This window comes from Somniosus microcephalus, chromosome 4 (genome assembly GCF_052327205.1).
Source record: "Somniosus microcephalus isolate GS21.2 chromosome 4, FLI_Smic_1.0, whole genome shotgun sequence".
Taxonomy (NCBI): Eukaryota; Metazoa; Chordata; class Chondrichthyes; order Squaliformes; family Somniosidae; genus Somniosus; species Somniosus microcephalus.
The window spans coordinates 225225315-225513672 of NC_140990.1; the positions used below are offsets into that span (position 1 = coordinate 225225315).

The following is a 288358-nucleotide window of genomic DNA, read 5'->3' on the forward strand; positions in this document are numbered from 1 at the left end:
GACACTGTAGTATAGTGATAGGAAGGAGTACAGGTCAGAACTAGCTATTATGTAGTCTGACCTGAAACATTTGAGATAATTGTGTGTAAAAAGCAAGGCAGCTCTGGTACCGTCAAGGTCATTTTATTGGGACAAATGCTAAGGTTTTACAGTTGACGCAGTCCTTGTGTAGATAAAACTGCCGTTAGACATGTTATTGCTACAAGGCTCCTGATTACTGATACCAGCAGTAAAAAACAGATTTTTTTTCAAGCAAAATGTTATTTCATAGTTACTAAGCTGTTATGAACAAACAATTAAAAAAATCTATTTGTTTGTCTCGAGGGTGTAAAAGTAATAATAGTGCAGTGGTTAGCCTTTGGGTTCTAAACTCTGTTTTCAAAAGCTGAACCAAAATAGTAATCTCAACAGTTTCTGCTAGTTGTGAATGATTGTTTGTGACATGAGCTTTGTCAGAACATCTCTGATGTCCACTTTTAGTACTTGCCCTCGGTGAATGAAATTTGTAGCCTTTAAACAGTGTAACAGGTTTTTATAAATGGCCCGAATTTCCCATTAGGAATAATGTGAGGCAATCAGTGTTCACCGTTATTATGGAGTAAATCAGAAAGCAGCTTCTGGCGCCCGCACATGCGCAGTTAAACATGGAAATATAAGAACATAAAATAAAAATTAGGAACAGGAGTAGGCCGTATGGCCCCTCGAGCCAGCTGCACCATTCAATAAGATCATGGCTGATCTTCTACCTCAACCCCATTTTCCCGCCTGATCTCCATAACCCTTGATTCCCCTATTGTCCAAAAATCTATCTATCTCAGCCTTGAATATCAACCATTCAGAATCCACAGCCCGGGAAATTGCTGTCCAATTTGCCCTGCTCCTCCACAAGCTTAGTTACACCGAGAGATTCAGCATTAAAATACACAAAGGGTGTGAAGTTGCGGTACTTGCCGACTAGTTCCCCACTAAACACGGCAGAAAAAGTTAGGGCGTGATCAGAAATATATTCTCTCAAAAAATTTTTTTGTGTGTGGTACCTGCGTGGCCGCGATATCTTCGAGGGAACAGCGTGTGAGGGGCCTGTGCGGTACCTTCCCAATTGCTCCACGGCCGCGCACGTGCACAGCTTAGCGGGAACATTGGTGATATGTCTTAATTACTGCCAAACAACCTCTTTGGCACTGAAAATTTAATTTTACAAGTGTGGAGTCTCATTCCTTCAGATTTTAATTCTTGTTGGAGATTTTTTTTTGAATTTACTTTTTCTTTCTGTCTCTTATCTCTCGCTCGTAATCCCATCTTTCTTTCCTTCTCTTTATTTTGCTTTCTGTACATGATTTTACATTGAATCAAATATTCTAATTTATACTTCCTTGTTTAGACTTTGCGTGTCTCAGTGAGAATTCTTCACTCTGATTGGTTGAAGCGACATGCTGATGTTTGCCCTGTTCACAGGTCCCAGATCACCTGTAGATGGCGCCGCACTGAAATTGATTTCTAATTACCGTAAGGTGCTGCGCAAAAGCCCACGTAAAGTTTGTGGGCAGCTGTAAGCACCGTTCCTTCACCGCTGACAGCAAAATCTGGGCCATTATCCATTAGTTCTATTAATATCATGCTAATCTTGTTCTGGACCGGTGGACTATTTTATGTGTGCAGATAGCACCCTCTGGTGGTGGTTATGTGTTAGCAGTGTGTTTGTATGAAACAGAGGTCATTTGACCTTTGTTCCTTTCTTCCTGTGTGAGGTCATTTGATCTTTGTTCCTTTCTTCCTGTGAGAGGTCATTTGACCTTCGTACCTTTCTTCCTGTGTAACCCAGGAAGTAGAATTCCAGGAAGAACCTGGCAGTAATGGAGGATTCCATAAGGGTTTCACAATCCAATGTAATCTGATTTCATATGTTAGGCCAAGCGCAATATCTGTGAGTATCTTTGTTTGTTAGCATAATAGCAACGTTGTCAGAGTAGTATTTTGACAATAATATGTTTATAAAAGGTTAATATTTGATAGTTACAGAAGTTAGTCCAAATGTTAGTTAGTTATACAATTAGTCTATTCTACTGTTGTAAATATGTTTATATCTTATGTAATATCGAATGTATAGTACTCAGTTTATGTACAAAACATACTTTATCTTTGTTTACAGTTTCACAAATTTGTTCAAGTAAAGCTTCAAAACAGCAAACGGCTTCACGAAGAATTATTTTTGAATAAGTGTTTAACTTGCTGGATAACTAGATAGGAGCACGTCTAGCGCGGCCAGTACAAATCTAATGTGTATTAAGTGACAAGATTATCTTGGGTATAGCTGGGCTAGACATTATGCATTGCTTAGTACAAGAATATGATGCTTTGAGGCAGCACGGTGGCATAGTGGTTAGCACTGTTGCCTCACAGCGCCAGGGACCCGGGTTCGAATCCGGCCTCGGGCGACTGTCTGTGTGGAGTTTACACATTCTCCCCGTGTTTGCGTGGGTTTCCTCCGGGTGCTCCGGTTTCCTCCCACAGTCCAAAGATGTGCGAGTTAGGTTGATTGGCTATGATAAATTGACCCTTAGTGTTAGGGGGATTAAATACATGGGGTTACGGGGATAGGGTGGGATATGTGTTGGTGTAGGGGTTACGGGGATCGGGTGGGATATGTGTCGGTGCAGGCTCGATGGGCCGAAATGGCCTCTATCTGCACTGTGGGGTTTCTGTGATTCTGTGAATAAGCCAAACTCTTTCCAGCATTTCTTTGCTGAAACCCTAAAGCGGGAATTGAAAATTGGCACTGGTTTTGCTAAGCTGTACAAACACTTGCTGGAAATCGCACTTCACATATATTTATAGAAAGCTGTAATGTCAGCAGACACCAACTATAATGCTTTCCCCTTTCATCCCCATCCTCCCAGGACTATTTCCTTGTTGCGTCAATGAAGTTGTGGAAACACAAATGACCGCTTGTGATCTAACAACGGTGACAACAACTTCCACTTTTATTTTATTGTTTTTAATGCTTTTTAAACAAAAAAAATGTCCCAGTTTCACAAATGGAAATAGAAATGGAACCAAAAGCTGAGCCATGGAGGGAGAGATTAGGAGGGGTGCCTGAAAGCTTGGTTAAAAAGATGGGTTTTGAGAAGGTTTTTAAGGAGGAGACAGAAGTAGAGACATGACCGGGTTTGTGAAGGGAGTTCCAAAGAGGGGGGCCAAGATGAATTGAGACTCAATGATGGGATGAAGGGAAGGGGGATACACAAAAGGACAAAGTCAGAGGACCAAAATTTGCATGGCGAGGGGGTGGGGAAAGAATATAAGGATGAGGTTGCAGGGATAGGGTGAGGCATGGTCATGGAGGAATTTAAAGATGAGGAGTTTAAATTGATTATGTTTGGGAAGAGGGAGCCAGACGCACTGGCCTGTATTTTCCGATCCCTACGGGTGTGTATGATCTGCACACCCGTAGGGACATCGGAAATGCCGGGTTTCAGGCATGCCAAGCACATGCGCTGAAAACCGGCAATTCCGATCTGTCAAGAATGCTCTTGACAGAGTTCCACTTTCTGGAGAATCTCTGCCCGCAGAAAACCCTTAGAAATCTTATACCTGGTAAAAGCAGGCGTACGGCCTGTTTTTTTTTATCAGCATAAGAGTTGAAAAAAGTAAAAAAAAATAAAAAAATTCACTCGTTTATAATTTTAAAATACTTTAAAAAAGGTAAGTTTATTTTTAGCCCCGTAAAAAACTTTAATTATTTTTTACGAAAAATTAAATTTTTGTTTAAAATATTTAATTTATTGTAATTTTAACTCATTTAAAAAATGTGATGGTTTAAAAAAAAAAAAAATTTAATGTTTTACTGTGGCTTTTGGGGTGATCTCCTTCATATATTTTCAGGTCTGTCAAAAGTATGAAGGGAGATTCCCTTCTATTGGCTGGCCTAGCCCGGCCCACGTGATCCCAGGGACGCTTGCGAACCGCCTGAGCCCCTGGGATACGTGGGCCCTGCACATTTCGACTTTGGAGAGGCCCAGGAGCGGAAGTGTCCGGCCCTCGGGTAAGTTCGTAGATATTTTTCCGACAGGAGGCATCCGCACGCAGGAAGCCTCCTATCGGAAATTATGGGCCAATATGTTGAATAATGCTTCCTGTCCTACCATCTACGGCAATGTTATGAAAAGATCTGATATGCAGGAATTTCTGTTTAACACAGGCAGGTACATAGTATCTTATGGCCACAGCTGAACCTTTACATAGCATAGATGTACCTAATCTGACACACTATGCCTTCTGCATCTAGTTTGTGGTGTTATACAATTTTATTTTTGCTGTGATTCTTGCAAGTGAAAGATACATGTGTGCAAATGAACTGGAAGTGAAGCTTGCACTTACCATTGTAAGAAGTCACACAACACCAGGTTATAGTCCAACAGCTTTATTTGAAATCACAAGCTTTCGGAGCGCTGCTCCTTCTTCAGGTTGGCAGCCAATTAAAGATTGGTTTCGATGGGCCAACTTCATTGCTCTGACTTCTTATGACCCCTTTTATACTGCGGGTAGCAATTTAACACCAGAACTGCTTTAGACCAGTGAAGCGCAACATTGAGCTATCCTGCCAGATGTGCACTATTCTACCCTGAGGCAGAGTGATCCTCTGTGCATGTATCTGTGCATGCATGGTGCATAGTTACATTTAGGATTGTGCAGAATATGGATGGCGAGAGCTCTTCACTAACATTAATGATGTGAAAATGGTCCTAAAGTTTTTTTAAAAAAAAGATGGCTTGGCATCATTTGCATGAAGCCTGCATTGTTTCACACTGCTCCAATTTGCATCAACAAATCAATGTTATAGGGTAGCTTCTGTGTTGAATCCTGTAGTGTGTTCTATAAATACTTAAAAAAAAAAAGAATGTTACCTTTTCAGTGACCAGTGATTTCTAAATTGTCCATGTTCGTGCACTCTTCTGCAGTTTCTCTTTTTATGCCAATTTGGACTGCAGACGTATTGAACTTGACAGCAGAAACAATTAGAGTCCAGACTACATTTTCAATTGAATTTAAAAACAGCTTCAGGAAAATTGCAGTGGGCTCTCTTGTTCATGTTGCACTTTGCCATTCATATTAAGGTGTCAGCTGCTGTTGGCTTTAATCTCTCTGATTCGAACCACCATGGTGTTTGCTTGTTACAAACTGATCTCCTTCCCTCTCCTAGCGTAAAGGTCACTGTGATCAATCACTGTACTGGAATGGATGGTTTACTTTCCTTCTGGCACAAGTAGTATTACTGTGTAAGCTCCAAAGGAATATTTCTGCAATGTCTAGTTTACAGATATCCTGTCTGAGGCACTACTTCCTTCAATTGCTACACGGTACCAAATATAATCTGTTGCCTAAATCCACAGGAACACTATTAAACCATAATCTATGATCAAACAATGCAACTTTTCAAAAGCAGTGACTAGTAACAAAACTTTCAAATTCATGTGAACTCACGATCTAAACATGTGTATTGGAAAAGAAGGAGGACATTTAGGAGTGCGCACCAGAGTAATGTTGCTGCCATTTTCTTGTGGTTTATCTGGAAAATCTGTCTGTGGTGCCTTTTGGCCATTGCTGTTGAGTTGTACTCAACAGTGGACTGTGTCTATATTATGGAGACCACACTTCAGGTGATTTATGGATACTGTAATAGGTTGAGATTCTACAAAATTGCACAACGTCTTTGCTCTTTTTTTTAGAAACATCAGGCTCTCCTGGCTTTTACATCTAAATTGTTGCTATAATGGTGGAATCTATGATCAGTAATTTCAAAATTTTCAGATGACACAAAACTTGGAAGTATAGTGAACAGTGAGGAGGATAGGGATAGACTTCAAGAAGACATAGACAGGCTGATGGAATTGGTGGACACGTGGCAGATGAAATTTAGCACAGAAAAGTGCGAAGTGATACATTTTGGTAGGAAGAACAAGGAGAGGCAATATAAACTAAAGGGTACAATCCTAAAGCGGGTGCATGAAGAGAGGCCTGGGGGTATATGTGCACAAATCATTGAAGGTGGCAGGGAAGGTTGAGAAAGTGGTTAAAAAAGCATATGGGATCCTGGGCTTCATAAATAGAGGCATAGAGTACAAAAGCAAGAAAGTTATGATGAACTTTTGTAAAACACTGGTTCGGCCTCAACTGGAGTATTGTGTCCAATTCTGGGCACTGCGCTTTAGGAAGGATGTGAAGGCCTTCGAGAGGGTGCAGAAAAGATTTACAAGAATGGTTTCAGGGATGAGGGACTTCAGTTTTGTGGATAGACTGGAGAAGCTGGAGTTGTTCTCCTTAGAGCAGAGAAGGTTGAGAGGAGATTTGATAGAGGTGCTCAAAATCATGAGCGGTCTAGACAGACTAGTGAGAAACTGTTCCCATTGGCAGAAGGGTCGAGAACCAGAGGGCACAGATTTAAGGTGATTGGCAGAAGAACCAAAAGCGACATGAGGAAAATCTTTTTTATGCAGCGAGTGGTTATGATCTGGAATGCACTGCCTGAGAGGGTGGTGGAGGCAGATTCAATCATGGATTTCAAAAGGGAATTGAATAAGTACCTGAGGGAAAAAAAATTGCAGGACCACAGGGAAAGGGCGGGCAAATGTTCTTGCAGAGAGCTGGCATGGGCTCAACGAGCTGAATGGCCTCTTTCTGTGCTGTAACCATTCTATGATTCTATGATCAGTTGACATTTTGTTGTAGTTCCATTCTTTGCTTCCTGAATCTTCATTTATGAATGTTTATTTTTCAAAGTAATGAAAGGATGCCTGAAAGTATTTGTGCTTAGTGACTTAGTGGGCAAATATATTGCCTGGGAAGGTAATGAGCCCTATGGACCAGGTTCAATTCCTAGTTTGCACTGTGTTAGGGTAGTGGAGGCACCCCAGTAGGCTGCAAAACATCTTAACTGGAGTGTGGAAGAATTGAGGAGATCATTATCCTATGACCCGTGCTGGAGTGTGTGCACTCACACATATACCTGTGTGTATATGAGCATTGAGGGCAGGATCGGGCTGAGCTTTCATGTTGGCTCTCTTCCTTTTCCCTCCCTCCCACCCTCCCTCATTTTTTCCTACGTTCATTCTCCTTCCTCCATGATAAGCCAATGGGTGAATGACCTGCAATCATGATCTAGGCTTACATACGAAAAGTAATCCTTTGGGTGAGCTGGTGGAGATCTCCTGACGTTCATGGAACAACCACCCGGCAGACTTGTATATTCACAGGAGAAAACTGGGGAGGCAAGGTGTTCCTGTGTTAATTTAAAGAAAGAAAGAACTTGCATTTAAATAGCGCCTTTCGAGACCTCCGTATTATGTCCGTGTATAATTGAGACACGGACTGCAGGAGTTGGTTATAACAGGTCTTTACTGAATGGAGGCAACCTGGAACTACTATGCAAATGTTACTACACAGGCTTATATACAGGGGTGGTCACTACTGGTACTGCAGTATACAGGGGCTGCAGAATATAGTTCCTTCTGCAAAGTACATACACTACAATTCCTCCCCTTTTAGCTAAACAGTACATAACATTCGATTAACAATGAAATAACATATTTACAATTACAGTTGCTAGATACATTAGTTGAAGTTAAGCAATTATAAGTTCAGTCTTTGAGGAGGCTTCCTGATTCTGTCTGGATAACGCCTCTTTGGGGTATCAGGTTCTTCTGGCAAAGTTGATTCGGGATCAACGTCGTTGTTTGGTTCGTCTGCTTCCAATATCACCGATTCTGAGGTAGATGCAATTGGTACTCACCGATTCTGAGGTAGATGCAATTGGTACTTCGGTTTCATCACCAGGTGTATCAGATCGTGGTGTGGAGTTGACGTTTCCCAGTGACTCTAGAATCTGGTCAGCATGGCGTCTTACAATACTCTCTCCAACGTCCACGGTATACATTAGAGGTCCTTGCCGTGTACAGATTGTTCCTGGCTGCCATTTCTCTGTGCGGTGGTCCCGGGCCAAAACTGGTTGACCTATCTTAAAACTCCTGGTCGGCCTTTCATTCATATTCTGAAACTGCCTGTTCTCCACATCTCTTCTGACGTTTGGCTTAACCAAATCCAAGCGGCATCGTAGCCTTCGATTGAAGAACATCATGGCTGGAGTTTGGTTGGTAACCGCATGTGTCGCATTCCGGTAGGCAAACAAGAAGTTATCCACCTTGTGCTGTAGGGGTATATCTTCATTACACATTGCCTTGATAGCCTTCTTGAATGTTTGAACGAACCTCTCGGCCAATCCATTAGTGGCTGGATGATATGGGGCGGATGTGTAATGCTTAACACCATTGTTCTTTAAGAACCTCCGGAACTCTTCAGACACAAACTGTGGTCCATTGTCGGAGCAAATCTGTTCAGGCAGCCCATTCCTGGCGAATATGGTTCGTAAGGCGGTGATAGTTTTTTCTGTGGTGGTTGAGGACATTTTTATTACCTCTGGCCACTTTGAATGTGCATCCACCGCAATTAAAAACATCGAGTCCATAAATGGACCAGCAAAATCAATGTGCACCTTTTGCCATGGAGATGAGGGCCACTCCCATGGATGTAGAGGGGCTTGTGGTGGGGCGTTTTGGACCTTCTGGCATCCTGTACAGCTCTTGGTCATCTCTTCGATTTCTCTATCGATTCCCGGCCACCACACAAACGCTCTGGCTAAGTTCTTCATTTTTACCCCACCCAGATGACCCTCATGAAGCTCATTCAGCACTCTATCCGTCAATTTAGGTGGAATTACTACTCTGGATCCACACATCAAGGTCCCCCTGCACACTGACAGCTGTTCTCTTCTCGGCGAGAATGCTGGCAGCAGTGGTTCGCCATGTGCTGGCCATCCCTTCACCGTTAAATCATAGACCCAGGAGAGTGTCGGGTCATTTCGTGTTTCCTTTTCTATGTTTGCATTCGTCACAGGGAGACATTCGACTATGGTCGAGTGGAATATCTCCACTGCAAGTTCTTCTTCCACCGTCGGCAACGGTAGGCGCGACAATCCATCAGCATTCCCATGCTGTTTAGTTCCTTTGTACTCGATGTCATATTGGTGTGCCCCTAGGAAAAGGGACCACCTCTGTAGCCGTTGTGCTGTCATTATCGGTACGCCCTTTTGAGGGTTGAAAATGGAGACAAGAGGTTGATGATCAGTAAGTAGAGTAAATTTCTGACCGTGCAGGTAGTGATTGAACTTCTTCACCCCCCCACACCAGGCTGAGGGCCTCTCTGTCAATCTGGGCGTAGTTACGCTCGGCTGAAGTTAACGAGCGTGACGCAAAAGCTATCGGCCTCTCTGAACCATCAAGGAATTTATGTGACAGTACCGCCCAATGCCGTAGGGAGACGCATACTTCTCTTGAAGTGATTAGGTCCTTACTCTTCTGAAAGGCCCGCTTACATTCATCGCTCCATTTCCATGCTACACCCGTTTGTAGTAGGGCATTCAGTGGGTGCAGAATTGTGGACAAATTCGGCAAAAACTTATGGTAGTAATTCACCAATCCGAGGAATGACCTCAGTTGCGACACATTTTCAGGCGCTGGAGCCTTAACTACCGCTTCAATTTTGTCAGGGGACTTAGGTAACCCCTCTTCATCAATCACATGGCCACAATACGATATCTGTTTCTTAAAAAACTCGCACTTGGGGCAATTGGCCCGTAGCCCATGTTCACGTAGTCTAGTGAGCAACTGCTCTAGGTTGGCAAGGTGTTCGCTGTCATCTTCACCTGTCACTAGGATGTCGTCCAAGTAACACTTGTAGTGTGTGTACCTTTAAGAGGAACTATGTTTTTGAAGCCCCTGTATACTGTCGTACCAGTAGTGACCACTCGGGTATATAAGCCAGTGTAGCGTCTTGTGTTTTTTAGTTCACCTCCAGACTTTGTTCAGTAAACACTTGTTAAATCAACTCCTGCATTCCGTGTCTCCATTAACACACGGATCTAACAGTGGCGACGAGTTAGAAACGAACTTACCTGCAATTCGGCAGCACCTCAAGGGGACCGATTCCTCAGACGAAGGTCGAAGCCAGAAGCAAGAAAAAAAAAAATAACTCGAAGAAACTCGAAAACGAGGGCCAGGCTTGGTCTCCAGTCTGTGGTTTCCCCAGCTAAACGGGCTGGTGGCAGGTAGTGCACTGATCCTTCCTGGGCTGCGGCGGGCTACAGCTCGATCGGGTGGCTCTGCAACGGGGCCGGGCAGCGAGTCGGGAAGCAGAAGCAAAGAGAGAGAGAGGGTGGAGCACTCGGGGCGCGGCCGGTGTTCGGACCGAGCAGAGGGAGGGGAAAGTCCCAGAGGGTCCGCTCCATGACAGGAACGGTTCTTCAATTACGGAGAGAATATTGAAGCGATATATAAAAACAATAGAAATACCGCGAAAAGCTGCAGGTCGCAACGGGAACCGCGGAGAACAGCGTTGGCAGCAGCGGGAAAGCGCGGGAGGCGCCATCTTAACTCGGCGGGGAAGAAAGAAAAGCGCGGAAGCGCCATTTTAGATTTTCAAGATGCCGAAGACTGGCAATATTACTGCTTTCAATAGTGATATAGAAGATTGGACCACATATGTGGAAAGAGTGGAGGTATATTGCAAAGCGAATGAGGTAGCGGATGATAAGGCATCGGTACTTCTAAATCTGATGGGCGCAAGGACAAACGGGCTGTTACGAAACCTGAGCACTCCAGCCAAACCGATGGACAAGAATTTTAATGAGATTGTTGATACCTTACAGGAGCACTTAAACCCAACACCGCTGCTGATAGCGGAACGATTCAAATTCTTCAGGAGGAATCAGCACAAGAATGAAAATAACGCTGATTACCTCACCGAATTACGAAAGCTGTCAAAGCACTGCCAATTCGGGGCAGGACTGGCAGATTCTCTACGAGACAAATTCGTCTGCGGTCTCCTAAGCGAAGGAACACAGAAAAGAGTACTTTCTGAGAGAGATTTGACACTGGACAAGGCTTTCAGTGTGGCTGTATCATATGAAGCAGCAGCAAGAGGAGCTGCAGAGATACAGCAAAAGCCACAGGACTTCGGCACCCATGAAATGACACGGGGTTTCGAGAGATGTTATCGCTGCGGCAGATCCACCCATGACCAGAAGGACTGCTGGTTCAAGGACAAAGCATGCAGGCAATGCGGAAAGATGGGACACATTGCACGTGTATGCAGATCTGGAAAGAAATCCGCTGACAGTAAAAAGGTCAATAAGGAAAAGTACAGAAAGGTACAAATGATGACGGACAGTAGCTCCGAAGACCAGAAGAGCGATAGCGACTCCGGAAACAAGAGACTAAGCTGTCTCAAATTACATAATGTAATTGCCAAAGAAGATTACCAGACCATTTGGGTTACCCTCACGATAGCGGGGTCCCCAGTCAAAATGGAGCTAGATACAGGATCAGCTCTGACCGTCATGAGTCGACGGGATTACGAGCGGCTATTTCCGCATATACCCTTGAAAGACACATCCATTATCTTGAAGACATATACGGGGCAGAAAGTATACCCCAGAGGGAAAATAAGGGTGCCTGTTGTATACAACGGCCAGGAAATACAGAAGTTGTATTTATACGTTCTGCAAGATGGTGGTCCACCGTTGTTGGGACGTGAATGGATCAGAAAGATAAGTTTAGACTGGCACTCCATTCAGGCACTGACGGTGACCAGTAAGAAAAAAAATGATGATGACGTCATACCTGGACGATTAAAAGAAATCTTGGCTAACGCCAAAGAAATGTTTCAACAGGAACTAGGAACCCTGAAAGGCACCACTGCCTCAATAAAAGTGGAAGATGCGGCAATTCCCAAGTTTTTTAAGGCAAGGCCGGTGCCATACGCAATTCGTCCAGCCGTCGAGGCAGAGCTGGAGAATTTGGAAAAAGCAGGCATGGTATCCAAGGTAGATTGGAGCGAGTGGGCAACACCCATCGTCCCGGTCATGAAGAAAACGTTGAATAATGATAAATATGAAGAACAGAGAAAAGTTCGCATCTGCGGGGACTTCAAGGTGACTGTAAACCTGGTTCTTCACACGGTACAGTATCCTCTTCCGAGGATAGAAGATATTTTCGCCTCACTATCCGGAGGGAAACGTTTCACCAAAATTGACTTAGCACAGGCATATCTACAGATGGAGGTTGAGGAGGCCTCCAAAAAGTATCTCGCGATAAACACACACAAAGGCCTGTACCAGTACAATCGACTGGTTTTCGGAGTGGCATCAGCTCCGGCTATCTGGCAAAGAGCTATGGAGCAAGTCCTGCAAGGGATTCCGGGGACTCAATGCTACCTAGACGACATCCTTGCAACAGGAGAAAACGACAATGAGCACCTTGCCAACTTGGAGCAGGTGCTCACGAGGCTGAGAGAATGGGGCCTACGAGCAAATCGCCCCAAGTGCAAATTTTTCCAGAAACAAATATCATATTGTGGCCATGTCATAGCGAAGAAGGGTTGCATAAGTCACCTGAAAAAATTGAAGCGGTCGTAAAGGCCCAGCGCCTGAAAATGTCTCACAATTAAGGTCGTTCCTGGGATTAGTAAATTACTATCATAAATTTTTACCAAACTTGTCGACGGTTCTGCACCTGTTTAACGCACTGCTACAAACTGGAGTAGTTTGGAAATGGAGCGAAGACTGTAAACGTGCCTTCCATAAATGCAAAGGCTTGATCACGTCCAGGGAAGTGTTGGCTCATTACAACCCATCACTGCCAATCAGACTGGCGTGCGATGCATCCCCTTACGGCGTGGGAGCGGTATTATCGCATAGATTCCCTGATGGCTCGGAGCGGCCGATAGCTTTTGCGTCACGCTCATTAAACTCAGATCGACAGGGAGGCACTTAGCCTGGCGTGGGGGGTGAAGAAATTCAACCATTACCTACACGGACAAAAATTTACCTTGTTGACTGACCATCAACCCCTCATCTCCATATTCAACCCTAAAAAGGGCGTTCCCATTATGACAGCGCAAAGGCTACAGAGGTGGTCCCTTTTCCTAGGAGCACACCAATATGACATAGAGTACAAAGGAACAAAATAGCATGGGAATGCTGACGGGTTATCGCGCCTACTGTTGCCAACGGTGGAAGAGGCGCCTACATTGGACCCAGTGGATATATTCCAGTCGACCATAGTGGAATGTCTACCGGTGACAAATTCTACCATTGAAAAGGAAACGCGAAATGACCCGACTCTCTCACGAGTCTACGATTTAACGGTGAAGGGATGGCCAGCACATGGCGAACCACTGTTGCCAGCATTCTCGCAAAGAAGAGAACAGCTGTCAGTGTGCCGAGGAACCTTGATGTGTGGATCCAGAGTGGTGATTCCACCCAAACTCAAGGATAAAGTGCTAAAGGAGCTTCACGAGGGGCATCTGGGTGGAGTGAAAATGAAGAACTTAGCCAGAGCGTTTGCGTGGTGGCCAGGTATTGATGGAGACATTGAAGAAATGACCAAGAGCTGTCGAGGATGCCAGAAGGTCCAAAATGCCCCACCACAAGCCCCTCTACATCCATGGGAGTGGCCCTCATCGCCATGGCAAAGGGTACATATCGACTTTGCTGGTCCATTTATGGACTCAATGTTCTTAATCGCGGTGGATGCACACTCCAAGTGGCCGGAGGTAATAAAGATGTCCTCCGCCACCACGGAAAAAACCATCACAGTATTAAGGACCATATTCACCAGGAATGGGCTGCCTGAACAGATCTGTTCTGATAATGGACCGCAATTTGTATCCGAAGAATTCAGGAAGTTCTTAAAAAACAATGGGGTTAAGCACTACATGTCCGCCCCATACCATCCCGCCACCAATGGATTGGCTGAAAGGTTTGTCCAGACCTTCAAGAATGCCATAAAGGCCATGGGTAATGAAGACATAAATCTACAACATAAGGTAGATAACTTCTTGTTTGCGTACAGGAATGCAACACATGTGGTTACAAACCAAACCCCCGCCATGATGTTTTTCAATAGAAGACTAAGATGCCGGCTGGATTTGGTCAAGCCAAACGTCAGAAGGGACGTAGAGAACCGGCAATTTCAAAGCATGAATGAAAGGCCAAATAGAACCTTCCAGATAGGTCAACCAGTTTTGGCCCGGGACTACCGTACCGAGAAATGGCAGCCTGGAACTATTTGCACACGACTAGGACCGCTGATGTATACCGTGGACATTGGAGAAAGCATAATAAGGCGCCATGCTGACCAGATCATAGAGTCATCCGAAAAAGGACAACCTACACAACAACTCTATACGCCTAGTGATGAAGCAGAGATACCCATAGTATCTACCTCCGATCCGGTGATACTGGAACCAGATGAACCCGACACTGGCATTGAAGCCGAATCGACCTTGCCAAAAGAACCTACTACACCACCGAGGCGTTATCCGGACCGAGTCAGGAAGCCTCCAGAGAGACTGAATTTGTAATTGATTAACTTCAGCAAATGTGTATATTATTGTTCTTGTAAAAATGTTATTTAATGATTACTTAAAATGTTATGCACTATTTATCTAAAAGTGGAGGAATTGTAGTGTATGTACCTTTAAGAGGAACTATGTTTTTGAAGCCCCTGTATACTGTAGTACCAGTAGTGACCACTCGGGTATATAAGCCAGTGTAGCGTCTTGTGTTTTTTAGTTCACCTCCAGACTTTGTTCAGTAAACACTTGTTAAATCAACTCCTGCATTCCGTGTCTCCATTAACACACGGATCTAACAACACTGAGTCCCCGGAATTCCTTGCAGGACTTGTTCCATCGCTCTTTGCCGTATCGCCGGAGCTGATGCTACTCCAAATACCAGTCGATTATACTGGTAAAGACCTTTGTGAGTGTTTATCGTGAGATACTTCCTAGAGGATTCTTCAACCTCCATCTGCAAATACGCTTGTGCTAGGTCAATTTTTGTAAAACGCTTCCCTCCAGATAGTGAGGCGAAGATATCTTCTTTCCTTGGAAGAGGATATTGTACTGTGTGAAGGACTGGGTTCACCTTCACCTTGAAGTCCCCACAGATGCGAACCTTCCTTGGCTCCTCAGACTTATTGTTTAACGTTTTCTTCATGACGGGAACGATGGGTGTCGCCCACTCGCTCCAGTCTACCTTAAATAATACGCCTTCATTCTCCAGCTCTGCCTCGACGGCTGGGCGAATTGCATATGGTACCGGTCTTGCTTTGAAAAACTTGGGAATTGCATTCTCTTCTATTTTTATCGAGGCGGTTACGCCTTTAAGAGTGCCCAGTTCTTGTTGAAATACCTCTTTGGCGTTAGCTAAGATTGTTGACAATCGTCCAGGAGTGACGTTGTCATCCTTTTTACCAGCCACCGTCAGTGCCTGAATGGAGTGCCAGTCTAAACTTATCTTTCTGATCCATTCACGTCCCAATAACGGTGGTCCACCATCTTGCAGTATGTACAGATACAATTTCTGTCTTTCCTCGCCGTTGTATTCGACAGGCACCCTTATTCTTCCTCTGGGGTATACTTTTTGCCCCGTATACGTCTTCAAGACAATGGATGTCTCTTTCAAGGGTATGTGTGAGAATAGCCGCTCGTAGTCTCGTCGATTCATGACGGTTAGAGCTGATCCTGTATTCAATTCCATTTTGACTTGGGACCCTGCTATCATGAGGGTGACCCAAATGGTTCAGTGATCCTCTTTTGCGATTACGTTGTGAAGTTTGAGACAGCTTAGTCTCTTGTTCCCGGATTCACTATCGCTCATCTGGTCTTCGGAACTACTGTCCGTCATCTTTTGTATTTTCCTGTACGGTTCCTTAGTAGCCTTTTTGTCGTCGTCGGTCTTCTTCCCAGACCTGCAAACTCGTGCAATGTGTCCCATCTTTCCGCATTGCCTGCATATTTTGTCCTTGGACCAGCAGTCCTTCTGGTCATGGGTTGTTCTGCCGCAGCAATAACATTTTGCAAATCCCCGTGTCATTTCGTGGGTGCTGTATTCCTGTGGCTTTTGCTGTATTTCCACAGCTCCACTTGCTGCTGCTTCGTACGATACTGCCACGCTGAAAGCCTTGTCTAGCGTCAGCTCTTTCTCTGAGAGTAACCTCTTCTGGGTTCCTTCACTCAGGAGTCCACAGACAAATTTGTCCCGTAAGGTATCTGCCAGTCCTGCTCCGAACTGGCAGTGCTTTGATAGCTTGCGTAGTTCCGTAAGGTAATCAGCATTGCTCTCATCTTTATGCTGATTTCTCCTGTGGAATTTAAATCTTTCTACTATCCGCAGCGGTGTAGGATTTAGGTGTTCCTGTAGGATAGCAACAATTTTGTTAAAACTCTTCGCCTTCGGTTTGGCTGGTGTAATCAGGTCCCGCAATAGGCCGTACGTTCTTGCGCCCATTAAGTTTAGCAGTACCGATGCCTTTTTCTCATCGGCTACTTCGTTTGCCTCGCAATATACCTCGACTCTTTCCACATACGTGGTCCAGTCTTCTATTGCATTATCGAAGGCAGTGATATTGCCAGTCTTCGGCATCTTGGAAATCTAAGATGGCGCCTCCCGCGCTTTGCCTTCTTCCCCGATTTAACAAAATGGCGCCTCCTGCGCTTTGCCTTCTTCCCCGCTGGATTAAGATGGCGCCTCCCCCCGCGCTTTCTGTCTTCTCCGCTGATGCTAGCGCTGTTGCTGGTGTTTTATGCCTTGATGGCGACGCCCTATGGTCTTCGCGCACTTCCCCCCGCGCTGCTGCTAACGCCGCTCTCCGCGGTTCCCGTGGCAGCTGCAGCTCCTCGCGGCTTTCTGTGCGTTTAATTTTTATTATTTCCCCGTCGTCGGAACAACCCTGCGGGACTCTTGCCTCCCCCTTCTCGGGTCTGTACGCTGCCCGGCTTCGTAGCACCGGCCGCGCCCTGTGTGCTCCACCCTCTCTCTCTCTCCTCTTCCCGACAATGCTGCTCGGCCCCGTTGCAAAGCCACCCGCTCGAGCTCTAGACCGCCGCAGCCCAGGAAGGATCAGTGTACTACCTGCCACCGGCCCGATTAGCTGAAGCACCATCAACAGGATAACCAACCCCCGCTCTCGACAGCCTCTCCTGCAAATCTTCAACTCCGCTGACTCAGAGGCGGATGTCCACGGTCGACGCCCGTTTCTTTTGTTTCTTTCTTCCTTCTGGCCTCGATCTCTGATAACTTCGCTTCAGGGATGGATCCCCATGAGGTGGTGCAGACTGTAGGTAAGTTCGTATTTGCTCGTCGCCAGTATTATGTCCGTGTATAATTGAGACACGGACTGCAGGAGTTGGTTATAACAGGTCTTTACTGAATGGAGGCAACCTGGAACTACTATGCAAATGTTACTACACAGGCTTATATACAGGGGTGGTCACTACTGGTACTGCAGTATACAGGGGCTGCAGAATATAGTTCCTTCTGCAAGTACATACACTACACTCAGGATGTCCCAAAGTGCTTTACCGCCAATGCAGTACTTTTGAAGTGTAGTCATTGTTGTAACAGGAAACGCGGTAGCCAATTTGCACACAGCAAGATCCCACAAATGACCAGATAATCTGTTAGTGATGTTGATTGAAGGATAAATATTGGCCAGGACACCGGGGATATCTCCTCTGCTCCTCTTCGAAATAGTGCCATGGGATCTTTTACGTCCACTTAAGGGCGCAGGCAGGGCCTCAGTTTAACATCTCATCTGAAAGATGGCACCTCCAACAGTGCAGCACTCCCTTGGTATGTTCCAAATATTTTTTTTGTTAAGCAGTGTGTTCAAGGTTCCCATCAGGTAAAGCCCTACAAAACCGAAGTAAGCTGATCCTACTTTAAAGGTAGCCAATAACCAGATTATATCCACAGCAGAAATAATGTCAACTGTTTTTGTGTAGTTATGTCACCTATTTTATTGAGTCAGATCAGTTTCTCCTATACCCAGTGGCTCAGTTGGCAGCACTCTCCCATCTGAGTCAGAAGGTTGTGGGTTCAAGTCCCACTCCAGAGACTTGAGCACAAAAATCTGAGCTGACACGCCAGTGCAGTACTGAGGGAGCGCTGCCCTGTCGGAGGTGCCGTCTTTCAGATGAGACGTTAAACCAAGGCCTGTCTGCGCTCTCTGGTGGACGTGAAAGATCCCATGGCATTATTTCGAAGAAGAGCAGGGGAGTTATCTCCGGTGTCCTGGCCAATATTTATCCCTCAATCAACATAACAAAAACAGATTATCTGGTCATTATCACATTGCTGTTTCTGGGAATATGCTGAGGGCAAATTGGCTGCCGCGTTTCCTACATTACAATATAGTGACTACACTGCAAAATTACTTAATTAGCTGTAAAGCGCTTTGGGACGTCCAGTGGTCGTGAAAGGCACTATATAAATGTAAGTCCTTTCTTTCTTTATACCAAATGTGGTTGTCAACAGTCTGCAGTAGAAGACACTTGGGCGGCATACAGGCAAGTAGGACCACCCACTGGGAACTGGCTTTTTTTTCTCTCCCCCTCTCTTGATGATTTCTGATAGACCGACCACTGGTTTAGTGGGATAGTGGAATCCCTTCTGTCTGGTAAGGTGATACAATCGGCTGATGTTTCTATCGGCTGTGAGATTGCTCTGTTTGTGTGCCTGTAGGACAGCTGAGTCTCGCAGCTGAACGTTTTGTTTGATGCTTCCCCGACTCGACAATCTCCTCAGCAGACCAGTAATTCAGCCAGTTGTGAGACTCAGCTGCTCTACCAGCACCCAGTCTCACCGCTGACAGAAATGCTGCTGGACTGGAAAGATCGCAGATGGAACCGTCTGATGTTATTTCAGTTCGTCAGGATGATCGGTTAAGCAAGGCATCCTGACTAACTGTTACTGAATTTAAAAATAAATCATCATAAATCTCTCCGGATTGAAGAAATAAAACTTATGACAGAACCTGATGAGACAGCACTAGTAAAGAAATTCATCCCTGTCTTAAAAACAGGAGAAAACATTAAAGGCAAGTTGAATTTAAACTGGTCACTGTATCGTGATGCAAATGTTTCAGTGTGTCACTGAGGGAGTGCGGCATTGTTAGATGCTGGCTGGAATTTTCTTTACCTGGGTGCGTCCGGTGTGGGCGGTGGCCATGTCGGGTCGTGACCCCGCTGCTGGCTGCATCCTACTGTTGAAAATGAACTTACCTTAATGGGGCCTATTAAGCCCGCCCAGCGAAATACCCGGCTCAATGAGATGGAGCGGGTCTGGTGATGTCATTCATGACGCGTTTTCAGCCAGTATCTTTAAAGGGACCATGGCCACATTACATTTGAAGTTTTATCTAACATAGTGCTGTCAGTCTTCTACAGCATTGGAGTGCTGCAAACACTGGCAATGACTGCGGAGAGGCAGAGGGCTGCACCGAGATTCTCCGATGACTCCCTCCATATGCTTATGGAGGGAGTTTGAGCACGCAGGGAAGTCCTCTTCCCTTCCAATGGGCGAAAGAGACCTCCGCAAGAGGCCAAGACAGCCTGGTTGCAGATTGCAGAGGAGGTCACAAACAGGGATGTGGTCAGGAGGACCTGGGTGCAGTGCCGCAAACATTTCAATGATCCCATTAGATCATGAAACGTTAGTACAAAGCCATACTGAACCTCATCCTGCTGTGCCTCGCATCACATCCCCATCACTCTGCCTTCGCTACCCTACTCCTGCACATCCTTACTCACACCAGCATACCTTGCACCATCCCTCTCTCTCTCTACATTATCACATCCCCATCTCACTAGCCGCCCCTCACACTCACCCTCATCCTGGTGCAATCATACCAACTAACAACACACAAAGGTAGCCGCTTGGGTGATTTATCCAATGTTTATGCAAAGTTTCTGTTAATGTGCTGTGAAACATAAAAATCTTTATTTTCAACACTTTCCGGTCTTGGACAGATTTGTGTGCACCTCTGAAAGTGGCTTAGTGAGTTGCAGTGAATGTTGAGACATAACGGTACCCCCCACAATGGTGGTGAGTGTGAAAGGAATGGCTTGGACATTGTAGGGATGCTTTATGGTGTTGGTGCGGGGTGGTGCCAACCTGGCGCATCATGTGGCAGCCATATCGGTGTACAGCATAAAGTTAACTAAACCTGGCCATGATGAGGTCATCTCTGGCCTCCTGGATAGCAGTGTGCTCGGGTGCTGATGCCCTGTGTCTTGTGCAGCATCAGGTGATTGAGGAGACGGTTGTTGTTGGTGCTGCTGGTGTTGGGGCTCATTATGGTCCAATTCTGAGTGAAGGGATAATTACTAGTCCTAGCCCCTTTAGGGCTACCCCAGTCAGGCGTATTCCCCAGACGATCACTTTCAGCTAAAGTTTGAGGTAGCCGAATCCTAAAGACGCTTAATTGGGTCTAAAGGTCCAGACTATCTCTCCCTAAAGGAAAGGAACAACCTGACGATGTTACCGTCCTCCAGATAGCAGTTGACGTAAGAAAACTACAAGGCACTTGGTCTGAATATTAAACAAGGCTTTAATCAACTGTTTCACAACATGGCGGTCTAGTTGTCCTTCACTAGTTCCTGTTTACAAAATGTCCTGAGCAAGCTGGGCCCGTGCCCGAGTGTTTATACTCTCCCTGGACAGCGCCACCAGCAGGCCGCCCAGTATTATTTCATAAGTCATTTCTACATGAATGGCAAGATTCATGTCATTCTTCCCGCCTGAAAGATTGGAAGTCCGGTGGCTTCTTTCTACCGAATTAGCCGGACTAAGAATAGGCGCAGTCGTATGGATCTCCGTCAGTGGCTGGAAGGCACGTCTCCTCGGACCGTGTTTTGGTCCCTGGGTTGCTTAGTTCATACCAGCGGGCTGGCAGAGTCCGTGTCGTCTTGATCGACCTGAGGGGGACTGGAAAGATCGTGGCTCCAGGTGCGTTTGGATCTCTGTTGGTAGCCGGAGGGCACATCTCCTCGGACCGTGTTTTGGTCCCTGGGTCGCTTAGTTCGTACCGGCAGGCTGGCAGAGTCCGTGTCGTCTTGATCGACCTGAGGGGGACTGGGGAGATCGTGGCTCTGGGTGCGGGCCCCCACAGGCGCAGAGCTGGCTTCACCCTGCCCAGTAGTCGGTGACTGACCGGCGTCCTGGCTTCGGGTGGCCATCCCACGGGGAGCGCTCTGTTCCCCGGGTTGATCTGGTGGAATAGCTGGCAGATCCCTTGACGTGCCGGGTAGGGCGTCATCCTCAGAGGAGCGCAGGGTATCGGCGTCATTAATACGGATCCCACCATCGATTGGGTCCGTGGGACCGGTTGGTCAGGAACCCTGATCCCGAAGTGGCACTGCGGATTCCCGGCCATCAGGGTACCGCACGTATGCGTACGTGGGATTGACATCCATCAGTTCCACTTCGTCGACAAGGGGATCACTCTTAGAGGATCGGACGAATCTTCGGAGCAGCACGGGGCCAGGAGTTGCCAACCATGATGGTAGGGACGTCCCATGAGTGGAGCGGCGCTGGAACCCGAAGAATCGTTCGTGAGGAGTAGCGTTAGTGGATGTAGAAAGAAGAGACCTGATGGAATGTAATGTGTCAGGGAGCATAGTTTCCCACTGCTGGTCTGATAGGTTGTGTGACCTCAGTGCAAGACGAACAGCATACCAAATGATAGCGTTGTATCTCTCAACCTGTCCGTTTCCAATAGGATGATACGGTGTCGTTCTACTTGTGGCGATTCCCCTTTGGGAAAGATAACTTTTGAGTTTGCTTGACATGAAGGAGGGACCCCGATCAGAGTGGATGAAATTGGCCGTACCGCAAAGGGAAAAGACCTGATCGAGGCATTTGATCACTGTGGAAGTAAGCATATTGGGACAGGGAAAGCAAAGGGAAAGTGTGAATATTCATCCACCATAGTAAGCAAGTAGGTGTTTCGCATTGAGGAAGGCAGCGGCCCTTTAAAGTCAATGATGAGTCGCTGTGTAGCGTGCATGAGCGAGCCATCCTTCGTACAGAAGAATTGCGGTTTTAATTCCGCGCAAATTCTACAAGTGGAGCACGTTCTTCTCACGTCTTCCGTAGAAAATGGGAGATTTTTAGATTGCTCAAAGTGTAACATGCAGGTAATGCCAGGATGGCATAATTCAGTATGAAGATCCGCAAGAGTCGAAGTTGACATGGAAGAGCAGAATGCACGCGTGAGGGTATCCGGGGCCACATTCTATTTGTCGGGTCGATAATGTATGGTGTAGCCAAAGGCGGCCAATTCCATCCTCCAGAGCTGTATTTTGTTATTCTTGATCTTAGTGCGTTTCCGGTTATCCAGCATAAAGGCCACGGAGCGCTGATCGGTTATAAGCGTGAAATGGCAACGAGCAAGAAAATGACTCCATTTACGTACTGCTTCGATGATAGCCGTAGCCTCCTTCTCGACAGGAGGATAATGGAACTCGCTACCCTGCAAAGTTCTGGACAGAAATGCAACGGGTCGACCACCTTGATTCAAGGTAGCCGAGATCGCCACCTCCGATGCATCGCACTCGACCACGAAAGGGAGATTTTCATTAGTGAAGTGAAGCGTGGCTTTTTCCAGTTGTTGCTTGAGGAGGTCGAAAGCTGAAATAGCCGTTGCCTCCAACGGAAATGACTTCGCGTGAAGCAGGGGCTGGATCTTGTCGGAAAAGTGGGGTATCCACTTCGCATAATAGGCGAACATGCCGAGTGCCCGACGAAGAGAGCCGAGATTCGTAGGAGGAGGGAGCTCCTGAAGCGGGCGAAGTCGCTCCGGATCCGGTTTGATGACACCATTGCCCACCCAGTAGCCAAGGATGTTGACTGATGGTACTGATTTCACAGATTTGGACTCATTTAAGGTTAAGTTGCGACGACTGAGAACGTCAAGAAATTTCTGGAGGTTGGCATCATGCTCCTTCTGGTCATGACCAGCAATGGTGATATTATCCAGATATGGAAAAGTGTCCGTTAAGTTCTCCTGTTTGACTAGGCTATCCATTGCCTATTGGAAGACGGCCACCCCATTGGTGACCCCAAATGGAAGGCGACAAAACTGGTAAAGCCGACCATTGGCCTCAAAGACTGTATACTTTTTGTCAGAGTCCTTTAACAGTACTTGATGGTATGCGCTCTTTAAGTTAAAAGTTGAAAATACCTTGTAGTTGGCAAGGTTATTGACCATGTCATCAGTGTGTGGTAGTGGGTAGGCATCCAGGTCAGTATACTGGTCAATAGTTTGCGAGTGATCGATGCAAAGACATTTCTTGTGTTGCTTCAGAGTATTTTTAACAACGACGACTTGAGCCCGCCAGGAATATGAACAATGATACCGTCAGCTAGAAGACGAGAGATCTCTGCCTCGATAAAGGATCGATCATCTTGGCTGAAACGTCATGATTTAGTGACTATGGGCTTACATCGGGGGGAAAGATTGGCAAACAAGGAGGGCTCGTCGAGCGAAGCTGCCGAAAGCGCACAAAAAGGTACTTTGGAAATAGTAAGCTCCGGCTTTTACCCTCCAAACTCGAAAGTGAGTTTTTTGTGTTGTTTCTGGAAATCCTGTCCCAGGAGCACATCACTGCACAGGTTTTTGAGCATCCTGAGCCAGGTGGAGAAATAAGTGCGGCCATTGAGGATAAGGTTGACAAGACAAAAGCCGGAAGAGTTGGTGGACAGTGTCGTCAGAGACATTGCAATTTCCCTGTCCGAGGGGTAAATACACAGTTTTAACTTACTGACAGCCTGCTCACTGATGATGCTGTCAGAGCTGCATGAGTCGATAAGTGCACTCAAAATGTGTCCAGTTACTGAAACCTTCGTGGCTGCATGGGACAGGCTTTGGGGAAAAACAGCTGTGATGGGAGGAGGAGCAGTTTTACCCTTGACAGCTGTAACCTTTGTAGTGGCTCTTGGGGGAGGAGCAGTTTTATAGATAGCAGCTGCAAAACTAACAGGGGCTCTTAACTGGTATACCTTAGAAAAGTGACCTTTCTTACTGCAATGATTGCAGGTTGTGTTACGAGCAGGACAACATTTCCTATAGTGGAATGCACCTCTACAGAAGAAACACTTCCTTCCAGATTGCCAAGATGCCGCTAGGGCAGGGTCGTCATCAGTGAGGGCTTCTAGGGTAGGGTCGTCGTTAGCTAGGATAGAGTCATCATCAGTGAGGGCTTCCGCCCGAGGCCCATTGGACAAGTCACCAAAAGTGATAGCAGCAGTCCGTGCACGCTGTAAAAGATAGGCATCTGCATTTTTTTTGCTAAGTCCAGAGAACATGCCTGGTCATAGGCAGCTTGTAACTTGAGGGTTTTATTCTCCAACAGACACTGGCGTATGAAGGGAGACACAATCACGGATTAACTCCTCCTGGTACTGCTCAGCTGAGACAACTTTGAGATTACAATCCTTGCTGAGCCTGCGAAGCTTTTGAAGGAATTAGTCAAGTGATACCCCGGGTTGTCGAGTTGTGGCCAGTAGATGCCGAGCAAAAATTTTGTTTGGGGCCTTAACATAGTATTTGGATAGCGGAGTCATAGTCTACACAGTCTTCGATATAGTCAAACACATGAAGGGATACATAATTGGCAAGTATCTCTACCTTATCAGGAACATTCTCACCACACACCCTGAGGAAGTTGCTGAAGGTACTATACCAGTGTGTCCATACCTTAGCAGTTGTAGGTGAATTTGGGTCCAGGTCAAGACGGGCAGGTCGGTGTAGTTTCTCCATGATGTATTGATTACTACCTCTGGTTCCCTTCTACCATTTAAGTCGTAGCCGTTTGTTCCCAAAACCACTCGGAGCGTGGAGCAGCAAGCAGTTGATTACATTGATGTAAGAAAACTACTAGGCACTTGGTCTGAATATTAAACAAGGCTTCAATCAACTGTTTCACAACATGCAGGTCTAGTTGTCCTTCACTAGTTCCTGTTTATAAAATGTCCTGAGCAAGCTGGGCCCATGCCCGAGTATTTATACTCTCCCTGGACAGCGCCACCAGCAGGCCACCCAGTATTAATTCATAAGTCATTTCTACATGAATGGCAAGATTCATGTCAGCACTTTTAATAAGTTTAGCTAGACTGTAACGTTCCGGATATCATGAGGATCCGGAAAACTCCCCCAGAATTCTGCAACTCCTCACCAAAGAGTGTACAGAGATTGAGTTCGCGAGTTTGATACAGAAGTATTATGTGAGACAATTCTAAAAATATATAGATTTATTAAAGAACCGACATGTAATTACAGTAGTTGTTTCAATTGTAACATTAACAGTTCCAAAAAGAGAGCTTTTACAATCTTATTATCAAAGATCCTTATTCTCAAATCTTAACTTTGCTACAGTTTTATAGTTCTTAGTCTTATTCAGAATATCCACCAAAATCAAATACAGTACAGTACCTTGATCCCCGAGATACAAAGAGTTGTAGACTTACTGAGCCGCCTCTGAAGCCTGAGAATCGCTTTGCCCCTTTACAGCGAATCTATTATCCCATTAAAAGTTCAATATTTATATCCTTTTTCAGTGGTATTTCCTTTGAAGTTTTCTGCTGATGCAAGCTAATTATCTCTAGTCATTTTTCTGCTGACCCCTGCTATTCTTGCAGTCACCTCAGCTGGTTGCAATGCAGAAATATGTCTCTACCCCAAGTCTCCCAAGCCCACCATAAAAAATGGTGTAACAGCAGGTCCATCTATTTGATGTCATTTTTACCAAGGCCTTCTGTTTGTGTTTTTTTACGAAGTGTAAATTAGAACACCTCAACCAGGGTGATCTATGCAATTCTTAGTCACCTCAGCTGGTTGTAACACAGAATCCTGTCTCTCCTCCCCTCTAGCTGTTCCAAGTTCAACACAAAAATGGTTTGACAGCAGGTGCCTCCTTTTACTTGATGTCATTTTTACGAAGGTATATGTTTCTTAATTTTATGTGCCTGTTTACGAAGTGTAACTTAGAACACCTTAACAGGGTGTACCATTGTCTGCTCCCAAAGATTCAGACCATCGGGAGCCCTTAACCTTCTGTTTCAATAAGGGTATTGATTCAGTGTCAACAACTTGTCTTATCTTAATAGCCTGAATGCTGTTAGCAATACAGCTTCTCCATTGTTGGGTTTCTAGATTTCCAAACCCAGTTTGTCATGTTTTAATAAGGCCAGAATTCTTTCATAGAATGGTATATTTTTCTGAATAGATTTTATGGCTTATTCCTTCACATGAGGACCAAGGTAAGACAGTATAAATGGCACCCATGTTGATGGAATAGATGGTAGGTGAAGTACAGATGACAGAAGCATTCTGTCAATGGTGAGAGAGATCTTCCAATGAGGTGACACTGGGTGGAGACTTTGCTGGAAACACTTGCAGCCTGCAGAATCTGTGCTGGAAATGGACTGAGCAACAGCTTCTACCTGAGGAAAGTGATCATCTCTCGGGTGGGAGCTTTTACTGTACATTTGATGTTGTCAAGTAATCAGCTGGAGCAATGACCACTGAACTCCCGCCTCAGATTGACAGACGTGGTTCCTGAGCTGCATGAATCCTGTGGCCATGCAGGAAAATTTAAAAAGTAAGTGGGGAAAAAAAGGCTCTTAAGTGCCTGTAAACTACATGATAATCATCTCAATTGGGTCCCCCCGCCTCTGCCGGCCGGGTCGCTCCACGATGACAGACGCTCCTGGGGGAAAGGCGTGTGGAAGCGAGGTGACAGCGGGTTGCCGACCTGCTGTCAAAAATTTCAACTGTTCAGGTGGGCGTAAAAGATCGAATGGCACCATTTGAAGAAGAGCAGGGAGTTCTTCCTGAGGGATGAATATTGGTCGGGACACGATCAGCACCATCAAAATCAGATTAACTGGTCGTTCATTCTTTCATTTGCTGTTTGTGGAACCTTGATGTGTGCAAATTGGCTGCTGTCTTTACCCAGATAACAATAGTGATTCCACTTCAAAAGTATTTCACTGTTAGTAAAGTGCTTTGGCATGTTCTGAGGATATAAGGTGCTTATTTAGCCACTTTTGGCTGCTGTGAAAATGGGGCATTAGTGTTGGTCTTTGTGTCCCTGGACAAAGAAGTAGAAGGATGCAACAAGGTTCACAGGATTGCCAGGATACTTATGGACGAGGAGGACATTTGGCCCATCTTAGTTTGTCATTCCAGAAAGACTCTAGAGACTCCACGCCTCCACCCCCCCCCCCCCACTTCTGCATCTAATTGTTTCTTCAATGATTCTAGGGACTCTCTGTGGCAGTCCATGGTCAAATATCCCTAGCTGTTCAGGTTCCAAAGCAGAATTGATCACTTGGTCAATCTACTGGAGAGCTGCTGGATTGCCCTCCTTGTCTTCTTTGAAGTGCATCAAAGCAGCAGTTGCTGCCTTTAGGAGGGGAGAGTTAAAGGGGACAAAAAACTGATAATGTATTGACTGCAGACTAAAATGTTTTGATGTAGTAGAGTAACATTCTTGATACCGAGGCCACAATTTGGTATTGCATTGTACTTATTGTTGCCATTAATTACTTTTTGCACTTTCTTTTCAGGGTGTTGGCTTGTCAGTGCATGGGAACTTCCGGGTGGCAACAGAGAAAACGCTATTTGCTATGCCAGAGACAGGAATAGGTAAAACTGGGAATCTGTTCACAATGTTTAATATGTCAGAGTTTTCTGTGTGCTCATGAAACTGTTTCACTAAAATACGTTTTGAAAATTCCAGAAGTACTTACATTAGTAACTTACAGTTCTTTCAGGTGTATTCTTCTGTAAATGTGTTGTATTTATTCATCCAGGATGGATCTGTTCTGTAAAATACGAGTCAATCTCATGTGGTTTTGTTCGTGGGTACTGTGAGGAAGACTGTGACAAATTGGCAGAAGGGACATTGCTGTATCAAATCTCCAAATACACAGGCATTTAACGTGAGATTCAGCGTGCTGGCTAAAAGGTACCCTGACCCAGGGTGGAACCCTTCTCCTGGATCTCAGATGGACAACATCACGTGTTTCTTCTGTGATTCCTCGTGACAGTATCCCTGTGAACCATGGTCACAATGTTTTGGGCCAAGTTATCTATATCTAACCCTCAAATAGGCTCAGTATCCAGGTTCTACCGACACTCAACAGATCCCTTGTACAATATACTAGCTGTAGACTTGGTTGTACGTTCACAAATCTTTGAAGGTGGCAGGACAAGTTGAGAAGGCTGATAAAAAAGCACACAGGATCCTTAGCTTTGAGGTTAGGATCAGATCAGCCATGATCTTATTGAATGGTGGAGCAGGCTTGAGGGGCCGATTGGCCTACTCCTACTCCTATTTCTTATATGTTTATAAATAGAGACATAGGCCCCGATACTTACGGGGAGGGTGTGGGGGAGCGCGGTAGTGCGGGGGGGATCCTGGAGAGGCGGGGGTCCTGCCGAAGTTAATGCAGGAACACATTCTAATTTTCTTCTTCTGTTTCCCGCCCGGCAGCTGGCAAGATTGACAGATGGCCAGCTGCCGGGCAGGAAAACCAGCAGCAGGAGGCCGTAACCGGGGACCCGGAGGGCCAGCCATGGCGAGGGAGGGAGGGATTGGGGCTTGGTGTGGGGTTTGGGGAAAGTCCGGCAATGTTGAGGGAAAAATCGGGGGGGGGGGGGCGGAGGCGGAGGAGGGGTGGGGGAGTTGTCCGATTGAAGCAGCGAGAAGAGGCTACGATTGGCAGAAGGAAGGCCAAAGGCTTCTTTGAGGGGCTGGGGGTAGCACCCCTGCTCCTCCTGGCCCCCAAGGACTGCTCTAAAAAGCACTAACCTCTTGGAGCTGGCTGCTCTCGTCTCCATTTTGCTGCCTGGTTTCCCGAGCCCTGGGAAATCCGACCGGCAGCTGTTAATTTTAAATCAGGTTCCCAATTGCACTGTGGGAGCCTGATTTAAATGTGATAATGAAGTGTCCCGCCACTCCATAAAGGGACACACACACGCCACGCAACCCGCCGCCATAAAAATGGCGGCAAGGGCCTATGCGGCGGATTGGGAACACCTTCCCTGATTTTTATGTTTTAACCCCATCATATCGAGGCCATAGAGTACAAAATCAAGGAAGTTATGCTTAGGCCCCAACTGGAGTATTGTGTCCAATTCTGGGCACTGCACTTTAGTAAGGATGTCAGGGCGTTAGAGAGGATCCAGAGGACAATTACTAGAATGGTATCAGGGATGTGGGACATCAATTTCGTGGAGAGACTAGAGAAGCTGGGACTCCTTTCCACAGTGGAGTGGGAGGTAGCTGTGAGAGTCAGTGAACTTATACTGGTCTATCCCTAGAAGTGGAGGAACCCAAACTGTGCATCGGTGAGCAGATTATTGCCGAGTAAATGCCACTTGATAGCATTGTTGACTGCTCCCTTCATCACATTGCTGATGATTGAGAGTAGATTGATGGGGCGGTAATTGGCCGGGTTGTATTTGTCCTGCTTTTTGTGGACAGGACATACTTGGGCAATTTTCTATTGTCAGGTAGATGCCAGTGTTGTACTGGAAGAGCTTAGCTATGCACGGCTGTTTTTGAGCACAGGTCTTCAGCACTACAGCCGTGTTACTGTCGGGCCCATAGCCTTTGCTGTGTCCAGTGCACTCAGCCGTTGATGTCAAGTGGAGTGACTCAAATTGGCTTACTTTCCCTAAACGTCATTAGTGAACCAGTTGGGTTTTTATGGCAACCAACAGCTTCATGGTCACTTTTATGGTACCAGCTTTTTATTTTTACTGGTCCAGTAACATAATCACTGCACTACCATACTCTTGTATGCAATTGGATGCAGTGTACATGGACTTTAGGAAAGCTTTTGACAAGGTACCACACAGGAGACTACTAGAGAAGATTAAGGGGTTTGGAATTAGAGGGAGGATAACAAACTAGATTATAAATTGGTTAATTTAAAACAAAAATTCTGAACGGGTGATGTCTGCCTTTTGGGGAAACCTCATGTTCAAAAAATGTTGCTGATATTAAAATGTCCAAGGAATTGGATATCTGTAAGAGAGCAGTGACTTTGCCTGATTCATATTCTCCATATTGAGAGAGACAAAAGCATTGTGAAATTAATGTAATAAAGGTGGGACATGAAAATAGTACTGAAGTTTGAGTGTTAACTGACTTAACAGCATTTTGAAATCTTTGAGCATTAGTAGAAATTCTAGATTGAATCCCAACGCAACCCCTCTCCTCTGTAAAAGACGAAAACCATGAATGATAATTTGTGGTTTAAGGCACATTTTGTGGTTTCATATTTTGCTTTGAAGTTCATAGCATTTAATATCTGAGCACATTCCATTCTAGTTAACATTTTTTCATTAAAAACTGTGCCCATTGAAGGATGCCAAAATGACTGGAAGTTAAAATACAATAGATTTAATAGAAATCCAAATTCTATCTCTCCTACATTAACAACAAAGAACAGTTCCACAAGCTCCACAACTAAATGCTTATGTCTTACATTTTTTCTAATTGTGGTGAATGGAGATGGGAAATAAGCAGCTTATGGTCCATTATACAATGTTTCTGCTTTTATGGGCTCTAGCATTAACAAAAGCTTATTTGATGTTGTTGCATGACTCACACTTTAACCAAGATTGTTAGTTGCTTCTTGGTGCCGGTCCTTCTATTACAGTTCTCAGTGGTGATGTAGATCCGAGAACATTGGCTGTCCTGGCTTTGAACTCTCTGAAAAGTCTTCCTCAAAAAATGAGATCAAAAGTTCAGGTCAGGTTTAGCATACACAGTGTAATGGATTTGTTTGATAACATTGTCTCTTTTAATGCAGCTTAGCTCTGTGTAGCATACCGATACACAACTGAAACCCGATAAAGACATAACTGGTTTGGCAGGAACTTTGGTGCTTCAATTAGAAAGATACTTGTAACTTGGGAATCAGTCATTTTGCATCTGAATATCAAATGTTACAAAATACACTGGCGATAAATATCAGCGGTCTGTCCCAGGCATGTGCAATTCAGTGTCCTAAGTACATTGAGGCATGTGGGATGGCCGGTGAATCCATCAGACTCCCTAATAATTTCAATGAGGGGGCCAGGCGCTGAAAATAACGCAAAATTGTCTTCTGGAGCTCACTGGGGAGCCTTAGGAGAGGAATTTGTCAGAGATTTTCTGAAATTGGTCAAGCTTTTTTCTCTCTCGGTTTTTAGCTTCCATTAAGAGACCCTTAATACAGCTGTTTCTGCCTGAAATAAACAGAGCACTTAAGATGCTATAACCGGCAACTTTGAAATTGACGTCAATGCAAATGGATAATCATTATTGCTTTTAGGGCAATATCAGTGACTGCCTGTTTTAGACATGGATGTTTTAAGTGGTGTGGACTGTTCTGTACTTTTAAATGAGGAGTCTTATGTCTAGATCAAAAGGCCCAGATTATGAAATAACATGTGGAGTCATGCAGTTCTTTGGAATTTTAGTCTCAAACACCATAGGGGTAGGTTTTCTGTCGTTTAATAACTGAGACCAGTGTTCTAGTTGGGACTTCTATGAGCCAGTTGATACTGATGACACAATTTGGGTGAAGTCAAACATAATCTAAAATTGTACCGAGTTAAATAGCTTTACTGCTCCACGAGACTGTTGAATTCAACCACGTGGAATATATTTGGGCTTCTTTTCCGCTTTTAATAGAGGAGTCTATAATGCCAAGTGGCACTACCTTGTTTAATGGTACTGTTCCACCCCATTATAAGACGCTCCAGTACATGGGGAGCCAATCTATATCACAGTGCAGGTTGGCTTCTGTTAAAATCCATGCTCTTGTCTGTCTACATTTAGGCAATATTATTTTAGACTCCATCCAGAGAGGAACTCTTAAATTCTGCAGTTTAAAATACATCAGTTCGAGCACCTGCATTAAGGAGCACACACTGTGAAACCATTAGATTGTCTGAGCACTCTCTCATTTTAGAAATTATTAAAAAGTCACTTTAACAGAATTCCAATCTGCCCCATGTCACTGCAGGAGATTGTTCTTTTCAAAATGAAAGGTATTGAAATTCCCACTGGCAGCTACAGTGTCTGCATATCTTATAAATGGCAGGATTAATAATAACTATTATAAGCCAATGCTTGGCTGTAGCCAGGGAGGGTATAATGTATTTGTAATATATACTATTTCTTAATAACTATCACATTTTCAGTAATTTGTGTCAGTTAGTTCAAAGTGTGGATTTCCTCATGTCAACAAATGGAATGCACTCCCCATCAGTTACGGTAGGACTGTGTGGTTTTAGTTCTCTACAAATATTTGAAGATGTCCTTTCTAGGTATCTTTTTCATACATTAGAATAGGTGTCCGTATGCAACAGTGAAGATCTCTAATATAATATACAAACAGAAAATGCTGGAAATACTCAGCAGGTCAGGCAGTATCTGTGGAGAGAGAGAAACAAAGTTAACGTTTCAAGTCGATGACCTTTTATCAGAACATACAATGACAATCTCTGTCTATTAACTTATCAATTAAAATATAATTTTTTAATACTCATTTGCTACCCTCTGCATAAGTTAGGAGAAGTCAAAAATCCACCCAGGGAGGGGGAGGGGATCGAGAGTAGGGAAAGAGAGAACTGAACTAAAAGTCTGAAATTAAATTTCAATTTGTAAAACATTATCATCTTCATCTTTACTTGTTTTGAAAAAGCTTTAGAAGTGATGTATATTTCTTCATTTGTGTTTTATTGCAGCATTCTGTTTGTCCTTGTATTTAGTTGGATTTCCTTTTTATTTTGCTGTGGATAACTGCAATGATGGTGGACACAGCAAAATCTTGTTAGAACATAAACATTTTAATATCCGAGAATGGATTCCTGATGTAATTGAGAAAAGAATCTGAAAGCAATGCAACTTTTTTTAAAAACTGCTAGGCAATAAAGAATAATAGGAAAGTGGAGCCAAAACATTCCTTACCTTGAATGTATGGCACGTTTCCCAGGAGCAGAGTCCTGATGTGTACCTGAAAGTGGGCTAAATGCATTGACAAACAAACTAAGATTAACATTATTACAAACTTGCCCTTTATGGCATGGAGGAATATTGAAATGTAGATTGCATTTTGTAATGCTTGTGTACTTAACAGTAGCTGAGTGCAAACTATTGGCACCAGAGAGAGAAAGCACTGGGGGAGGGGGCACTGTCAGGGCAACGAATGGGCACTTATCTCCGGGATCTTCTGTACGTGACACAGCCACGCTGAATGCTACCATTTTGATTGTTACTTGCTAAATCTTTCCTCATCTTGCTAAGCAAACTTACAAAACCAGCTGGTGCGGATCTTTGAGCTTCAGGCATGTTTGTTGGCAAAGACAACTGTATAGAGATTGGTGCGCGATGAAATGGAGGATACAAAGATTGGCAATAATATCAGTAATCTACGAGCTCAGCACTGGTGTGGGAAATGTTCCAGTACTTTTTATTACAGATTTAAAACATGGTATTCATGTGCTAGCAATGAGGGTCTAAAACATTTTTGATATTAACAGACATTATAGTGTTGAGGGTTTGCAGCATACTGTGCAAGTCTGGTCTTCCAGCTCCGTGTGCATTCTGGCATTTCACCAATTACAGAAGTTACAAGACAAAAAAATTCAATTTTTTTAAACGAACCAAAAGCTGTGTAAAATTAAATACTGTGTTTTTAATGGCGCTACGCTGAGAACAGGCCGCTTAATTTGCAATATTTCCAATTCTGAAACTCACTACAACACTGAATAAAAAAATATGTAGTGAAAGCGAAAATCAAACAAAACAAAACATTTGCTTAGACGATGTATCTTAATTTGATTTTGAGCACCTAGTATATGTGGGACCACCTTTTTTTTCCAAAGGAAATCTTTTAAATGGTTATCTATTTAAAACTGCATATTTTTACACAATTTAAATTAAAATATATATATATATATATATATTCGAAACTATTTTCATGGTTAAATAGAGAAGCGTTGTTGGTCTGATCTATTTGTTACATTCCAAATTGAGTTGGTGCTTTTCATTTCCCCCCAAATGAATGTATTTATGCTAAAATGCAGCCAATGTCACCATAATAATTTGTTTCATTTCCGGTAATGAGGTGAATCACTTCTATGTAGTAGGGAGTGCGAGGTTCTGGAACTCTCCATTCCACTGACTCTGGCACCTCTGCAATCCCCCCTCCCCCCACCGTTGGCAGCCGTGCCGTCAGCAGGTAATCCTCACGCTCTAGAATTTCCTCCCTAAATCCCTGTGGCTCATCACCTCTTATAGAGTTATACAGCACAGAATGAGGCCCTTCGGCCCATTGTGTCCATGCCGGCCATCAAGCCCTGTCTATTCTCATCCCATTTTCCAGCACTTGGTCCGTAGACTTGTATGCTATGGCGTTTCAAGTGCTCATCTAAATGCTTCTTGAATGTTGTGAGGGTTCCTGCCTCTACCACCCTTTCAGGCAATGAGTTCCAGATTCCAACCACCCTCTGGGTGAATAAGTTTTTCCTCAAATCCCCTCTAAACCTCCTGCCCCTTATCTTGAAACTATGCCCCCTCTACTAAGGGGAAAAGTTCCTTTCTATCTACCCTTTCTATGCCCCTCATAATTTTGTACACCTCAATCAGATCCCCCCTCAGCCTTCGCTGCTCTAAGGAAAACAACCCCAGCCTGTCCAGTCTCTCTTCATAGTTGAAGCGCTCCAGCCCAGGTAACATCCTGGTGAATCTCCTCTGCACCCTCTCCAATGCAATCACATCCCGCCTATAGTGTGGCAACCAGAACTGCACACAGTATTCCAGCTGTGGCCTAACTAGCGTTTTGTACAGCTCCATCATAACCTCCCTGCTCTTATATTCTACGTCTCGGCTAATGACGGCAAGTATCCCATTTGCCTTTTTAACCACCTTATCTACCTGTCCTGCTACCTTCAGGGATCTATGTACATGCACACCAAGGTCGCTCTGATCCTTTGTCCTTCCTAGGGTCCTACCATTCATTGTGTATTCCCTTGCCTTGTTAGTCCTCCCAAAATGCATCACCTCACACTTTTCAGGGTTAAATTCCATTTGCCACTGTTCTGCCCATCTAACCATCCCGTCTATATCATCCTGTAGCCTGAGGCTTCCCTCCTCGCTATTTACCACTCCACCAATTTTCATGTCATCTGTGAACTTACTGATCATACCTCCTACATTCATATCTAAATCATTAATGTACACTACAAACAGCAAAGGGCCCAGCACCGATCCCTGTGGTACACCACTGGACACAGATTTCCAGTCACAAAAACAGCCTTTGACCATCACCCTCTGCCTCCTGCCACTAAGACAATTTTGGATCCAATGTGCCAAATTGCCCTGGACCCCATGGGCTCTTACCTTCTTGACCAGTCTCCCATGTGGGACTTTGTCAAAAGCCTTACTGAAGTCCATGTAGACTACATCAACTGCACTACCCTCATCCACACACCTAGTCACCCCCTCTTAAAATTCAATCAAATTGGTCAGACATGATCTCCCCCTGACAAAGCCATGCTGACTATCACTGATTAATCCCTGCCTCTCCAAGTGGAGACTAATTCTGTCCCTCAGAATCTTTTCCAATAATTTCCCTAATGTTAGGCTCACTGGCCTGTAATTCCCTGGTTTATCCCTACTACCCTTCTTGAATAATGGTACTATGTTAGCTGTCCTCCAGTCCTCTGGCACCTCCCCTGTGGCCAGAGAGGTTCGGAAAATTTGTGTCAGAGCCCTTGCAATCTCCTCCCTTGCCTCACACAGCAGCCTGGGATACGTCCCGTCAGGGCCTGGGGATTTATCCACTTTTACGCCCGCTAAAACTGCTAGTACCTCCTCCCTCTCAATACTAATTTGCTCAAGTATATCACAATCCCCCTGCCTGATTTCTATGCCTACATCGTCCTTCTCCATAGTGAACACAGATGCAAAATATTCATTTAAAACTTCACCTACATCTTCCGGCTCTGCACACATTGCCACTTTGGTCCCTAATAGGCCCTACTCTTTCCCTGGTTATCCTCTTGCCCTTAATATACTTATAAAACACCTTGGGATTTTCCTTTATTTTGCCCGCCAGTGTTTTTTCATGCCCCCTCTTCGCTCTCCTAATTTCTTTTTTTAAGTACTCCCCTGCACTTTCTATACTCCTCTAGGGCTTCCACTGTTTTTGGTCCTTTGTATCTGCCAAAAGCCTCCCTTTTTTCCCTAATCCATTCTTGTATATCCCTTGACATCCAGGGTTCCCTGGGTTTGTTGGTTCCACCCTTGACCTTTACAGGAACATGTTGGCGTTGTACTCTCTCTATTTCCTTTCTGAAAGACTCCCAATGCTCTGATGTGGATTTTCCTACAAGTAGCTGATCCCAGTCCACTTTGGCCAGATCCTGCCTTATCATAATAAAATCGGCCTTCCCCCAACTTAGAACCTTTATTTCCGGTCCATCTTTGTCCTTTTCCATGACTACCTTAAATCTCACTGAATTATGGTCACTGTCACCAAAATGCTCTCCTACTGACACTTCTACCACTTGCCCGGCTACATTCCATAGAATTAGGTCTAGTACCGCCCCCTCTCTTGTAGGACTTTCTACATGCTCGCTCAAAAAGCTCTCCTGGATGCACTTTAAGAATTCCACACCCTCTAAGCCTTTCACACTCTGACTATCCCAGTTAATATTGGGGAAGTTGAAATCCCCTACTACTATTACCCTATTATTTCTACACTTCTCTGAAATTTGCCTACATATCTGTTCCTCTATCTCCCCCTGACTGTATGGGGGCCTATAGTACACTCCCAGCAAAGTGCTTGCCCCCTTTTCGTTTTTAAGTTCTATCCATATGGCCTCATTAGAGGAACCTGCTAAGATATCATCCCTCCTTATAGCAGTAAGTGACTCCTTGATTAATATTGCGACACCCCCTCCTCTTTTACACCCCCCTCTGTCTCGCCTGAAGATTCTATACCCCGGAATATTGAGCTGCCAGTCCTGCCCCTCCCTCAACCATGTCTCTGTGATAGCAACAATATCATACTCCCATGTGTTCATCAACACCTTCAATTCATCTGCCTTACTCGCAAGACTCCTTGCATTAAAATAAATGCCATTCAGCCTTGCCATATTCCCTTGTGCCATTACATATTTGCTCTGCCTTCCAGGCTGACTTGTTTTTTTCCTCTATATTTGGCTGTGCATCACCCCCTACTATAGCTCCACTCCGTATCCCATCCCCCTGCCAAGTTAGTTTAAACTCCCCCCCCCCCCGCCCCCCGCCCCCCACACCCGCAACAGTACTAGCAAACCTCCCCGCAAGGGTGTTGGTCCTGTTCCGGTTCAGGTGCAACCCGTCCGACTTGTACAGGTCCCACCTTCCCCAGAAGCAGACCCAGTGAGCCAGGAAACTAAAGCCCTCCCTCCTGCACCAACTCTTTAGCCACGCATTCATCTGCTCTATCCTCCTATTCCTATACTCACCAGCACATGGCACTGGGAGTAATCCAGATATTACAACCTTTGAGATCCTGCTTTTTAATCTGCTACCTAGCTCCCTAAATTCTTGTTGCAGGACCTCATCCCTCTTTCTACCTTTCTGTTCCTTTTTAAGTGCTTCCTTCAAACCCACCTCTTTGACCAAGCTTTTGGTCACCCATCCTAATATCTTTTTTGGCTCGGTGCCTTCTGTAAAGTATTTTGGAAGGCTTTTCTATGTTAGAGGCTACTTATAAGTGCAGGATTGTTGTTGTCGTCATCTATGTCTATATTTTTCTCCGGTTCAGCATCTCACCATAGGTGAGCGCTCACCTCCATGACATGCCTTGACCTGCCCAATAGGTCATTTTAGTGATCTTAGCGATTGAACAGAAAGTCCTTGTCACTGTAGTTTGGTTTATCTTCCTTGACTTCGGAAGGCAGTAGAATAAACTCTTCACTCTTCCGTAACTTCGGCTAAAAACTACCAGTTAAATTAAACAGTAAATGTACAAATTAACAGAACTAATAATACACAGTAGAGACAGGCTTAACAATCTCTCTTTGTAGGATAGAAAATCTGCAGTCACTGTAAACTGGACTGGACACTGAATGCCTATTTTTTGTTGACCATCCACGGCATCTCTCGAGCCTATCTATTACTTCATTTTGAATCAAACGGGTGGAGAAATACTTTTCAGAAATTGGCTGGGGTGAATAATATTTAAATTTGTGTCGATTAAACATCAAAGGAGCTGCAAATGAAACCTATATGCACGCAATATAACCCACAAGATGCTTACATTTAAATTGAATGGTTTGGGCTTTCCCTCAGATCCCTGGCCAGATACAATATCTATATCCTGGTTGTTCTTGATTTGATTGTGTGTCAAAACAAGGTAGGCCATTTTCTGTGAGCGTATCTAGTGTTTGACCCTATATATACACCACAAAAAGAAAGAAGCCAATACCATGATACATCATTGGCTAAAATTGTCACCAAGTGGTTGAACCTGTTCTCTTAGGTCATTTTCTCCCTTTCTGCATTTAATTTTTTCATCATTATTTTAATTGTGCCAGCGAGGGATTAAGTGGATTTAGTCACATCAGTCATGATACCTTCATTCTGCGGCAATCCGCTGTGCCAGCTGCATTTCAGCCACCACAGAAAACCAATGGGTGGCTACTGGGCGACGAGGGCTATCCGCTGATGACATGGCTCATGATTCCGATGCGCAAACCACGCACACGTGGACGGCCTGTATGCAATGGAAGCCATGCTGCAATACAAAATGTGACAGACTAAACCATTGGCTTGCTGAAACATGCTTCCGCTGCCTGGACCTCTCTGGAGGAGCTCTGCAGTACTTGGTAGAGCGGGTGTCAAGATTCATGGTGGTCTGTTGCATGCTGCACAACCTCACCATCATGAGGGCACAGCCCTTGCCATCAGCTATACGGCAAGCAGCTGAGGAGGAGGAAGGGAGGAGGCAACCTAGACAACCCCTATCTGGCCAGGCTGTCTGGAGAACTCATCCAAGTGCGATACCAAGAACCGCAACCCCAATTCCACAGTCCCACACCTAGCCTTCCCTCTGTCACTGACCATCACAGCGCCCACTTGGCCACAATGCAAAAATAAAAGCCTCCACAAAATAAACATTCCAAACTAAATTTATAAATCAAATCATGCCATATTGCATACAAACATTAAACTAATCAGCGTTGTGCATTCCCTTAGTGCCTGTCTCCCGTGTGCCTTTGCTTGTCCACATGCTCCTACGCAGTGCTACCCCAGTGTCTGCAGCATGGCTTGTGGAAGGCTGATGACTTTCAGTGGAGGAGACTGCAGATGGCCTGGCAGGATGACCTCAAGCAGCTCTGGGCCTAGAAAGCTCCGCTGCGGACTGCACCATTTCCGCATAGGTGGCAGCAGTCTGGGCTGGCTTGCTGGCTGACGGACAACAGCAAGGGCGCTGGTGGAGTGGCAGTGGTGGGAAGATGAATGCTGCCACTCCCCCGTGGTGGCACCTCCGCAATCCTAGTAATCTGTTGGAGGACAGATTGCTGAACTGTTGTGACACCCTGCAAGCACCTTTGAACACTGTAATCCACAACCATGATGGCAGCAGTCTGAGCTGGCATGGCAGCATGTTAACCTTGCATGACAGCAGTCTAAGCTTCCACTGCAGCACTTGGACGTTGGGTGCTTGCTGCTTGTGCTGCAGTGGAAGCTGAGCCATCAGCCATCAAATGCTGCATCATGGTTGGCCCCACAAGTGTGCTACTGGAGTTGGCCACCACTTCCTTGCTGGAAAGGATGGGCGCCAAGCTCTGCACAAAACCCTGTGCCAAGTTGGTGCCGGACTCCTTCATGCTTCTTGACATTGCACGCAGGCTTCCCAATGCACCAAGCATTTTGTTGTGTACACCCATGTAGCCTGGCCCATCGAAATCCTCTTCTGAGTCCTCTGCAGCATAACTTGTGTGCAACCTCACCCTCCGGCAAGCTGGCACCTGTGCTATCCTTGCCCCCTGCCCTGGCTGCAGGCCACTCATGCCCAGTGTCTCATCACCTGCAGATTCCGCCTCTGTGGTAGCCTCTAAATTACACAGAGTGTCAGTATCTGAGCTGGTGGTTGCGAGTGTGAAATCAAGTGACATTGTGTCTTCATCATCACTCTCTTCTTGCTCTTCCACCACTGCCTGGCCAGATTACAGTTCCTGGGTATCTGAAAGGAGAACGGCACAAGGGTAAGGGTGTGGAGGGGGTTAGGGGAAGTAAAAGGTGCATGCTTACACCATCTGTAGCTTGTAAATCAGAAGAGATTGTGGGATGAAGAGGAAGTGACATGTGAGAAGGAGGATTAGGTGTGTGGATACCGTCATCTTAGATGGTTTCAGCCCCGCCGTTGGCCACAGCCTCAGCAATGGCCGTTCCAATAATGGCCAGCACCGTCTCCTCCATAGGGTTAGGAGATGCAGGCGTGCCTGTCCCCCGCCAGTTAGCACCTGATGCCTCCGATTGTGCGCCACCTTGTTCTGCAAGAGAGAGGGAAGTGTGTCAGTGAGTGTGATGCAATCTGTTTGGGTGATGTGCCTGTCATAGTTGAATAGCTGGCAGTGTGTTCAAGCTGTGAGATGTGGGTGTGAGGCTTGCAGCAGTGCTAAGTGCGTGAGGGTGAGGTGAAGCTATGAATGTGAGATATGAGTCCTGATTGATAGAGATCGTTAGTAGGTGAGTGATGGGGGTGTGGAGTAGGTGAGTGATGGGGGTGTGGTGCATTGAGCTGTGTGTGAGGCTAGTGGTGCAGTTGGTGGGATATGGCATTTGAAGATACATTCATTGACCTTGACCATTCGTGTGAGGTCATTGAACTTCTTGCGGCCCTGCATCCAGGTCCTGAGGGCTTGACTCCCGATATTGACCTCCACAGGTATCTGCTCCAACTGCCTTCTGAGCATGTCTGGAGAGCCTCCTGCCCCCCTGCAGATACAGGACCTCTTTCCTCCTTTCCATCTTCTCCACCAAGGCCTCCAGTGCAGCGTTTGAAAACCTTGGAGCACACTCTCTCAATGTTGTGCCAGTCCTCACTGTTTCCCAGGACAGATTCACTTGCTGAACAACTGCCAGCACCTGGTCCAGGCTAGCTTTAAGCAGTGCAGGCTAGCTTTAACTGGTGTTAGCAAGTTACAATTTTGGGCCCACTGCTGATGTGTGCAGCCAATAAACAGCGCGGTCAGCGCTGGCTGCACGCTGCAATCATTCAAATAAGCAGGCAGCTGGCATGCTGCCTGCATTGCACTGAATGGGCACGGGTTCATCGCGATCCCCGCACCCATTTTCGGGGGCTGTCGAATTTAGCCCCCATAGTGTCTTTAATGTAGAAAAGCATTCCAATGCACTTCACAAAGGTGTAATAAAAAAAGAATGTTGAGCCAAAGAAGGAAATATCCGGAGGATGACCAAAAGCTTTGTCAAAGAGGTGGGTTTTAAGGAGGGTCTTAAAGTAGGAGGGAGAGGCAGAGGGAATTTCAGAGCTCGGAACTTAGACAGCTGAAGGCACAGTCACCAATAGTGGGGCGAAGGGAGTGGGGGGGGATGCACGAGGCCACAGTCAGAGGAACAGAGTGTTCAGGGAGGGGGGGGTTGTAAGACTGGAGGAGCTCACCGAGATAGGGAGGGGCGAGGCCATGAAGGAATTTAAACACATGGATTAAAAAAATTATATTTGCGGCATTAGGGGACTGGGAACCAATGTAAGTCAGTGAGGACAGGTGATGGGTGAGTGGGGCTTGGTGCAGGATAGGATACAGGCAGCAGAGTTTTGGATGAACTGAAGTTTTCAGAGGGTGGAATTTAGGAGGCTAACTAGGAGAGCATTGCCGTAGTCAGGTTTGGAGGTGACAAAGACATGGATGAGAGTTTCAGTGGCAAATGGGCTGAAGTAGAGGCTGAGGAGTGGAAATAGGCTGTCTCTGAAGGAGTATATGAGGTCAGACTCTCAGCTTGGACCGACTAGGATGCTGAGGTTGCTAACAGCCTGGGTCAGTCTGAGATGGTGGCCGAGGAGGGAGATGGAATTGATGGCAAGAGTAGGAGGATAAAGATGATGGTTTCAGCCTTTTGAATGTTTAGCTGGAGGAAATTGTGGCTGATGCAAGACTGGATGTCAGGCGAGCATTGACAACACGGGGATTGGAAGGGGTCAAAAGAGCTAGTGGAGAAGTAGAGGTAAATTTCATCAGCGTACATGTGGAAGCTAACCCCATGTATGTGGATGATATCGCCAAGCATGTAGATAAGCAAGAGGAGGGGACCAAGGATCCTTGTGGGTTTGTGGAGGTAGAGGTACGGGAACAGGAAGAGAAACCATTGCTAGGGATGCTCTGGCTGCTATCGGTTAGGTATGAGTGGAACCAAGTGAGGGTAGTCTCACTGAGCTGGACAATGGAGGAGAGGAATTGGAGGAGGATGGTGTGGTCAGCTGTTTCAAAGGCTGCATAGGGGACGAGGAAGGATAAATCACCACGGTCACAGTCACAGACAATATCATTTGTGACTTCGCTTAAGGCCATTTTGATACTGTGGCTGGGGTGGAAACCTGATTAGAACATTTCAAAAGGGAAGGATGGGCACGGATTTGGGAGCTGACAACACATTCAACGACTTTAGAGAGGAAAGGGTTGTTAGAGATAGTGGTAGTTCACAAGAACGGGGTTCAAGGGCGAGTTTTTTCAGAAGGATATTAATGATGGTGGCTTTGAAAGAAAATAGGAGAGTACCTGAGGAGAGGGAATCATTTACAATGTTAGGTAACTTGGAGGCCAAGAAGGCAAGTTGGATGGTCAGTAATTTAGTGGGAATACGGTCAAGGGAGCAGGAGGTGGGTCTCATGGATGAGATGAGCTTGGAGTTGACATGGAGTAATGGGAGAGAAGCTAGAGAGACACATGGGATCAGGGCTAAGGTAAGGGGGAGCCTGAGGAGAGATTTTGGCTTAGTGGAGCCAAGGGGAGGTAGGGGGGAAGCAGAAGAGGCAGCTGAATGGATGGGCTCAATCAAAAAAAGTAAACAAAGCTTCGGAACTGGATGACAAAGATCAGAATTTGAAAAATGGAATCCCCAAATCCTTTTAAGGTTAAAAAACTGTACATTTTTAACTGTTATGCAGTTATATAAACATCAAAACTTTCAAAGTAACTCTGGAATTGTCTTTAATTATATGATTGCCAGGTTGGCTACAAGTTCAACTAAAATGTGCTTGTACACAGGTCTGTTTCCAGATGTAGGAGGAGGTTTTTTCTTGCCAAGACTGGAAGGGAAACTTGGCTTGTACCTTGCCTTAACAGGATTTAGAATTAAAGGAAGAGATGTGCAACAAGCTGGAATTGCTACTCATTTTGTGAAGTCTGAGAAGGTATTTTTGTTTCTTTGCTACATCTACAGACTAATGCTCACAACCATAGCTGTCTACAGTTAAATAAGATTATAGCATATGTGACTGCCTGATTTGCTTTCTGAAACCAAGTGGTAATTGCTGTTCAAACATCACATTTGGCAATTCACACACACTGCTTAAGGAAAACTAAGCTAGAAATGACTGGACGTCTGCAGCAAGTCCTGTGTTAAAGAGGAACTCACGCAATGCCCTAAATTTAACGAAAATAAAACACCTACAACTTTTGTTTCAAAATATGTGGTTTAGTCATCTTCAGTTTTTTATTTGTAAACTTTGAAGCAAGTTCCTGGGATTTTAAAATTGGGGGTGGGGCATTATTGCTGGTCCTTGACTGCAGAGCAATGGATCATGGGATCTGTGATTTTCTTGGCAGAAAAATAGTTTGTGCATCCAGCTAACAGAGCACATAAATGTAGTACTTTTATCTGACATGTGACTCTGACAAATGTTTTACAAATGCTAACTGAGCAACAGCCTAAAACACCCTGGAAAAGAATATGTAAAAAATCTGGGGTCATTCTTTCAGAATTAATGAAATGAAAGACTTGCAGGACATCAGGACATCCCAAAGCACTATACAGCCAATGAAGTACTTTTTTGAAGTGCAGTCACTGTTGTAATTTAGGAAATGAAGCAGCCAATCTGCACACAGCAAGATCCCTCCAACAGCAATGTGATAATGACCAGATAATCTGAATTCAGGTGTTGATTGAGGGATAAATATTGGCCAGGACACCAGGGATAACTCCCCTGTTCTTCTTCAAAATAGTGCCATAGGATCTTTTATATCCACCTGAGAGGACAGACGGGGGCCTCAGTTTAACATCTCATCCGAAAGACGGCACCTCCGACAGTGCAGCGCTCCCTCAGCACTGCACGGAGTGTCAGCCTAGATTTTTGTGCTCAAGTCTCTGGAGTGGGATTTGAACTCACAACCTTGTGACTCAGACGAGAGTGCGACCAACTGACACCTAATTGACAGATGCAAAGAATGAATGCAACTTCCTGCTGGAACTTTGCATCAGCGTGCTCCCGTGTTGAACCTAAGGGCCACTATGTAGTTTCTTAAATACTGTAATTGGTTTCTACTTGGAACCAACTTGTTAGAAGCAGCGCCAAGCAGAAATCATAACTCAAGTCAATAAGACCTACTCTCATGCGCCTTTTAAATAACCAGTTACAGAACAGCATTAGTAAACATCAAGAAGCTGGCTGCTTATCCACTCTATTAATTGGGGAATGGTATGTGATGGGAAGAGACTGGAAAATGGGGAATAAAAATTCAAATTCAAATACAACTTTTGAAGTTGTAGGTAGGGAATTCTCCAAATTAGTAATAACTGTGATTGTTATAACATTATTTCAATATGTAGAGTGTTTCACTAGCCTATCCTGCTGCTATTGACTGCACATGGCAATGTACAGTACATTTTCACTTTAGGACACTGCAGGAGCTACTGAATAGCCTAATGTGAAATTTGAACTGTCAAACTGTTTTTTAATGCTGTGTTAGGAATACAAATGTTTGCCAAGTCACAATCAATGTTTGATCATCAGATTTGTCAAAATCTATCTCGTGGGAGTTTTTAAATCAGGAATGCATGGAGGGAAAAAAAGCTTCTGGATATATTTTGCACAGGCATAGCAAAGATTTGTACTCCATTTATAGAATGGAACACTTTTTCCTGGATGGGTAAATCCCGATTCTGCATGTTATTCTGGCAGATAATGGTCAATGTCTGAACAAGTTTATTAAGAGACAAGTTTATTGTTCAGCAACCAGCTGGATTTGGTCTAGCATATTTTGAACTTGTGTAGTTTTAATTCTTTCCTGCAAGTAGGTGAAAAATTATCTTTAATACAGCTGTTTCCTTACACAAATCAATAGGAGGCTGGAACTGATCAAATTTACTGTTAATTTATTTTTCATGCTTCAGAACCATAAAATGACACTTTGGCTAAAGAAGATAATGCTGTGTGTATATGTAAGACAATTTGAACTGTGTTTTGAAGTTTGAAATAAAATTAGTTATAAAAGCTTTTGGTCATTCACAACTTGAGCTATTACCTGAATTAGATTTCTTCACCTGTTTCATAATTTATTGGTATTCAATCTCTTTTTTAGATCCCGGCTCTGGAGAAAGATTTGGTGTCTTTAAAGTCTCCTTCAAAAGATGATGTTGCAGATGTGATAAATTCATATCACTTCAAGGTACGGTGATCTATAAATATGGAACAACTTGACACCTGACTGCGCGCTACTCTCCTTTTCATCTCCTGTTTCTCTCCCAGTGGGTCTTTTTGGGACACTCATATTTTCTGTGGCCAAGATGGCAGGGTACCTATCCTGCTCTCGGTTGTTAGCAGTGGCACTCTTAGTCGAATGCCATTAGGCATCTGACAGTGCCCTGCATGGCTGAGTTTGGGAACTCTGGAGTGGGGGATTGAACTTATTGCTCCAACACTGTTATGTTCTGTGTTTGTGCCTCAACACCAGGAGCTTGAATTTGGAAAATAATGCCGTATAATTTTATTTAGAACTACAGGGTTATGCACTGATGTGTTCTGATCTCTATAATCCTCCCGCAGGCTTTGCAGTTACTGAGAGGACTGAATAATATAAATTATATTTTTAATCAAAGACTTAGGCCGTGATTTTATCATCGGTGTCGGGAGAGCTGGTTTTCAGGTTCCAGTCCAGATCCTGGCTGCAACCGCTCTGTCAAAGGGAATTTTCCTTGAATTAGCCTTGTAAAGCCTGCCCTGCGGGCTTACAGGCCAATTAACAGGAAACCGGACTGATGACATCATTTGGTGATGTGTCATCAGCCAGTTTCCTTAAAGGGACTACAGCCACATTGAGTTTGACAGTTGTTCTGTCAGTGTTTGACAGCATTGAGGTGCTGCAAACACTGACAAGCACTGCACAAAGGTGAACGCTTGCACCCAGGCTCTCAAATTACTCCCTCCATATGCTTGTGGAGGTAGTCACAGCATGCAGGGAGGTTCTCTTCCCTTACTAGGGCGGAAGAGACTTCCCCAGGACACCAATGCAGCCTGGTTGCACATTGCACAGGAGAGCAAAAGCAGGGATGTCGTCAGGGGTCCCTGGCTGCAGTGGCACCAACCTTTCAATGATCTCAGTGGATCACGAAATGTTACTGCAAAGCCACACTCAAACTCACCCTGCTGTGCCACTCAACACATTCCCATCACTCTGCCTTCCATACCCTTCTCCGGCACATCCTTACTCACCAACTTACCGTGCACCTCCACCCAACCCTCTCTATCTACTTTATCACATCCCCATCTTACTGGACACCACTCACACTCACCCTCATCCTACTGCAAGCATACTGTGGTAAACCACTGTTATTGTTGCTCACCGTTGTTGTTGTTGTTGCACACTGCTGTACCTATGCATGCCTCAGCATGTCTCTGCTGGCTCCGCCCCTGGCTCCACCCACAGGCCCAGGTATAAAGGTGACCGCTCTGCAGCCCCCTGCCTTCTTGGAACCCAGTCAACCACGAGAGGCATGCTCTGTTCTTTGCTAATAAAAGCCTTTAGTTACTCTCCTAACTCTCCGTCTTTTATGAGTAATTGATAGCGCATCAATTTTATTAGCAAAAACAAAATGTCGACAACAAACGCTGAGCAGCAGGCTGCTGCACCAAACGCTGAGCAGCAGGAGCTGCTGCGAGCCCTCAGACCAACATGCCTGGACCTAGACCCCCAAGAAGCGGGTTCGGCTACCAAATTCGTGCATTGGCTGCGTTGCTTCGAGGCCTACCTGCAAGCCTCAACTGTGACCCTGGACGAAAACAAGTTGGAAATCCTGACCTCAAAGGTGAGCCACCAAGTTTATACAATAATCCAGGACGCGACGACCTACGCGGCGGCTATCGATCTGCTAAAAGGGCAATACGCACGCCCGGTAAATATGATCTATGCCAGGCACCTCTTAAGATCCCGCAGACAGCAGCCCGGGGAATCAGTGGAGGCCTTCCTACGGGCACTATGGATACTCGGCCGAGGCTGCGATTGCAAAGAAGTATCAGCCGCAGCACACACGGAGGGACTGATCCGAGATGCTTTCGTTGCAGGTCTAAGGTCCGACTACTCCCGGCAGAGACTGTTGGAAAAGGGAGAAATGGACTTGAGAAAGGCAGTGTCCCTCGCGCTCTCGCTCGACGCGGCCCACAGGAATATGGACGCCTTCTCCCCTAACCGCTCCGCAACATGGACGCCACAACCTTGGGTCATGGGACCGCCACCTTCAACTGCTGCTGCGATACCGCCACCTTCAACTGCTGCTGCGATGTCCAAGGCACAGAAATGTTATTTTTGTGGCCAGGCAAAACAACCCAGAGCACGCTGCCCGGCGAGAAACGCTACCTGCTCCGGCTGCGGGAAGAAAGAACACTATGTCAGCGCCTGCAAAGGTAAAACCGCTAACACCAGCAGCGCCGCGTGCGAACCGTGGGGGCAGCCATCTTGTCCGCCATCTTGGGCTCCTCCAGCCACGTGGGGATCGGGATCATGGGCGCCGCCATTTTGTCCGCCATCTTGGACGTCTCCAACTTCAACCACGGGGGACCCGGACTCAACCACCGCCTCATCCGACGACCACATCGACTCGCTCGACCATACGCTGGCCTCCGTGACGCTGGACCAATCTCTCCCTCATCAACTGTCCAGGTCCATGATGGACATTACGGTAAACGGCCGCGCCACTACCTGCCTTTTTGACAGCGGGAGCACGGAGAGCTTTATCCACCCCGACACGGTGCGCAGTTACTCTCTCCCGGTCCTGCCGACGCGCCATCGGATCTCTTTGGCTTCCAAAGCCCAGTCAGCGGACGTCGGTGGCTACTCTGTAGTGACCCTTTCAGTAAGGGGCACAGAATACAAGAATTTTAAACTCCTGGTCCTGCCCCATCTCTGCGCTGCCGTTCTACTGGGGTTGGATTTTCAGTGCCACCTTAAAAGTGTCACATTAGCGTACGACGGACCCCTCCCCCCACTCACAGTCTGCAGCCAGCAGCTTTTAAATTGCCCGCCGCGCACCATTTGCAGCCTCTCCACCCTTAAAGTCCCCCCCCCCCCCCTTGTTCGCTAACCTCACCCGCGACTGTAAGCCCATCGCTACCAAAAGCAGGCGTTACAGTGCCGGGGATAGGAGCTTCATTAAATCCGAGGTAGCGAGACTCCTGAAGGAAGGGATTATTGAAAGTAGCACCAGCCCATGGCGAGCACAAGTGGTGGTAGTGAAGACTGGCGAAAAACAGCGCCTAGTTATTGACTACAGCCAGACGATCAATCGCTACACCCAGCTAGATGCATACCCACTCCCCCGCATATCTGACATGGTCAATCAGATAGCACAATACCGGGTGTTCTCGACGATTGATCTGAAGTCGGCATACCACCAGCTCCCCATCAGGGCTGAGGACCGCCAGTACACAGCTTTTGAAGCTGACGGTCGTCTCTACCACTTCCTCAGAGTTCCCTTCGGCGTCACCAACGGGGTTTCAGTCTTCCAACGGGAGATGGACCGGATGGTTGACCAGAACGCGCTCCAGGCCACTTTCCCCTATCTAGACAACGTCACCATCTGCGGCCACGACCAGCAGGACCATGATGTTAATCTAGAGAAATTCCTCCGTACGGCCCAGCGGCTGAACCTAACATACAACAAGTATGTTCCGTACCAAGCGCCTTGCCATTCTTGGCTGTGTAGTGGAGAACGGAGTCATCGGCCCCGACCCCGACAGGATGCGCCCCCTTATGGAGCTCCCCCTCCCCCACTGCCAAAAAGCACTGAAGAGATGCCTTGGGTTTTTCTCGTACTATGCTCAGTGGGTGCCCAACTATGCGGACAAAGCCAGACCCCTCATCAAGTCCACCTCCTTCCCCCTGACAGCAGAGGCCTGTGCAGCCTTCACTCTCATAAAAAGAGATATTGCGAGGGCCACGATGCACGCAGTGGATGAGTCCATCACTTTCCAAGTGGAGAGCGACGCATCCGACTTTGCCCTAGCTGCAACCCTTAACCAGGCGGGGAGACCCGTGGCCTTTTTCTCAAGGACCCTCCAGGGCCCCGAGATTCGACACTCCTCTGTCGAAAAGGAGGCCCAGGCCATTGTGGAAGCTGTGCGACATTGGAGGCATTACCTGGCCGGAAAACGATTTACCCTGCTCACTGACCAGCGTTCAGTAGCTTTTATGTTTAATAATAAGCAGAGGGGCAAAATCAAGAATGACAAGATCTTGAGGTGGAGAATCGAACTCTCCACCTACAATTACGATATCTTGTACCGGCCCGGGAAACTCAATGAGCCCCCAGATGCCCTATCACGTGGTACATGCGCCAACGCGCAGGTTGATAGACTGAAGACCCTCCACAATGACCTCTGCCACCCGGGGGTCACCAGGTTTTTTCACTTCATCAAATCCCGTAACCTGCCCTACTCCATCGAGGAGGTCAGGACCATGACCAGGAACTGCCAAATCTGTGCCGAGTGCAAACCGCATTTTTATAGGCCAGACAGAGCAAGCCTGATCAAAGCCACGCGCCCCTTTGAACGGCTGAGCGTCGATTTTAAAGGGCCCCTCCCCTCCTCTGACCGCAATGTGTACTTCCTCAACATAATTGACGAGTACTCCCGTTTCCCGTTTGCCATCCCTTGCGCAGACATGACCAGTACCACGGTCATTAAATGTCTGAATGACCTCTTCGCCTTGTTCGGTTTCCCTAGCTATATTCATAGCGACAGGGGCTCATCCTTTATGAGCGATGAACTTCGTCAGTACCTGCTCGCGAGAAGTATTGTTACAAGCAGGACCACCAGCTACAACCCCCGGGGGAATGGCCAGGTGGAAAGGGAGAATGCGACGGTCTAGAAGGCAGCCCTTTTAAACTTGAAATCTAAGGGCCTTCCGACCTCTCGCTGGCAGGAGGTCCTCCCTGCGGCGCTCCATTCCATTCGGTCACTGCTCTGTACAGCCACCAATGCCACCCCTCATGAGAGAATGTTCTCCTTCCCCAGGAAGTCCACATCGGGGATCTCGTTACCGACATGGCTGACTTCTCCAGGACCCGTCCTACTGCGGAAGCACGTGAGGTCCCATAAGACGGACCCCCTGGTCGAGAGGGTGAGCCTCCTCCATGCCAACCCTCAGTATGCTTACGTGGTGTACCCGGACGGGTGGGAGGACACAGTCTCCATACGAGACCTCGCACCTTCGGGTGCTCCCGAAACACCTCCCTCGCCACCCACCACTACCCACGCCTACCCCCAGTACGCTTACGTAGCGTACCCGGACGGGCGGGAGGACACAGCCTCCACACGAGATCTCGCACCTTTGGGTGCCCCTGAAACACTACCATTGCAATCCACCACTACCCACAACCCAACCCCTGTAGACGGCATGCCGCAGCCCCAGGACCCGTCATTGACCACCCAACCACTCAATGAGGCGCCTGATTCAACGTTGGATGCTGCACCATCACCGCCGCCACCACGACGATCAGGACGGCATACAAGGCCACCTGATAGACTTACTTACACGAACCTTTTTAGTACACTTCACCCCGCCGGACTCAATTTTAAACAAGGGGTGAATGTGGTAAACCACTGTTATTGTTGCTCACCGTTGTTGTTGTTGCACACTGTTGTACCTATGCATGTCTCTGCTGGCTCCGCCCCTGGCTCCACCCACAGGCCCAGGTATAAAGGTGACCGCTCTGCAGCCCCCTGCCTTCTTGGAACCCAGTCAACCACGAGAGGCATGCTCTGTTCTTTGCTAATAAAAGCCTTTAGTTACTCTCCTAACTCTCCGTCTTTTATGAGTAATTGATAGCGCATCACATACCAACTAACAACATACAAGGGTAGGCACTTGAAAGGTTCATGTCAATGTCCATGTGATGTTTCTGGTAATGTGTTGTCATACAGTGAAATCTCTTTCCAAAAGTGCCCCTTATTGGACAGATCTGAGCGCACCTTGAGAAGTGTCTTACTGAGTTCCAGTGATTGTTCAGACATAACTCGCTACCACCACCCCCCCTCCCAGATCCTAACCACTCGCTGAGTAAAAAAGATTTTCCTCATGTCACCTTTGGTTCTTCTGCTGATCACTTTAAATCTGTGTCCTCTGGTTCTCGACCCTTCTGCCAATGGGAACAGTTTCTCTCTATCTACTCTGTCCAGACCCCTCTTACTGAGTTCCAGTGAATGTTCAGACATAACTCCCCCCCACCTCTGCTATAGTGATGAGTGTGCATGGAATGGCTTGGACATTAAAGGGATGCTTCACGGTGCTGGTGTGGGATGGAGTCAACCTGGCGCATTATGTGGCATCCAGGGTTAACAGCATCAAGTGATGTAAATCTGGCCATGGTGATGCCATCGTCGGCCTCCCGGGCAGCAATGTTGTCGGGCTGATGCCCTGTGTCCAGTGCAGCATCAGGTGATGGCGGAGAAGGTTGGTGATGTTGTTGGTGTGACTGGTGAGGTTGGGGCTGATCGTGGAAGGATTCAGAGGACCAAGGTATGATTTTTCGAAAGGCACCGATGTTGCTGGAATAGATAGCAGCTGCAGGTGAGAAGACAGAAGCGACCTGTCAGTGGTGAGAGAGGTTGTTCCAATGAGGTGGCATACAGTTGGCTCTAAACACTGTCATCTTATCAGAAACATCAGAACAGACTCCAATCACGCCAGGGTGAGCTGGTGTGTTCCCCGAGCAGCGGGTAACCTGTGGGGGAGAACGTAAAATGGGAAGGTAGGCTCAAAATACCATTAAATTGGCTTTTAACAAGCCATTTAATGATAGAAATTGTCTCCCCCGCTGCTTGGTGTCTGGTCAGTTCTCCGCTGACAGACCCACATGGAGGCGGGTTTCCTACTCTCTGTCAATCTTTGCTATTTTGACAGCGGACCTGTCTCCAAACCCGCCCTCTGAGCGCCGGCAAAATCACGGCCTTAGTGTTGCTGTAGCTTATGAATGTGCCCCTTTTAATTCTGAATACCAATGCACTGTTACCACACCCTGAACTTCAAATATTTTCTAACATTTATATCATGCTGACCTAATTGCATGATGCTTTACCAGTTTTTGTTTAAATATTGATTTGTAGATTTTCATATTTACATTTTCTCACAAGTAGAATATTTCTGTGGTTGGTAGCATAGCAATCTCCTAAAGGTCATATCTTCAAAAACCCATTATTTGTTTATATACTGCAAAAAAAAAACTTTTGAACTGGAACTTGAAGGTGGCAGGGCATGTTGAGAAAGCAGTTAAAAAGATTACAGGATCCTGGGCTTCATGAATAGAGGTATAGAGTACAAAAGCAAGGAAGTTATGATGAACCTTTATAAAACACTGGTTCAGTCTCAATTGGAGTATTGTGTCCAATTCTGGGCACCGCACTTTAGGAAGGATGTGAAGGCCTTAGAGAGGGTGCAGAAAAGATTTATGAGAATGATTCTAGGGATGAGGGACTTCGGTTAGTGGATAGACTGGAGAAGCTGGGGTTGTTCTTAGAGCAGAGAAGATTGAGGGAAGATTTGATAGAGGTGTTCAAAATCATGACGGGTCAGGACAGAGTAGATAGAGAGAAACTGTTCCCATTGGCAGAAGGGTCAAGAACCAGAGGGGACAGATTTAAGGTGATTGGCAGAACAACTAAAGGTGACATGAGGAAAAACTTTTTTACTCAGCGAGTGGTTAGGATCTGGGGTGGGGGTGCGGGCGAGTTATGACTGAAGAATCACTGGATCTCAGTAAGACAAGGTATGCTCAGATCTGTCCAATTAGGGGCACTTTTGGAAAAAGAGATTTCACTGTACGACAACACATTATCAGAAACGTCACATGGACATTGGCTAAACCTCTCAAGTGCCCACCCTTGTGTGTTGTTAGTTGGTATGCTTGCAGTACGATGAGGGTGAGGGTGAGGGGTGGCTAGTCAGATGGGGAAGTGATAAAGTAGATAGAGAGGGTTGGGTGAAGGTGCAAGGTAAGTTGGTGTCCTGGGGAGGTCTCTTCCACCCTTGGAAGGGAAGAGAACCTCCCTGCGTGCTGTGACTCCCTCCATAAGCATATGGAGTGAGGCATTGGAGAGCTTGGGTACAAGAGTTCACCTTTGTGCAGTTATTGTCAGTGTTTGCAGCACCTCAATGCTGTCAAACACTGACAGAACAACTGGTCAAACTCCATGTGGACGTGGTCCCTTTAAGGAAACCGGCTGATGATGCGTCATCAAATGACATCATCAGACCCGCTTCCTGTTAATTGGCCAGGAAGCCCGCAGGGCGGGCTTAAGAAGGTCAAATCAAGGGAAAATCACATCTACAGAGCGGCTGCAGCTGGGAGCAGGACCGGAGCCAGGAAACCAGCTCTCCCGCCCCCATTAAATTCGCGGCCACTGTTTCCAAACAGTTCTCTTTATAGTACAAGTCGTCATTTGTGTAATCATTGCAAGATTGCCAGAGCTTAATTAAAGCAATCTACTCCTGATAATTCAATGGTCATTTATTGCCCTAAAAAATTTCAAATTATCCAATGACTTTGAATTAAGAGTAGACTGCAGTGGATTGCCAGGGAGCAGCAGCTCTCTGCACCTTAATATGTTAATTGATAGAATGAGGGCTGAATTCAAATAGTGATCACTCCTTCAGAGTGTACAGATTTCTGAGTCAAACGTGTCTCTGTTATCAATCTGAAATGCCTGACATCTGTTGTGGATCATGATGAAAGTGTATGCATTCCCAGCTCGTCACAGGATATGTACAGCGAGCATTGTATCCTTGTGTCAGAGGAACTGGAGAAATGTTGGCTCGAGTTAAAGGAATAATTATTGTGAGGTCAATTTGTCTTGCCAAATGACTGTGACAACCTGGCAGCAATCTCCTCTCCACTGAAATGTTGTGATCTTTGCTCTGATGACAAAGTGAGTCATAAAATGGCAATTGCATTATGTTACAAATAAAAGTCCAGAAAATATGATCTTTGGAACAAATAACTAATTGAAGATTCCTATACCAGAGAATAATGGAAAGTGATGGTTTCCACATTTTGTGGGAATGTGTTTCATTATACTCTCATGGTTCAACCTTTCCTAGTACTACTTCATTGAGGATATGATTCGAAGACTGTTTCACCTCAGAGATTTTTTTCCCCCTCTAATAAAATAGGAACAATAAACTTTACAACATTGGGCTGAACTTTCCAGAGTGGTAGCAGGTGCGATCGGTGGCAGGTCGGGTGGGAAAGTGTTTTTTTGACAGCGGGTCGGGAACCCACTGTCAACTTGCTCCCACGCGCCTTTCCCACAGGCGCATCTGTCAGCGTGGACCTGACCCGACCTGCAGCGACGGGGACCCAATTGAAATCATGATGAGATACTTTACAGGCACTTAAGAGCCTTTTTCCCCCCTGCTTTTTAAATTTCCCTGCATGGCCACGAGATTCACACAGCTCGGGAACCACATCTGTTAACCTGAGGCAGGAGTTCCGTGACCATTGCTCCAGCTGATTACTTGACAGCATGGAAAACAAACCAAAATAAGTTTTGAAAAAGGGTTTCAACCCGAAACGTCAACTCTAATTTCTCTCCACGGATGTTGCCTGGCCTGCTAAGTTTTTCCAGCATTTTCTGTTGTTATTTCAAAATAAAACCATGTTGATTACATCAGCTAACAGATTGATGGAGATTCTGAGGTACATGTTAATTTTTCACTGGCCATTCTTGGTTGTTGCCTTCCCACTGAACAGTAATTGCAGTGAATTGAGCTTCAGTATAAAAAATGACATATATCATTTAAATAAATGTTTGTGTTGTTTCTGGTCAGGTTTTTCTCACAGTATACTGTGATTGTCCAGTTACACATATTAAATCAAGTCATCAACCGTAACAATTTCATTCTCATCACTCATTCCACTGGTTCAATTTGCTTTCAGTCCCTGACTATGACTAGTTTAATGTTTCAGTCTGAGACTTTAGGGTGAATTTCTGCGGAGGTTCTCTCACTTGTCCATTGTTAACTTCAATGGAAGAGCTGCAGAAATCCCAGAAACACATTGTAAACACCACTTACTGTTTGTCAGGGATTCCGCAGCTGATTCACTGAACTTGTATAAGATTGTAAATCTACCCCTGTACAATTGCATTTAAAATCTGCTTAATTTTATGTATTACCTGTACACACACACCTTTTATTTGTACCAGTTACTGATACAAAAGTCTATGGATTTGTGACTAAAGCATCAATAGCTTCACAATTATTGTACTTTTTTAATTATGTTCTTGATTGTATTTGTAGATGGAGTCATATTACTTAATTTTATTTAAATATTTCTTTGTCACTCATATATAACTTATTATATGATTGTACAGTAAAGATTCAACACCCACTATGTTAGATTGAATTTAAATTTTATGTGGCCAGGGTCCCTTTAAGGATCCTGGCTTAAAACGCCACCAGACCCGCTCCCTCTAATTGGGCTGGGTAACACGCTGGGCAGGCTTAATAGGCCCCCGTTAGGGTAAGTTCATTTTGTACAGCGGGATAGAGCCAGCAGCGGGGTCACGACCCGCCACTGACACCGGCTGCACCGCACCCACCAAGGCAAGGAAAATTCTGGCCATAGTTGGTGTAGACCTGGAAAACTGAAAAAAGCAGAGATATTTATTTTCCCTTTTTCTTCTAACAGTGCAAATCTGATGATCAGTTTGTCTTGGCAGAGCACATGGACAAGATTAATAGGTACTGTGCTATTTGGGATGCTCTACTTGTATTTGTACGTAACTGAGTGTCACAGCTACTGTTTATTACTAGCATCACTCTAACTCTTCAAAGATCTTGTTAACTATAAATTCAATTTCTACATGTTTGACATTTAGTGCAAGAACTATGTAGCCAAAATAGGTATTTTACATATATATTATAATCAGTAAATCCAATGCTCTATACAAGCACTGTGGTTTTTCTGATAAATGTTAACACTCAGTGACAAATAGACATTAATTAATTATTGATTTACGTACCTACGTGCAAGGAGTTTTTAAATTAAATTATCATCTTAGTTTGCCTCTCGTCTCCATTCCGCCTTTTCCTTGGGGGTAGGGGAGAAGAGAAACAAACTAACTGTTTATACCATTCAAGTGCAGATAAGTGTAAGAATTTTCATAGTAACAATGGCCCAGAAATTTGGGTCGGGGGCTTCCAGTGGGTGCAAGCCCCCGATCTGCACTTACCTAGCGCGCCGGCCGTTGAGCTGTGGGCCCCCGTGGATTTCCGATCCAGGGCCTGGTCCAGCTGCCGGCGCGCAGTGCTTGCGTATCCCAGGGGCGCAGTTAGTTCGAAGCGTCCCCTGGGATCACGTGGGCCACGGGGAGCCAATCGGAGCAGGGAATGCTCCATTCGTAAGTTTGACAGGAAGTGCTGTCAAACTTAGAAATACTACGGGCCCTTCTTACAAAACATCACTAAATCTTCAAATACATTTTTTTTTAAATCACTTTTTAAATAAACTATAAATTAAATGAAATAACTATTTTAAACAATAATTTAAATTTTTGAAAAAAAGAATTTTATTTTCTAACAGGGCTAAAAATAAACTTACCTTGCTTTAAAGTATTTAAAAATAATAAACCTATGGAAAAAATGTTTTAATTTTAATTAATTCACCACTTACCTTGTAAAAAGCAGGCCTTGCGCCTGCTTTTTACATTTCCAAATTCCCGGGGAAACCTGTATATAAAAAAAAACGAAGTTCGATGCGCATGCGCAGCCTCTCCTGCGCACGCCTTCGAACTCTGAACCCCTTCATTCAGGGGAACGGAAGTGCCGGTTTCCCGCGCATGTGCAGTGCATGCAGGAAACCGGCACTTCCATTGGGCCTACGGGTGAGTACCCCGTGCGTACTCACCCGTGGAGACCCGAATTTCTGGGTTTCTTCTGTTGGTATGGAAGCAGAGCACCACAAAACAGAATTTAGTGAGTTGGTTCACTGCAAACGTTTGTGAATTATTTATTTACCACACAAAACACTGTCGCACCTCTGGCAGGTCTGCTTAATGGTGTAATGTAGACTTTTCCATGCCTGATATCGGTGCTGCTTGGAGACTTTCTAATGAAAGATGCCCTTTTGTATGGCAGGGCTGCTCATGGCAGTTTTCTCCCTTCCCCTGCACGATAAAGCTTTCCAGTGCACTCAAAGCTCCATGTAGTGGCCTGATTTGAGAGCTAGGATGACAGATGAATTAGAGCATCAATGCAACAAAGCCATCTTGATAACCCGGTTATGATAAAGGCACTACAAATTGTTACAGTAAGAAATCCAGACCAGAAAGTCCTCGGTTCAGTTCCTGGTCTCTGCTGAATTAGCTGATTTCAGCTGGAGCAGCCATGGAGGCATTACATTTGGCTTTGTTGAGTCTGTGTGTCCCAGTTATGCTTATTATAAATCACTGGACACAGACAACAAGAATAACTTTAACAGGTCTTTACTATTCGGAGGTCAGGGCTGAACTGCCCAGCAAATCACTACACAACGTTTATATACCGGTGTGGTCACCACCGGTATTACAGTATACAGCAGCCAAGAGAAAGCAGTACATCTCTTAAGGTAGTTCTCTTAAGGTGGAACAGGTTACATACACCACAATCCTCCCTTTTTAGCTTAACAGTGTATATCCCCATTTAACATAACATAATAACATATATATACAACTTCATGCAAAACAATTCAAAGATTCAGTCTCTGAGGAGGCCTCCTGATCCGAGTTGGATAACGCCTTTCAGGGGTCTCTGATTCTCGTTGCTGGGGTGACTCATCTAGTTGATCTCTTATGGATTGGACATCATCATCAGGTACATTCACTTCTGAGGTAGATGCTTCAGGTTCACTAACTTCTTCCACGGTTGTCTCTGCCGTAACCATGGGTTCGACCCTTGTTCTCGATTCTACCAGTTGGTCAGCATGACGTCGTATTACATTTTCACCAATATCTACCGTGTACATCAGGGGTCCTTGTCTGGCCCGAATTGTTCCAGATTGCCATTTCTCATTTTTATAGTCCTGGGCTAACACTGGTTGTCCTATTTCGAAACTCCGAGTGGTCTTGTTATTTATATGCTGGAACTGTTTGTTTTCGACTTCCCTCCGCACATTTGGTTTTAACAAGTCCAACCTGGACCGCAACCTCCTGTTATAGAACATCATGGCAGGACTTTGGTTTGTCACTGCCTGAGTGGCGTTTCGATATGCCAGTAGGAAATTGTCCACCTTGTGTTGTAGTGGAATCTGATCTTCGCTCATGGCCTTTATTGCTTTTTTGAACGTTTGTACAAATCTCTCGACCAACCCGTTTGTAGCCGGATGATATGGGGCAGAGGTATAATGTTTCACCCCATTCTTCTTCATGAATTTCTGGAATTCTTCTGACACGAACTGCGGTCCGTTGTCTGAACATATTTGTTCTGGCAATCCATTTCTTGCAAATATCGTTCTTAGCACCGCGACCGTCTTTTCCGAGGTAGTGGTAGTCATCTTAATCACTTCTGGCCATTTAGAATGTGCGTCCACCGCAATTAAAAACATGGAGTCCATGAATGGACCAGCAAAGTCAATATGTACACGTTGCCATGGGGTTGAAGGCCATTCCCATGGATGCAGCGGTGCAATCGGAGGTGCATTTTGAACTTTTTGGCACCCTGAGCAGCTTTTCGTCATATCCTCTATCTGTTGGTCGATACCCGGCCACCACACATAAACCCTAGCAAGGCTTTTCATCTTGACTCCCCCCAGATGACCTTCATGCAGTTCCTTTAGAACTCTCTCTCTTAACTTAGGAGGAATAATCACCCTTGTTCCATACATCAATGTTCCTTGACAGACGGACAGCTGTTCTCGTCTTGCTGAGAATGCCGGTAACAGTGGATCACCATGTGCTGGCCATCCCTTCACTGTCAATTCGTAGACCCGGGACAGTGTCGGGTCGTTCCTGGTTTCTCTTTCAATACTTGCATTGGTGACTGGTAAACATTCGATGATGGTCGAGTGAAATAACTCAACAGGGTCAACCGTCGGTGCCTCCTCTGCTGTAGGTAGTGGCAGGCGCGACAGCCCATCAGCATTACCATGCTGCTTTGTACCTTTGAATTCAATCTGATATTGATGTGCCCCTAGGAAAAGGGACCATCTCTGGAGCCTCTGTGCTGTCATCACCGAAACACCCTTCTTAGGGTTAAAAATGGATACCAACGGCTGGTGGTCTGTCAGTAGCGTAAACTTTTGGCCCTGCAGGTAATGATTAAACTTCTTTACTCCCCACACAAGGCTGAGAGCCTCCCTATCTATCTGAGCATAGTTGCGCTCAGCGGAGGTCAATGATCTGGATGCGAACGCGACTGGCCTCTCCAAGCCATTTGGCAACTTGTGTGAGAGTACTGCCCCAATACCATATGGAGAAGCATCACAAGCCAAACGAATAGGCAGCGTTCGGTTGAAGTGAGCCAACACTTCCTCTGAGGTGATCAATGCCTTGCTTTTGCGAAAGGCCCTCTTACAGTCCTTGCTCCACTCCATGGTACTCCCTTCTGCAAAAGAGCGTTCAGCGGGTGCAGCACCGTGGATAAATTTGGCAGAAACTTATGGTAATAGTTAATCAACCCTAGGAACGACCTCAACTGGGATACATTATCCGGAGCGGGAGCCTTCACAACAGCTTCGATCTTGTCAGGAGACTTATGAAGCCCCTCCTGGTCAATGACATGACCACAGTACGAGATCCGCTTCTGAAAGAACTCACATTTCTGGCGATTAACTCGAAGTCCATATTCTTTCAATCTGGTGAGCACCAGTTCCAAATTTGCAAGGTGTTCCTCATCATCATCTCCTGTAATCAGAATATCGTCCAGGTAACATTGTGTGCCTGGAATTCCCTGTAATACCTGCTCCATGGCCCTCTGCCAAATTGCTGGAGCCGATGCCACTCCAAAAACCAGTCTATTATACCGATACAAGCCTCTATGCGTGTTGATCGTGAGATACTGGCGTGACTCTTCCTCAACTTCCATCTGTAAGTACGCCTGCGCCAGGTCTATCTTGGTGAAGTGTTTCCCGCCAGACAACGAAGCGAAGATATCCTCAATCCGCGGAAGCGGATATTGCACCGTGTGAAGCACCGGATTAACAGTGATCTTGAAATCTCCACAGATGCGAACCTTCCCCGGTTCCCCCGGCTTGTTGCTCGATGAACGCTTCATGACGGGAACAATGGGCGTGGCCCACTCACTCCAGTCCACCTTAGACAGTACTCCTGAACGTTCTAGCCCTTCCAGCTCAGCTTCCACAGCAGGTCGTATCGCATAAGGTACCGGTCTGGCTTTGAAAAATTTCGGGTTTGCATGTTCTTCAACCTTGATGTTTGCCGTAATTCCTCTCAGTGTTCCCAGTCCCTGTTGGAACACCTCTTTAGCATCGTCAAATATTCTGGACAATTGTTTAGGTTTGACATCTTTTTTACCGGAATCTACCGTTAGTGCTTTTAAGGAATGCCAGTCCATATTTATTCTCCTGATCCACTCCCGTCCCAGTAGTGGTGGACCTCCCTCAGGTAGCACATATAAGTCCATTCCTCGGCTTTCTTTGCCCTTGTGGACCACCTTTACCTTTATCTTTCCGATGGGGTATACTCTTTGCCTCGTGTATGTTTTCAATACAATCTCCGTATCCCGTAGGGGAATATGTGGGAATAACCTTTTGTAGTCTTGCTTATTCATGACCGTCAATGCCGATCCAGTGTCCAATTCCATCTTCACTTGGACTCCTGCTATCTGAAGTGTGACCCAGATAGTTTGGAGGTCTGCTTCATTACCCACATTGTGTACTCTTAGACAACCCAGTTCCTTACTGCTGGAGTCTGAATCTGACTTCTGTTCATCCGAACTGTTCTCTGTCACCTTGTGTACCTTTCTGCACTTTTCCTGTGGTGACTTTTTGTTGCTGGTCTTCTTTCCTGACCGGCATACTTTAGCTATGTGACCAAGCCTGCCACATTTTCTGCATTCCTGATTTTTGAACCAGCACTGGTTCTGATCGTGCGTTGTCTTTCCACAACGATAACACTTTACTGCACCCAAGGCCATTTGATTGGTGCTGAGTCCCGATGACCTTAGCTGCATTTCCGCAGTGCCTCTCGCTGCGGCTTCGTGCGATGCTGCAATAGTGACAGCTTTATCAAGCGTAAGATCATTCTCCTCTAGCAGTCACTTTTGTGTTCCTTCTTTTAACAATCCACACACAAATTTATCTCTCAGCGCATCTGCTAGTCCTGTTCCAAACTGACAGTACTTTGATAGCTTACGCAGCTCAATTAAGAATTCAGCATTGCTTTCTTCTTTCAGCTGCGTTCTTCTGTAAAATTTAAATCATTCCGCTATCAGCAGCGGCGTGGGGTTTAAATGATTTTTCAGGACAGTAACAATATTCGCAAAAGTCTGATCCGCCGGTTTATCTGGTGATACAAGGTGCTTCAATAGCCCGTACGTCTTCGCACCCATTGAGTTTAATAAGGTTAGTGCTTTCTTATCATCTGGTACCTCATTTGCTTTACAATAAACTTCCATGCGTTCTACATATGTGGCCCAATCTTCGACATCGCTATCAAAAGCATTGATGTTACCATGTTTAGGCATCCTTGCAAGTTTCTTTAAATTTTCTTTTTCCCAAAATGGCGGCTTCCCGCGCTTGTCTTCTTCCCCCGCCTACTAAAATGGCGGCTTCCCGCGCTTGGCAGTTTTTCCCGCGCTCGTCTTCTTCCCCCGCCGACTACAATGGCGGCTTCCCGCGTTTGCCTTCTTCCCCCGCTGGCTGCAATGGCGATTGCCGTGCTGCTGCCGTTCTCGCCTCCCCAGCGGTTCTCAATTCCCCGACGCTGCTTTTTGCTCCCCCGCGGTTCCCGTGGGCATTCACGCTTCCCCTGCTGTTGCGCCTCTTAGCCCCGCTTGCAGGCCGGTCCTTTACACCGGCTGCGGTTGAGTTCTCCGCGGTTCTCGTGGCCTTAACGCTGCCCCAGTCGCTGCGCCTCTCGGCCCCGATTGCAGCCCGGCCCTTTTCACCGGCCGCGGTCGAGTTCTCCGCCCTTTTTCCTCCGTTTTCCCTCCCCTACTCCACAGCCAACGCGGCCGACTTTCTGCTCATGTCGCTGATCGGCTTACCCACCACCGTGGTAGAAGGGATGATCACTGCCTGTCGCTGATGGAGGGCTTCGTGGTCAGAATTTTTTCTTTTTAACCCGGGTTCTCGATGCCTCCCGTGCGATGTGGTGCTCAGCAGGATGATGAGGGCGGATGCCTCTTCTCGACGCCCGTTCTGAGGACGAAGCTGCCTTGGATGTAAAACTGCCGCAGGGTAAGATCGGACTCGTCGCCACTGTTGAGTCTGTGTGTCCCAGTTATGCTTATTATAAATCACTGGACACAGACAACAAGAATAACTTTAACAGGTCTTTACTATTCGGAGGTCAGGGCTGAACTGCCCAGCAAATCACTACACAACGTTTATATACCGGTGTGGTCACCACCGGTATTACAGTATACAGCAGCCAAGAGAAAGTAGTACATCTCTTAAGGTAGTTCTCTTAAGGTGGAACAGGTTACATACACCACAGGCTTCATTGGTTTTTCCCTCCCTAGCTATGAGCAATCAAGGTTCCCTAAGGAGAGGGGGAGTCCTTTTTTTCAAAGCGAAAGTATCCAACTGTTGCAGCTGCTCGCACTTCCATTCAAAATACTTTAAAGCCATTTTTGATTGCAAAAGTGTCTGGTTAACTTTTTTTAGTTTAGGCAATGCTGAACTAAGTTTTTTAAAAAGGAAATCTGCCCAATTAAAACCATAGTGAAGACAATTGCAATGACCCACAGCATGTTAGTTTTACATAAAAACTTTAGCAAACATGGATCAATCTCCAAACAGCAGGTGGCATTTTGATTTGTAAATCTTTGTGGGGAGACAGGATTTGCACACGTTGGCCCGTAATTTCTGATAGGAGGCTTCCTGCGTGCAGATGCCACCTATCGGAAAAAAATCTACGCACTTACCTGAGGGCTCCCGAGGTCCGGACACTTCCGATGCTGGGCCTCTCCACAGTCGAAATGCGCAGAGCCCACGTATCCGGGGGGCGCAGGTGGTTCGCAAGCATCCCTAGGATCACGTGGGCCGGGCCAGCCAATAGGAGAAGAGAATCTCCCTTCATACTTTTGACAGATAGACCTGTCAAATATATGAATGGAGATCACCCCAAAAACACAGTAAAACATTAAATACATTTTTAAAAAACCATCACGTTTTTTAAATGAGTTAAAATTACAATAAATTAAATATTTTAAACAAAAATTAAATTTTTTGAAAAAAATAATTAAAGTTTTTTACAGGGCTAAAAATAAACATACCTTTTTTAAAAGTAGTTTTAAATTATAAATGAGTGAAAAAACATTTTTTTTTTTTAACTTTTATTCAACTCTTATGCTGGTTTACCAGGCGTAAGATTTCTAAGGGTTTTCTGCGGGCGGAGGTTCTCCAGAAAGTGGAACGCACCGCCCGCAGAGGCCCTTCTCCGGGGCAGGCGTCCGATCTATCAAGTGCATTCTTGACAGATCGGAAATGCCACTTTTCAGCGCATGCGCTTCGCATGCCTGAAACCGGCATTTCCGATGTCCCTACGGGTGTGTACACAGCCCGTACACACCCGTAGGCATCGGAAAAGACGGGCCATTATTTTATTTCATGGTAGAGGATGGCTACAATGTAAGTAAGTAAACATTTTGTTTTTAAAGTATTTTTAAATTGCTTACTGCAATTTGATGCATAAAATGTTGAATTTGTATTCAAAAAGTTTTATTTTCCTTCTGCTATCATAAGCTGCTTATCTGGAAGATTTACTTCCAATGCTATTTGAACGCCAGTGGGTTTTTTTTGTTTTACATTAACTATTCATGCAAACTGTTTTTGAAGTATTCCCTGATTTAGTATAGAAATATTCTGTCATACTCATTCAGATTCACAGCTAACACATTTTAATTAGTCACATAGAAATAGGGCTGGATAGCTTCCCAAGATTATCTGCAGTATGCTGAACAATAGCCTAGGTATCATCATAGCTCAGTGTTGTACTCCCTCCCCACCAACCTAGGGACAGTGATGCCAATATTTGTGCTTAATAGCCACTGAAATAGCTCAGGAGGCGACATGAGGGAAAATAAATTATGTAGCGCGTTGTTATGATCTGGAATGCACTGTCTGAAAGGGTGGTGGAAGCAGATTCAATTGTATTGTATTTTACAGATCATCAGTCTATTTCAAAACTACTTTCTATGTACTTCTGTTTTACAGGCTGTTCAAATGCAACAGTGTAGAAGAAATACTAGAAAATCTGAAACAAGATGGTAGTCCATTTGCACTTAAACACTTGGAGGTACAGTACTTTAGATAAGTAACAGAAATTGAACGATGTTACACTGTTAGCAAAGCCAGTGATTCATACAGATCCTTCTGTAATTTAACACTAACACTGAGCCATAATGCAATCAGTTCGAAAGGCTGCTGGTACAGTGGACAAACTTCTGAAGGTAATCATTCGTCACTGGTTAGGAACTGTAGCACAGCAAAAATGTAACTATAGCATTCAATAATTGCTTCATTGTGTATCGTGAAATGAAACTATTAAAGGAATTACCGACCTACTACTAGATAGCTCAGTATTAATTCTTCTCTTTCCACCCAACCTAACCTAACTTATGCTGAAGTAGGTTTCCAACCCGCCATCATCTTCCAAGTGACCATTCATTTATGTATGATCCCAGACAGTGTGAGTTCAGTTATCAGGTGGCATCATAGCTGAGCCAGATCCTGTCAGCAGTGGGAACCTTGTGTATTGTTTTCTCTCTGTGCCTCCCTCCCCACCAACCTAGGGACAGTGATGCCAATATTTGTGCTTAATAGCCACTGAAATAGCACAGGAGGCGACATGAGGGAAAATAAATTATGTAGCGAGTTGTTAATTCTGGAAGGCACTGTCTGACAGGGTGGTGGAAGCAGATTCAATAATAACTTTCAAAAGGGAATTGGATAAATACTTGAAAGGCGTGATTTGCTGGGCTATGGGGACCGAGCAGGGGAATGGAACTAATTGGATCGCTCTTTCAAAAAGCCAGCACAGACATGATGGACCGAATAGCCGCCTGTGCTATATCATTCTGTGATTCTAGAAACAGGCCATTCGGCCCAACTGGTCTATGCCGGCGTTTATGCTTCACTCGAGCCTCCACCCACCCCTCTTCATCTAACCCTATCAGCATATCATTCTGTTCCTTTCTTACTTACTTATCTTGCTTCCCCTTAAATGCATCTATGCTAATCACCTTAACTACTCCTTGTGGTAGCGAGTTCCACATTCTAACCACTCTTTTTGTTAAGAGTAGTATAGTATGATTGAACCTTGTTTGGGGGATGATACAGAGATTTAATTTAATAGTTAAATTGAAGTTTTGACTTTTTTTTCTTTTTCTGTCAGTTCCTCTTTCTCTTCTCATCAGTCCCTCGACTTCCTCAAAGGCATTGGGTCCATGCTGGAATATGATTCCTCAGGCAGCAAATCAAAAGAAAATTACAGTTGAGGAAGACCATTCAGCCCATCCTAGATCATCCATCCAGAACAATCTGATAGTCCCAGTATCATAGCTAAACTGGAATAAATTGGCAAGGGCAGCAGCTAACTCTGGTGTGCAAGTCTTCAGCACCACAGCCGGGATATTGTCAGGGCAAAGTATCATGGGCACTCAGCTGCTTCTTAATGTCCAATGTAGTCTTGGCACTTTTGGCTGAAGATATTTTACAAATACCTCAGCCTTGTCTCTTGCGCTCGTTTGCTGAACTCTGCCATAGTTGAGGATGGGGAATTTTATGGAGCCTTATCCTCCTCCTATTAGTTACCTGATTGTCCACCACTATTCTCAACTGGATAGGACTGCAGAGCTTTGTTGTGGAACTGCTTAACTCCATCTATAGCCTGCTGCATTTTTGTGTGTAGCATGCAGGTAGCCCTGTGATGTATTTTACCCATCTTAACACAGTCCCAGTCTGGTGACTGAGGCTTGGAGTTTCCACTCGATTGGGCTATTTTTTTCTGTGCAATTCCCCGATATTGGCATAACTGGTGCAAAAGATTGCGGAATTTTAAGCACAAATTGCGTTCAGCGCAACTCGAGTTTCTGGGATCTTTTGCGCTAGTTTTTAAAACATTGCGCTAGAAGCAGGCCCCGCCCACAAAACTGTCACGCCCCCAGGGTGAATTAATCACCATTGGGAGTTTCCACTAATTGCGCTTGTTTGCAGGCCTTCAGGGAGGCTCCAAAATTAAGCTGGAACCTTTTGCGCAAGAACACTAATAGTAACGGTTTGAAAGGTTTTGAATGATTTTTTTAAATTTAATTAGGAACTCTCTACTGTACCCCAATCTAACTAGAATATAGTTTTGTATAGTTTTGAAAAGTAATTTTCAGTAATTTAAAATCAGGTTACTCAACAGGTGGTAGATTGACACTGTGATTTAAAATGCTTATTTTTTGTGATAAACCCATTTTCAGCTGTATTAATCAAACTTTACCAACCTACCACTTAAATATATCAAGGAATATTTTTTAAAGCAAAATTTTTTTAAATTACTTTTTAAGTTGGTTGCGTTGGTTCATGGCAGATTTTCTGTTCGGCGAAATGCAAGTGAGTTTGAGCAGAAACTCGGGGAAATGAAACACTTTTCAAAACGGCCGCAATTTTGGGCTCATTTTGTGCCAAAATCGCCAGTTGTGCCCAAAGCGGAAACACTACCCGTGTCTTTTAGGACTCGGCTACCTTGGTTATTGCTGGTATTACCGAACCACTCTGTGCCCTTGCGTGTCTCAGTGTTCCTCCAAGTGGTGTTCAAAATGGAGAAGTACTGATTCAACAACAACTTGCATTCATATAGCACCTTTTACGTAGTAAAACATCCCATCTCATCATTTGAGGGGGAGTGGTAAGAGATTTCATGGGCTTCAGAGTCAATTTAAGGATTCCCAGGGCCAAGCCGACTTGACTGTACACCACTGTTGGACAATTCTCCCAACTTAGACACCAGTCCCCAGTCAATCAATCATGTGGCTGCGAGTGTGCAGAGAATATTTCCCAATGTAACTTTAAAACCAGAGCTGATTTTTGTCCACAAACATTGACCAGTGGACACTACCTGGGAAATAGTGAGTGAAGTCCAGCCTATGTGGTGCTTTGCCAGGTGAGGCACAGAAAGTAGGCAGAGAAAACAACATAGATAAAGTTAGTCAAATGAACAAGTAAGTGTGCCTGGTCAGGATCAAGCTTATCCCCTTCAGGTTTGCATGAGGGAAAGAAATGATTTCAGATGGCTGTCAAGTCATTAATAATTTATGACTTGGTGATTTACTACACTAATTCTGGTTATATGGTTAAGTGTTCTATTATTGATTCTGGGATCTTCAAAAAGATTCTTAAGTGAAGAATGGAGTTAGTAAGGAATATTCCTTTTTAGTCCTTTTGGGTTTATGCTTTCAATTTCATTCATCAGTTGCTTAAACATAATAGTACAGCATTAGGACCATCTCTATATTTCTTCTCATGATTGCCTGTGCCTTTAAGTTTAGTAATGATTTGTAAATTATTTTTGGTGCATTCTATATTGGCGTACAGCTCAAAGAAATTGACTTTCCTCGTGCCACAACTCCGCCTCATCAGAGACCTTCCATAAGGAATGAGGTGACTGAGGTGGTTAGTTTTTACCAGTGACTATTTTCCATATAATTGAAGTGTGTCATCACAAAGATGATAGTTATACCAACGTACTGTTGTCATGAAGAAGTCAACTTGCAGTGTTGTGACTAATGAAGTTCCCAAGTACGTTACAACCAATTGATTACTTTTGAAGTGCAGTCACTGTTGTTATATAGGCAGACATGGCAGATAACTTGTGCACAGTAAGGTTTCACAGATAGCAAACAAATTAATTACCAGATAATCTGTTTCTGGTGGTGTTGATTAAAGGCAGAATGTTAACCACGTTGCTTTTCTTTGACTAGTGCCATGGGATATTTTATGTCTACCCGAGTAGGAAGATGAGGCTTTGGTTTAACATCCCATCTAAAAGACAGCACTTATGATCAGTGTAGTACTGAGGCCGTGCTGTATGATATGTCAGCCTAGGTTGCGTACTGAAGTTCGTAGTAAGACTTGAACCTTCTGACTCAGAAGTGAGAGTGCTACAATATGAGCCAAGCTGACACTAATAGATATTGTAAAAATGGTAACCTATTCCTTGAACTGATTTTTTTTTTTGTCTTTAGTATAAAATTTGGTAGCAAACAATACAGAATAAATTTTGAATGTAAAAATAAACTTACTCCTATGTTACTTGACTGTGTCGCTTTACCATGTACAGCTTGAAGTCACGAACAGAAGGGCAGGGGATAATGTTGGTTCTGTAAGCCAATGCATTACAATATTTTAGTTTCAAGGAAGTTTGCCAGCAAATTTGATGAGGCCATCGGGGAAGTAAGTGAATCTGACTCTGAGACGGCTGATTTAAAGTCCTGGGTTAATGATCAATATACATTTGTGTTACCCATTAGTGGCTGAAGCAAACCTTCATTTGCTGCTAGTCTGATTTTACTGCACAGCTCCAGCACCTATGTCTATATCTATGCTCTGGACTGCTCCACTGTAAATGAACTCCTTTTCAAAGGAGATAGTCTTGGGACCAGTTCCAAAGCAGCACAATTTCTTAACTGCCTGATCTGCTGCCAAAATAACCTGCTTATTTGATGATCCAATTGCATAGTCAGAGGCAATGGGATGGCTGAGCATTGTGGTGCACAATGTCTCCATTAACAGGATCTTCTAATGGATTTCTGTATGTCAACTCAACAAAAGATTGATAATATAATGGCATCAACATTAATGATGTACTTAAAGCTTTATACAGTGGTCAGTGGCATTACTAACTCTATGCAGTAAATGAGGTGCTACTAGTACATAATCCTGTATGTCTGTGACCAAACTCTGCCTCTATAAAATCATCATCTTCCCGACCCCATATAGGTTTGTGCAATTTTTAAAATATTTGTGAGAGAAATACCTGTTGGCTTGGAGTCCAGTATTCCTCAATTATCAAATTATTCTAGCCAGCATGCTGTACTGATTATCGTACTAGACTAGCAACCCAGAGTTCATTAATTCAAATGACTATCATGCCAAGTTGTGACACTAAATTCAATAAATCTGATTATTTGTAGGCTAGCACCAGAAAAATAACCATGAAAGATGCTGGATTATTGTAAAAATCCAACTGGTTCACTAATGCTGTTCAGGGAAGAGAACCTGCCACTCGTACCCAGTCTGGGCTACGTGTGATTCTAGTCCGCACAAGCCACTCCGTTGTGCAGACTCTCACTTGGCTCACCACCCAGTCGGGGCAACTAGGGATAGGCAATAAATGTGATCTTGTCAGTGTTTCCCAGAACAAATGTCAGTGTTTCTGAGAACAATTTTTGAAAAAAAAAATCTCTTCCCAGCAGTTCCCACATATCTATGCTAGCTGGATGTGGCGACTTTTCTGAACTGGACACTGTGTCATTGCTCAAACATGTAGAGTTACAGATAGCAATTGTATATACTCATAGGCAAACTGCCATCTGTATTTTCTCCAGTCACTAGCATCCCCCTACAGAAAGTCTACTGTAGAACCAGGGTGAAGTCCAAATTCAGAAACCAGATTGGCAATTCAGTCTCCCTAAGAATTTAACCTCTACTGGTGATGATAATTCAGTTTCCCCTCACTAAGAAACATAGCAACTTCTCTAAACCAGTGACCCTAATGCTGTCCTCAGCACCCATGCATTACAAAGATAGAAAAAGACTGTGGAAGTAATTCTTTGAAGTGTTTTGAATTTTAACTTGAATACTGACGGACAAAATTTTCTTGCAAACAAAAAGCCCCACTCTGTTCAACTCCAAAACAAAAAAGTTGTTTCCTAATTAAGGTACTATTACCTGCTTAAACAATCTTCAGCAAGGCATAGTTAGGGAATGCGCTGTAGTTCAGTCCTGTCGCAGGCTTGATCCTTGATCTATGGTTAATCAGACAAGGTGGAGGTGGGTGTTATAATTGACCTCAGCAACCCTGGAATAAAATCAGGTAGGGTCCCCCTCATTTTCTATCTAGTGAACCCTACTGGACAGAACGGGACTCAACAGTGATGTTCTCCAGTAGGCTGCTGGCACTCACTTACTAGGCTTGTACATGGCATGTATCACAATGGCTAGTTAGGATGGGTGTGGTTCCACTTGTAGCTTGTAGCTATCCAGTATCTTGCATTTCCAGGATAGGGAAGGAACTCAGAAACTAAACAACCTGTTCATCGGAAGTATAGTATAAAAAGATCTTGTGCTAAACTGTATTTATCATAACAATCTTGCCTGAAGTAATTTTCTCCAAAAAAGAAAACTGCATATTCAATGGTTTAATTATATTTAAACAGATACCCAATAGTTTCATGCATTTATGCTTTTCTGTATAGACACTGAAGAAAATGTCTCCCACGTCCATGAAGATTACTTTTCAACAGCTTGAAGAGGGAGCCACAAAGAACCTGTCAGAAGTTTTAGTTATGGAGTACAGACTTAGCCAAGCTTGTATGGTAAGATAATGTCAGAGATGCAGGTCCTGTTGTTAAAGGACAATTAAGCAACAACTTTGTTAATGTTTTATTGTATGACACAGTAAGAAAGAAAGACTTACATTTATATAGTGCCTTTCACGACCACCGGACGTCTCAAAGTGCTTTTGGAGTGTAGTCACTGGGAAATGCGGCAGCAAGCTCCCACAAACAGCAATGTGAGCAGATGAGGCCTCGGTTTAACGTCTCATCCAAAAGATGGCACCTCCCAACAGTGCCGCATTCCCTCAGCACTGCACTGGAGTGTCAGCCTAGATTTATGTGCTCAGGTCCCTGAAGTGGGACTTGAGCCCATAACCTTCTGACTTAGAGGCGAGTGTGCTACCCACTGAGCAACAGCTGACACTAGCTGCTACATACTGATTAAATGTAATTATTAAATGGTGGAGGGAGAATCTACTTAATTGCAATTGGGTCTGACAAGCTTATAGTTCATATTCAGTTTTCATAATAACTGGAAAACAAGACATCTTTATAAGAGTCAAAGTAACTTAATAAAATAGGCACATAGCCAAGGATATAATTGTGTTCTTTATACAGTATGATACATGTTACTTTGCAGGCAATTCATCCAGGTACTTGAGGTAATAATATAAATAATAGACTTGCGGGTTAAATTATACTATATTAGAATGTGACACTGGTGCACTTAACACCATGATTGTTTTGTTACATTGACATTAACTGTTTCCACCGACATTTATCAGCACAGAAACTTTGGAATGCTGCTCTGTGTAAATGTAAAATGAGTTGGAGAAAGATAGGCCTAGAAATTCAGTAAGGCCCCGCCAGGTCTTTAGCGCCCGAAATTTAGCGCTCGCCCGGATTCCCGTAGCGCCTGCCTGAAATTCAGTTGCGGCGCCCCAAGACGGAGGCGGGCGCTATTGCAGGGTTTGGTCGCCTCGCTTGGGGCGATGAAAGTCAATTGCAGGCGTCCAGCTGCCGCTGCGGCACCCGATGCGGTGCGGCAGGCTGGGGTACTGCAGGCCTCCTCCTTCTCTTAAGGAGGAGCTGCCTGCAGCCGTGAGATCGCCGCTGGATTCCCCCGGCAAATGAGCCCGGCACCACGGAGAAGTGCCGGGCTCGCGGGAGTCAGACACCAATGCCGCGGGGGGGTGGTGCAGGAGTCCGGGGAGGGAGATGCGGCCAGGCGGCCGACCGCCCGTCCACCTTTATGCGCCGGCCTCTCGGAGCTGCAAGGCACCGTTTTTCAAACGCTGTTTGCGGCCGCAACTGAATTTGGCGGTCGGCACGGAATCGCATTGGAGCCGGGGCGCTGCGCACACCGATGACGTCATCGGTGCCGGCGCAGCGCTACCGGCTAACGCCGATGTTAGGGACCAACTGAATTTCGGGCGCTAAAAAACTTCCGGCACAAACCACTCTTTAGCCAATAAGTGGGCGCAAACGCGACTGAATTTCTAGGCCATAAAGTTTTAATATTATACCAAGAAAAGTTTGTACCGTATTATTCAAAAGTTTATTTTGCCACTCATACTTTGCAATTTATCCGTTTCAGAGAGGCCATGATTTCTATGAAGGTGTGCGAGCAGGTAAGCCATCGTCCGTGAATCCTGTTCACTGCACTGCAGCTTTAAAAGTAGAAGGTAACTCTGTGGCTAAGCCGAATCTCCCTTGTGGCTAAGTGGACAAGTGGACTGCTTGGTATTTACTGGGTTAAATAAATCAGAAAGGTCCCAGGTTCAATCCCTGCTCTCTAGTGATTTAGCTGACCTCAGCTGCCAGCATTAGGGCACTACAATTGCCCTCTACCTCGCTGGGTTAGGAAGGGGGAAACAAATCAACCAGCACTCCCATTCCTGATAGCTATTCAAATAGCCCTTTTGAGAAGTAGATATCAAGTGAGAATTGGATCAACTTTGGCTATGATACCAGCCATGCGCAAATAGCCTGACAACATTTACAGACAAAATGGCCACTTGGGACAAATATGTCAGTCGTTGGCACATGTAGAACCTAAAAGATCATTGAGGAGAGAACAGAACAGAGAGGAGAATCTTTCTGCGTTTAGATTTTAAAAGGCTTTACATTATTTTAAAAAAAAATCTGTATATGCAACCATTTCAGATAGCACCAACTGGATGCCCTCAAGTGATCGGTTAAGAAAAGGTTCTGCAGAATATCCACCTGGACTCATTATTGCTGATATTTTCATTCTCCTTGGAGACTGACCATATCCTGGTTTGGTTTTTGCCCGTCTTCCCCTTCTGCAATTTCTGCCAAGTATTTGTCCATTAGAGTTTGTGTAACACCAATGTAACTGATCAGACAGAACAAAATGTGACACTAGTAACAGATATGAATTTTTTTAATTTTGAAGTTCATGAATGATAGAAGTATTGCTGATGAGTTCATGATCTAGTCATTTATAATATTTACTGGCAACAATTACTCTTTTGTACAAAAGCAAAATACTGCGGATTCTGGAAATCTGAAATAAAAACAGAAAATGCTGGAAATACTCAGCAGGTCAGACAGCATCTGTGGAGAAAGAAACAGAGTTAACGTTTTGGGTCGATGACTTTTATACCTATTCTCAAATCAAGTATATACTTTGAGTCCCTTGAATTTCTGGTCCTTTTGAGGTTCAGTAATTAAAACTGTTTGGAAGAATTTAATACATTAAAAATGAAACTCTGCTGAGCATTACACTAAAAAACAATTGACAATTTACTTTATTCACATCTGGTGAGTCATGTTCCAAAGTTAATCCTACTAGTATTCCCGAGAGTTATTTTCTCATTGTGCTACAGTTGTCCCTATAACCTTCACTCTCTCATAGACATATATTTGTACAGCTGTAGTTATCAACATTACATATCAACTTTGCAAATTTATTTCACATATCTACTGGAGAGAGTGGAATTCTGCACTAATAGTATTACAATGCAGACCAAGACAGATTGGATGCAGGATGCTATCATTCAGGGAGATTTTTTTTAGTAATACAGTGAAGGGTTGGGAGTGATTACAAGAAAATCTGATCAAAGGGTTTGGATGACATAACAAATCACATGAGTAATGTCTAAGTAATTATTTGTTTTCTAAACCGTGACATTAAGTTATTTTTCTGTAATCAATTCCTCCTAACTTTTATATTCTTTCATAAACATATTGAGCTGGATTTTGCTGGAAGAATAACGGCGTGTTAACGATTCACGTCGTTACTAATGTACAAATCGGACAGCAAGTTCAGGAGATTAAAAGATATGCGGTGAGTTGCAAGTCTCCAGAATTTGCTGGTCAATTTGTACCGCGCCGCCATTTTCTTCACATATGGGGCATCTCGCCCTTAGCCTCCCCATTAATTCGCCACAGAAAGTTAAGTCTGGTAGTTAACAGCGTAAGTCCCCTTTTAATGACATGATAATTGTTAATGCAATGCCAATCAACTTCTCTGTCCCAGAAATTGAAGTATTTAAACTATGGAGTCTCATTCCTTCAGGTAGTGAATTATTGTTGGAGATTTTTTAAATGTCAAATTTTCAATTTTTTTTTTTAACTTTTCCTCTCCATAGTTTAAATAGTTCAATTTCTGTCTCTTTTCTCTCTTTCTCTTAATCCAATCTCTCTTTCCCTCTCTATTTCTCTTTCTGTATCTGATTTGACTCTAATGCACTCTCCTTCTCAGTTGTTCCTCTGTTTCTTTCTCAATCCTTAACTCGCGTTGGTTAAGGAGATACACTGTTACTCCAGAAGTTCATTAAGGTCCCAGATGCCCCGTTGTCCTCACCATGCCATTATCAGCTCGCGCATCCAGCAAGTTACAGCGCTAAAACATTTTGAGCTGAAGGATGCAGAAAAAGGTCTAACTAACTGGACATGCCGCGAGATGCCCCATTCCAGCAAGGTTTGGCCCATTAGTGTTTCATAGTAGCACTGTTATTTTGAACAATAAAGATCTGCCTTGCAGCCTGTGTGCATTTATTTTTTGCTGCAGCATGTGTTGTGGCCATCTTCGACCAGGGCACTCTCCACATAAGGAACTGTTAACAAAAATGAGAGCGAATGGAATTGGAGGCAGCCTATTGGCTTGGATAGGGAATTGGTTAAGAGGTAGGAGACAGAGAGTAGGGATAATGGGTATGCACTAAAATTGGCAGAATGTGACTGTAATGGGGGCACAGCTTTTCACTTTATTTATAAATGACTTAGACGAAGGAATAGAGTGCTGTATATCCAAGTTTGCTGATGACACTAAGTTAGGTGGCACAGTAAATAGTGTGGAAAGGAGCAGAATGTTTCTAAGGGACATCAATAGATTAAGTGAGTGGGCAAAACTGTGGCAGATGGAGTTCAATGTGGGGAAAGTGTGAGGTCATCCACTTTGGGCCTAAGAAAATAGATCAAAGTTTTTTCTAAACAGCAAGAAGCTAGGAACTGTAGAGGAACAGAGAGATTTAGGAATCCAAGTACAGAAATCACTAAAAACTAGTGGACAGGTACAAAAAATAATTTAATAGCTTAATGGAATGTTGACCTTTATCTCAAGGAGGCTGGATTACAAACGGTGGAAGTTATGCTATAGTTATATAAAGCTATAGTTGGACCACATCTGGAGTAACTGCATTCAGTTCTGGGCACCACAACGCAGGAAGGATATATTGGCCTTGGAGGGAGTACAACGCAGATTCACCAGAATGATATCCGGCCTGAAAGGGTTAAATTATGAGGACAGTTTGCATAGATTAGGCTTGTATTCCCTTGAATATAGAAAATGATGGGATGATCTAATTAAGATGTTTAAGATGATTAAAGGATCGAGAGAAACTGTTTCCTCTGGTTGGGGTCCAGAACATGGGGCATAACCTTAAAATTAGAGCTAGGCTGTTCAGGGGTGATGTCAGAAAGCACTTCTTCACACAAAGGGTAGTGGAAATCTGGAACTCTGTTGAGGTTAGGTCAATTGAAAATTTCTAAACTGAGCTTGATAGATTTTTGTTAGGCATGGGTATTAAGGATTATGGAACCAAGGCAGGTAAATGGAGTCGAGCTACAGACCAGCCATGATCTAATTGAATGGTGGATGGCCTACTCATATTCTATGCTCCTATGTTTCGTTGATGTGTCAACATCAAGGCCTGCTCAGAAGCCAGCATTTGCATTGCTTCCTGGACTTCTTATGCAAAGTTTCAGTACCTTCGCAAATCACACTGCACAAAGAAAGTGCATAAATTCACAGGATTTGTTGCAGGATATTGTGCTGTACAAAAACACAGGCTTACGCAATGACTTCTCACTGAAGGATTGAATCTGATGGTATCTCTGCAAGATTACCAGAATCTAATCAACAGTGGATTACTGGGAAAGAACATTGCTTTATACATTTTTCACTCAAATTGTAACTCTTAACTAGGAGCTTTCAATCAAACTATTTTAGAGCTAGTAGCATTGATAGATCTAGAGACTGAGTCTCTGGTGGCCATATATCAGGGAAACAGAGCAATGGTATTGCTGAGCAATTCTCTGTTCTTTTCTTCTCTTCATATTTTAGTGCAGAATGGCTACAGATTCATGTTGAATGCAAATGTGATGTTCTGTTATAAATGAGCTTAATTTATACTAAAGAAGTTCTGGAAAGTGCAGCAGATTACATTGCTATTTTACAAGTGAGAGGAAAGTTGTACCTTTAAGGAGAAATATTTGTGATAAATTAGCATACTTGAGACTGACCTGAAATAGCAATTAATAAATGAACAGAAACCAACACTAAATAAATTTAATATATAATTCTGTAAATGTAAAGGAAAGTAATCAGTAGCTTCATTGCTGTGTTGAACTTGTTCTGGTTCAGTTGGGACAGGGAAAGATGAGTGAAAATAAGCAACGTAAATTGCCAATATCAGACTTCTGATCAAGAAATACGAGAAAGGAATACTCCAGAAATCACAGTACTTTATCAGTATCAGTACAACCTTTCAGTGTAAAAGTCACCTTCTGTTTGCATCATATTCAACCACTGAAACTGTACAATTCTGGTGAGAACAGAAAAAGGGGTAGCCAGTGCATTGAGATGTTAACAGTATATGTTATACAGGTAGACTATCCTTTATCCGAACTTCCGAAAACCTCTAAAAAACCGAAAGTTTTTTCGTTCAGCGTAAGTCGTGCGCACGACATGACCAGAGTGGCGCACGACTTACGCTGAGCAGGGCAGAGGGTCACAGAGTTCCCTCCTGGGTAGGAGCTTGCAGGCCGAGCCGGGCAGTGTGAAGGAGGTACCGGGAGAGTGAACCCAACAATACAGCGGCCCGTCCGATAGCTGCAGCGGCCCGTCCGATATTCTTTTCTCCACCCGAACCGAACCGCGGCCCGTCCGATATTCTTTTCTCCCCCCCCACCCCCCACCCGACCCGACCCGTCCGATATTCTTTTCTCCCGACGCGGCCCGTCCGATATTCTTTTCTCCCCCCTGACCCTGACCCCACCCCCCCCCCCGGACCCCGACCCCCCCCCCCCCCCCCGACCTGAACCGCAGCCCGTCCGATATTCTTTTCTCCGCCCCCCCCCCCCCCCAACCCCCGACCTGATTTGCGGGCCAGCTTAGTAGGAGTCAGCCGATATCCGGCTTTCCAGAGAAGCAGGAAGGGGAATGAGACACGGAACAGTCGCAAGAGGTAGCCTGAACTTTTAAAATTTATATTAAATACAAATTTCCCAGTCTTATAATAATACCTTCTGAAATCCGAAAACCGAAACTCAGCTGGTCCCAAGGCTTTCGGATAAGGGATAGTGTACCTGTATTGTAAATATTGTGCTACAGATATATATCAGAGCAAGTACTAATGTAATCAAAATTATATGGCAGAGGTGCAGAACTAAATAACCACTGAGATGCTTGGACAGTGCCAATGGGTAGAGTTTTCTCCCAGCACTCAACTGTTGGCGAGAGTTACCAGATGGTCACTTCACTTTATAATCAAGATAGTGTTAATGAATTGGCTGATCATAATGTAAAGACAACTAAATGAGCAGTATGGCTTCAGCTAACTGGAGGTGGCACTACATTAAAGTGTAATGAAGGTTGCACTTTTATATCTCTGCTCCTAATCTTGTGCACTGTATATGTATTATTGTTTTAAAAGTATTTGTAGTTCTGATTTCAAAATAACCAGTACTGTTTTAATATTTTATGGGAATAATATGTTTTTTGTCCTAACAGTTCTGATTGACAAGGATCAAAGCCCAAAGTGGAAGCCAGCAACCCTAGAAGAAGTGACGGCGGAGTACCTGAATAGTTGCTTTAAGTCACTCGGAAGCGAAGAACTCAAGTTGTAATGGATGAATGGTTTCAGAATTTAAAAAGAAAATTATGAATGTGTTTCAAGTGTGTTTGCTTTTCTCTTCAAGCAATTAACATGCTTATCCACATATGATGTATTTGACAAGTGAAACTTTTGTTGTACAAGTATAATAAATATACCAGAACACTGTAATTGTGTTTTTTGGGTGGGTCAGCTACCAATTTTAAACAACTTGGGGGTGAAATTGGGTGCCTTTGCGCCTCCCGTTCGTGCCCCCGGGGGGGGGGGGGGGCACTAACAGGGCGCAAATGGCTTTGCGACTGGGTGCAGCGCTGACATTGACTCCCGCTATATTTCGCAGGAGTATTGCGGCAGCGCTATGGTGCTGCACCCCGATCTCCTTCGCCCAGAGATTATGACGTCATCGCTGTGCACATCGCCCTGGTAGTGCCCCGGACCCGAAATTGACTTCCGCCCCCCTGCAGCAGCGCCAGGCGAAAACACCGACAGCTGCAGGAGGCGTGCATTGGGTGGCCGGCCACTTCGGGAGCGATGATTAAAGGCGAGGTGGCCGAGGTAAGTTTAAGAAAAAAACTTGTTCCGCTTTTTTTCCCGTGGGTTCCTGCCCGCAGCTGACTTGGTGGTCCAGGTAGATAATTTTGCTATTGCAGAGCCTGCAGCAATGGCCCTTCCCTTTAAGGGAGGGAAGGAGCCTTTGAACGTGGCAGCGCTGCGAGGCTCAGTGCGCAGTGCTGCCGAAGTCTCCACCCCGCCTGCTGCCGATTATGCTCCAAGAAGGAAGTGCAGCACTTGATTTAACGCTCCACTTCCTTCTTGGAGCGCAAAACCGAATTTTTTTAAAGTTTAGAAACATTAGCGCCTGGCGCTAATTTTCCAAACTTTTAAAATTTAGCGCCCCAAACGGGGCTATAATGAATTTCTCCTCCCTTGCGTTTATATAGTGCCTTTAATGTAGGAAACACCCCAAAGCACTTCACAGGTAAAAAGAAAATGGCTGCCGAGGCAAAGAAATAGCTATCAGGAGGAATGACCAAAAGCTTGGTCAGAGAGGTGGGTTTTAATGAGGGTCTTGGTGTAGGAGAGGGATTTAGGGAGGTGAATTCCAGAGCATTGGGCCTCATGTGGCTGAAAGGACAGGTGGGGTGAAGAAACTGGGGGCGGGGCCAGAGGAACAAAGGGTTTGGGAGGGGCAAGGTTGCAGCACTGGAGGAGGTAACAGAAATGTGGAGGGCAAGATAATGGCATGATTTAAACAAGGCTTTTGGGGACCTGGAGCCAGTGTAAGTTAGCAAGGGGAGGGTTAATGGGTAAGTGGGGCTTGATGCAGGATAGGATACAGGTGGCAGAGGTTTGGATGAGCTGAAATTTACAGAGGAGGGGAGGCCAGCCTGGAGATCATTGAAATAGGTCTTTTTTTTACAAAATAGATTGAGTAGAAAATCTCCCAGATTGAGTTGTATTTCATGTTGCTTAAACCAATTTATAATTTTCAGTTTTAAAGAAACAGATAAAGAATTGATTTTTTTAAACTGCTCAGCAACTGCATATTCTCTCGAAAGGAAATGGAGGTAATTCAGTGAAGAATCAATCCAAGAAGGGGGATTACTAAGTAACATTGAGACTATTCGTTAACCCCTTGAAATTATGAATTTGTATCTGTTGTCATGAGGTGTGAAACCATGCCATCATCAATCAGATTTACTGATGTGAATGGAAAATGGCATATTTCCTTTTGTGGATGATCAGATGAAGTGGCATCATCTACCAAGGAGAAGGTGAAACTCAACAAACAAAAGTGGGTTCTGATCTGGATGAGCCCAGTGTCAAGCACAGCACAGCTAGGGAAAGAGTAACAAGTCTGAGTGGCTTTTCATCTAAATCTTAATGGTGCCAGCATCCAGGCAGTGGGTATGCCAATGCAGAGATGCTATAAGTTATGATCTGCTGTCTGCCATGCTTTTTGAACTAATGAAATGGATTGACCAGATCTTTATGGAGACCGAAACATAGAAGATAGGAGCAGGAGTAGGCCATTCGGCCCCTGGAGCCTGCTCCGCCATTCAATGCGATCGTGGCTGATCATCCAAGCTCAGTACCCAGTCCCTGCTTTCTCCCCATATCCTTTGATCCCTTTAGCCTTAAGAAATATATCCAGCTCCTTCTTGAATATATTTAATGAATTGGCCTCTACTGTCTTCTGTGGTACAGAATTCCACAGGTTCACCACTCTCTGGGTGAAGAAATTCCTCCTCATTTCTGTCCTAAAAGGCCTACCCCTTATCCTTAGACTGTGACCCCTGGTTCTGGATTCCCCGACCATCGGGAACATCCTGCATCTAGTCTGTCCAGTCCTGTTAGAATTTTATAAGTTTCAATGAGATCCCCTCTCATTCTTCTAAACTCCAGCGAGTACAAGCCCAATCGACCCAATCTCTCCTCATACGTCATTCCTGCCATCCCAGGTATCAGCCTGGTGAATCTTTGCTGAACTCCTTCCATGGCAAGAATATCCTTCCTCAGATAAGGTGACCAAAACTGCACACAATACTCAAGATGTGGTCTCACCAAGGCCCTGTACAACTGCAGCAAGACATCCTTGTTCCTGTACTCAAACCCTCTCACTATGAAGGCCAACATACTATTTGCCTTTTTAACCGCCTGCTGCACCTGCATGCTTACCTTCAGCGACTGGTGCACAAGGACACCCAGGTCTCATTGCAATTCCCCTTCTCCCAATCTATTGCCATTCAGATAATAATCTGCCTTCCTGTTTTTGACACCAAAGTGGATAACCTCACATTTATCCACGTTATATTGCATCTGCTATGCTTCTGCCCAATCACCCAACCTGTCCAAATCATCCTGTAGTTTCTCGGCATCCTCCTCACAGCACACACGCCCACCCAGCTTTGTGTCGTCTGCAAATTTGGAGATATTACATCTAGTTCCCTTGTCTAGATCATTAATATATATTGTGACTAGCTGGGGTCCAAGGACCAATCCCTGCGGTACCCCACTAGTCACTGCCTGCCACTTGGAAAAAGACCCGTTTATTCCAACTCTTTGCTTTCTATCTGCCAGCCAGTTCTCTGTCCAAGTCAATACTTTGCCCCCAATCCCATGTGCCTTAACTTTACACGCTAATCTCTTATGTGGGACCTTATCGAAAGCCTTCTGAAAGTCCAAATACACCACATCCACTGGTTCTCCCTTATCTATTCTACCAGTTACATCCTCAAAAAATTCCAGTAGTCAAGCACGATTTACCTTTTGTAAATCCATGTTGACTTTGTCCGATCCTGTCAATGTTTTCCAAGTGCTCTGCTATTACATCTTTTATAATGGACTCTAGCATTTTCCCCACTACCGATGTCATTACCGGTCTGTAATTCCCCGTTTTCTCTCTACCACCTTTTTTGAATAGTGGGGTAACATTAGCTACCCGTCAATCCATGGGTACTGTTCCAGATTCCATCGAATGTTGGAAGATGATCAGCAATGCATCTACTATTTCTAGACAGGCTTCTAGACTGGTATTAGTCCACTGAAGACCTTATAATGGTCACCCTTGCCAGGTACCCAGTGCCAGATTGACTATGAAAAGATGTGGTTTATCATATCTTTTGTGGATGTGAGGCTCTGTGAGCATCAGGCAGGGACACAGCAGAGGTCCATGTGAAGAGAGCAGTGATGAGATATATCACTGGGAATTTATGAGTCATTGATAACACCTTCACAAACACAAGAAATTCTTACTGGAACTAGGGTGCAGTCAGTATAATGTTAGCTAAGAATTGACTGGAAACAAAACAAATATATCACCATGCTATGAAGGGAGAAACCTTGTACAGATCAAACATTATGAGAAAGTATCCACAATGGCAATGATAAGATGTACTGAGAGCATAAGTGTGTGTTTAAATTCTTAAGTACCCAACCCCATTTTCATTCCTTCCTTGTCTTGTGCTGAATTTGATTTTTCTCCTTTTACTCACCTCAAATTATAATTTATAGTATACTAGCTGGGGGGGGGGGGAACCCCGCGTTGCCAGGGCTGTTTTGGGTCGGGCGGTTTAAATCGAGTCCCAGGCTTTCGGGCCTGTCTCTGTGTCCCTCTGTGAATCTGCTGCCGGGCAACATTTTAAATCGAGTCCCAGGCTTTCGGGCCTGTCTCTGTGTCCCTCTGTGAGTCTGCTGCCGGGCAACATTTCTACCTTTTAATACCTTCAAAGATGAAAGTGAAAGTACTTATAAAACGTTTTTGGTAAATCTTATGTTATTTTTAAAAGAGATACTAACTTTTTCGAAGCTGGATTAGCAGATTTTGAGCTGGAAGTAGTTGAAGCAATGGCTGCCAGATCCCTGAGATGAAAACGATTAGTCCCACCCACACACACACCGATTGGCCAACCATCAGGTGACTGAACTGTAGGATTGGTCAATCATGACGGCACAGGATTGGTCGACCTTGACGTCAGTCAATCAATGCTAATTAGCAGATAATGAGTTTAATTTTGAAGGTTTTTTGTATAACGCGCAAACAATTTTTGTCCGACCAAAAGGTAAATATGCTTACGACCGTCCTGGAATGGTAAGCTTTCTTTGGATGTAATGCACGCGTAGGTACGCTCTATAACTTTCGAGTGTATAGTTGGACAGACACACCAAAGGACAGACAGATAGACAGACAGACAGATCTATCCTTTTATATATATAGATAGATTTAGCTATTTTCCTAGCGTTCTGTTGGATATGATTTCCAGCTGTTGAAGGAGGATAGTACAGAGGAGGGGGAAAGTATCTTCAGTACACAAGAACATAGACAGAAAAAAGGCCACAGTCCATCCAGTTCGCCTTCTCCCATCCTGCTAGTCGCATGATATGATGATAATGTAGTTGTTGACTCCGCATGATAAAAAAAATTGTGTATTTGAAATAAAAAATCTCCTACCTAAAGGATATATGCTAATTTACAACATTGATTTTTCCCTGCTGTGTTCTCAGCTGGTGTCAGCTGTTTTTTTCTGGCTGGAGTGCTATCTAGTCAGCATTCCGGCTGCTGTGGTGCCAATTTCCAGGTTTCCCCAATTGAGCACTTCCTGGCCTGTAAAAGAGACTCTAAAACATGGAGAAGGGTAGAGTCAGATTCTTCAGGATGGAGAAGATTGCCTTGTTCAGGTGTAAGGTGAATGAATCCTTTTCACTTATGATTCTTTAAAGACAAGGTTAAAATAAGTTATATTTAAATGTATATATAAATATACATACATCAAACCATTCTCTTTAAATTTGACATACATTGGGGAGAAAAAGTTTATATATAGATATTTAGACATGGGCAAAGTCAGCCAACCATAGTAATTCTCTACTGAGGATGGTTTACAACAAAAGTAGTACATTATAATATCACACAGACTAACCAACACTGACATCTCTCCAGAATATCCATCCTCAGCAGACAGTTCATTCTGATTGAGACTGGGGTGAGTTTTTGTCAACCTATTTTTAAACTCTGTTAGCCTACAATTGTAAACTTGCTCAAACTAAGCTTATCCTAGAAAAGTGTTTTTCTTTAAAGGAGATCCTGAATCAGTTTTTTTGGTTGAAATGGGGCCATGCAACTTTAATTGAAAACCTAAATCGAATTCACTGAGTATTCTGCTGATGTCGACCCCTGTATATGAATAATATCCTGAGACCAAGTCCGGTTGATACAGGAGATTCTTCATGCATCGTAAATCAAATCACAGGCTTGCAGTTTTTTTTTAATGAATGACGTTGTCAAATGCATTTCCAAAAAATAATGGTGAAAATCCCAGTTTACCATATATAAAAAAAGCAGAATTTGACTTATTCAGGCACTGTAAACCATTCCCCCTGCGCAGGAGTGTTGAATTCCCCCAATTTTTAACTCTCTTTGTTTATTACTTTGGCTATTCAGTGGAATGTGATGTTTGTAATACATAGGAATGCTGTGATCTCTACAGTAAATGAAAGTAAACTCAGTAATGATAGTTATAGGTGTCTATAACTATTAATATTTTCTGGATTTGTAGGAAATCATAACTTCCTGCTGGATAATGACAATAACTGGAATTTACAAGTTACTTAAATGACAAATAAATGAAACCATAAAATACACCCTATATATTTTAATAACTTTTGAAATGAGTTGTTTGGTTAAAGTTGCTATAATGCAAAACCAAAACAAAAATACTACTAAATAAGTTACATGGCTAAAATAAAGCAACCAAACCTTCAACCTAGGAACCAAATTCCACTTTTGAAACATAGCTTAAATAGAATTGAGGTTTTAAAAGTAAGAAAAAAACAAGATTTGCCATTTACCACTTCTTCATTTTAAAAGTAAAGAATATCTAAACATAGAATGTTGAAACAAAATCAAATTGTTTTTTTGTGTAACACTTTGTTCCATCAACTAATACGTAAAATTAGAAATGAATCATTTCACGGAAAGCATTTACAAAAAGCACAAACAACAAAACTGTAACAAACTATCCTAACACAGACATTATTTCTAAGAATCCACGATCAGAGTAAAGGGAGTTGAAACATGAATAAACAGGAAGGTTGGAGATATGGAATATTTTCATATGGAGTTTTCAATAAAACAAAGTATTGACTATTGTATGTGCAGAATTTTCTTAGCAAATATGGACGTTTTTGATACAGATCTAATGCATGATATGTGGCCAGAGTAAAATGTTTCTATCCTCTTAAACTATGAAATTAAGCAACACATTTTAATTTATCTTTCTATTTAAAACATGATCTAATTTGTGCTTCTGGAACAAAGCTAACCTTCAAACTATCTTTCCAGCTTTGCATTTAATGCATGAGTACTTTGAAAATGACATTTTTTTACAAAGTAATTTTTCTGTTGGAAATAGTTATCAGTTTGTATATTGTAATGTAAAAACAATTTAGGCACTGTTATGTTACTCATAGAATGTCACTAGATCCTGAATGGGTACATAGCAATATCTCTTTAGGGTTTGGTCTATACCCAAGGCTAAGATGTACACTTGATTAGAGCAGGATCTGTAACCTAGACTTAGCTGTTGCTTTCTGCAATTATTTATATTTTGTATTGTGTAAAGTTTGATTTTTTTTTAAGTTTGGAGTCATAACCCTTTGAAGGAGTGTAAATAACATTTCATTGTAATTGGCTATTTCAAAATTTCAATTTTAATACATCTCTTTAAATGTTATACAAGCTAATTAAAAATTCAGTTGCTGTTAAAAATGTTGCATTCGTAATTATAAAAAATACAGTAAAAATAATTGTGCACAAATCTGCCGCCTCATTAAAATAGATCATTACATAGCCAACTAATTTGCTACACTCACGATACGAACTGAATTGTTTGGAGATTATTTCAAATAATGCATTCATTTTGGGTTTTACATTTCAATTGACATTAACATTACCAAAAATAGGTGAAGCTGAATGTTCAAGTGTGAAGAGGGCAGGCCCCCCCAAAAAATTGGGGTGAAGTCCACTTTCTGGCTTTGACTAAAATTGTTTTTGGACAATCTAAAAGTAATACTAAAGGAGAAAATAGAAACACATCTAGGAACAAAAAATGTAATAATAAATAGTCAGCATGGATTTCAAAAGGGAAAGTCTTGCTTGACCAAACTAATTGAATTTTTTGAAGAGGTAACAGTGAGAGTAGACAAGGGTAATGCAATAGATGTAATTTATCTAGATTTTCAAAAGGCCTTCGATAATGTACCACATAATAAACTAATGAATAAAGTCAGGGAATGCGGAGTCAGGGGACGAGTAGCAGATAGCTAGCTGGCTTCAAGACAGAAAGCAGAGAGTAGGGGTAAAGGGTAGCTATTCAGAGTGGCAGAAGGTGGGAAGTGGTGTTTCACAAGGATCAGGGCTGGGACCAATGTTGTTCACAATTTATATTAACGATTTAGATCTTGGAATCAAAAACACAATTTCTAAATTTGTGGATGGCACCAAATTGTGGGGGGGACAGCCAGTACTGAGGAGGACTGCAACAAATTACAAGAAGACATTAATAAACTTGCAGAATGGGCATATAATTGGCAAATGAAATTCAACACAGATAAATGTAAGGTATTACATTTTGGTAAGAAAAATAAGAAGGTCACATATTACTTGGAAAATAAGAATCTTAATGAGGTAGAAGAACAAAGGGATCTAGGAGTACAAATCACTAAAAGTAGCGACACAGGTTAACAAGGCCATAAAAAAGCAAACCAAGCCCTAGGATTTATTTCTAGAGGGATAGAATTGAAAAGTAGAGAAGTTATGCTAAACCTGTATCGAACCTTGGTTAGACCACACTTAAGAGTACTGTGTGCAGTTCTGGTCGCCATATTATAAAAAGGATATAGAGGCACTGGAAAGGGTGCAGAGAAGATTTACAAGGATGATACCAGAAATGCAAGGGTATACATATCAGGAAAAGATGAACAGGCTGGATCTCTCTTCTCTTGAAAAAAGGCTGAGGGGTGACCTAATAGAGGTCTTTAAAATGTTAAGGTTTTGATAGAGTAGATATGGAGAGAGTATTTCCACTTGTGGGGAAGAGCAAAACTAGAGGCCATCAATATAAGATAGTCACCAAAAAATCAAATGAAGAATTCAGAAGAAACTTCTTTACCCAGAGAGTGGTGAGAATGTGGAACTCGCTACCACAGGGAGTGGTTGAAGCAAATAGTATAGATGCATTTAAGGGACAGTTAGATAAACATATGAGGGAGAAGGGAATAGAGAGTTATGCTGATAGAGTTAGATGAGGAAAGACGGGAGGAGACTCAAGTGGAGCATAAACACCGGCATGGACTGTTTGGGCCGAATGGCCTGTTTCTGTGCTGTATATCCTATGTAATTTGTTGATCGTGAAATTATAGTGTGAACATGGATTTAAAGTGTGAAAATTGATTTTTATGAGCATCAAGTCAGTGTTCCCAATTAGTTAGACAATAGACATGGTATTTTTTTTGGTAAATAGCACTGTAGCTGTCCAGAACAAAATGATTTGGTTCTTAAAAAAAGTGTTGTAGCATATATGTAAAAAACCTTAATCTTTCACATACCCATATCCTGTATGACATAATCCATGCAACTGAGAAATCATAACTATCTATGCCATAAGAGATTCTATGTCCAAAACCAAAGTGGCTGCTCCTTTATACAAGAAAAAGTGCATTTATATAACATCTTTCATGACCTCGGTACATCCCAAAGCACTTTACAGCCAATGAAATACTTTTGCAGTGTAGTCACTTGTAGGAAATGTGGCAGCCAATTTACATACAGCAAAGTCCCACATACAGCAATGTGATAATGACCAGAGAATCTGTCTTTTAGTGATATTGGTTGAGGTATAAATATTGGCCCACATGCATTTATTACCATCGTCCATTCCTTTCCTCCTACTTTTTGTATTTGCTCTTCGCTAGAGAGAATGCTTTTCTTTGCAATTCTGCATCTGCTTTTACTCATTAGGTTCAAGAATTTGATTTTGTTGAGTTCTGGTTCCATTTTATTGAACAGTTTGATTTATGCCAACTCTTGCATTCAAAATTTGAATTTCAGGAAATGTCTTTCCTGTAAGTGGCTATGAATGCTGCCTCTGAATTGTGTCATTACATCACTTCACTTAATGTGATTAAATAAAGATAAGTCAGATCCAAGAAAGGGAATTACATTTTTTTGATCAGACTATCAGAGCCAAGATAGCCAATACTGAAGTTTCAAAGCCCAAGTTACTGCTGCACAATTCCATATGGGGACATTCAAATGCTGGCTGAGCAATCAAGACCGAGGCATGTACAATTGGAAGATGAGTTTAACCCATAGTGCTCTTACACACTTGTGAATAGATAGTTGGTTCAGGGAGTGTCATTGTCAGAAATCTGGAACTGTTTGCCTACTTGCCCTCTTTGTCAGGGAATGGGTTATGTTGCAAAACAAAGAGGCCCAAAAATGGGAAGATTGAACCAAGAATCTGCAGAATTGTGCACTGGACCAAATCATTATTCTGCACCTCAAGTCTCTTCTATCATTTATGGGATCCCTAGAAACCTTAAATACGAATACAGAAGAGTTCCAAGTTTTACCAATGGACCACATGCTAATTATTTGTGACTGCTCATCCAAGATCCTGCCAAGCGATAACAAACGCCAGAGTCTTCACAACCCAAACCCTAAACACACACCTACTGATTCTCCCTTACGGATTGAAATGACAGATGACATAGGAGGGAAAGAATGCCACATCTATGGAATGAGACTCCTGACATCCCTGGAGATAATGCAAGCAATCCAGAGGGAGGCAAGACAGCCAATTCCATTGCTGTGGATTTGGGAGTATGAGGTATGAGATCAAGGAATAACGTTGTTACAGCTATGAGCTTATTGGCAATATGCTAGACTTGTATTTCAAAGCTGTTAACTTGTCAGCTAACCAAGGAATCCAACCTTAAATAGCCTTGCTGATTTTGTCAACCGTGGACATTTGAGTATCATTTTATTTTGTATTAGTAGAGCTCATCAGATGCTGGGTTATTGTGATGCACTTAAATTGCTTCTGGGCCCATAGGATTTCTAATTTTGTTAGTTAATATCATATACTCAAGTACCTTCTGTCCATCACTGTGATCTGCCCTAGGGCAGGTCCTAACTCAAGTCTCAAACACAAGTTTCTTGAGCCATGCATTATGGAACAGGAGCCGAGGTGGTTTCCCATTGCCTTCTGCATGGTTTTTCTCTTTGGAGTACCTTCTCCTAGGTGGGATGCAATCAAAGTCAAAGAGCCCCACCTACCCTTTATAATGGGGGAGTGGGTACCCACACACATCGGACACAAGTGCCCCAGCTGGACGGCAACCCAATATTCAGAGCTGGCACTGCGGGTCTGTCTGGAGTGGGGCTCAAACTCAACCCTTCTTACTCCGAGGCAGAAATACTGCTACTGAACCATTGGTCACTCCGTCTGGACGAATATACCCCACTGGATGTCAACCTAGTATTTCAAGACCATATTCCTGTCTCCACTCGCCGGGATTGTCTGGAATGGGGATCGAACCATTCCCTCAGCCTAAGCAGATCTCCTTTGAAAAAATGTAATACCAAGATGGCTATACGGAGTGCACTTCCACAACTGGAGTTTCCAAGCCTCTCAATACTATTTCTCTGATGAGGCTCTAAACTAAGGTCCCGTCTGTCTGTTTAGGTGAATAAAAACATCACAAAGAAGAACAGGGCAACTGTCATGGCCAACATTAATCCCTCAACCAACACCACCAAAACAAATTAACTGGGTATTTATCATCATTTGTGGGATTTCGCTGTGCAAAAAATGGCCGCTGCGTTTGCCCACAAAACAACAGTAACTACACTTCAAAAATAATTCATTGGCTGTGAAGCACTTCAGGATGGCCTGAGGATGTGAATGGTACAATATAAATCAAAGTTATTTCTTTTTCTGGCTAATGTATGAACTGCAAATGCCTTACCTGAAAAATGCATACTGGAAATAGATAGTAGGGTCCAACTTTGTTGGTCTGTTTCAGTGAAAAAAAAACCCAGAATGGTCCTACAAGAGGAAAACACTTGCGTACAATGAGCAACGTTACTTTGGTTTTGGCTATAAAAAAAAAATCTGAGATCAGTGTATGGCTTTTCTTCCCAGGATATGTGGGGGATAAACATCAAAGAGTGAGAACTGAACGGAACTGTAATTTTCTACTGATACTCAAAAACAAAATGCTCTGAGAAGTGATTAAACCATGTGCTACTGTGTTGTGGCAACGTGCAGTTTGTATTGCAGTGTTTTGTCACCTTCATGCACTGAATTAATGAAAGAATTATATGGTTATGGTAAGCTTGACTTTAGTTGTATTCTAAGACTTTACACAGAGGTTTTGGCCATATAATCTGATTTGTTCCAGCTAGCCTTTTGTATAAAGAATTACAGTCCTCCCCTTCTCTCCAATGTAAAAAGCATGAGGCTTGGAACACTTGGCAGAGGATTTTGTCCTCGAATAAGTTAATTATTTATTTGAAGTGAGTTTCCTTTCAGTTTTATAGAATGACCATGTTCCTGGTGTAGAAACTGGATTCCTCCTCGAAATGGATATATTAAAATATCAATTCCCTTTTAACAATAGAGTATGTATCAGTTTGGCATGGAGCTTTGGATCTAATATTTCTGTCAATTTTGTCCACCCCCCTGTCATTGCATGGGCACATCCCTCCAATTTCACAGAATTGCATATACATTCTTATTCTAATCAACATCTTTACGGGGGAACACATTCACGAAAAATGTTTTGTAATTTCCTTGTTTGTAAACATGCCCCATCCATACAAATCGCCTTGAAATGTATCATTGCGTGATGTCATGTGATGAAAACGAGGCACCCTGTCCTTCAGAATAATTGCTAAACACTCCCATGAAACTTAGGCCAATTTAAACTTTTGAATATCTGACTTGTCTGACTTAAGCTAATCTACGACCTCTGGAATTGTTTTTACACAAATCTTAAAAATCTGCCCAGCTCCTAGAATAAACACATATATGCAGTATACCCAGGATTGAGTGTGTGTGTGGTTTTTAGGGAGGGGGGAATGTCCTGATACACTTGGCAAAAAGCCAATCTAAATTGTACAACGGAATATTCCGCACTAAAAATGATTTTCGTGTATTATTTATTTGAGTTGGGTTCCTAATTACTTTTAAAGTACGTACTTCGGCCACGATTTAACAGATCGAGGGCAGAGAGGAGAGGGGACGACAAGTCCTGCACAGACCACCATTAGAATCGTAGCGTCGGATGCAGGATTTCCTTGTTTCCCTACCCCACCCGTACACACACACACGCTGGTGGGAGCTGCCAGCGCTGGAGATTCAGGGCGCATCACTTTCAATGTAGGGAATGTCACTGTATCGACTCTCGATTTCTACCCACTGTTTCACTGCTGTGTTGACTATGTCCTCGGAGAGGCGCTGCGCGTAATCCAGCAGCGCCGCGTTCACCAGCAGCGCGTCCTCCCGTATCTCCACTGAAGTGGGCTCGACCATCACGTTCTCAGCCCCATCACACTGCTTCCTGTCCTTTTGCTCTGCGGTGTTGGCATTCTGCACCGCGTACTTGTGTTTTGACTTAAAACAGCCCATAGTGCAATCAACATAAAAGGAAATGTTGAAAATATCCCAGTTTGTCTTTACTTCAATACCTCAGTCTTCAGCGCTCGCTCTCCTCCGTGTCTCTCCAGTCGAAAAGCTGCCTGTCCTGTTTACAGCAATGCAGATCATTCGCGTAGCATCGCAGATTTTTGAAAATTCTGATCTACCATATGCTTTTATCTTTGAGAAATCCCCCTAGTTAATTGTCATGATGACCAGTCAATGGGCAATTTCATCTGTGAAAAAACACGCGAATAAATATATTATACCGTAAATTTTAAAAAAAATAGTCTATATGAAAAACAATTGAAATGCGATTTACACAGCAATCCATGAACTATTACAATCTCTACAGTGGCCAGAATCTATTCAGACACGTACAAAGGTAGGCTAGCTTAGCCCATCCTTATGACATTTCCACAGACCCGCGCCTGTTTAAAGACGAGAATGGCAATTCAATCAATATTGTCTCGGTGTGAATAGTATTACTTTGTAACAGCGATGCACTTATTTTCACTAGTGACAACAAAGCACATGCATTCGAAATAAACAACTGGGGCAGAAGAAATGTTCACAAAATTCACAAACACTGTTAATGTTGTCATATATCAAAGTGAACAGTCATCACTCACCCTGAAAGCTGGGAACGAACGATTTATGACGGGCATCCCTAATTGCAAAGATTATTGCAGCACATTAATCTTCATGGGCGCTTTAAGTATCCTATTTTCCTTACACTGCTCATGATTTATGTTGTGAATGTAGCGTTTTCCCCGCTGTCAGAGGCGGCGGTTCTTTCCCGTGTCAGACGTGTCGATATTTTGCTCAGACAAATCTTCAAACTCCCAGTCGCGACAGCAGCTCACAAATCCGAACGCTGCACGACCGCCGGTCTTTTGAAAACACATCCCAAACCGTTCATTCTTTGCCTTCCAACATTTCTACGCGCCGATTTGCAGCCCTGAGTTGGGTATTGCTGAAGATCAGCGATAGAAAGGAAACTGCTGCTGTTTCTTGGGTTGTGTCGTTTGTGTCCACTGGTTTTCGGTTGATGTTTGGGAGCATTTCCTATTCGGAAAAATAAACAAAATATTCGCAGTCTCTAATGCCAGGAAACATTTCCACACTGATTTAAATGCTGCTTTACGTTGCTTCGTTTACCTGCAAAATGTTACAATCATTTTTTTGAAATAAATATAGGTACTCTTTAAAAAAATGTTAGTGGTTGCAGCTACAGAGCGCCACCTCCTGGCCGCATCGTACAACAGGCAAATAACCCACCAGTTATTTTTTATTCATTCACAGATGCAGTAATGCCGAGCCCACCGTCTCATAAATCATGAGACAAACTCTTAAAAACCATGAGATTTGGTAAGAAATAATGAGTTGCTATTTTTTTTGGTTTATAACCCTTATTAGTAGCTTTATTTAATCTCTAACAGGTCACAGCTCTTTACAAAAACGATATAACTGCATCTGAAAATGTTTTACAAAAAACTTTATAAAAATCCTACCTGTTATCACCACCCTTCACCTGGTGCTCAACACAACCACCACATAATGCAGTCCCTACAGCTGCCAACCAAAAATAAGTTTTTGGGGGAAAAAATATCAAAAACACCTTCCCATGGAGACAGAAGATGCGAGCACTACCCAGTGAACATTGATGTGACTGGTGATGTGAATGGTGATATCCCTGCTCTTCCTGGACTGGGATTAGGCTCGATGGCTCCTGTTGGGAACACTGTCACCGCTTCTGGTGTAACCCTTCACGGCACAGCTGCTGAGTGTTTCAGGTTTTTGCCGGGCTGTCTGCACGGATCCCAGTGCGAGAAACACTGGATTATTTTCTCTCTTTTCTCACCGACCTCTCCCACACACCTTTACACCCAGCCGCATCAATCTCTTCCGTTTGTGTCTCCATCACTCTCTCTCCCCCTCCAGCAGTCTTGATCTCATTCCCCCTCCCCGTGTCTCATCCTCACTCTCTCTACCCGCATCTCTCCCTATCTCTTGCATTCCTCTCTCTCTACCCCATCCCTCTCCCCCAAACTTCTCTCTGTACCCCATCTCTCTCCCCCATTCCTCTCTCTGTACCCCATCTCTCTACCCCATTCCTCTCTCTGTACCCCATCTCTCTCCCTCTTTCCTCTCTCTGTACCCCATCTCTCTCTCCCATTCCTCTCTCTGTACCCCATCTCTCTCCCCCATTTCTCTCTCTGTACCCCATCTCTCTCCCCCATTCCTCTCTCTGTACCCATCCCTCTCCCCATTCCTCTCTCTGTACCCCATCTCTCTCCTTCATTCCTCTCTCTGTACCCCATCTCTCTCCTCCATTCCTCTCTCTGTACCCCATCTCTCTCCCCATTCCTCTCTCTGTACCCCATCTCTCTCCCCATTCCTCTCTCTGTACCCCATCTCTCTCCCCATTCCTCTCTCTGTACCCCATCTCTCTCCCCATTCCTCTCTCTGTACCCCATCACTCTCCCCCATTCCTCTCTCTGTACCCCATCTCTCTCTCCCATTCCTCTCTCTGTACCCCATCTCTCTCTCCCATTCCTCTCTCTGTACCCCATCTCTCCCCCATTCCTCTCTCTGTACCCCAACTCTCCCCCATTCCTCTCTCTGTACCCCATCTCTCTCCCATTCCTCTGTCTGTACCCCATCTCTCTCCCCCATTCCTCTCTCTGTACCCCATCTCTCTCCCATTCCTCTCTCTGTACCCCATCTCTCTCCCCCATTCCTCTCTCTGTACCCCATCTCTCTCCCATTCCTCTCTCTGTACCCCATCTCTCTCCCATTCCTCTCTCTGTACCCCATCTCTCCCCCATTCCTCTCTCTGTACCCCATCTCTCTCTCCCATTCCTCTCTCTGTACCCCATCTCTCTCCTCCATTCCTCTCTCTGTACCCCATCTCTCTCCCCATTCCTCTCTCTGTACCCCATCTCTCTCTCCCATTCCTCTCTCTGTACCCCATCTCTCTCCCCCATTCCTCTCTCTGTACCCCATCTCTCTCCCATTCCTCTCTCTGTACCCCATCTCTCTCCCCCATTCCTCTCTCTGTACCCCATCTCTCTCCCATTCCTCTCTCTGTACCCCATCTCTCTCCCATTCCTCTCTCTGTACCCCATCTCTCCCCCATTCCTCTCTCTGTACCCCATCTCTCTCTCCCATTCCTCTCTCTGTACCCCATGTCTCTCCCCCATTCCTCTCTCTGTACCCCATCTCTCTCCCATTCCTCTCTCTGTACCCCATCTCTCTCCCCCATTCCTCTCTCTGTACCCCATCTTTCTCCCATTCCTCTCTCTGTACCCCATCTCTCTCTCCCATTCCTCTCTCTGTACCCCATCTCTCTCTCCCATTCCTCTCTCTGTACCCCATCTCTCTCCCCCATTCCTCTCTCTGTACCCCATCTCTCTCCCATTCCTCTCTCTGTACCCCATCTCTCTCCCCCATTCCTCTCTCTGTACCCCATCTCTCTCCCATTCCTCTCTCTGTACCCCATCTCTCCCCCATTCCTCTCTCTGTACCCCATCTCTCTCTCCCATTCCTCTCTCTGTACCCCATCTCTCTCCCCCATTCCTCTCTCTGTACCCCATCTCTCTCCCATTCCTCTCTCTGTACCCCATCTCTCTGCCCCATTCCTCTCTCTGTACTCCATCTCTCTCCCATTCCTCTCTCTGTACCCCATCTCTCTCTCCCATTCCTCTCTCTGTACCCCATCTCTCTCTCCCATTCATCTCTCTGTACCCCATCTCTCTCCCCCATTCCTCTCTCTGTACCCCATCTCTCTCTCCCATTCGTCTCTCTGTACCCCATCTCTCCCCATTCGTCTCTCTGTACCCCACCTCTCTCTCCCATTCCTCTCTCTGTACCCCATCTCTCTCCCCCATTCCTCTCTCTGTACCCCATCTCTCTCCCCCATTCCTCTCTCTGTATCCCATCGCTCTCCCCCATTCCTCTCTCTTTACCCCATCCCTCTCTCCCATTCCTCTCTCTGTACCCCATCTCTCTCCCCATTCCTCTCTCTGTACCCCATCTCTCTCTCACATTCCTCTCTCTGTACCCCATTTCTCTCCCCATTCCTCTCTCTGTACCCCATCTCTCTCCCCCATTCCTCTCTCTGTACCCCATCTCTCTCCCCCATTCCTCTCTCTGTACCCCATCTCTCTCTCCCATTCCTCTCTCTGTACCCCATCTCTCTCCCCCATTCCTCTCTCTGTACTCCATCTCTCTCCCCCATTCCTCTCTCTGTACCCCATCTCTCTCCCCCATTCCTCTCTCTGTATCCCATCTGTCTCCCATTCATCTCTCTGTACCCCATCTCTCTCCCCCCCATTCCTCTCTCTGTACCCCATCTCTCTCCCCCATTCATCTCTCTGTACCCCATCTCTCTCCCCCATTCCTCTCTCTGTACCCCATCTCGCTCTCCCATTCCTCTCTCTGTACCCCATCTCTCTCAATTCAATTCAATTCAATTCAAATCGCTTTATTGGCATGACAAGTTACATCTTATGTTGCCAAAGCATCAGAAAACATTCATGTTTGTTCATAAAAATATAGATCTATCCATACAGTGTATAAACAGATATATCCCTGAGTGTACAAATGTACTTTCATATAATTTATATATACTCTTATCTTATCTTTAGTGGTTGTCCCTCTGTTTATGGCAAGCTGTAACATAGTGTGCTGCTAGTGTTACGCAATTTCTCTCTTCCCCTAGTAGGTATGGGAGTTTTTGGTCGTCATTCAAATTTCAGAACTCCGGGCATATTTTTGTAAATTTTGGGTAGAAATTCTCCCTTATGCCCTGATATTTTCCACAAGCTGTGATGAAGTGCATCTCTGTCTCCACCGTTCCCTGACTGCAGTGAGAGCATATCCTGTCCTCTCTTGGTAGCCGGGTCTGCCTGTGTCTACCTTTTTCGATCGCCAGGCTATGTTCACTAAGTCTGTACATTGTCAAGATTTTTCTCAGTTTGCTGTCCTTTACCATGGTCAGGTAATCAGCTATGTTGTATTGTCTGTTTAGGACCAAGTAGCAATTGAGTTTGCTTTGGGTTTTTGTTGTTTCTGCCCAATATGTCAGATATTTTTCCTTTTGCTTAGCGACGATTGTGTTGGGTCGAATTCTTTGTGTTACGCTGTCACTGTCCTGGGGCTGGTTATTGTTAGTAGTGTTAGTAGTTACTTCACTGAGTCCCAGGACTAGTTGACTGAGGGTATTCTTCTTTATGGTCATCTCTTGGCATTTCAGGGCGTTGTAGTGATAGCATTGGGGGTTGCTCATTTCTAGGTGTTTCCAAAATTTGGTGGCTCTTTTTTGGATAGTGATTATTAATGGATATTGGCCTAGTTCTGCCCTGCATGCATTGTTTACTGTTTTCCTTTGAGTCCGGAGGATACTTTTACAGAATTCTGCATGTTGGATCTCAATTGGGTGTTTGTCCCATTTTGCAAATTCTTGTTGTGTTAGCGGTCCCCACACGTCACTGCCATAGAGTGCAATTGGTTCAATTACTGATTTGAAAATTTTGAGCCAAATGCTAATTGGGATTTCTATTTGGATTGATTTTCTAATGGCATAGGAAGCCCTTCTTGCTTTCTCTTTCAGTTCATTCACAGCCAGTTTGAAGTTTCCCGTAGAACTGACTTTTAAGCCCAAGTATGTGTAGTTAGTGGTTTGTTCAATTTTGGTTGTTCCGATTGTGAAATTTATTTTGGGTCCCTGATGTCTGGATCTTTGCAGGAACACAAGGACTTTGGTTTTTTGGGATACCCCATCTCTCTCTCCCATTCCTCTCTCTGTACCCCATCGCTCTCTCCCATTCCTCTCTCTGTACCCCATCTCTCTCTTCCATTCCTCTCTCTCTACCCCATCTCTCTCTCCCATTCCTCTCTCTGTACCCCATCTCTCTCCCCCATTCCTCCCTCTGTACCCCATCTCTCTCCCCCATTCCTCCCTCTTTATCCCATCTCACTCCCCCATTCCTCTCTCTGTACCCCATCTCTCCCCCATTCCTCTCTCTGTACCCCATCTCTCTCCCATTCCTCTCTCTGTACCCCATCTCTCTCCCCCATTCCCCTCTCTGTACCCCATCTCTCTCCCATTCCTCTCTCTGTACCCCATCTCTCTCCCACATTCCTCTCTCCGTCCCCATCTCTCTCCCCCATTCCTCTCTCTGTACCCCATCTCACTCCCCCATTCCTCTCTCTGTACCCCATCTCTCTCTCCCATTCCTCACTCTGTACCCATCTCTCTCCCCAATCCTCTCTCTGTACCCCATCTCTCTCCCCCATTCCTCCCTCTTTACCCCATCTCACTCCCCCATTCCTCTCTCTGTACCCCATCTCTCGCCCATTCCTCTCTCTGTACCCCATCTCTCTCCCATTCCTCTCTCTGTACCCCATCTCTCACCCCCATTCCTCTCTCCGTCCCCATCTCTCTCCCCCATTCCTCTCTCTGTACCGCATCTCACTCCCCCATTCCTCTCTCTGTACCTCATCTCTCTCCCCCAGTCCTCTCTCTGTACCCCATCTCTCTCCCCATTCCTCTCTCTGTACCCCATCTCTCTCCCCCATTCCTCTCTCTCTACCCCATCTCTCTCTCCCCATTCCTCTCTCTGTACCCCATCTCTCTCTCCCATTCCTCTCTCTGTACCCCATCTCTCTCCCATTCCTCTCTCTGTACCCCATCTCTCTCTCCCATTCCTCTCTCTGTACCCCATCTCTCTCTCCCATTCCTCTCTCTGTACCCCATCTCTCTCCCCCATTCCTCTCTCTGTACCCCATCTCTCTCCCCCATTCCTCTCTCTGTACCCCATCTCTCTCTCCCATTCCTCTCTCTGTACCCCATCTCTCTCCCCATTCCTCTCTGTACCCCATCTCTCTCCCCCATTCCTCTCTCTGTACCCCATCTCTCTCCTCCATTCCTCTCTCTGTACCCCATCTCTGTCTCCCATTCCTCTCTCTGTACCCCATCTCTCTCTCCCATTCCTCTCTCTGTACCCCATCTCTCTCCCCCATTCCTCTCTCTGTACCCCATCTCTCTCTCCCATTCCTCTCTCTGTACCCCATCTCTCTCCCCCATTCCTCTCTCTGTACCCCATCTCTCTCCCCATTCCTCTCTCTGTACTCCATCTCTCTCCCCCATTCCTCTCTCTGTACACCATCTCTCTCTCCCATTCCTCTCTCTGTACCCCCATCTCTCTCCCCCATTCCTCTCTCTGTACCCCATCTCTCTCCCCATTCCTCTCTCTGTACCCCATCTCTCTCCCCATTCCTCTCTTTGTACCCCATCTCTCTCCCCATTCCTCTCTCTGTACCCCATCTCTCTCCTCCATTCCTCTCTGTACCCCATCTCTCTCCCCATTCCTCTCTCTGTACCCCATCTCTCTCCCCATTCCTCTCTCTCTACCCCATCTCTCTCCCCCATTCCTCTCTCTGTACCCCACCTCTCTCTCCCATTCCTCTCTCTGTACCCAATCTCTCTCCCCCATTCCTCTCTCTGTACCCCATCTCTCTCCCCCATTCCTCTCTCTGTAACCCATCTCTCTCTCCCATTCCTCTCTCTATACCCCATCTCTCTCTCCCATTCCTCTCTCTCTCCCATTCCTCTCTCTGTACCCCATCTCTCTCTCCCATTCCTCTCTCTGTACCCCATCTCTCTCTCCCATTTCTCTCTCTGTACCCCATTTCTCTCTCCCATTCCTCCCCCTGTACCCCATCTCTCTCCCATTCCTCTCTCTGTACCCCATCTCTCTCCCCCATTCCGCTCTCTGTACCCCATCTCTCTCTGTCCCCATCTCTCTCCCCCATTCCTCTCTCTGTACCCCATCTCTCTCCCCCATCCCTCTCTCTGTACCCCATCTCTCTCTCCCATTCCTCTCTCTGTACCCCATCTCTCTCCCCGATTCCTCTCTCTGTACCCCATCTCTCTCTCAAATTCCTCTCTCTGTACCCCATCTCTCTCCCCCATTCCTCTCTCTGTACTCCATCTCTCTCCCCCATTCCTCTCTCTGTACCCCATCTCTCTCTCCCATTCCTCTCTCTGTACCCCATCTCTCTCAATTCAATTCAATTTAATTCAAATCGCTTTATTGGCATGACAAGTTACATCTTATGTTGCCAAAGCATCGGAAAACATTCATGTTTGTTGACAAAAATACAGATCTATCCATACAGTGTATAAACAGATATATCCCTGAGTGTACAAATATACTTTCATATAATTTATATATACTCTTATCTTATCTTTAGTGGTTGTCCCTCTGTTTATGGCAAGCTGTAACATAGTGTGCCGTTAGTGTTACGCAATTTCTCTCTTCCCCTAGTAGGTATGGGAGTTTTTGGTCGTCATTCAAATTTCAGAATTCCGGGCATATTTTTGTAAATTTTGGGTAGAAATTCTCCCTTATGACCTGATATTTTCTACAAGCTGTGAGGAAGTACATCTCTGTCTCCACCTTTCCCTGACTGCAGTGAGAGCATATCCTGTCCTCTCTTGGTAGCCGGGTCTGCCTGTGTCTACCTTTTTCGATCGCCAGGCTATGTTCACTAAGTCTGTACATTGTCAAGATATTTCTCAGTTTGCTGTCCTTTACCATGGTCAGGTAATCAGCTATGTTGTATTGTCTGTTTAGGGCCAAGTAGCAATTGATTTTGCTTTGGGTTTTTGTTGTTTCTGCCCAATATGTCAGATATTTTTCCTTTTGCTTAGCGACGATTGTGTTGGGTCGAATTCTTTGTGTTACGCTGTCACTGTCCTGGAGCTGGTTATTGTTAGTAGTGTTAGTAGTTACTTCACTGAGTCCCAGGACTAGTTGACTGAGGGTATTCTTCTTTATGGTCATCTCTTGGCATTTCAGGGCGTCGTAGTGATAGCATTGGGGGTTGCTCATTTCTAGGTGTTTCCAAAATTTGGTGGCTCTTTTTTGGATAGTGAGTATTAATGGATATTGGCCTAGTTCTGCCTGCATGCATTGTTTACGGTTTTCCATTGAGTCCGGAGGATACTTTTACAGAATTCTGCATGTAGGATCTCAATTGGGTGTATGTCCCATTTTGCAAATTCTTGTTGTGTTAGCGGTCCCCACACCTCACTGCCATAGAGTGCAATTGGTTCAATTACTGATTTGAAAATTTTGAGCCAAATGCTAATTGGGATTTCTATTTGGATTGATTTTTTAATGGCATAGAAAGCCCTTCTTGCTTTCTCTTTCAGTTCATTCACAGCCAGTTTGAAGTTTCCCGTAGAACTGATTTTTAAGCCCAAGTATGTGTAGTTAGTGGTTTGTTCAATTTTGGTTGTTCCTATTGTGAAATTTATTTTGGGTCCCTGATGTCTGGATCTTTGCTGGAACACAAGGACTTTGGTTTTTTGGGAAACCCCATCTCTCTCTCCCATTCCTCACTCTGTACCCCATCGCTCTCTCCCATTCCTCTCTCTGTACCCCATCTCTCTTTCCCATTCCTCTCTCTGTACCCCATCTCTCTCCCATTCCTCTCTCTGTACCCCCTCTCTCTCTCCCATTCCTCTCTCTCTACCCCATCTCTCTCTCCCATTCCTCTCTCTGTACCCCATCTCTCTCCCCATTCCTCCCTCTGTACCCCATCTCTCTCCCCCATTCCTCTCTCTTTACCCCATCTCACTCCCCCATTCCTCTCTCTGTACCCCATCTCTCTCTCCCATTCCTCTCTCTGTACCCCATCTCTCTCTCCCATTCCTCTCTCTGTACCCCATCTCTCCCCCATTCCTCTCTCTCTACCCCATCTCTCTCCCATTCCTCTCTCTGTACCCCATCTCTCTCCCCCATTCCTCTCTCTGTACCCCATCCCTCTCCCTATTCCTCTCTCTGTACCCCATCTCTCTCCCCCATTCCTATCTCTGTACCCCATCTCTCTCTCCCATTCCTCTCTCTGTAACCCATCTCTCTCCCCCAGTCCTCTCTCTGTACCCCATCTCTCTCCCCCATTCCTCTCTCTGTACCCCATCTCTCTCCCCCATTCCTCTCTCTCTACCCCATCTCTCTCTCCCAATTCCTCTCTCTCTACCCCATCTCCCTCTCCCATTCCTCTTGCTGTACCCCATCTCTCTCCCATTCCTCTCTCTGTACCCCATCTCTCTCTCCCATTCCTCTCTCTGTACCCCATCTCTCTCTCCCATTTCTCTCTCTGTACCCCATCTCTCTCCCCCATTCCTCTCTCTGTACCCCATTCCTCTCTCTGTACCCCATCTCTCTCCCCCATTCCTCTCTCTGTACCCCATCTCTCTCCCCCATTCCTCTCTCTGTACCCCATCTCTCTCCCCCATTCCTCTCTCTGTACCCCATCTCTCTCCGCCATTCCTCTCTCTGTACCCCATCTCTGTCTCCCATTCCTCTCTCTGTACCCCATCTCTCTCTCCCATTCCTCTCTCTGTACCCCATCTCTCTCCCCCATTCCTCTCTCTGTACCCCATCTCTCTCTCCCATTCCTCTCTCTGTACCCCATCTCTCTCTCCCATTCCTCTCTCTGTACCCCATCTCTCTCTCCCATTCCTCTCTCTGTACCCCATCTCTCTCCCCATTCCTCTCTCTGCACCCCATCTCTCTCTCCCATTCCTCTCTCTGCACCCCATCTCTCTCTCCCATTCCTCTCTCTGTACCCCATCTCTCTCCCCCATTCCTCTCTCTGTACCCCATCTCTCTCCCCCATTCCTCTCTCTGTACCCCATCTCTCACTCCCATTCCTCTCTCTGTACCCCATCTCTCTCCCCCATTCCTCTCTCTGTACCCCATCTCTCTCCCCCATTCCTCTCTCTGTACGCCATCTCTCTCTCCATTCCTCTCTCTGTACCCCATCTCTCTCTCCCATTCCTCTCTCTGTACCCCATCTCTCTCCCCCATTCCTCTCTCTGTACCCCATCTCTCTCTCCCATTCCTCTCTCTGTACCCCATCTCTCTCTCCCATTCCTCTCTCTGTACCCCATCTCTCTCCCCCATTCCTCTCTCTGTACCCCATGTCTCTCTCACATTCCTCTCTCTCTACCCCATCTCTCTCCCCCATTCCTCTCGCTGTACTCCATCTCTCTCCCGCATGCCTCTCTCTGTACCCCATCTCTCTGTCCCATTCCTCTCTCTGTACCCCATCTCTCTCAATTCAATTCAATTCAATTCAAATCGCTTTATTGGCATGACAAGTTACATCTTATGTTGCCAAAGCATCGGAAAACATTCATGTTTGTTGACAAAAATACAGATGTATCCATACAGTGTATAAACAGATATATCCCTGAGTGTACAAATATACTTTCATATAATTTATATATACTCTTATCTTATCTTTAGTGGTTGTCCCTCTGTTTATGGCAAGCTGTAACATAGTGTGCCGCTAGTGTTACGCAATTTCTCTCTTCCCCTAGTAGGTATGGGAGTTTTTGGTCGTCATTCAAATTTGTGAATTCCGGGCATATTTTTGTAAATTTTGGGTAGAAATTCTCCCTTATGCCCTGATATTTTCTACAAGCTGTGAGGAAGTGCATCTCTGCCTCCACCATTCCCTGACTGCAGTGAGAGCATATCCTGTCCTCTCTTGGTAGCCGGGTCTGCCTGTGTCTACCTTTTTCGATCGCCAGGCTATGTTCACTAAGTCTATACATTGTCAAGATATTTCTCAGTTTGCTGTCCTTTACCATGGTCAGGTAATCAGCTATGTTGTATTGTCTGTTTAGGGCCAAGTAGCAATTGAGTTTGCTTTGGGTTTTTGTTGTTTCTGCCCAATATGTCAGATATTTTTCCTTTTGCTTAGCCACGATTGTGTTGGGTCGAATTCTTTCTGTTACGCTGTCACTGTCCTGGGGCTGGTTATTGTTAGTAGTGTAGTAGTTACTTCACTGAGTCCCAGGACTAGTTGACTGAGGGTATTCTTCTTTATGGTCATCTCTTGGCATTTCAGGGCGTCGTAGTGATAGCATTGGGGGTTGCTCATTTCTAGGTGTTTCCAAAATTTGGTGGCTCTTTTTTGGATAGTGATTATTAATGGATATTGGCCTAGTTCTGCCCTGCATGCATTGTTTACTGTTTTCCTTTGAGTCCGGAGGATACTTTTACAGAATTCTGCATGTAGGATCTCAATTGGGTGTTTGTCCCATTTTGCAAATTCTTGTTGTGTTAGCGGTCCCCACACCTCACTGCCACAGAGTGCAATTGGTTCAATTACTGATTTGAAAATTTTCAGCCAAATGCGAATTGGGATTTCTATTTGGATTGATTTTTTAATGGCATAGAAAGCCCTTCTTGCTTTCTCTTTCAGTCCATTCACAGCCAGTTTGAAGTTTCCCATAAAACTGATTTTTAAGCCCAAGTATGTGTAGTTAGTGGTTTGTTCAATTTTGGTTGTTCCTATTGTGAAATTTATTTTGGGTCCCTGATGTCTGGATCTTTGCTGGAACACAAGGACTTTGGTTTTTTGGGATACCCCATCTCTCTCTCCCATTCCTCTCTCTGTACCCCTTTGCTCTCTCCATTCCTCTCTCTGTACCCCATCTCTCTCTCCCATTCCTCTCTCTGTACCCCATCTCTCTCCCATTTCCTCTCTCTGTACCCCATCTCTGTCTCCCATTCCTCTCTCTCTACCCCATCTCTCTCTCCCATTCCTCTCTCTGTACACCATCTCTCTCCCCCATTCCTCCCTCTGTACCCCATCTCTCCCCCCATTCCTCCCTCTTTACCCCATCTCACTCCCCCATTCCTCTCTCTGTACCCCATCTCTCCCCCATTCCTCTCTCTGTACCCCATCTCTCTCCCATTCCTCTCTCTGTACCCCATCTCTCTCCCCCATTCCTCTCTCTGTACCCCATCTCTCTCCCATTCCTCTCTCTGTACCCCATCTCTCTCCCCCATTCCTCTCTCCGTCCCCATCTCTCTCCCCCATTCCTCTCTCTGTACCCCATCTCACTCCCCCATTCCTCTCTCTGTACCCCATCTCTCTCTCCCATTCCTCTCTCTGTACCCATCTCTCTCCCCCATTACTCCCTCTGTACCCCATCTCTCTCCCCCATTCCTCCCTGTTTCCCCCATCTCACTCCCCCATTCCTCTCTCTGTACCCCATCTCTCCCCCATTCCTCTCTATGTACCCCATCTCTCTCCCCCATTCCTCCCTGTTTACCCCATCTCACTCCCCCATTCCTCTCTCTGTACCCCATCTCTCCCCCATTACTCCCTCTGTACCCCATCTCTCTCCCCCATTCCTCCCTGTTTACCCCATCTCACTCCCCCATTCCTCTCTCTGTACCCCATCTCTCCCCCATTCCTCTCTCTGTACCCCATCTCTCTCCCCAATTCATCTCACTGAACCCCATCTCTCTCGCCCATTCCTCTCTCTGTACCCCATCGCTCTCTCCCATTCCTCTCTCTGTACCCCATCTGTCTCCCCCATTCCTCTCTCTGTACCCCATCTCTCTCCCCCATTCCTCTCTCTGTACCCCATCTCTCTCCCATTCCTTTCTCTGTACCCCATCTCTCTCCCCCATTCCTCTCTCTGTACCCCATCTCTCTCCCCATTCCTCTCTCTGTACCCCATCTCTCTCCTCCATTCCTCTCTCTGTACCTCATCTCTGTCTCCCATTCCTCTCTCTGTACCCCATCTCTCTCTCCCATTCCTCTCTCTGTACCCCATCTCTCTCCCGCATTCCTCTCTCTGTACGCCATCTCTCTCTCCCATTCCTCTCTCTGTACCCCATCTCTCTCCCCCATTCCTCTCTCTGTACCCCATCTCTCTCCTCCATTCCTCTCTCTGTACCCCATCTCTCTCACCATTCCTCTCTCTGTACTCCATCTCTCTCCCCCATTCCTCTCTCTGTACACCATCTCTCTCTCCCATTCCTCTCTCTGTACCCCATCTCTCTCCCCCATTCCTCTCTCTGTACCCCATCTCTCTCCCCATTCCTCTCTCTGTACCCCATCTCTCTCCCCATTCCTCTCTCTGTACCCCATCTCTCTCCCCATTCCTCTCTCTGTACCCCATCTCTCTCCCCATTCCTCTCTCTGTACCCCATCTCTCTCCTCCATTCCTCTCTCTGTACCCCATCTCTCTCCCCCATTCCTCTCTCTGTACCCCATCTCTCTCCCCATTCCTCTCTCTGTAACCCATCTCTCTCTCCCATTCCTCTCTCTGTACCCCATCTCTCTCCCGCATTCCTCTCTCTGTACGCCATCTCTCTCTCCCATTCCTCTCTCTGTACCCCATCTCTCTCCCCCATTCCTCTCTCTGTACCCCATCTCTCTCCTCCATTCCTCTCTCTGTACCCCATCTCTCTCCCCATTCCTCTCTCTGTACTCCATCTCTCTCCCCCATTCCTCTCTCTGTACACCATCTCTCTCTCCCATTCCTCTCTCTGTACCCCATCTCTCTCCCCCATTCCTCTCTCTGTACCCCATCTCTCTCCCCATTCCTCTCTCTGTACCCCATCTCTCTCCCCATTCCTCTCTCTGTACCCCATCTCTCTCCCCATTCCTCTCTCTGTACCCCATCTCTCTCCCCATTCCTCTCTCTGTACCCCATCTCTCTCCTCCATTCCTCTCTCTGTACCCCATCTCTCTCCCCCATTCCTCTCTCTGTACCCCATCTCTCTCCCCCATTCCTCTCTCTGTAACCCATCTCTCTCTCCCATTCCTCTCTCTGTACCCCATCTCTCTCTCCCAGTCCTCTCTCTCTCCCATTCCTCTCTCTGTACCCCATCTCTCTCTCCCATTCCTCTCTCTGTACCCATCTCGATCTCCCATTCCTCTCTCTGTACCCCATCTCTCTCCCCCATTCCTCTCTCTGTACCCCATCTCTCTCTCCCAATACTCTCTCTGTACCCCATCTCTCTCCCCCATTCCTCTCTCTGTACCCCATCTCTCTCCCGCATTACTCTCTCTGTACCCCATCTCTCTCTCCCATTCCTCTCTCTGTACCCCATCTCTCTCCCCGATTCCTCTCTCTGTACCCCATCTCACTCTCACATTCCTCTCTCTGTACCCCATCTCTCTCCCCCGTTCCTCTCTCTGTACTCCATCTCTCACCCCCATTCCTCTCTCTGTACCCCATCTCTCTCTCGCATTCCTCTCTCTGTACCCCCTCTCTCTCAATTCAATTCAATTCAATTCAAATCGCTTTATTGGCATGACAAGTTACATCTTATGTTGCCAAAGCATCGGAAAACATTCATGTTTGTTGACAAAAATACAGATCTATCCACACAGTTTATAAACAGATATATCCCTGAGTGTACAAATATACTTTCATATAATTTATATATACTCTTATCTTATCCTTAGTGGTTGTCCCTCTGTTTATGGCAAGCTGTAACATAGTGTGCCGTTAGTGTTACACAATTTCTCTCTTCCCCTAGTAGGTATGGGAGTTTTTGGTTGTCATTCAAATTTCAGAATTCCGGGCATATTTTTGTAAATTTTGGGTAGAAATTCTCCCTTATGCCCTGATATTTTCTACAAGCTGTGAAGAAGTGCATCTCTGTCTCCACCATTCCCTGACTGCAGTGAGAGCATATCCTGTCCTCTCTTGGTAGCCGGGTCTGCCTGTGTCTACCTTTTTCGATCGCCAGGCTATGTTCACTAAGTCTGTACATTGTCAAGATATTTCTCAGTTTGCTGTCCTTTACTATGGTCAGGTAATCAGCTATGTTGTATTGTCTGTTTAGGGCCAAGTAGCAACTGATTTTGCTTTGGGTTTTTGTTGTTTCTGCCCAATATGTCAGATATTTTTCCTTTTGCTTAGCGACGATTGTGTTGGGTCGAATTCTTTGTGTTACGCTGTCACTGTCCTGGAGCTGGTTATTGTTCGTAGTGTTAGTAGTTACTTCACTGAGTCCCAGGACTAGTTGACTGAGGGTATTCTTCTTTATGGTCATCTCTTGGCATTTCAGGGCGTCGTAGTGATAGCATTGGGGGTTGCTCATTTCTAGGTGTTTCCAAAATTTGGTGGCTCTTTTTTGGATAGTGAGTATTAATGGATATTGGCCTAGTTCTGCCCTGCATGCATTGTTTACGGTTTTCCATTGAGTCCGGAGGATACTTTTACAGAATTCTGCATGTAGGATCTCAATTGGGTGTTTGTCCCATTTTGCAAATTCTTGTTGTGTTAGCGGTCCCCACACCTCACTGCCATAGAGTGCAATTGGTTCAATTACTGATTAGAAAATTTTGAGCCAAATGCTAATTGGGATTTCTATTTGGATTGATTTTTTAATGGCATAGAAAGCCCTTCTTGCTTTCTCTTTCAGTTCATTCACAGCCAGTTTGAAGTTTCCCGTAGAACTGATTTTTAAGCCCAAGTATGTGTAGTTAGTGGTTTGTTCAATTTTGGTTGTTCCTATTGTGAAATTTATTTTGGGTCCCTGATGTCTGGATCTTTGCTGGAACACAAGGACTTTGGTTTTTTGGGAAACCCCATCTCTCTCTCCCATTCCGCTCTCTGTACCCCATCGCTCTCTCCCATTCCTCTCTCTGTACCCCATCTCTCTCTCCCATTCCTCTCTCTGGACCCCATCTCTCTCCCATTCCTCTCTCTGTACCCCAACTCTCTCTCCCATTCCTCTCTCTCTACCCCATCTCTCTCTCCCATTCCTCTCTCTGTACACCATCTCTCTCGCCCATTCCTCCCTCTGTACCCCATCTCTCTCCCCCATTCCTCCCTCTTTACCCCATCTCACTCCCCCATTCCTCTCTCTGTACCCCATCTCTCCCCCATTCCTCTCTCTGTACCCCATCTCTCTCGCATTCCTCTCTCTGTACCCCATCTCTCTCCCCATTCCTCTCTCTGTACCCCATCTCTCTCCCATTCCTCTCTCTCTACCCCATCTCTCTCCCCCATTCCTCTCTCCATCCCCATCTCTCTCCCCCATTCCTCTCTCTGTACCCCATCTCACTCCCCCATTCCTCTCTCTGTACCCCATCTCTCTCTCCCATTCCTCCCTCTTCACTCCATCTCACTCCCCCATTCCTCTCTCTGTACCCCATCTCTCCCCCATTCCTCTCTCTGTACCCCATCTCTCTCCCATTCCTCTCTCTGTACCCCATCTCTCTCTCCCATTCCTCTCTCTGTACCCATCTCTCTCCCCCATTACTCCCTCTGTACCCCATCTCTCTCCGCCATTCCTCCCTCTTCACCCCATCTCACTCCCCCATTCCTCTCTCTGTACCCCATCTCTCCCCCATTCCTCTCTCTGTACCCCATCTCTCTCCCATTCCTCTCTCTGTACCCGATCTCTCTCCCATTCCTCTCTCTGTACCCCATCTCTCTCCCCCAATCCTCTCTCCGTCCCCATCTCTCTCCCCCATTCCTCTCTCTGTACCCCCTCTCACTCCCCCATTCCTCTCTCTCTACCCCATCTCTCTCCCCCAGTCCTCTCTCTGTACCCCATCTCTCTCCCCCATTCCTCTCTCTGTACCCCATCTCTATCCCCCATTCCTCTCTCTCTACCCCATCTCTCTCTCCCCATTCCTCTCTCTGTACCCCAACTCTCTCCCATTCGTCTCTCTGTACCCCATCTCTCTCTCCCATTCCTCTCTCTGTACCCCATCTCTCTCTCCCATTCCTCTCTCTGTACCCCATCTCTCTCTCCCATTCCTCTCTCTGTACCACATCTCTCTCCCGCATTCCTCTCTCTGTACCCCATCTCTCTCCCCCATTCCTCTCTCTGTACCCCATCTCTCTCCCCCATTCCTCTCTCTGTACCCCATCTCTCTCCCCCATTCCTCTCTCTGTACCCCATCTCTCTCCTCGATTCCACTCTCTGTACCCCATCTCTGTCTCCCATTCCTCTCTCTGTACCCCATCTCTCTCTCCCATTCCTCTCTCTGTACCCCATCTCTCTCCCCCATTCCTCTCTCTGTACCCCATCTCTCTCTCCCATTCCTCTCTCTGTACCCCATCTCTCTCTCCCATTCCTCTCTCTGTACTCATCTCTCTCCCCCATTCTTCTCTCTGTACCCCATCTCTCTCCCCCATTCCTCTCTCTGTACCCCATCTCTCTCCCCCATTCCTCTCTCTGTACCCCATCTCTCTCCCCCATTCCTCTCTCTGTACCCCATCTCTGTCGTCCATTCATCTCTCTGTACCCCATCTCTCTCTCCCTTTCCTCTCTCTGTACGCCAACTCTCTCTCCCATTCCTCTCTCCGTACCCCATCTCTCTCCCCCATTCCACTCTCTGTACCCCATCTCGCCCTCCCATTCCTCTCTCTGTACCGCATCTCTCCCCCCATTCCTCTCTCTGTACCCCATCTCTCTGCTCCATTCCTCTCTCTGTACCCCATCTCTCAATCCCATTCCTCTCTCTGTACCCCATCTCTCTCCCCCATTCCTCTCTCTGTACCCCATCTCTCTCCTCCATTCCTCTCTCTGTACCCCATCTCTCTCTCCCATTCCTCTCTCTGTACCCCATCTCTCTCCCATTCCTCTCTGTACCCCATCTCTCTCTCCCATTCCTCTCTCTGTACCCCATCTCTCTCTCCCATTCCTCTCTGTACCCCATCTCTCTCTCCCATTCCTCTCTCTGTACCCCATCTCTCTCCCCCATTTTCCTCTCTGTACCCCATCTCTCTCCTCCATTCCTCTCTCTGTACCCCATGTCTCTCCCCCATTCCTCTCTCTCTACCCCATCTCTCTCCTCCATTCCTCTCTCTGTACCCCATCTCTCTCCCCCATTCCTCTCTCTGTACCCCATCTCTCTCCCCCATTCCTCTCTCTGTAACCCATCTCTCTCTCGCCTTCCTCTCTCTGTACCCCATCTCTCTCTCGCATTCCTCTCTCTGTACCCCATCTCTCTCCCCCATTCCTCTCTGTACCTCATCTCTCTCCCCCATTCCTCTCTCTGTCCCCCATCTCTCTCTCCCATTCCTCTCTCTGTACCCCATCTCTCTCCCCATTCCTCTCTCTGTACCCCATCTCTCTCTCCCATTCCTCTCTCTGTACCCCATCTCTCTCCCCCATTCCTCGCGCTGTACCCCATCTCTCTCTCCCATTCCTCTCTCTGTACCCATCTCTCTCCCCCCCATTCCTCTCTCTGTACCCCATCTCTCTCCTCCATTCCTCGCGCTGTACCCCATCTCTCTCTCCCATTCCTCTTTCTGTACCCATCTCTCTCCCCCCCATTCCTCTCTCTGTACCCCACCTCTCTCCTCCATTCCTCTCTCTGTACCCCATCTCTCTCTCCCATTACTCTCTCTGTACCGCAACTCTCTCTCCCATTCCTCTCTCTGTACCCCATCTCTCTCCCCCATTCCTCTCTCTGTACCCCATCTCTCTCCCCCAATCCTCTGTCTGTACCGCATCTCTCTCCCCATTCCTCTCTCAGTACCCCATCTCTCTCCCCCATTCCTCTCTCTTTACCCCATCTCTCTCCCCCATTCCTCTCTCTTTGCCGCATCTCTCTCTCCCATTCCTCTCTCTGTACCCCATCTCTCTCCCCCATTCCTCTCTCTGTACCCCAACTCTCTCGCCCATTCCTCTCTCTGTCCCCATCTCTCTCCCCCATTCCTCTCTCTGTACCCCATCTCTCTCCCCCATTACTCTCTCTGTACCCCATCTCTCTCTCCCTTTCCTCTCTCTGTACCCCATCTCTCTCCCCGATTCCTCTCTCTGTACCCCATCTCACTCTCACATTCCTCTCTCTGTACCCCATCTCTCTCCCCCGTTCCTCTCTCTGTACTCCATCTCTCTCCCCCATTCCTCTCTCTGTACCCCATCTCTCTCTCCCATTCCTCTCTCTGTACCCCCTCTCTCTCAATTCAATTCAATTCAATTCAAATCGCTTTATTGCCCTGACAAGTTACATCTTATGTTGCCAAAGCATCGGAAAACATTCATGTTTGTTGACAAAAATACAGATCTATCCACACAGTTTATAAACAGATATATCCCTGAGTGTACAAATATACTTTCATATAATTTATATATACTCTTATCTTATCCTTAGTGGTTGTCCCTCTGTTTATGGCAAGCTGTAACATAGTGTGCCGTTAGTGTTACACAATTTCTCTCTTCCCCTCGTAGGTATGGGAGTTTTTGGTTGTCATTCAAATTTCAGAATTCTGGGCATATTTTTGTAAATTTTGGGTAGAAATTCTCCCTTATGCCCTGATATTTTCTACAAGCTGTGAAGAAGTGCATCTCTGTCTCCACCATTCCCTGACTGCAGTGAGAGCATATCCTGTCCTCTCTTGGTAGCCGGGTCTGCCTGTGTCTACCTTTTTCGATCGCCAGGCTATGTTCACTAAGTCTGTACATTGTCAAGATATTTCTCAGTTTGCTGTCCTTTACTATGGTCAGGTAATCAGCTATGTTGTATTGTCTGTTTAGGGCCAAGTAGCAACTGATTTTGCTTTGGGTTTTTGTTGTTTCTGCCCAATATGTCAGATATTTTTCCTTTTGCTTAGCGACGATTGTGTTGGGTCGAATTCTTTGTGTTACGCTGTCACTGTCCTGGAGCTGGTTATTGTTAGTAGTGTTAGTAGTTACTTCACTGAGTCCCAGGACTAGTTGACTGAGGGTATTCTTCTTTATGGTCATCTCTTGGCATTTCAGGGCGTCGCAGTGATGGCATTGGGGGTTGCTCATTTCTAGGTGTTTCCAAAATTTGGTGGCTCTTTTTTGGATAGTGAGTATTAATGGATATTGGCCTAGTTCTGCCCTGCATGCATTGTTTACGGTTTTCCATTGAGTCCGGAGGATACTTTTACAGAATTCTGCATGTAGGATCTCAATTGGGTGTTTGTCCCATTTTGCAAATTCTTGTTGTGTTAGCGGTCCCCACACCTCACTGCCATAGAGTGCAATTGGTTCAATTACTGATTAGAAAATTTTGAGCCAAATGCTAATTGGGATTTCTATTTGGATTGATTTTTTAATGGCATAGAAAGCCCTTCTTGCTTTCTCTTTCAGTTCATTCACAGCCAGTTTGAAGTTTCCCGTAGAACTGATTTTTAAGCCCAAGTATGTGTAGTTAGTGGTTTGTTCAATTTTGGTTGTTCCTATTGTGAAATTTATTTTGGGTCCCTGATGTCTGGATCTTTGCTGGAACACAAGGACTTCGGTTTTTTGGGAAACCCCATCTCTCTCTCGCATTCCTCTCTCTGTACCCCATCGCTCTCTCCCATTCCTCTCTCTGTACCCCATCTCTCTCTCCCATTCCTCTCTCTGGACCCCATCTCTCTCCCATTCCTCTCTCTGTACCCCAACTCTCTCTCCCATTCCTCTCTCTCTACCCCATCTCTCTCTCCCATTCCTCTCTCTGTACACCATCTCTCTCGCCCATTCCTCCCTCTGTACCCCATCTCTCTCCCCCATTCCTCCCTCTTTACCCCATCTCACTCCCCCATTCCTCTCTCTGTACCCCATCTCTCCCCCATTCCTCTCTCTGTACCCCATCTCACTCGCATTCCTCTCTCTGTACCCCATCTCTCTCCCCATTCCTCTCTCTGTACCCCATCTCTCTCCCATTCCTCTCTCTCTACCCCATCTCTCTCCCCCATTCCTCTCTCCGTCCCCATCTCTCTCCCCCATTCCTCTCTCTGTACCCCATCTCACTCCGCCATTCCTCTCTCTGTACCCCATCTCTCTCTCCCATTCCTCTCTCTGTACCCATCTCTCTCCCCCATTACTCCCTTTGTACCCCATCTCTCTCCCCCATTCCTCCCTCTTCACTCCATCTCACTCCCCCATTCCTCTCTCTGTACCCCATCTCTCCCCCATTCCTCTCTCTGTACCCCATCTCTCTCCCATTCCTCTCTCTGTACCCCATCTCTCTCTCCCATTCCTCTCTCTGTACCCATCTCTCTCCCCCATTACTCCCTCTGTACCCCATCTCTCTCCGCCATTCCTCCCTCTTCACCCCATCTCACTCCCCCATTCCTCTCTCTGTACCCCATCTCTCCCCCATTCCTCTCTCTGTACCCCATCTCTCTCCCATTCCTCTCTCTGTACCCCATCTCTCTCCCATTCCTCTCTCTGTACCCCATCTCTCCCCCCCAATCCTCTCTCCGTCCCCATCTCTCTCCCCCATTCCTCTCTCTCTACCCCATCTCTCTCCCCCAGTCCTCTCTCTGTACCCCATCTCTCTCCCCCATTCCTCTCTCTGCACCCCATCTCTATCCCCCATTCCTCTCTCTCTACCCCATCTCTCTCTCCCCATTCCTCTCTCTGTACCCCATCTCTCTATCCCATTCCTCTCTCTGTACCCCAACTCTCTCCCATTCGTCTCTCTGTACCCCATCTCTCTCTCCCATTCCTCTCTCTGTACCCCATCTCTCTCTCCCATTCCTCTCTCTGTACCCCATCTCTCTCTCCCATTCCTCTCTCTGCACCCCATCTCTCTCCCGCATTCCTCTCTCTGTACCCCATCTCTCTCCCCCATTCCTCTCTCTGTACCCCATCTCTCTCCCCCATTCCTCTCTCTGTACCCCATCTCTCTCCCCGATTCCTCTCTCTGTACCCCATCTATCTCCTCGATTCCACTCTCTGTACCCCATCTCTGTCTCCCATTCCTCTCTCTGTACCCCATCTCTCTCTCCCATTCCTCTCTCTGTACCCCATCTCTCTCCCCCATTCCTCTCTCTGTACCCCATCTCTCTCTCCCATTCCTCTCTCTGTACCCCATCTCTCTCTCCCATTCCTCTCTCTGTACTCATCTCTCTCCCCCATTCTTCTCTCTGTACCCCATCTCTCTCCCCCATTCCTCTCTCTGTACCCCATCTCTCTCCCCCATTCCTCTCTCTGTACCCCATCTCTCTCCCCCATTCCTCTCTCTGTACCCCATCTCTGTCGTCCATTCATCTCTCTGTACCCCATCTCTCTCTCCCTTTCCTCTCTCTGTACGCCAACTCTCTCTCCCATTCCTCTTTCCGTACCCCATCTCTCTCCCCCATTCCACTCTCTGTACCCCATCTCTCCCTCCCATTCCTCTCTCTGTACCGCATCTCTCCCCCCATTCCTCTCTCTGTATCCCATCTCTCTGCTCCATTCCTCTCTCTGTACCCCATCTCTCAATCCCATTCCTCTCTCTGTACCCCATCTCTCTCCCCCATTCCTCTCTCTGTACCCCATCTCTCTCCTCCATTCCTCTCTCTCTACCCCATCTCTCTCTCCCATTCCCCTCTCTGTACCCCATCTCTCTCCCATTCCTCTCTGTACCCCATCTCTCTCTCCCATTCCTCTCTCTGTACCCCATCTCTCTCTCCCATTCCTCTCTGTACCCCATCTCTCTCTCCCATTCCTCTCTCTGTACCCCATCTCTCTCCCCCATTTTCCTCTCTGTACCCCATCTCTCTCCTCCATTCCTCTCTCTGTACCCCATGTCTCTCCCCCATTCCTCTCTCTCTACCCCATCTCTCTCCTCCATTCCTCTCTCTGTACCCCATCTCTCTCCCCCATTCCTCTCTCTGTACCCCATCTCTCTCCCCCATTCCTCTCTCTGTAACCCATCTCTCTCTCGCCTTCCTCTCTCTGTACCCCATCTCTCTCCCGCATTCCTCTCTCTGTACCCCATCTCTCTCCCCCATTCCTCTCTGTACCTCATCTCTCTCCCCCATTCCTCTCTCTGTACCCCATCTCTCTCTCCCATTCCTATCTCTGTACCCCATCTCTCTCCCCATTCCTCTCTCTGTACCCCATCTCTCTCTCCCATTCCTCTCTCTGTACCCCATCTCTCTCCCCCATTCCTCGCGCTGTACCCCATCTCTCTCTCCCATTCCTCTCTCTGTACCCATCTCTCTCCCCCCCATTCCTCTCTCTGTACCCCATCTCTCTCCTCCATTCCTCGCGCTGTACCCCATCTCTCTCTCCCATTTCTCTCTCTGTACCCATCTCTCTCCCCCCCATTCCTCTCTCTGTACCCCATCTCTCTCCTCCATTCCTCTCTCTGTACCCCATCTCTCTCTCCCATTACTCTCTCTGTACCGCAACTCTCTCTCCCATTCCTCTCTCTGTACCGCATCTCTCTCCCCATTCCTCTCTCAGTACCCCATCTCTCTCCCCCATTCCTCTCTCTTTACCCCATCTCTCTCACCCATTCCTCTCTCTTTGCCGCATCTCTCTCTCCCATTCCTCTCTCTGTACCCCATCTCTCCCCCCATTCCTCTCTCTGTACCCCAACTCCCTCCCCCATTCCTCTCTCTGTCCCCCATCTCTCTCCCCCATTCCTCTCTCTGTAACCCATCTCTCTTCCCCATTCCTCTCACTGTACCCCATCTCTCTCCCCATTCCTCTCTCTGTACCCCATCTCTCTCCCCGATTCCTCTCTCTGTACCCCATCTCTCTCCACCATTCCTCTCTCTCTATCCCATTTGTCTCCCATTCCTCTCTCTGAACCCCATCTCCCTCCCCCATTCCTCTCTCTGTACCCCATCTCTCTCCCCCATTCCTCTCTCTGTACCCCATCTCTCTCCCCCATTCCTCTCTCTGTACCTCATCTCTCTCTCCCATTCCTCTCTCTGTACACCATCTCTCTCTCCCATTCCTCTCTCTGTACCCCATCACTCTCTCCCATTCCTCTCCCTGTACCCCATCTCTCTCCCCCATTCCTCTCTCTGTACCCCATCTCTCTCTCCCATTCCTCTCTCTGTACCCCATCTCTCTCTCCCATTCCTCTCTCTGTACCCATCTCTCTCCCCCATTCCTCTCTCTGTACCCCATCTCTCTCCCCCATTCCTCTCTCTGTACCCCATCTCTCTCCCCCATTCCTCTCTCTGTACCCCATCTCTCTCTCCCATACCTCTCTCTGTACCCCATCTCTCTCCCCCATTCCTCTCTCTGTACCCCATCTCTCTCCCCCATTCCTCTCTCTGTACCCCATCTCTCTCCCCCATTCCTCTCTCTGTACCCCATCTCACTCCTCCATTCCTCTTTCTGTACCCCATCTCTCTCTCCCATTACTCTCTCTGTACCCCAACTCTCTCTCCCATTCCTCTCTCTGTACCCCATCTCTCTCCCCCATTCCTCTCTCTGTACCCCATCTCTCTCCCCCATTCCTCTGTCTGTACCCCATCTCGCTCCCCATTCCTCTCTGTACTCCATCTCTCTCCCCCATTCCTCTCTGTACCCCATCTCTCTCGCCCATTCCTCTCTCTATACCCCAACTCTCTCCCCCAGTCATCTCTCTGTATCCCATCTCTCTCCCCCATTCCTCTCTCTGTACCCCATCTCTCTCTCCCATTCCTCTCTCTGTACGCCAACTCTCTCTCCCATTCCTCTCTCTGTACCCCATCTCTCTCCCCCATTCCACTCTCTGTACCCCATCTCTCTCTCCCATTCCTCTCTCTGTACCGCATCTCTCTCCCCATTCCTCTCTCTGTACCCCATCTCTCTGCTCCATTCCTCTCTCTGTACCCCATCTCTCAATCCCATTCCTCTCTCTGTACCCCATCTCTCTCCCCCATTCCTCTCTCTGTACCCCATCTCTCTCCTCCATTCCTCTCTCTGTACCCCATCTCTCTCTCCCATTCCTCTCTCTGTACCCCATCTCTCTCCCATTCCTCTCTGTACCCCATCTCTCTCTCCCATTCCTCTCTCTGTACCCCTTCTCTCTCTCCCATTCCTCTCTGTACCCCATCTCTCTCTCCCATTCCTCTCTCTGTACCCCATCTCTCTCCCCCATTTTACTCTCTGTACCCCATCTCTCTCCTCCATTCCTCTCTCTGTACCCCATGTCTCTCCCCCATCCCTCTCTCTCTACCCCATCTCTCTCCTCCATTCCTCTCTCTGTACCCCATCTCTCTCTCGCATTCCTCTCTCTGTACCCCATCTCTCTCCCCCATTCCTCTCTGTACCTCATCTCTCTCCCCCATTCCTCTCTCTGGACCCCATCTCTCTCTCCCATTCCTCTCTCTGTACCCCATCTCTCTCCCCATTCCTCTCTCTGTACCCCATCTCTCTCTCCCATTCCTGTCTCTGGACCCCATCTCTCTCCCCATTCCTCGCGCTGTACCCCATCTCTCTCTCCCATTCCTCTCTCTGTACCCATCTCTCTCCCCCCATTCCTCTCTCTGTACCCCATCTCTCTCCTCCATTCCTCTCTCTGTACCCCATCTCTCTCTCCCATTACTCTCTCTGTACCGCAACTCTCTATCCCATTCCTCTCTCTGTACCCCATCTCTCTCCCCCATTCCTCTCTCTGTACCCCATCTCTCTCCCCCAATCCTTTGTTTGTACTGCATCTCTCTCCCCATTCCTCTCTCAGTACCCCATCTCTCTCCCCCATTCCTCTCTCTTTACCCCATCTCTCTCCCCCATTCCTCTCTCTTTGCCCCATCTCTCTCTCCCATTCCTCTCTCTGTACCCCATCTCTCGCCCCATTCCTCTCTCTGTACCCCAACTCTCTCCCCCATTCCTCTCTCTGTCCCCCATCTCTCTCTCCCATTCCTCTCTCTGTACCCCATCTCCCTCCCCCATTCCTCTCTCTGTACCCCATCTCACCCCCATTCCTCTCTCTGTACCCCATCTCTCTCCCCATTCCTCTTTCTGTGCCCCATCTCTCTCTCCCATTCCTCTCTCTGCACCCCATCTCTCTCCTCCATTCCTCTCTCTGTACCCCATCTCTCACTCCCATTCCTCTCTCTGTACCCCATCTCTCTCTCCCATTCCTCTCTCTGTCCCCCAACTCTCTCCCCCATTCCTCTCTCTGTCCCCCATCTCTCTCTCCCATTCCTCTCGCTGTACCCCATCTCTCGCCCCCATTCCTCTCTCTGTACCCCATCTCTCCCCCATTCCTCTCTCTGTACCCCATCTCTCTCCCCCAATCCTCTCTCTGTACCTCATCTCTCTCCCCCATTCCTCTCTCTGTACCCCATCTCTCTCCCCATTCCTCTCTCTGCCCCCCATCTCTCTCCCCCATTCCTATCTCTGCACCCCATCTCTCTCCCATTCCTCTCTCTGTACCCCATCTCTCTCCCCTATTCCTCTCATCATCCCCCATCTCTCTCCCCCATTCCTCTCTCCATCCCCATCTCTCTCTCCCATTCCTCTCTCTCTACCCCATCTCTCTCCCCCATTCCTCTCTCCACCCCCATCTCTCTCCCCCATTCCTCTCTCCGTCCCCCATCACTCTCTCCCATTCCTCTCTTTGTACCCCATCTCTCTCCCCATTCCTCTCTCCACCCCATCTCTCTCCCCCATTCCTCTCTCTGTACCACACATCTCTCCCCCATTCCTCTCTCTGTACCCCATCTCTCTCCCCATTCCACTCTCCGTCCCCATCTCTCTCTCCCATTCCTCTCTCTGTACCCCATCTCTCTCCCATTCCTCTCTCTGTACCCCATCTCTCTCTCCCATTCCTCTCTCTGTACCCCATCTCTCTCCCCCATTCCTCTCTCTGTACCCCATCTCTCTCACCCATTCCTCTCTCTGCACCCCATCTCGCTCTCCCATTCCTCTCTCTGTACCCCATCTCTCTCCCATTCCTCTCTCTGTACCCCATCTCTCTCCCCCATTCCTCTCTCTGTACCCCATCTCTCTCTCCCATTCCTCTCTCTGTACCCCATCTCTCTCTCCCATTCCTCTCTCTGTACCCCATCTCTCTCTCCCATTCCTCTCTCTGTAGCCCATCTCTCTCTCCCATTCCTCTCTCTGTACCCCATCTCTCTCCCCATTCCTCTCTCTGTACCCCATCTCTCTCACATTCCTCTCTCTGTACCCCATCTCTCTCCCCTTTCCTCTCTCTGCACCCCATCTCTCTCCCCCATTCCTCTCTCTGTACCCCATCTCTCTCCCCATTCCTCTCTCTGTACCCCATCTCTCTCCCTCATTCCTCTCTCTGTACCCCATCTCTCCCTCCCATTCCTCTCTCTGTACCCCATCTCTCTCTCCCATTCCTCTCTCTGTACCCCATCTCTCTCCCCATTCCTCTCTCTGTACCCCATCTCTCTCTCCCATTCCTCTCTCTGTACCCCATCTCTCTCCCCCATTCCTCGCGCTGTACCCCATCTCTCTCTCCCATTCCTCTCTCTGTACCCCATCTCTCTATCCCATTCCTCTCTCTGTACCCCAACTCTCTCCCATTCGTCTCTCTGTACCCCATCTCTCTCTCCCATTCCTCTCTCTGTACCCCATCTCTCTCTCCCATTCCTCTCTCTGTACCCATCTCTCTCCCCCCCATTCCTCTCTCTGTACCCCATCTCTCTCCCGCATTCCTCTCTCTGTACCCCATCTCTCTCCCCCATTCCTCTCTCTGTACCCCATCTCTCTCCCCCATTCCTCTCTCTGTACCCCATCTCTCTCTCCCATTCCTCTCTCTGTACGCCAACTCTCTCTCCCATTCCTCTCTCTGTACCCCATCTCTCTCCCCCATTCCACTCTCTGTACCCCATCTCTCTCTCCCATTCCTCTCTCTGTACTGCATCTCTCTCCCCATTCCTCTCTCTGTACCCCATCTCTCTGCTCCATTCCTCTCTCTGTACCCCATCTCTCAATCCCATTCCTCTCTCTGTACCCCATCTCTCTCCCCCATTCCTCTCTCTGTACCCCATCTCTCTCCTCCATTCCTCTCTCTGTACCCCATCTCTCTCTCCCATTCCTCTCTCTGTACCCCATCTCTCTCCCATTCCTCTCTGTACCCCATCTCTCTCTCCCATTCCTCTCTCTGTACCCCATCTCTCTCCCCCATTCCTCTCTGTACCCCATCTCTCTCTCCCATTCCTCTCTCTGTACCCCATCTCTCTCCCCCATTTTACTCTCTGTACCCCATCTCTCTCCTCCATTCCTCTCTCTGTACCCCATGTCTCTCCCCCATCCCTCTCTCTCTACCCCATCTCTCTCCTCCATTCCTCTCTCTGTACCCCATCTCTCTCTCGCATTCCTCTCTCTGTACCCCATCTCTCTCCCCCATTCCTCTCTGTACCTCATCTCTCTCCCCCATTCCTCTCTCTGTACCCCATCTCTCTCTCCCATTCCTCGCGCTGTACCCCATCTCTCTCTCCCATTCCTCTCTCTGTACCCAACTCTCTCCCCCCCATTCCTCTCTCTGTACCCCATCTCTCTCCTCCATTCCTCTCTCTGTACCCCATCTCTCTCTCCCATTACTCTCTCTGTACCGCAACTCTCTATCCCATTCCTCTCTCTGTACCCCATCTCTCTCCCCCATTCCTCTCTCTGTACCCCATCTCTCTCCCCCAATCCTTTGTTTGTACTGCATCTCTCTCCCCATTCCTCTCTCAGTACCCCATCTCTCTCCCCCATTCCTCTCTCTTTACCCCATCTCTCTCCCCCATTCCTCTCTCTTTGCCCCATCTCTCTCTCCCATTCCTCTCTCTGTACCCCATCTCTCGCCCCATTCCTCTCTCTGTACCCCAACTCTCTCCCCCATTCCTCTCTCTGTCCCCCATCTCTCTCTCCCATTCCTCTCTCTGTACCCCATCTCCCTCCCCCATTCCTCTCTCTGTACCCCATCTCACCCCCATTCCTCTCTCTGTACCCCATCTCTCTCCCCATTCCTCTTTCTGTGCCCCATCTCTCTCTCCCATTCCTCTCTCTGCACCCCATCTCTCTCCTCCATTCCTCTCTCTGTACCCCATCTCTCACTCCCATTCCTCTCTCTGTACCCCATCTCTCTCTCCCATTCCTCTCTCTGTCCCCCAACTCTCTCCCCCATTCCTCTCTCTGTCCCCCATCTCTCTCTCCCATTCCTCTCGCTGTACCCCATCTCTCGCCCCCATTCCTCTCTCTGTACCCCATCTCTCCCCCATTCCTCTCTCTGTACCCCATCTCTCTCCCCCAATCCTCTCTCTGTACCTCATCTCTCTCCCCCATTCCTCTCTCTGTACCCCATCTCTCTCCCCATTCCTCTCTCTGCCCCCCATCTCTCTCCCCCATTCCTATCTCTGCACCCCATCTCTCTCCCATTCCTCTCTCTCTACCCCATCTCTCTCCCCCATTCCTCTCTCCATCCCCATCTCTCTCTCCCATTCCTCTCTCTCTACCCCATCTCTCTCCCCCATTCCTCTCTCCACCCCCATCTCTCTCCCCCATTCCTCTCTCCGTCCCCCATCACTCTCTCCCATTCCTCTCTTTGTACCCCATCTCTCTCCCCATTCCTGTCTCCACCCCCATCTCTCTCCCCCATTCCTCTCTCTGTACCACACATCTCTCCCCCATTCCTCTCTCTGTACCCCATCTCTCTCCCCATTCCACTCTCCGTCCCCATCTCTCTCTCCCATTCCTCTCTCTGTACCCCATCTCTCTCCCATTCCTCTCTCTGTAACCCATCTCTCTCTCCCATTCCTCTCTCTGTACCCCATCTCTCTCCCCCATTCCTCTCTCTGTACCCCATCTCTCTCACCCATTCCTCTCTCTGCACCCCATCTCGCTCTCCCATTCCTCTCTCTGTACCCCATCTCTCTCCCATTCCTCTCTCTGTACCCCATCTCTCTCCCCCATTCCTCTCTCTGTACCCCATCTCTCTCTCCCATTCCTCTCTCTGTACCCCATCTCTCTCTCCCATTCCTCTCTCTGTACCCCATCTCTCTCTCCCATTCCTCTCTCTGTAGCCCATCTCTCTCTCCCATTCCTCTCTCTGTACCCCATCTCTCTCCCCATTCCTCTCTCTGTACCCCATCTCTCTCTGTACCCCATCTCTCTCCCCTTTCCTCTCTCTGCACCCCATCTCTCTCCCCCATTCCTCTCTCTGTACCCCATCTCTCTCCCCATTCCTCTCTCTGTACCCCATCTCTCTCCCTCATTCCTCTCTCTGTACCCCATCTCTCCCTCCCATTCCTCTCTCTGTACCCCATCTCTCTCTCCCATTCCTCTCTCTGTACCCCATCTCTCTCCCCATTCCTCTCTCTGTACCCCATCTCTCTCTCCCATTCCTCTCTCTGTACCCCATCTCTCTCCCCCATTCCTCGCGCTGTACCCCATCTCTCTCTCCCATTCCTCTCTCTGTACCCCATCTCTCTATCCCATTCCTCTCTCTGTACCCCAACTCTCTCCCATTCGTCTCTCTGTACCCCATCTCTCTCTCCCATTCCTCTCTCTGTACCCCATCTCTCTCTCCCATTCCTCTCTCTGTACTCATCTCTCTCCCCCCCATTCCTCTCTCTGTACCCCATCTCTCTCCCGCATTCCTCTCTCTGTACCCCATCTCTCTCCCCCATTCCTCTCTCTGTACCCCATCTCTCTCCCCCATTCCTCTCTCTGTACCCCAATCTCTCTCCCCCATTCCTCTCTCTGTACCCCATCTCTCTCCTCGATTCCACTCTCTGTACCCCATCTCTGTCTCCCATTCCTCTCTCTGTACCCCATCTCTCTCTCCCATTCCTCTCTCTGTACCTCATCTCTCTCCCCCATTCCTCTCTCTGTACCCCATCTCTCTCTCCCATTCCTCTCTCTGTACCCCATCTCTCTCTCCCATTCCTCTCTCTGTACTCATCTCTCTCCCCCATTCTTCTCTCTGTACCCCATCTCTCTCCCCCATTCCTCTCTCTGTACCCCATCTCTCTCCCCCATTCCTCTCTCTGTACCCCATCTCTCTCCCCCATTCCTCTCTCTGTACCCCATCTCTGTCGTCCATTCATCTCTCTGTACCCCATCTCTCTCTCCCTTTCCTCTCTCTGTACGCCAACTCTCTCTCCCATTCCTCTCTCCGTACCCCATCTCTCTCCCCCATTCCACTCTCTGTACCCCATCTCTCCCTCCCATTCCTCTCTCTGTACCGCATCTCTCCCCCATTACTCTCTCTGTACCCCATCTCTCTGCTCCATTCCTCTCTCTGTACCCCATCTCTCAATCCCATTCCTCTCTCTGTACCCCATCTCTCTCCCCCATTCCTCTCTCTGTACCCCATCTCTCTCCTCCATTCCTCTCTCTCTACCCCATCTCTCTCTCCCATTCCTCTCTCTGTACCCCATCTCTCTCCCATTCCTCTCTGTACCCCATCTCTCTCTCCCATTCCTCTCTCTGTACCCCATCTCTCTCTCCCATTCCTCTCTGTACCCCATCTCTCTCTCCCATTCCTCTCTCTGTACCCCATCTCTCTCCCCCATTTTCCTCTCTGTACCCCATCTCTCTCCTCCATTCCTCTCTCTGTACCCCATGTCTCTCCCCCATTCCTCTCTCTCTACCCCATCTCTCTCCTCCATTCCTCTCTCTGTACCCCATCTCTCTCCCCCATTCCTCTCTCTGTACCCCATCTCTCTCCCCATTCCTCTCTCTGTAACCCATCTCTCTCTCGCCTTCCTCTCTCTGTACCCCATCTCTCTCTCGCATTCCTCTCTCTGTACCCCATCTCTCTCCCCCATTCCTCTCTGTACCTCATCTCTCTCTCCCATTCCTCTCTCTGTACCCCATCTCTCTCCCCATTCCTCTCTCTGTACCGCATCTCTCTCTCCCATTCCTCTCTCTGTACCCCATCTCTCTCCCCCATTCCTCGCGCTGTACCCCATCTCTCTCTCCCATTCCTCTCTCTGTACCCATCTCTCTCGCCCCCATTCCTCTCTCTGTACCCCATCTCTCTCCTCCATTCCTCGCGCTGTACCCCATATCTCTCTCCCATTCCTCTCTCTGTACCCATCTCTCGCCCCCCCATTCCTCTCTCTGTACCCCATCTCTCTCCTCCATTCCTCTCTCTGTACCCCATCTCTCTCTCCCATTACTCTCTCTGTACCGCAACTCTCTCTCCCATTCCTCTCTCTGTACCCCATCTCTCTCCCCCATTCCTCTCTCTGTACCCCATCTCTCTCCCCCAATCCTCTGTCTGTACCGCATCTCTCTCCCCATTCCTCTCTCAGTACCCCATCTCTCTCCCCCATTCCTCTCTCTTTACCCCATCTCTCTCCCCCATTCCTCTCTCTTTGCCGCATCTCTCTCTCCCATTCCTCTCTCTGTACCCCATCTCTCTCCCCCATTCCTCTCTCTGTACCCCAACTCTCTCCCCCATTCCTCTCTCTGTCCCCCATCTCTCTCCCCCATTCCTCTCACTGTACCCCATCTCTCTCCCCATTCCTCTCTCTGTACCCCATCTCTCTCCCCGATTCCTCTCTCTGTACCCCATCTCTCTCCACCATTCCTCTCTCTCTATCCCATCTGTCTCCCATTCCTCTCTCTGTACCCCATCTCTCTCCCCCATTCCTCTCTCTGTACCCCATCTCTCTCCCCCATTTTCCTCTCTGTACCCCATCTCTCTCCTCCATTCCTCTCTCTGTACCCCATGTCTCTCCCCCATTCCTCTCTCTCTACCCCATCTCTCTCCTCCATTCCTCTCTCTGTACCCCATCTCTCTCCCCCATTCCTCTCTCTGTACCCCATCTCTCTCCCCCATTCCTCTCTCTGTAACCCATCTCTCTCTCGCCTTCCTCTCTCTGTACCCCATCTCTCTCTCGCATTCCTCTCTCTGTACCCCATCTCTCTCCCCCATTCCTCTCTGTACCTCATCTCTCTCTCCCATTCCTCTCTCTGTACCCCATCTCTCTCCCCATTCCTCTCTCTGTACCGCATCTCTCTCTCCCATTCCTCTCTCTGTACCCCATCTCTCTCCCCCATTCCTCGCGCTGTACCCCATCTCTCTCTCCCATTCCTCTCTCTGTACCCATCTCTCTCGCCCCCATTCCTCTCTCTGTACCCCATCTCTCTCCTCCATTCCTCGCGCTGTACCCCATATCTCTCTCCCATTCCTCTCTCTGTACCCATCTCTCGCCCCCCCATTCCTCTCTCTGTACCCCATCTCTCTCCTCCATTCCTCTCTCTGTACCCCATCTCTCTCTCCCATTACTCTCTCTGTACCGCAACTCTCTCTCCCATTCCTCTCTCTGTACCCCATCTCTCTCCCCCATTCCTCTCTCTGTACCCCATCTCTCTCCCCCAATCCTCTGTCTGTACCGCATCTCTCTCCCCATTCCTCTCTCAGTACCACATCTCTCTCCCCCATTCCTCTCTCTTTCCCCCATCTCTCTCCCCCATTCCTCTCTCTTTGCCGCATCTCTCTCTCCCATTCCTCTCTCTGTACCCCATCTCTCTCCCCCATTCCTCTCTCTGTACCCCAACTCTCTCCCCCATTCCTCTCTCTGTCCCCCATCTCTCTCCCCCATTCCTCTCACTGTACCCCATCTCTCTCCCCATTCCTCTCTCTGTACCCCATCTCTCTCCCCGATTCCTCTCTCTGTACCCCATCTCTCTCCACCATTCCTCTCTCTCTATCCCATCTGTCTCCCATTCCTCTCTCTGTACCCCATCTCTCTCCCCCATTCCTCTCTCTGTACCCCATCTCTCTCCCCCATTCCTCTCTCTGTACCCCAGCTCTCTCCCCCATTCCTCTCTCTGTACCTCATCTCTCTCTCCCATTCCTCTCTCTGTACACCATCTCTCTCTCCCATTCCTCTCTCTGTACCCCATCACTCTCTCCCATTCCTCTCCCTGTACCCCATCTCTCTCCCCCATTCCTCTCTCTGTACCCCATCTCTCTCTCCCATTCCTCTCTCTGTACCCCATCTCTCTCTGTACCCATCTCTCTCCCCCATTCCTCTCTCTGTACCCCATCTCTCTCCCCCATTCCTCTCTCTGTACCCCATCTCTCTCCCCCATTCCTCTCTCTGTACCCCATCTCTCTCTCCCATACCTCTCTCTGTACCCCATCTCTCTCTCCCATTACTCTCTCTGTACCCCAACTCTCTCTCCCATTCCTCTCTCTGTACCCCATCTCTCTCCCCCATTCCTCTCTCTGTACCCCATCTCTCTCCCCCATTCCTCTGTCTGTACCCCATCTCGCTCCCCATTCCTCTCTGTACTCCATCTCTCTCCCCCATTCCTCTCTCTGTACCCCATCTCTCTCCCCCATTCCTCTCTCTATACCCCAACTCTCTCCCCCAGTCATCTCTCTGTATCCCATCTCTCTCCCCCATTCCTCTCTCTGTACCCCATCTCTGTCGTCCATTCATCTCTCTGTGCCCCATCTCTCTCTCCCTTTCCTCTCTCTGTACGCCAACTCTCTCTCCCATTCCTCTCTCTGTACCCCATCTCTCTCCCCCATTCCACTCTCTGTACCCCATCTCTCTCTCCCATTCCTCTCTCTGTACCGCATCTCTCTCCCCATTCCTCTCTCTGTACCCCATCTCTCTGCTCCATTCCTCTCTCTGTACCCCATCTCTCAATCCCAATCCTCTCTCTGTACCCCATCTCTCTCCCCCATTCCTCTCTCTGTACCCCATCTCTCTCCTCCATTCCTCTCTCTGAACCCCATCTCTCTCTCCCATTCCTCTCTCTGTACCCCATCTCTCTCCCATTCCTCTCTGTACCCCATCTCTCTCTCCCATTCCTCTCTCTGTACCCCTTCTCTCTCTCCCATTCCTCTCTGTACCCCATCTCTCTCTCCCATTCCTCTCTCTGTACCCCATCTCTCTCCCCCATTTTACTCTCTGTACCCCATCTCTCTCCTCCATTCCTCTCTCTGTACCCCATGTCTCTCCCCATCCCTTTCTCTCTACCCCATCTCTCTCCTCCATTCCTCTCTCTGTCCCCCATCTCTCTCTCGCATTCCTCTCTCTGTACCCCATCTCTCTCCCCCATTCCTCTCTGTACCTCATCTCTCTCCCCCATTCCTCTCTCTGTACCCCATCTCTCTCTCCCATTCCTCTCTCTGTACCCCATCTCTCTCCCCATTCCTCTCTCTGTACCCCATCTCTCTCTCCCATTCCTGTCTCTGTACCCCATCTCTCTCCCCATTCCTCGCGCTGTACCCCATCTCTCTCTCCCATTCCTCTCTCTGTACCCATCTCTCTCCCCCCCATTCCTCTCTCTGTACCCCATCTCTCTCCTCCATTCCTCTCTCTGTACCCCATCTCTCTCTCCCATTACTCTCTCTGTACCGCAACTCTCTATCCCATTCCTCTCTCTGCACCCCATCTCTCTCCCCCATTCCTCTCTCTGTACCCCATCTCTCTCCCCCAATCCTCTGTCTGTACCGCATCTCTCTCCCCATTCCTCTCTCAGTACCGCATCTCTCTCCCCCATTCCTCTCTCTCTTTACCCCATCTCTCTCCCCCATTCCTCTCTCTTTGCCCCATCTCTCTCTCCCATTCCTCTCTCTGTACCCCCATCCTCTCGCCCCATTCCTCTCTCTGTACCCCAACTCTCTCCCCCATTCCTCTCTCTGTCCCCCATCTCTCTCTCCCATTCCTCTCTCTGTACCCCATCTCTCTCCCCCATTCCTCTCTCTGTACCCCATCTCACCCCCATTCCTCTCTCTGTACCCCATCTCTCTCCCCATTCCTCTTTCTGTGCCCCATCTCTCTCTCCCATTCCTCTCTCTGCACCCCATCTCTCTCCTCCATTCCTCTCTCTGTACCCCATCTCTCACTCCCATTCCTCTCTCTGTACCCCATCTCTCTCTCCCATTCCTCTCTCTGTCCCCCAACTCTCTCCCCCATTCCTCTCTCTGTCCCCCATCTCTCTCTCCCATTCCTCTCGCTGTACCCCATCTCTCGCCCCATTCCTCTCTCTGTACCCCATCTCCCCCCATTCCTCTCTCTGTACCCCATCTCTCTCCCCCAATCCTCTCTCTGTACCTCATCTCTCTCCCCCATTCCTCTCTCTGTACCCCATCTCTCTCCCCATTCCTCTCTCTGCCCCCCATCTCTCTCCCCCATTCCTATCTCTGTACCCCATCTCTCTCCCATTCCTCTCTCTGTACCCCATCTCTCTCCCCCATTCCTCTCACCATCCCCCATCTCTCTCCCCCATTCCTCTCTCCACCCCATCTCTCTCCCCCATTCCTCTCTCCGTCCCCCATCACTCTCTCCCATTCCTCTCTTTGTACCCCATCTCTCTCCCCATTCCTCTCTCCACCCCATCTCTCTCCCCCATTCCTCTCTCTGTACCACACATCTCTCCCCCATTCCTCTCTCTGTACCCCATCTCTCTCCCCACTCCTCTCTCCGTCCCCATCTCTCTCTCCCATTCCTCTCTCTGTACCCCATCTCTCTCCCATTCCTCTCTCTGTACCCCATCTCTCTCTCCCATTCCTCTCTCTGTACCCCATCTCTCTCCCCCATTCCTCTCTCTGTACCCCATCTCTCTCACCCATTCCTCTCTCTGCACCCCATCTCGCTCTCCCATTCCTCTCTCTGTACCCCATCTCTCTCCCATTCCTCTCTCTGTACCCCATCTCTCTCCCCCATTCCTCTCTCTGTACCCCATCTCTCTCTCCCATTCCTCTCTCTGTACCCCATCTCTCTCTCCCAATCCTCTCTCTGTACCCCATCTCTCTCTCCCATTCCTCTCTCTGTAGCCCATCTCTCTCTCCCATTCCTCTCTCTGTACCCCATCTCTCTCCCCATTCCTCTCTCTGTACCCCATCTCTCTCACATTCCTCTCTCTGTACCCCATCTCTCTCCCCTTTCCTCTCTCTGCACCCCATCTCTCTCCCCCATTCATGTACCCCATCTCTCTCCCCATTCCTCTCTCTGTACCCCATCTCTCTCCCTCATTCCTCTCTCTGTACCCCATCTCTCCCTCCCATTCCTCTCTCTGTACCCCATCTCTCTCTCCCATTCCTCTCTCTGTACCCCATCTCTCTCCCCATTCCTCTCTCTGTACCCCATCTCTCACCTCCCATTCCTCTCTCTGTACCCCATCTCTCTCCCCCATTCCTCACGCTGTACCCCATCTCTCTCTCCCATTCCTCTCTCTGTACCCATCTCTCTCCCCCCCATTCCTCTCTCTGTACCCAATCTCTCTCCTCCATTCCTCGCGCTGTACCCCATCTCTCTCTCCCATTCCTCTCTCTGTACCCATCTCTCTCCACCCCATTCCTCTCTCTGTACCCCATCTCTCTCCTCCATTCCTCTCTCTGTACCCCATCTCTCTCTCCCATTACTCTCTCTGTACCGCAACTCTCTCTCCCATTCCTCTCTCTGTACCCCATCTCTCTCCCCCATTCCTCTCTCTGTACCCCATCTCTCTCACCCAATCCTCTGTCTGTACCGCATCTCTCTCCCCATTCCTCTCTCAGTACCCCATCTCTCTCCCCCATTCCTCTCTCTTTACCCCATCTCTCTCCCCCATTCCTCTCTCTTTGCCGCATCTCTCTCTCCCATTCCTCTCTCTGTACCCCATCTCTCTCCCCCATTCCTCTCGCTGTACCCCAACTCTCTCCCCCATTCCTCTCTCTGTCCCCCATCTCTCTCCCCCATTCCTCTCTCTGTAACCCATCTCTCTTCCCCATTCCTCTCACTGTACCCCATCTCTCTCCCCATTCCTCTCTCTGTACCCCATCTCTCTCCCCGATTCCTCTCTCTGTACCCCATCTCTCTCCACCATTCCTCTCTCTCTATCCCATCTGTCTCCCATTCCTCTCTCTGTACCCCATCTCTCTCCCCCATTCCTCTCTGTACCCCATCTCTCTCCCCCATTCCTCTCTCTGTACCCCATCTCTCTCCCCCATTCCTCTCTCTGTACCCCATCTCTCTCTCCCATTCCTCTCTCTGTACACCATCTCTCTCTCCCATTCCTCTCTCTGTACCCCATCACTCTCTCCCATTCCTCTCCCTGTACCCCATCTCTCTCCCCCATTCCTCTCTCTGTACCCCATCTCTCTCTCCCATTCCTCTCTCTGTACCCCATCTCTCTCTCCCATTCCTCTCTCTGTACCCATCTCTCTCCCCCATTCCTCTCTCTGTACCCCATCTCTCTCCCCCATTCCTCTCTCTGTACCCCATCTCTCTCCCCCATTCCTCTCTCTGTACCCCATCTCTCTCTCCCATACCTCTCTCTGTACCCCATCTCTCTCCCCCATTCCTCTCTCTGTACCCCATCTCTCTCCCCCATTCCTCTCTCTGTACCCCATCTCTCTCCCCCATTCCTCTCTCTGTACCCCATCTCACTCCTCCATTCCTCTTTCTGTACCCCATCTCTCTCTCCCATTACTCTCTCTGTACCCCAACTCTCTCTCCCATTCCTCTCTCTGTACCCCATCTCTCTCCCCCATTCCTCTCTCTGTACCCCATCTCTCTCACCCATTCCTCTCTCTGCACCCCATCTCGCTCTCCCATTCCTCTCTCTGTACCCCATCTCTCTCCCATTCCTCTCTCTGTACCCCATCTCTCTCCCATTCCTCTCTCTGTACCCCATCTCTCTCCCCCATTCCTCTCTCTGTACCCCATCTCTCTCTCCCATTCCTCTCTCTGTACCCCATCTCTCTCTCCCATTCCTCTCTCTGTACCCCATCTCTCTCTCCCATTTCTCTCTCTGTAGCCCATCTCTCTCTCCCATTCCTCTCTCTGTACCCCATCTCTCTCCCCATTCCTCTCTCTGTACCCCATCTCTCTCACATTCCTCTCTCTGTACCCCATCTCTCTCTCCCATTCCTATCTCTGTACCCCATCTCTCCCTCCCATTCCTCTCTCTGTACCCCATCTCTCTCTCCCATTCCTCTCTCTGTACCCCATCTCTCTCCCCCAGTCCTCTCTCTGTACCCCATCTCTCCCCCATTCCTCTCTCTGTACCCCATCTCTCTCCCCCATTCCTCTCTCTGCACCCCATCTCTCTCCCCCATTCCTCTCTCTGCCCCCCATCTCTCTCCCCCATTCCTCTCTGTACCCCATCTCTCTCCCCCATTCCTCTCTCTGTCCCCCATCTCTTTCCCCATTCCTCTCTGCCCCCATCTCTCTCCCCCATTCCTCTCTGTACCCCATCTCTCTCCCCCATTCCTCTCTCTGTCCCCCATCTCTCCCCCATTCCTGTCTCTGTACCCCATCTCTCTCCCCCATTCCACTCTGTACCCCATCTCTCTCCCCCATTCCTCTCTCTGTACCCCATCACTCTCCCCCATTCCTCTCTCTGTACCCCATCTCTCTCCCCATTCCTCTCTCTGTACCCCATCTCTCTCCCATTCCTCTCTCTGTACACCATCTCTCTCTCCCATTCCTCTCTCTGTACCCCATCTCTCTCCCATTCCTCTCTCTGTACACCATCTCTCTCCCCCATTCCTCTCTCTGTACCCCATCTCTCTCCCATTCCTCTCTCTGTACCCCATCTCTCTCTCCCTTTCCTCTCTCTGTACCCCATCTCTCTCCCCCATTCCTCTCTCTGTAACCCATCTCTCTCCCCCATTCCTCTCACTGTACCCCATCTCTCTCCCCATTGCTCTCTCTGTACCCCATCTCTCTCCCCGAATCATCTCTCTGTACCCCATCTCTCTCCACCATTCCTCACTGTACCCCATCTCTCTCCCAATCCTCTCTCTGTACCCCATCTCTTCCCTCCATTCCTCTCTCTGTACCCCATCTTTCTCCCCCATTCCTCTCTCTCTATCCCATCTGTCTCCCATTCCTCTCTCTGTACCCCATCTCTCTCCCCCATTCCTCTCTCTGTACCCCATCTCTCTCCCCATTCCTCTCTCTGTACCCCATCTCTCTCCCCCATTCCTCTCTCTGTACCCCATCTCTCTCTCCCATTCCTCTCTCTGTACCCCATCTCTCTCTCCCATTCCTCTCTCTGTACCCCATCACTCTCTCCCATTCCTCTCCCTGTACCCCATCTCTCTCCCCATTCCTCTCTCTGTACCCCATCTCTCTCTCCCATTCCTCTCTCTGTACCCCATCTCTCTCTCCCATTCCTCTCTCTGTACCCATCTCTCTCCCCCATTCCTCTCTCTGTACCCAATCTCTCTCCCCCATTCCTCTCTCTGTACCCCATCTCTCTCCCCCATTCCTCTCTCTTTACCCCATCTCTCTCTCCCATTCCGCTCTCTGTACCCCATCTCTCTCTGTACCCCATCTCTCTCCCCCATTCCTCTCTCTGTACCCCATCTCTCTCCCCCATTCCTCTCTCTGTACCCCATCTCTCCCTTCCATTACTCGCTCTGTACCCCATCTCTCTCCCCATTCCTCTCTCTGTACCCCATCTCTCTCCCCCATTCCTCTCTCCATCCCCCATCTCTCTCCCCATTCCTCTCTCTGTACCCCATCTCTCTATCCCCCATTTCTCTCTCTGTACCCAATCTCTCTCCCCCATTCCTCTCTCTGTACCTCATCTCTCTCCCCCATTCCTCTCTCTCTACCCCATCTCTCGCCCCATTCCTCTCTCTGTACCCCATCTCTCTCCCCCATTCCTCTCTGTACCCCATCTCTCTCCCCCATTCCTCTCTCTGTACCCCATCTCTCTCCTCCATTCCTCTCTCTGTACCCCATCTGTCTCCCCCATTCCTCTCTCCATCCCCCATCTCTCTCCCCCATTCCTCTCTCTGTACCCCATCTCTCTCTCCCATTCCTCTCTCTGTACCCCATCGCTCTCACATTTTCCTCTCTCTGTACCCCATCTCTCTCCCCCATTCCTCTCTCTGTACCCCATCTCTCTCCCCCATTCCTCTCTCTGTACCCCATCTCTCTCCCCATTCCTCTCTCTGTACCCCATCTCTCTCTCCCATTCCTCTCTCTGTACCCCATCTCTCTTCCCCATTCCTCTCTCTGTACTCCATCTCTCTCCCAATTCCTCTCTCTGTACCTCATCTCTCTCCCCCATTCCTCTCTCTGTACCCCATCTCTCTCCCTATTCCTCTCTCTGTACCCCATCTCTCTCTCCCATTCCTCTCTCTGTACCCCATCTCTCTCCCACGTTCCTCTCTCTGTACCCCATCTCTCTCCCCCATTCCTCTCTCTGTACATCTCTCTCCCCCATTCCTCTCTCTGTACCCCATCTCTCTCCCATTCCTCTCTCTGTAACTTATCTCTCTCTCCCATTCCTCTCTCTGTACCCCATCTCTCTCTCCCATTCCTCTCTCTGTACCCCATCTCTCTCCCCATTCCTCTCTCTGTACCCCATCTCTCTCTCCCATTCCTCTCTCTGTACCCCATCTCTCTCCCCCATTCCTCTCTCTGTACCCCATCTCTCTCCCCCATTCCTCTCTCTGTACCCCATCTCTCTCCCCCATTCCTCTCTCTTTACCCCATCTCTCTCCCCCATTCCTCTCTCTGTACCCCATCTCTCTCCTCCATTCCTCTCTCTGTACCCCATCTGTCTCCCCCATTCCTCTCTCCGTCCACCATCTCCCTCCCCCATTCCTCTCTCTGTACCCCATCTCTCTCCCCATTCCTCTCTCTGTACGCCATCTCTCTCTCCCAATCCTCTCTCTGTACCCCATCTCTCTTCCCCATTCCTCTCTCTGTACCCCATCTCTCTCCCAATTCCTCTCTCTGTACCCCATCTCTCTCCCCCAATCCTCTCTCTGTACCTCATCTCTCTCCCCCATTCCTCTCTCTGTACCCCATCTCTCTCTCCCATTCCTCTCTCTGTACCCCATCTCTCTCCCACATTCCTCTCTCTGTACCCCATCTCGCTCCCCCATTCCTCTCTCTGTACCCCATCTCTGTCTCCCATTCCTCTCTCTGTACCCCATCTCTCTCCCCCATTCCTCTCTCTGTACCCCATCTCTATCCCCCATTCCTCTCTGTACCCCATCTCTCTCCCCCATTCATCTCTCTGTACCCCATCTCTCTCCCCCATTCCTCTCTCTGTAACCCATCTCTCTCCCCCATTCCTCTCTCTGTACCCCATATCTCTCCCCCATTCCTCTCTCTGTACCCCATCTCTCTCCCCCATTCCTCTCTCTGTACCGCATCTCTCTCTCCCATTCCACTCTCTGTACCCCATCTCTCTCCCCCAGTCCTCTCTCTGTACCCCATCTCTCCCTCCCATTCCTCTCTCTGTACCCCATCTCTCTCCCCCATTCCTCTCTCTGTACCCCATCTCTCTCTCCCATTCCTCACTCTGTACCCCATCTCTCTCCCCATTCCTCTCTCTGTACCCCATCTCTCTCCCCCATTCCTCTCTCCGTCACCCATCTCTCTCCCCCATTCCTCCCTCTGTACCCCATCTCTCTCTCCCCCACTCCTCTCTCTTTACCCCATCTCTCTCCCCATTCCTCTCTCTGTACCCCATCTCTCTCCCCCATTCCTCTCTCTGTACCCCATCTCTCGCCCCATTCCTCTCTCTGTACCCCATCTCTCTCCCCCATTCCTCTCTCTGTACCCCATCTCTCTCCCCCATTCCTCTCTCCATCCGCCATCTCTCCCCCCATTCCTCTCTCTGTACCCCATCTCTCTCCCCCATTCCTCTCTCTGTACCCCATCTCTCTCTCCCATTCCTCTCTCTGTACCCCATCTCACTTCCCCATTCCTCTCTCTGTACCCCATCTCTCTCCCAATTCCTCTCTCTGTACCCCATCTCTCTCCCCCATTCCTCTCTCTGTACCTCATCTCTCTCCCCCATTCCTCTCTCTGTACCCCATCTCTCTCCCTAGTCCTCTCTCTGTGCCGCATCTCTCTCACCCATTCCTCTCTCTGTACCCCATCTCTCTCCCACATTCCTATCTCTGTACCCCATCTCTCTCCCCCATTCCTCTCTCTGTACCCCATCTCTTTCCCCCCTTTCCTCTCTCTGTACCCCATCTCTCTCCCATTCCTCTCTCTGTAACCCATCTCTCTCTCCCATTCCTCTCTCTGTACCCCATCTCTCTCTCCCATTCCTCTCTCTGTACCTCATCTCTCTCTCCCATTCCTCTCTCTGTACCCCATCTCTCTCCCCCATTCCTCTCTCTGTACCCCATCTCTCTCTCCCATTCCTCTCTCTGTACCCCATCTCTCTCCCATTCCTCTCTCTGTACCCCATCTCTCTCCCCATTCCTCTCTCTGTACCCCATCTCTCTCCACCATTCCTCTCTCTGTACCCCATCTCTCTCCCCATTCCTCTCTCTGTACCCCATCTCTCTCCCCCATTCCTCTCTCTGTACCCCATCTCTCCCTCCCATTCCTCTCTCTGTACCCCATCTCTCTCTCCCATTCCTCTCTCTGTACCCCATCTCTGTCTCCCATTCCTCTCTCTGTTCCCCATCTCTCTCCCCCATTCCACTCTGTACCCCATCTCCCTCCCATTCCGCTCTCTGTACCCCATCTCTCTCTCCCATTCCTCTCTCTGTTCCCCCTCTCTCTCCCCCATTCCTCTCTCTGTACCCCATCTCTCTCCCACATTCCACTCTGTACCCCATCTCTCTCCCCCATTCCTCTCTCTCTACCCCATCTCTCTCCCCCATTCCTCTCTCTGTACACCATCTCTCTCTCCCATTCCTCTCTCTGTACCCCATCTCTCTCTCCCATTCCTCTCTCTGTACCCCATCTCTCTCGCATTCCTCTCTCTGTACCCCATCTCTCTCCCCCATTCCTCTCTCTGTACCCCATCTCTCTCTCCCATTCCTCTCCCTGTACCCCATCTCTCTCCCCCATTCCTCTCTCTGTACCCCATCTCTCTCACATTCCTCTCTCTGTACCCCATCTCTCTCTCCCATTCCTCTCTCTGTACCCCATCTCTCCCTCCCATTCCTCTCTCTGTACCCCATCTCTCTCTCCCATTCCTCTCTCTGTACCCCATCTCTCTCCCCCAGTCCTCTCTCTGTACCCCATCTCTCCCCCATTCCTCTCTCTGTACCCCATCTCTCTCCCCCATTCCTCTCTCTGCACCCCATCTCTCTCCCCCATTCCTCTCTCTGCCCCCCATCTCTCTCCCCCATTCCTCTCTCTACCCCATCTCTCTCCCCCATTCCTCTCTCTGTCCCCCATCTCTTTCCCCATTCCTCTCTGCCCCCATCTCTCTCCCCCATTCCTCTCTGTACCCCATCTCTCTCCCCCATTCCTCTCTCTGTCCCCCATCTCTCCCCCATTCCTGTCTCTGTACCCCATCTCTCTCCCCCATTCCACTCTGTACCCCATCTCTCTCCCCCATTCCTCTCTCTGTACCCCATCACTCTCCCCCATTCCTCTCTCTGTACCCCATCTCTCTCCCCATTCCTCTCTCTGTACCCCATCTCTCTCCCATTCCTCTCTCTGCACACCATCTCTCTCTCCCATTCCTCTCTCTGTACCCCATCTCTCTCCCATTCCTCTCTCTGTACCCCATCTCTCTCCCCCATTCCTCTCTCTGTACCCCATCTCTCTCCCATTCCTCTCTCTGTACCCCATCTCTCTCTCCCTTTCCTCTCTCTGTACCCCATCTCTCTCCCCCATTCCTCTCTCTGTAACCCATCTCTCTCCCCCATTCCTCTCACTCTACCCCATCTCTCTCCCCATTGCTCTCTCTGTACCCCATCTCTCTCCCCGAATCAGCTCTCTGTACCCCATCTCTCTCCACCATTCCTCACTGTACCCCATCTCTCTCCCAATCCTCTCTCTGTACCCCATCTCTTCCCTCCATTCCTCTCTCTGTACCCCATCTTTCTCCCCCATTCCTCTCTCTCTATCCCATCTGTCTCCCATTCCTCTCTCTGTAACCCATCTCTCTCCCCCATTCCTCTCTCTGTACCCCATCTCTCACCCCCATTCCTCTCTCTGTACCCCATCTCTCTCCCCCATTCCTCTCTCTGTACCCCATCTCTCTCTCCCATTCCTCTCTCTGTACCCCATCTCTCTCTCCCATTCCTCTCTCTGTACCCCATCTCTCTCTCCCATTCCTCTCTCTGTACCCATCTCTCTCCCCCATTCCTCTCTCTGTACCCAATCTCTCTCCCCCATTCCTCTCTCTGTACCCCATCTCTCTCCCCCATTCCTCTCTCTGTACCCCATCTCTCTCTCCCATTCCGCTCTCTGTACCCCATCTCTCTCTGTACCCCATCTCTCTCCCCCATTCCTCTCTCTGTACCCCATCTATCTCCCCCATTCCTCTCTCTGTACCCCATCTCTCCCTTCCATTACTCTCTCTGTACCCCATCTCTCTCCCCATTCCTCTCTCTGTACCCCATCTCTCTCCCCCATTCCTCTCTCCATCCCCCATCTCTCTCCCCATTCCTCTCTCTGTACCCCATCTCTCTCTCCCCCATTCCTCTCTCTGTACCCCATCTCTCTCCCCCATTCCTCTCTCTGTACCTCATCTCTCTCCCCCATTCCTCTCTCTCTACCCCATCTCTCGCCCCATTCCTCTCTCTGTACCCCATCTCTCTCCCCCATTCCTCTCTGTACCCCATCTCTCTCCCCCATTCCTCTCTCTGTACCCCATCTCTCTCCTCCATTCCTCTCTCTGTACCCCATCTGTCTCCCCCATTCCTCTCTCCATCCCCCATCTCTCTCCCCCATTCCTCTCTCTGTACCCCATCTCTCTCTCCCATTCCTCTCTCTGTACCCCATCGCTCTCACATTTTCCTCTCTCTGTACCCCATCTCTCTCTCCCATTCCTCTCTCTGTACCCCATCTCTCTCCCCCATTCCTCTCTCTGTACCCCATCTCTCTCCCCATTCCTCTCTCTGTACCCCATCTCTCTCTCCCATTCCTCTCTCTGTACCACATCTCTCTTCCCCATTCCTCTCTCTGTACTCCATCTCTCTCCCAATTGCTCTCTCTGTACCTCATCTCTCTCCCCCATTCCTCTCTCTGTACCCCATCTCTCTCCCTATTCCTCTCTCTGTACCCCATCTCTCTCTCCCATTCCTCTCTCTGTACCCCATCTCTCTCCCACGTTCCTCTCTCTGTACCCCATCTCTCTCCCCCATTCCTCTCTCTGTACATTTCTCTCCCCCATTCCTCTCTCTGTACCCCATCTCTCTCCCATTCCTCTCTCTGTAACCCATCTCTCTCTCCCATTCCTCTCTCTGTACCCCATCTCTCTCTCCCATTCCTCTCTCTGTACCCCATCTCTCTCCCCATTCCTCTGTCTGTACCCCATCTCTCTCTCCCATTCCTCTCTCTGTACCCCATCTCTCTCCCCCATTCCTCTCTCTGTACCCCATCTCTCTCCCCCATTCCTCTCTCTGTACCCCATCTCTCTCCCCCATTCCTCTCTCTGTACCCCATCTCTCTCCCCCATTCCTCTCTCTGTACCCCATCTCTCTCCTCCATTCCTCTCTCTGTACCCCATCTGTCTCCCCCATTCCTCTCTCCATCCACCATCTCTCTCCCCCATTCCTCTCTCTGTACCCCATCTCTCTCCCCATTCCTCTCTCTGTACGCCATCTCTCTCTCCCAATCCTCTCTCTGTACCCCATCTCTCTTCCCCATTCCTCTCTCTGTACCCCATCTCTCTCCCAATTCCTCTCTCTGTACCCCATCTCTCTCCCCCAATCCTCTCTCTGTACCTCATCTCTCTCCCCCATTCCTCTCTCTGTACCCCATCTCTCTCTCCCATTCCTCTCTCTGTACCCCATCTCTCTCCCACATTCCTCTCTCTGTACCCCATCTCTCTCCCCCATTCCTCTCTCTGTACCCCATCTCTGTCTCCCATTCCTCTCTCTGTACCCCATCTCTCTCCCCCATTCCTCTCTCTGTACCCCATCTCTATCCCCCATTCCTCTCTGTACCCCATCTCTCTCCCCCATTCATCTCTCTGTACCCCATCTCTCTCCCCCATTCCTCTCTCTGTAACCCATCTCTCTCCCCCATTCCTCTCTCTGTACCCCATATCTCTCCCCCATTCCTCTCTCTGTACCCCATCTCTCTCCCCCATTCCTCTCTCTGTACCGCATCTCTCTCTCCCATTCCTCTCTCTGTACCCCATCCCTCTCCCCCAGTCCTCTCTCTGTACCCCATCTCTCCCTCCCATTCCTCTCTCTGTACCCCATCTCTCTCCCCCATTCCTCTCTCTGTACCCCATCTCTCTCTCCCATTCCTCACTCTGTACCCCATCTCTCTCCACATTCCTCTCTCTGTACCCCATCTCTCCCTCCCATTCCTCTCTCTGTACCCCATCTCTCTCCCCCATTCCTCTCTCTGTACCCCATCTCTCTCTCCCATTCCTCTCTCTGTACCCCATCTCTCTCCTCCATTCCTCTCTCTGTACCCCATCTCTCTCTCCCATTACTCTCTCTGTACCGCAACTCTCTATCCCATTCCTCTCTCTGCACCCCATCTCTCTCCCCCATTCCTCTCTCTGTACCCCATCTCTCTCCCCCAATCCTCTGTCTGTACCGCATCTCTCTCCCCATTCCTCTCTCAGTACCGCATCTCTCTCCCCCATTCCTCTCTCTTTACCCCATCTCTCTCCCCCATTCCTCTCTCTTTGCCCCATCTCTCTCTCCCATTCCTCTCTCTGTACCCCATCTCTCGCCCCATTCCTCTCTCTGTACCCCAACTCTCTCCCCCATTCCTCTCTCTGTCCCCCATCTCTCTCTCCCATTCCTCTCTCTGTACCCCATCTCTCTCCCCATTCCTCTCTCTGTACCCCATCTCACCCCCATTCCTCTCTCTGTACCCCATCTCTCTCCCCATTCCTCTTTCTGTGCCCCATCTCTCTCTCCCATTCCTCTCTCTGCACCCCATCTCTCTCCTCCATTCCTCTCTCTGTACCCCATCTCTCACTCCCATTCCTCTCTCTGTACCCCATCTCTCTCTCCCATTCCTCTCTCTGTCCCCCAACTCTCTCCCCCATTCCTCTCTCTGTCCCCCATCTCTCTCTCCCATTCCTCTCGCTGTACCCCATCTCTCGCCCCATTCCTCTCTCTGTACCCCATCTCCCCCCATTCCTCTCTCTGTACCCCATCTCTCTCCCCCAATCCTCTCTCTGTACCTCATCTCTCTCCCCATTCCTCTCTCTGTACCCCATCTCTCTCCCCATTCCTCTCTCTGCCCCCCATCTCTCTCCCCCATTCCTATCTCTGTACCCCATCTCTCTCCCATTCCTCTCTCTGTACCCCATCTCTCTCCCATTCCTCTCTCTGTAACCCATCTCTCTCTCCCATTCCTCTCTCTGTACCCCATCTCTCTCTCCCATTCCTCTCTCTGTACCCCATCTCTCTCCCCATTCCTCTCTCTGTACCCCATCTCTCTCTCCCATTCCTCTCTCTGTACCCCATCTCTCTCCCCCATTCCTCTCTCTGTACCCCATCTCTCTCCCCCATTCCTCTCTCTGTACCCCATCTCTCTCCCCCATTCCTCTCTCTTTACCCCATCTCTCTCCCCCATTCCTCTCTCTGTACCCCATCTCTCTCCTCCATTCCTCTCTCTGTACCCCATCTGTCTCCCCCATTCCTCTCTCCGTCCACCATCTCCCTCCCCCATTCCTCTCTCTGTACCCCATCTCTCTCCCCATTCCTCTCTCTGTACGCCATCTCTCTCTCCCAATCCTCTCTCTGTACCCCATCTCTCTTCCCCATTCCTCTCTCTGTACCCCATCTCTCTCCCAATTCCTCTCTCTGTACCCCATCTCTCTCCCCCAATCCTCTCTCTGTACCTCATCTCTCTCCCCCATTCCTCTCTCTGTACCCCATCTCTCTCTCCCATTCCTCTCTCTGTACCCCATCTCTCTCCCACATTCCTCTCTCTGTACCCCATCTCGCTCCCCCATTCCTCTCTCTGTACCCCATCTCTGTCTCCCATTCCTCTCTCTGTACCCCATCTCTCTCCCCCATTCCTCTCTCTGTACCCCATCTCTGTCCCCCATTCCTCTCTGTACCCCATCTCTCTCCCCCATTCATCTCTCTGTACCCCATCTCTCTCCCCCATTCCTCTCTCTGTAACCCATCTCTCTCCCCCATTCCTCTCTCTGTACCCCATATCTCTCCCCCATTCCTCTCTCTGTACCCCATCTCTCTCCCCCATTCCTCTCTCTGTACCGCATCTCTCTCTCCCATTCCACTCTCTGTACCCCATCTCTCTCCCCCAGTCCTCTCTCTGTACCCCATCTCTCCCTCCCATTCCTCTCTCTGTACCCCATCTCTCTCCCCCATTCCTCTCTCTGTACCCCATCTCTCTCTCCCATTCCTCACTCTGTACCCCATCTCTCTCCCCATTCCTCTCTCTGTACCCCATCTCTCTCCCCCATTCCTCTCTCCGTCACCCATCTCTCTCCCCCATTCCTCCCTCTGTACCCCATCTCTCTCTCCCCCACTCCTCTCTCTTTACCCCATCTCTCTCCCCATTCCTCTCTCTGTACCCCATCTCTCTCCCCCATTCCTCTCTCTGTACCCCATCTCTCGCCCCATTCCTCTCTCTGTACCCCATCTCTCTCCCCCATTCCTCTCTCTGTACCCCATCTCTCTCCCCCATTCCTCTCTCCATCCGCCATCTCTCCCCCCATTCCTCTCTCTGTACCCCATCTCTCTCCCCCATTCCTCTCTCTGTACCCCATCTCTCTCTCCCATTCCTCTCTCTGTACCCCATCTCACTTCCCCATTCCTCTCTCTGTACCCCATCTCTCTCCCAATTCCTCTCTCTGTACCCCATCTCTCTCCCCCATTCCTCTCTCTGTACCTCATCTCTCTCCCCCATTCCTCTCTCTGTACCCCATCTCTCTCCCTAGTCCTCTCTCTGTGCCGCATCTCTCTCACCCATTCCTCTCTCTGTACCCCATCTCTCTCCCACATTCCTATCTCTGTACCCCATCTCTCTCCCCCATTCCTCTCTCTGTACCCCATCTCTTTCCCCCCTTTCCTCTCTCTGTACCCCATCTCTCTCCCATTCCTCTCTCTGTAACCCATCTCTCTCTCCCATTCCTCTCTCTGTACCCCATCTCTCTCTCCCATTCCTCTCTCTGTACCTCATCTCTCTCTCCCATTCCTCTCTCTGTACCCCATCTCTCTCCCCCATTCCTCTCTCTGTACCCCATCTCTCTCTCCCATTCCTCTCTCTGTACCCCATCTCTCTCCCATTCCTCTCTCTGTACCCCATCTCTCTCCCCATTCCTCTCTCTGTACCCCATCTCTCTCCACCATTCCTCTCTCTGTACCCCATCTCTCTCCCCATTCCTCTCTCTGTACCCCATCTCTCTCCCCCATTCCTCTCTCTGTACCCCATCTCTCCCTCCCATTCCTCTCTCTGTACCCCATCTCTCTCTCCCATTCCTCTCTCTGTACCCCATCTCTGTCTCCCATTCCTCTCTCTGTTCCCCATCTCTCTCCCCCATTCCACTCTGTACCCCATCTCCCTCCCATTCCGCTCTCTGTACCCCATCTCTCTCTCCCATTCCTCTCTCTGTTCCCCCTCTCTCTCCCCCATTCCTCTCTCTGTACCCCATCTCTCTCCCACATTCCACTCTGTACCCCATCTCTCTCCCCCATTCCTCTCTCTCTACCCCATCTCTCTCCCCCATTCCTCTCTCTGTACCCCATCTCTCTCTCCCATTCCTCTCTCTGTACCCCATCTCTCTCTCCCATTCCTCTCTCTGTACCCCATCTCTCTCGCATTCCTCTCTCTGTACCCCATCTCTCTCCCCCATTCCTCTCTCTGTACCCCATCTCTCTCTCCCATTCCTCTCCCTGTACCCCATCTCTCTCCCCCATTCCTCTCTCTGTACCCCATCTCTCTCACATTCCTCTCTCTGTACCCCATCTCTCTCTCCCATTCCTCTCTCTGTACCCCATCTCTCCCTCCCATTCCTCTCTCTGTACCCCATCTCTCTCTCCCATTCCTCTCTCTGTACCCCATCTCTCTCCCCCAGTCCTCTCTCTGTACCCCATCTCTCCCCCATTCCTCTCTCTGTACCCCATCTCTCTCCCCCATTCCTCTCTCTGCACCCCATCTCTCTCCCCCATTTCCTCTCTCTGCCCCCCATCTCTCTCCCCCATTCCTCTCTGTACCCCATCTCTCTCCCCCATTCCTCTCTCTGTCCCCCATCTCTTTCCCCATTCCTCTCTGCCCCCATCTCTCTCCCCATTCCTCTCTGTACCCCATCTCTCTCCCCCATCCTCTCTCTGTCCCCCATCTCTCCCCCATTCCTGTCTCTGTACCCCATCTCTCTCCCCCATTCCACTCTGTACCCCATCTCTCTCCCCCATTCCTCTCTCTGTACCCCATCACTCTCCCCCATTCCTCTCTCTGTACCCCATCTCTCTCCCCATTCCTCTCTCTGTACCCCATCTCTCTCCCATTCCTCTCTCTGCACACCATCTCTCTCTCCCATTCCTCTCTCTGTACCCCATCTCTCTCCCATTCCTCTCTCTGTACCCCATCTCTCTCCCCCATTCCTCTCTCTGTACCCCATCTCTCTCCCATTCCTCTCTCTGTACCCCATCTCTCTCTCCCTTTCCTCTCTCTGTACCCCATCTCTCTCCCCCATTCCTCTCTCTGTAACCCATCTCTCTCCCCCATTCCTCTCACTCTACCCCATCTCTCTCCCCATTGCTCTCTCTGTACCCCATCTCTCTCCCCGAATCAGCTCTCTGTACCCCATCTCTCTCCACCATTCCTCACTGTACCCCATCTCTCTCCCAATCCTCTCTCTGTACCCCATCTCTTCCCTCCATTCCTCTCTCTGTACCCCATCTTTCTCCCCCATTCCTCTCTCTCTATCCCATCTGTCTCCCATTCCTCTCTCTGTAACCCATCTCTCTCCCCCATTCCTCTCTCTGTACCCCATCTCTCACCCCATTCCTCTCTCTGTACCCCATCTCTCTCCCCCATTCCTCTCTCTGTACCCCATCTCTCTCTCCCATTCCTCTCTCTGTACCCCATCTCTCTCTCCCATTCCTCTCTCTGTACCCATCTCTCTCCCCCATTCCTCTCTCTGTACCCAATCTCTCTCTCCCCCATTCCTCTCTCTGTACCCCATCTCTCTCCCATTCCTCTCTCTGTACCCCATCTCTCTCTCCCATTCCGCTCTCTGTACCCCATCTCTCTCTGTACCCCATCTCTCTCCCCCATTCCTCTCTCTGTACCCCATCTATCTCCCCATTCCTCTCTCTGTACCCCATCTCTCCCTTCCATTACTCTCTCTGTACCCCATCTCTCTCCCCATTCCTCTCTCTGTACCCCATCTCTCTCCCCCATTCCTCTCTCCATCCCCCATCTCTCTCCCCATTCCTCTCTCTGTACCCCATCTCTCTCTCCCCCATTCCTCTCTCTGTACCCCATCTCTCTCCCCCATTCCTCTCTCTGTACCTCATCTCTCTCCCCCATTCCTCTCTCTCTACCCCATCTCTCGCCCCATTCCTCTCTCTGTACCCCATCTCTCTCCCCCATTCCTCTCTGTACCCCATCTCTCTCCCCCATTCCTCTCTCTGTACCCCATCTCTCTCCTCCATTCCTCTCTCTGTACCCCATCTGTCTCCCCCATTCCTCTCTCCATCCCCCATCTCTCTCCCCCATTCCTCTCTCTGTACCCCATCTCTCTCTCCCATTCCTCTCTCTGTACCCCATCGCTCTCACATTTTCCTCTCTCTGTACCCCATCTCTCTCTCCCATTCCTCTCTCTGTACCCCATCTCTCTCCCCCATTCCTCTCTCTGTACCCCATCTCTCTCCCCATTCCTCTCTCTGTACCCCATCTCTCTCTCCCATTCCTCTCTCTGTACCACATCTCTCTTCCCCATTCCTCTCTCTGTACTCCATCTCTCTCCCAATTGCTCTCTCTGTACCTCATCTCTCTCCCCCATTCCTCTCTCTGTACCCCATCTCTCTCCCTATTCCTCTCTCTGTACCCCATCTCTCTCTCCCATTCCTCTCTCTGTACCCCATCTCTCTCCCACGTTCCTCTCTCTGTACCCCATCTCTCTCCCCCATTCCTCTCTCTGTACATTTCTCTCCCCCATTCCTCTCTCTGTACCCCATCTCTCTCCCATTCCTCTCTCTGTAACCCATCTCTCTCTCCCATTCCTCTCTCTGTACCCCATCTCTCTCTCCCATTCCTCTCTCTGTACCCCATCTCTCTCCCCATTCCTCTGTCTGTACCCCATCTCTCTCTCCCATTCCTCTCTCTGTACCCCATCTCTCTCCCCCATTCCTCTCTCTGTACCCCATCTCTCTCCCCCATTCCTCTCTCTGTACCCCATCTCTCTCCCCCATTCCTCTCTCTGTACCCCATCTCTCTCCCCCATTCCTCTCTCTGTACCCCATCTCTCTCCTCCATTCCTCTCTCTGTACCCCATCTGTCTCCCCCATTCCTCTCTCCATCCACCATCTCTCTCCCCCATTCCTCTCTCTGTACCCCATCTCTCTCCCCATTCCTCTCTCTGTACGCCATCTCTCTCTCCCAATCCTCTCTCTGTACCCCATCTCTCTTCCCCATTCCTCTCTCTGTACCCCATCTCTCTCCCAATTCCTCTCTCTGTACCCCATCTCTCTCCCCCAATCCTCTCTCTGTACCTCATCTCTCTCCCCCATTCCTCTCTCTGTACCCCATCTCTCTCTCCCATTCCTCTCTCTGTACCCCATCTCTCTCCCACATTCCTCTCTCTGTACCCCATCTCTCTCCCCCATTCCTCTCTCTGTACCCCATCTCTGTCTCCCATTCCTCTCTCTGTACCCCATCTCTCTCCCCCATTCCTCTCTCTGTACCCCATCTCTATCCCCCATTCCTCTCTGTACCCCATCTCTCTCCCCCATTCATCTCTCTGTACCCCATCTCTCTCCCCCATTCCTCTCTCTGTAACCCATCTCTCTCCCCCATTCCTCTCTCTGTACCCCATATCTCTCCCCCATTCCTCTCTCTGTACCCCATCTCTCTCCCCCATTCCTCTCTCTGTACCGCATCTCTCTCTCCCATTCCTCTCTCTGTACCCCATCCCTCTCCCCCAGTCCTCTCTCTGTACCCCATCTCTCCCTCCCATTCCTCTCTCTGTACCCCATCTCTCTCCCCCATTCCTCTCTCTGTACCCCATCTCTCTCTCCCATTCCTCACTCTGTACCCCATCTCTCTCCACATTCCTCTCTCTGTACCCCATCTCTCCCTCCCATTCCTCTCTCTGTACCCCATCTCTCTCCCCCATTCCTCTCTCTGTACCCCATCTCTCTCTCCCATTCCTCTCTCTGTACCCCATCTCTCTCCTCCATTCCTCTCTCTGTACCCCATCTCTCTCTCCCATTACTCTCTCTGTACCGCAACTCTCTATCCCATTCCTCTCTCTGCACCCCATCTCTCTCCCCCATTCCTCTCTCTGTACCCCATCTCTCTCCCCCAATCCTCTGTCTGTACCGCATCTCTCTCCCCATTCCTCTCTCAGTACCGCATCTCTCTCCCCCATTCCTCTCTCTTTACCCCATCTCTCTCCCCCATTCCTCTCTCTTTGCCCCATCTCTCTCTCCCATTCCTCTCTCTGTACCCCATCTCTCGCCCCATTCCTCTCTCTGTACCCCAACTCTCTCCCCCATTCCTCTCTCTGTCCCCCATCTCTCTCTCCCATTCCTCTCTCTGTACCCCATCTCTCTCCCCCATTCCTCTCTCTGTACCCCATCTCACCCCCATTCCTCTCTCTGTACCCCATCTCTCTCCCCATTCCTCTTTCTGTGCCCCATCTCTCTCTCCCATTCCTCTCTCTGCACCCCATCTCTCTCCTCCATTCCTCTCTCTGTACCCCATCTCTCACTCCCATTCCTCTCTCTGTACCCCATCTCTCTCTCCCATTCCTCTCTCTGTCCCCCAACTCTCTCCCCCATTCCTCTCTCTGTCCCCCATCTCTCTCTCCCATTCCTCTCGCTGTACCCCATCTCTCGCCCCATTCCTCTCTCTGTACCCCATCTCCCCCCATTCCTCTCTCTGTACCCCATCTCTCTCCCCCAATCCTCTCTCTGTACCTCATCTCTCTCCCCCATTCCTCTCTCTGTACCCCATCTCTCTCCCCATTCCTCTCTCTGCCCCCCATCTCTCTCCCCCATTCCTATCTCTGTACCCCATCTCTCTCCCATTCCTCTCTCTGTACCCCATCTCTCTCCCCCATTCCTCTCACCATCCCCCATCTCTCTCCCCCATTCCTCTCTCCACCCCATCTCTCTCCCCCATTCCTCTCTCCGTCCCCCATCACTCTCTCCCATTCCTCTCTTTGTACCCCATCTCTCTCCCCATTCCTCTCTCCACCCCATCTCTCTCCCCCATTCCTCTCTCTGTACCACACATCTCTCCCCCATTCCTCTCTCTGTACCCCATCTCTCTCCCCACTCCTCTCTCCGTCCCCATCTCTCTCTCCCATTCCTCTCTCTGTACCCCATCTCTCTCCCATTCCTCTCTCTGTACCCCATCTCTCTCTCCCATTCCTCTCTCTGTACCCCATCTCTCTCCCCATTCCTCTCTCTGTACCCCATCTCTCTCACCCATTCCTCTCTCTGCACCCCATCTCGCTCTCCCATTCCTCTCTCTGTACCCCATCTCTCTCTCCCATTCCTCTCTCTGTACCCCATCTCTCTCCCCCATTCCTCTCTCTGTACCCCATCTCTCTCTCCCATTCCTCTCTCTGTACCCCATCTCTCTCTCCCAATCCTCTCTCTGTACCCCATCTCTCTCTCCCATTCCTCTCTCTGTAGCCCATCTCTCTCTCCCATTCCTCTCTCTGTACCCCATCTCTCTCCCCATTCCTCTCTCTGTACCCCCATCTCTCTCACATTCCTCTCTCTGTACCCCATCTCTCTCCCCTTTCCTCTGTCTGCACCCCATCTCTCTCCCCCATTCCTCTCTATGTACCCCATCTCTCTCCCCATTCCTCTCTCTGTACCCCATCTCTCTCCCTCATTCCTCTCTCTGTACCCCATCTCTCCCTCCCATTCCTCTCTCTGTACCCCATCTCTCTCTCCCATTCCTCTCTCTGTACCCCATCTCTCTCCCCATTCCTCTCTCTGTACCCCATCTCTCACCTCCCATTCCTCTCTCTGTACCCCATCTCTCTCCCCCATTCCTCACGCTGTACCCCATCTCTCTCTCCCATTCCTCTCTCTGTACCCATCTCTCTCCCCCCCATTCCTCTCTCTGTACCCAATCTCTCTCCTCCATTCCTCGCGCTGTACCCCATCTCTCTCTCCCATTCCTCTCTCTGTACCCATCTCTCTCCACCCCATTCCTCTCTCTGTACCCCATCTCTCTCCTCCATTCCTCTCTCTGTACCCCATCTCTCTCTCCCATTACTCTCTCTGTACCGCAACTCTCTCTCCCATTACTCTCTCTGTACCCCATCTCTCTCCCCCATTCCTCTCTCTGTACCCCATCTCTCTCACCCAATCCTCTGTCTGTACCGCATCTCTCTCCCCATTCCTCTCTCAGTACCCCATCTCTCTCCCCCATTCCTCTCTCTTTACCCCATCTCTCTCCCCCATTCCTCTCTCTTTGCCGCATCTCTCTCTCCCATTCCTCTCTCTGTACCCCATCTCTCTCCCCCCATTCCTCTCGCTGTACCCCAACTCTCTCCCCCATTCCTCTCTCTGTCCCCCATCTCTCTCCCCCATTCCTCTCTCTGTAACCCATCTCTCTTCCCCATTCCTCTCACTGTACCCCATCTCTCTCCCCATTCCTCTCTCTGTACCCCATCTCTCTCCCCGATTCCTCTCTCTGTACCCCATCTCTCTCCACCATTCCTCTCTCTCTATCCCATCTGTCTCCCATTCCTCTCTCTGTACCCCATCTCTCTCCCCCATTCCTCTCTGTACCCCATCTCTCTCCCCCATTCCTCTCTCTGTACCCCATCTCTCTCCCCCATTCCTCTCTCTGTACCCCATCTCTCTCTCCCATTCCTCTCTCTGTACACCATCTCTCTCTCCCATTCCTCTCTCTGTACCCCATCACTCTCTCCCATTCCTCTCCCTGTACCCCATCTCTCTCCCCCATTCCTCTCTCTGTACCCCCATCTCTCTCTCCCATTCCTCTCTCTGTACCCCATCTCTCTCTCCCATTCCTCTCTCTGTACCCATCTCTCTCCCCCATTCCTCTCTCTGTACCCCATCTCTCTCCCCCATTCCTCTCTCTGTACCCCATCTCTCTCCCCCATTCCTCTCTCTGTACCCCATCTCACTCCTCCATTCCTCTTTCTGTACCCCATCTCTCTCTCCCATTACTCTCTCTGTACCCCAACTCTCTCTCCCATTCCTCTCTCTGTACCCCATCTCTCTCCCCCATTCCTCTCTCTGTACCCCATCTCTCTCACCCATTCCTCTCTCTGCACCCCATCTCGCTCTCCCCATTCCTCTCTCTGTACCCCATCTCTCTCCCATTCCTCTCTCTGTACCCCATCTCTCTCCCATTCCTCTCTCTGTACCCCATCTCTCTCCCCCATTCCTCTCTCTGTACCCCATCTCTCTCTCCCATTCCTCTCTCTGTACCCCATCTCTCTCTCCCATTCCTCTCTCTGTACCCCATCTCTCTCTCCCATTTCTCTCTCTGTAGCCCATCTCTCTCTCCCATTCCTCTCTCTGTACCCCATCTCTCTCCCCATTCCTCTCTCTGTACCCCATCTCTCTCACATTCCTCTCTCTGTACCCCATCTCTCTCTCCCATTCCTATCTCTGTACCCCATCTCTCCCTCCCATTCCTCTCTCTGTACCCCATCTCTCTCTCCCATTCCTCTCTCTGTACCCCATCTCTCTCCCCCAGTCCTCTCTCTGTACCCCATCTCTCCCCCATTCCTCTCTCTGTACCCCATCTCTCTCCCCCATTCCTCTCTCTGCACCCCATCTCTCTCCCCCCATTCCTCTCTCTGCCCCCCATCTCTCTCCCCCCATTCCTCTCTGTACCCCATCTCTCTCCCCCATTCCTCTCTCTGTCCCCCATCTCTTTCCCCATTCCTCTCTGCCCCCATCTCTCTCCCCCATTCCTCTCTGTACCCCATCTCTCTCCCCCATTCCTCTCTCTGTCCCCCATCTCTCCCCCATTCCTGTCTCTGTACCCCATCTCTCTCCCCCATTCCACTCTGTACCCCATCTCTCTCCCCCATTCCTCTCTCTGTACCCCATCACTCTCCCCCATTCCTCTCTCTGTACCCCATCTCTCTCCCCATTCCTCTCTCTGTACCCCATCTCTCTCCCATTCCTCTCTCTGTACACCATCTCTCTCTCCCATTCCTCTCTCTGTACCCCATCTCTCTCCCATTCCTCTCTCTGTACACCATCTCTCTCCCCCATTCCTCTCTCTGTACCCCATCTCTCTCCCATTCCTCTCTCTGTACCCCATCTCTCTCTCCCTTTCCTCTCTCTGTACCCCATCTCTCTCCCCCATTCCTCTCTCTGTAACCCATCTCTCTCCCCCATTCCTCTCACTGTACCCCATCTCTCTCCCCATTGCTCTCTCTGTACCCCATCTCTCTCCCCGAATCATCTCTCTGTACCCCATCTCTCTCCACCATTCCTCACTGTACCCCATCTCTCTCCCAATCCTCTCTCTGTACCCCATCTCTTCCCTCCATTCCTCTCTCTGTACCCCATCTTTCTCCCCCATTCCTCTCTCTCTATCCCATCTGTCTCCCATTCCTCTCTCTGTACCCCATCTCTCTCCCCCATTCCTCTCTCTGTACCCCATCTCTCTCCCCATTCCTCTCTCTGTACCCCATCTCTCTCCCCCATTCCTCTCTCTGTACCCCATCTCTCTCTCCCATTCCTCTCTCTGTACCCCATCTCTCTCTCCCATTCCTCTCTCTGTACCCCATCACTCTCTCCCATTCCTCTCCCTGTACCCCATCTCTCTCCCCATTCCTCTCTCATCTCTCTCTCCCATTCCTCTCTCTGTACCCCATCTCTCTCTCCCATTCCTCTCTCTGTACCCATCTCTCTCCCCCATTCCTCTCTCTGTACCCAATCTCTCTCCCCCATTCCTCTCTCTGTACCCCATCTCTCTCCCCCATTCCTCTCTCTTTACCCCATCTCTCTCTCCCATTCCGCTCTCTGGACCCCATCTCTCTCTGTACCCCATCTCTCTCCCCCATTCCTCTCTCTGTACCCCATCTCTCTCCCCCATTCCTCTCTCTGTACCCCATCTCTCCCTTCCATTACTCGCTCTGTACCCCATCTCTCTCCCCATTCCTCTCTCTGTACCCCATCTCTCTCCCCCATTCCTCTCTCCATCCCCCATCTCTCTCCCCATTCCTCTCTCTGTACCCCATCTCTCTATCCCCCATTTCTCTCTCTGTACCCAATCTCTCTCCCCCATTCCTCTCTCTGTACCTCATCTCTCTCCCCCATTCCTCTCTCTCTACCCCATCTCTCGCCCCATTCCTCTCTCTGTACCCCATCTCTCTCCCCCATTCCTCTCTGTACCCCATCTCTCTCCCCCATTCCTCTCTCTGTACCCCATCTCTCTCCTCCATTCCTCTCTCTGTACCCCATCTGTCTCCCCCATTCCTCTCTCCATCCCCCATCTCTCTCCCCCATTCCTCTCTCTGTACCCCATCTCTCTCTCCCATTCCTCTCTCTGTACCCCATCGCTCTCACATTTTCCTCTCTCTGTACCCCATCTCTCTCCCCCATTCCTCTCTCTGTACCCCATCTCTCTCCCCCATTCCTCTCTCTGTACCCCATCTCTCTCCCCATTCCTCTCTCTGTACCCCATCTCTCTCTCCCATTCCTCTCTCTGTACCCCATCTCTCTTCCCCATTCCTCTCTCTGTACTCCATCTCTCTCCCAATTCCTCTCTCTGTACCTCATCTCTCTCCCCCATTCCTCTCTCTGTACCCCATCTCTCTCCCTATTCCTCTCTCTGTACCCCATCTCTCTCTCCCATTCCTCTCTCTGTACCCCATCTCTCTCCCACGTTCCTCTCTCTGTACCCCATCTCTCTCCCCCATTCCTCTCTCTGTACATCTCTCTCCCCCATTCCTCTCTCTGTACCCCATCTCTCTCCCATTCCTCTCTCTGTAACCCATCTCTCTCTCCCATTCCTCTCTCTGTACCCCATCTCTCTCTCCCATTCCTCTCTCTGTACCCCATCTCTCTCCCCATTCCTCTCTCTGTACCCCATCTCTCTCTCCCATTCCTCTCTCTGTACCCCATCTCTCTCCCCCATTCCTCTCTCTGTACCCCATCTCTCTCCCCCATTCCTCTCTCTGTACCCCATCTCTCTCCCCCATTCCTCTCTCTTTACCCCATCTCTCTCCCCCATTCCTCTCTCTGTACCCCATCTCTCTCCTCCATTCCTCTCTCTGTACCCCATCTGTCTCCCCCATTCCTCTCTCCGTCCACCATCTCCCTCCCCCATTCCTCTCTCTGTACCCCATCTCTCTCCCCATTCCTCTCTCTGTACGCCATCTCTCTCTCCCAATCCTCTCTCTGTACCCCATCTCTCTTCCCCATTCCTCTCTCTGTACCCCATCTCTCTCCCAATTCCTCTCTCTGTACCCCATCTCTCTCCCCCAATCCTCTCTCTGTACCTCATCTCTCTCCCCCATTCCTCTCTCTGTACCCCATCTCTCTCTCCCATTCCTCTCTCTGTACCCCATCTCTCTCCCACATTCCTCTCTCTGTACCCCATCTCGCTCCCCCATTCCTCTCTCTGTACCCCATCTCTGTCTCCCATTCCTCTCTCTGTACCCCATCTCTCTCCCCCATTCCTCTCTCTGTACCCCATCTCTATCCCCCATTCCTCTCTGTACCCCATCTCTCTCCCCCATTCATCTCTCTGTACCCCATCTCTCTCCCCCATTCCTCTCTCTGTAACCCATCTCTCTCCCCCATTCCTCTCTCTGTACCCCATATCTCTCCCCCATTCCTCTCTCTGTACCCCATCTCTCTCCCCCATTCCTCTCTCTGTACCGCATCTCTCTCTCCCATTCCACTCTCTGTACCCCATCTCTCTCCCCCAGTCCTCTCTCTGTACCCCATCTCTCCCTCCCATTCCTCTCTCTGTACCCCATCTCTCTCCCCCATTCCTCTCTCTGTACCCCATCTCTCTCTCCCATTCCTCACTCTGTACCCCATCTCTCTCCCCATTCCTCTCTCTGTACCCCATCTCTCTCCCCCATTCCTCTCTCCGTCACCCATCTCTCTCCCCCATTCCTCCCTCTGTACCCCATCTCTCTCTCCCCCACTCCTCTCTCTTTACCCCATCTCTCTCCCCATTCCTCTCTCTGTACCCCATCTCTCTCCCCCATTCCTCTCTCTGTACCCCATCTCTCGCCCCATTCCTCTCTCTGTACCCCATCTCTCTCCCCCATTCCTCTCTCTGTACCCCATCTCTCTCCCCCATTCCTCTCTCCATCCGCCATCTCTCCCCCCATTCCTCTCTCTGTACCCCATCTCTCTCCCCCATTCCTCTCTCTGTACCCCATCTCTCTCTCCCATTCCTCTCTCTGTACCCCATCTCACTTCCCCATTCCTCTCTCTGTACCCCATCTCTCTCCCAATTCCTCTCTCTGTACCCCATCTCTCTCCCCCATTCCTCTCTCTGTACCTCATCTCTCTCCCCCATTCCTCTCTCTGTACCCCATCTCTCTCCCTAGTCCTCTCTCTGTGCCGCATCTCTCTCACCCATTCCTCTCTCTGTACCCCATCTCTCTCCCACATTCCTATCTCTGTACCCCATCTCTCTCCCCCATTCCTCTCTCTGTACCCCATCTCTTTCCCCCTTTCCTCTCTCTGTACCCCATCTCTCTCCCATTCCTCTCTCTGTAACCCATCTCTCTCTCCCATTCCTCTCTCTGTACCCCATCTCTCTCTCCCATTCCTCTCTCTGTACCTCATCTCTCTCTCCCATTCCTCTCTCTGTACCCCATCTCTCTCCCCCATTCCTCTCTCTGTACCCCATCTCTCTCTCCCATTCCTCTCTCTGTACCCCATCTCTCTCCCATTCCTCTCTCTGTACCCCATCTCTCTCCCCATTCCTCTCTCTGTACCCCATCTCTCTCCACCATTCCTCTCTCTGTACCCCATCTCTCTCCCCATTCCTCTCTCTGTACCCCATCTCTCTCCCCCATTCCTCTCTCTGTACCCCATCTCTCCCTCCCATTCCTCTCTCTGTACCCCATCTCTCTCTCCCATTCCTCTCTCTGTACCCCATCTCTGTCTCCCATTCCTCTCTCTGTTCCCCATCTCTCTCCCCCATTCCACTCTGTACCCCATCTCCCTCCCATTCCGCTCTCTGTACCCCATCTCTCTCTCCCATTCCTCTCTCTGTTCCCCCTCTCTCTCCCCCATTCCTCTCTCTGTACCCCATCTCTCTCCCACATTCCACTCTGTACCCCATCTCTCTCCCCCATTCCTCTCTCTCTACCCCATCTCTCTCCCCCATTCCTCTCTCTGTACCCCATCTCTCTCTCCCATTCCTCTCTCTGTACCCCATCTCTCTCTCCCATTCCTCTCTCTGTACCCCATCTCTCTCGCATTCCTCTCTCTGTACCCCATCTCTCTCCCCCATTCCTCTCTCTGTACCCCATCTCTCTCTCCCATTCCTCTCCCTGTACCCCATCTCTCTCCCCCATTCCTCTCTCTGTACCCCATCTCTCTCACATTCCTCTCTCTGTACCCCATCTCTCTCTCCCATTCCGCTCTCTGTACCCCATCTCTCCCTCCCATTCCTCTCTCTGTACCCCATCTCTCTCTCCCATTCCTCTCTCTGTACCCCATCTCTCTCCCCCAGTCCTCTCTCTGTACCCCATCTCTCCCCCATTCCTCTCTCTGTACCCCATCTCTCTCCCCCATTCCTCTCTCTGCACCCCATCTCTCTCCCCCATTCCTCTCTCTGCCCCCCATCTCTCTCCCCCATTCCTCTCTGTACCCCATCTCTCTCCCCCATTCCTCTCTCTGTCCCCCATCTCTTTCCCCATTCCTCTCTGCCCCCATCTCTCTCCCCCATTCCTCTCTGTACCCCATCTCTCTCCCCCATTCCTCTCTCTGTCCCCCATCTCTCCCCCATTCCTGTCTCTGTACCCCATCTCTCTCCCCCATTCCACTCTGTACCCCATCTCTCTCCCCCATTCCTCTCTCTGTACCCCATCACTCTCCCCCATTCCTCTCTCTGTACCCCATCTCTCTCCCCATTCCTCTCTCTGTACCCCATCTCTCTCCCATTCCTCTCTCTGCACACCATCTCTCTCTCCCATTCCTCTCTCTGTACCCCATCTCTCTCCCATTCCTCTCTCTGTACCCCATCTCTCTCCCCCATTCCTCTCTCTGTACCCCATCTCTCTCCCATTCCTCTCTCTGTACCCCATCTCTCTCTCCCTTTCCTCTCTCTGTACCCCATCTCTCTCCCCCATTCCTCTCTCTGTAACCCATCTCTCTCCCCCATTCCTCTCACTCTACCCCATCTCTCTCCCCATTGCTCTCTCTGTACCCCATCTCTCTCCCCGAATCAGCTCTCTGTACCCCATCTCTCTCCACCATTCCTCACTGTACCCCATCTCTCTCCCAATCCTCTCTCTGTACCCCATCTCTTCCCTCCATTCCTCTCTCTGTACCCCATCTTTCTCCCCCATTCCTCTCTCTCTATCCCATCTGTCTCCCATTCCTCTCTCTGTAACCCATCTCTCTCCCCCATTCCTCTCTCTGTACCCCATCTCTCACCCCCATTCCTCTCTCTGTACCCCATCTCTCTCCCCCATTCCTCTCTCTGTACCCCATCTCTCTCTCCCATTCCTCTCTCTGTACCCCATCTCTCTCTCCCATTCCTCTCTCTGTACCCCATCTCTCTCTCCCATTCCTCTCTCTGTACCCATCTCTCTCCCCCATTCCTCTCTCTGTACCCAATCTCTCTCCCCCATTCCTCTCTCTGTACCCCATCTCTCTCCCCCATTCCTCTCTCTGTACCCCATCTCTCTCTCCCATTCCGCTCTCTGTACCCCATCTCTCTCTGTACCCCATCTCTCTCCCCCATTCCTCTCTCTGTACCCCATCTATCTCCCCCATTCCTCTCTCTGTACCCCATCTCTCCCTTCCATTACTCTCTCTGTACCCCATCTCTCTCCCCATTCCTCTCTCTGTACCCCATCTCTCTCCCCCATTCCTCTCTCCATCCCCCATCTCTCTCCCCATTCCTCTCTCTGTACCCCATCTCTCTCTCCCCCATTCCTCTCTCTGTACCCCATCTCTCTCCCCCATTCCTCTCTCTGTACCTCATCTCTCTCCCCCATTCCTCTCTCTCTACCCCATCTCTCGCCCCATTCCTCTCTCTGTACCCCATCTCTCTCCCCCATTCCTCTCTGTACCCCATCTCTCTCCCCCATTCCTCTCTCTGTACCCCATCTCTCTCCTCCATTCCTCTCTCTGTACCCCATCTGTCTCCCCCATTCCTCTCTCCATCCCCCATCTCTCTCCCCCATTCCTCTCTCTGTACCCCATCTCTCTCTCCCATTCCTCTCTCTGTACCCCATCGCTCTCACATTTTCCTCTCTCTGTACCCCATCTCTCTCTCCCATTCCTCTCTCTGTACCCCATCTCTCTCCCCCATTCCTCTCTCTGTACCCCATCTCTCTCCCCATTCCTCTCTCTGTACCCCATCTCTCTCTCCCATTCCTCTCTCTGTACCACATCTCTCTTCCCCATTCCTCTCTCTGTACTCCATCTCTCTCCCAATTGCTCTCTCTGTACCTCATCTCTCTCCCCCATTCCTCTCTCTGTACCCCATCTCTCTCCCTATTCCTCTCTCTGTACCCCATCTCTCTCTCCCATTCCTCTCTCTGTACCCCATCTCTCTCCCACGTTCCTCTCTCTGTACCCCATCTCTCTCCCCCATTCCTCTCTCTGTACATTTCTCTCCCCCATTCCTCTCTCTGTACCCCATCTCTCTCCCATTCCTCTCTCTGTAACCCATCTCTCTCTCCCATTCCTCTCTCTGTACCCCATCTCTCTCTCCCATTCCTCTCTCTGTACCCCATCTCTCTCCCCATTCCTCTGTCTGTACCCCATCTCTCTCTCCCATTCCTCTCTCTGTACCCCATCTCTCTCCCCCATTCCTCTCTCTGTACCCCATCTCTCTCCCCCATTCCTCTCTCTGTACCCCATCTCTCTCCCCCATTCCTCTCTCTGTACCCCATCTCTCTCCCCCATTCCTCTCTCTGTACCCCATCTCTCTCCTCCATTCCTCTCTCTGTACCCCATCTGTCTCCCCCATTCCTCTCTCCATCCACCATCTCTCTCCCCCATTCCTCTCTCTGTACCCCATCTCTCTCCCCATTCCTCTCTCTGTACGCCATCTCTCTCTCCCAATCCTCTCTCTGTACCCCATCTCTCTTCCCCATTCCTCTCTCTGTACCCCATCTCTCTCCCAATTCCTCTCTCTGTACCCCATCTCTCTCCCCCAATCCTCTCTCTGTACCTCATCTCTCTCCCCCATTCCTCTCTCTGTACCCCATCTCTCTCTCCCATTCCTCTCTCTGTACCCCATCTCTCTCCCACATTCCTCTCTCTGTACCCCATCTCTCTCCCCCATTCCTCTCTCTGTACCCCATCTCTGTCTCCCATTCCTCTCTCTGTACCCCATCTCTCTCCCCCATTCCTCTCTCTGTACCCCATCTCTATCCCCCATTCCTCTCTGTACCCCATCTCTCTCCCCCATTCATCTCTCTGTACCCCATCTCTCTCCCCCATTCCTCTCTCTGTAACCCATCTCTCTCCCCCATTCCTCTCTCTGTACCCCATATCTCTCCCCCATTCCTCTCTCTGTACCCCATCTCTCTCCCCCATTCCTCTCTCTGTACCGCATCTCTCTCTCCCATTCCTCTCTCTGTACCCCATCCCTCTCCCCCAGTCCTCTCTCTGTACCCCATCTCTCCCTCCCATTCCTCTCTCTGTACCCCATCTCTCTCCCCCATTCCTCTCTCTGTACCCCATCTCTCTCTCCCATTCCTCACTCTGTACCCCATCTCTCTCCACATTCCTCTCTCTGTACCCCATCTCTCTCCCCCATTCCTCTCTCCGTCACCCATCTCTCTCCCCCATTCCTCCCTCTGTACCCCATCTCTCTCTCCCCCACTCCTCTCTCTTTACCCCATCTCTCTCCCCCATTCCTCTCTCTGTACCCCATATCTCTCCCCCATTCCTCTCTCTGTACCCCATCTCTCGCCCCATTCCTCTCTCTGTACCCCATCTCTCTCCCCCATTCCTCTCTCTGTACCCCATCTCTCTCCCCATTCCTCTCTCTGTACCCCATCTCTCTCCTCCATTCCTCTCTCTGTACCCCATCTGTCTCCCCCATTCCTCTCTCCATCCGCCATCTCTCCCCCCATTCCTCTCTCTGTACCCCATCTCTCTCCCCCATTCCTCTCTCTGTACCCCATCTCTCTCTCCCATTCCTCTCTCTGTACCCCATCTCACTTCCCCATTCCTCTCTCTGTACCCCATCTCTCTCCCAATTCCTCTCTCTGTACCCCATCTCTCTCCCCCATTCCTCTCTCTGTACCTCATCTCTCTCCCCCATTCCTCTCTCTGTACCCCATCTCTCTCCCTAGTCCTCTCTCTGTGCCGCATCTCTCTCACCCATTCCTCTCTCTGTACCCCATCTCTCTCCCACATTCCTCTCTCTGTACCCCATCTCTCTCCCCCATTCCTCTCTCTGTACCCCATCTCTTTCCCCCCTTTTCTCTCTCTGTACCCCATCTCTCTCCCATTCCTCTCTCTGTAACCCATCTCTCTCTCCCATTCCTCTCTCTGTACCCCATCTCTCTCTCCCATTCCTCTCTCTGTACCTCATCTCTCTCTCCCATTCTTCTCTCTGTACCCCATCTCTCTCCCCCATTCCTCTCTCTGTACCCCATCTCTCTCTCCCATTCCTCTCTCTGTACCCCATCCCTCTCCCATTCCTCTCTCTGTACCCCATCTCTCTCCCCATTCCTCTCTCTGTATCCCATCTCTCTCCACCATTCCTCTCTCTGTACCCCATCTCTCTCCCCATTCCTCTCTCTGTACCCCATCTCTCTCCCCCATTCCTCTCTCTGTACCCCATCTCTCCCTCCCATTCCTCTCTCTGTACCCCATCTCTCTCTCCCATTCCTCTCTCTGTACCCCATCTCTGTCTCCCATTCCTCTCTCTGTTCCCCATCTCTCTCCCCCATTCCACTCTGTACCCCATCTCCCTCCCATTCCGCTCTCTGTACCCCATCTCTCTCTCCCATTCCTCTCTCTGTTCCCCATCTCTCTCCCCCATTCCTCTCTCTGTACCCCATCTCTCTCCCACATTCCACTCTGTACCCCATCTCTCTCCCCCATTCCTCTCTCTCTACCCCATCTCTCTCCCCCATTCCTCTCTCTGTACCCCATCTCTCTCTCCCATTCCTCTCTCTGTACCCCATCTCTCTCTCCCATTCCTCTCTCTGTACCCCATCTCTCTCGCATTCCTCTCTCTGTACCCCATCTCTCTCCCCCATTCCTCTCTCTGTACCCCATCTCTCTCTCCCATTCCTCTCCCTGTACCCCATCTCTCTCCCCCATTCCTCTCTCTGTACCCCATCTCTCTCTCCCATTCCTCTCTCTGTACCCCATCTTTCTCCCCCATTCCGCTCTCTGTACCCCATCTCCCCCATTCCTCTCTCTGTACCCCATCTCTCTCTCCCATTCCTCTCTCTGTACCCCATCTCTCTCCCCATTCCTCTCTCTGTACCCCATCTCTCTCCCCCATTCCTCTCTCTGGACCCCATCTCTCTCCCCCATTCCTCTCTCTGTACCCCATCTCTCTCCCCCATTCCTCTCTCTGTACCCCATCTCTCTCCCCCATTCCTCTCTCTGTACCCCATCTCTCTCCCCCATTCCTCTCTCTGTACCCCATCTCTCTCTCCCATTCCTCTCTCTGTACCCCATCTCTCTCCCCATTCCTCTGTCTGTACCCCATCTCTCTCCCCCATTCCTCTCTCTGTACCCCATCTCTCCCCCCATTCCTCTCTCTGTACCCCATCTCTCTCCCCCATTCCTCTCTCTGTACCCCATCTCTCTACCCCATTCCTCTCTCTGTACCCCATCTCTCCCTTCCATTCCTCTCTCTGTACCCCATCTCTCTCCCCATTCCTCTCTCTGTACCCCATCTCTCTCCCCCATTCCTCTCTCCATCCCCCATCTCTCTCCCCATTCCTCTCTCTGTACCCCATCTCTCTCTCCCCCATTCCTCTCTCTGTACCCCTCTCTCTCCCCCATTCCTCTCTCTGTACCTCATCTCTCTCCCCCATTCCTCTCTCTCTACCCCATCTCTTGCCCCATTCCTCTCTCTGTACCCCATCTCTCTCCCCCATTCCTCTCTGTACCCCATCTCTCTCCCCCATCCCTCTCTCTGTACCCCATCTCTCTCCTCCATTCCTCTCTCTGTACCCCATCTGTCACCCCCATTCCTCTCTCCATCCCCCATCTCTCTCCCCCATTCCTCTCTCTGTACCCCATCTCTCTCTCCCATTCCACTCTCTGTACCCCATCGCTCTCACATTTTCCTCTCTCTGTACCCCATCTCTCTCCCCCATTCCTCTCTCTGTACCCCATCTCTCTCCCCCATTCCTCTCTCTGTACCCCATCTCTCTCCCCATTCCTCTCTCTGTACCCCTTCTCTCTCCCCCATTCCTCTCTCTGTACCACATCTCTCTCTCCCATTCCTCTCTCTGTACCCCATCTCTCTTCCCCATTCCTCTCTCTGTACTCCATCTCTCTCCCAATTCCTCTCTCTGTACCTCATCTCTCTCCCCCATTCCTCTCTCTGTACCCCATCTCTCTCCCTATTCCTCTCTCTGTACCCGTCTCTCTCTCCCATTCCTCTCTATGTACCCCATCTCTCTCCCACGTTCCTCTCTCTGTACCCCATCTCTCTCCCCCATTCCTCTCTCTGTACATCTCTCTCCCCCATTCCTCTCTCTGTACCCCATCTCTCTCCCATTCCTCTCTCTGTAACCCATCTCTCTCTCCCATTCCTCTCTCTGTACCCCATCTCTCTCTCCCATTCCTCTCTCTGTACCCCATCTCTCTCCCCCATTCCTCTCTCTGTACCCCATCTCTCTCTCCCATTCCTCTCTCTGTACCCCATCTCTCTCCCCCATTCCTCTCTCTGTACCCCATCTCTCTCCCCCATTCCTCTCTCTGTACCCCATCTCTCTCCCCCATTCCTCTCTCTGTACCCCATCTCTCTCCCCCATTCCTCTCTCTGTACCCCATCTCTCTCCTCCATTCCTCTCTCTGTACCCCATCTGTCTCCCCCATTCCTCTCTCCGTCCACCATCTCTCTCCCCCATTCCTCTCTCTGTACCCCATCTCTCTCCCCCATTCCTCTCTCTGTACCCCATCTCTCTCTCCCAATCCTCTCTCTGTACCCCATCTCTCTTCCCCATTCCTCTCTCTGTACCCCATCTCTCTCCCAATTCCTCTCTCTGTACCTCATCTCTCTCCCCCATTCCTCTCTCTGTACCCCATCTCTCTCCCTATTCCTCTCTCTGTACCCCATCTCCCTCCCCCATTCCTCTCTCTGTACCCCATCTCTCTCCCCCATTCCTCTCTCTGTACCCCATCTCTCTCCCCCATTCCTCTCTCTGTACCCCATCTCTCTCTCCCATTCCTCTCTCTGTACCCCATCTCTCTCCCCATTCCTCTGTCTGTCCCCATCTCTCTCCCCCATTCCTCTCTCTGTACCCCATCTCTCCCCCATTCCTCTCTCTGTACCCCATCTCTCTCCCATTCCTCTCTCTGTACCCCATCTCTCTCCTCCATTCCTCTCTCTGTACCCCATCTCTCTCCCCCATTCCTCTCTCCATCCCCCAACTCTCTCCCTCATTCCTCTCTCTGTACCCCATCTCTCTCTCCCATTCCTCTCTCTATACCCCATCTCTCTCCCCCATTCCACTCTCTGTACCCCATCTCTCTCCCCCATTCCTCTCTCTGTACCCCATCTCTCTCCCCCATTCCTCTCTCTGTACCCCATCTCTCTCCCCCATTCCTCTCTCTTTACCCCATCTCTCTGCCCCATTCCTCTCTCTGTACCCTATCTCTCTCTCCCATTCCTCTCTCTGTACCCCATCTCACTCCCCCATTCCTCTCTCTGTACCCCATCTCTCTCTCCTATTCCTCTCTCAGTGCCCCATCTCACTCCCCCATTCCTCTCTCTGTACCCCATCTCTCTCTCTCATTCCTCTCTCTGCACCGCATCTCTCTCCCACATTCCTCTCTCTCTACCCCATCTCTCTCCCCCATTCCTCTCTCTGTACCCCATCTCTCTCCCCCATTCCTCTCTCTGTACCCCATCTCTCTCTCCCATTCCTCTCTCTGTACCCCATCTCTCTCCCACATTCCTCTCTCTGTACCCCATCTCTCTCCCCATTCCTCTCTCTGTACCCCATCTCTCTCCCCCATTCCTCTCTCTGTACCCCATCTCTCTCCCCCATTCCTCTCTCTGTACCCCATCTCTCTCTCCCATTCCTCTCTCTGTACCCCATCTCTCTCCCCCATTCCTCTCTCTGTACCCCATCTCTCTCCCCCATTCCTCTCTCTGTACCCCATCTCTCCCACCCATTCCTCTCTCTTTACCCCATCTCTCTCACCCATTCCTCTCTCTGTACCCTATCTCTCTCCCCCATTCCTCTCTCTGTACCCCATCTCTCTCCCCCATTCCTCTCTCTGTCCCCCATCTCTCTCCTCCATTCCTCTCTCTGTACCCCATCTCTCTCCCCCATTCCTCTCTCTGTACCCCATCTCTCTCTCCCATTCCTCTCTCTGTACCCCATCTCTCTCCCCCACTCCTCTCTCTGTACCCCATCTCTCTCCCCCATTCCTCTCTCTGTACCCCATCTCTCTCCCCCATTCCTCTCTCTGTACCCCATCTCTCTCCCCCATTCCTCTCTCTGTACCCCATCTCTCTCCTCCATTCCTCTCTCTGTACCCCATCTGTCTCCCCCATTCCTCTCTCCGTCCACCATCTCTCTCCCCCATTCCTCTCTCTGTACCCCATCTCTCTCCCCCATTCCTCTCTCTGTACCCCATCTCTCTCTCCCAATCCTCTCTCTGTACCCCATCTCTCTTCCCCATTCCTCTCTCTGTACCCATCTCTCTCCCAATTCCTCTCTCTGTACCCCATGTCTCTCCCCCAATCCTCTCTCTGTACCTCATCTCTCTCCCCCATTCCTCTCTCTGTACCCCATCTCTCTCCCTATTCCTCTCTCTGTACCCCATCTCTCTCTCCCATTCCTCTCTCTGTACCCCATCTCTCTCTCACATTCCTCTCTCTGTACCCCATCTCTCTCCCCCATTCCTCTCTCTGTACCCCATCTCTCTCCCCATTCCTCTCTCTGTACCCCATCTCTCTCCCATTCCTCTCTCTGTAACCCATCTCTCTCTCCCATTCCTCTCTCTGTACCCCATCTCTCTCTCCCATTCCTCTCTCTGTACCTCATCTCTCTCTCCCATTCCTCTCTCTGTACCCCATCTCTCTCCCCCATTCCTCTCTCTGTACCCCATCTCTCTCTCCCATTCCTCTCTCTGTACCCCATCTCTCTCCCATTCCTCTCTCTGTACCCCATCTCTCTCCCCATTCCTCTCTCTGTACCCCATATCTCTCCCCCATTCCTCTCTCTGTACCCCATCTCTCTCCCCCATTCATCTCTCTGTACCCCATCTCTCTCCCCCATTCCTCTCTCTGTAACCCATCTCTCTGCCCCATTCCTCTCTCTGTACCCTATCTCTCTCTCCCATTCCTCTCTCTGTACCCCATCTCACTCCCCCATTCCTCTCTCTGTACCCCATCTCTCTCTCCTATTCCTCTCTCAGTGCCCCATCTCACTCCCCCATTCCTCTCTCTGTACCCCATCTCTCTCTCTCATTCCTCTCTCTGTACCGCATCTCTCTCCCTCATTCCTCTCTGTCTACCCCATCTCTCTCCCCCATTCCTCTCTCTGTACCCCATCTCTCTCCCCCATTCCTCTCTCTGTACCCCATCTCTCTCTCCCATTCCTCTCTCTGTACCCCATCTCTCTCCCACATTCCTCTCTCTGTACCCCATCTCTCTCCCCATTCCTCTCTCTGTACCCCATCTCTCTCTCCCATTCCTCTCTCTGTACCCCATCTCTCTCCCCCATTCCTCTCTCTGTACCCCATCTCTCTCTCCCATTCCTCTCTCTGTACCCCATCTCTCTCCCCCATTCCTCTCTCTGTACCCCATCTCTCTCCCCCATTCCTCTCTCTGTACCCCATCTCTCCTAACCATTCCTCTCTCTGTACCCCATCTCTCTCACCCATTCCTCTCTCTGTACCCTATCTCTCTCCCCCATTCCTCTCTCTGTACCCCATCTCTCTCCCCATTCCTCTCTCTGTACCCCATATCTCTCCCCCATTCCTCTCTCTGTACCCCATCTCTCTCCCCCATTCATCTCTCTGTACCCCATCTCTCTCCCCCATTCCTCTCTCTGTAACCCATCTCTCTGCCCCATTCCTCTCTCTGTACCCTATCTCTCTCTCCCATTCCTCTCTCTGTACCCCATCTCACTCCCCCATTCCTCTCTCTGTACCCCATCTCTCTCTCCTATTCCTCTCTCAGTGCCCCATCTCACTCCCCCATTCCTCTCTCTGTACCCCATCTCTCTCTCTCATTCCTCTCTCTGTACCGCATCTCTCTCCCTCATTCCTCTCTGTCTACCCCATCTCTCTCCCCCATTCCTCTCTCTGTACCCCATCTCTCTCCCCCATTCCTCTCTCTGTACCCCATCTCTCTCTCCCATTCCTCTCTCTGTACCCCATCTCTCTCCCACATTCCTCTCTCTGTACCCCATCTCTCTCCCCATTCCTCTCTCTGTACCCCATCTCTCTCTCCCATTCCTCTCTCTGTACCCCATCTCTCTCCCCCATTCCTCTCTCTGTACCCCATCTCTCTCTCCCATTCCTCTCTCTGTACCCCATCTCTCTCCCCCATTCCTCTCTCTGTACCCCATCTCTCTCCCCCATTCCTCTCTCTGTACCCCATCTCTCCTAACCATTCCTCTCTCTGTACCCCATCTCTCTCACCCATTCCTCTCTCTGTACCCTATCTCTCTCCCCCATTCCTCTCTCTGTACCCCATCTCTCTCCCCCATTCCTCTCTCTGTCCCCCATCTCTCTCCTCCATTCCTCTCTCTGTACCCCATCTCTCTCCCCCATTCCTCTCTCTGTACCCCATCTCTCTCTCCCATTCCTCTCTCTGTACCCCATCTCTCTCCCCCACTCCTCTCTCTGCACCCCATCTCTCTCCCCCATTCCTCTCTCTGTACCCCATCTCTCTCCCACATTCCTCTCTCTGTACCCCATCTCTCTCCCCCATTCCTCTCTCTGTACCCCATCTCTCTCCTCCATTCCTCTCTCTGTACCCCATCTGTCTCCCCCATTCCTCTCTCCGTCTACCATCTCTCTCCCCCATTCCTCTCTCTGTACCCCATCTCTCTCCCCCATTCCTCTCTCTGTACCCCATCTCTCTCTCCCAATCCTCTCTCTGTACCCCATCTCTCTTCCCCATTCCTCTCTCTGTACCCATCTCTCTCCCAATTCCTCTCTCTGTACCCCATGTCTCTCCCCCAATCCTCTCTCTGTACCTCATCTCTCTCCCCCATTCCTCTCTCTGTACCCCATCTCTCTCCCTATTCCTCTCTCTGTACCCCATCTCTCTCTCCCATTCCTCTCTCTGTACCCCATCTCTGTCCCACATTCCTCTCTCTGTACCCCATCTCTCTCCCCCATTCCTCTCTCTGTGCCCCATCTCTCTCCCCATTCCTCTCTCTGTACCCCATCTCTCTCCCATTCCTCTCTCTGTAACCCATCTCTCTCTCCCATTCCTCTCTCTGTACCCCATCTCTCTCTCCCATTCCTCTCTCTGTACCTCATCTCTCTCTCCCATTCCTCTCTCTGTACCCCATCTCTCTCCCCCATTCCTCTCCCTGTACCCCATCTCTCTCCCCATTCCTCTCTCTGTAACCCATCTCTCTCCCCCATTCCTCTCTCTGTACCCCATCTCTCCCTCCCATTCCTCTCTCTGTACCCCATCTCTCTCCCCCATTCCTCTCTCTGTACCCCATCTCTCTCTCCCAATCCTCTCTCTGTACCCCATCTCTCTTCCCCATTCCTATCTCTGTACCCATCTCTCTCCCAATTCCTCTCTCTGTACCCCATGTCTCTCCCCCAATCCTCTCTCTGTACCTCATCTCTCTCCCCCATTCCTCTCTCTGTACCCCATCTCTCTCCCTATTCCTCTCTCTGTACCCCATCTCTCTCTCCCATTCCTCTCTCTGTACCCCATCTCTCTCCCACATTCCTCTCTCTGTACCCCATCTCTCTCCCCCATTCCTCTCTCTGTACCCCATCTCTCTCCCCATTCCTCTCTCTGTACCCCATCTCTCTCCCATTCCTCTCTCTGTAACCCATCTCTCTCTCCCATTCCTCTCTCTGTACCCCATCTCTCTCTCCCATTCCTCTCTCTGTACCTCATCTCTCCCTCCCATTCCTCTCTCTGTACCCCATCTCTCTCCCCCATTCCTCTCCCTGTACCCCATCTCTCTCCCCATTCCTCTCTCTGTAACCCATCTCTCTCCCCCATTCCTCTCTCTGTACCCCATCTCTCCCTCCCATTCCTCTCTCTGTACCCCATCTCTCTCTCCCATTCCTCTCTCTGTACCCCATCTCTGTCTCCCATTCCTCTCTCTGTACCCCATCTCTCTCCCCCATTCCTCTCTCTGTACCCCATCTCTATCCCCCATTCCTCTCTGTACCCCATCTCTCTCCCCCATTCATCTCTCTGTTCCCCATCTCTCTCCCCCATTCCTCTCTCTGTACCCCATCTCACTCCCCCATTCCTCTCTCTGTACCCCATATCTCTCCCCCATTCCTCTCTCTGTACCCCATCTCTCTCCCCCATTCCTCTCTCTGTACCGCATCTCTCTCTCCCATTCCTCTCTCTGTACCCCATCTCTCTCCCCCAGTCCTCTCTCTGTACCCCAACTCTCCCTCCCATTCCTCTCTCTGTACCCCATCTCTCTCCCCCATTCCTCTCTCTGTACCCCATCTCTCTCTCCCATTCCTCACTCTGTACCCCATCTCTCTCCCCATTCCTCTCTCTGTACCCCATCTCTCTCCCCCATTCCTCTCTCCGTCACCCATCTCTGTCCCCATTCCTCTCTCTGTACCCCATCTCTCTCTCCCCCACTCCTCTCTCTTTACCCCATCTCTCTCCCCCATTCCTCTCTCTGTACCCCATCTCTCTCCCCCATTCCTCTCTCTGTACCCCATCTCTCGCCCCATTCCTCTCTCTGTACCCCATCTCTGTCTCCCATTCCTCTCTCTGTACCCCATCTCTCTCCCCCAATCCTCTCTCTGTACCCCATCTCTATCCCCCATTCCTCTCTGTACCCCATCTCTCTCCCCCATTCATCTCTCTGTTCCCCATCTCTCTCCCCCATTCCTCTCTCTGTACCCCATCTCTCTCCCCCATTCCTCTCTCTGTACCCCATATCTCTCCCCCATTCCTCTCTCTGTACCCCATCTCTCTCCCCCATTCCTCTCTCTGTACCGCATCTCTCTCTCCCATTCCTCTCTCTGTACCCCATCTCTCTCCCCCAGTCCTCTCTCTGTACCCCATCTCTCCCTCCCATTCCTCTCTCTGTACCCCATCTCTCTCCCCCATTCCTCTCTCTGTACCCCATCTCTCTCTCCAATTCCTCACTCTGTACCCCATCTCTCTCCCCATTCCTCTCTCTGTACCCCATCTCTCTCCCCATTCCTCTCTCCGTCACCCATCTCTCTCCCCCATTCCTCTCTCTGTACCCCATCTCTCTCTCCCCCACTCCTCTCTCTTTACCCCATCTCTCTCCCCCATTCCTCTCTCTGTACCCCATCTCTCTCCCCCATTCCTCTCTCTGTACCCCATCTCTCGCCCCATTCCTCTCTCTGTACCCCATCTCTCTCCCCATTCCTCTCTCTGTACCCCATCTCTCTCCCCCATTCCTCTCTCTGTACCCCATCTCTCTCCTCCATTCCTCTCTCTGTACCCCATCTGTCTCCCCCATTCCTCTCTCCATCCCCCATCTCTCTCCCCCATTCCTCTCTCTGTACCCCATCTCTCTCCCCCATTCCTCTCTCTGTACCCCATCTATCTCTCCCATTCCTCTCTCTGTACCCCATCTCTCTTCCCCATTCCTCTCTCTGTACCCCATCTCTCTCCCAAATCCTCTCTCTGTACCCCATCTCTCTCCCCATTCCTCTCTCTGTACCCCATCTCTCTCCCCCATTCCTCTCTCTGTACCCCATCTCTCTCCTCCATTCCTCTCTCTGTACCCCATCTCTCTCTCCCATTCCTCTCTCTGTACCCCATCTCTCTCCCATTCCTCTCTGTACCCCATCTCCCTCTCCCATTCCTCTCTCTGTACCCCTTCTCTCTCTCCCATTCCTCTCTGTACCCCATCTCTCTCTCCCATTCCTCTCTCTGTACCGCATCTCTCTCCCCCATTTTACTCTCTGTACCCCATCTCTCTCCTCCATTCCTCTCTCTGTACCCCATCTCTCTCCCCCATTCCTCTCTCTGTACCCCATCTATCTCTCCCATTCCTCTCTCTGTACCCCATCTCTCTTCCCCATTCCTCTCTCTGTACCCCATCTCTCTCCCAAATCCTCTCTCTGTACCCCATCTCTCTCCCCATTCCTCTCTCTGTACCCCATCTCTCTCCCCCATTCCTCTCTCTGTACCCCATCTCTCTCCTCCATTCCTCTCTCTGTACCCCATTTCTCTCTCCCATTCCTCTCTCTGTACCCCATCTCTCTCCCATTCCTCTCTGTACCCCATCTCCCTCTCCCATTCCTCTCTCTGTACCCCTTCTCTCTCTCCCATTCCTCTCTGTACCCCATCTCTCTCTCCCATTCCTCTCTCTGTACCCCATCTCTCTCCCCCATTTTACTCTCTGTACCCCATCTCTCTCCTCCATTCCTCTCTCTGTACCCCATGTCTCTCCCCCACCCCTCTCTCTCTACCCCATCTCTCTCCTCCATTCCTCTCTCTGTACCCCATCTCTCTCTCGCATTCCTCTCTCTGTACCCCATCTCTCTCCCCCATTCCTCTCTGTACCTCATCTCTCTCCCCCATTCCTCTCTCTGTACCCCATCTCTCTCTCCCATTCCTCTCTCTGTACCCCATCTCTCTCCCCATTCCTCTCTCTGTATCCCATCTCTCTCTCCCATTCCTGTCTCTGTAACCCATCTCTCTCCCCATTCCTCGCGCTGTACCCCATCTCTCTCTCCCATTCCTCTCTCTGTACCCATCTCTCTCCCCCCCATTCCTCTCTCTGTACCCCATCTCTCTCCTCCATTCCTCTCTCTGTACCCCATCTCTCTCCCCCATTCCTCTCTCTTTGCCCCATCTCTCTCTCCCATTCCTCTCTCTGTACCCCATCTCTCGCCCCATTCCTCTCCCTGTACCCCAACTCTCTCCCCCATTCCTCTCTCTGTCCCCCATCTCTCTCTCCCATTCCTCTCTCTGTACCCCATCTCTCTCCCCCATTCCTCTCTCTGTACCCCATCTCACCCCCATTCCTCTCTCTGTGCCCCATCTCTCTCCCCATTCCTCTTTCTGTGCCCCATCTCTCTCTCCCATTCCTCTCTCTGCACCCCATCTCTCTCCTCCATTCCTCTCTCTGTACCCCTTCTCTCACTCCCATTCCTCTCTCTGTACCCCATCTCTCTCTCCCATTCCTCTCTCTGTCCCCCAACTCTCTCCCCCATTCCTCTCTCTGTCCCCCATCTCTCTCTCCAATTCCTCTCGCTGTACCCCATCTCTCGCCCCCATTCCTCTCTCTGTACCCCATCTCTCCCCCATTCCTCTCTCTGTACCCCATCTCTCTCCCCCAATCCTCTCTCTGTACCTCGTCTCTCTCCCCCATTCCTCTCTCTGTACCCCATTTCTCTCCCCATTCCTCTCTCTGCCCCCCATCTCTCTCCCCCATTCCTATCTCTGTACCCCATCTCTCTCCCATTTCTCTCTCTGTACCCCATCTCTCTCCCCCATTCCTCTCACCATCCCCCATCTCTCTGCCCCATTCCTCACTCCATCCCCATCTCTCTCTCCCATTCCTCTCTCTCTATCCCATCTCTCTCCCCCATTCCTCTCTCCACCCCATCTCTCTCCCCCATTCCTCTCTCCGTCCCCATCACTCTCTCCCATTCCTCTCTCTGTACCCCATCTCTCTCCCCATTCCTCTCTCCACCCCCATCTCTCTCCCCCATTCCTCTCTCTGTACCACACATCTCTCCCCCATTCCTCTCTCTGTACCCCATCTCTCTCCCCATTCCTCTCCGTCCCCATCTCTCTCTCCCATTCCTCTCTCTGTACCCCATCTCTCTCCCATTCCTCTCTCTGTACCCCATCTCTCTCTCCCATTCCTCTCTCTGTACCCCATCTCTCTCCCCCATTCCTCTCTCTGTACCCCATCTCTCTCACCCATTCCTCTCTCTGCACCCCATCTCGCTCTCCCATTCCTCTCTCTGTACCCCATCTCTCTCCCATTCCTCTCTCTGTACCCCATCTCTCTCCCCCATTCCTCTCTCTGTACCCCATCTCTCACTCCCATTCCTCTCTCTGTACCCCATCTCTCTCTCCCATTCCTCTCTCTGTACCCCATCTCTCTCTCCCATTCCTCTCTCTGTACCCCATCTCTCTCCCCATTCCTCTCTCTGTACCCCATCTCTCTCACATTCCTCTCTCTGTACCCCATCTCTCTCCCCTTTCCTCTCTCTGCACCCCATCTCTCTCCCCCATTCCTCTCTCTGTACCCCATCTCTCTCCCCATTCCTCTCTCTGTACCCCATCTCTCTCCCTCATTCCTCTCTCTGTACCCCATCTCTCCCTCCCATTCCTCTCTCTGTACCCCATCTCTCTCTCCCATTCCTCTCTCTGTACCCCATCTCTCTCCCCCAGTCCTCTCTCTGTACCCCATCTCTCCCTCCCATTCCTCTCTCTGTACCCCATCTCTCTCCCCATTCCTCTCTCTGTACCCCATCTCTCTCTCCCATTCCTCTCTCTGTACCCCATCTCTCTCTCCCATTCCTGTCTCTGTACCCCATCTCTCTCCCCATTCCTCTCTCTGTACCCCATCTCTCTCCCCATTCCTCTCTCTGTACCCCATCTCTCCCCCATTCCTCTCTCTGTACCCCATCTCTCTCCCCATTCCTCTCTCTGCACCCCATCTCTCTCCCCCATTCCTCTCTCTGCCCCCCATCTCTCTCCCCCATTCCTCTCTGTACCCCATCTCTCTCCCCCATTCCTCTCTCTGTCCCCCATCTCTTTCCCCATTCCTCTCTGTACCCCATCTCTCTCCCCCATTCATCTCTCCGTCCCCCATCTCTCCCCATTCCTGTCTCTGTACCCCATCTCTCTCCCCCATTCCACTCTGTACCCCATCTCTCTCCCCCATTCCTCTCTCTGTACCCCATCACTCTCCCCCATTCCTCTCTCTGTACCCCATCTCTCTCCCCATTCCTCTCTCTGTACCCCATCTCTCTCCCATTCCTCTCTCTGTACACCATCTCTCTCTCCCATTCCTCTCTCTGTACCCCATCTCTCTCCCATTCCTCTCTCTGTACCCCATCTCTCTCCCCCATTCCTCTCTCTGTACCCCATCTCTCTCCCATTCCTCTCTCTGTACCCCATCTCTCTCTCCCTTTCCTCTCTCTGTACCCCATCTCTCTCCCCCATTCCTCTCTCTGTACCCCATCTCTCTCCCATTCCTCTCTCTGTACCCCATCTCTCTCCCCCATTCCTCTCTCTGTACCCCATCTCTCTCCCCCATTCCTCTCTGTACCCCATCTCTCTCCCCCATTCCTCTCTCTGTACCCCATCTCTCTCTCCCATTCCTCTCTCTGTACCCCATCTCTCTCTCCCATTCCTCTCTCTGTACCCCATCACTCTCTCCCATTCCTCTCTCCATCCCCCATCTCTCTCCCCATTCCTCTCTCTGTACCCCATCTCTCTCTCCCCCATTCCTCTCTCTGTACCACATCTCTCTCCCCCATTCCTCTCTCTGTACCTCATCTCTCTCCCCCATTCCTCTCTCTCTACCCCATCTCTCGCCCCATTCCTCTCTCTGTACCCCATCTCTCTCCCCCATTCCTCTCTGTACCCCATCTCTCTCTCCCATTCCTCTCTCTGTACCCCATCGCTCTCACATTTTCCTCTCTCTGTACCCCATCTCTCTCCCCCATTCCTCTCTCTGTACCCCATCTCTCTCCCCCATTCCTCTCTCTGTACCCCATCTCTCTCCCCATTCCTCTCTCTGTACCCCATCTCTCTCCCCCATTCCTCTCTCTGTACCCCATCTCTCTCTCCCATTCCTCTCTCTGTACCCCATCTCTCTTCCCCATTCCTCTCTCTGTACTCCATCTCTCTCCCAATTCCTCTCTCTGTACCTCATCTCTCTCCCCCATTCCTCTCTCTGTACCCCATCTCTCTCCCTATTCCTCTCTCTGTACCCCATCTCTCTCTCCCATTCCTCTCTCTGTACCCCATCTCTCTCCCACGTTCCTCTCTCTGTACCCCATCTCTCTCCCCCATTCCTCTCTCTGTACATCTCTCTCCCCCATTCCTCTCTCTGTACCACATCTCTCTCCCATTCCTCTCTCTGTAACCCATCTCTCTCTCCCATTCCTCTCTCTGTACCCCATCTCTCTCTCCCATTCCTCTCTCTGTACCCCATCTCTCTCCCCCATTCCTCTCTCTGTACCCCATCTCTCTCTCCCATTCCTCTCTCTGTACCCCATCTCTCTCCCCCATTCCTCTCTCTGTACCCCATCTCTCTCCCCCATTCCTCTCTCTGTACCCCATCTCTCTCCCCCATTCCTCTCTCTGTACCCCATCTCTCTCCCCCATTCCTCTCTCTGTACCCCATCTCTCTCCTCCATTCCTCTCTCTGTACCCCATCTGTCTCCCCCATTCCTCCCTCCGTCCACCATCTCTCTCCCCCATTCCTCTCTCTGTACCCCATCTCTCTCCCCCATTCCTCTCTCTGTACCCCATCTCTCTCTCCCAATCCTCTCTCTGTACCCCATCTCTCTTCCCCATTCCTCTCTCTGTACCCCATCTCTCTCCCCCAATCCTCTCTCTGTACCTCATCTCTCTCCCCCATTCCTCTCTCTGTACCCCATCTCTCTCCCTATTCCTCTCTCTGTACCCCATCTCTCTCTCCCATTCCTCTCTCTGTACCCCATCTCTCTCCCACATTCCTCTCTCTGTACCCCATCTCTCTCCCCCATTCCTCTCTCTGTACCCCATCTCTCTCCCCATTCCTCTCTCTGTACCCCATCTCTCTCCCATTCCTCTCTCTGTAACCCATCTCTCTCTCCCATTCCTCTCTCTGTACCCCATCTCTCTCTCCCATTCCTCTCTCTGTACCTCATCTCTCTCTCCCATTCCTCTCTCTGTACCCCATCTCTCTCCCCCATTCCTCTCTCTGTACCCCATCTCTCTCTCCCATTCCTCTCTCTGTACCCCATCTCTCTCCCATTCCTCTCCCTGTACCCCATCTCTCTCCCCATTCCTCTCTCTGTACCCCATCTCTCTCCACCATTCCTCTCCCTGTACCCCATCTCTCTCCCCCATTCCTCTCTCTGTACCCCATCTCTCTCCCCATTCCTCTCTCTGTACCCCATCTCTCCCTCCCATTCCTCTCTCTGTACCCAATCTCTCTCTCCCATTCCTCTCTCTGTACCCCATCTCTGTCTCCCATTCCTCTCTCTGTACCCCATCTCTCTCCCCCATTCCTCTCTCTGTACCCCATCTCTATCCCCCATTCCTCTCTGTACCCCATCTCTCTCCCCCATTCATCTCTCTGTACCCCATCTCTCTCCCCATTCCTCTCTCTGTCCCCCATCTCTCTCCCCCATTCCTCTCTCTGTACCCCATATCTCTCCCCCATTCCTCTCTCTGTACCCCATCTCTCTCCCCCATTCCTCTCTCTGTACCGCATCTCTCTCTCCCATTCCTCTCTCTGTACCCCATCTCTCTCCCCCAGTCCTCTCTCTGTACCCCATCTCTCCGTCCCATTCCTCTCTCTGTACCCCAACTCTCTCCCCCATTCCTCTCTCTGTACCCCATCTCTCTCTCCCATTCCTCACTCTGTACCCCATCTCTCTCCCCATTCCTCTCTCTGTACCCCATCTCTCTCCCCCATTCCTCTCTCTGTCCCCCATCTCTCTCCCCCATTCCTCTCTCTGTACCCCATATCTCTCCCCCATTCCTCTCTCTGTACCCCATCTCTCTCCCCATTCCTCTCTCTGTACCCCATCTCTCTCTCCCATTCCTCTCCCTGTACCCCATCTCTCTCCCCCATTCCTCTCTCTGTACCCCATCTCTCTCTCCCATTCCTCTCTCTGTACCCCATCTCTCTCCCCCATTCCGCTCTCTGTACCCCATCTCCCCCATTCCTCTCTCTGTACCCCATCTCTCTCTCCCATTCCTCTCTCTGTACCCCATCTCTCTCCCCATTCCTCTCTCTGTACCCCATCTCTCTCCCCCATTCCTCTCTCTGGACCCCATCTCTCTCCCCCATTCCTCTCTCTGTACCCCATCTCTCTCCCCCATTCCTCTCTCTGTACCCCATCTCTCTCCCCCATTCCTCTCTCTGTCCCCATCTCTCTCCCCCATTCCTCTCTCTGTACCCCATCTCTCTCTCCCATTCCTCTCTCTGTACCCCATCTCTCTCCCCATTCCTCTGTCTGTACCCCATCTCTATCCCCCATTCCTCTCTCTGTACCCCATCTCTCCCCCATTCCTCTCTCTGTACCCCATCTCTCTCCCATTCCTCTCTCTGTACCCCATCTCTCTCCTCCATTCCTCTCTCTGTACCCCATCTCTCTCCCCCATTCCTCTCTCCATCCCCCATCTCTCTCCTCATTCCTCTCTCTGTACCCCATCTCTCTCTCCCATTCCTCTCTCTATACCCCATCTCTCTCCCCCATTCACTCTCTGTACCCCATCTCTCTCCCCCATTCCTCTCTCTGTACCCCATCTCTCTGCCCCATTCCTCTCTCTGTACCCTATCTCTCTCTCCCATTCCTCTCTCTGTGCCCCATCTCACTCCCCCATTCCTCTCTCTGTACCCCATCTCTCTCCTATTCCTCTCTCAGTGCCCCATCTCACTCCCCCATTCCTCTCTCTGTACCCCATCTCTCTCTCTCATTCCTCTCTCTGTACCGCATCTCTCTCCCCATTCCTCTCTCTCTACCCCATCTCTCTCCCCCATTCCTCTCTCTGTAACCCCATCTCTGTCCCCCATTCCTCTCTCTGTACCCCATCTCTCTCTCCATTCCTCTCTCTGTACCCCAACTCTCTCCCACATTCTCTCTCTGTACCCATCTCTCTCCCCATTCCTCTCTCTGTACCCCATCTCTCTCTCCCATTCCTCTCTCTGTACCCCATCTCTCTCCCCCATTCCTCTCTCTGTACCCCATCTCTCTCTCCCATTCCTCTCTCTGTACCCATCTCTCTCCCCATTCCTCTCTCTGTACCCCATCTCTCTCCCCCATTCCTCTCTCTGTACCCCATCTCTCCACCCATTCCTCTCTCTGTACCCCATCTCTCTCACCCATTCCTCTCTCTGTACCCTATCTCTCTCCCCATTCCTCTCTCTGTACCCCATCCTCCTCTCCCCCCATTCCTCTCTCTGTCCCCATCTCTCTCCTCCATTCCTCTCTCTGTACCCCATCTCTCTCCCCCATTCCTCTCTCTGTACCCCATCTCTCTCTCCCATTCCTCTCTCTGTACCCCATCTCTCTCCCCCACTCCTCTCTCTGTACCCCATCTCTCTCCCCCATTCCTCTCTCTGTACCCCATCCTCTCTCCCCCATTCCTCTCTCTGTACCCCATCTCTCTCCCCCATTCCTCTCTCTGTACCCCATCTCTCTCCTCCATTCCTCTCTCTGTACCCCATCTGTCTCCCCCATTCCTCTCTCCGTCCACCATCTCTCTCCCCCATTCCTCTCTCTGTACCCCATCTCTCTCCCCATTCCTCTCTCTGTACCCCATCTCTCTCTCCCAATCCTCTTTCTGTACCCCATCTCTCTTCCCCATTCCTCTCTCTGTACCCCATCTCTCTCCCAATTCCTCTCTCTGTACCCCATGTCTCTCCCCCAATCCTCTCTCTGTACCTCATCTCTCTCCCCATTCCTCTCTCTGTACCCATCTCTCTCCCTATTCCTCTCTCTGTACCCCATCTCTCTCTCCCATTCCTCTCTCTGTACCCCATCTCTCTCCCACATTCCTCTCTCTGTACCCCATCTCTCTCCCCCATTCCTCTCTCTGTACCCCATCTCTCTCCCCATTCCTCTCTCTGTACCCCATCTCTCTCCCATTCCTCTCTCTGTAACCCATCTCTCTCTCCCATTCCTCTCTCTGTACCCCATCTCTCTCTCCCATTCCTCTCTCTGTACCTCATCTCTCTCTCCCATTCCTCTCTCTGTACCCCATCTCTCTCCCCATTCCTCTCTCTGTACCCCATCTCTCTCTCCCATTCCTCTCTCTGTACCCATCTCTCTCCCATTCCTCTCTCTGTACCCCATCTCTCTCCCCATTCCTCTCTCTGTACCCCATCTCTCTCCACCATTCCTCTCCCTGTACCCCCATCTCTCTCCCCATTCCTCTCTCTGTACCCCATCTCTCTCCCCCATTCCTCTCTCTGTACCCCATCTCTCCCTCCCATTCCTCTCTCTGTACCCCATCTCTCTCTCCCATTCCTCTCTCTGTACCCCATCTCTGTCTCCCATTCCTCTCTCTGTACCCCATCTCTCTCCCCCATTCCTCTCTCTGTACCCCATCTCTCTCCCCCAGTCCTCTCTCTGTACCCCATCTCTCCCTCCCATTCCTCTCTCTGTACCCGATCTCTCTCCCCCATTCCTCTCTCTGTACCCCATCTCTCTCTCCCATTCCTCACTCTGTACCCCATCTCTCTCCCCATTCCTCTCTCTGTACCCCATCTCTCTCCCCCATTCCTCTCTCCGTCACCCATCTCTCTCCCCACCCCATCTCTCTCTCCCATTCCTCTCTCTGTACCCCATCTCTCGCCCCATTCCTCTCTCTGTACCCCATCTCTCTCCCCATTCCTCTCTCTGTACCCCATCTCTCTCCCCCATTCCTCTCTTTGTACCCCATCTCTCCTCCATTCCTCTCTCTGTACCCCATCTGTCTCCCCCATTCCTCTCTCCATCCCCCATCTCTCTCCCCCATTCCTCTCTCTGTACCCCATCTCTCTCCCCCATTCCTCTCTCTGTACCGCATCTCTCTCTCCCATTCCTCTCTCTGTACCCCATCTCTCTTCCCCATTCCTCTCTCTGTACCCATCTCTCTCCCAAATCCTCTCTCTGTACCCCATCTCTCTCCCCCATTCCTCTCTCTGTACCTCATCTCTCTCCCCCATTCCTCTCTCTGTACCTCATCTCTCTCCCTAGTCCTCTCTCTGTGCCCCATCTCTCTCACCCATTCCTCTCTCTGTACCCCATCTCTCTCCCACATTCCTCTCTCTGTACCCCATCTCTCTCCCCCATTCCTCTCTCTGTACCCCATCTCTTTCCCCCCTTTCCTCTCTCTGTACCCCATCTCTCTCCCAATCCTCTCTCTGTAACCCATCTCTCTCTCCCATTCCTCTCTCTGTACCCCATCTCTCTCTCCCATTCCTCTCTCTGTACCTCATCTCTCTCTCCCATTCCTCTCTCTGTACCCCATCTCTCTCCCCCATTCCTCTCTCTGTACCCCATCTCTCTCTCCCATTCCTCTCTCTGTACCCCATCTCTCTCCCATTCCTCTCGCTGTAGCCCATCTCTCTCCCCATTCCTCTCTCGGTACCCCATCTCTCTCCACCATTCCTCTCTCTGTACCCCATCTCTCTCCCCATTCCTCTCACTGTACCCCATCTCTCTCCCCCATTCCTCTCTCTGTACCCCATCTCTCCCTCCCATTCCTCTCTCTGTACCCCATCTCTCTCTCCCATTCCTCTCTCTGTACCCCATCTCTGTCTCCCATTCGTCTCTCTGTTCCCCATCTCTCTCCCCCAATCCACTCTGTACCCCATCTCCCTCCCATTCCGCTCTCTGTACCCCATCTCTCTCTCCCATTCCTCTCTCTGTTCCCCATCTCTCTCCCCCATTCCTCTCTCTGTACCCCATCTCTCTCCCACATTCCACTCTGTACCCCATCTCTCTCCCCCATTCCTCTCTCTCTACCCCATCTCTCTCCCCCATTCCTCTCTCTGTACCCCATCTCTCTCTCCCATTCCTCTCTCTGTTCCCCATCTCTCTCTCCCATTCCTCTCTCTGTACCCCATCTCTCTCGCATTCATCTCTCTGTACCCCATCTCTCTCCCCCATTCCTCTCTCTGTACCCCATCTCTCTCTCCCATTCCTCTCCCTGTACCCCATCTCTCTCCCCCATTCCTCTCTCTGTACCCCATCTCTCTCTCCCATTCCTCTCTCTGTACCCCATCTCTCTCCCCATTCCGCTCTCTGTACCCCATCTCCCCCATTCCTCTCTCTGTACCCCATCTCTCTCTCCCATTCCTCTCTCTGTACCCCATCTCTCTCCCCATTCCTCTCTCTGTACCCCATCTCTCTCCCCCATCTCTCTCCCCCATTCCTCTCTCTGTACCCCATCTCTCTCCCCATTCCTCTCTCTGTACCCCATCTCTCTCCCCCATTCCTCTCTCTGTACCCCATCTCTCTCTCCCATTCCTCTCTCTGTACCCCATCTCTCTCCCCATTCCTCTGTCTGTACCCCATTTCTCTCCCCATTCCTCTCTCTGTACCCCATCTCTCCCCCATTCCTCTCTCTGTACCCCATCTCTCTCCCATTCCTCTCTCTGTACCCCATCTCTCTCCTCCATTCCTCTCTCTGTACCCCATCTCTCTCCCCCATTCCTCTCTCCATCCCCCATCTCTCTCCCTCATTCCTCTCTCTGTACCCCATCTCTCTCTCCCATTCCTCTCTCTATACCCCATCTCTCTCCCCCATTCCACTCTCTGTACCCCATCTCTCTCCCCATTCCTCTCTCTGTACCCCATCTCTCTCCCCCATTCCTCTCTCTGTACCCCATCTCTCTCCCCCATTCCTGCCTCTTTACCCCATCTCTCTGCCCCATTCCTCTCTCTGTACCCTATCTCTCTCTCCCATTCCTCTCTCTGTACCCCATCTCACTCCACCATTCCTCTCTCTGTACCCCATCTCTCTCTCCTATTCCTCTCTCAGTGCCCCATCTCACTCCCCCATTCCTCTCTCTGTACCCCATCTCTCTCTCTCATTCCTCTCTCTGTACCGCATCTCTCTCCCCCCATTCCTCTCTCTCTACCCCATCTCTCTCCCCCATTCCTCTCTCTGTACCCCATGTCTCTCCCCCATTCCTCTCTCTGTACCCCATCTCTCTCTCCCATTCCTCTCTCTGTACCCCATCTCTCTCCCACATTCCTCTCTCTGTACCCCATCTCTCTCCCCATTCCTCTCTCTGTACCCCATCTCTCTCTCCCATTCCTCTCTCTGTACCCCATCTCTCTCCCCCATTCCTCTCTCTGTACCCCATCTCTCTCTCCCATTCCTCTCTCTGTACCCCATCTCTCTCCCCATTCCTCTCTCTGTACCCCATCTCTCTCCCCCATTCCTCTCTCTGTACCCCATCTCTCCCACCCATTCCTCTCTCTGTACCCCATCTCTCTCACCCATTCCTCTCTCTGTACCCCATCTCTCTCCCCCATTCCTCTCTCTGTACCCCATTTCTCTCCCCCATTACTCTCTCTGTCCCCCATCTCTCTCCTCCATTCCTCTCTCTGTACCCCATCTCTCTCTCCCATTCCTCTCTCTGTACCCCATCTCTCTCCCCCATTCCTCTCTCTGTACCACATCTCTCTCCTCCATTCCTCTCTCTGTACCCCTTCTCTCTCCCCCATTCCTCTCTCTGTACCCCATCTCTCTCCCCCATTCCTCTCTCTGTACCCCATCTCTCTCTCCCATTCCTCTCTCTGTATCCCATCTCTCTCCTCCATTCCTCTCTCTGTACCCCATCTCTCTCCCCCATTCCTCTCTCTGTACCCCATCTCTCTCCTCCATTCCTCTCTCTGTACCCCATCTCTCTCCCCCATTCCTCTCTCTGTACCTCATCTCTCTCTACCATTCCTCTCTCTGTACCCCATCTCTCTCTCCCATTCCTCTCTCTGTACCCCATCTCTCTCCCCCATTCCTCTCTCTGTACCCCATCTCTCTCCCCCATTCCTCTCTCTTTACCCCATCTCTCTCCCCCATTCCTCTCTCTGTACCCTATCTCTCTCTCTCTCCCATTCCTCTCTCTGTACCCCATCTCACTCCCCCATTCCTCTCTCTGTCCCCCATCTCTCTCCCCCATTCCTCTCTCTGTACCCGATCTCTCTCCCCATTCCTCTCTCTGTACCCCATCTCTCTCCCCCATTCCTCTCTCTGTACCCCATCTCTCTCCCCATTCCTCTCTCTGTACCCCATCTCTCTCCCCATTCCTCTCTCTGCACCCCATCTCTCTCTCTCATTCCTCTCTCTGTACCGCATCTCTCTCCCCCATTCCTCTCTCTGTACCCCATCTCTCTCCCCCATTCCTCTCTCTGTATCCCATCTCTCTCTCCCATTCCTCTCTCTGTACCCCATCTCTCTCCCACATTCCTCTCTCTGTACCCCATCTCTCTCCCCATTCCTCTCTCTGTACCCCATCTCTCTCTCCCATTCCTCTCTCTGTACCCCATCTCTCTCCCCCATTCCTCTCTCTGTACCCCATCTCTCTCTCCCATTCCTCTCTCTGTACCCCATCTCTCTCCCCCATTCCTCTCTCTGTACCCCATCTCTCTCCCCCATTCCTCTCTCTGTACCCCATCTCTCTCACCCTTTCCTCTCTCTGTACCCCATCTCTCTCACCCATTCCTCTCTCTCTCCCCATCTCTCTCCCCCATTCCTCTCTCTGTACCCCATCTCTCTCCCCCATTCCTCTCTCTGTACCCCATCTCTCTCCCCATTCCTCTCTCTGTACCCCATCTCTCTCCTCCATTCCTCTCTCTGTACCCCATCTCTCTCTCCCATTCCTCTCTCTGTACCCCATCTCTCTCCCCCATTCCTCTCTCTGTACCCCATCTCTCTCCTCCATTCCTCTCTCTGTACCCCTTCTCTCTCCCCCATTCCTCTCTCTGTACCGCATCTCTCTCCCCCATTCCTCTCTCTGTACCCCATCTCTCTCTCCCATTCCTCTCTCTGTACCCCATCTCTCTCCCCATTCCTCTCTCTGTACCCCATCTCTCTCTCCCATTCCTCTCTCTGTACCCCATCTCTCTCCTCCATTCCTCTCTCTGTACCCCATCTCTCCCCCCATTCCTCTCTCTGTACCCCATCTCTCTCCCCCATTCCTCTCTCTGTACCCCATCTCTCTCCCCCATTCCTCTCTCTGTACCTCATCTCTCTCTGCCATTCCTCTCTCTGTACCCCATCCCTCTCTCCCATTCCTCTCTCTGTACCCCATCTCTCTCCCCCATTCCTCTCTCTGTACCCCATCTCTCTCCTCCATTCCTCTCTCTGTACCCCATCTTTCTCTCCCATTCCTCTCTCTGTACCCCATCTCTCTCCCCCATTCCTCTCTCTGTACCCATCTCTCTCCCCCATTCCTCTCTCTGTACCCCATCCCTCTCTCCGATTCCTCTCTCTGTACCCCATCTCTCTCCCCCATTCCTCTCTCTGTACCCCATCTCTCTCCTCTGTTCCTCTCTCTGTACCCCATCTCTCTCTCCCATTCCTCTCTCTGTACCCCATCTCTCTCCCCCTTCCTCTCTCTGTCCCCCATCTCTCTCTCCCATTCGTCTCTCTGTACCCCATCTCTCTCCCCCATTCCTCTCTCTGTACCCCATCTCTCTCTCCCATTCCTCTCTCTGTACCCCATCTCTCTCCTCCATTCCTCTCTCTGTACCCCATCTCTGTCCCCCATTCCTCTCTCTGTACCCCATCTCTCTCCCCCATTCCTCTGTCTGTTCCCCATCTCTCTCCTCCATTCCTCTCTCTTTACCCCATCTCTCTCTCCCATTCCTCTCTCTCTACCCCATCTCTCTCTCCCATTCCTCTCTGTGTACCCCATCTCTCTCCCATTCCTCTCTCTGTACCCCATCTCTCTCCCATTCCTCTCTCTGTACCTCCATATCTCTCCCCATTATCACTCTTCCACATCTCTCTCTCTGTACTCCCATCTCTCCCTTTCCTTTCTATACCTACATCTCTCTCACTCCCATTCCTCTCATTGTACCCCCATCTCTCTCCCTCCCTGTCATTCTTCCCCATCGTTCTTTCTCCCTGTATCTCCATCTCTCTCCCTATCTCTCTCAGGCTCCATTTCTTTCTCCCTGTCACTCTTCCCCAATCTCTCTCTCTCTCTCCCTGCACCTTTCTCCCATTCCACTCTCTGTACCCCATCTCCCTGTCACTCTCCACCATCTCTCCTCCCCCACCCAAGTCTCACCCTCACCAGATAGCACTCGCTGACTCTGCCGAACTGCTTAAACAATGGCGGGTCCACATCCCGCTGCACCGCCGGGGGCAGCTTCCACATAAAGAGCTTCACTGTGGCGTACCGATCACAGAAAGGACACAATCCACTTTTCGGTCCGTAGATTATAAATCAGGCATCATGCCTTTAAGAAGGATCACACCTTTAAGAAACTCGATCTGCAACATAGTTAAGCCCAGAGCGGGGGAGGAGCAGTCGAAGCTGTGGACTGATAAAAGGCAGTCGGACTTGGTGTAGGCTCTGACACCATTTTTGTGTTCAACATGCAGTCTCAACAATTAAACCTTTTCTGTTGAACCTCTCCGAGTTCAGTATTTTTTGCTAGGAGTACATAGACTCCTACATTGGTGACCCCGACGCTCAGCACGACTCCTAAGCGTAACCATGGCTGACACAAACACAGTTTCTGTGAAGCTGCCGGAGTTCTGGGAGAACCTAGCCACCGCCTGGTTCCATCAAGCCGCCACGTCGGTTCGTACACTGCCTACTAGCGGATTCTGGGGGGAGCTGTGTGGCGTACCGATCACACAAAGGACACAATCCGCTTTTCGGTCCGTAGACTATAAATCAGGCGTCATGCCTTTAAGAAGGATCACACCTTTAAGAAACGCGATCTGCAACATAGTTAAGCCCAGAGTGGGGGAGGAGCAGTCAAAGCTGTGGACTGATAAAAGGCAGTCGGACTTGGTGTAGGCTCTGATGCCATTTTTGTGTTCAACATGCAGTCTCAACAATTAAACCTTTTCTGTTGAACCTCTCCGAGTTCAGTATTTTTTGCTAGGAATACGTAGACTCCTGCATCACCATCCTTGCCATGCACAGTACTGTCACAATGCAGCTCAACCCAAGGCAGGGAGAAATGCAGATTCACAAAATGGCCAGGGCGCAGCCTTCCCTGCTCTTCCATTGGCTGCTCCCCATCATTTCGCTTTGTGATTGGCTCCCTCTGCTATCAATTAACTGCCAGACATTGAACAGCTGTCAATCAAAGAATCTTACAGCTGATTGCTCTGATCAAACACAGCTGTCCCAGAGCAGCCAATCACCAGGAGGTGTAATGAAGATGAATAAATTAGGGGGAAAAAATCATGTCTTTTCACATTTAAATTGCAAGATCGCGAGTTGAGATAAATTTTCATTAAAGGTCGCATGTCTTGTGATTAATTCGTGAGAGTTGGCATTACTGTGGGATCTGGGCATCGCTGCCAATGCCAGCATTTATTGCCCATCCCTAGTTGCTCTTGAGAAGATGGTGGTGAGCTGCCTTCTTGAACTGCTTCAGTCCATGTGTTGAAGGTACTCCCACAGTGCTATTTGGTAGGGAGTTCCAAGATTTTGATCCAGCAACAATGAAGGAACAGCAATATATTTTCAAGTCAAGATGGTGTGTGACTTGAAAGGGAACTAGGAGTTGGTGGTGTTCCCATGCACCTGCTGCCCTTGTTCTTCTAGGTGGTAGAGGTCGCGGGTTTGGGAGGTGCTGTTGAAGGAGCCTTGGCGGGTTGCTGCAGTTCATCTTGTAAATGCAGTCATGGTGTGCTGGTGGTGGAAGGAGTCAATGTTTAAGGTGGTGGATGGGTGCCAATCAAACGGATTGCTTTGTCTTGGATGGTGTTGAGCTTCTTGAATGTTGTTGGAGTTGCATTCATCCAGGCAAATGGAGAGTATTCCATCATGCTCCTGACTTGTGCCTTGTAGGTGATGGAAAGGCTTCAGAGAGAAAAGAGGTGAGTCACTCACCACAAAATACCTAGCCTCTGATCTGCTCTTGTAGCCGCAGTATTTATGTGGCTGGTCCAGTTAAGTTTCTGGTCAATGATGATCCCCAGGATGTTGATGGTGGGCATTCGACAATGGTAATGCCGTTGAATATCAAGGGGAGGTGGTTAGACACTCTCTTGTTGGAGATGGTCATTGCCTGGCACTTGTGTGGCACAAATGTTACTTGCCCCTTAGCAGCCCAAGCCTGCATATTGTCCAGGTCATGATGCATGTGGGAACAGACTGCTTCATTCTCTGAGGAATTGTGAATGGAACTGAACACTGCACAATCATCAGTGAAAATCTCCATTTCTGATCTCATGATGGAGGGAAAGTAATTGATGAAGCAGCTGAAGATGGTTGTATCTAGAGCACTGCCCTGAGGAACCCCTGCAGTGAAGTCCTGGGACTGAGATGATTACTTTGCTGATGATTGAGAGAAGGCTGATGGAGCAGCAATTTGCTGGATTGGATTTGTCCTGCTTTTTGTGGACAGGACATACCTGGGCAATTTTACATTTTTTCAGGTAGATGCCAGCATTGTAACTGTACTGGAACAGCTTGACTAGAGGTGCGGCTACTTCTGGAGCACAATTCTTCAGCACTATAGCCGGGATGTTGTTGGTGTCTATAGCCTTTGCTGTATCCAGTGCGCTCAGCCATTTCTTGATATCACAAGGTGTGAAACGAATTGGCTAAAGACTGACATCTGTGATGGTGAGGACCTCTGGAGGAGACCAAGATGGCTCATCCACTGGGCACTTCTGGCTGATGATGTTTGTGACTGCTTCAGCCTTGTCTTTTGCATTCACTTGCTGGGCTCTGCCATCATTGAGAATGGGGATGTTTGTGGGGGCTCCTCCTCCCGTTAGTTATTTAACTGTTCACCACCATTCTCGACTGGATGTGACATGACCACAGAGCTTTGCTCTGATCAGTTGGTTGTGGGATCACTTAGCTCTGTCTGTAGCATGCTGCTTCCACTGTTTAGCTTGCACATAGTCCTGTGTTGTAGCTTCACCAGGTTGGCAGCTCCTTTTCAGTTATACCTGATGCTGCTCCTAGCATGCTCTTCTGCACTCCTTATTGAGCCAGGATTGGCCACCTTGCTTGATGGTAATGGTAGAGTGAGGAATATGCCAGGCCATGAGGTTACAGATTGTGGTGGAATACAATTCTGTTGCTGCTGTTGGCCCACAGCGCCTCATGGATACCCAGTTGTGAGCTGCTAGATCTGTTCTTAATCTATCCCAATTAGCACAGTGGTAGTGCCACACAACATGATGGACGATGTCCTCAGTGTGAAGATGGGACTTTGTCTCCACAAGGACTGTGCCATGGTCACTCCTACCAGTATTATCATTGACAGGTGCTTCTGCAACAGGTAGATTAGTGAGGACGAGGTCATGTAGATTTTTCCCTCGTGCTGGTTCTCTCACCACCTGCCATAAGTCCAGTCTGGTCATTATATCCTTCAGGACTCAGCCAGCTTGGTCGGTTGTGGTATGACCAAACCACTCTTGGTGATGGACATTGAAGTCCCCCACCCAATGTACATTTTGTGCCCTTGCTACGCTCAGTTCTTCTTCCAAGTGGTGTTCAATATGGAGGCGTACTGATTCATCAGCTGAGAGAGGGCAGTAGGTGGTAAACCCATAAAGCAGGCAAGCTCAGAAGATCCTTACGGATGAAGAAGGCCATTATGCCCATCCATCCAGAAAGACCCACCCTCCCCAATTCCTGCATCTAATTGTTTCTTAGATTATATTTACCTACAACAGTGAAGCTCACTGCAGTTAAACATGCAGTGAGCTTCACTGCAGGGAACGAAGGTGAGGTAGAGAAATTGTCCATAATAATATCTTCCTCAAATAGTTTGATTTGCAGCCACAAAGCCATTCAGTGAACAGTTATACTGGCATTTTTGTGGCAATGTGAAATGTATTAAAGCCAAGCAAGTGTAATTCTGTTCAAAAAAGCCACTTCACCCCTGCCCTGCCTCAGTCCATCTGTTGCTGAAACCCTTATCCATGCTTTTGTCATCTCCAGTCATGACTATTCCAATGCTTTCCCATCTTCCACCATCCATAAACTTGAGCTCATCCAAAACTCTGCTGCCCAGGTTCTAACCCGTACACAATCAGCCCGTACAGTGGTCCCTGGTTCACCAATGCTTCAATTTTAAAATTCTCTGTGTTCCTCCCACTCTGGCCTCTTGTCCATCCTACCCCTTCCTTCACCCCACCTTTGGCAGCTGTCTCAGCCCTAAACTCTGGAATTCCCTCCCTAAACCTGTCCTCCGCTCCACTTCTGTAGTACCAAACCGCTACGGAAAACAAGAAGAATAAAACCAGATGGAGCACCCGGCATCGATCTCGGCACTGGCTTCGGATACAACAAAGGCACACCCAGCCTAGTCGACCCTGCAAAGTCCTCCTCACTAACATCTGGGGGCTTGTGCCAAAATTGGGACAGCTGTCCCACAGACTAGTCAAGCAACAGCCTGACATAGTCATACTCGCAGAATCATACCTTTCAGCCAACATCGCAGACTCCTCCATCACCATCCCTGGGTTTGTCCTGTCCCACCGGCAGGACAGATCCACCAGAGGTGGCAGCACAGTGGTATACAGGAGGGAGGGAGTGGTCCTGGGAATTCTCAACATTGACTCCGGACCCCATGAAGTCTCATGGTTTCAGGTCAAGCGTGGGCAAGGAAATATCCTGCTGATTACTACCTACCGCCCTCCCTCAGCTGATGAATCAGTGTTCGTCCATGTTGAACATCACTTGGAAGAAGCACTGAGGGTAGCAAGGGCACAGAATGTATTCTGGGTGGGGGACTTCAATGTCCATCACCAAGAGTGGATCGGTAGCACCACTACTGACCAAGCTGGCTGAGTCCTGAAGGACTTAGCTACCAGACTTGGCCTGCAGCAGGTGGTGAGAGAACCAACATGAGGGAAAAACCTACTTGACCTCATCCTCATCAATCCACCTGACGCAGATGCATTTGCCCATGACAGTATTGATAGCAGTGACCACCACACAGTCATTGTGGAGACGAAGTCCCATCTTCACACTGAGGACACCCTCCATCGTGTTGTGTGGCACTACCACCATGCTAAATGGAATAGATTCAGAACAGATCTAGCAGCTCAAAACTGGGCATCCATGAGGTGCTGTGGGCCATCAGCAGCAGCAGAATTGTATTCTACCACAATCTGTAACCTCATGGCCCGGTATATCTCTCACTCTACAATTACCATTAAGCCAGGGGACTAACCCTGGTTCAATGAGGAGTGTAAAATAGCATGCCAGGAGCAGCACCAAGCATACCTAAGATTGAGGTGCAACACAGGACTACATGCATGCTAAACAGCAGAAGCAGCATGCTATAGACAGAGCTAAGTGATCCCACAACCAACGGATCACATCAAAGCTCTGCAGTCCTGCCACATCCAGTCATGAATGGTAGTGGACAATTAAACCATGAATATCCCCTTCCTCAATGATGGCAGAGCTCAGCACGCGAGTGCAAAAGATAAGGGTGAAGCATTTGCAACCATCTTCAGCCAGGAGAGCTGAGTGGATGATCCACCTTGGCCTCCTCCTGAGGTCCCCAGCATCACAGAAGCCAGTCTTCAGCTAATTCAATTCATTCCATGTGATATCTAGAAACGGCTGAACTGGATACAGCAAAGGCTCTGGGCCCCGACAACATCCCGGCTGACGTACTGAAGACTAATGTTCCAGAACTAGCCGCACCACTAGCCAAGCTGTTCTAGTTCAGCTACAACATTGGCATCTACCCGACAATGTGGAAAACAGCCCAGGTATGTCCTGTCCACAAACAGCAGGACAAATCCAATCAGGCCAATTACCACCCTATTAGTCTAATCAAATCATCAGCAAAGTGATGGAAGGTGTCATAGACAGTGCTATCAAGTGGCACTTACTCACCAATAACCTGCTCACCGATGCTTAGTTTGGGTTCTGACAGGACCACTCGGCTCCAGACCTCATTACAGCCTTGGCCCAAACATGGACAAAGGAGCTGAATTCCAGAGGTGAGGTGAGAGTGACTGCCCTTGACATCAAGGCGGCATTTGACTGAGTGTGGCATCATGGAGTCCTTGTAAAATTGAAGTCAATGGGATCAGGGGGAAAACTCTCCACTGGCTTGAGTCATACCTAGCAGAAAGGAAGACGGTTGTGGTTGTTGGAGGCTAATCATCTCAGTCCCAGGACATCGCTGCAGGAGTTCCTCAGGGCAGTATGCTAGGCCCAACCATCTTCAGCTGCTTCATCAATGACCTTCTCTCCATCATAAGGTCAGAAGTAGGGATGTTCGCTGATGATTGCATTGTGTTCAGTTCCATTCGCAGTTCGTCAGGCAATGAAGCAGTCCATGCCCACATGCAACAAGACCTGGACGACATTCAGGCTTGGGCTGATAAGTGGCAAGTAACATTAATGCCATGCAAGTAACATTAATGCCATACAAGTGCCAGGCAATGGCTAATTCCAACAAGAGAGAGTCTAACCACTGCCCCTTGACATTCAACGGCATTACCATTACCGAATCCCCCACTATCAATATCCTGGGGGTCACCATTGACCAGAAACTTAACTGGACCAGCCACATAAATACTGTGGCTACAAGAGCAGGTCAGAGGCTAGTTATTCTGCGATGAGTGTCTCACCTCCTGACTCCCCAAAGCCTTTCCACCATCTACAAAGCACAAGTCAGGAGTGCAATGGAATACTCTCCACTTGCCTGGATGAGTGCAGCTCCAACAACACTCAAGAAGCTCGACAACATCCAGGACAAAGCAGCCCACTTGATTGGCACCCCATCCACCACCTTAAACATTCATTCCCTCCAGCACCAGCGGACCATGGCTGCAGTGTGTACAATATAGAAGATACATAGATACATAGAAGATAGGAGCAGGAGTAGGCCATTCGGCCCTTCGAGCCTGCTCTGCCATTCAATGAGATCATGGCTGATCATCCAAATTCAGTACCCGGTCCCTGCCTTCTCCCCATATCCCTTGATCCCTTTAGCCTTAAGAAATATATCCAACTCTTTCTTGAAATGAACTGGCCTCCACTGCCCTCTGTGGCAGAGAATTCCACAGGTTCACCACTCTCTGGGTGAAGAAATTCCTCCTCATTTCAGTCCTAAATGGCTTACCCCTTATCCTTAGACTATGACCCCTGGTTCTGGACTCCCCGGCCATCAGAAACATCCTTCCTGCATCTAGTCTGTCCAGGCCTGACAGAATTTTATAGGTTTCGATGAGATCCCCTCTCAATCTTCTAAACTCCAGTGAGTATAAGCCCAATCGACACAATCTCTCCTCATATGTCATTCCTGCCATCCCAGGTATCAGCCTGGTGAATCTTCGCTGCACTCCTTCCATGGCAAGAACGTCCTTCCTCAGGTAAGGCGACCAAAACGGCACACAATACTCAAGGTGTGGTCTCACCAAGGCCCTGTACAACTGCAGCAAGACATCCTTGTTCTTGCACTCGAACCCTCTTGCTACGAAGGCCAACATACCATTTGCCTTCTTAACCGCCTGCTGCACCTGCATGCTTACCTTCAGCGACTGGTGTACAAGAACACCCAGGTCTCTTTGCACTTCCCCTTCTCCCAATCTATTACCATTCAAATAATAATCTGCCGTCCTGTTTTTGCCACCAAAGTGGATAACCTCACATTTATCCACATTATAGTGCATTTGCCATGTTTCTGCCCAATCACCCAACCTGTCCAAATCGTGCTGGAGTTTCACGACATCCTCCTCACAGCATACCCTCCCCCCCAGCTTTGTGTCGTCTGCAAATTTGGAGATATTACATCCAATTCCCTCGTCCAGATCATTAATATATATTGTGAACAGCTGGGGGGTAGCAACTGCAGCAACTGCCAAGGCTTCTTCGACAGCACCTCCCAAACCTGCGACCTCTACCACCTAGAAGGACAAGGTCAGCAGGTGCATGGGAATACCACCACCTCCAAGTTCCCCTCCAAGTCACACACCATCCTGACTTGGAAATATATCGCCTTTCCTTCATTGTTGCTGGGTCAAAATTCTGGAACTCCCTCCCTAACAGCATTGTGGGAGTACCTTCAACACATGGACTGCAGCGGTTCAAGAAGGCAGCTCACCACCACCTTCTCAAAGGCAATTAGGGATGGGCAATAAAAGCTGGTCTTGCCAGTGATGCCCACATCCCAAGAATGAATTTTAAAAAAACTCTCTCTCCTCCTTTAAGAAACTCCTCAATACCTATCTCTTTGACCATACTTTTAGTTACCTGTCCTAATATCTCCCTCTTTGGCTCAATGTCAATTTTTGTCTGATTATGCTCCTGTGAATTTCCTTGGGATGTTTTATTACATTAAAGGCACTATATAAATGCAAATTACTGTTGTTGTTACAGTATTTTACAATTGTGGCAGTTCATTCCTGCAAAGTAAACAGGAGATGGTCTGTATGAAAATGCTAAACATCTAGGCCAATTTTCCTGGCCCCAGCCCCTAGGAATACCTGTAGCAGAGGTGCAGTAAACTGAAAATATGGGTGGAGACCCGTAGTGACAGATTTCCACTCCAATAGCGCAGCCCACAAACTTCCTGACTTGATACATAAAGGCCTCCATAGCACTGCGCCTCAGGAAAGCAGTGCCATGCAAATTTGTTATTTTCATCGTGTTCATGACATTATGAGGATCTGCAGCCCAATTGCCAGAGCCAGTAATGACCATGGATTGTGGGCAAGCTGCCCCCATAAAAAGGAGGTGCTGTGAAATTTTAAGGAGCTGTTAGTGTGCTGTGAGTCCTGAGTCAACAGATTGTGGAAGGTGAAGCAAATTATCTGATAATAGGAGCTTTGCATTGTCGTTAAAAGAGCCATTTTGTTTTGATTATTTGTGACTGCTGGGGAGACACCAGGTGCAGGATGGAGCTGCCCTTCAAGGAGGAGATAGTGAGGGTTCAGAGCAAGTATGTTCCCTTAAAGAAAAAGGGGTGGGACTAACAAATCTAGAGCTCCCTGGATGTCAAGGGGCATACAGGGTAGGATAAAGAAAAAAAGAGAAGCTTATGACTGATATCGAGGGCTCAATATTGCAGAAAGCCTAGAGGCATATAGAAAGTGCAGGGGTGAAATTAAAAAGGAAATTAGGAAAGCAAAGAGAGGGCATGAAAAAATATTGGCAAGTAACATTAAGGAAAACCCAAAGACGTTTTATAAATACATTAAGTGCAAGAGGATAACTAAAGTAAGAGTAGGGCCCATTAGGGACCATAAAGGTAACCTGTGTGTGGAAGTGGAACAGATGGGTATGGTTCTTAATAAATACTTTGTGTCTGTTCACACAAAAGAGAATGACGATGCAGACACTGCAATCAGGGAGGAGGGGTGTGAAATATTAGATGAAATAAACATAGTGAAAGAGGAAGTATTAAGGGGTTTAGCATCTTTGAAAGTGGATAAATCCCCAGGCCTGGATGAAATGTTTCCCAGGCTGTTAAGAGAAGTAAGGGAGGAAATAGCAGAGGTTCTGACCATCATTTTCCAATCCTCTCTGGCTACAGGTGTGGTGCCAGAGGACTGCTAACGTGGTATCTTTGTTTAAAAAGGGAGAAAGGGATAGACCGAGTAATTACAAGCCAGTCAGCCTAACCTCGTTGGTAGGAAAATTATTGGAAAAAATTCTGAGGGACAGGGTAAATCTTCATTTAGAAAAACACGGATTCATCAGGGACAGTCAGCATGGATTTGTTAACGGAAGGTCGTGTCTGACTAATTTGATTGAATTTTTTGAGGAGGAAACAAGGAGGGTCGATGAGGGTAGTGCGTTTGATGTAGTCTATATGGATTTTAGCAAGGCTTTTGATAAGGTCCCGCATAGCAGTCTGGTCACGAAAGTAAAAGCCCATGGGATCCAGGGCAAAGTGGCAAATTGGATCCAAAATTGGCTCAGAGGCAGGAAACAACGGGCAATGGTCAAAGGGTGTTTTTGTGACTGGAAGGCTTTTTCCAGTAGGGTTCCGCAGGGCTCAATACTGGGTCCTTGTTTTTTGTGGTATATATCAATGATTTGGACTTGAATGTAGGAAATATGATTGAGAAGTTTGCAGATGATACAAAAATTGGCTGTGTGGTTGATAATGAAGAAGAAAGCTGCAGACTGCAGGAAGATATCAATGGACTGGTCAGGTGGGCAGAACAGTGGCAAATGGAATTCAATCTGGAGAAGTGTGAGGTAATACATTTGGGGAGGGCTAACAAGGCAAGGGAATACACCATAAATGGTAGGACAATGAGAAGTGCAGAAGATCAGAGGGACCTTGGAGTGCATGTCCACAGATTGCTGAAGGTAGACAAGGTGGTTAAGAAGGCATACGGGATACTTGCCTTTATTAGCCGAGGCATAAAATATAAGAGCAGGGAGTTTATGCTCAAACTGTATAAAACACTAGTTAGGCGGCAGCTAGCGTACTGCGTACAGTTATGGTCACCACATTACAGGAAGGATGAGATTGAACTAGAGGGGGTGCATAAGAGATTTACGAGGATGTTGCCTGGGCTATGATTGGATAGGCTGGGGTTGTTTTCTTTGGAGTAAAGTAGGCTGAGGAGGGACCTAATTGAGGTGTATAAAATTATGAGGGGCCTAGATAGAATGGATAGGAAGGACCTATTTCTCTTAGCAGAAGGGTCAATAACCAGGGGGCATAGATTTAAAGTAATTGGTCTGAGGTTTAGAGGGGATTTGAGGAGAAAGTTTTTCACCCAGATGGTGGTGGTGGTTTGGAACTCACTGCCTGAAAGGGTGGTAGAGGCAGAGACCTTCATCACAATGAAAAAGTACTTGGATATGCACTTGAAGTACCATAACCTACAAGGCTGCAGATAAAGTGCTGGAAAATGGGATTAGGGCATTAGCTCCTTGTCGGCCAGCGTGGACAGGATGGGCCAAATGGCCTCCTCCTGTGCTGTAAATTTCTATGATTCTATGATGTGTTATATGGAGGAGAAGGTAGATAATGAGCAGGTAGCATTGCTGGATCCAATGGCAGTGTGATAACACCAGAGGAGGAGGGTGCTACCAGCTGAGTGGGTTTATGGAACAAGGTAGACATTTCCCTACCTTTCAGAGGAGCAAGTCTTATGAAGGTTCTGTTTATGCAGAGGGATAGTATGGGAGCTCTAGCATGCGCTGGAATAGGACCTGAAGCTACAGTTTGGAGCCTCTACACTTCTTTCAGTGCCGCTAAAAATCATAATGGCACTTAAATCTTTTTCCATTGGATGATTTCGGGGTGTTGCATCCACCAGGTCACATAGTTCAGGTCACTATGTATACATAGTTTGTTTTAATGGATGCCAGGAAGCAGCAAGCACATGACCTCGGTTTTTAAATATCTCACTGGTTTGCCCAGGGTGCAGGATCTAATTGATGATTCTATATGGATCCGCAAGATTCAACACATAGAAGAGCCCCTTAAATGATTCATAAGAGATACCACTCAATCAATATGCAGATAGTGTGTAATCAAAATCACAAGATTATGCAGGTGAATGCCAGGTTCCCTTCAGCTGACACAATGCTTTTATCCTTCATGATCATGTATTCTGCCACTGTTTGAGGAAGGACAAGGATTCAAGGGCTGTTGCTAGGGCACTTTGACTACCCACTGTTGCTGTGGTTCATCATTCCCTTGCATTCATCATCTACTGTAGCAGAGCAGAGGTACAGTAATAGAATCATAGCATGGTTACAGCACAGAAGGAGGCCATTTGGTCCGTCGAGCCAGTGCCGGCTCTCTGCAAGAGCACTTCAGCTAGTCCCACTCCCCCGCCCTTTCCCTGTAGCCCTGCAAATTTTTTCCTTCAGGTATTTATCCAATTCCCTTTTGAAAGCCACGATTGTGTCTGCTTCCATCAGCCTCTCAGGCAGTGCATTCCAGATCATAACCATAAAAGATTTTCCTCATGTTGCCTTTGGTTCTTTTGCCAATCACCTTAAATCAGTGTCCTCTGGTTCTCAACCCTTCTGCCAATGGGAACAGTTTCTCTCTATCTACTCTGTCTAGACCCCTCATGATTTTGAACACCTCTATCAAATCTCCTCTCAATCTTCTCTGCTCTAAGGAGAACAACCCCAGCTTCTCTAGTCTATCCACATAACTGAAGTCCCTCATCCCTGGAATCATTCTCATAAATCTTTTCTGCACCCTCGCTAAGGCCTTCACATCCTTCCTAAAGTGCGGTGCCCAGAATTGGACACAATACTCCAGTTGAGGCCGAACCAGTGTTTTATAAAGGCTCATCTTAACTTCCTTGCTTTTGTACTCTATGCCTCTAATTATGAAGTCCAGGATCCCATATGCTTTTTTAACCGCTTTCTCAACCTGCCCTGCTACCTTCAACGATTTGTGCACATATACCCAGCCCCGGTCTCTCTGTTCATGCACCCCCTTTAGGATTGTACCCTTCAATTTATATTGCCTCTCCTCATTCTTCCTACCAAAATATATCACTTCGTACTTTTCTGTGTTAAATTTTATCTGCCACGTGTCCGCCCATTTCTCCAGCCTGTCTATGTCTTCTTGAAGTCTATCACTATCTTCCTCACTGTTCACTATACTGTACTTCCAAGTTTTGTGTCATCTGCAAATTTTGAGCTTGTGCCCTGTACACCCAAGTCCAAGTCATCAATATATATCAAGAAAAGCAGTGGTCCTAGTACCGACCCCTGGGGAACACCTTCCTCCAGTCTGAAAAAAACATTCACCACTACTCTCTGTTTCCTGTCACTTAGCCAATTTCGTATCCATGCTGCCACTGTCCCTTTTATTCCATGGGCTCCAACTTTGCTGGCAAGCCTATTATGTGGCACTTTATCAAATGCCTTTTGGAAGTCCATGTACACCATGTCAACCACATTGCCCTCATCAAGGCCTGCTTTTAACAAGGTAAGTGGTGAATTAATTAAAATTAAAACAATTTTTTCCACAGGTTTATTATTTTTAAATACTTTAAAGAAAGATAAGTCTATTTTTAGCCCTGTTAGAAAATGTAATTAATTTTTTCAAAAATTTAAATTATTGTTTAAAATAGTTATTTTATATAATTTATAGTTATTTTAAAAATGTGATTTAAAAAAAATGTATTTGAAGTTTTAGTGATGTTTTGGGGCTTATAGTATTTATGGTTTTGACAGCTCTTCCTGTCAATTTTATGAATGGGCATTCTCTGCTACCATTGGCTCTCCATGGCCCACGTGATCCCAGGGGACGCATCGAACTAACTGCACCCCTGGGATACGCAAGCACTGCGCACCGGCAGTTGGAGCAGGCCCAGAATCGGAATCCCACGTGGCCCCACAGCTCAACGGCCGGCGCGCTAGGTAAGTGCAGGTCAGAGGCTTGCATCCGCGGGAAGCCTCCAACCCGAATTTCTGGGCCATTATCTGGTCATTTATCACATTGCAAATTGGTGAAATTATTTCCCTACATTACAACAGTGACTACACTTCAAAAGAACTTCAATGGTTATGATGTACTTTGGGACATGAAAGAAGCTATATAAATACAAGTTTGTTCTTTATTTTAAATGCAGGGCCATGGAGGTCTGAATCTACATCATCCTCTGATGAGAGGTCTCTTCTACTTCCTTCTCCTATACTCCTTTTCCTGTTCTCCAATGCCCAATGCTTCCATCCCAGTGGTTCCCTCATACTGTCTATATATATCCTCAGAAGTGAATGTAACTGGGCTGCATGCCGAGTCTTGGGATTGTGACCAGGTGCTTGATGAAGTAAGTACTTCTTCAGAAGGCAGGCCATGGTTTTGCATGCCATGGCCTCCATGACCTTCCTTCAAAGGCAGGGAAATAGGGCATCCCTTCTCTGTTTTACTTCTTGCAACTGCTACTCAATGGCCTTGTCATTAAATCTCCTATGCAACCATCCCTCTTTACTGGCATGCTGATGGATTGCCTAATGTTTGTTCTCCTGCTGCCAGGAAATCTTGTTGCTTTGTGCTCTCACTTTAAAAATTATCTTCTGGCAAAAGTCACTTCTCAGAAGCACTCCAAGATTATTTGTAGACTTCCACACTAATCACACAAGCTCAAGCTTCCCTGTTCCCTTCACAGGCTCCCCAAAATGTCAAGATGCTCCAGCCCATTTAAGCAGCTATCAGCCTTTAGGCTTGCAGCAGCACTTGGCTTTGCTGTGGCTAATAGTGCCTGCCCACATAATGCACCACAACATACAAATTAGCCCCGAGAAGAAATTTTAGTACTGGCAAACAGTTAAGTTCAAAAGAGTACGGTTACTGTGAGCCTTGTCACAAACACTGCGCTGAATCTTCACATACCTGCTAAGTTTCGTGAAGATTTCATGCCATTTCTCAACTTAGTACAAAGTGCCGTTCCTCAACATCTCCGACTGATTTCACTGAACTCGTCAACACACACAAAAGCTCTGCATGCTCCAGGTGGACTTTGACCAGAAACCTTGAATTGTATCAATGTGAAGTCGCTGAAGTCCCTTTCAATGTTGTGCAATATTTTTGATAAGATTATATTCACCGAAACAACAAAGCATCCCTCGGAGCTCCCGTGGATCCTGTTATAGGTCAAACTGTATGTGGTGCTGATTCTATTCCAGGCAGAGTGATGTTTTTTTAAGCTTACTGTATTCATTTCATTTCTGATTGTGATAAATCCAGAAAGTGGAACAAGGAACTCAAAGAGGCTAGATGTTAGAATTAACACGAGTACTTTATTAACAACTGGGAAACACATTTACAGACAGCCTGCATCAGCATCCTGGCATTCCACCTTGTGCTGACCTATACAGGAAGCAAACCTCTGACCTTAACAGGAAGCAAACCTCTGACCTTAGCAGCAGCATTGGCTACAGCACCACCTGGTGGATAACCTTAATCATAAAATCCCAGATTACTATATCCCTCCCCCCTTAAGATTTCAGTATGAATTTCTTAACAAACAACCATTCCTGAGGGTCACATAAGGAGTCTCCATTCATCATGTTCCATACTTGACGAATCTAACAGTTCAGTATCAATCTCTCTGGTGGCTTGCGAGCCCTTTGTGAATGTCTAACAGTAAAGTCCCTGATTGTTTGTGGTGAAGCCACCAGCTGCTCCTGAGCAGTCCTCAGAGTATCTGACTCTGCAACGATGGTTTCCTCTTGACAAATTACATTCCTGTGGAATTGCCTCTGTCCCTGGTGGTGGCACCACAGATGCACTTGGATAACTGGGGGCAACCCTGTCTTCAGTCATTGCACCTGGAACCTTCATTTCAATTTCCCCTTATCTGGGAAGTGTCTGATCTACATGTCTACGTACTACCCTACCATCTCCCAACATGACCTTGTATGATACTGGACCTGTCATTGAGTCTATGAAGCCAGGAATCCACTTTGGTCCATAACTGAAATTCCTGGTAAGGACTGCATCTCCTTCTCCAAAACTTCAGCTCTGTTCTTTTGTCATGGTACTCTTTTTGTTTGTTTTGTCTGTTTTCCATTTTCCTTTTTAGGTCTGGGTGGACAAGGTCAAGAGTGGAGCGTAGTCTATGACCTAATAACATCTCAGCAGGAGAGAGTCCTGTGGTGGATTGAGGTGTTATCTGTAGCTGAACAGAACCCGTGACACTTTGGCTGCTAAACTCCCTTCTGCACTTTTTTTCATCATCTCCTTAAATGTTTGTACAGCTCTCTCCGCAAGTCCATTCAAGGACGGATGATATGGAGCCGAGGTCACCTGCACTATGCCATTTTTTCTCAAGAACTCTTTTGTCTCTGTACTCACAAAACAAGTGGCATTGTCACTCACCACGATCTCCGGTAGCCCTTGATTACTGAAGCTCCAATGCAGGCAGTCTATAGTAGTAGTGGCGGAAGCAGAATTTACAGGATAAACATCCATCCATTTGGAATGTGCATCAATGATTATGAGGAACATCTTCCCCATGAATGGACCCGCATAATCTAAGTGCAATCTTCTCCATGGTTTATCCGGCCACTCCCAGGGGTGGAGAGGAGCCGCTGCTGGTGCCTTCCGGTGTTCCTGACAAGTGCTGCATGTCTTGACTAGATTTTCTATCTCCTCATCTAGCTTTGGCCACCACAAGTAACTCCTAGCCAAGGCTTTCATACGCGAGATCCCAGGATGACACTGATGTAGTTGCTCTAGGATAGACTGTCGTGCTGGCTGTGGAATAATCACTCGTGCTCCCCACAACACGCAACCATCCTGCACACTCAGCTCTGTTTTCCTGACACTGTAGGGTGTGAAGTCAGCCCCTTCCGGATGCTGTGGCCATCCCCTCACCATATATTCTCGAACTCTAGACAGTACTGGATCTTTACCTGTCCATGTTCTTACTTGCTCTGCAGTCACAAGTGCCGTGTCAGTGTGCTCCAACATCAAAACTCTGTCCTCTGGAGCTGCACGGATAGGTGTGCCTGGCAGTGGAAGACAGCTCAAGGCATCTGCGTTCCCATGGTACTTGCCCGCCTTGTAGACGATGACATACTCATATGCCCTCAACGTCACTGCCCACCTCTGGATCCGGGGTGACACCATCTATGGAACTGCTTTCATTTCATTGAAAAGAGAGAGAAGAGGTTTATGATCGGTGCATATGGTGAACTTCCTGCCATATATGTACTTGTGGAACCTCTGTAACCCAAACATTACTGCTAACCCCTCTTTGTCTAACTGGGATAGTTTTTTTCCACTGGTGTTAGAGTTCGGGACATAAACCCTATTGGTCTTTCAGTTCCATCTTCCATGCAGTGTGAAAGAACTGCCCCCACCCCGTAAGGTGAAGCGTCACAAGAGAGAATGATGTCTTTCTCTGCATTGTAGTGAACCAGCACATCCGACGACAGCATCACTTTCTTGGACTGTTCAAATGAAACCCCCTGCTCCTCTCCCCACTGCCACTGTGTCTCCTTGCGCAGTAGTTTGTGAAGAGGTGCTAACACAGTTGACAAGTTTGGTAAAAACCTGTGTAATAGTTCAGCAGTCCCAGGTAAGCTTTTAACTCAGCCACATTTGTAGGAGCAGGGGCATCCTGCAGTGCTTGTACCTTCTCCTTGAGTGGATGGAGCCCGGTGGCGTCCACTCTGTGTCCCAGGAACACTGCCTCATTCCCCAGGAAAGTGCACTTACTCCTCTTGAGCCAGAACCCTGCCCTCTCCAATCTCTGTAGTACCTCTCTCAGAGTGCTCAGATGCTCCTGGTTGGTTCTTCCCATCACCAGAATGTCATCCAGATAGATGGAAACATGTGGAATCCCTTTCAGTACACCTTCGATTGTCCTCTGGAAGATAGCTGGACTAGATGAGACACCAAACGGTAAGCAGTTATATGTAAACAAGCCCTTGTGTGTATTTATGGTAGTGTGGAGATGCCGGAGTTGGACTGGGGTGGACAAATGTAAGAAGTCACACAACACCAGGTTATAGTCCAACAGCTTTATTTGAAATCACAAGCTTTCGGAGCGCTGCTCCTTCTTCAGGTGAAGTGGAGAAATGCATAAAGACACAGCTTGTATTTATGGTGACATACTTCTTTGATTCGTCATCCAGTGTAATCTGCAAGTAGGCATGACTCATATCCAACTTTGTGAATTTCTTTCCTCCAGCCAGGTTTGCAAAGAGATCCTCTGTTTTGGGAATCGGATACTGCTCTAGTTTGGACACCCGATTGACTGTCAATTTATAGTCTCCACAGAGTCTTACCGAATTGTCCGGTTTTAAAACAGGTACTATGGGAGCTGCCCATTCCGAACATTTCACTGGCTCCAGTATGTTCTCTCTCAATAGACGGTCAAGCTCAGCCTCTACCTTTGGCTTCATGGCATAAGGCACAGGTCGTTGTTTAAAAAACTTGGCGGTGCCTCCTTGTCTATATAAATCTTAGCTGGGGGGCTATTAAATGTGCCAAGTTCCTCCTTGAACACATTCTCATGTTCACTCAACACTTCTTGCAAAGTCAACTGTTTGCCCGCATCTATTTGATGTACTGCTCCCCAGTCTAAATTAAGTTCTTTTATCCAGCCCTGACCTAACAGGTTTGGTCCGGTACTTGATACTATAACTACAGGTAGCTGTTCCACTGTGTCCCTGTGTTGCACAGTTGCCTTAGCTGTACCTAATGTCGCTACTCGTTTACCTGTATATGTTTTAAGCTGCAGGGAGCAAGGCTTTAACTCTGGAACTTTTGCACGGTTCCACAATTTTGAGTACTCTGCCTTGTTCATTATGGTCACGCTGCACCCTGTATCCACTTCAAAGTTCACCTTAGAGTCATTTACTGTCAGTTGCAATGTGATAGGAGCCACTTTTGGAATGTTCTCTAATATGCTATACATTATGAACATGTCCTCTTCTTCCTCAGCTTCCCCGCTGATGTGGTGTGCTCCATGTTTTTTCACTTCTCTCCCTTGGTTTTGCTGTCCTCCCCCTTTTGGTTTGGATTCCTCCACAGGTGATTTCGCCCTGCAAGCTCGTTTTATGTGTCCTTGTTTCCCACACTTGTAGCACCTTTCCTCCAGAAACTGGCATTCACTCACCAGGTGATCGCCCTTGCATCTATAACATGCCTTCACATGCTCACGTTGTGGTTTCTGATGCATGTTCAACTTGTGCACAACAACCTGACCTGCAACTTGCATAGCATTAGCTCTGTCTGAACCCTGTATTTTTTTTACATCTCGGTTCACTGTCTCTATGGCTTGAGCAAGTTCCAATGCTTTTTCATAAGTAAGCCCAGTCTCAGATAATAATTTGCGCTGCATTCGGTCGTCCATTATTCCGCAAACTAGCCTATCTCTCAGCATTTCCTTCAGGTTGTTCCCATAATTGCAATCTTGTGCTAATTTACGCAACACCGCTACATAGTCTATTACACTCTCTTCCTCTTTCCTGTTCCTTGAATTAAACTTGAACCGCTGTACAATCTCACTAGGCTTAGGGTTGAAATGTTCTTTTAGCAAGGCCATTAATTCAACAAATGATTTGTCTCCAGGCTTTTCAGGACTGAGTAGATTCTTCATCAAACTGTAGGTTTGGCTTCCCACTGAACTAAGCAGAATGGCTTTCCTTTTTCCGGCATCATTTATTTCATTTGCTTCGAAAAAATAACCCAACACTTCACAGTATTCTTCCCAGGTTTGTGCTTGAATATCAAAAGCGGAAACCGTTCCTACCGTGGCAGCCATGCTCTCTTCCAGCTGGTAGCTAACCGTAGCTCGTAATTTTGTTGTTTAAATGTCCCGGCAGACTTTTCTTCTTTATGCAGGGTCCTTTAGTTGCCTCGTCGCCAAATGTGATAAATCCAGAAAGTGGAGCAAGGAACTCAAAGAGGCTAGATGTTAGAATTAACACGAGCCCTTTATTAACAACTGGGAAACACATTTACAGACAGCCTGCATCAGCATCCTGGCATTCCACCTTGTGCTGACCTATACAGGAAGCAAACCTCTGACCTTAACAGGAAGCAAACCTCTGACCTTAGCACAGCATTGGCTACAGCACCACCTGGTGGATAACCTTAATCATAACATCCCAGATTACTATACTGATGATTCCAGAAGTTGGCCAGTTTTCATCACAATGTTCACCTCTGAATGATTGCATTGCTTAGGATGCATTCACACTGTAACTAGCATTCGTGCAAAGAGTTTCACTTCACGCTAATACTGCAGTTATAGTGTAAATGCACCCTGAATCCAGAGTCAAGGCCCAACCTGACATTGGAGTGAAGAGTGAAGACCCCACTTCACTTCTAAGTTAGTTCGGACTTTAACACCCAAATTACACTACACCAATTTAGTGTAGGTGCAAGCTGAAACTGCTTCACACCAACACGAAGCTTGTAGTGTAAATGCAGCTATAATTACACATGTCAAATCTATAGCAGCATATCAGGTTATAAATCACACCTCAGCAATTCAATACAGGTAGACTATCCTTTATCCGAAAACCTCGGGACCAGCCGAGTTTCGGATAAAGGAGAATTTCGGATTTCGGAAGGTGGGTCGGCAGGGGTCCGCGGGGGGGTCGGCGGGGGGTCGTGCGCACGACTTACGCTGACGCTCAGCGTAAGTCAGTCGGGGCCGGCGGGGTCCGCGGGGGGGTCGGCGGTTGTCGGGGCTGGCGGGGTCGGCGGTTGTCGGGGCCGGCGGGGTCCGCGGGGGGGTCGGCGGTTGGCGGGGTCGGCGGTTGTCGGGGCCGGCGGGGTCCGCGGGGGGGTCGGCGGTTGTCGAGGCTGGCGGGGTCGGCGGTTGTCGGGGCCGGTGGGGTCCGCGGGGGGGGTCGGCGGTTGTCTGGGCCGGCGGGGTCCGCGGGGGGGGGGGGGGGGTCGGCGGGGGGTCGTGCGCACGACTTACCCTTTATCCGAACTTCCGAAACCGGAACCCTCTAAAAACCGAAGGTTTTTTCGTTCGTACGCACGACTTACGCTGGACGAAAAAACCTTCGGTTTTTAGAGGGTTTCGGTTTTCGGAAGTCCGGATAAAGGGTAGTCTACCTGTAGTAGCAGAAGGTATATTTCAGTTTAAAAAAAAGTGAAAATGCAATTTGTTTCCCAACCTAGTGTTTATCCAGCTGCTTTTTAAAGGGGTTAATCGATACAGCATCAAGTGCATTTACTGAGAATTTGTTCCACATGCTCACTAATATAGCAGCTTGTAATTATGCTCAATCTTTAATTTTAAAGCTATATCCTTTAGTTCTGTACACATAAATCACATCTCTTTTTATTCATTCACGGGATATGGGCATCGCTGGCAAGGCCAGCATTTATTGCCCATCCCTGATTACCCTTGAGAAGGTGGTGGGAAGCCACAGTGTTGTTAGGGAGTGAGTTCAAGGATTTTAACCCAGTGACAATGAAGGAACAGCGATATATTTTCAAGTCAGGGTTGTGTGTGACTTGGAGGGGAACTTGGAGGTGGTGGTGTTCCCATGCGCCTGCTGCCCTTGTCATTTAGGTGGTAGAGGTCGCAGGTTTGGGAAGTGCTGTCGAAGAAGCCTTGGCAAGTTGCTGCAGTGCATCTTATAGATGGTACACAGCAGACATGGTGCCCCAGTAGTGGAGGAAGTGAATGTTTAAGGTGGTGGATTAGGTGCCAATCAAGTGGGTTGCTTTGTCCTGCATGGTGTCGAGCTTCTTGAGTGTTGTTGGAGCTGCACTCATCCAGGCATGTGAAGTGTATTCCATCACACTCCTGACTTGTTCCTTGTAGATTTTGGAAAGGCTTTGGGGAGTCAGGAGGTGAGACACTCGCCACAGGATACCCAGCCTCTGACCTGCTCTTGTAGCCACAGTATTTATGTGGCTGGTCCAGCTAAGTATCTGGTCAATGGTGACCTCCAGGATGTTGATGGTGGGGGAATCCGATGATGGTAATGCCATTGAATGTCAAGGGGAGGTGGTAGGCTTTCTCTTGTTGGAGATGGTCATTTCCTGGCACTTGTGTGGTGCGATTGTTACTTGCTACTTATCAGTCAAGCTTGAATGTTGTCCAGGTCTTGCTGCATGTGGGCATGGACTGCTTCATTATCTGAGGAATTGCAAATGGAACTGAACAGTGCAATCATCAGTGAATACTTCCACTTCTGGCCTTATGTTGGAGCAAAGATCATTGATGAAGCTGCTGAAGATGGTTGGGCCTAGGACACTGCCCTGAGGAACTCTTGCGGTTATGTTCTGGGGCTGAGATGACTGGCCTCCAACAACCACAACCATCTTCCTTTGTGCTAGGTATGACTCCAGCCAGTGGAGAGTTCTCCCCCTGATTCCCATTGACTTCAGTTTTACTAGGGCTCCTTGATGCCACACTCGGTCAAATGCTGCCTTGATGTCAAGAGCAGTCACTCTCACCTCACCTCTGGAATTCAGCTCTTTTGTCCATGTTTGGACCAAGGCTGTAATGAGGTCTGGAGCCGAGTGGTCCTGGCGGAACCCAAACTGAGCATCGGTGAGCAGGTTATTGGTGAGTAAGTGCCGCTTGATAGCACTGTCGATGACACCTTGCATCACTTTGCTGATGATTTGAGTAGACAGATAGGTCGGTAATTGGCCTGATTGGATTTGTCCTGTTTTTTGTGGACAGGACATACCTGTGCAATTTTCTACTTTGTCTGTTAGATGCCAGTGTTGTAGCTGTACTGGAACAGCTTGGCTAGAAACACAACTAGTTCTGGAGCACAAGTCTTCAGCGCTACAGCCGGGATGTTGTCGGGGCTCATAGCCTTTGCTGTATCCAGTGCGCTCAGCCACTTCTTGATATTATGTGGAGTGAATTGAATTGGCTGAAGACTGGCTTCTGTGATGGTGGGGACCTCAGGAGGAGGCTGAGATGGATCATCCACTCAGCACTTCTATAACACTTATACCATAGTATTTTGAAGACCTGGATTATCATGCTACCCTCAGCTTCAGTAATTTGTGGGTCCAATTTGTCTATTTTAAGACCATCTAATCTATCCATAACCTGTTTATAACCATATTCATTATTATTTGCATCTATGCTCTGCACTTCCTGAAAATCTGATATCTAGCAAGCAACTTACCCTACTCTTCCTGAGTGAAGATGGATGTAACGTAACTAATTAACTTTATTTCTTTGTCCCTGGATTCCACTTCCAACTATAAGTTTACAAGAACCAATTTTTTGTACCTTTGTTTATTGCATAAATATTCCAAAAAATCCATTATTAATACAATATATTTTCAGCAATCCTTTTTCAGTGTTCTCTTTGCTTTATAATGTTTACCCAATCTCCCTTCTGAAAAATTCCTTGTCTATTTTGAAAGCCTTCTCTTTGTGTCCCTTGGGTTTGTACAATATGTTCTCAGAAATCTTATTTTTCATGTTCTTTTTGCTTTTGCTTGTGTTTACAATTGTTTGGGTTGCAAAGTGGAAAGTAAATTCTGCTGAAGCTCCATGTCTGCAACTGTTAGAACCACTGTTTGATGGAATATGGCACATGCTATAGTCAGGAGGATGGTTTCAATGCAATCACAGATTTTACGGCAAATTATGCTGCTCACCATGTAACTCATGTACCTGCTGTCCTTGTGAGGGAAATGTAAGCAGGTGCTCTTTGGGGCTGAGGTAGCTCAAGATACTTGGCGATGGAAGTTCAGGACCAGGTCAATCATCAATGACAGACTCAATAATCTGTTAGAAGTGTCAGGCAGGAGCATAGCACTCTAGGGCACTGATGATCGACCAGTAAGTCAGGAACCTGGAGGGGTAGGCCTGTCACTGAGGACTGGAGATCTTCCCATTCAGCTCCAGATAACCTTGCAAGTCAATTCCCTAATGGATAGCGTGCTGCTGGACAAGCAGCAGGAAGCTTGCAGGACCCTACCTGTTAAGGCATTGACTTGCGAGGCTCTCTGGATCTGTGTTAATTTTCTGCACAATTTTAACTGGTTTAAGTATTGCAGTACCTGTACCCCTTCTCACAGTGAAGAGGTCCCGAAACCTCGACTCCACCAACTGTATCTATGTTCTCTGAAATTGTGTAAATGGAATGTGACCCTTAAGTAAGAGAGACAGTGCATCCAATATCAAGCAAACAGGAACTCTTAAACATGATTATGGGTTTCCACGCATGTCAGACAGTTAGCTAACCAAAAACATACTCCAGGGCTAACTCTAATCCCAGGTTCTCTGCTTTCGGGCGATCAGTCTCACTCTTTCTGATATCTTGCCACCTCCTGTCTGCACCATATATCCATTGTCTCTCGCCATCCATGTCAGAGCTTCTTACCTTCAACGTCTATGCTCAATTCTAAGCGCCTACATCTGCTTCACTTTCCATGAGCAATACCATGAGTATTTTGGTTCTAATGATAATCTCATTGAAAGTGCTTTATTTTTGTGTTAAGTGTAAAAGTAAATGCCACTCTGGAAGATAGGATGAAAATCGCAATCAAATAAATTCACGAATACATCAGGAAAAAAAACTGGCCAGTAACTGGGCAATATAGCTTTAATTTCAAAGGGGCCTTCTGAAAAACAAATTAACTTAATCTAACCTTCAAATATTTGGTTTGTGTCAATGTGTCCAGTTAGTTTTTATTTTCCATTTTAATAAGAATGATCACTACTCAGCTTTGTTACATATTTATAAATTGTTTTTAACCCTTTCTTTTAATTGTGTAAGCAAAAGGTTGTGATATACAATAACCATGTATAGCAATACTTAGTAGAAAGGGGTCATGTATTACATCTAAGCTGTTTGTGCTCTTGAAGGAGAATAGCTGTTTCACCCTATAAAATCATTAGCAAATAAACACCACAGATGTTGCCAGTACTTATGCCAGATTTTGTATTTATATGTGGAAAAAAAGGAGTTGCTGGAAATGCATTGCTATATTCCTTATCAATGCAAAACACATCATCATTAGCAAAGTTTCAAAAGCTTCACACATTGCCTTTCTTACCTGTTGATCCTTCTTCCAAACAGAGTTGTTGACTGGAACTCAATCCCTTGTAGAAGTAACCATCACTTATTGAAAAAGAGTTGCTAAAGCACATCTTAAGATGTTGCAAATCTGTTGTTCTTTGGTTTCATAGAATTTTTCCAAATTCTTCTGTGCTTTAAGAAATCACAAGGATCAGTTTTGTGAGACTGTGCTACAGTGATCTACTGCATCCTGTTGTTATGTTATATCATTTTGTTAATAGCATATTCCCTTTTGGTGTCAATTTAAACCCAATTCATCGCAGAGGTGAGTTTTATTCTAAGGCTGATTCTGATACATGTTAGTACAACTTAGTGGTGGACTTATGACTGGCTCCACCTCCCAGCCAATCAACTAAATTTTCTAATCTGCCTGTCATATATCCTGCATCACTTTATTCTGTCTGTTGTTCACCATTCACTGATTGTGCTCCTTAGGTGATAGATGTCAATGGTGTGGAAGGTCAGTATCAAGCACTCCCAATAAACATAAAATCAACAGATGCAGAGTAAAAATCTCCCTATGCTCTGCCTTAATAAGTTTAATGGCAAACTCAGAAAAAAACCTTACTGCACCAGTAATGAATCTGCCCACTTCTGACACCAAACATCATTATGACTTATTTGAATAAAATTACCTAATTAGTCCAACTTGTGCGTTATTGAGGACAATGTTGTCCCATAGGAACTTGATTCAGGATGCTTTAACACTACTGCTACTAATCTCAGACCAGTAGCTGCAGTTCCAGTTCCAGCGAGGCAGGACCCTGTTTACGTTGCTTGGTTCCTGCCTGGTTGGATCTTCAACTGTTTAGGAGAGAAGTCCAACAGACCCCCTGAGCACACTGTAAATCAGGTCTGACACCACACACCATACGGTGTCAAACTGAAGCAATGTGAGACTACTGTATGTACAGAACTGTCAAAAGTATGAATGCGGATCACCTAAAAAATACACCAACACATTAAATATATATATTTTAAACATTACATATTTAAATTTAATTAAAATGCCATTTAATTAAATATTTTAAACAAAAATTTAATTTCTTCCAAAAAAAAATTAAATGTTTAAAAGCCTTACGCCTGCTTTTACCAAGCGTAAGAATTTGACAGGCATTCAGTGGGCGGAAGTTGTGCAAAAAGCGCAACTCTCCACCCGCAGAGGCACTTTTCTTGGGCATGCGGATGATCTGTCAAGAGAATTCTTGACAGATCGCAAGTGCCGGGTTTCAGCGCATGCGCTTCGCATGCCTGAAATCGGCACTTGCGTGGCCCCTAAGGGCGCGTATGCACCTTGTACGCACCCGGGTTTTCTCCAGAGTCACGTCAGGCTCTTATTTCCGATTTACACTGTAAGTTTAGTGTTGGTGCAAAGCTGAAATTAGTTGCATCAACACTAAATTTGCAGTGTGTGTGTACTCTGATACTCCTAGATTCATTTAGAAACATAGGAATTGCTATAGGATAAAAGACAAAGGTCCAACTAGTTCGCCTTCTACCATCCTGGTAGTCACATGATACAATGATAATGGAGTATAACGGATTTAACTTACAGACAACAGAGAAAAGAACTTCCATTCTATAAATCAAGACAGGGAGTCAAGCCTACATTCTCCGAAGTGTAGTGTTTGTTCTTAAGCAAACACAAAGATGCAAAAATAGTGAGTGTCTGTGCATAGGAAAGGAAGAGAAAATAATTTGCAACCATGCAGCACAGTTTTGTGAGGAAGTACTTGGCTGCATCTTGACATTTTCCCCTAATGGTGTGGTTTTGATTGGGAACTTGCTATGTGGGGAATTGTGGGTATGAAATGGGATCCTACTAGTCAAAGCCACAGAATGTTGGAGCATCAATACCCTGCGGCTGATTGTAAGCTGGTAAAATGCAATTAATACGTTGGACAAATAATTTAATGTTTCTCAGTCCATCAAGTAAATTCTATTTTGTTATCCAGGGTCGGTGAGGGTAAGGTGATACTGAGCTTTTCTAAAACTGCTGTTAATGTAAAACTATAAAGTCAAAACAACTTCTTTGAAATTCACAGAAAACTCCTCCAATATCCAGCTCCTAACAATTAATTTCAATAATTTCAAAATCAATGTTATCCATTTCCTAGCACCATTGCCAGTTGCAGGGAAATCAGTAGCAGCCTTTAGTTACCAAATCATGATATCGCATTGCTTACTGTAATACATGGCAATTTGAAAATTCTGCAGATATTCAACCTGGGCCCTTCCTGCTCTGTATGGCTCAGTGCTACACCAGGCATCACAGGTGCCAATTTAAGAACAGCAGGGGGAAGCAACTGAACTCATTTTTTTGGGAGTGCAACGCAATCCCATTTTAGATCATTTCAATCAAATTCTCATATGGCTAGGCTTGCCTATTGAATTTGTTTGGACTAGCGTGGTTTGGATAGGACTATTTTCTGCATTTCCCCCTAAAAGAAGAAAGACTTGCATTTATATAATACCTTATCACTTCTCTGAGAGCTGTCCCAAAGTGCTTCATATACAATGAATTACTTCGAAGTACAGTCACTGTTGTTATGCAGGCAAACATGGCAATCACTTTGTACATCGCACGATCATATAAACAGTAATTAAATTAAATGAATGACACTGGATGATCTCCCTATTCTTCCTCAAAATAGTGTTGTGGGATCTTACGTCTACCTGAACCACCGGAACAAATAGACAAAGCCTGAGTTTAATGTATTATCTAGTTGGTGAATTTAGGATTTATCCACCAATGAAGAGGTGGCACTGAGAACAGACCTTTCCAAACAGGCGAAGCCAGAGAACTATTTACAATTGCCAATGCCTATTTCTTATTCTGCCAGTCCTGAGTTTTCAGTTTGTTAGCAGTCTAATTCTAATTGCAAACAAAATGTAAACATTAGGAAGATTCCAGGTTTGAAGCCCAGTCTTTGCTGAACTAGCTATCACAGCTTGGTGTTAGGAGTGCTGAAATTAGAAATTATGACCCTAGTTTAAGGAAGAGAAAAATGAACAGTGTTCCTGCTTCTGACAAATATCCTGTGATCCCCCCTACTGGAAATTCAGACAGATGGGCATCAGATGAAGCTAATATGGGCTCTACTGTAATGCACCATGATCATAAAACCTGCCAGCACTCACTGTCAAGGCTCACACATAAATTATGGTCACCTGGGTACATACCACTAGTGCCAGTGGAACAATAACCCAACTAGTAATCACATAATTTCTCAGGAGGAGTGGAGGGGAGAAATTTTATGATTTAAAAAAAACTTCTGAAAAGAGTATCACAGAGTTGAATGTATTCTCATTGATCAAAATAAGTTTGCTAGAGGACACAAACCTGACATACTGAAAGGTATGGATAATATTGTAAGTATATTATGCACTTTAAGTTCTGATTACAGAACTAGAGAACTTGAGCACACAATTAGCAAGACTAGAGACAAGAAAAATAGTTTTTCATATGCAATAGTGAATAAATAGGGCAGAATGCTAACAAAAATAATTAATTTTGTGTTTAGTAATTCCTTTAATAAAAGGCTGAATAAAACTCTGCTTAGCCATAAGTAAAAAAAAATTCGAATTTTTTTGCGACAGCAAAGTCCATTAAGTCTAACTTTCTCTCTTTTTTATATATTTCAGCCCTTATCAACCTTCTCATCGTATCTTTCAATCCTTTCTTCAGAAATACATTCTGTCACTTCTTGAACCCTTTTTTACTATTTCATTCAATGGTTTTCCCTGGTAATGCATTGCTATTATTCCTTGATTATTTATATTTTAAACTGATATTTGAAGCCTTTGCAATAATAAACAATTCATTTTGATCAATTTTGTTTATCTTTTTCATAATCTTGATAACTGCAATTAGTCTCATTTCCAAAGTGGACAAGCCAAACTGCTTCAGCTTAGATTGCTGGTATACAGGGGATTTTGGTTTCTTGCTTTCGTACTCTAAAGAGCAATAACTGCTTTCATATGATTTGATGATCTGAACATCAGACAGTACCAGACAGAATGTGACCAATGCTTTGTAAAGTAACATCATAACCTTTTCTGAATTATACTACGTCCCTCTGCTGATATAACCCAGTATCTTATTTGCCTTTTTACTGCAGTCAAATACCAGGTTGGTGGCATCATAGATCTATCCACAATAATCCCTAAATCCCTTTCCTAATCAGCATACTATATGGCTGTTCTATTTAACTGGGGAGTCTAGAACTAGGGGGCAAAGTCTCAAAATAAGGGGTTGGCCATTTAGGACTGAGATGAGGAGACATTTTTTCACTCTGAGGTTTGTGAATCTTTGAAATTCTCTACTCCAGACGGCTGTGGAGGCTCCGTTATTGAGTATATTCAAGGCCAAGATCGCTAAATTTTGGACTCTAAAGGAATCAAGTGATATGGGGATCGGGCGGGAAATTGGAGTTGAGGTCAATGATCAGCCATGATCTTATTGATTGGCACAGCAGGCTCGAAGGAACATATGGCCTAATCCTGCCCCTATTTCTTATGTTCTTACATTCTTAACACACCCCATTTTGGTTCTTTGTTCTCATACTATTTATAGAAAGAACTTTCATTTATATAACAACTTTCACTACCCCAGAATATCCCGCAACACTTCACAACCATTGAAGTGTATTACTGTTGCAATGTAGGGAACTGCATTTGTCAATTTGTGCACAGCAAGATCCCACAAATAGCAATGAGATAAATGACCAGAAACTCTGTTTTAGTGATGCTGGTTGAGGGATGTGGTAAACCACTGTTCGTATTCCTGTTTGTCCTGTTTGTATTCCACTGTGTACATGCCTGGACATGCCTCGGCTGACTCCTCCCACAGGTCCTAGTATAAAGGTGACTGCTCCCCAGCCCTTAGTATCATGGACCGGTCGACCACGCGAGGCAGACCTCCATTCTGTTGTTAATAAAAGCCTTTAGTTACTCTTCTAACTCTCAGTCTTTTATGAGTAATTGATAGCGCATCAATTTTATTAACAACATTTTTATAATGGAGAAGATCCTCACACCAGCATGCCTGGACTTAGATCATCGGGAGGCGGACTCATCCACCAAGTTTACTCACTGGCTTAAGTGTTTCGAAAAATTCCTGACCGCCTCCGAAGCAATCAAATCGGACGAGGACAAACTGGATGTCCTGACCTCCAAAGTGAACCACCGAGTGTACTCGGTCATCCAAGACGCGACCTCGTACGCGGACGCTATCAAGCTCCTCAAGGACCAGTACACGCGCCCAGTGAACGAAGTGTACGCCAGGCACCTCCTGGGGAGTCGTAAACAACAACCTGGGGAATCGACCGTGGAATACCTTCAGGCACTGTCTGTGCTTGGCCGGGCCTGTGGTTGTAAGGATGTAAAGGCCGCCGTGTACACAGAGGAACTTATCCGGGACGCTTTTGTAGCGGGCCACAGATCCAATTACACCCGACAGCGACTGTTGGAGCAGAGTAACCTCGACCTCAACAAGGCCTCTGAACTCGCACTATCGTTGGATGCAGCCTACCAGGGCATGGATGCCTACTCCTCTGCACCGTGGACGCCGCGGGGAATGACAGCCTGGGACACGGTAGGACCGCCTCATAGCGCCGTGCCACCCCAGCCACACCCCAACAACGGCCCAACTACCGCAGCAGTGTCCCAAGGCCAGACAGCAGTGCCCCAAGGCCAGAAATGCTACTTCTGTGGCCAGGCAAAACACCCCAGAGCGCGCTGCCCGGCGAAAAACGCGATCTGCTCGGGCTGCGGGAAGAAGGGACACTACGCTAGCGTCTGCAGGGCCAAAGCCACCCCGAACCCCAGCAGTGCCGCGTGTGGGCCATGCGGGCCGCCATCTTGGACCTCCCCGGCCATGTGCGAATCACCGGTACAGCAGCCATTTTGGACGCCTCCAGCCACATGGGGATCATGGACGCCGCCATCTTGGACGACAGCCGGGACGCAGCAGGCCCCCGACACCGCCTCATCTGATACCCACAGCGACACACCGACCCCTACGCTGGCATCCGTTACACTGGACCAAGCGAGACCGCACCAACTGGCCAGTTCCACAATGGACATTAAGGTAAATGGTCACGATACAATCTGCCTTTTTGACTCTGGGAGCACGGAGAGCTTCATCCACCCCGACACGGTGCGGCGTTGCTCTCTCCCAGTCCTGCCTGCGCAACAGCGGATTTCTATGGCCTCCGAGGCCCAGTCGGCGGACATCGGCGGCTACTGCGTGGTGACACTCGTAGTAGACGGGACCGTGTACGATCATTTTAAACTTCTGGTCCTGCCTGACCTCTGCACTGCCGTCCTGCTGGGGTTAGATTTTCAGTGCCACCTTAAAAGTGTTACGATGGCGTACGGTGGACCCCTACCCCCACTCACAGTCCGCAGCCAGCAGCTTCCAAACTGCCCGCCGTGCACCAGGTGCAACCTCTCCACACTCAGAGTCAGCCCCCCCCAACTGTTTGCTAACCTCACCCCCGACTGTAAGCCCATCGCCACAAAGAGCAGGCGATACAGTGCCGGGGACAGGGTTTTCATTAAAACCGAAGTGGAGCGGCTCCTGAAAGAAGGGATTATTGAGGGCAGCACCAGCCCCTGGCGAGCCCAGGTTGTGGTCGTTAAGACCGGCGAGAAGCAGCGCCTGGTCATCGACTACAGCCAGACAATAAATCGCTACACCCTGCTGGACGCCTACCCACTCCCCCGTATAGCTGATATGGTCAACCAGATCGCGCAGTACCGCGTCTTCTCGACCATTGACCTGAAATCAGCGTACCACCAGCTCCCCATCCGCCCTGAGGACCGCCAGTACACTGCCTTTGAGGCAAACGGCCGCCTCTATCACTTCCTTAGGGTTCCCTTTGGCGTCACCAACGGGGTCTCCGTCTTCCAAAGGGAGATGGACCGGATGGTAGATCAAAATGCGTTGCAGGCCACTTTCCCATATCTGGACAATGTGACCATCTGCGGCCGTGACTTGCAGGACCATGACGCAAACCTCGAAAAATTCCTCCGCACCGCCCAACTCCTAAACCTGACATATAACAAGGAGAAGTGCATATTCCGCACAAACCGCCTCGCCATCCTTGGCTGTGTTGTGGAACACGGAGTCATCGGCCCCGACCCCGACCGGATGCGTCCCCTTATGGAACTTCCACTGCCCCACTGCCTCAAGGCCCTGAAGAGGTGCCTAGGGTTTTTCTCCTATTACGCCCAGTGGGTCCCCTACTATGCGGACAAGGCCCGTCCGCTGATCAAGTCCACCTCTTTTCCCTTGACGGCAGAGGCCCGCTTAGCCTTCCACCGTATCAAGGAGGACATTGCCAAAGCCACCATGCACGCAGTGGACGAATCCATCCCCTTCCAGGTGGAAAGCGACGCGTCCGACTTTGCCCTGGCCGCTACCCTCAATCAGGCGGGGAGACCCGTGGCCTTCTTTTCACGAACCCTCCAAGGCCCGGAGACCAGACACTCCGCTGTTGAGAAGGAGGCCCAGGCGATTGTGGAGGCTGTGCGTCATTGGAGGCACTACCTGGCCGGAAAACGATTTACCCTGCTCACTGACCAGCGTTCAGTTGCTTTTATGTTTAACAACAAGCAGAGGGGCAAAATCAAAAATGACAAGATCTTGAGGTGGAGAATCGAACTTTCCACCTACAACTACGAGATCTTGTACCGGCCCGGGAAGCTAAATGAACCCCCGGATGCGCTATCGCGTGGCACCTGCGCCAGCGCGCAGATCGATAGACTGCGGGCCCTCCACAATGACCTCTGCCACCCGGGGGTCACCAGGTTCTTCCACTTCATCAAGGCCCGCAACCTGCCTTACTCTATTGAGGAGGTCAGGACCATGACCAGGAACTGCCAAGTCTGCGCTGAGTGCAAACCGCACTTTTATAGACCAGACAGGGCCCACCTGATAAAAGCCACTCGCCCCTTCGAGCGCCTGAGCGTCGATTTTAAAGGGCCTCTCCCCTCCTCCGACCGCAATGTGTACTTCCTCAATATTATTGATGAGTACTCCCGTTTCCCGTTCGCCTTCCCCTGCCCGGACATGACCAGTGCCACGGTCATTAAATGTCTGAACAACCTCTTCACCCTGTTCGGCTTCCCCAGCTATATCCATAGCGACCGGGGCTCATCGTTTATGAGCGACGAACTCCGTCAGTACCTGCTAACTAGGGGTATTGCCACAAGCAGGACCACGAGTTACAACCCCCGGGGGAACGGACAGGTGGAAAGAGAAAATGCGACAGTTTGGAAGGCCGTCCTGCTAGCCTTAAAGTCTAGGGGCCTTCCAACCTCCCGCTGGCAGGATGTGCTCCCCGATGCGCTCCACTCTATTCGGTCACTGCTCTGCACTGCCACTAACGCCACCCCTCATGAGAAAATGTTTGTCTTCCCAAGGAAGTCCACATCGGGGACATCGCTACCGCCATGGCTGACGTCCCCAGGGCCGGTCCTACTGAGAAGACACGTGAGGACCCATAAAACGGACCCCCTGGTCGAGAGGGTCGACCTCCTCCACGCCAACCCCCAGTATGCTTACATCGCATACCCGGACGGGCGGGAGGACACAGTCTCCATAAGAGACCTTGCACCCTCGGGGGCCGCAGTAACCCACTACCCACTACCACCCCCCCCCACGATCCGATATCCAGCCCCAGCAGACGGCAGGCCTGGGCCCCGCGACCCGCTCGACATCTACGAGGACGACACGCCTGTGCCACAGCCTACGCTGGACTCGACGCCGGAAACTTCACTACCCCTGCCGTCGCCACGCAGATCACAGCGGCAGACAAGACCTCCGGAGAGACTCCAATACACTAACTTTTAATACACTTCACCCCGCCGGACTCAATTTTAAACAAGGGGTGAATGTGGTAAACCACTGTTCGTATTCCTGTTTGTCCTGTTTGTATTCCACTGTGTACATGCCTGGACATGCCTCGGCTGACTCCTCCCACAGGTCCTAGTATAAAGGTGACTGCTCCCCAGCCCTTAGTATCATGGACCGGTCGACCACGCGAGGCAGACCTCCATTCTGTTGTTAATAAAAGCCTTTAGTTACTCTTCTAACTCTCAGTCTTTTATGAGTAATTGATAGCGCATCAAGGGATAAATGTTGGCCTGAACACTTCTTCAAATGATGCGCTGGGATCTTTTAGATCCACCTGAGAGGGTAGACAGGACCTTGGTTTAACATCTCATCTAAAAATATAGCACCTCTGACAGTCCAGCATTCCCTCAATACTGTATGAAGTGTCAGCCTAGATTACGTGCTCAAGTCCTGGAGGAGTAGGGTTTGAATCCACAACCTTCTGACTCAGAGCCAAGAGTGGTCCCACTGAGCCAAGGCCGACACAAATTATATGTATCCACATGGAGCTGCATCTACCACGTAATGCCCAGCTGCCTAAAAGATCCAAGTCCTTCTGAATCTGATTGCACAGTTTCTTATTATCTGCATAGTCTCCTATTTAGCTTTCATCTTCAGACTTGGAGATTTGGCTTGCAATATCCTTAACCAATCCACATACCTGTATATTATTTTTTACATTGTAGAGCAAGGGTCCTAAGATTGACACCTTGGAAACTTTTTTGTTGGCTCTTTCCAGTTTGAAAAGCTTCTATTTATGGCTATCCTTTGTTTGCTGATTTAAGCCTATTTTCGGTGCCGTTTCAAACTTTACCCTCTTCTGTTTCCTTATTTTAGTCATGACTATTATCAATTGTATCTCCCTTGTGCACTATGTCAGTCATATCTTTTAAAAGCATCAGTTTAGGTTGCCCTCACATTTTGTAATCTATGCTGATTGTTTTTAGCAAGTTATTCTTTTCTAAGTATTCACGTACTGGATCCTATTTTCCCTAAAATTGATGTTAAATTTCCGAATTGATACTATCGGGTATATACCTTAACAAGTTTTTTTCAATAATCGGTTTATGTTAAGCAGTTTCCAAACCTTAGGATACTCTCCTAAACTTAACAAACTTACAAGATGTTAGAAAGAAAGAAGAAAGACTTACATTTATGCAGCACCTTATCACATCTCTCCAAAACATCTCAATACAATTGCTTTACATACAATTAATCAATTTGAATTGCAACGATTGTTAAGCACCTTGGGATATTTTCCTGTGTTAAAGGCACAAGTTGTTATTGTTATTACGTAGGCAAATTGTAATGAAATACTTTATGGAACATAATGGTTTTGTATGCTTCTGGGGCTGTAGGTCTTCTCTGTGGGAAGCAAGTGAGCTGTACTCCAGATGCACTCACCGCTCCTCCATACTTGATGTACTCAATTTGACTAGCTGTCTCCCCACATTTGGATGGCCTAAGTAATGTCACTGATGTAAACAAATCAAACATGCATGCTAAAGCTTGCCAGCAAAGTTGAAGCCCATGGAATAAAAGGGACAGTGGCAGCATGGATACGAAATTGGCTAAGTGACAGGAAACAGAGAGTAGTGGTGAACAGTTGTTTTTTGGACTGGAGGAACACAGTGGTGTTCACCGGGGTCGGTACTAGGACCACTGCTTTTCTTGATATATATTAATAACTTGGACTTGGGAGTACAGGGCACAATTTCTAAATTTGCAGATGACACAAAACTTGGAAGTACAGGAAACTCTTTGGTATCCAGCACCGACGGGACCGGGATGGTGCCGGTTGATTAAAAATTCCGGATGACTGAAAGGGTTATCTACCGAGGATATTTTTAACAAACAAAAATTTTAAAAAATCAAGAAATGTGCAGTATACAGTAATTGGGTACAGGAAACTCTTTTTTATCCGGCACCGACGGGACCGGCGTGGTGCCGGTTGATCAAAAAGTCCGGATTACAGAGAGGTATACTTACCAAGGTACGAGAGCCCCATGCACGGCCACAGGTGCGGGAGCCCCGGTTACACGGCACTTCTGCAGGAGTCCTGGTTACACGGCCACAGATCCAGGAGTCCCTGTTGCATGGCCATAGGTGCAGGAACCCCAGTTACACGGCCACAGATCCAGGAACCCCGGTTACACGGCCACTAATATATAGTAAAACTTACCTGAACCTACTCCTGAGTTTTACCGGTTAAAAGAGAGTTTCCTGTATAGTGAACAGTGAGGAGGATAGTGATAGACTTCAATAGGACATAGATAGGCTGGTGGAATGGGCAGATATGTGGCAGATGAAATTTAATGTAGAAAAGTGCGAAGTGATACATTTTGGTAGGAAGAACGAGGTGGGGCAATATAAATTAAAGGGTACAATTCTAAAGGGGGTGCATGAACAGAGAGTCCTGGGGGTATATGTGCACAAATCATTGCAGGTAGAAGGGCAGGTTGAGAAAGCAGTTAAAAAGCATACAGGATCCTGGGCTTTATAAATAGAGGCATAGAGTACAAAAGCAAGGAAGTTATGATGAGCCTTTATGAAACACTGGTCCGACCTCAACTGGAGTGTTGTGTCCAATTCTAGGCACTGCACTCTAGGAAGGATGTGAAGGCCTTAAAGAGAAACAAAGAACTTAAAGAAAGAAAAGAAAGACTTGCATTTATATAGCGCCTTTCACAACCATCAGACGTCCCAAAGCGCTTTACAGCCAATGAAGTGTAGTCACTGTTGTAATGTAGGAAAACCGGCAGTCAATTAGCACACAGCAAGCTCCCACAAACAGCAATTCCAAAATTCTATAGATTATGGAATAGTTCCTGCAGATTGGAGGGTGGCAAACGTAACCCCGCTATTAGCCTAACATCAGCAGTAGGGAAAATGCTAGACTCTGTTATAAAGGACTAGCTGAAGTGCCCGGCGGTGCCGAGGGTCTTTTGAGGGCATGTTGTTGTTGGAAGAGAGAGAGAGAGCGACTGGGGGGGGGGGAAGAGAGAGAGCGACTGGGGGGGGAAGAGAGAGAGCGACTGGGGGGGGAAGAGAGAGAGCGACTGGGGGGGAAGAGAGAGAGCGACTGGGCGGGGAAGAGAGAGAGCGACTGGGGGGGGAAGAGAGAGAGCGACGGGGGGGAAGAGAGAGAGCGACTGGGGGGGAAGAGAGAGAGCGACGAGGGGGGAAGAGAGAGAGCGACTGGGGGGGAAGAGAGAGAGCGACTTGGGGGGGGAAGAGAGAGAGCGACTGGTGGGGAAGAGAGAGAGAGAGCGACTGGGGGGGAAGAGAGAGAGAGAGCGACTGGGGGGAAAGAGAGAGAGAGAGCGACTGGGGGGAAGAGAGAGAAGAGAGCGACTGCGGTGGAAGAGAGAGAGCGACTGGGGGGAAGAGAGCGCGACTGGGGGGAAGAGAGAGCGCGACTGGGGGGGAAGAGAGAGCGCGACTGGGGGGGAAGCGAGAGAGCGACTGGGGGGAAGAGAGAGAGAGACTGGGGGGGAAGAGAGAGAGCGACTGGAGGGAAGAGAGAGAGCAACTGGGGGGGAAGAGAGAGAGTGACTGGGGGGAAGAGAGAGGGTGACTGGGGAGGAAGAGAGAGAGCGACTGGGGGGGGAAGAGAGAGAGCGACTGGGGGGGAAGAGAGGGAGCGACGGGGGGGAAGAGAGAGAGCGACTGGGGGGGAAGAGAGAGCGCAACTGGGGGGGAAGAGAGAGCGCGACTGGGGGGGAAGAGAGAGCGCGACTGGGGGGGAAGAGAGAGAGCGACTGGGGGGGAAGAGAGAGAGAGAGCGACTGGGGGGGAAGAGAGAGAGAGCGACTGGGGGGGAAGAGAGAGAGAGAGCGACTGGGGGGGAAGAGAGAGAGAGAGCGACTGGGGGGGAAAGAGAGAGAGAGAGCGACTGGGGGGGGGAAGAGAGAGAGAGAGCGACTGGGGGGGGAGAGAGAGAGAGCGACGGCGGGGAAGAGAGAGAGCGACGGGGGAGTGGAGGGGGGGAAGGGGGGAGTGGAGGGGGGGAGTGGGCTGAGGAGTGGAGGGGGGAGGGGGAGGGGAGGGGGGAGAGGGAGTGGGGGAAGGGGAAAGGGGGGAGGAGTGGGGGAAGGGGGAGGAGAGGGGGAGTGGGGGGAGGAGAGGGGGAGTGGGGGAAGGGGGAGGAGTGGGGGAAGGGGGGGAGGAGTGGGGGAAGGGGGAGGAGAGGGGGAGGGGGAGGTGGGGGAAGGGGAAGGGGGGAGGAGTGGGGGAAGGGGAAGGGGGGAAGAGGGGGAGGGGGAAGGGGGGAAGAGGGGGAGGGGGGAGTGGGAGGAGGGAGGGGGGAGTGGGAGGAGGGAGGGGGGAGTGGGAGGAGGGGGGGGAGTGGGAGAAGGGGGGGAGTGGGGGAAGGGGGCGATGAGGGGAAGGAAGGGGGGAAGGGGAGGGAGGAGGGGGAAAGGGAGGAGGGGGAAGGGGGGAGGGGGAAGGGGGGAGGGAGGAGGGGGAAGGGGGGAAGGGGGAGGGAGGAGGGGGAAGGGGGGAGGGAGGAGGGGGAAGGGGGGAAGGGGAGGGGGAAGGGGGAAGGGGGATGGAGGGGGAGGGAGGAGGAGGAGGGGGAGGGAGGAGGGAAGGGGGAGCGAGGGGGGAAGGGGAAGGGGAGGGGGGATGTGGGGAGGGGGGATGTGGGGAGGGGGGAGGGGAGGGGGGAAGGGGGGAGGGGAGGGGGGAAGGGGGGAGGGGAGGGGAGGGGGAGGGGAGGGGGAGGGGAGGGGAGGGGAGGGGGGAGGGGAGGGGAGGGGGGAAGGAGGGAAGGAGGGAAGGGGAGGGGAGGAAGGGGAGGGGGGGAAGGGGAGGGGGGAAGGGGGGAAGGGGAGGGGGGAAGGGGGGAAGGGAAGGGGGGAAGGGGTGCAGGGGAGGGGAAGGGGGAGGGGAGGGGGGAAGGGGGTGGGGAGGGGGGTGGAGGGGAGGGGGAAGGTGGTGCGGAGGGGGGAAGGGGTGGAGGGGAGGGGGGAAGGGGGGGAAGGGGGGCAGGGGAGGGGAAGGGGGGAGGGGAGGGGGGAAGGGGTTGGGGAGGGGGGTGGAGGGGAGGGGGAATGGGGGTGCGGAGGGGGGAAGGGGTGGGGTGGAGGGGGAAGAGGGGTGCGGTGGGGGGGTGGGGAGGGGGGGAAGGGGGAGGTGGGGAGGGGGAAGGGGGGTTGGGAGGGGGGAGGGGGGGAAGGGGTGTGGTGGGGAGGGGGGGAAGGGGGGGTGGGGGGTGGGGGGGAAGGGGGGGTGGGGGGTGGGGGGAAGGGAGTGTGGGAGGGGAGGGGGTGTGGGGGGTGTGAAGGGGGAGGGGGGATGTGGGGGGTGGAAAGGGAGGGGGGGAGATAAACTTAAAGTACAGGAAACTTTGTGCTATCTGGCACCCACCCTCTCCAGAGTTAATGTTGAGAGATGAGGAGATTCTTATCTCCATATCTGACAACAAACACTGTTGCTTAGCAACAGCTTCTAAACACTCGGGTGTGGCCCTAAACCTCTGCAGCTGAAGCTGTTGCTATAGCTACAGGCCTTGCACAGCTTGACTGTTGAAACAAAGGAAAATAAACAAAGAATAAAAAACGGCTGCTGATTTTTGTGGTGGCTCCAGATTGCCGGATAGCTCACCTCCAGATAGCACAAAGTTTCCTGTACTTATAAAACATTTTTGGTAAATCTTTCTATAACATACACTTTACAACCTCACCAATCTTTTTATTAAAAAAGGGGTCCTCACCTCTCAGTGTTGCACCACAAACAATGGCCGCCGCTTGCTTTTCAGTTGGAAAGATTAGGCCCCGCCCACACAGCCGATTGTCTGTCTCGGTCACCAGGACCCGATTTGGAGCACAGAAGCCCCACCCACTCTCTGTTCCTGTACTAAGATGGCCGCGCAGGCACTCTGTTACACACTGAATCAAAATGGCGTCGCACTGAAACTTTTCGCCCTCCTTGAAAGATGGCTGCCGTTAACCTGGGGCTGTCTGCAGAAGAAATTTCCTCAGCTGCAAACACAGGATCTTCAGATTATTATTCGGGGCTTGCGACCTACCCCAGTTGCTTATGAAGCCTCCCCACCTACTGACCCTGGGAATGGAGCTGAGGCAGCACACCCTCTCTCCTCTGCCAGTGTTTGTCTCTGCCTAGGCCGGGAGCCTGGGTCTAGAGTTGCACTGCTGGCAGTTGGAGAAGCCTAGGCCCCGGGCCTGGAAAAACAGTGAAAGGTAGGAGAATTATAGAGGTTAGAGAAAAGATTTACAAATTAATTAACTTTTTTAAAAAACAATTTGTGTTTTAAAAGCAACTTTTTTTTTGCTGGAAATGTAGATTTGAAAAGAAACACGCAGAAAGCAGGAAAAAGAAATGAAAAGTTTAGAATCAAGATGGCGGCGACTCACCTCGGTTCAGAACGATAAGGCCCACCCACACACACACCGATTGGTCGACCGTCAGGTCACCAAAGCGTAGGATTGGTCAATCATCCTGTCACTCGACCGTAGGAAGGCCCGGCCGCACGCGCCAGGAAGCCGCCGTACGATTGGTCGACCTTGACGTCACTCGATGCTAATGAGCGGATAATGAGCAGAATGCTGAATGTTTTTTGGATACCGTGGGTGCAATTTTTGTCCAGCCGAAACGTAAATACGCTTAGGACAGTTCTGGAATCGTCAGCTTTCTTTCGACGTAACACACGTGTAGGTATGCTCTATAACTTTCGAGTTAATTCAATACAGACAGACAGACGGCATGACAGACAGACAGAAGAACCGCTTTATATATATATAGATAGACTAGCTGAAGTGCCCGGCGGTGCCGAGGCTTTTTCGAGGGAATGTTGTTGTTGGAAGAGAGAGAGAGAGCGACTGGGGTGAAGAGAGAGCGACTGGGGGGAAGAGAGAGAGCGACTGGGGGGAAGAGAGGGAGGGGAGGGGGGGAGGGGGAGGGGGAGGGGAGGGGGGGAGGGGAGGGGGAGGGGAAGGGAGGGAGGAGGAGGGGAGGGGGAGGGGGAGGGGAAGGGGGGAGGGGAGGGGGAGGGGAAGGGAGGGCGGGAGGGGGGGAGGGAGGGGGGAGGAAGGGAGGGGGGAGGGGAGGGGGAGTGCGGGGAAGGGAGGGCGGGGGGAGGAAGGTAGGGAGGGGGGAAGGGGGGGGAAGGGGGGAGGGAGGGCAGGGGTCGCCCCCCCCGAGATAAAGACCGCCGATTGCGCGCGCAGCAGGAGCTGAGACGCGGCGTCTCTGTCGGCCGGCGGGCCCGGTTGCCAGGGTAACCATGACACTGACCAAGCCAGAGAGAGAGACGCCGCGTCTCAGCTGCTCCTGCTGCGTGTGCAGCCCCCCACCCCCCCCGCCCGAGGGTCACGGCCCCCCCCGCCCCCCCCGAGGGTCGCGGCCCCCCCCCCAGGTGAAGACCGCCGATTGCGGCTGCGCGAGACGTCCGGCGGGCCCAGTTGCCAGGGTAACGCTGGACGCTCAGCAAGCCCCGCCCCCCGGCCAGCCAGAGAGAGACAGCGGGTCTCAGCTCCTGCTGCGCGCGCACCCTAGCGGCGCTGGGCTGAGGCTGGCCCTCCAGCCTTCGAGTGGGGCCGGGAGGTGCCTAGCTCGGGCGTGGGTGCGGAGGAGACGCCGAGGCTTCTAGGCCTACCTGGAAAAACGGGGAAAGGTAGGAAAATTAATGAGATTAGATAAGTTAATTACTTTCTAAATCATTTAAAAAAAAAACAATATGTGTTTTAAAAGCAACGTTTTTTTTTAAGACGTAGAAAGCAGGAAAAAGAAAGGAAAAGTTTGGAATCAAGATGGCGGCGACTCACCTCGGTTCAGAACGATAAAGCCCGGCCACACACGCACCGATTGGCCCGGCGGCACACGCCAGCAACCCGGCGTACGATTGGTCAAGCTCGAGGTCACTCTGTTGCTAATGAGCGGATAATGAGATGCTAATGAGCGGAATGTTGAAGGTTTTTGGGATACCGCGGGCGCAATTTTAGCCCGGCCGAAACGTAAATACGCTTAAAACCGTCTCGGAAGCGTAAGCTTTCTTTGGAGGTAACGCGCGCGTAGGTACGCCCTGTAACTTTCGAGTGCATACCCGCAATGCACACGCGATGACAGACAGACAGATAGACAGATAGACAGGTAGACAGAATGACAGATAGACAGAATGACAGAAGTACCGATTTATATATTATATATAGATAGATGTGATAACATGACACTTAGAAAATATCAACGGGATTAGACAGAGTCAACATGGATTTATGAAAGGGAAATCATGTTTGACAAACCTGCTGGAGTTTTTTGAGGATGTAACTGGTAGAGTAGATAAGGGAGAACCAGTGGATGTGGTATATTTGGATTCAGAAGGCCTTTGATTAAAGTCCCACATAAGAGTTTAGTGTGCAAAATTAAAGCTCATGGGATTGGGGTTAATATACTGGCATGGATTAAAATTGGTTAACAGACAGGAAACAGCGAGTAGGAATAAATGGTTCTTTTTCGGGGTGGCAGGCGGTGACTAATGGGATACCGCAGGGATCAGTGATTGGGCCCCAGCTATTCACAATATATATCAATGATTTGGATGAGGGAATCAAATGTAATATTTCCAAGTTTGCTGACAACACAAAACTAGATGGGATTGTGAGTTGTGAGGAGGATGCAAAGAGGCTTCAAGGTGATTTAGACAAGTTGAGTGAGTGGGCAAATACATGGCAGATGCAGTATAACGTGGATAAATGTGAAGTTATCCACTTCGGTAGAAAAAACAGAAAGGCAGAGTATTATTTAAATGGTGATAGATTGGGAAATGTTGATGAGCAGAGGGACCTGGGTGTACTTGTACACCAGTCACTGAAAGCAAACATGCAGGTGCAGCAAGCAGTTAGGAAGGCAAATGGTATGTTGGCCTTTATTGCAAGAGGATTTAAGTACAGGAGCAAGGATGTCTTACTACAGTTATACAGGGCCTTGGTGAGACCACACCTGGAGTAGTGTGTGCAGGTTTGGTCTCCTTACCTAAGAAAAGATGTACTTGCCATAGAGGGAGTGCAACAAAGGTTCACCAGACTGATTCCTGGGATGGCAGGACTGTCGTATGAGGAGAGATTGGGTCAACTAGGTCTGCATTCATTAGAGTTTAGAAAAATGAGAGGGGATCTCATTGAAACGTATAAAATTCTGACAGGGCTAGACAGACTGGAGGATGTTTCCCCTGGCTGGGGTTCTAGAACAAGGGGTCACAGTCTCAGGATATTTAGGACTGAGATGAGGAGAAATTTCTTCACTCAGAGGGCGGTGAACCTGTGGAATTCTCTACCACAGAAGGAGATAGATAGATTTCTAGACACAAAAGGCATCAAGGGGTATGGGGAGAGAGCAGGAATATGGTATTGAGATAGAGGATCAGCCATGATCATACTGAATGGTGGAGCAGGCTTGAAGGGCCGAATGGCCTACTCCTGCTCCTATTTTTCTATGTTTTCTATGTTTTCTATGCAGAAAAGATTTACGAGAATGATTCCAGGGATGAGGGACTTCAGTTACGTGGATAGACTGGAGAAGCTGGGGTTGTTCTCCTTAGAGCAGAGAAGGTTGAGCGGAGATTTGATAGAGGTGTTCAAAATCACGAGGGGTCCAGACAGAGTAGATAGAGAGAAACTGTTCCCATTGGCAGAAGGATCAAGAACCAGAGGACACAGATTTAAGGTGATTGGCAGAAGAACCAAAGGCAACATGAGGAAAAACTTGTTTACGCAGCGAGTGGTTAAGATCTGGAATGCACGGCCTGAGAGGAAGGTGGAGGCAGACTCAATCATGGCTTTCACTGGATAAGTACCTGAAGGAAAAAAATTGCAGGGCTATGGGGAAAGGGCGGGGGAGTGGGGCTAGCTGAAGTGCTCTTGCAGAAAGCCGGCACGGGCTCGACAGGCCAAATGGCCCCCGTCTGTGCTGTAACGGTGCTATGATTCTATGATTAGGAATCCATGTCTGTTGTAAAAGACCACAAATCCCACGAGCCACCACACAGCCAAAACTCTAACGTATGCATAGGAACATACTTCTTCCTAAAAAGACCAATGATAGCTCTAATCTGCGCAAACACAGAAGTCTATCTCTGATGAATGAACACCTGACTTTATTTCAGTAGTGCTATGACCTGGGAAATAGGAAGAGGGGAGAGAGAAAGAGAAAGAGAGAGAGAAAAAATAAACAGATGCCATAGGGGAGGGGTGGGAAGGAAGAGGGAGAGAGAATATGGGAGTGATAAATAAATGAGAAAGAGAAAAGCAATTTTTGGGATGCAGTTCAGAGGGGCAGGGTTGTTGTTGGGGTTGAAAGTTTGGGAAAGATACTGTGAGTGAGGGGTGAGGAGAGAGTGTAGATATCTTGTTATGTGAGTGGCAAGAGGGAAACCATGTTGAGGAGGGAAATAGTAATGGAGAAACAGAAAGAAGCCATGTTGGGGTGGGGACATTTCTGGCTCTATTGCAAGCAGGAGGATGGTTGCTGTCATGGCTTAGTGGTCTTATGTTATAAAATAGAGTTTCCTTTGACTCAGTGTGAGTAAAACTGTGGGAGATCTAAGTTTTTTTTAAATGAGCAGATTTGCTTTACCATGATTCTGAAACTTCCATGGAATCAATTTAATGTTCTTAACAAACATACTAGGCCCTAGCCTAGGCTTCGTTTGGAACTGTTAACCATCAATATTATTTTAACTGTAAGTTATCTAAAGCCAGTACAAATAACGTCTGATTCATCATTAACTCGTTACATTACTAAAATAATTGTTACAAGATAGTAGTTAACATTCCTACACTCAATGCATTGTAATATATTTTGTGTATTAATTTCATAGTGGTAGCCAGAATGATCTTTTAGGTTTCCTGTTGCCCGCATGGGGCACATTTACATGACGGAAATGTTGCAATGTTTGATCATTCCCAGTAGAACTATTGATTCCGATGTCTAAATGAACAGCATATATGCTTTAATATGTTTCTGCTGGAAATCTTAACCATGGGTGTATGGGGTAGAAAGGATATTGTTGGGGTCCCATCACGATTTTCGAAGAACGGGTGGCTCATACGAGTCTGTTCATAATGAAAGGAGATACCGGATTTAAATGATAACCTGCGGCATACGTTAATTAATGTAAGTAATCATGCAACACAATTTTGCATTTTTCATATTGCTATCTTATGATACGTGATAAGTATAATGCTACTCTAACGGAAGACCTGGTTTATTTATACTATTGCTGTGTCAATGCTCTGATAAGGTGGTGGGGTAGGAAAGAAATATAAATAGAACTGCAGGTTTCGCCTTTGTCAAGTGAAATTATATATCAAAATTAATTGGAATAAAATTCCTGCAGAGAAACACGTGTTTCTTATATATTTATTTATTTCACTGTTGTTAACGTTAACTAAACATTTCAAGTATATTTAACCATAGCAATAATTTAATAAGGTGAATTGATTCGCCACATATGCTTGTTTAAAAAGGACTGTGATCTTATAGATGATATACACAGTCAGCATTAAAGAGGAACTGCTTGAGAAACAATTGTATGTGAACATGATTCCAAGGCCAAAGTTAACGCTATTTGTGCTCAGCCTGCCTGAAGCGATTTAATCAGTGTAACTTTTTTTAATACGATAAATCAATTTCAATAATGTTACCAGTATCACGGAAACGAGCTGAAATGCACAGGACTTGTATTTCAGCATTTATAAAGGAACGATATTTTCGTCACTGTCATTACATTTTGTTTGCTTTGGCAGTAATTGTTTTAATTCTGTCTTTACTAATGTTAAGCTTCTTTGGAGTGTATATCATTACTGTCCTGTGCATCAGACAGAAATGACATTTATAAAGGAAATAAATAATCCGTCCGCTCCATTTGCACCAAAGCCATAAAGATATACGGTGCGGCATTAGCTGCACAATAAAATGAAAGATTTCCAGTGAGTCGTTCCATCCTTTAATGTTAAGTGATATATTGAAATAAAATTGGATTTTCCAAAAATGCGATTGTATAATAACTGATTGTAAAGAGAGTTTTTAATTAATTCACATAATGCGCAAGTGGGGCGGTTCAGTGACAGCAGCATAGATATTTTAGAGATGACTGGAGTACTTGACTCTAGTCCATCCGTGTGTCTTTTAACTGTACCCGAAAAAGATCACGCTATAAATGCTTTTTGTTGAATTGATGTACGCAATCAAACTCATAGAACATAAGAAATAGGAGTAGGCCAGTCGGGCCTTCAAGCCTTCTCCGCTATTCAATAGATCATGGCTGATCTTCTACCTCAACTCCACCTTCCCGCACTATCTCCATATCCCTTAATACCCTTAATATCCAAAAATCTATAGTTCTCTGTCTTGAATATACTCAATGACTGAGCATCTACAGCCCTTTGGGATAGAGAATTCCAAAGATTCACAACCCTTTGAGTGAAGAAATTTCTCCTCATCTCAGTCCTAAACTGCCGACCCCTTACTCTGAGACTGTGACCCCTAGGTGCAGACTCTCCAGCCAGGGGAAACATCCTCCCTGCATCTACTCTGTCAAGCCCTGTAAGAACTTTAGATATTTCAATGAGATCACCTCTCATTCTTCTAAATTCTAGGGAATATAGGCCTAGTCTACTCAATCTCTCCTCATAGGACAATCCCCCATCCCAGGACTCAGCCTGCGTTGTACTCCCTCTAAGCAAATATATCCTTCCTTAGGTAAGGAGACCAAAACTGCACACAATACTCCAGGTGTGGTCTCACCAAGGCCCTATCTTATTTCAGTAAGACTTCTTTACTCTTATACTCCAATCCTTTTGTGATAAAGGCTAACATACCATTTGTTTTCCTAATTGCTTGCTGTACCTGCATGTTAACTTTCAGTAATTCGTGCACAAGGACACCCAAGTCCCTCTGAATACCAACATTTCCCAATCTCTCACCATTTAAAAATATTCTGCTTTTCTATTTCTCCTACCAGAATGGATAACTTCACATTTCTCCACATTATATTCATCTGCCATGTTCTTGTCCACTCACTTAACCTGTCTATATCCCTTTGCAGGCTCTTTGCATCCTCCTCGCAACTCACCTTCCCACCTAGCTTTGTATCGTCAGCAAACTTGGATACATTACACTCGATCCCTTCATCTAAATCATTGATATAGATTGTAAATAGCCGAGGCCCATGCACTGATCCTTGCGGCACCCCATTAGTTATAGCCTGGCAACCGGAAAATTACCCCTTTACTCTCTGTTTTCTGTCCATTACCCAATCCTCAATCCATGCTAATATATTACCCTCATCCCATGAGCCCTAATTTTGTGTAATAACCTCTTGGTGGCACCTTGTTGAATGCTTTCTGAAAATCCAAAAACACCACATCCACTGGTTCCCCCTTAACTATCCTGCTAGTTACAACCTCAAAAAACTCTTGGATTTCTCAACACCACATCCCTTTCATAAAACCATGTTGACTCTGCCCAATCATATTATGATTTTCTAAGTGCCCTGTTACCACGTCCCTAATAATAGATTCTAGCATTTTCCCTACTACTGATGTTAGGCTAACTGGTCTATAGTTCCCTGATTTCTGTCTCTCTCCTTTCTTGAATAGCTGGGTTTCATTTGCTAACTTCCAATAAATTAATTTAAATAATTATTTATGCTGGGATCTTGCCTATTTATCGTAAATTTACGGCGGGGTTTTTAATAGCACCATTAGCAACATCAAATTACCGATCACAACAGGACTTATATGGGTGATGCCATTCCAATGTATTCGTTTTGCTTCTTTCAATGGATCCTCTGTATTAGAGTTGAGTGTGCCTCCCAAGTTTCAAACAGGTTCTACTGACAACTGATGTTGGCGTTTCCTATTTGCTCTGAAAGATCTCGCTCAAGAATCCCTACAGAAATTTAAAAACTGTTACAGGAATTTGAAGATACACGTTTCATAAATGATGTAGTTCGCCCAATTGCCAGCAGATGGACATGTTATCCATGCACCAATCTCACACTTTCCTCTATAATTCCGCACGAGGCATAAATTTCGATTTGTGAAATAAAAATGTAGTTTTTCAAATCAAACAGTGTGTAAAATAATCGTTGGCTAATTGCGGGGGGCACGATAACAGTGTTAAACCGGCGTTCCGCCAGAAATGTAAACATCAGTCACATCATATATTCTGTGAGGCAAGAAAATGCAGAACGATGAATAATCATAAGAAATGCATCTAAAAGTTTCTAATTTGTCCTTATCTTCAATTACGTGCCTAATTACACACGTAGTTTGTTTCCCAAATCAGAGTTTATTTATTGTTTGCATTTACAAAATACTGCTATGAGATTTTTGTCTTAAACCTAAAACACCTAAAAGGGAAGATTATAGAAATACCTGAATTTTCTTATTGGACTATATTCGAAATAGTTCTTTCGGTAATATGCGTAGATGCGTTCAATGAGATACACAGAACAAATACAGGCGTTTTACAGGCGTAACCTTTCCGTCCATTCTTACATTGGAGCACGTGGTGTTTTTTCAGCGGAAAAGAGAAGCCTATGGAGAAATAACCATCAATAATTGTGTGGTAATTCCTTCGAATCGTGTTGCCTTCTTTTAATGCTGTGTGAGATACGCCTGTACTCACACTATATCCAACCAGTACCTTTCGGATTTCTTTAACAAAAGTGGCGGTGCAGTGCCAACAAATCTAATTAAGTTAATAACTTTGCTTGTTACATATTCTAGTTTCAGACTAATTGCATTTACGTGCGGAATGAGCAAAACGTTTGAAATCACGAAAGTGTACGCAGTTCCTGCAATTAAACAGCCATTTTTAAAAAATTGGTATTTAACAATCTTGTATTTTAAAAATGGCATGTCCTTTTAAGTGATATCCTAAACGTTTTGCCTTTCTTTACTACATTCTTTACAGTTACTTCTGGAATAATCTTCGAAATTGATAATAAAGAAGGGCAATTGGCTGTGAATGGTAGAGAATGACGTCACTTTTCGGGCACTTTTACTGCGTGTGTAATTGAAGATTCTATAATAATCCAGCGTTTAGTGTAGTGTTCAGACTTTAAAGGAGGTGTAAGTTTATTACCAGATGAGGAGACCTACGCAGCATATTGTGACCCTTAATGGTTCCGATCAATTTGTTCGTAACTAAAACTATAACAGCATGAGTATTTTACAGCACTTAATGGTTGACTCCAGTCTTGCACGGTTTTCTTACATGATGTATAAATACTGCGGAGCATTATTGAGAATACTGCTTCTATTGCTCATGTTATAATTTCCATACCGAATGCATGTTTGTGGGGATAATGCACGTGAACATTAACTGTCATTCATCTGCGTTTCACATAAAAAGATAACAGGCTTAAAGATTTCATGTTACTTCAAGATTTGCTTAAACATAAATTTATCACAGGAACTTAAGTTTAGTTTCTCACGGGCTTGTTGTTTCGCCATAATGTCCATTATAGCATTAGTTGTATTTTATGCGTCATGTATTGATTCTTTGTGTAAGTAAATGCCGCAATTACAGCTCATTTTTTTAACGAGCTGGAAGCGTGGAATACAACTAGTAGCCACTTTTCTAAAACAGATACTATCTGGAGATTTAATACTGTTCTTCAATCCAACTGCGTTAAAGCGCGCCAAACTACCCCGCCAGTAGCGATTTGCAAAGCTCGCACTTAGAAATGGTTAATAGTTGTCGTGTTTGTATTATTATCCGTTTTAACTCGATTTTAACGCACCGAAGAAAAAGACGATGGCAAAAATTGAGGGAGTGTTTGGATAGTGCCCAGCTGTTTATCGAAAGCGTGCAGGAATTGTTACCCAGTAAATGAGGTCAAACTTTCAGAAGACTGAACCATTTCATAATTACTAGGGGAGAGAGAGAGAGAGAGAGTGAGTGTGTGTGAGAGAGAGAGAGAATCGGTCACAATTGGGAAAGATGTTCTGTGAAAGCTGTAGAAAATTGGAAACAAAGACTACATATTACGCCTAGCAGCAGGGAATCGTGAGATTCGGCGTTCTGAAACGAAACAACTTCCTGAATCCGAGAAAAGGGGATCGCCAGACTATGCTTTGTGTGAACTGTTTCGGTTAACGTTCATTGGAATAAACAGGCGATATAAACACACGAGCGAAGTTGAAAATAATGACGCTGCGTTGCCTGTGAGTGACAGAGAAGGGTCTCAGTTCTGACAGCTAGATTCTTTGTTGGCACAGCAGCCAATCGTTGATTTTTACGACACAATAGTGTAGCCAAAGTTGTGGTATAAAAAGCCGTGTTGGAATATATGAGATTTACCAGTGTGCTTGGCCATATCCCAGCCCACCAGCCTCTAACAAACTTTTAACTGGAGGTAGAAGAGGATCCAGCTTAAGACGTGGGAACATGCAAACATCACAAGTACTCATTTACCTGGCTCTCTTTGGTGCACTTGGTCGAGTAGGTGGTAGAGATGGTGCTCACGCGAATTTGACAGATATTAAAACAGAATCGCTAGAAAAAGGGCCAGATAGTGACTATAACGTGTCCGAGTGTTCAGCTTGTAGATGGAGGAAGGAGAATAAAGCATTGAGACTGGAATCTATCAAATCGCAAATTCTGAGCAAACTGCGCCTCAAAGAAGCACCCAACATTAGCCGGGATACAGTGAACCAACTTTTACCGAAGGCTCCTCCTCTGCAACAACTACTTGATCAATATGATATCCAAGGGGATGACAATAATGACGCCTTATTAGAAGAGGACGATTATCATGCTACAACTGAAACTCTCATCACCATGGCCACGGAGCGTAAGTAGGCCAGTATATAACTATATAAGTAACATATCAGCAGTAAACTAACTATTCTCTGCAAATAACGACTGATGTAATACAACATTTCAACTTGTGCGCTGCCATAATATTTACACCTTTTGCTCTCAATTGATAGACTAATATCGCTGGTTGTAGGTTATTATGTGAGTTGCACTTAAAGCAAACGGCTCGACAAAGATTTTATTAGCCATGGAAATCGCGACCTCATTGTGATCTTTTCATCTATTCTGCTTCAAAAGGCTTCCCTTTCCTTTACAATACGCACCAGCATACTAAGGTCGTAACTCACTTAACGAGAAGTGTAAACTTTAAGGAAAAAAGAATCTTTATTTGTCCACGTTATAGCTATTCAGAAGAATTCACAAACACGCTCTGTTGGAGTTAAGCAAGGACATCTTAACTAGCAACAGTTTATATTTCCTGTACACCTGAAACTTAGGAAACCACGTTTATAACCTAGGACTATAAAAACACCATTTTTAAGAGCCAACAATGCAAAACTTAATTTGCTCTATCAAATTATATTTTAGATAGCTGTTTAGCTGAGGAGAAATTATTACTCACTCTGGGTGACCCTATGAACCTTAGCCGAGTTAGGCCCTTGCAAACGGTTCCTCAAGCTATTGCAGTGAAACAAATGAATGTAACTAATGAGGATTACGTGAGCCCTTCAGAAAGAGTTTTAATTATGCGTTTGAGCAGTTTATATTCTAACATAAAACACTGTGGCTTTCCATCACTGTTTCCAAAACAATACTTTATGTTTCTCGATATAGTTAACTGGTTTTCTTCTTGCTGAGAGAGCTGGGAAGAAAGATTCTATTGTCCCAAAGGCATATTAGTGTTCATTGTAGAGGAATAACTTAATAGCTACTAGCAAATGGTGTCATGACCTCAGTGTGTCATTAGGGTCATTTTAACTGCAAAGCATGTGACGGGTAACTGCAGCTGCCTAACTGCTCTGTCAGCCCGCGTTGGATACTAAATGCTACATCTGCAAAAATGGGGGATTAATATGCAGTCAGAAAGATAAGATTGAGACCAATTTATAGTGGATCTCTCAAATTGTTTCTATTAAATAAATGATAAACAAAAGGACATATAAATCTTCTTCAACGTGTGTTTTTATCAACTATTTGTCAAATATACATATTTAACACGTTACCTGTATATTATCAGTGTGTATATTTTATTGTATACTATTGCATTAAACAACAATTAACACCTAGCATGTTGCAAGTGAAAAATATAATCCAGCTAGCTTTTTCACAAACGTTAGATGTATATGGGGAATAGATCTTCCAACATAAACAGACATTCATTTTCTACCCATGTATTCACTCGTCTCCTTTTAAAGTCAAAATTGTACCAATCGCTTGTTTCCAACAAACACATTTCCCTAATCGGATTTACTGTTAAATGTGCATATGCAATTGCTCAAAAAATGACCACAAAATACCATCTTGACTTTTCAGTGTATGGAATTTGTTATGTGAGGTTGAAATAATGTATGGTTTTATTTTTTATTTGATTTATAATACTTGAAGGATTGAAGTAACATCATTCACGTGCACCTATTTTAAACCTCTTTGTTTAAGCTGAACCTAGTGTCCAAGTCGATGACAAACCGAAATGTTGTTCCTTCAAGATCAGCCCCAAAATGCAGTTCAATAAAGTAGTCAAAGCCCATCTCTGGATATACCTGCGACCTGTGAAGCAAACCACAACGGTCTTCATGCAGATTCTGCGACTAAAGCCAGTGGGACAAGAATGGACGAATCACACACCAATTCGCTCTTTAAAGTTCGACATTAACTCCGGCACTGGCCATTGGCAAAGTATAGACTTCAAACGCGTACTACAGAACTGGCTCAAGCAACCCGAATCGAACTGGGGCATCCAAATCAATGCGTCTGATATCAACGGCATCGATCTGGCTGTCACCTCCCCGGGAGTGGGGGAGGAAGGATTGGTAAGTGGCACTCCAATTCAACAATGCGTGCAGTACTGTAGTAACTCTAATAATATCAATTAATAAAGATGTGTAAATGCCAAACTTAACAGCTAGCCGATATAATGAAACTTGAGATGAAAACAACGCATATTTTATAAGAAATAGTAGCTTCCCTTTTGTCTAAAGGGCAACGTAAAGTATTTTGAAGGTTCTTCAGTGTAGGCCGTCACATAGTGTTCTGCTACTAAATGTTTCCATAGACATTTGCACTGAATGAATAAAGGGGTTTCTTTGGTCCACAAATCCACACACTATAATACGTTTCCAGACTTCATTCTAGGTCATTTGTTTTCCAGAGTCCTTTTTTGTGATACCTAAAACGTTTGCATTTGAAGTTAAACTTGGTTAAATAAAATCAGATAAAACAATTGTCTTAGAATAATGTCACCGATCATTTATTAAGCTGTCATATTTGGTATCTTGATTTATTGCAACGTTTAAAAAGTAACACACGTGGAAAAACGCGCATGGCAATACCTTTCTGATCCTAATCGACCTCAGGATTTGATAACGATCTATGTGACTTTGGCTAAGGAACATCTAAGAAAGTATTTTGTATTGATGAGTTCCTTTCACATCACTTCTTCAGATAGTAAATGAGAATAGAAGATGTAACCATCATATTTAATAACATTTAACCTCCCACAGTCCTCTTACATTAGTTTTATGAAATCCAAGGTATACCCAATAAATAATTCGAAGTAACTGAACTGTGCTGTAAACAAGATGAGTCTTTCGCCATTTCCTGTTTGTGAAAAAGGTACTTTTCTTCCTAACAGAATGATACGCACGTGGGATATTTAATATGATTAAAATAACACAACTCCAGGACCAACAGGAGTTAGAGTACGTATTTTGCTGGGGCGAACGCGACTAAGTTGCGTCTTAGAATATATTTGGCTAACATTATTTTCAAAATTCCAAAAACTGTATAGCAAAATGTTAAAGACTTTAACGATATAACGTAAACACAATCTATTATGTCACGTAAAGTATTTTATTAGTGTCGTCTGGTGATATTTAAGCATTTGCAATAGGTGTTTGAAGGACACACTTGAAAAAAAACAGAATATACTTTTACTCTGTTCAATTTTGATTTATTAAACTTTTATTCTGTTTAGTTTTTGATTTAATACAACAAATAATGTTAGACAGTATTAGTAGGGCATAAATAATGTGAGGTGTATAATTTTATTTCCCAATTTTCTCTTTGCACTTTGCAAACCCAATTGTGGGTTGAATTCACTCTGCTTCAATGCAATGGCTTTGCTCTGAGCACCGAGTAATCTGCCAGCAAAACGCTCACAGGAAAAAAAACTAAAATAGATATCAAAACAGCTTCACATATCTGAAAGAGAATTTTCGGGGGAAATTGTAATTTGACGGCAATACTGTAGGCGTTTTTTAAGAAAAAGTATTCATAATTTATAAATTTAGCGTTATTTGGTGTTCTCACATCGTGATGGGAATTTAGTCTTGGATTCCCCCACCACCCCATCAACAATAGGTAGCAAAACGTACAGAATATTAGCATTAAAAATGCATGCTTAGAGAAAAAATCTGAAAGATTCCCATATATGCCCCTACATGATGCCTTGTGCCGTTCCAGATGGGTAGAACCTTGTGCAAATCTTTCATAGATAAGGGGTTCCGATGACATCACAAACAACGATACTCCAGGGACATGGGGGTGTTTAGAAAGATTATCTGAACAGGAAATTGTCCAAATGAGGGTGCACAATTTAAATTTAAAATGACTACTGCCTTATCAAATAACTAGTTCCTCCAAAGGATCTGTCCAGTAAGATAAATTGAGATATCTAAAGAGCAAAATAATGAAAATACTTCGAATTAGTGTTGTTCTCCAAGAGCATGCCTGGGTCAGAAGTGGCCTTCACCCAAATTATTGTATCTGCAAGCTGTTTTCTAAAAAAACATTTTGAGAGAAAGTTAAAGACATAATTTCGTACTTACCGCAAACTTTTGTGATATAGTTTATGAAATTGACTTTTCCTAGTGCGGTATCCATCACGCTTTAAAAATAATCATTTTTTATCAGCTCTCATTAACTTTATCGATGCATTAATGATGATAGTGTAATTTGAACGATGGATAACATGTATTTTTGAACTATTTTATCCCTGTTTATAAAATAACTATATAAAGTGGACATTCCTTGCACTATATTTACAAGAAGGCCAAATGCGCAATTCAGAATTAAACTTGACAAATATAAGTCACTCTATAAAATATAGGAACAGGGAAACTCATTAGTATAACCAAACCTTATTAATTTCCAGCCACCAATTAAAAATGTAAGTATTCTGCTTCGAATAACTTTATTCTCATTTTCAAAATTATATCCAGCATGTTTAATTCTAATATACGTTTCTACGTTATGTGATACTTTTAGAAAACGCTGGTGACATTTTTGCAGATCCCTAGTTCCCTTTAGCCAGAGGTTAGTCCAAATGGAGACATGTCCTTGCTCTTACTCTTAGCCTTTATTCATTGCTGCAGAATATTTGAATAAAAGATTAATAGTGTTCAATATATTCATTTCTTAGAAGCAGGGAAAGGGTTATTCTGCTTCAAAGATTTAAAGATTAGTGGCCGTGGTTGCAAAATCCAGATTAAGCAGCACTAATACCCAAATAAATTGAAATCAAAATTGTGTTTGCCAAATGCAAAAAGAAAATGGGAAATCAAATGATACGATAGTCCAGACGCCAGACGTATTACAAACCTCAAATGTACTTTGTATTATGTCTTGGATAATACAGTTAACCACAGCTAAATAAAAACGACTTAATCAGCATTAAGACAAAAAGTATGTTTCTGTGAGGATACGGGGGCGGGTCAGACCATTTGCTCTCATGCGGCCCCGATAGGTGGGACTTTTCATGGAATCTCCTGCGATAGAGTTCAATTTCTGCTCATCATTCGCGAATTCCTCAGTCTTCCTAAGGGGCTCTATTAGTTTTAGTGCCGGATTTTATATTTTGACTGAATACTAAAGCAGAAATGCAACTCTACACTGTATTTTCTTTCTGCGGTTCCGAAAGGATAGGAATAGCGTGCACGTGTTGGAGATTACGAGTTTGCTTTAACACTGTTTCGTTTTATTTCAACAGCAACCGTTTCTTGAAGTAAAGGTGACGGAAACGTCAAAACGATCCAGAAGGAATCTTGGCCTTGACTGTGATGAACATTCAACTGAATCGCGCTGTTGTCGTTATCCCCTCACTGTAGACTTTGAGGCTTTCGGTTGGGACTGGATAATCGCGCCCAAGAGATACAAAGCCAATTACTGCTCAGGACAATGCGAGTACATGTTCCTGCAAAAATTCCCACACACCCACCTCGTACAGCAGGCCAACCCTAGGGGTTCGGCGGGACCCTGCTGCACCCCGACGAAGATGTCCCCTATAAATATGTTATATTTTAACGGAAGAGAACAAATCATCTATGGAAAAATCCCAGCAATGGTAGTGGATCGTTGTGGCTGCTCCTGAGAACGACCAAAAAGACATGATGCGTCCCTACAACTGGACGTGCGAAATACGGTCGTGTCAACGATTTTCTGCATCACCCAGTACTGTGCAATAGGCAAAGAAGAGATTATATTTGTGTTGCTCCCAAAAAAGACTGATAACACGGGCCGAACGAGAACAGCAAGATTCCAGCACACACAACGAATTCAATGGTCCGGTCCACTGTTCCATTTCAAACAGGAGGAGCGAGTATACATTTCTAGCAAGACCACAACATCCCATACAAATTCATCCAAATCTGAATATGTACGAACAATTTCAATTCCAACTTTGACGAATTAATTAATTATAAGGCGTTCCGGTGTATAGAAAAATGCCGTTGCATGTGTTTAAAATGAGTTCAGAAGTCTTCTGACATTGACTTGACGCTTCATTTCTCAGATCAGAGAGTTACTTGGTCATCAACCAATATATAAACTGTATTCGTGTATTTACAACTTCAATATTTAACTCTTGGTTCAGATAAACAGGAGCATTTACATTAACAAGTCGTCTGAACTACTCTAAACTTGAATTTTATGCATTGGCATTACGGGAAAGATGGACTGTCTTTCGAAGCTAACAGAAGCACTATGTCTGTGGACAATGTTTAAGGCAAAAGGCACAGGAAAACCACAAGTCTGATAAGTGTTAAGACCGTGTTTGAATTCTGCCTTGGCAACATTACAGTTTGCACTACGGCAAGCCAATAGAGAGAAGTAAATTGGTTGCTACAAAGTTGTAAAAACTGAATTTGATATGACTGCTTACGTTCGTTGAATAATGTGTACATGGCATTCTTTTTGTAAATGTTCTTTTTTTTCCTTTTCATCTTTTTCCATGGTTGGTATGATATAACATGTCTACGAAGAGCAAGATTCGATACAATTTACATTACGTGCTCAATGAATAAAGGTGCTTGCTTTTGCTGTATCTCAAGTAAAACACACAACAGAAAACACACTAGAGAAAAACAGTATGAAGGAAAAGGACTGATGAGTTGTGCCGATTATGAGCACGATGCGGTATTGCAATGGGTGCACTGTCGTGGTGATCTCTTTTCTTGAAGTCCAAGAAAGGTAACAGCGGTTGATGACAGAATAGAGTCTCGTGTAGAATAAGATATTGTACAGAATCATCCTTGTACATTATTCGGCTCGGGTCATTATATCATTCACGTTAAAAGCAATTATTTTATTAAATATACAACTTTAAAACATGCTATTTTGCAAGATATTTTGATTTTATTTTAAAATATGTGTTGTAAAAAGATCATCTAAAGGTCTTTCCAAATACTGCGTGCAAAATCGGTTGTATCAATAATGAGGGTGTTGCTCAACAAATTGGCCAAATATATCCACACCAAAACATTTCCATCCCCTTCTCTTCACTCACATTTGGTAGTAACGTCTGTTTAAATTGGCCGGACACTTCTCAATCTGCTGATAAATTCTCCATCAACACAGACAAAACATTGGATCATCAGCACAAGCAAAACAGACCTACAGCCAAATTAAATAGCGTAACATAAAAATTGCATACTTTCTGATTTCATGCATATATACAGCAGAGCGAGAGAGAGATGGCATATGTTATACAATAGGATATCTGAATCCAAACATATCTCTAGGGCATCGATATTGTAGTCTGGCAACCGCAATCCTAGATTTATGAACACTTTGTGTTACATAAATAACAAAACTATCTTCAATTTACACCAGAGGTTACCAACTGATAAATGTGCGCCCAAGTTTCAATTAGTATCTCTTTTATATAAGTTAATAACAAGATTAATAGTAAAATCGGACATAAAAAATTGCGGTAAAATCAGAGGCGCATTCAATGGAGGTTATAGGCGATCACCTTAGGATTGGTAATTTAAACCAGCAAACAACAAAAATAAACTGATTCAAAAATATCCGTCCAGTAATGCTTACATTACGCACTCAGAGAAAGGGCTGCCAACACTCCAAGTTTGTCTTAGAGTCTCCAGGAATTAAATATTAATCTCCTGGACACGGCTGTCAGCAAACCAGGGGAAAACAAATCATAGAAATTGTGTGTTTTTTCATTTTCGTTAAACACTTTCCTTTATTAGTTCTACAAATATTGGAGATGGGGAAAAGGCTGTTTGGGCCTGGTGTTGGAAGGGGGAGGTCGTGTGATGACACCTCTAGGAATGTGTCCGACCAGAATTGGCAACCCTACTCAGATTAAAGACAACTTTAAATGAACAGCTAAATCGATATGTTAATTCAGAAGACTGAGTGATTAAATGCAAACATTTAGTGATTCGCATAAATAAGTAAGATCCATAATAGCAACTCATTCTGCTCCAAAATAATAGTATCAACACCCCCTCCCCCATATTAAGAAAGGTTTGGCAGATAACCCCTCATTGACAGGCGCAGTGGGTCAGTAGGTTATCAACAATCATCTGTTCCTGTTGGGTTAACCTAAAACCCAACATTTCCCACCAATTCTATTAACCCAAGACATTGCAAGGCCTAATGTTGTTCGCAGAACATTTCGAAAACAACAAAAACATTGTAAAAGTCATTAACAATTTTCTATAATCTCACCATTACACTTTTGAATACCATTTCAAAAACATCCGTACATTGCGTTGAATACACCACAATAAACCAATATGAGGATACCAGTTCTTCAGTTGTTCTATAACAATGAGTTATCCAATGTTATCCAGATTTGGAGGCGCTGGAGACACTTGGCACCGCTGGCACCTCAACTTTACAAGGCACTATTATCGGTACATGTCCTAGCCATGTCCTCTGTATCTTTTACAAAACTATCCAAATCTCATTTTACATTGGTCATCTATTTACTTTTCATAAATATTAATGGTTGTTAATGTTGTTAAACATTTATCAGCTACAAACTTTCCGACTGTGTACCGTTAGTATTAACTACATTATATAAAGTAGACACCACCTTTACGTGCGTAAACAAGCCGAGTGTCACTTCTCTCTAAAAAGGATTTGTGCACAATGTTGTCATGTGTCAGTCCCTTCGGACATGTTTCAGTCTATCCTCACACTGCGCGTGTCGAGTCACAACTCTGGCACAAATGATCCGGTAACTAAAAATAAAGTTTAAGAAATATACTCACACAGCTAATAGAATAATCCCTCGCTATCCTCGCCGTGTTAGAGAAGTGTGGCACAGGGAATTTTGTGCAAGCATCACAGGCCCTTTGCTTTTCCATTCTATTATCAATGCGACTGCTTCCCCCAATCGGAGGGAAACACCTCCCCCCGCCCCTACAATGAGCAGATAAGGTAGCCCTTCCAGACAGCTCTCCGCCACCCTCCAGGTGACAGGCTTGGTGCGCGCACTCGGGAGGGCGTCTGGCCGCTCTCGCGCGCTCTCGCACACCCCGGCGCGCGCTCGCGCTCGTGCCTGACACAGCCTGGGAAGTTGTGCTCAGGCTGCGCGCGTCTGCCGGTGATTGACAGCTTGGATCAGCACGCGGTGCGTCCCAGATGAGTGGCTGGCGGCACGTGCTCACATGGGTGATGTCAGGGCCGAGTTGGCATCATCCGGCACCTTCCCTCCCTCTCTCCTTGCTGCGTGCGATTCTCCCCGTCGGTTGCCCTCACGTGGTGCGCTCAAAAGGAAAGGCATCCAAGGGCTATCAGGTTTGGTGCTTAACATTCCCCAAGTGCATTACTGCCATTATTGAAGAGAGTAAGTAAGACGGTTGCTAAATTTAAACCTATGCTGAAGAAGCTTGCGAGGTAGTTAAAGGCATTTTTCATATTAGACCTTAAAGGGGTCACCATTCACACCAAATAATGTTTCGTGAATCCGCTATTTTTGTTTTGGAGAAAGTAGTCCAAGTGCTACTCTGATGTATTCTGATGCGGTATAGGTCTTCATGTGCGTATTGCAAACAAAAGAACGCTTACCAAAAAATGCCATGAAGGCAGAGCCATATTGAAGCTGTCGAGAAGATTATAAGGAAAATAATGTATTCACCTAAATGCCATTACAATGGTGTAGCAATATTATTCGTTTTTTCTGTTTTCTTAGGTTAGTAAACTTGGAAAATACTCATTAAAAGTTGAGGTGTAGGTCGGATTTTAGAATAAACGTTTTTAAAAATAGAACACTTGTAAAATATGTTTTTTTCATTTGCTTGGATGGCCAAATCAATTGTTCAGGCAGTATTCAATAGGTTTTAGTTTTAGAAATGAAATATATTACTGAATCTACTTGTTCAAGCCTGTTCTGACATATTAGAAGTTCCCCATACTCGTATAATAGCTTTTTTATTCAAGCTTCAGATTAAGAGAATACAACATTTCTAATCATTCTAAATCTAACATTTATGAGTTGAATTCACATGAAAAAATGCAATGAAAAGACATTTAAATAATAGAATTAATTGTTTTCTGTCAGTGTTGTAAACCTGTATTACAGGTAATAATAGATGGAGTCTCAGCTCTGTTGTAAATCAGTTACTGACTATAATAAAAGTTCCATCACTCTTCCATCAATGTTACCTACACACTGAGTTCCTGATCTCAGCTGGGTCATTTGGGGAGGTGCCAAATTGAAGGTAAACACATTTCTCCTAAGGGACAGATAAAATTGGAGAGCAGGCTAACCTTCAGCATTCTCATGTGACATTTGGCAGCTGGTTACAGAGAAACATTGGCACTATACATGGAAACAAGGCCATCTATCTGGTGTCTCAGTTGTGGAGGACTCTACAGAACAAAGACACTTTATTCGTCATTGTGTTTTTTACTTTAATTTTGTGAATGTACTCATTAAGTCAGAAAATGGAACACCTCTCTAATTTTGGAATTTGTGGCAGTATCAGATAATTCTAGATCAAATCCAGCACAGACACAAATGCTGAGTAAAGCTTCTAATATTCAAGCACCAAATTGTACCTTTATTCCAACCTCAGAAAAACACTTAATATTGAAACTATGTGAACATTTCAGTTTCTTACACTAGTCATTCTTACAGATCGTTCCAAGTGAGATTGCTAATTTAATGCTAACTTGTGGCAAATTATGGGCAGTTATGTGCTGTGGATTCCCAGGCACTCGGAATTGGGTTGAGAGTGCTAAATCCACATCACATTGGTCATTTTAGCCAGCAAGGAGAGGAGACACTCATTCATAAGTCTCGACTGGATTTGAATTTAAGTCCCAGAATTAAATAGGCAGTATGCTAACCAGCGGGACCATTATTCTTTATTGCATACTCATGAGCACTTGTTAGTACTGGTGTAAGGCACATTAAACAATACATGGAGTGATAAGGTTGCATCTGTCCATAACAACAACATCAACTTGCGCCTTTAGCATAGTAATATGTCCCAAAATGCTTCACAGGAGCATGGCAGAATTTGACACTTAGCTACATAAGGAGATATTAGTACAGGTGACCAAATGCTTGGTCAAAGAGGTAGGTTTTAAGGAGTGCCTTAAAGGAGGAGAGAGGTGTAGAGAAGCACAGAGGTTTAGGAACGGAATTTCGGAGCTTAGGTCTTAAGCAGCTCAAGGCGCGGCCGCCAATGGTGGGGAGATGAAAATCAGGGATGCACAAAAGGCCAGAATTGGAGGAGTGAAGAGATCTTGGAGGATTGTAGGATGGGAAGAGGTTACATAGATAGGGAGGGGCAAGGCCATGGAGGGCTTTAAAAACAAGGATAAGAATTTTAAAATCAAGGCCTTGCTGGACCAGGAGCCAATGTAAGTCAGTGAGCATAGGCATGATGGATATATAATGGTACTACTACGCTGAAACTTTTAAGTGCTATTGCACACGTAAAGTTATGTAGCATGTACATATGCCCAAAAGCATTCTGAGTAACAGTGAACCCAAAGCACTCAGTACTTATGTTCATTTCACCTGATTACACACCTACGCACTGTCAGAGGGGCTGTAATGAGGGAGCACTGCACTGTCGGAGGGGCAGTACTGAAGGAGCGCTACACTGTCGGAGGGGCTGTCTTTTGAATGAGACATGAAACCGAGGCCCCGATCTGCCCTCTCAGGTGGTGTAAAAGATCCCATCGCCACTAATGGAAGAAGAGCAGGGGAGTTCTCCCCTGTCTGCAGAGCACAGAGCGGGATTAAAAATATACTTAAACAGTGTGTTTTATTTGGGAATTTGGAAAGAATGGGAATTTCTGGTAAGTATTGGGTAAGTAGTAGAAGTAAAAAGTGAGATTTGGTTTAACATTTTTATTTAAACCTAGAACTTTAAAAACTGTAGTTAGCAGAAGCTGCCTGCCAGTGGCAGTTAACTGTCAGTCAGCTGTAAGTGTTTGTCCTGAATAGGTGCTAATCTCCAGGAGCAGCGGGGCTGAGTCAACACTTGTAAATTGGGTGAGGCTCCTAGAGTATAAGAGTATAAGAGTAAACAGGTCTGTAGAGCACAGAGGATTAAAATGGAGTGTTTTATTTGGGAATTTGGAAAGAATGGGAATTTGGAGAAGAGGGGGAAGGAGTTGTTGCTTTTTGCCTACACTACTTGTAGTGCTTTGTGTTACAGGTAGATATTTAATTTCAGTACCCATAACTTAATCTAGATCAAGTAAGTAGTCAAGAAACTACACTGTAAACTAAATTACCGAATTACAAATTTAATTAAATTTAATTAAATAAAACAAGGTCATATAGAGATGGCAGTGCAGGTGGTGTACCGCAACTGCAGTATGTGGAGAGCATTGTGATCCCGGACAACCACGTTTGTAGTAAGTGCCTGCATATTGAGGAACTTCAGCTCAGAGTTTTTGAGCTGGAGTCTGAGGTGCAGACATTGCGGGGCATCAGGGATGGGGAGAGTTATCTGGACGACTTGATCTAGGAGGCAGTCACACCCCTTAGGTTACAGGTCTGGTTAGTGGTCAGGGACAGAAGGGTGTGACTGCAACTCTGACAGGTAAGGGGACCCCAGGTACAGTGCTGGAGGAGCCTCAGCCTTTGCCCTTGTCCAACAGGTATGAGGTTCTTGGTGCCTGTGTGGATGAGGGAAAAGCCTGCAGGATGGATGAGCAAGCTGATCATGGCACCATGGTGCAGGAGACCATTTAAGTGGGGGGAGTGAAAGGGAATGTATAGTTGTGGTAGGGGACAGTATAGTCAGGGGGATAGATTCAGTTCACTGCAGCCGCGACCGAGAGTTCCGAAGGTTGTGTTGCCTGCCCGATGCCAGGGTTAAAGACATCTCCTCATGGCTGGAGAAGAACATGGAGAGGGAGGAGGAGGATCCAGTTGTCATGGTCCATGTAGGAACCAATGACATAAGTAGAACGAGGAATGAGGTTCTGCTGAGGGAGTTTGGGGATCGAGGATCCAAATTAAAAAGCAGAACCTCAAAGGTAATAATCTCTGGATTGTTACCCAAGCCACGTGCAAATTGGCACAGAGGTTTAAATGCGTGGCTCAAAGAGTGGTGTGGGAGGAAGGGGTTTCAGTTCATGGGGCACTGGCACCAGTACTGTGGAAAGAGGGAGCTGTTCCGTTGGGACAGGCTTTCCTTAAATCAAAATGGGAACACTTTCCCGGTGAATCGAATAACTAGGGCAGTAGACAGGGCTTTAAATTAATGAAGGGGTGGGGGGGGGGTAGGATTCAGGAAAGAGTACATTTAAAAGCAGTGAGAGAAATGTCAAGGCTCTAGAGTAAAGTAGAGTTTTGGGTAAAAATAAGCAGAGTAGGTCAGGAAGGGACAGAGAGAGTAACAAAGGTAATAGAGCATCAGTGACTAAGGTGACATCAGGGAAAGATAGAAATAAGTCAAAGCTAAAGGCACCATATTTGAATGTGTGAAGCATTCGCAGCAAAATAGATGAATTAATAGCGCAGATAGAAATTAATAGGTTTGATCTAATAGCCATTACAGAGATGTGGTTGCAATGTGGCCAAAGTTGGGAACTAAATATTCCAGGAATCTTAACTTTTAGAAGAGATAGGCAAAATGGAAAAGAAGGAGGGGTAGCCCTGATAATAAAGGATGGGATAAAGACAGTAGAGTGAAAGGATCTTGGCTCCAAAAATCAAGAAGTAGAATCAGTTTGGGTGGAGCTAAGAAACAGCAAGGGGCAGAAAACATTGGTGGGAGTTGTTTATAGGCCCCCAAACAGTAATTGTAATGTAGGGTAGAGTATAAATCAGGAAATTAGAGGTGCATGTAACAAGGGTAATACAGTAATCATGGGGGACTTTAATCTACATATAGGCTGGGCAAACAAAATTTTCAGTAATAGTGTGGAGGACGAATTCAAGAAATGTATGCAAGATAGTTTTCTAGATCAGTATATTGAGGAACCAACTAGGGAACAGGCTATTTTAGATCTAGTATTGTGCAATGAGAAAGGGTTAATTAATAACCTTGTAGTAAAGGGGCCTTTAGGGAAGAGTGACCATAATATGATAGAATTTTATATTGAGTTTGAAAGTGATTTAGTTCAATCTGAAACTAGGGCCTTAAATCTAAACAAAGCAAACTACAAAGGTATGAGGGGTGAGTTGGCTAAGGCAGATTGGGAAACTACATTAAAAAGTATGATGGTAGATGCAATGGCTAGCATTTAAAGAATTAGTACATAATTTACAACAAATATACATTCCTTTAAGGCACAAAAACCCCACAGCAAAAGTGGTCCAACCATGGCTAACAAGAGAAGTAAAATATATTATTAGATCAAAGGAAGAGGCTTATAGTGTTGCCAAAAAGAGTAGTAAGCCTAAGGATTGGGAGGATTTTAGAATTCAGCAAAGGCGGACCAAGAAATTGATAAAGAAAGGGAATATGGAATATGAGAGTAAACCAGCGAGAGACATAAAAACAGATTGTAAAAGCTTCTATAGGTATGTTAAAAGGAAAAGGTTAGCAAAAGTAAATGTGGGTCCCTTACAGACTGAAACAGGAGAAATTAGAATGGGGAATAAGGAAATGGCAGAGAAATTAAACAAATACTTTGTGTCTGTCTTCACGGAATAAGACACAATAAACTTCCCAGTAATAGTGGAGAGCTAAGGTCTAGCGAGAATGAGGAACTGAAAGAAATTAGTACTAGTAAAAAAACAGTACTGGAGAAATTAATGCGACTGAAAGCCAATAAATCCCCTGGACCTGATGGCCATCATCCTAGGCTTTTGAAAGAGGTGGCTATAGAGATAGTGGATGCATTGGTTGTCAGTTTCCAAAATTCCATAGATTCTAGAACAGTTCCCACAGATTGGAAGGTAGCAAATGTAACCCCACTATTTAAGAAAGGACGGAGAGAGAAAATGGGGAACTACAGACCAGTTAGCCTGACATCAGTAGTAGGAAAAATGCTAGAATCTATTATTAAGGACATGGTAACAGGGCACTTAGAAAATAATAATAGGATTGGGCAGAGTCAATACGGATTTATGAAATGGAAATCGTGTTTGACAAATCTGTTAGAGTTTTTTGAGATTGTAACTAGCAGAATAGATAAGGGGAAACCAGTGGATGTATTGTATTTGGATTTTCAGAAGGCATTTGATAAGGTGCCACACAAGAGGTTATTAAACAAAATTAGGGGTCATGGGATTGCGAGTAATATATTGAGGATATTGGTTAATGGACAGAATGGATTGAGGATTGGTTAATGGACAGAAAACAGAGAGCAGGAATAAACTGGTCATTTTCAGGTTGGCAGGCTGTAACTAGTGGGGTACTGCAAGGATCAGTGCTTGGGCCTCAGCTATTCACAATCTATAGCAATGATTTGGATGAGGGGACCAAATGTAATATATCCAAGTTTGCTGATGATACAAAGCTGGGTGGGAATGTAAGTTGTGAGGAGGATGCAAAGAGGCTTCAAGGGGATATAGACAAGCTAAGTGAATGGACAAGAACATGGCAAATGGAATATAATGTGGAGAAATGTGAAGTTATCCACTTTAGTAGGAAAAATAGAAAAGCAGAGTATTTTTTAAATGGTGAGAGATTGGGAAATGTTGGTGTTCAGAGGGACCTGGGTGTCCTTGTACACGAATCACTGAAAGTTAACATGCAGGTACATCAAGCAATTAGAAAAGCAAATGGTATGTTGGCCTTTATTACAAGAGGATTTGAGTATAGGAGTAAAGATGTCTTACTGCAATTATATAGGGCCCTGGTGAGACCACGCCTGGAGTATTGTGTACAGTTTTGGTCTCCTTATCTAAGGAAGGATATACTTGCCATAGAGGGAGTGCAACAAAGGTTCACCAGACTGATTCCTGGGATGGGGGGATTGTCCTATGAGGACAGATTGAGTAGACTGGGCCTATATTCTCTGGAGTTTAGAAGAATGAGAGGTGATCTCATTGAAACATACAATATTCTTACAGGGCTTGACAGGGTAGATGCAGGGAGGATGTTTCCCCTGGCTGAGGAGTCTAGAACCAAGGGACACAGTCTCAGAATAAGGGGTCGGCCATTTAAGGACTAAGATGAGGAGAAATTTTTTCACTCAGAGGGTGGTGAATCTTTGGAATTCTCTACCCCAGAAGGTTGTGGAGGCTCAGTCGTTGAGTATATTCAAGACAGAGATCGATAGACTTTTGGATATTAAGGGAATCAAGGGATATGGGGATAATGCAGGAACGTGGAGTTGAGGTGCAAGATCAGTCATGATCTTATTGAATGGCAGAGCAGGCTCGAGGGCCAAATGGCCTACACCTGCTCCTATTTTTTATGTTCTTATGTCCTGGGGCCAATATTTATCCCTCAACATCACTAAAAAAAACAGATTATCTGGTCATTATCACATTGCTGTTTGTGGGACCTTGCTGTGCGCAAATTGGCTGCCACATTTCCTACATTACAACAGTGACTACGGTTCAAAAGTACTTAATTAACTGTAAAGTGCTTTGGGATGTCCCGAGATCTGAAATGCATTGTAGAAATACAAGATCTTTCTTTCTTTACATTCTAATGAGGTTTAACTTGCACTGGTATATACATCCGATTGTAGGAAGATATGCAATTCTAGCAGTTCTAGAATTAGCACAGTGTTACGATTTGGCAGTGTAATGCAACAAATCTGGTGTCAAATGTTGTACTGATACTGTGTAGCACTAATTCCCTAGATTAAAACAACACAATAATTGATGCTAGCTGGAGGTTACAATAAAACAATTATTGGTTGCAGTTATAAGTATCTATGCTGATAGCCTTAGGATTTAGGAGTGACTTCTAGCATGCCATAACAGTATCAACTTCAGACATTCTGCAACAGTTTTGTGAAAGAAATACACTAGCTACCAATTTACTTTCAATTTGTTACTTCACTATCCTGTCACATGTACATCTTCCAGTTTGTTCTTTCTCCATTGGAAACCTCTGTGTTGGATCTATTGTTGATTTTTTAAAACTAAATTCAGCAGTTAATTTGGTTCCCACAGTACATACAGCCAAACTGGAATTAAGCCCATTAGGTCTGATAAAATAGCGCAACCAACCACAAACAGTCCCTACAGCTAGTCATCCCCCCAAAAAAGGAATTTCCTCAAATAGTGCGAAGAGAACTCAAGAGTCCAGTGGTATTATAGCATGTTTTGTGATGTAAGATGGTAGTTTTCTTAGCATGCTGTTCCTAAACTTACAGTTTAAATGGTTATCAAATTCACTTTTTGCCTGCACAGATAAATCAGTAATTTTCTGAACAGCTCCATTTTCAAGATTGTTGCACTTGAACATGAGAAAACCATTCAACTAATGCACTTAAATTAAAAAAAAACTGATCATGTGCTGAAATACTGAGTACAGTAGAATTTAGTGAGCCATCTATGTAAATTATTTTTCTGAACAGAAACTTCTAAACATTAGTAAAATTATTTGCGTGGGCAATGTCATCAGAGAGTTAATTCTTAAACTGAAATAGTACTTACAGTTAAAGCTAATATATTTCCACATTACAAATGTTGGCAATAGAAATGTAACCAATTCATTTTTATTCTTAGAGGAACCCAATCAGCAGTGAAATCTCTCAAAAAAATGTAAGAAATCTCAATTCAGGAACCACATTGACTACAGTGCTTCTTTCCTCATTCCCCATCTCAGATTTCCACAGGAATTGATGCTAGCTGAAGTTTACAATAAAACAATTACTGCCTGCAGTTACCTGGACATCAGTACTAAGATGCCCTTGGATTTCAAAAATGACTTCCATCAACCTTTAGACATTCTAGCATACTGTTTGTTACTTTCTAACCCTAGGGGGTAATATTCTTGTGATAGTATATTTCAATTACAGTATGCAGACGATGCTTGCGTCTGCACTTACTTGGAGGCTGAACTTCACCGAAGCATACGAGAGCATGGGCCTTACACTAAACATCCGTAAGACAAAGGTCCTCTACCAACCTGCCCCCGCCACACAGTGCTGCCCACCCGATTATCAAAATCCACGACAAGGCCTTGGACAACGTGGACCACTTTTCATACCTCGGGAGCCTACTGTCAACAAGGGCAGACGTCGACGATGAAGTCCAACACCGCCTTCAGTGTGCCAATGCAGCCTTCGGTCGCCTGAGGAAGAGAGTGTTTGAAGACCAGGACCTCAAACCCGGCACTAAGCTCATGGTCTACAGGGCAGCAGTGATACCTGCCCTGCTGTATGCCTCAGAGACATGGAGAGGTACCACCAACGCTGCCTCCGCAAGATCCTGCAAATCCATTGGCAGGATAGGTGCACCAACGTCAGTGTTCTTGCTCAGGCCAACATCCCCAGCATCGAAGCTCTGACCACGCTCAATCAGCTCCGATGGACGGGTCACATTATCTGCATGCCCGATACGAGACTCCCAAAGCAAGCGCTCTACTCGGAGCTCCAGCATGGCAAGAGAGCCCCAGGTGGGCAGAGGAAACGCTTCAAGGACACCCTCAAAGCCTCCTTGAAAAAGTGTAATATCCCCACCGACACCTGGGAATCCCTGGCCCAAGACCGCACAAAGTGGAGGAGAAGCATCCGGGAAGGCACCGAACACCTCGAGTCTCTTCGCCGGGAGCAAGCGGAAGCCAAGCACAGGCAGCGCAAGGAGCGCACGTCAACCCAAGCACCCCACCCACCCGCCCCTTCAACCACCGTCCGCCCCACCTGTGACAGAGACTGTAGGTCCCGCATTGGGCTAATCAGTCACCTGAGAACTCAATTTTAATGTGGAAGCAAGTCATCCTCAGTTCCGAGGGACTGCCTAAGAAGAAGAGTATATTTCAAACTAATTAGCTATTCCATAAAGTAGTATATTGAGCTTGAATTTCAAATATAATTGGCTGCAAGCTTGGAATGCTCTTTTAAAAATTATTATGCAATTGGACTAGAAACGAGTAAATAAAGTAGTCACATTCTATTAAAATATTATGCTTGTTTGTGGATACTTTGATGAAACAATTGGATATTCTATAAGGCACCAATTGGTGTATTGTATGGTGAAATTTACTGTCACTTTCATGTCACTGTGAAGGGTAAAAGTGACAGATTCCGATTTAACTCTGGAGTACAGTGGATTGAGACCCCCCTTGAGAAGGCCATGTCATGCTGCACACCACATGGAGTATAATTCCAATACATTGTTAATCCAGGTTTAAAAAGTGCCCCGTAGTTGGGAGAAAACACTTACTAAGATGGTGGGAGGGGAATAAAATGTAAAATTAGAGATATAACCAACAACTTGCATTTATATAAACCTTTAACATAGAAAAGTGTCCCAAGATTCTTCACAGGTATATAATCAGACAAACGAGCTGGCCGAGTCCTGAAGGAAATTGCTGCCAGTATGGGCCTGTGACAGGTGGTGAGAGAACCAACACGAGGGAAAAACCTACTTGACCTCGTCCTCACCAATCTACCTGTCGCAGATGCATCTGTCCACGACAGCACTGGTAGCAGTGACCACCGCACAATCTTTGTGGAGACAAAGCCACATCTTCACACTGAGGACACCCTCCATCGTGTTGTGTGGCACTACCACCATACTAAATGGGATAGATTCAGAACAGATCTAGCAGCTCAAAACTGGGCATCCATGAGGCACTGTGGGCCATCAGCAGCAGCAGAATTGTATTGCACCACAATCTGTAACCTCATGACCTGACATATCCCTCACTCTAAAATTACCATCAAGCCAGGGGACCAACCCTGGTTCAATAAGGAGTGTAGAAGAGAATGCCAGGAGCAGCACCAGGCATACCTAAATATGAGGTGCCAACCTGAGGAAGCTGCAACACAGGACCACATGCATGCTAAAAAGCAGAAGCAGCATGCTATAGACAGGGCTAACAGATCCCACAATCAACAGATTAGATCAAAGCTCTGCAGTCCTGCCACATCCAGTCATGAATGGTGGTGGACCATTAAACAACTAACTGGAGGAGGAGGCTCCATGAATATCCCCATCCTCAATGATGGTGGAGCCCAGCACATGAGTGCAAGAGACAAGGCTGAAGCGTTTGCAACCATCTTCAGCCAGAAATGCCGAGTGGATGATCCATATTGGCCTCCTCCTGAGGTGAGGTCCCCACCATTACAGAAGCCAGTCTTCAGCCAATTCAATTCACTCCAGCTGATATCAAGAAATGGCTGAGCGCATTGGATACAGCAAAGGCTATGGGCCCCGAAAACATCCCGGCTGTCATGCTGAAGACTTGTGCTCCAGAACTAGCCTCTAGCCAAGCTGTTCCAGTACAGCTACAACACTGGCATCTACCTGACAATGTGGAAAACTGCCCAGGTATGTCCTGCCCACAAAAAGCAGGACAAATCCAATCCGGCCAATTAACGCCCCATCAGTCTACTCTCAATCATCAGCAAAGTGATGGAAGGTGTCATCAACAGTGCTATCAAGCGGCACTTACTCACCAATAACCTGCTCACTGATGCTCCCGACCTCATTACAGTCTTGGTCCAAACATGAACAAAGAAGCTGAACTCCAGAGGTGAGATGAGGTGAAAGTGACTGCCCTTGACATCAAGGCAGCATTTGACCAAGTGTGGCATCACGGAGCCCTAGTAAACCTGAAGTCAATAGGAATCGGGGGGGAAACTCTCCACTGGCTGGAGTCATACCTAGCACTAAGGAAGATGGTGGTGGTGGTTGGAGGTCAATTGTCACAGCCCCAGAACATCACTGCAGGAGTTCCTCAGGGCAGTGTCCTAGGCCCAACCATCTTCAGCTGCTTCATCAATGAGTTTCCATCCAACATAAGGTCAGAAATGCAACAAGACCTAGAAGACATTCAGGCTTGGGCTGATAAGTGGCAGGTAATATTCGCGCACACAAGTGCCAGGCAATGACTATCTCCAACAGGCGAGACTCTAACCACCACCCCTTGACATTTAGCAGCATTACCATCACTGAATCCCCCACTATCAACATCCTGGGGGTCACCATTGACCATAAACTTAATTGGAACAGCCACATAAATACTGTGGCAACAAGAGCAGGTCAAAGACTAGGTATTCTGTGGCGAGTGTCTCACCTCCTGACTCCTCAAAGCCTTTCCACCATCTACAAGGCACAAGTAAGGAGTGTGATGGAATATTCTCTACTTGCCTGGATGAGTGCAGCTCCAACAACACTCAAGAAGCTCGACACCATCCAGGACAAAGCAGCCCGCTTGATTGGCACCCCATCCACCACCTTAACATTCACTCCCTCCACCACCGGTGTACCATGGCTGCTGTGTGTACCACCTACAAGATGCACTGCAGCACCTCACAAAACCGCAACCTCTTCCACCTAGATGGACAAGGGCAGCAGGCGCATGGGAACTCCGCCACCTCCAAGTTCCCCTCCAAGTCACACATCATCCTGACTTGGATTTATATCACTGTTCCTTCATCATCGCTGGATCAAAATCCTGGAACAGCACTGTGGGAGAACCTTCACCACATGGACTGCCGCGGTTCATGAAGGCAGCTCACCACCACCTTCTCAATGGCAATTAGCGATGGGCAATAAATGCTGGCCTTGCCAGCGATGCCCAGATCCCAGAAATGAATTTTTAAAAAATGGATGCTGAGCCAAAAAAGGAGCTTAGGAAGAGTGTTTGGTCAAAGAGGTACGTTTTCAGGAGGGTCTTAAAAGAAGAAAGGGAGGTGAAGAGAAAAAGAGGTTTAAATACGGAATTCAGGATTGTGGGGGTCTAGATAACTGAAGGCCCAGCTGCCTTTGGTGGGGCAAAGAGAGTGGGTTGCACAAAAGTTCAGAGTCAGATTAACAGAGAGTTCATGGGGTTTGTGGGGGGGGGGGTACAAAGATAGGGAGGGAGGTGGCCAGGAAGGAATTTAAACACAAGGATGATCATTTTAAATTGAAGGCATTGGTGACTGGGAGCCAAGGTAGGTCAGCAAAGACAAGGTGATAAGAGAGCAGGACCTGGTGCCGAACAGGATACAGGCAGCAGAGTTGTGGATTAGCTGAAGTTTAAAGTGGGTGGAGGATGGGAAGACAGCCGAGAGAGCAATGAAAGTTCAGTCTGGCACTGACAAATGCATGGGTGAGGATTTCAGCGACAGATGGGTTGTAGCAGGCATGGAGGTGGGCGATGTTACGGAGGTAGAAGTAGGCGGTCTTGGTGATGGAGAATATGTGGAGTAAGCAGCTCAGGTTAGGATAAAATAGGACACTGAGACTGCAAACAGACTGGTTCAGTCTGAGATAATAACCAGAGGGGGTACTGAATGGGTGGTGAGGGTACTGAATTTGTGGTGGGGACCAAAGATGATGGCTTCAGTCTTCTCAATGTTTAACTGGAGGAAATTACAGCTCATCTATGACTGGATATCACACAAGCAGTCTGATAATATAAAGGCAGTGGAGGGGTCGAGAGAGGTGGAGATGAGGTGGAGCTGGGTGTCATGTAGGAGCTGACCTATGTCTGTGGATGATGTCACAAACTAGCCGTATTTAGATAAGAAAGAGGAGGAGGCCAAGGATAGATCCTTGAGATACTCTGGAAGTGGTGTGGGGGCAGGAATTGCTGAAAATGCTCTCGCTGTGATCATTTGACTGTGTCAGCTGTGACTCAGTTGGTAGCACCCTCGCCTCTGAGTCAAAAGGTTGTGGGTTCAAGTCCCACTCCAGGAACTTGAGCACAATAATTTAGGCTGACACTCCAGTGCAGTGCTGAGGGAGTACTGCACTCAGGAATGCCATCTTTCAGATGAGACATTAAACTGAGGCCCCGTCTGCTCTCTCAGGTGGACATAAAAGATTCCATGGCACTATTTCAAAAAAGAGCAGTGGAGATAACCCCGGTGTCCTACATACGAATTAGAAGCAGGAGCAGGGCACTCGGTCCTTCGAGTCTGCTCCGCCATTCAATAAGATCATGGCTGATCCGATTACTCCACATTCCCGCCTACCCTCGATAACTTTTCACCCCCTTGCTTACCAAGAATCTATCTACCTCTGCCTTAAAAATATTCAAAGACTCTGCTTCCACCGCTCTCTGAGGAAGAGAGTTCCAAAGACTCACGACCCTCTGTGAGAAAAAAATTCTCCTCATCTCTGTCTTAAATGGGCGACCCCTTATTTTTAAACAGTGACCTCTAGTTCTAGATTCTCCCAAAAGAGGAAACATCCTCTCCACATCCACCCTGTCAAGACCCCTCAGGATCTTATACATTTCAATCAAGTCACCTCTTACTCTTCTAAACTCCAGCAGATACAAGCCTAGCCTGTCCAACCTTCCCTCATAAGACAACCCGCCCATTCCAGGTATTAGTCTAGTAAACCTTCTCTGAACTGCTTCCAATGCTTCCTTAAATAAGGAGACCAATACTGTACACAGTACTCCAGATGTGGTCTCACCAATGCCCTGTATAACTGAAGTATAGCCTCCCTACTTTTGTATTCAGTTCCCCTCACAATAAACAATAACATTCTATTAGCTTTCCTAATTACTTGCTGTACCTGCATAGTAACCTTTTGCGATTCATGCACTAGGACACCCAGATCCCTCTGCATCTCAGAGCTCTGCAATCTCTCACCATTTAGATAATATGCTTCTTTTTTATTCTTCCTGCCAAAATGGACAACTTCACATTTTCCCACATTATACTCCATTTGCCAGATCTTTGCCCACTCACTTAACCTATCTATATCCCTTTGTAGCCTCCTTATGTCCTCTTCACAATTTACTTTCCTACCTATCTTTGTGTCATCAGCAAATTTAGCAACCATACCTTTGGTCCCTTCATCCAAGTCAATTATATAAATTGTAAAAAGTTGAGGCCCCAGCACTGATCCCTGTGGCACACCACTCGTTACATCTTGCCAATCAGAAAATGACCCATTTATGCCTACTCTCTGTTTCCTGTTAGCTAGCCAATCTTCTATCCATGCCAATATGTTACCCCCTACACCATGAGCTTTTATTTTCCGTAATAACCTTTGATGTGGCACCTTATCAAATGCCTTCTGGAAATCTAAGTAAAGTACATCCACCAGTTCCCCTTTATCCACAACATATTACTTCCTCAAAGAACTCCAATAAATTGGCTAAACATGAATTCCCTTGAACAAAACTATGTTGACTCTGCCTGATTACTTTCAACTTTTCTAAGTGCTCTGCTATAAGATCTTTAATAATAGCTTCTAACATCTTCCCTATGACAAATGTTAAGCTAACTGGTCTGTAGTTTCCTGCTTTCTGTCTCCTTCCCTTTTTTGAATAAAGGAGTTACATTCGCTATTTTCCAATCTAATGAAACATTCCCCGAATCTAGGGAATTTTGCAAAATTAAAACCAATGCATCAACTATCTCACTAGCCACTTTTAAGACCCTAGGATGAAGTCCATCAGGACCCGGGGACTTGTCAGCCCACAGCTCCAACAGTTGCTCAGTACCACTTCCCTGGTGATTATAATTTTCTTGAGTTCCTCCCTTTCTTCTATTTCCTGATTTACAGCTATTTCTGGGATGTTACTTTTATCCTCTATAGTGAAGACCGATGCAAAATAACTGTTCAATTCAACTGCCGTCTCCTTATTTTCCAATAATTCCCCAGACTCACTTTTTTATAGGACCAACGCTCACTTTGTTAACTCTTTTCTTTTTAAAATATCTATAGAAACTCTTACTATCTGTTTTTATATTTCTAGCTAGCTTTCTCTCATACTCTAATTTTTCTCTCCTTATTAATCTTTTAGTCATTCTTTGCTGTTTTTTATATTCTGTCCAATCTTCTGACCTGCCACCATCTCTGCGCAATTATATGCTTTTTCTTTAAGTTTAATACTATCTTTAACTTTTTTAGTTAACCACGGATGGTGGGTCCTCCCCTTGGAATTTTTCTTTCTTGTTGGAATGCATATATTCTGTGTATTTTGAAATATCCCCTTAAATGTCTGCCACTGCAACTTTATTGACCTATCCCTTAACCTAATTTGCCTGTTCACTTTAGCTAGCTCTGCTTTCATGCCCTCATAATTGCCCTTATTTAAGTTTAAAATACTAGATTTGGACCCACTCTTCTCTCAATCTGAATGTAAAATTCAATCATATTATGATCGCTGCTACCTAGGGGTGCCTTTACTATGAGGTCATTAATTAATCCTATCTCGTTGCACAATACCAGGTCTAGTATAGCCTGCTCTCTGGTTGGCTCCAGAACGTGCTGTTGTAAGAAACTATCCCTGAAACATTCCATTAACTCCTCATCTATGCTAACTTTGCCCATCTGACTTTTCCAGTCTATTTGCAGATTAAAATCCCCCATGATTATTGCCATACCCTTCTGACAAGCTACCGTTATTTCTTTAGCAAAATACTGCAGATGCTGGAAATCCGAAATAACAACAGAAAATGCTGGAAAAACTCAGCAGGCCAGGCAACATCCATGGAGAGAAATTAGAATCGACGTTTCAGGTCTAACCCTTTTTCAAATTTCAATATTCAGCTGCTTTTTGAAAAAGGGTTAGACCCGAAACATCGACTCTAATTTCTCTCCACCGATGTTGCCTGGCCTGCTGAGTTTTTCCAGCATTTTCTGTTGTTATTACCATTATTTCTTCTTTTATACTCCATCCTACCATGTGGTTACTGTTATGGGGCCTGTACACAACTCCCACAAGTGACTTCTTGCCTTTATTATTTCTCATCTCTACCCAAACCGCTTCTACATGCTGGTTTCCTGAACTTAGGTCATCCCTCTCTATTGTGCTAATACCATCATTAATTAACAGAGCCACCCCTCCACCTTTTCCCACCTTCCTGTCCTCCCTAAATGTCCTGGCCAATAGTTATCCCTCAATCAACATCACTAAAAAAAAGATTATCTGGTCATTATCACATTGCTGTTTGTGGGAGCTTGCTGTGTGCAAATTGCCTGCCGTGTTTCCTACATTACAACAGTGACTACACTTCAAAAAGCACTTCATTGGCTGTAAAGCGCTTTGGGACATCCGTGGTCGTGAAAGGCATTATATAAATGCAAGTCTTTCTTTCTTAGATAGGAAAGAGTGGAACCAAATGAGGGCAATTCCACGGAGTTGGACAACATAGGAGAGGTCACAGTCACAGAGAATGTCATTTGTGACTTTGCTTAGGGCGCTTTTGGTCCTCTGGCATGGCTGAAACCTGGTTGGAGAGAAAATGATTAAGCATCCAGCAGCCTGGGCTATCCTGGCTCTTCAGTGCTGGACAGTTTTTCACCATCACTCACAGTTACAGGTACAAGGCCATTTGGTACTAACCAATTTATTTTCACTTGCCCTTATTTGTAAATATCCAGTTCATCCATCGTCAATTAACATCTAATAGACACGAGGTATCTGAAAAGGAACTATTCCGATATTTCTGGTATTTACACAGATTATTGGTTCTGATGAAATATTGTGCAGTTAGTAAAACCCTTTCATTTGTGCATTTTGCACTTTTTATTTTGAGCCGCAGAATTAACATGTAATCCTACCGTAATGGTTTGGGTTGGGGACGTTTTCTTTCTGAACCGAGTGGCCCATGAATTTAATTTATTTCCCAAAAGCGGATTTTCAAAAAGTTGCCTACTGACAACTGGAAAGACGTTAACGAACATTAAGCCGGAACAGAGTTTGGTCCATCTCTTTCATTCAGCAACTTAGGCTGAAGTCCACTCAGTATTATTTGCTGGAGAGAAGCTTTTAAATATGCTCAGAATATTTTCATCATCTTCTGACTTGACGCCAAATCCATATATTTCTGTTCTCTGACGAATGAGTAATTTCTCTGTATTTTTATTAACCAGTCAACGGATAAATTAAGAACTCCACAGAAGAACTTCTGCACCCGCCCCACTGATTACCTTCAAGGTAGTATGGAAGCACCTTTAACATTAGCAACAGTCCTCCAAAATATAGTACATTAATGGCATAAGCACAATGATAAACCTACTGTTCTGGAGCTCGTCATTGAGAATTTCTGTTTGTCAAGACAAATGGGATAATTATACGTTATTTAGCGGCTGTAGTAATTCCAGTTGCTCAGAGAAGGACTGATACCTGGCACGCAGTGCTTCAGGCATCCAACTAAAGTATACAATTTTAGGTGAATGCGAACAGGATGATTGCAATATTGGCACCAATACGACGTAATACTTAGTCCAGTGCTTCAACACAATAGCTTGAGCGAATGACCATCTATATGCTGAAAAATTGTTGAAACTAACTAATGATTGCCAACTATGAACCTAATCGGGAAACAAACGTTTTACCCAAATCTATTTACTGCACTATTTGGTTCCAGTGCAATATTCAGCTGCTTTCATTCAAATGGCAGCCAAGTCCCGACGGGACTCGATTCCTGGCCGCTCACTGGGCGTGCATGTATTTATTTATAGCGAAATGCTAAATATTAAGGTATTATGGAATTTGCCTATGTTGTCTGATGGGTCAATCATGAAGTTGCTTGCAAAGGGCGTTTATTATTTTATTTTTGATACAGTTAGCATCGCAATTAAATCCTATTATAATAAACGGTGTAATTCTTTCTCTGGTGAATCGCGGACTTCAGAAGTTTCCACAAAATAGTTTGCGAACCCACATTTCAAAATCAGTCACGGTGGGCAGAGGTTTGTACAATTATGTCGGTGTTTCACTCCCCCCCCCCCCCCCCCCCCCACACACACACATTAAGCTAATATTTCAGCAGACCCGCGAGTGAGCTAGTGATTTATTTTCTTGAAATAGCAGTGTTGGAAATTACAATCAACGTATTGCAGTAAATCCTTTCCAGTATATGTTGAGTTGATGCAAAAAGGAACAATAGAAATCTCACATTGGGTCATCCAGCTACGGGGCTGGCTCGATGTTTACTGCTGTAGACCATATCGTCGCTGCGGTGTTTGAAGATGCTGCTGCTCAGTAATTATACCGCTGAAATTGACGATATTGCGGGACACTGGAGACATTGGTAAGTAGCTTGCAAAATATGGCACTTTAGTTTTCCTTTATAGGTTTGCCACTTGCCTAGTCACGGCACATCCCAAACGCTCTTACGTCTATGTCAAAACACCTAGAGCACAGAAATGTTCTGGCTGTGTAGTTGGAATGCAACCTGGTGAACAGCGTGTACATGCTAAGCTGCATCGTTTTTGAATGCAGTACATTTACTATACACATATAAATGATAGGCAGTGCTGTGGTTATTGAGAACGCTATTATTTTACATATTACACACAGCTTGTTTGAAGATTTGTATGCTGTCATTGCCACTTTCCCCGGAGAATTCTTTAGATGCATTCAGTCTGCAAAGATTCAAAGTAAAGAGTGACTAATAATGTCGCTGCTCTCTGTCCTGACCCCACGATTAAAATAAATCATAACGGAAGGAAGCCCCATCCTTGTGATGTGACTTCCTTGACTACTTGGAAAGGAACTAGAACACCGTCCTTTATATACAGACTTGCAGTGTCTAATATGGCAAGAAATTACTGACTTCCGCAGCATTCCTCTTTATGGGAGATAAGTTATCATAAAGTGTTGTTTCAATATTAAGCATGAAGATTGTTATTCTTAAATAAGTACTAATTCCCGCAGTACAACAGCGACTCCACTTCAAAAGTACTTCATTGGCTGTAAACGCTTTGAGATGTCGGGTGGTCGTGAAAGGCTCTATATAAATGCAAGTCTTTCTTTAATGTTATACAGGACAGTACATTCCGCATTCTTCTAATGCCAGTTTTTTGAAGGGGGGGGTGCATCTGAATTTCAGTATTTGATGACAGTTAATACAGATGGTGATTTGTTAATACAGATTTACATTTGCCGCATTTTATTATGTTTGACTATCGAGATTTAATCAGTACACCAGGGAAGGCTGCCAATTTATGCACGGACGATTCCTGATTGCATTTACCTGTTTTCGTGGACCGCCCCAATGTACTTGAATTGTACCTACTTTTGGGGAAAGGTCTAAACATATTGGGCAAAAATATACTTACTTCATAAAAGTAAACTGTTTTGGAAATATATATATTTTCTAATAAAATGAGAAGGAATGCCGGAAGTGTGCCGTGCGATACGGAAGTTAACGCACGGCCCCTATCCGGCTTACTGTAAATATTCAAAATCAACAAACTATGTTTCCTGCACAAACCGTGGCAAAACATTTAGGTACAGTATAGGTAGGTCCATTACACCTATCCAATGGTAGGAAACGATTTATCATACAGTGCCAGTTAACCATTTATTTCATTTGGTTTAGTGGGATCTGGATTGGCTTAGTAGGTGTTTCTTGAGTTGTGTATTACTTTAATTCCAATATTCCCCTTGTCCCAGTTGTCCCTTTCTTCCTTGTTACGAGGCTAGCTTCAAAAAGTTACTGTCTAGGTCATCCAATAATATCTACATGAAAACTATAGCTATTCAATCATAATTAACTAAACCAACCACCAATATTAAACTATTAGGATTTATCAAATGGGAAACGACTGTAAATGTAACAGATAGCTATTGAAACTATATTCTGTTATAGTGTGTGGCCAAATCGCAGATGTACCGAACCCCTTCACTTACAGAGCCAGTAAATCACTCGAATGAATGCCTATGATAAAGGTAAGAGTATGTATCTTAAATGGTCAAATTATGAAGACGGCAGCATTTTTTCTTGGGGAACCAATTACTTTGAATTGAATTATGAAAAGTGTTTGTTTAAATCTAGCATGCGCATTGCCAACCAATTGTAACTAGTCTTGTTATTAGCGGGGTATATAAGAAAATAATTTCATTTGATAAAAGTTGCCTTTTTAGGCGTCCTACAAATGTTCAGAATCAACAAATTAGCTTTTCTACATACAAATGATGTTACCAAGAGGGAAGATATTTAAATCGGTAGGGACAACATAGGGAAATTCATGGTTTTAAATGATTATATAATAATGCTGCTTTCTAGTTACAGTGATTAATTTATGCTCCCAGAACCTAGTCGATAGGGTTCACATACAAACGTTGGCTGTATGTTTCTTTCATTCACTCTAAGAATTCCTTTGCTGGGTGCTTCGTTTAATTCTTGTCTTTTTTATTTTTTTTAAATAAACGTTCAAAATTACTAATTTCCTTGATCAACTTCCTAAATAAGTTATTGATTCCGACTATCGGTCTATTAATAGCATCAGTTTATGTTGGTTTATCCGGATCAGTGTGAGAGTACTAAATCATTATCCTGTCTATTCACTTTCAGTTTAACAAATACAATGTTTATAACTATTGTGGCACATAAAGTATAATATTGCCATCGCCATGAGTACAGTTATATAGACAAGTGGGTCAGAACAGTAAATGGTGTAAAGCGTTTAAATGTATGCGTCTGTAATTCCATTTTTTTAAAATCATGTAAGAATCAAATATTGACACCAGGTGAACGCAAGACACGTTAAAGGTGCAATACAAGAAATACAGAAACTTGGAGCGTTTTAATTTGTGGTTTAGAAGTATGTTTTATTTTATTCGACTGTTGGTCACCCCGTTTTTCATAGTATATCACATTTACTATTGTCATTGGGGGAAATGTATACGCTATTAAATCAGAGTAAGGGATTATGTCTGAGTTAGAATGATGTAACTGATGAAGGGGCAAATCTTCTAACCACCCTATTTTGGCGATTTTATTTTAATAGACAAGAGGATTCCAATGTGATCCGAAGTCTATGAATAGTTTTTTGGGGGAAAGGGGGAGTGAGAAATATTACTGCTAGAGAATAGACATTCTCCCAGTTTTGTCATTATTGTCAGGATCAAGCCTTCGCATGTCAAGCAGAGCAGCACCAAGCTGTAGAGGAAAGCGCGTCTTTAGGATAGTTGCAAGCACGACTGACAATTCGTGTTGAATTATGGACAGATTTCTAATATGGACCTGCATTAACTAGGTTAAGACTTCAAACTCAAGTTAGCTGGCAGAGGATCTGGGCTGAATCCAAGCTCAAGATTTCTCAGAAAGAAAAGTTTGTCAACCATTTGTCAAGCACTCCCAAAAAATAATTCGTATATTAATTATTTCCCTCTAAATTATATACTATGACTAACGTACATCTGTTAAGAATTATACAAGGAAAATATATACAGTGGTGATAATCTAGAGATTACAGTTTTTAATTATTCTCATATATCTTTATCTCCTGCAATATAAACTGCGATTTTCGGCCAGATTTTATTTTTACCAGGGGTATGCCGATGAAGAACACGCTATGTGGTGATAAATAAAGAGAACACTGAAGGATTAACAATTTCAGTAGTAATGCAAGATGAAATAATGCCTTTAATTGAATGATAACTCTGTAGTTGAAGTTGACTACCAGAAATAATACTTACAGTATTTATTCCAATGGTTGATTTAATGTTGATGTGTTTCTCTTGCTCTCACTCTCAATCACACTTCATATCCATTTATCAAAGCCCAAGCATCAAATGTGTTGAATGGAATACGAAATGATCCAGTGCCAGTTCATAACCAGACTTGTATGATCACTAAATAAATGTATGTCATAGTAGACCATTCCTGAGTAAATGTAATAAATGGTCACCAGTATTGCTAAGCTGTTTTTGAATATCAGTGATTACATAAAGATTGAGCAATAATCAATGTAAATGTATATAAAAAATAAGTTTTGCTTTTAAGTTATTAAAATTATCAGCCATTTGAATGGGACTTTTACTTATTCACGATTGTTAGAACGGTTCTAGTGTTATCAAGGTGAGATATGAGGCCAACAATAAAAGTATAGGGATAATGTAGGACATTGTAGTAAAAATGTGTCCTTACTTTTTGGAAATAGTACAATTGTTTAGGATTCATTAAATTCCCTCTCTGACTGTGGATCAGACATACTGTCAGAAAGGGAATATCGATTTTCACTTCAAAGCACATAATTATTAAGGACCGGAATAGTAATGCACGTATCTGGAATATTTTTAAATAATTCCTTTTTGTAGTTTTGCCTATATATTAGAACAGTGGTTAATTTGATTTATTTCCAGTATTGTGAATTCAGAGACACCCAAGTGGAATATGATCTTTTTCATTCTGCCTTCGGCATTCAATATTGAGAGGAAGCCATTTTTGTAAGTTCCTTACAAGAGAAAATACATGCGTATTTTGAAAACTAAAACGCGTACTCAGAACTTAGAGATAAATCATATTTAGGTGCCATTAGGTGGGGTAGATGGTTTGGTAGTGGAAAATGTTGAGGCAAACACTGCAAGAAATTTAATCAGATGTACAAAAACATTTCTCCCAAGTAAAATGTCTTGAGTAGTTGTTTTAGAAGTCTTAAATATAGTTCTCATGATTTTAATTTATTGCATCTTGTATATAACGTAGCTTAAATGTGGTACTCGGAACGGAGTACAAGAGAAAATGCCAACAATAAATGATCCACTCCTTTCATTTAAAATGTGTTCCAAAGTTTTATTTATTTATCGTCTTTTGGGGTGTTGAGCGTGAGATTATAATAACTTAATTATAGCTACTGAAATCAAGTCAAATACACAAGAGATCGCTGGTTAGAATGAGTTAAAACTATAAATCATGAAACCGACGTTGTGAGAGTTTGTGTCGTTTTATGGCCAGAGTTTAGGAATGTATCAGTTTACCGTGTACTGTAAACATCACTTGTGAGCTGCCATGTGGAAATATAACAGTCTGTTGGCCTCTTTAATGTTGCTGGAAAATAAATCAGGATTTTTTTTCTTAGTGCATTAATCACGTCCAATAATGACAGGCCTTTTTAAAAGTTTTTAAAGATGTCAGAAATCGTTGCTTCATATTTTAGCACGCGAGTCACTGCACCAATGTGGGCAGGAGTTAGCTGCAGGCGGCTTAAAATTCGTTAAACTTTCGGTTGATTTATAAAAGTGCAGATTGTTCGCTTTACCAAGGTATCATTGGCACTCTCTTACCTGGTAAGGTGGGAAACTAGTTATCGGTACAATAGCAGTACCAGTAACCAAGCAACTTATTGTGTGTAACAAGTAAGATCTGGGTTACATTGATTTATTCAGAATCACCCTTTTGAAAATAGTTTGCTTACGTTCACAATAGTAAAACGAAATAAAAAGGACTATCCCTTTTGTACATAAATGCTAATTGCCATTAAGATTAGCCTAAAGTTTTTGTCTATCTTTGTAAATGTGGGGTTGAAAAGTACACCGAATATCAATGAATAAAGAAAGAACTTGTATTTACATAACGCCTTTCACGACCCCAGGACGTCCCAAAGCGCTTTACAGCCAAAGAGGTACTTTTGAAATGTAATCACTGTTGTAATGTAGGAAAATGTAAGAAGGTGGCGAAAAGGGTAGATTAGAAATTAATTACAGTTAGATTTTTAAAACTGGGCCCTCGACCAACTCCGTTTACTTAACCACAATGCAAGATAGATACGATCATTATTCTTAGCAAAAAGACATTAATATGTCGTGACTTCATTAAAGTTCAATATATCCGGATAGAAGCATAAACGAAAGCAGAGGTAGAACATGATAGATAACTGCTGCACTGTTTATTTCGTAATTTATCAATTAAATAAAGTAAATTGGAATAGGACATTTTACCACTAATGTGCTTATATCTCAGCTAGTTTGTAAAGGTCACACAATGTTTACTATCCACCTAGCTTAGTTCAAAATACAGGTAAAACTTTTACTGGAAAGATTGCAGCAGTTTTCGTACTATTTTAGCTGGTGTACATGTATCGGACGCCATTTGCTTACATAGATGATTAGGACTATAATTATATAGTTTTTTTAAACTAATATATTAGCTGTGTTTCTTGGGACAAGGTCTCAAACGAACCTTCCCCTTTTTTCTAACGCTGAACTGGTTCCATCAGTTCTTCTTGACATTTTCGTTATTACATCTGGATTATTTTATATTTATGGATATTTTCTTTAAAAATAACATTCAGATTGTCCAAGGCAGTAAACCATATGTGCACCTATGGGGCTGTTACATTTGACATTGCAAACAGATAGATGTTCCTAGGAGGATAAAGGATTTTCTGTGTCCTGTTTGGACAACCGGTCGTGTCCCATTCCAATATCCTGCTTCCTTGTTATAGAAAAATTCTTGGTATACATTCAAAAGTGCACATATTGTTGTTTCATTCAGACACAACATATATCATACCACAGATTATAGTAAAATAAAACTCACAACAAAACTGCGTGTTTCCGTTCAACTACTGTTGGACAAACTGTTAAAATGGCCTGACACAGCAGTTATTTTTAGTTTTACTACAATGCATTGGGTAAAACTCAGAATTGTCATCATGCAGTATTTTTATATTGTCCATATTCTCTATTAACCACTTTTTTCCCCTCATGCGTCAGTTTTGTAAATTATGATGGGTTAAACCGATCACGAGGATAAAATGTCTTACCGTGTGCATGCAATAAAACGCACAGTTAATACTTAATTATAATTTTCCATCTGATATGTTTGCTATTTGATCGAGATGACAGATGATAGGAACATGGATATATCGGTTAAATCGGGTATAATAATTATCGGTTTAAAATGGTAAACAAGGGACTAGGTCATAGGTGGGGTTGAATTAGCCACAGAACACAGATAAAGTGATGAACATATCATGGTAATTACCACCAGTAGAATTTAATTAGCTGGGTTGAAAGTCCACTTTAAAAATAATAATTGCTTAATTGACCTCGAAGAATGCTCTAATTGAAAAACAAGCTGTTTGCAAGTGTTGCTGCAGATTGAATAAAACATGCTAGTTCTATTCTGCACAGATATTTAGGGTTTTTGGAATAAAGAGGAGCAAGTTACAATACTGTTGTTATTCGGCTGCGGGCCTAGCTAATAATCAATTGCAAGATCCACTCGGCACATAACTAGATTACATTCTAGGTTGTCTTTATAATTGTCTATTCACTACATCCAACACTTCATGGGACGTCATTTCAGTCCACTGGGTGAATGTGCACTGATTTTAAAGATAAATGACAATACGGCAAAGTAAAATGGTGATTATTTAAGTATTTATGTTGTGCGGGCGCTGCCTTCTCAACAATTAACTCCCGGGAGAAGAGCTCTGAGCATTTTGGGCAGAAAACCTCTCCGGAGCAGTTCCAGCCAGTGGAAACGGGGTACTGTCTGGTTTCATTAGTTCCATCGCATCAGCGCACGGTTTGTATACACGAGCCATCTTCTTAACTTTTAAATTGTCATATTACTTTATGATTTATTGTTTGCAAGCTTTAAACATATTTTAATTCATTTCACATTAAATTCTGCTTCTACATTGTAATATTGCTGTTTACAACAATAAGATGCCTCGGGTATTTAATTACAGTGCAGTACATTTTAAAAACTAGATTGAAAACTGCCAGATAAAAGGTTTATCTTAAACTAATGAAAAAATATATAAAAATGGAGTTCTGCCACCTAATTATTTAAATATACTTCATTTTTTAAAGTATGCTAAGGACACCTTACGGCAGTTACGGGGTACTGCCTCAATTAAAACAAACAAATGATGATTGGGCATTGTGACTTATGGTTATCAAAATCCTGAAGGATGCACTTTCCAACAAACTTTCTGCAATGCATCTGGAAATGTGACTTATCCAATGTTTGCAGAATATTCACAAAGTGCAGTATCGAAGTAACAATATTTTATTGTGAGTTACACCAGTTGCATTTTTGAATGGAATTTTCACGTTCTCAAGACGTTCCAAAGTGCTTCACAGCCAATGAATGATTTCTGAAGTGCAGTCACTAATGTTTTGTAGGTAAATGGAAGTACAGTGCTAATGTCCCGCATAAGAGATTAGCGTGTAAAGTTAAGGCACATGGGATTGGGGCAAGGTATTGACTTGGATAGAGAACTGTTTGGCAGACAGAAAGCAAAGAGTTGGAATAAAGGGCTCTTTTTCCAAGTGGCAGGCAGTGACTAGTGGGGTACCCCAGCTATTCACAATATATATTAATGATCTGGACGAGGGAACTAGATGTAATATCTCCAAGTTTGCAGATGACACAAAGCTGGATGGGTGTGTGTGCTGTGAGGAGGATGCAGAGAAACTCTAGTATGATTTGGACAGGTTGGGTGATTGGGCAGATGCATGGCAGATGCAATATAATGTGGATAAATGCGAGGTTATCCACTTTGGTGTCAAAAACAAGAAGGCAGATTATTATCTGAATGGCAATAGATTGGGAGAAGGGGAAGTGCAACGAAACCTGGGTGTCCTTGTGCACCAGTTACTGAAGGTAAGCATGCAGGTGCAGCAGGCGGTTAAGAAGGCAAATGGTATGTTGGCCTTCATAGCGAGAGGGTTTGAGTACAGGAACAAGGATGTCTTGCTGCAGTTGTACAGGGCCTTGGTGAGACCACATCTTGAGTATTGTGTGCAGTTTTGGTCGCCTTATCTGAGGAAGGATGTTCTTGCCATGGAAGAAGTGCAGCGAAGATTCACCAGGCTGATACCTGGGATGGCAGGAATGACGTATGAGGAGAGATTGGGTCGATTGGGCTTATACTCACTGGAGTTTAGAAGAATGAGAGGGGATCTCATTGAAACTTATAAAATTCTAACAGGACTACACAGACTAGATGCAGGAAGGATGTTCCCGATGGTCAGGGAGTCCAGAACCAGGGGTCACAGTCTAAGAATAAGGGGTAAGCCATTTAGGACAGAGATGAGGAGGAATTTCTTCACCCAGAGAGTGGTGAACCTGTGAAATTCTCTACCACAGAAGGCAGTAGAGGCCAATTCATTAAATATATTCAAGAAGGAGTTGGATATATTTCTTAAGGCTAAAGGAATCAAGGGATATGGGGAGAAAGCAGGGACAGGGTACTGAATTTGGATGATCAGCCATGATCGCATTGAATGGCGGAGCAGGCTCGAGGGGCCGAATGGCCTACTCCTGCTCCTATCTTCTATGTTTCTATGTCAGTGGGCTAGTAATCCAGAGACGTGAGTTCAAATCCCACCACGGCATCTGGGCAATTTAAATTCAGTTAATTAAATAAATCTGGAATAAAAAGCTATCCATGAAACTATCGGATTGTTGATAAAAACCTATCTGGAAAACACCCCACAAAAAGCAGGACAAATCCAATTACTGCCCCATCAGTCTATTCTCAATCATCAGCAAAGTGATGGAAGATGTCATCGACGGTGCTATCAAGCGACACTTACTCACCAATAACCTGCTCACTGATGCCCAGTTTGGATTCCACCAAGACCAGTTGGCTCCCGACCTCATTACAGCCTTGGTCAAAGGAGCTGAATTGGTGAGGTGAGGTGAGATGAGAGCGACTGCCCTTGACATCAAGGCAGCATTTGGCCGAGTACGGTATCAAGGAGCCCGAGTAAAACTGAAGTCAATGGGAATCGGGGGGGAAAACTCTCCAGTGGCTGGAGTCATACCTAGCACAAAGGAAGATGGTTGTGGTTGTGATGATTGATCTGCAAGAGTTCCCCAACCATTTTCAGCTGCTTCATCAATGATCTTCCCACCAACATAAGGTCAGAAATGGGGATGTTCACTGATGACTGCAAAGTGTTCAGTGCCATTCACAACTCCTTAGATAATGAAGCAGTCCATGCCCACATGCAACAAGACCTGGACGATGTTCAGGCTTGGGCTGATAAGTGGCAGGTAACAGTCACACCACAGAAGTGCCAGGCAATGACTATCTCCAACAAGGGAGAGTTTAAACACTGCCACTTGACATTCACCTGCATTACCATTGCCAAATCCCGCACCATCAACATCCTGGGGGCGGGGGGGTCATCATTGACCAGCCACATAAATACCGTGGCAGGTCAGAGGCTAGGTATTCTATGGTGAGTGTCTCACCTCCTGACTCCTCAAAGCCTTTCCACCATCTACAAGGCACAAGTAAGAAGTGTGATGGAATACTCTCCACTTGCCTGGATGAGTGCAGCTCCAACAACACTCAAGAAGCTCGACACCATCCAGGACAAAGCAGCCCACTTGATTGGCACCACATTCACTCCCTCCACCACCGGCGTACCGTGGCTGCAGTGTATACCAGCAACTCACCAAGGCTTCTTCGGCAGCACCCAAACCCGCGACCTCTTCAACCTAGAAGGACAAGGGCAGCAGGCGCATGGGAACACCTTCCCCTCCAAGTCACACACCATCCTGACTTAGAAGTACATCGTCGCTGGGTCAAAATCCTGGAATTGTGGGAGTACCTTGACTGCAGCGGTTCAAGAAGGCGGCTCACCACCACCTTCTCAAGGGCAATTAGGGATGGGCAATAAATGCTGGCCTTGCCCCCATACAGCAAAGTCCTCCAAATAGCAAATGAGATAGATGATCAGTTAATTTGTTTTGGTGATAGTGGTCGACGGAAGATTTTTGGTCAAGGCACTGGGAGAACTTTATGCAGATCAAATAGGTATATCTTACTCCTAACTGTTTATAGGATTATATGAATACATATATATAATATTTAAAGTAGAATATTCTAAGTACTGATGCATCTAAAAGTGAATGCAAAGATAATTTTTCAAAAGAGTAAAAATATATAGAACTAGCCGTATTTTAAAAGCAACTCTAACAAAAACATTATTACTATAACCCCTTTAAGTTTTCTTTTGCTGCAATAGTTTCGAAATTGTGGGGTTTATCGCCACCACTTACCAGCATAATTGGGTGTAAATGGCAGCCACTCTTCCACCAGCAGGTTTCGTGGTAGCCGCCATTTGTGGATGGCCGGCTGTGCTGCGGATATCAGTGATCGCGAAAATCATGGAAATGAAGCAGATCGTGACATCAGTGAGTGTGCATTTGGTGTCCCATTTCGTGGTGGTCTGCTGCATGCTTCACAACTTGGCCATCACGAGGGCACAGCCGTTGCCAGCAGGGATTTCTGGACTATCTCAGGAAAAGGATGAGGGCGAGGAGGAGCAGCAAGAGGAAGAGGAAGAGACCGAGGGAGTGGGGGTGGGGGAGGAGGCAGGCAGCCAATCCTCCTTCCAGACAGGCTGTCCATGAACGGCTCATCAGACTCCGATTCCAATGAGTGAAACCCCAGATTCCCATTGCTCACCGCATTCCCATCATACCATCCCGCTGTCAGGGAATATCACAGCTTCCTCCTGGGCACAAAGCTGAAATGAGATCCACCACAAAAGATTCCAAACAAAATTAATACATTTATCAAAAATCCATTCACACATATTTACAGCAACAATATGAACTAACCGCCCTGTGCAATCCCTTACTGCCTGTCGTTCGGGTGCCCTTTCCTGTCCTGGTGCTCCTATGAAGTGCTCCCCCAGTGGCTGCAGCATGGCTGGTGGCAGGCTGCTGAGTTTCCATAGGGGAGATTTCAGATGGCCTTGCAAGACAACCTTGAGCAGCTCTGGCCCTAGAAGGCCCAGGTGCAGACTGTACCACCACAGCATGGGCAGCAGCAGTCTGGGCTGGCTGCCTGACAGGCAGCGGCAAGGGTAATGCGGGAGTGACAGTGGAGGGAACAGGAATACTGTCATCTTGAGAGAGGACAGCAGGGTCCTGCTCCACTGACCCACTGACACTCCAACAGGGCGCGCCTCAGCATTCCTAGCAATCTGTTGGAGCACAGATTGCACGCAGCCATCATGTCTGGGTTGACACAGTCTCTTCCGGAGTCTTCCATCATTTCTAGGCTGGAAATTCTGGGCTCTATGCTCTGCACAGAGCCCCGTGCAATGTTGGAGGTGAGCTCCTCCATGCTCCTTGACATTGCCAAGAGCCTCTCTGGCAGGATTGCCATTGCACCTAGCAATTCAGTGTGCATGCCCATCACCCTCCTTCTGAAGGCCGCCCCATCGAGGTCCTCATCTGAATCCTGTGTAGCAAAACCCGTGCGCGAACTCACCCTCCGGGGAGCTGGACCCTGAGCTACCCTTTCCCCCTGGCCTTGCTGCAGCCCACTTGTGCCCTGTGCCTCACCCTGTGCAAATCCCACTACTGCACTAGCCTCTAAAGTAGGCACAGTGCCAGTTTCTGAGCTGGTGTCTGCGAGTAACAGATGCAGTGACGCTGTGTCTTCTTCTTCTCCACTTCACTCTCGTGCATTGCCTCGGGGACAGGTTGCTTGTTGTTGATTTTCTGAAAGCAGAAAGGGACAAGAGTCGGGTTATGGTGAGGGGAGGGGTGGAAAGCAAGATACAGATACAGCATCAGCAGCTGAAAGTGAGAGATTGCAGGGGTGAGGGGGACGTGGGATGTGAGAAGAAGGATTAGGAATGAGCATACCATTGTTGTCCCCACGGGGTTCGACCTCGCCGGTTGCCACGGCCTCTACAATCTGCCACCCAATTATGTCCAGCACTCTCCTCCAGCTGGCTGAGGTCATGGATGGCAGCCTGCCTCCCGCCTGTTTGCTGCTGTTGCTCTCTCCGTTATGTGCAACCTTGGCCTATAATAATAATAATAATAATAATAAATAATCCTCCTCCTCCTCCGCCGCCGCCGTGCTGTAGCAGCAATGCACCTCCCGTTTAACTACTGAATAAAGCCTGTGCCACACATGACTGGGAATTAGACTGGACCAGATATTGGTTCACCTGTTGAGTGTTAAGCCAATGAGCAGCAGTTTTACTGCTGAAATCAAGACTACAATCATGTTAATAAGGACTGAGCACAAATTTTGTGTGCTAGCTAGACCATTTTCAGGTAACACAGCTTAACATCATTGGGCCTTTAGCACTGCCCATTTCGTGACCATATCCAATTTCTAAGCCAATGTTTCTTGTAGATATTAGATGGCCCTGACAAGATAATGCACCAATTATACAGGGAAACATAAACAATAAGTGATCTCATGATATTCATCTGTCAAGGTGTTACAACAAGAGTAGGATCCATCTCATGATACAATAATTTTCAATTAGTGACATTTAATGCAACCAAGCACATCACATTGGGGGAAATCAGATGTAGAGAGGAGAATTAGGGGAAGTGACTGAAGGTGTGGTTGAAGAGGTAAGTTTTGTGTATGCTCTTAAAAGTGAGCAAAGTGGAGAGGCTTAGGGAGAGAAATCCGGAGTGGAGGGGCATGATAACTGAAGACTCCACCACTAATGGTGGCGCAGAGGGATGAGAGAGGACCCAGATTTGGAAGTGGACGGTGTGTGTTGGGACATAGGGCCAGATGAAGTTGCTGAAATAATGCAGAGCAAGGCAATGGAGGGATCTGTTGATGAATTATGAAATCAATGCAGGATGGAGAGCCATTGGAGAACACTAGTGCTATTGGAGATCACTAGGTAGAGAGGTAATCAGGAATTAGTATGGAATAGGACGTGAATCCTATTCCAGTGTAATCCAGAGGCCTGGCCTAATGATCCGGTAACATGTATTCATATCCCACTACTGCAGCTAGGAAATTTAAATTCAGTTAATTAAATAAATCTGGAATTAAAAAGCGAGGATCAGTAATGGTGACCATTGTCATAAAAGCCCATCTGGTTCACTCATGTCCTTTAGGGAAGGAAATCTGCCGTGCTTACCTGGTCTGGCCTACATGTGATGTCAGACCCACACCAATGTGGTTGACTCTTAACTACCCTCTGAAATGGCCTAGCAAGCCACTCAGTAGTACCAAACCGCTACAAAGAAGAATACTAAGAATAAAACTGGATGGACCACCCCGCATCAAGCTAGGCACCAGGCACGACAAAGGCACATCCAGCCCAGTCGACCCTGCAAATTCCTCCTCACTAACATCTGGGGACTTGTGCCTAAATTGGGAGAGCTGTCCCACAGACTAGTCAAATTGACATAGTTATACTCACAGAATCATACCTTTCAGCCAACGTCCCAGACTGCTCCATCACCATCCCTGGGTATCCTGTCCCATCGGCAGGACAGACCCATCAGAGGTGGTGGCACAATGGTAGACATTCGGGAGGGAGTGGCCCTGGGAGTCCTCAACATTGATTCCAGACCCCATGAAGTCTCGTGGCATCAGATCAAACATAGGCAAGGAAACCTCCAACTGATTACCACCTACCACCTTTGCACAGCTCATGAATCAGTACTCCTCCATGTTGAACACCACTTGGAAGAAGCACTGAGGATAGCAAGGGCACAGAACATACTCTGGGTGGGGGACTTCAATGTCCATCAGCAAGAATGGCTCAGTAGCACCACAACTGACCGAGCTGGCTGAGAACTGAAGGACATAGCTGCCAGACTGGTCCTGCGGCAGGTGGTGAGAGAAACAACATGAGGGAAAAACCTACTTGATCTTGTTCTCACCAATCCGCCTGTCACAGAGGCATCTGTCCATTACAGTATTGGTAGGAGTGACTACCGCACAGTCCTTGTGGAGACGAAGTCCCACATTCACACTGAGGACACCCTCCATCATGTTGTGTGGCATTACCACCATGCTAAATGGGATAGATTGAGAACAGATCTAGCAGTTCAAAACTTGGCACCCATGAGGTGCTGTGGACTATCAGCAAAATTGTATTCCACCATAATCTGCAACCTCATGGCCTGTCATATCCCTCACTCTAACATTACCATCAAGCCAGGGGACCAACCCTGGCTCAATGAGGAGTGTAGAAGAGAATGCCAGGAGCAGCACCAGGCATACCAAAAAATGAAGTGCCAAACTGGTGACTCTACAACACAGGACTACATACAATGGAAACAGCATGCTATAGACAGAACTAAGTGATCCCACAACCTGTGGATCAGATCAAAGCTCTGCAGTCCTGCCACATCCAGTCGTGAATGGTGGTGGACCATTAAACAACTAACGGGAGGAGGGGGCTCCATGAATATCCCCATCCTCAATGATGGCAGAGCCCAACACATGAGTGCAAAAGACAAGGCTGAAGCGGTCACAAACATCATCAGCCAGAAGTGCCGAGTGGATGAGCCATCTCAGCCTCCTCCTGAGGTGAGGTCCCCACCATCACAGAAGCCGGTCTTCAGCCAATTCGACCCATTCCACGTGATATCAAGAAATGGTTGAGTGCACTGGATACAGCAAAGGCTATGGGCCCCGACAACATCCCGGCTATCATGCTGAAGACTTGTGTTCCAGAAGTAGCCGCATCTCTAGGCAAACTGTTCCAGTACAGCTACAACACTGGCATCTACCCGACAATGTGGAAAATTGCCCAGTTAAGTCCTGTCCACAAAAAGCAAGACAAATCCAATCTGGTCAATTACCACCCCATCAGTCTACTCTCAATCATCAGCAAAGTAATGGAAGGTGTCATTGACAGTGCTATCAAACGGCACTTACTCACCAATAGCTTGCTCATCGATGCTCAGTTTGGGCTCCGCCAGGGCCACTCGGCTCCAGACCTCATTACAGCCTTGGTCCAAACATGGACAAAAGAGCTGAATTCTAGATGTGAGTTGAGAGTGACTGCCCTAGACATCAAGGCAACATTTGACCGAATGTGGCATCAAGGAGCCCTAGTAAAATCTAAATCAATGGGAATCAGAGGAAAAACTCTCCACAGGCTGAAGTCATACCTAGCTCAATGGAAGATGGTTGTGGTTGTTGGAGGTCAATCGTCTCAGCCCTAGGACATCGCTGCAGGAGTTCCTCAGGGCAGTGTCCTAGGCACAACCATCTTTGGCTGCTTCATCACTGATCTTCCCTCCATCACAGGATCAGAAGTGGGAATGTTCGCTGATGATTGTACAGTGTTCAGTTCCATTCGCAGCTCCTCAGAAAGTGAAGCAGTCCGTGCCCGCAGGCAGCAAGGCCTGGACGACTTGGGCTGATAAGTGGCAAGTAACATTCGTGCCACACAAGTGCCAGGCAATGACATATCTTCAACAAGAGAGAGTCTAACCACCGTCCCTTGACATTCAACGGCATTACCATCACCGAATCCCCCACCATCAACATCTTGGTAGTCACCATTGACCAGAAACTTATCTGGACCAGCCACATAAATCCTGTGGCTACAAGAGCAGGTCAGAGGCTGGGTATTCTGCAGCAAGTGTCTCACCTCCTAACTCCCCAAATCTTTTCCACCATCTACAAAGCACAAGTCAAGAGTATGATGGAATACTCTCCAATTACCTGGATGAGTGCAGCTCCAACAACAATCAAGAAGCTCGACACCATCCAGGACAAAGCAGCTTGCTTGATTGGCACCCCACCCTTAAACATTCACTCCTTCCACCACCAGCGTACTGTGGCTGCATTTCGATCATCTAAAAGATGTACTGCAGCAACTCGCCAAGGCTTCTTCAACAGCACCTCCCAAACCCACAACCTCTACCACCTAGAAGACTAAGGACAGCAGGCGCATGGGAATACCATCACCTCTAAATTCCCCTCCAAGTCACACACCATCCTGACTTGTTGGAAATATATCACTGTTCCTTAATCGTCGCTGGGTCAAAATCCTGGAACTCCGTCCCAGCAGCACTGTGGGAGTACCTTCACCACACGGACTGCAGCTGTTCAAGAAGGCTGCTCACCACCACTTTCTCAAGGGTAATAAGGGATGGGCAATAAATGGGGCTTTGCCAACGACGCCCACAACCCATGAATGAATATCTAAAAAAGCAAAGCAATGGATGAGTTCAAGTTTGTGTGGGGCTGTCATGCGAGGTTAATAAAAAGAGCGTCGGAAAAGTTAAGCCTAGAGGCAACAAAGGCATGCATGAGGATTTCAGCAGTAATGGCCGTGAGTAGGAACAGAAACGGACAATGTTCAGAGATGGATATGGTCAATCTTGGTGATAGACTGTATATGGGAGTTTGAAACTAGGCTGCAGATCAAACAGGGTACCATGGTTAGAGATCAGCCAGAGCAAATATTTGGGTGATTATGTGCCAACATTTTTAGGGGAACTGAACAGGGTAGTTTCAGTCTTGCCAAGATCAGCTGGATGCTTTGTTGCCGTTTAAGATGGTGAAATAAGATGCTGATAAAGTATTTGAACATTCCCAAAACAAAACTAGCCTAGATTAACTGTTTGCTACTGTCCCAATAATGTTTTCAGCATTTGCATGGTAACTTGTATAAATTTTCCTGAGTATTTGAATCTTCTCTGGGTGTAGTCGACCAGCTTTTAGAAGCCATTGGTTGTCTGAATTACTTTAATATCTATACATTTGGTTAAACTGTGCAATTTCCTAATTGGCTAAGAGTTAGGAAGTGAAAGAAGCTCCGCGTCACGTGATCCCAGGTACGCTTACGCGCAACGGTGCTCCCCTGGGATCCATGGGCCACTGTGCTACACACCACTAACTTCGCAGCCTTTCAAAGCAACCTTTCGTTGTGCTGTTGCACAATGCCCATTTTCCTATAAATAGAAAGCTCATTTAGTTAAGATGGTAAAAACAAAAGAAGTTAGCACCATATTTTCCTCTTTTTATTGTTGAATAATTAGGTGAATTGCTTGATTTACCTGGTAACTTATGACCCTCTAATGAAATTGCAGAATCCAGTTTTGAAACAACCGATTCCTGACTGTGCAGTTTTATTAACAAGAATAGAACATTAGCAGCCAATCATCATGATGTACTTGCAATTATGATTCTTGAATGTTTCTCAAGCAGCTAACAAGCCATATAACTGGCATAAAATAGAAAGTTCATTAATTCAGTTGTGCAGTGAGTAATATTTGTGGAGAATGAATCAACATAGATGGAGAGTGAGATTTTCAGACCAGCTTATGAATGCACTGGTAGCCACTATAATGCAGCACTGCAGATTTTCTGGTGGTCAGGGACACCCTTTAAATATTCTAATGAGGCAACAAGCATGGCAATTTTACACTGAAAGAATGATTGCAATATCAAATCTCAGAAGGTCTTGAAAAGGTTTCACAACTTAATAAAGCAAGAAATTATTTTTTTGTTCCATTTTCTCTTGGCAGGTGGGTAAAACTGGCAAGGCTGCATTTATTGCCCATCTCTACTTACCCCAAGAAGGTGGTGGACCTTCTCTTTGAACTACTGCAGTCCTGTGGTGGTGATGCTCCCACAAAAGGTGTTAGGTAAGGAATTCCAGGATATTGACCCAGCAGTGATGAAGGAACAGCGATATATGTCCAAATCAGGATGGTGCAGAACCTGGAGGGAAGCTTGTAGGTAATGATGTTTCAGTAACATTGTGCTGTTATCCTTCTTGAATAGAGGTTGCAGGGGAGGAAGGTGCTATTGCAGTAACCTTCGTGAATTACTGCAGTGCAACCTGTAGGTTGTACATACCACAGCCACAGTGTCATTGATGGAGGAGATGGATATTGTGTTTAGTGTCAGAACACTGATCAAGTGAACTGCTCTGTCCTGGATGATGTCAAGCTTCTTGAGTATTGCAGTTTTACGTAACCGAGTTTTTAAAAATTCATTCACGGGATGTGGGCATTGCTGGCAAGGCACTGGTGGTGAGCCTCCTTCTTGAACCGCTGCAGTCCTTCAGGTGAAGGTACTTTCACAGTGCTGTTAGAGAGGGAATTCCAGGATTTTGACCTAGCGACGATGAAGGAACGCTGATATATTTCCAAGTCAGAAAGGTGGGTGACTTGGAGGGGAACTTGCAGGTGATGGTGCGCCCATGTGCCTACTGCCTTTGCCCTTCTAGGTGGTAGAGGTCGCAGGTTTGGGAGGTGCTGTCGAAGAAGCCTTGGCGAGTTGCTGCAGTGCATCTTGTAAATGGGGCACACTGCAGCCACAGTGCGGCAGCGGTGGTGGTGGAAGGAGTGAATATTTAAGGTAGTGGATAGTGGAGTGAATGTTTAAAGTGGTAAATAGTGTGCCAATCAAGCGGGCTGCTTTGGATGTCTTGAGCTTCTTGATTGTTGTTGGAGCTGCACTCATTCAGGCAAGTGGAGAATATTCCATCACACTGCTGTCTTGCTCTTCTTCGAAATAGTGCCATGGGATCTTTTATGTCCACCTGAGAGAGCAGACGGGGCTTCGGTTTAACATCTCATCCAAAAGACAGCACCTCCCACAGTGCATCACTCTCTCAGCACTACACTGGAGTGTCAGCCTAGACTTATGTGCTCAGGTCCCTGGAGTGGGACTTGAACCCACAACCTTCTGACTCAGAGACAAGTGTGCTATCCACTGAGCCACAGCTGACAGCTATGTAGATGTTGGAAATGCTTTTGGGAGTCAGGAGATGAGACACTCGCCGCAGAGTACAGAATACCTGCTCTTGTTGCCCAGTATTTATGTGGCCAGTCCAGTTAAGTTTCTGGTCAATGGTGACCCTCAGAATGATGATGGTGGGGGATTCGGCGATGGTAATGCCATTGAATGTCAAGGGGAGGTGGCTAGACTCTCTCTTGCTGGAGATGATCATTGCCTGGCACTTGTGTGGCGTGAATGTTGCTTACCTCTTATCAGCCCAAGCCTGAATGCTGTCCAGGTTTGCTGAGTATTTAATCATATTTCAACCTTGTATAGGTGGGTAGGCTTTGCGAAGTCAGGAGGTGAGCCACTCATCACAGAGCTTCTGCTCTGCTTTTGCGGTCATAGGGTTAATATAGTTAGATATATTTCTTAAGGCTAAAGGGATCAAGGGATATGGGGAGAAAGCAGGGACAGGGTACTGAATTTGGATGATCAGCCATGATCTCATTGAATGGCGGAGCAGGCTCGAGGGGCCGAATGGCCTACTCCTGCTCCTATCTTCTATGGCTGATCCGGTTAAGTTTCTAATCAATGGTGATTCCTACGATGTTGACTGTGGGAGACTCAGTGGTGGTGGTGGTGCTATTGAAGATCAGTGGGAGATGGCTGGGCTTTCTCTTGTTGGAGATGGTCATTACCTGGCACTTAGATAGTGTGAATGTTACCAGCCCCTTGTCATCCCTAATCTGGATGTTATCCAGGTCCTGCTGTGGGCTGGCATAAGCTGTTTCATTATCGAAGGATTGTGAATGCTGCTGAATACTGGAACCATCAGTGAACAGTTCTACTCCTGTAAAATACTGTAAAGTAACAGCACAGAACATATATGGATATGAATGAAATCAGCAGTTGTTAGAAATGGGCAAATATGCCTACTGACATAGGTAATTGTTAGTAAAGTTGTAGCAAGTAAGATAATAGAAGTGAAAATGGCAAGTTTATGCGAATTGTATCATACATACCAAATGGGAAAGAGAATGTATTTTAGATAGAAATTTAACGTGCAAAATCATATTGAGATTGATTCTGTGGTCCTGTTGCAGTGGCACTTCACATTGCCTGTCAACCCGTTCCATATTTATTGCTCAATCATGCTAAACCCTCACAAAACTTACAGGTCTTTCACTGCACTTCATGCATACCCCTCCTCCAGCAGGGTGCATATTAAAACTAGAACTTGCCACATTTGAAAGTCATGTCATATTCACATTTTCCATGAGCTTCACATACCAAACCATTGTAAAACAAAAATGTTAACTTATTGGCACTCAGGGTGGCTTTCATATTGGGCATATGGCAGCCATCAGTAACACCTTTTTGAAAATGCAGCATATAGGGACATTGTCATGTTATTCAGTGGGAAAGTACTCACCATGCTGATTGATGCATCAGTCACCTGACTTCTGTGAGCTGCATGTTAACTGGCATTGTAGTGATAGTCAGAAATGAGCTACAGGCATAACAGTTTAGGGCAATAGAGACCTTGTCAATCCTGGCGCTGCCATTCCTATGTTGCAACTTGGCTACAGGCGTCCTTACTGCAGATGGCAAATTCTGCAACTAGCTCCTGCCGAACATGAGCAGGCTGGGTCCTTGATTCATGGCAAGTGGGATTGCTAAGGCCTGCAGATATGGTTGGATGCTTTCTCCTTGGCCCTCCCACAACCACAATATACTGTATTCGAGTTACTTTAAAAACATACTTAACTTACGGAGTGGAATAAACATTGGCTTCATAAAATGCTCTTAAAAATATTTTTTAAATGTCAATGAAATGCAATAAAATGTCAATGAAATGCAATAAAATGCTATAAAAACAATGTGCTAAAAAGGCAAAACATTAAAAAAGAACATGGAATGCTTGTGTCACTTTAAGAGTTCTTTTGCCGGTGTCACTTCCCTTACTTGCATTCCAAACGGATGTACTAGGTAAAACGTGGAGACCCAGGGCAAAACCTACAGAATTGTTCTCGATGCTCATTTAAATATTTTTGCATGAAATATGGGTGTTTAATGAGGCTAAGGCCAGAAATGGACACAAGGGAGGCAATACTAACTTTGGATGATGGTGTAAAGCAGGTGATATTGAATTAGCAGCTGATGGGCCAAATGGCCTCCTTCTGTGCTTTATCATTTTATGATTACACACCATGCCCAATTTTCCCTTCCATTGACTTCAGCGTAAAGGAAAATTGGATGAGGGCAGCTAACTCGATATCACCCATTTCACACCATCACCCAAAGTTAAAATTACTCCCAGCAATCTAGTGCACTAATGCAGCAGACCACAGAATTGGTACCCAGTAGGAAATTAGTACAGGGCCTGTTTTCTCAATTCTGTAATTCTCCATGCATCAATAGTTCAAGTGCTGTCCAGGTGCACTGTCACATAATTGACTCTTTTGTCTCAATCCTCACTGGTCTTGTGTTCAAAGGCAAAATGAACACATAGTAACAGTACACATTGTGAAATGGGTAGTCAGAAACAACTTGCTGCATCTAAGGGAAAAGTAGTTAAGTTATTCAGAAAGGAGAGCCTGGAAGCTTTAAGGGCTGCAGTGATTGTCCACTGTTCTGTCATCACACAAAACAGCATGAATAGTGAGTAGATGATCTTCAGGAGTGGTATATGTGGAGTTTTGCAGGAGCAGCCAATTGGTTACATTGGCAGAGCCATATATGCTCTATTTTTTGGATATGTTACATCAGTGTCCTCGTATCAAATGTATGCAAACTCACAATAGGGCACACAATGACAAAACAAATACCCAAATGGATAAATGTGCTTTCCTATTCATGATGTCCCATCTGTTCTCTTCAAATGACAAGGAAAACTTCATTGTGTACAAGGTGAACATGAAGAACACCACTCACCTGAGCACCTTCCCTACTTGAATCTTGCACGAGTACAAACATGCACACTGTGGAAGAAGATTACAGTGAACTTGAGGATTAAAAAAAAATCAATCATTCTCAGGATGTGGTGTCGTTGGCAATACCAACTATTATTGCACACCCTGAGCTGTTCTTGAGAATGTGGTAGTGGACCTTATTCTTGAAGCCCTGTAGTCAGTGTGCTGAAGGTGGTCTGATATGTGTACAGGAGAATTTTCTCAATCAATTTGTCTCCAGTCCAACAAAGAAGGAAGCAGCAATAACAACAGAAAATGCTGGAAATACTCAGCAGGCCAGGCAGCATCCGTGGAGAGAGAAACAGAGTTAACGTTTCAGGTCTGGGACCCTTCATCAGAACTGGAAAAAGCTGGAGATGTAACAGATATTAAGCAGGTGCAGAGACGGGGGAGGGGTTAGGAGGGGAGGAAGAAATAGAAAGAACATCCTGTACTTTTGTAAGAGGCAGGAAAGATAAAATGTTGCAAATGGGAATGGCAAAAATCATACTGCATGAAAAATGGGGGCAGGGATAATTATCTGAAATTGTTGAACTCAATGTTGAGTCCGGCAAGCTGTAAAGTGCCCAATCGAAAGATGAGGTGCTGTTCCTCGAGCTTACGTTGACCTCATCTTTCGATTGGGCACTTTACAGCCTGCCGGAGTCAACATTGAGTTCAACAATTTCAGATAATTATCCCCCTGCCCCCATTTTTCATGCAGTATGATTTTTGCCATTCCCATTTGCAACATTTTATCTTTCCTGCCTCTTACAAAAGTACAGGATGTTCTTTCTATTTCTTCCTCCCCTTCTAACCCTCCCCCACCCTGTCTCTGCACCTGCTTAATATCTGTTACATCTCCAGCTTTTTCCAGTTCTGATGAAGGGTCCCAGACCTGAAACGTTAACTCTGTTTCTCTCTCCACGGATGCTGCCTGGCCTGCTGAGTATTTCCAGCATTGTAGTGTATGTAACCTGTACCACCTTAAGAGACTACCTTAAGGTGATGAACTACTTTCTGATGGCTCCTGTATATTGTAGTACCGGTGGTGACCACACCGGTATATAAACCCTGTGGCGCAGTTTGTATTTCAGTTCAGCCCTGACCCTCAATTACTAAAGACCTGTTTAAGTATTCTGTTGTCTGTGTACAGTTATTCAGCATAACTACATTGGGAAAAACACAGACTCAACAGTGGCGACGAGTCTGATTGTACCTAGCGGCAGTTGTGCATCCAAGGAAGCTTCGTCCTCAGAACGGGCGTCGAAAAGGGGCATCCGCCCTCATCATCCTGCTGAGCACCGCAGCGCACGGGAGGCATCGAGAACCCGGGTTGGATTTGCTGGCCACGAAGTCCACCATCAGCAACAGGCAGTGATCATCCCTTCTACGACAGCGGCGGGTAAGCCCGATCTACCGACACGGAGAGAAAGTCGGCCGAGTTGTCAGTGGGAGAAGGGGAGGGAAACCGAAGAAAAGGGCAGAGAACACGACCGCAGCCGGTGTAAGGGGCCGGACTGCAATCGGGCAGAGACGCGCAGCAGCCAGAGAAGCGTTAATGTCCACGAGGACCGCGGGAGCGGCGGGGAACAAGAGCAGCAGCGTCAGGGGAAATAAAGGACCGCTGGGAGGCGAGATCGGCAACAGCGCGGTAATCGCCATTTTAGTCGGCGGGGGAAGAAGACAAGCGCGGGAAAAGCCGCCAAGCGTGGGAAGCCGCCATTTTGGAAAATAAATAAAATAAAGGAAACTCAACAAGATGCCAAAAACGGGTAACATCACTGCTTTTGATAGCGATGTAGAAGATTGGGCCACTTATGTGGAACGCGTTGAAGTTTACTGTACAGCGAATGAGGTACCGGCGGATAAGAAAGCACTAACCATATTAAACTCGATGGGTGCGAAGACGTACGGATTATTAAGGCACCTTGTAACACCAGATAAACTGGTAGGAAAGAGTTTCGCGGAGATTGTTACTATCCTGCAAGAGCATTTAAACCCCACGCCGCTGCTGATAGCGGAACGATTTAAATTTTACAAAAGAATTCAGCTTAAAGAGGAAAGCAACGCTGAATTCTTAATCGAACTGCGCAAGTTATCAAAGTACTGTCAGTTCGGTACAGGACTAGCAGACGCTCTGAGAGATAAGTTCGTGTGTGGGCTACTAAAGGAAGGAACCCAGAAGCGACTGCTAGAGGAAAAGGATCTTACGCTGGACAAAGCTTTCAGCATTGCAGCATCGCACGAGGCAGCAGCACGAGGCACTGCGGAAATGCAGCAAAGGCCATCGGAATTCAGCACCAATGAAATGGCATTGGGTGCAGTAAAGTGTTATCGTTGCGGAAGGACAACGCATGATCAGAACCAGTGCTGGTTCAAAGATAAAGAATGCAGGAAATGTGGCAGACTTGGTCACATAGCGAAAGTATGCCGGTCAGGAAAGAAGACCAGCAACAAAAAGTCGCCGCAGGAGAAGTACAAGAAAGTACACAAGGTGACAGAGAACAGTTCGGATGAACAAAAGACGGATTCAGACTCCAGCAGTAAGGAACTGGGTTGTCTAAAAATACATAATGTGGGTAACACAGCAGACCACCAAACTATCTGGGTCATGCTTCGGATAGCAGGAGTCCAAGTGAAGATGGAATTGGACACTGGATCGGCATTGACAGTCATGAATAAGCAAGAGTACAAAAGGTTATTCTCACACATTCCCCTGAGGGATATGGAGATTGTATTGAAAACATACACGGGGCAAAGAGTATACCCCATCGGAAAGATAAAGGTAAAGGTGGTCTACAATGGTAAAGAAAGTCAGGGAATGGACTTGTATGTGTTACCTGAGGGAGGTCCACCACTACTGGGACGGGAATGGATCCGGAGAATAAATATGGACTGGCATTCCTTACAAGCACTAACTGTAGATTCCTGTAAAAAGGACGACGTCAAACCTAAACGACTGTCCAAAATATTGGACGATGCTAAGGAGGTGTTCCAACAGGGACTGGGAACACTGAAAGGAATTACGGCAAACATCAAGGTTGAAGAACATGCAAACCCAAAATTTTTCAAAGCCAGACCGGTACCTTATGCGATACGACCTGCTGTGGAAGCAGAGCTGGAAGGGCTAGAACGTTCAGGAGTACTGTCAAAGGTGGACTGGAGCGAATGGGCCACGCCCATTGTTCCCGTCATGAAGCGTTCGTTGAGCAACAAGCCGGGGGAACCTGGGAAGGTTCGCATCTGTGGCGAGTTCAAGATCACTGTTAATCCGGTTCTTCACACGGTGCAATATCCGCTTCCGCGGATTGAGGATATCTTCGCTTCACTGTCTGGCGGGAAACACTTCACCAAGATAGACCTGGTGCAGGCGTACTTACAGATGGAAGTTGATGAAGCGTCACGCCAGTATCTCACGATCAACACACATAAGGGCTTATATCGGTATAATAGACTGGTTTTTGGAGTGGCATCGGCTCCAGCAATTTGGCAAAGGGCCATGGAGCAGGTATTACAGGGAATTCCAGGCACACAATGCTACCTGGATGACATTCTGATTACAGGAGATGATGATAAGGAACACCTCGCGAATTTGGAGCAGGTGCTCACCAGATTGAAAGAATATGGACTCAGAGTTAATCGCCAGAAATGTGAGTTCTTTCAGAAGCGAATCTCGTACTGCGGTCACGTCATTGACCAGGAGGTGCTTCATAAGTCACCTGACAAGATCGAAGCTGTTGTGAAAGCTCCCGCTCCGGAAAATGTATCCCAGTTGAGGTCGTTCCTTGGGTTGATTAACTATTACCACAAGTTTCTTCCAAATTTATCTACGGTGTTGCACCTGCTGAATACTCTTTTGCAAATAGGAGTACCATGGAAGTGGAGCGAGGACTGTAAGCGGGCTTTTCAAAAAAGCAAGGCATTGATCACCTCTAAGGAAGTGTTGGCTCACTTTAACCCGACGCTGCCTATTCGTTTAGCTTGTGATGCTTCTCCATATGGTATCGGGGCAGTGCTCTCACACAAGTTGCCAAATGGCTTGGAAAGGCAAGTCGCGTTCGCATCCAGATCATTGACCTCCGCTGAGCGCAACTATGCTCAGATAGGGAGGCTCTCAGCCTCGTGTGGGGAGTTAAGAAATTTAACCATCACCTGCAAGGCCAAAGGTTTACGCTGCTGACAGATCACCAGCCGTTGGTTTCCATTTTTAACCCTAAGAAGGGTGTTCCGGTTATGACGGCACAGAGGCTTCAGAGATGGTCCCTTTTCCTAGGGGCACATCAATATGATATCGAATTCAAAGGTACAAAGCAACATGGTAATGCTGATGGGCTGTCGCGCCTGCCACTACCTACAGTGGAAGAGGCACCGGCAGTTGACCCTGTCGAGATATTTCACTCGACCATCATCGAATGCTTACCAGTCACCAATGCGAGTATTGAGAGAGAGACCAGAAACGACCCGACACTGTCTTGGGTCTACGATTTGACAGTGAAGGGATGGCCAACACATGGCGAACCACTGTTACCTGCATTCTCAGCCAGACGAGAGCAGCTGTCCGTCTGTCAAGGAACATTGATGTATGGAACAAGGGTGATTATTCCTCCTAAATTAAGGGAGAGAGTTCTGAAGGAACTGCATGAAGGTCACCTGGGGGGAGTCAAGATGAAAGGCCTTGCTAGGGCTTATGTGTGGTGGCCAGGTATCGACAAACAAATAGAGGATCTGACTAAAAGCTGCTCAGGGTGCCAAAAAGTTCAAAATGCACCTCCAATTGCACCGCTGCATCCGTGGGAATGGCCTTCAACCCCATGGCAACGTGTGCATATCGACTTTGCAGGTCCATTCATGGATTCCATGTTTTTGATAGCGGTAGACGCATATTCTAAATGGCCAGAAGTGATTAAGATGTCAACCACTACCTCTGAAAAGACCCAGTTCTAAGAACCATATTTGCAAGGAATGGGTTGCCGGAACAAATATGTTCAGACAACGGACCACAGTTCGTGTCAGAAGAATTCCAGAAATTCATGAAGAAGAATGGGGTGAAACACTATACGTCTGCCCCATATCATCCGGCTACAAATGGGTTGGCCGAGAGATTTGTACAAACGTTCAAGAAGGCGATAAAGGCCATGAGCGAAGACCATATTCCACTACAACACAAGGTGGACAATTTCCTGATGGCATATCGAAACGCCACGCATGCAGTGACAAATCAAAGTCCTGCCATAATGTTCTATAACAGGAGGTTGCGGTCCCGGTTGGATTTGTTAAAACCCAATGTGCGTAGGGAAGTCGAAAACAAACAATTCCAGCACGTAAATAACAAGGGCACTCGGAGTTTCGAAATAGGACAACCAGTGTTGGCCAGGGACTATAGGAATGATAAATGGCAATCCGGAACAATTCGTGCCCGACAAGGACCCTTGATGTACACGGTAGACGTTGGTGAGAACGTAATACGACGTCATGCTGA

General features: G+C 47.0%; 3 protein-coding genes across 5 annotated transcripts in view; 2 read left to right on the plus strand and 1 right to left on the minus strand.

Annotated features, from left to right (window-relative positions):
• The window catches only part of hibch (3-hydroxyisobutyryl-CoA hydrolase), a 164300-nt gene extending 85594 nt beyond the window's left edge, over nucleotides 1–78706 (plus strand). For 2 of the 3 annotated variants that reach the window (XM_085985867.1, XM_085985868.1), the window contains exons 7-14: nucleotides 27527–27605; nucleotides 43248–43393; nucleotides 45561–45647; nucleotides 56158–56210; nucleotides 64843–64924; nucleotides 71091–71210; nucleotides 72769–72802; nucleotides 78433–78706. In XM_085985867.1, coding sequence (XP_085841993.1) covers nucleotides 27527–27605; nucleotides 43248–43393; nucleotides 45561–45647; nucleotides 56158–56210; nucleotides 64843–64924; nucleotides 71091–71210; nucleotides 72769–72802; nucleotides 78433–78548 — 717 coding nt within the window. In that variant the 3' untranslated portion in view covers nucleotides 78549–78706. Of the gene's footprint in view, nucleotides 1–27526; nucleotides 27606–43247; nucleotides 43394–45560; nucleotides 45648–56157; nucleotides 56211–64842; nucleotides 64925–71090; nucleotides 71211–72768; nucleotides 72803–74946; nucleotides 75121–78432 lie in introns of all 3 variants that reach the window. The other variant, XR_015078145.1, reaches the window with a different exon arrangement.
• A 5966-nt stretch (nucleotides 78707–84672) lies between these two features.
• Nucleotides 84673–207266, minus strand: akap19 (A-kinase anchoring protein 19). Its single transcript, XM_085985869.1, has 3 exons — nucleotides 207052–207266; nucleotides 92370–92805; nucleotides 84673–91973 (listed from the first exon to the last, which is right to left on the minus strand). The coding sequence occupies exon 3, from the start codon at nucleotides 91726–91728 to the stop codon at nucleotides 91459–91461; it is 270 nt and encodes an 89-aa protein (XP_085841995.1). The 5' UTR covers nucleotides 91729–91973; nucleotides 92370–92805; nucleotides 207052–207266; the 3' UTR covers nucleotides 84673–91458.
• Nucleotides 207267–230718: 23452 nt separating this feature from the next.
• On the plus strand, nucleotides 230719–239593 carry mstnb (myostatin b). The gene is made up of 3 exons (XM_085985870.1): nucleotides 230719–232801; nucleotides 234424–234797; nucleotides 237974–239593. Exons 1-3 carry the CDS (start codon nucleotides 232396–232398, stop codon nucleotides 238352–238354), a joined length of 1161 nt encoding a protein of 386 aa, XP_085841996.1. The 5' UTR covers nucleotides 230719–232395; the 3' UTR covers nucleotides 238355–239593.
• The last annotated feature ends 48765 nt before the right edge of the window (nucleotides 239594–288358 follow it).

What these genes read in the sequence shown, in the direction of transcription:
- mstnb (XM_085985870.1), top strand. Translation starts at nt 232,396, where the DNA reads ATGCAAACATCACAAGTACTCATTTACCTGGCTCTCTTTGGTGCACTT. An exon ending in CATCACCATGGCCACGGAGC is followed by an intron (nt 232,802 to 234,423) that starts GTAAGTAGGCCA and finishes TCTTTGTTTAAG; the next exon opens with CTGAACCTAGTGTCCAAGTC. An exon ending in GAGTGGGGGAGGAAGGATTG is followed by an intron (nt 234,798 to 237,973) that starts GTAAGTGGCACT and finishes TTATTTCAACAG; the next exon opens with CAACCGTTTCTTGAAGTAAA.
- akap19 (XM_085985869.1), bottom strand. Translation starts at nt 91,728, where the DNA reads ATGGGCTGTTTTAAGTCAAAACACAAGTACGCGGTGCAGAATGCCAAC.